The sequence below is a fragment of the Callithrix jacchus genome, chromosome 6, assembly GCF_049354715.1.
Source record: "Callithrix jacchus isolate 240 chromosome 6, calJac240_pri, whole genome shotgun sequence".
Classification (NCBI taxonomy): domain Eukaryota; kingdom Metazoa; phylum Chordata; class Mammalia; order Primates; family Cebidae; genus Callithrix; species Callithrix jacchus.
The window spans coordinates 18,731,347-18,992,043 of NC_133507.1; the positions used below are offsets into that span (position 1 = coordinate 18,731,347).

Here is a 260,697-nt window from a genome sequence, read left to right on the forward strand (position 1 = left end):
TGTATGTGTGTATGAGTGTGTGTGTGTGTGTGTGTGTGTGTGTGTATGTATGAATGCAATCAGGATAAACACCCAAGGACACTCAATGAATAGACAGAATAGGCAAGGAATAAAGAACTGGGCTGACCCAGGACCACACCCATGAGGTCAGAGATGCTCAGATGAGAGGATGCTCGGCCTGCAGGTGCCTGTGAGGACGATGTGCACCTACTCAGCAACTCTAACTTGAGCAGTGTGCCCTGTCATCTTCAAATGGAATGTGTCTGTGCTGAAAACCAACAGTGCTGACCATGCTTCCTCCACCACGCAGCTCGCACACTGATGGCCCTAACTGCCCATCCCAACTGGCGCTTAGCTGAATCAATCAAATCATCTTCATGTTCCACTTGAAGTCTTTCCCAGCCAACCCTGTCCCCACCTCAACCCCTGCTAGTATGGCAAGATCAGCCCAGGTGGGACCCAGGCCACTCTCAGGTTAAATGCACCATCATTCAACCTGGCAGGAAAAGCCAACGGGCCAGGGACAGGGTGGTACAGGCAATTACCTGGGAGGGTCCCCTTGGCCTGATGCTCGGCTCCCAGACCTCGCTCTACAGACACCACCCCAGTTCTGTTCCCCCTGCTTCCCCAGGGGCTGGGATAAAAGGCTCCCCTCTCCCACCCTCCAGCAGCTCCATGCCAAAGTCAGCCTCTGCACAGCTGCCTGCTGAGAGAGAGTGCGGCTTCTAGGCTTGTCTCCTTCAGCTGCCGGCACTTGGAGAATGCTGACCAATTTGTCCTCCAAAGGCTACATCTTTGGGATCCGTGCCTTTCCCTTTTCCTTCTCCTTTCACAATTTTTCTTCTCCAGTGGACACCCAAGTGATATTCTTTCAGGTCACTCCTCATTCAAAATCTCCTCTGGTCTTCCAGCCTGCAGAGAATAAAGATAAAGCCCAGACTCCTGAGCTAGGCAGTCACAGAACCAGAACCCACGCCGAGCACAGCTTCTAACCCTCAACTCCCACTCTGCCACATGTGAATGTCTCTGCTCAACTCAGCTTCCACCTCCTTGCTTCTGTGCACACTGCTCTTTCTGCTTGGAACACCCTCCCTCAATGCTGCCTACAAAAATCCCAAGCCCTGTGTATCCTTCAAATCTCTGTGTAAACCTCACCTGTCATTGAGGCATTGCTGCCCGCTCCCTGCCCTTCATCAAAGGGCTTGCCCCTGTCTGCTTTGTGTTATCGTCAGTTGAGTCTGTGTCTGCTGCCCTTACCAGATGGTAAACTCTCAGCGTTGTGGTTCTCAACCAAAGTATCTTCCCCATGAATGAGTGTGGGATAACTTTAAGGTGGAGCATGAGTAATTTTTTACACAAAGTTGACTTAAAATCTGCCACTTACTATCGAGTGACCTTGAACAAGTTATGTGACCTCTCTGAACTTCAGTTTCTCACCTCTGAAAGGTTATTGTGGAGATTAAATGAGGCAGCAGGGTGTGATGGCTCATGCCTGTAATCCCGGCACTTTGAGAGGCTGAGGCAGGTGAATCACGAAGTCAAGAGATCAAGTCCATTCTGGCCAACATGGTGAAACCCCATCTCTACTAAAAATACAAAAATTGGCTGGTTGTGTTGGCACGCCCCTGTAGTACCTGCTACTCAGGAGGCTAAGGCAGGAGAGTCGCTTGAGCCTGGGAGGGGGAGGTTGCAGTGAACCGAGATAGCATCACTGCACTCCAGCCTGCTGGCAACAGAGTGAGAGTACATCTCAAAAAAAAAAAAAAAAAGATTAAATGAGGCTACGTGCAGTAGCTTACACCTGCAATCCAGCACTTTGGGAGGCCAAGATGGGAGGACTGTTCAGGCCAGGAGTTTGAGACCTGGCTGGGCAATGCCCGGCCTGTACCCCAGAACTTAAAAGTTGAAGAAAAAAAAGGTGAGAGGCTGGGCACAGTGGCTCACACCTGTAGTCCCAGCACTTGGGACACCGAGGAGGTCAGATCACCTGAGGTCAGGAGTTCAAGACCAACCTGACCAATATGATGAAACCCCATCTCTACTAAAAATACAAAGGCAGGCATTGTGGCACATGCCTGTAATCTCAACTACTTGGGAGGCTGAGACAGGAGAATCACTTGAACATGGAGGCAGAGGTTGCAGTGAGCTGATACTGCACCATTGCACTCCAACCTGGGCAAGAGAGAAACTCTGTCTCAAAAAAAAAGGCGGGGGGTGGGGGGTAGGAATTTGACACAGTGACAGATGATGTCCAGAGGGAATAGGATGTGAAGACCACAGGGAGAAGCTGGTCATGTGGCTGCAGCGATGCTATGGGCCAGGGAACACCAGGAGGGCCAGCACCAGAATCTGGAAGAGACAAGGAAAGAGTCCCTCCTTCCCTCTCATGGAGAGGATGGACCTGCCGACACTAATTTCACATCTAGCCTTTAGACTTGTGAGAGGATCACTTGCTGCTGTTTTAAGTCACTTAGTCTTGGGAACTTTGTTAAGACAGTTTGGAAAAACTAATATAGTGGCCCTGGGAACAAGAGAGAGTGACGTTAATGCTCCGGGGTCGAGGGTCATGCCCCAATCAGTCCACAAGGAACACAGCATTTCCTTGAAGTTCATTGTCTGAAACTCACTGCATTCAATTCAGGAAGGCAGCATTTTGACTCTTTGTATTTGACTCTTTGACTCTATGGTATTAAAGGATGAGTCAGAAGAGTTAGTACAGCAAGGGCAGCCTGCAGGCACAGGAGTTTCCACTGCTCCCTTTATCCCCACCTAAGACAATGCTCAATGTAATCACATGTTAACCACCCTGGTTCTTCAGCTTCTACAGATACAATAGTGTCTTCTAAATGTCTGAATACTTCAGCAGTGTGTGGCGGTCTATGCCTATAATCACATCCACTTTGGAGGCTAAGGCAGGAGGATCGCTGGAGCCCAGAAGTTTGAGACTAGCCTGGGCAACAGAGCAAGACCCTGTTTCTTAAAAAAAAAAAAAAAAAAAAAAAAAAAAAAAAAACTAGAATAGTCTAGATCTCTTATTTCATCTTATTCTTAGGATGTGGACACAGCATTTTGTGCCATGTTGCACACATTAAGGCAGCTGCTTTAAAGGGGAGAGGTGACCTGACCTATTTTATTACCTCTCCCTGGGCAGAAACCATGGGCCATAGTGGCATCCAAATAACCAGCCATAACTTGGTTACATCCTTTAGACAAGTGCAGCGGGAAGCTCTCTTGCATCTGTTAAAGTAGCAAACAGGTAGAATTTCTGGTCACAGAAAGAGAGAGACCACACTTCAGGCACAGTTTGCTAGCTCACTTGTTTCTCAAGAGAAAGGAAGGAAAAAAAATCAGTAAATGTAGGTAGGTGTAGGGAATAGGAGGTGCTTTAGGTGAAACTTATTCAAGGGTCTTCTGAAACACTCGTATTCCAGCATGAAAAGTCACATAAATTTTACATGCTACTCCATGTTATAGCAATATATCTTTTCTCGACATTTTTAAATAGGAAATTTCAGGCCACGTGTGGTGGCTAATGCCTATAATCCCAGCACTTTGGGAGGCCAAGGCAGGTGGATCACGAGGTCAAGAGATCGAGACCATCCTGGTCAACGAGGTGAAACCCTGTCTCTACTAAAAATACAAAAATTAGCTGGGCTTGGTGGTGCGTGCGTGTAATCCCAGCTACTCAGGAGGCTGAGGCAGGAGAATTGCTTGAACCCAGAAGGCGGAGGTTGCGGTGAGCTGAGATTGTGCCATTTCACCCCAGTCTGGGTAACAACAGCGAAACTCCATCTCAAAAAAATAAATAAATAAATAGGAAATTTCAAACATAATGATTTTACAGTCAAAATTCCTGTACCCATTACCCAGATTGTACTATTAATTTTTACTGTATTTGCTACATCTCATATCCATCCATCAATCCACTTTATTTTTTATGGATCTCGAAGTCTATAGCAGACATCCACAACTTTCCCCTGATTACTTCAGCATGGCTTTTGTTAACTAGAGTTCAGTATTAGTTTAATTTTTTATTTTTACTTTTTTTTGAGACGGAGTCTTGCTGTGTTGCCCAGGCTGGAGTGAAATGGCATGATCTCAGATCATTGCAACCTCTGCTTCCTGAGTTTAAGTGATTCTCCTGCCTCACCCTCCCGAATAGCTGGGATCACAGGCTCTGCCCACCACATCCGGCTAATCTTTGTATTTTTTGTAGAGACAGGGTTTCACCGTTGGCCAGGCTTGTCTTGAACTCCTGACCTCATGATCCGCCCACCTCAGCCTACCAAACTGCTGGGATTATAGGTGTGAGCCACCACACCTAGCCTTGTTTAACTTTTTGAGGTGAAATTCATGAGCAAAAAAATGCAGTGTCTTAAGTGAAACTTTTCCACATTTTAACAAATGGATAAACCTGTGCTACCCAATCCCTGCCAAGATATGGAACAGTACTTCACCCCATCACCCCTCCACCCTCTTCCTGGTCAATCCCAGCCCCACCTCCCCGACGAAGCCACTCTTCTCATTCTTTTCCACTGTAGGTTAGATTAGCCTGTTCTGGAACTTTATATCAATTGAATTATACTGAATGTATCCTTTTGTGTAAGGCTTCCTTCACTCGACATGATGATTTTGGAGTCACCTATGTGGTCGCATGTATCCGTAGTTCTATCTCTTTTATTCTGAGTGATACTCCATCGTGGGACTCTAGCACTGTTCCTCATTTTCCTGTTATTGACAAACATCTGTGTTGTTTCCATTTCAGGGCTGTTACAGATAAGATTGCTATACACATTCTTGTATAAGTTTTTTTGTGAAAAAACTTCTCTCACGGTTTTCATTTCTCTCAGGTCAATACCTTCTAGTAGAATTCCTGGGTCACAGGGTTGGCACATAATTCATTTTTTTACAAAATGGACAAACCGTTCCCAAAGTGATTGTGTCATTTTTCACTCCTCTTAACAATTCGTGAGAGTTGTGGCTGCTCCTCATCCTCACCGGCCTTCAGTTTGGTTCAGGAGTTTAAGTTTCAGCATCCTGGTGTGTAGTATGTCACTGTGGTGTGAATTTGAATTGCCATGATTATTCATGATATTTAGACTTTCTCATATATGCCCAGGATCCACTCGTGTGTCATCTTTTGGGAAGTGTCTGTTCAGATCTTTTGCCAATTTTGTATTTAGGTTGTCTGTTTTTTTATCATCGAGTTGTCAAACTTAATTTTTTTTTTTTTTTGAAAAAGGATCTCACTCTGTCACCCAGGCTGGAGTGCAGTGGCATAATCAGGGCTCATTGCAGCCTTGACCTCCTGGGCTCAAGCAATCCTCCCACCTCAGTCTCCAAGGAGCTGAGACCACACCTGTGCACCACCATATCCAACTAATTTTTTTTAAATTTTTAGTAAGTTGGGGTCTCACTGTGTTGCCCAGGCTGGTCTGGAACTCCTGAGCTTAAACAATCCTCTGGCCTCAGCCTCCCAAAGTGTTGGGATTACAGGTGTGAGCTGCCGTGATCAGTGAGTGGTAGAAACTATGTTTATATCCTGGTGACTACTGATTTTTACATGTGTGTCTTACAAATATTTTCTCCCAGTCTGTAGCTTGCCTATATATTCTCTTAACAGTGTCTTTGATAAGCAACAGTTTTTTCATATTGATAGTCTAATTTATCAGTTTTTTTAATGTATGACCATTGCCTTCTGTATGAGAAACATTTTTGTACTCTGAAGCCACAAGATATTCTCCTCTATTTTCTTTTAAAAGCTTCCTCATTTCAGCTTTTATGTTTACTTATTTTTTTTTTTCGAGATGGAGTCTCACTCCATCACTCAGGCTGGAGTTCAGTGGCGTGATCTTGGCTCACTGCAACATCCATCTCCTGGATTCAAGTGATTCTCCTGCCTCAGCCTCCCGAGTAGCTGGGATTACAGGTGTGCACCACCACACCCAGCTCATTTCTGTGTTTTTAGTAGAGACAGGATTTCACCATGTTGGCCAGGCTGATCTTGAACTCCTGACCTCATGATCCACCCACCTCAGCCTCCCAAAGTGCTAGGATTACAGGCATGAGCCACTGCATCAAGTGCTTTTATGATTATTTCTATGATCTTGAGTTACTCTTTATGTATGGTATGAAGTAGGAGTTGAGGTTTATTTTTTTCTGTGAATATCCAGTTATCCAGTTAGCCTCATTTATTGAAAAGACTTTCTTTTCCCTGTTGGAATGCTTTGGCACCACTGCCAAACATGAAATAAATATACAAGTGTGGATCTACTTCTCAGCTCTGGATTCTGTTCCACTGATCTGTTTGTTGATTTTTTTTTTTTTTGAGACAGAGTTTCGCTCTTGTTACCCAGGCTGGAGTGCAATGGCGCAATCTCGGCTCACCGCAACCTCCACCTCCCGGGTTCAGGCAATTCTCCTGCCTCAGCCTCCTGAGTAGCTGGGATTACAGGCACACACCACCGTGCCCAGCTAATTTTTTGTATTTTTAGTAGAGACGGGGTTTCACCATGTCGACCAGGATGGTCTCGACTGTTTGTCGATCTTTACGATCATACTACACTATCTCCATTACTGCTGGGTTTTTTTGTTTTTGTTTTTGTTTTTTTATGAGACAGAGTTTCGCTCTTGTTACCCAGGCTGGAGTGCAATGGCACGATCTCGGCTCACTGCAACCTCCGCCTCCTGGGTTCAAACGACTCTCCTGTCTCAGCCTCCCAAGTAGCTGGGATTACAGGCATGTGCCATCATGCCCGGCTAATTTTTTTTGTATTTAGTAGAGATGGGGTTTCAACATGTTGGCCAGGATGGTCTCGATCTCTTGACCTCGTGATCCACCCGCCTCGGCCTCCCAAAGTGCTGGGATTACAGGCGTGAGCCACCGCGCCCGGCTACTGCTGTTTTATAAAACGTCTTGAAGTCAAGTAGTGTAAGTCCTCTAACTTCTTTGTCAAGCTTGTTTTGGATAGTCTAGGTCCTCTGAATTTTCACATATATTTTAGAACCAGTGTGTATATGTCTTAAAAAAGAAAAACCTTGCTGGCATTATGATTGGGATTGTGTTAAATCTATATACCAATTTGAGGAAAAGTAATAATATTCAGCCCTCCGACAGATGAACACAGCAGAGCGCTCCATTTATTTATTGTTTTAAATTTTTTCTCAGAAATGTTTTGCAGTTTTTGGTGTGTGAATCTTGCACAACTTTTATTAAATTTATTCTTAAATATTTCCTGGGCTTTTTTGTTATTATAAATGAGACTGCTTTTTAAATATCACTTTTCAGCCAGGCACGGTGGCTCACGCCTGTAATCCCAGCACTTTGGGAGGCTGAGGCTGGTGGATCACGAGGTCAAGAGATCGAGACCATCCTGGTCAACATAGTGAAACCCCGTCTCTACTAAAAATACAAAAATTAGCTGGGCATGGTGGTGCGCGCCTGTAGTCCCAGCTACAGGGAGGCTGAGGCAGGAGAATTGCTTGAACCCAGGAGATGGAGGTTGTGGTGAGCCGAGATCGTGCCATTGCACTCCAGTCTGGGTAACAACAGTGAAACTCCATCTCAAAAAAAATCACTTTTTAATCATTTCCTGCTAAAAAAATAGGGACTATTTCATAAATATGCATGTCACCCTTGTACAAGGACCAGGTTAATCTTCTGTATTATCCTAATTTTAGTATATATACTGCCAAAGTGACATTATATGTATTTTAATTAAAACATAATATGATACACCTTTGTGAATTTTTAAATAGAAACACTGGCCAGGCACAGTGGCTGACGCTGGTAATCTCAGCACTTTGTGAGGCCGAGGCAGGTGGATCACCTGAGGTCAGAAGTTTGAGACTAACCTAACCAATATGGTGAAACCCTGTCTCTATTAAAAATGCAAAATTAGCCAGGTGTGGTGATACACACCTGTAATCCCAACTACTTGGGAGGCCAAGGCATGAGAATCGTTTGAACCCGGGATGCAGAGGTTACAGTAAGCCGAGATTGTGCCACTGCACTCCAGCCTGAGCAACAGAGTGAGGCTGTCTCAGAAAAAAAAGAAAAAAACACCCTCCAGGTGGTAAGTCCCTTCTCTCCTTGGGCTTCTTGTGCCCCCAGCACACTGTCAAGGACTCCACATGGGCTACTATAGAGCCTCTGCGCAGAGAACATGCTCTCTGCTGGATCATTTCCTAGTGGATGCCACATTCTCCACTGCAAACTCCACATACACGGCTGTGATTCTGTAGAATAGTTCATCAATTCTGAAGCAGGTGGCCAAAATGCCTCCTCTGCCAGGGCCCGGCTTATTGGCTCAGGCCTCATGGTCATCCCCAAGTATTGTTGGGAAGGAGAGGGATAATCCTGTCTCACGGACCTAGGGACAGCCAGAAAGGGTGAGAAGAGATGGACATCTATCAGGCTTTTCATAATCCGTTGCTAACCCCACAGGCTGGTTGTTTCGAGCCTTGAGGAAGAGGTAAGACAATGTGTCCCCCAGAAGCTGGTGAGTCACAGCTTTCAGACGCTCAAGGGGCATGTAGAAACCTCTCTTCAACACCCAAGCAGGTGGCTCATGCCTGTAATCCCAGCACTTTGGGAGGGCGAGGTAGGCAGATCACCTGAGGTCAGGAGTTCAAGACTAGCCTGGTCAACATGGTGAAACCCATCTCTACCAAAAATATCGAAATTAGCTGGGCATGGTAGTGGGCACCTGTAATCTCAGCTACTCAGGAGGCTGAGGCATGAGAATCACTTGAGCCCGGGAGGCAGAGGTTGCAGTGAGCTGAGATTGCGCCACTGCACTCCAGCCTGGGTGACAAGAGTGAAACTCCATCTCAAAAAAAAAGAAAAAGAAAAAGAAACCTCTCCTCAGCCTCATATGCCACTGGCCTGACATGCTTTTCAAGTTAACCAGTTTCATCTTTTAAAAAATTCTAGTAAAATATATACAACATAAAATTCACCATTTCAACAACTTGTAAGTGTACGATCCAGTGTCATTAAGAATTTTTGCAATGTGTGATCCTCACCACCATCCACCCCATATCATAGCTTCAGCTCACGAAACACTTTTCATTTGGCCCCACACTGTTGAAGAATGAATTCAAAATGGATCCTCTAGCCCTTTACTCCCAGACCACTTGGCAGCCCTGGAATTCACAGTGTGATAGAAATCTTGGCTCAAGTTCCCATCAGCTGGTCCAGGTCTCACTGGTTTAGCCCAGCTCAGGGTTGTAAAACTACAGGTCCGCAGTGCTGAAGGGGGGGATGGTGTGGCTTCCCTGGGGGGTGGGGCCTCAGCTGCAGCCCTCCCCTCTGCTGTAGCCACGCCTCTATTAGGAAGCTTGCCATCCTGCTCACTCCCCAGCACTGACACTGAGGTCTCCATTTCTTCTCATTCCTCCACCCAGGACCTCACAGCTCTCCTGAGCCTCTACAAGCCACTCTGAGTATTGTGTTCATGGTGAGGGGAATTGGAGCTCCTTCTTCAAAAGTGAGCCTACCCCCACTGGGCAGAGCCAGAGGCTGATGGCCATCAGGGTGTGGCCTGCTCCCACCCTGGCTGGCACACTCTGGTTCTTCACAGCATAACTAGGATTCAGAGAAGGTGTCTGATTTTACAGAGTTTCAGCCCTGAGTCTGTGTTAGCCCCATCTCCTGACGAGTTTCCATGAGGAGACTGGGCAGCCTCCCTGGGACCTTGGGTTCCCAGATGGGGGAATGGACCCAGTGTTCCAGATCCTTCCCACAGGACCTGAGGGGAGGGGTTTCTGGGCTCTGTGCAGTCCTGATAAGACAGGCCTGGACCACACCTCACTGGCTGCAGCCACAGCTCAGCTCCCCTGGCTAGAAAAAGGAGGGTCAGTCCCACAGAGGCCTGGGATCACATTGGCCCTTAGACACTGTTGGCCAGGGAGTATGGCTGGGGTAGGAGGGGGTGGGGCTTGAGTGGTGCCAAGAGATGACAGGGCACCTCTCTCACTTCTGTATCCCATTCCACCCTCCACAGCCCTGGCCCCTACCCAGCAGTCAGTTGCTCTGGCTTTACAAAGGAAGCTAGGCAAGCTGGAAAAGCCTAGAAACAGAAGGAAAGCCACTCCCATCTCTTTGTGCCCAGAAATACTGCCACAAATGGATGGCTTCCCCCAGAGACCACCAGGTACCACTGGAGTCCTGAAACCCTGGGTAGAATGGACACTGTAGAGGAAAACCAATGTCCCCAGGAGACCCACCCCTTAGCTAGACCCACCAAAGATACATATTCTTTGTGTGACTACCAGCAAAACTTCACAGATCTGAGACCTCAAGACTCCCTGCCCAGCTGCAGCAAGAGTGGTCTAGATCCCTCGGCTGCATTTTCAAAGAAGGAGAGGGACATTTTTGTCATCATCACCCTCAAATAGAAACTAGAGTCTTAGAATAAGGGAGCCATCGACTCATATGCCCAGACCCCGCTTGAATCCAGTTCAATTAGAATTTCTGGGGATGGGGCCAGGGTTGGGTATTTTTTTTAATGTCCCTAGGTACTTCTAATGTGTAACTAGAGTTAAGAGCGACTGGTCTAGTCCAACCTCCTCCTTGTAGGAATAAAAACACACAGGGGGAAAAACAACCCTAGAAAGATTAAAAGAAATAAAATATTTAAAGTGACAGAGCCTAGCACAGAGTATGTGCCTAAAAGACGGGCACTGTTATCATGTCACTATTTCTATTGCTGCTCCAGGCAGGGCTGGCTTCATGGGCATGTGACGTGCATCAAGACACAGGCTCGCACACCTTGCTTCCTGCTCTAATGTTGCCATCTTGAAATTCTTAACTTTTAAACAAGGAGCCTGCGTTTTCACTTTGCACTGGCCCCACATTACACAACTCTATACACAGAGTAGATCATCACTGCGTTAAAGAAAGATGGGGTCATGCTCAGTGCTCAGAGGCTGCAGGGCGTGGGGCAGGTAGGGTGGGGGGCGCAGCTTCCCCTGCCCATGTCCACTAGCCTGGCTCTCTAACGCCGCCATGCTGGGCCTTCCATTGCCCAGGGAGCCCCTGTCTCCTGTCTAGTCTACCAGGGAGGAGGCTGTCCCTGCATCTCCTGGGGGAGGCAGTGTGGACTAGTGGAAAGAGCCTGGGATGAGGCAGGCTCAGGTCAGACCTTCAGCACTCCCTCTTACCAGCTGTGAGCGGTCCTCTAAGCCTCGGTTCCTCATGTGAACAAGGGAGGAAGTAATGCCTGCCTTACAGAACCACTATGAGGCGAACCCAGCATCGTGACTGTCCCACCAGATGCTGGAAATATGTGAATTCTCTTCCCTTTACAGGGAAGAGGGAGAAGCATCTTTCTCCAAAAGAACTGGGCCCCTCTGTTCCAGGTGCAGCCTGTCAGCCACCCAGGGTCCTTTATCTCCCTGGGAGGCTAAGTTACAATCAGTTCCCAGGCTTCTGTGTTTCTGATGAAAACTAAGGAGAGGCAGTTCTTGGGAAAAGTTTAATTCCAGAGTGGGATGTGGGCTTCAGAGCCCTTTGTAAAGGGTTGTTGCTGCTGCCCTCTAGTGGTAACCTGTCTGTATCCGCACAAATTCCTAACTTCCTTTGGGTAAATAATAAATACTTAATAACATACTACAATTCAACTTAAAAAAAATTTATTGAGTCCCTACTCTGTTAAGAACTAGGGATACAAAGACAAACAAAACACAGTTCTTTCATTCTAAGAATTCAGTTTAGAAAATGAGGCAAACTCTTAAAGAGATTGCTTGAATTGCTCAATGTGATAAGGTTTTTTCTTTTTTTGCCCAAAGGAGAGAAGTTTTAATAAAAACAACGATTCCCACAACTTCTGGTTCCACACAAAATGGAGTCGACACATTTATTCCTATTCTTCCCACTATGTAAAGCTAAAAACTCTTGAATATCATACATACTAAACGTAAGAAGACTCTGAAAGGCCGAGGGGAAAGGAATCTGGCTGGGGAAAAGACAGAGCAGTGAGTTCTCTGAGTTTTCTTTTTTCTTTTCTTTCTCTGAGGTAGGGTCTCATTTGTCGCCCGGGCTGGAGTGCGGTGGCGTAATCATCGCTCACTCCAGACTCGAGCAATTCTCCCACCTCAGCCTCCCCAGGAGCTGGGACTACAGGCATGTGCCACCACAACCGGCTAATTTATTTTCTTATTTATTTATTTATGTACTCATTTATTTATTTGAGATGGAGTTTTGCTCTTGTTGCCCAGGCTAGAGTGCAATGGCATGCGATCTCAGCTCATTGCAACCTCTGCCTCCTGGGTTCAAGTGATTCTCCTGATTCAGCCTCCCGAGTAGCTGAGATTGCAGATGACCATCACCATGCCCAGCTAGTGTTTTGTATTTTTTTTTTTTTTAGTAGATACAGGGTTTCACCATGTTAGCCAGGCTAGTCTTGCACTCCTGACCTCAGGTGATCCACCAGCATCAGCCTCCCAAACTGCTGGGATTATAGGCGTGAACCACTGCACCTGGCCTGATTTTTTAATAAAAGTACAAAGCAATTCATGGAAGGAAGGATGAATAATCTTTTCAACCAATGGTGCTGGACCATAGATATCCACAACCAAAAAAAAAAAAAAAAGAGAGAGAGAAAAGAGAGAAACTTGCTCTATAATTAAAATTCAAAAGTTAAAAAGAAAAGCAACGAACCCATGTTATCAGCCAACCCATACCAATCTCACACAGTAGGAACCGGGAGTGGACAAGTGCAATAAACACTCATTTATTGGGTGGAAGAAGAGGAGGAGCAGCACCCTCACTGGGCTGGGTCATAAAATACAAAGATCCTGGCAGGGAGATATTCTGAGCTCCCTTGCTCTGAGGGTACTTTGTACCCCTGAAGAGGCCAGTTTCTGCTTCCTGACCATAGCCATCCAGGCCAGATCTTTGGTTTTCCCTTATCTTGTCTGACTTCATTTGTAAGGCCGTGAGGGATTATGGCTTTCTTGGGGTCTTACCATCTATTACATCCTACGTGGGATCCTGGTGGTCAAGGGTCATTATTTTCATGTGAACCAAGACTGTTTTTCTCAGTTCAAACTCTGTGGCCTTGTGAGTTTTCTAGTGTACACACACGCACACACAGGCCATTTAAAAATCTACGTGATTGCATTCAGCTCCAAGTGGAATTAAACCTCTCCTCAACTCATTCTGGCTATTCTTTCTTCCTCTCATCTTAATTAAAATATCTTGAGTCTATCAGGTGGCTGGGACAAAAACACACGCCACCCTACCACACGTTTTTTTTCCCTGGAGCAGTTTAAGAACAGTGTAAGCATGGAATTTCTACCCCTAAAAAGCATATTTGTGGCCGGGCGCGGTGGCTCAAGCCTGTAATCCTAGCACTTTGGGAGGCCGAGGCGGGTGGATCACGAGGTCAACAGATCGAGACCATCTTGGTCAACATGGTGAAACCCCGTCTCTACTAAAAATACAAAAAATTAGCTGGGCATGGTGGCGCGTGCCTGTAATCCCAGCTACTCAGGAGGCTGAGGCAGGAGAATTGCCTGAACCCAGGGGGCGGAAGTTGCGGTGAGCCGAGATTGCGCCATTGCACTCCAGCCTGGGTAACAAGAGCGAAACTCCGTCTCAAAAAAAAAAAAAAAAAGCATATTTGTAAAGAAGCAAAAATCGAATCTGGGTTATAGCTCTCAGACCTTTGGTTTATATCAATGACTGATCAAAATTGTTTTCAGTTGGCTAAATTCTCCCATTAGAAAAATGAGATAGGAATGCAGAAAAGGGTGTAGTAATTCCACCTGGGGAATTCGGGAAGAGCGAAACAAGCTCCAGCTGTGCCCCTCAGCACAGCCAGGGCTGCCTGGCAAACCCGCCCTCCACTCTCTGCAGAAGCTGCTTTCACCGTCTCCTCTTTCCCCTGACTCCCACTCCTCCAACTCCCCTTCACTCAGTCTTGCCTCCTTCCTTGAGAAAGTTAAAACTCTCAGATGGGACACCCTCAAGTTCAAGTCAACCTTCTCATGTAGATGTTTAACCCCTTCCAGCCCTGCACAGCCCATAAGCTGACCCCATCTCCCACCCTTCCTCAGCCTCCCTAGGGTGTCTTCTGGAATTTGCAGTGCACCCTGCACAAACCCCCTGTGTCCTCAGCCATCACTCTGAAAATTCCCTTCACCTTCTGGCCCTGTAGGAAAACTGGCTGATACCTGCAGGCAACACTTCCCCTCTGGCCCCTCCAATGAAGGCTGTTTTCCCTCACTTGCTCCTCCTCATTCCAGTTGGCCTGAGATAGGGGTAGCTGTCCTCCCTTCCGGCCCTCCAGAAATGCCCAGCCCTTTTGAAACAATTTGACATTAGGCCACACTCTGCCTGTCTGTCACAGTCCTCTTCAGCTCTCTTCCTCATTCACGGAGTATTCTGGCCACCATGAACTGTGTCTTTCTGCCACTTCCCTGTCATCATTCTTTGTACCTTCCCAGCACCCTGGGATCTGGGCAGATGATCCATCTAACACCTCAACTCCCAGCATGACGATCTCCCCCAGTGTCCCAGCCTCCCTTGCAGCTAGGAGTAGCCATGTGACCCATTTCAGTCAAATGGAATGGAAGTCAAAATCTGAAGGTCAAAATCTGGGTCTTTCAAAGCTGCCCCAATCACTTTTCCTCCCTGCTCCTTCCTGTCCCTATCTCACCCACCATTGCTAAACTCCTACTTACCTCTAACATCTCTGTTTAAATCTCACTGCCTTAGGTTGTTTCTTAGCCCTTAACACCTCAAGGCACAATATACACTTAAGTTAGATTTGTGATGCAATATGTGAATATGTTAAAGTTTAAACAAAAATCTTAACCCGCTCACCCATTGTAGTCCCTTATCATATGCTTCACTTTCCCTTTAAAATTCTTTTTGGGCTGGGGCGGTGGCTCACCCTTTCACCGCTGTAATTCCAGCACGTTGGGAGGCCCGAGGTGGGTGGATCACCTGAGGTCAGGAGTTGAGACCAGCCCAGCCAACATGGCGAAATGCCATCTCTACCAAAAGTACAAAAAATTAGCCAGGCGTGATAGTGGGCACCGTAATCCTAGCTACTCGGGAGCCTGAGGCAGGAGAATTGTTTCAACCTGGGAGGTGGAGGCTGCAGTGAGCCGGGATCATGCCATTGCACCCCAGCCTGGGCAACAAGAGCAAAATTCCATCTCAAAAAAAAAAATTCTTTTAGAAGATTATTGTATTATGTCCATCTGTATCATTATCTATCTAACGTCTGATCCCCTCCCTATTAGACTGTAAATTCCATCAGGGCAGGAATGGTGCCTGATATGTAGTCAGGATGAGTGAAACAAATGACTGGCAAAAGGATGAAAGGTGTTATGAGCTAAACTGTGTCCTCCCAAAAAGATATGCTGAGGTCCTATCCCCCAGAATCCCCCAGAATGTGATCTGATTTGAAAATAGGGTCTTACAGAAGTAAAGAGGTTAAATGAAGTCATTAGGGTGGGCCCTAATCCAAGATGACTGGTGTCCTTATAAAGGGAAGTTTGGACACAGAGGCAGACATGTGCAGAGGGAAGATGGCGGAAAGAGACACAGGAAGAACAGCAAGGATTCCCAGCAAACAGTAGAAGCTAGAAGAGTCAAGGAAAGATTCTCTCTTTAGCCATGGGGGCTGGAGGGAGCCAGTGCATGCCAACACTTTGATTTTGGACATCCAGCCTGCAGAACTGTGAGGAAAGTTTGGGATTTGATCCTTTGCTATGGCAGGCAGCCCTGGAAAACGCATACAAAAGAGAAAATGGGGCTGGGCGCAGTGGCTCACTTCTGTAATCCCAGCACTTTGGGAGGCCGAGGCGGGCAGATCACTAGAGGTCAGGAGTTCGAAACCAGCCTGGCCAACATGGTGAAACCCCGTCTCTACTAAAAATGCAAAACAATTACAGGTGCGTGCCTGTAATCCCAGCTACTTGGGAGGCTGAGGCAGGAGAACTGCTTGAACCTGGGAGATGGAGGTTGTAGTGAGCTGAGATCACACCACTGCAGTCCACCTGGGTGACAGGGAAAGACTCGTCTCAAAAAAAAAAAAAGAGAGAGAGAGACAGAAAATGGTTGTGCATGAGGCAGTAATTGTTGAGGACTTTGGAGAAGCCAAGGCATATAAAGGAAGTTGTTCTGTTTCCAGGTGGAAAGCAGAATTCAATGGTGTGGAGGATTAGATCAATCTCCCTAAACACACATTTCAGGTAACCCATCTTCATTCTTGGTCCCCTTCTTCTTTCCAAATACCATATTCCATTGACCCTAGAAGCACAGCTCGCATCTCTGAAATCAGCCTGTTCACTGCTGGCCAGTGAGAGGAAGTGTAAAAAAGTTTAAAAAAAAAAATCACAGGGAGAGACAATCAGAACTTCTGGTACACAATATTTATTAACGGTTTAAAAATATGCATATAAATGTATTTTTATTTATATATGACTTCTATCTCTATATATAATTCTATGTATTCTATCTATATATATAATTTCTAGCTATAATGCAAATCTACATGTAATTTCTAACTATACATAAATGTAGATAGAAAATGTGGGGCATTCGCTGCAGGTGCTGTTCGTCGTCCACTTTTTAAACTTAACATTACATAATAAAACACTATTTCAAGAAGCTGCGGGCTGGGCGCGGTGGCTCTAGCCTGTAATCCCAGCACTTTGGGAGGCCGAAGCGGGTGGATCACGAGGTCAACAGATCGAGACCATCCTGGTTAACATGGTGAAACCCCGTCTCTACTAAAAATACAAAAAAAAAAAAAATAGCTGGGCTTGGTGGAGCGTGCCTGTAATCCCAGCTACTCAGGAGGCTGAGGCAGGAGAATTGCCTGAACCCAGGAGGCGGAGGTTGCGGTGAGCCGAGATCGCGCCATTGCACTCCAGCCTGGGTAACAAGAGCGAAACTCCATCTCAAAAAAAAAAACAAAAGAAGCTGCACGATGCGCACACACACACACACACACACACACACACACGGCGCCCTGATGGAGACGCTGCTGGACTACCAGTGGTACCATACCTTATTTAACCATTCCCAGAACGTTTCCAGTTTTTCTCAAGTTAAATAAACTCTAAGATGTACAGATGTCTTTTATCTAGCTCTCTAATTGTAGTCCTTTATCATATGCTTCATTTTCTCTTTAAAATTCTTTTCGGGCCGGGGCGGTGGCTCACCCCTGCAATCCCAGCAACATTGGGATAAATTCCTAGAAGTTACTGGGACAAAAAGAGTGAACCTTTTATTTTTAATAAATTTTTTTAACTACAGAAAATTAAAGCCGTAGCCGTCGGATTCTACTTCGTAGACGGTCCACAGGGATTTCAACCAGCTCAATTAAACCATCCTCAGTTCCCTCCCGGCAATAAGTTTTCCCCGGTCTTGGGAAACGTGGCCCTACAGGCCACAATACTGAGCACGAACGCGAGCCTCATTCCAATGGGGAAACTTCTTGCCACGCCCCCGAGGCACCACCTCTTTAAAATTTAAAACGAAGGCCCAGGCCAATGAATATCAAGCTTCGCTCGGAGCATAGAGACCCGCCCACCGTCACTGACTTCACCAATCAGACTCAAGTGTTCACCACCGCCCCTCCAATCACCACCAAAAATGGAAGTTGGTCTCCTAACTTACGTAAGGCAAACAACCAATAGGAGCTAACTTTGGAAAGTAGCTTCCGCCAATAGCAGCAGCTCCTGGAGAGCGCGGGAGCCATTTGACCAGCGTCCCGAAGGAAAGCGGTGAATGGCGCCGGTTCTCTGAAGCAAGCGACTGAGGGACCGGGGCCCCGGGGCGGCGGCACGGCGGACATGGCGTCCTGTCACAAAGTCATGCTGCTGCTGGACACCGCGGGAGGCGCCGCTCGTCACAGCCGGGTCCGGCGGGCCGCCCTGCGCCTCCTCACCTACCTGAGCTGCAGGTTCGGCCTGGCCAGGGTCCACTGGGCCTTCAAATTCTTTGACTCGCAGGGCGCGCGGAGCCGACCGTCCCGCGTGTCCGACTTCCGCGAGCTGGGCGCTCGCTCGTGGGAGGACTTCGAGGAGGAGCTGGAGGCCCGACTCGAGGATCGCGCCCACCTGCCTGGCCCGGCGCCCAGGGCCACCCACACGCACGGCGCCCTGATGGAGACGCTGCTGGACTACCAGTGGGACCGGCCCGAGATCACGTCGCCCGCCAAGCCGATCCTGCGGAGCAGCGGGAGGAGGCTGCTGGACGCGGAGAGCGAGGCCAGGGAGGCCGAGGCCACGCTCGGGGGCTTGGCGAACGCCGTCTTCCTCCTGGCCCCCTGTCCGCACTCGCAGAGGGAGCTGCTGCAGTTCGTGTCGGGGTCCGAGGCCCAGGCCCAGAGCCCGCCGCCCGCCCCTAAGCAGGTGATGGAGAAGCTGCTGCCTAGGAGAGTCCAGGAAGTCATGCTTGCCCGAAAAATCACCTTCTACTGGGTGGATACCACGGAGTGCGCTAAGGTAAGGGCATAGTCGTCTCAGGCAGCGTGCATGGCGCCTTCCGTGCTAACCAGAACTCGGCAGCGTCCTCAGAACTGCCACAGACCCGGGATGAGACTAACACGGCCCTGCATCCCTTCGGAAGGCAAGTCTTGTGGTCACAGATAAATAGGGACAGTTTTCACCACAAAATGGGTAGTTCCTCACTACCTACTGCTTATGGGCCCCTCCTGCCTTCCCAGACCTGATTTTCCTACACAGACATATACTCTAGCATATTAAAGGCCAGTCTAGAAAATCAGCAGGTCTGGACTGCTTGTTTTGTGTTATGTGTATGAATATATATATATGTTCATACACATAACACACACACTATATATAGTGTGTGTGAAGGCACTTGGAAAATCTGAACACACCATATCATTATTTAAAATATATATATATATGTATTTTGAGACAATATCCATGTCGCCCAGGCTGGAATGTAGCGGCACGATCTCCACTCACTGCAACCTCCGCCTCCCGGGTTCAAATGATTCTCGTGCCTCAGCCTCCCAAATAGCTGGGACTACAGGCCCGGGCCACCACACTTGGCAAATTTTTTGGTAGTTTTCGTAGAGACAGGGTTTCGTGCTGCCCAGGCTGTCTCGAACTCCTGGCCTCAGGCAGGACTGGGCCAGACTGGGCCTCCCCAAGTGCTGGGATTACAGGCGGGAGCCACGGTGCTCGGCCACTCGGATGTGTATTAAACATTGTAGGTGTTCAGTCAGTATTTGCTGACTAAATGAATAAATCTGGGTTTTTGCTGAGGCAGCAAGTCCTCCTGCTCCTGTAGAGTGCTAGGATAAGTGTTTTTGCCTTCACCCTTCTCATTGCACTTCATTGTTGCACACATGTTCATTGAGAAGCCAGGAACACTGAGTGCTCACCACACTGAGCTGCTGGGGACACGGTAGCCAAAGCAGAGTTTACCTTCTATGGGAAAGTGATATTAAACAGATAGAATTAACGGATCAGACAGATAAGCAAGTGACAATTTCAAATCATGCTCTGGAGAAAATAAAGCATGGGAATAGAAGGAGGTGGTTATTGTATATAGGGTGGGAGTCAGGGAAGGCTTTTTTTTTTTTTTTTGAAACGGAGTCTCACTCTGTCACCCAGGCTGGAGTGCAGTTGTGCGGTCTCAGCTCACTACAACCTCCACCTCCCAGGTTCAAGCAATTCTCTTGCTGCAGCCTCCCAGGTAGCTTGGATTACAATCAGGTGCCACCACGTCCGGCTAATTTTTTGTATTTTTAGTAGAGACAGTTTCACCATATTGGCCAGGCTGGTGTCGAACTCCTGAGTTTAGGCAATTCATCCGCCTCAGCCTCCCAAAGTGCTAGGATTACAAAGCGTGAGCCATAGCGTCGGGCAGAGAAGTCCTTTTTGAGCAGATAATTGAATGGTGAAGGAAGAGGAACTCGAAGGTAGGTAAAGAACATTCCAGGTGAAAAGACGAGCAGGTGTAAGCATTTCAACTGGAAATGAACTCAGTTTGTTTCAGAAACGAAAAGGCAAGGAGTGCTGAGACCTAGTCAGCAAGGAGAGGCCGACCTGTAGGGCCAAGGTCGTTAAGTGTGAATTTTGTTCTAATGAATTAATGGGCAGTCTTTGAAAGGTGATTTTACCAGGTGAAAGATTCAGTTCCACTTAATGGAGATACATGTCACTAACCCAGGAGTGAGTTAAATTGCAAGATTACAGATGGAAAATGAGCAAGTATTTAAATAATGATATGGTGTGTTCAGATTTTCAAAGTGCCTTCACATACAAAGCCCAAAGGCGTGGCAAATGCAAAGTAAGGCAGCAGTGGTTTGTCGAATAAAAGGAAAGGACAAAAAGTGTTTAAGGGGATGGTAAACATTTGACAGGGAAAATGGAATCCTAGAAATACTAAAATTTAAGGCAGCTGGTCAGGCCTTAAACACCGTATACAACACATTGCTCATTTGGAAACAATTGATATCAAAGATTTTCATCTGGAATTGTATTATGTCAATACTAGCTGGAAATAAATAAGTTAGCAGGTAGGGCTTGATGGTTTTTGGAGATTCTTTGTCTCTTTCTCTTTTTTTTTTTTTTTTTTTTCTGGAATAGCATTGAAATAAGTGGGTTGACTGTATCTTTTTTTTTTTGGGGGACGAGTTTCGCTCTTGTTACCCCAGGCTGGAGTGCAATGTGTGATCTCGGCTCACCGCAACCTCCGCCTCCTAGGTTCAAGCAGTTCTCCCGTCTCAGCCTCCTGAGTGGCTGGGATTACAAGCACGTGCCACCATGCCCAGCTAATTTTTTGTATTTTTAGTAGAGACGGGGTTTCACTATGTTGACCAGGATGGTCTTGATCTCTTGACCTCGTGATCCACCCGCCTCGGCCTCCCAAAGTGCTGAGATTACAGGCTTGAGCCACTGCGCCCGGCCCATGTTCTGAATTTTAAAAGCAGTCTAGGCCAGGCCCAGTGGCTCGTACCTGTAATCCCAGGTTTGGAAGGCTGAGACAGAAGGATCTCTTGCACCCAGGAGTTTGAGACCAACCTCGGCAACATGGTAAGACCTCATCTCTACATAAAATATGAAAGTTAGCCAGGTATGGTGGCACACACCTGTACTCCCAGCTACTCAGGAGCCTGGGGCGAGAGGATTGCTTGAGTCCAAAAAGTCAGTGCTGCAGTGAGCCATGTTCATGCCACTGCACTCCAGCCTGGTCAACAGAGCAAGACCCTGTCTCAAAAACTAAAAATAAATAAAAGCAGTCTATTCAGTATAGTCCTGGGTTCTTGAACAGCTCTATCATTGCCTTGCTGTGACTGTGGACAATTCTCTGCTTGTCTTTGAACTTGACAATAATAGAAAGTTTGGGAATGACCCCCCAGTTGACTTTCAAGACCCTTTTAGTTCTAATTCCTCACAGTCACATAGCGATTTATAGTTTATAATTGTTAACTGGCATGATGAACATATTGAAGGGTTGTGTTCCTCCTTTGTATTCCCATAGTAGCTGAATATTGTTACATTGTGATACCGGGTTAAATATTTTATATTTTATTCAACGCCTCCTTCCACCCACAACTTCAAGATCCTAGACATGGCACATAGAGGTTATTCAATAAAAGTTTGTTTAAAGAAGGTTGACTGAAGAGCCAGATGTGTGTGAGGGAGGGAAGCAGCGCTTTTACAAAGAGAGCAGGATTTGAGCCAGATGCAGAAGTGTAATAACCATTCAGTTGGTGAAAAGGGAAGAGGAGGCACAGGAAATACAAATCAGCAAAAACAAGGAAGCCTTAAAATGTGGCGTGTTCAGGAAATAGCAATGGTTTAATATGCCTAGAAGGAGTGGGGACGGATGAGGGTGGAAGACAATATGTCCGAAAGGTGGTTTTGCGTTGGTTTGTGCAGGGCTTTGTGATTATGCTCAAGAGTTACTTTATTACTTTCAGAATTTCAGAGAAGTGATTTGGAAGAATGCTTAGAGCACCATGCAGGAAGGATTAGAGGCAGAGGACAGACTTTATAGGCTATGGTAAGAGTTTGGGCAAAAGGTGCGACAAGGCCGCCAGTTTGTCTGGTCTCTGCACAGGCCTGTGGGTGGGCACGTCAAAGCGATGGCCACCATCTGGGGAGAGGTGCTCCTGCCTCATTCCCATGACACCTGGCCTTTGTGCTGTGCTATATAGGACAGAATTATTTTTATTAATAGGCCGGGCACAGTGGCTCACGCCTGTAGTCCTAGAACTTTGGGAGTCCAAGGTGGGCAGATTACTTGAGGTCAGGAATTTGAGACCAGCCTGGCCAGCATGGTGGCACATGCCTGTAATCCCAGTGACTTAGGAGGCTGAGGCAGGAGAATTGTTTGAACCCAAGAGGCGGAGGGTTCCTTGAGCGAAAACATAAATGAGGTGGTATTTTTACTAAATGAATGCTTTCTCAAAGGCATATTACGTAGTAATTATGTTCTGGGGCTGCACAGTAACTGGATACTGGCCTATATTTCTATTTAGCTTAGCAAATATATGGGTTGTGTAATTCGATCCTTTAATTGGTATCAACTTTACTTTCTCCTGGTTTCCTTTATCTTTATTTATGAATGTCTAATTTACAGTAACCTGAGGTTGTCATTTTATTTTAGTTGTGGGAATCCCCAGACCACCTTGGATACTGGACTGTTTGTGAGCTGCTCCACCACGGAGGTGGTACTGTCTTGCCATCTGAATCTTTCAGCTGGGACTTTGCTAAAGCTGGGGAAATGCTGCTCGGGGGTGAACAAAAGCTGTCAAGTGAACCTCATCTCTCTCCGTGGATTTCAACACTGCCAACTGATGCCACTTTAAACCGTTTGCTCTATAATTCTCCTGAGTATGAGGCCTCGTTTCCACGAATGGAAGGAATGTTATTTCTCCCGGTTGAAGGTAAGCAAATAACATTTTAAGGGTTTTTTTGTTTTTGTTTTTTGTAAATCTCAGTGACATTCATTTCTTCAAAGACGCTCTTAACTTCTCTGGCATTTCTCACAGCCCAGGTATTCAGTGATGCTTGTAATGAAAGAATGAAAACCTATCAAGGCAAAATCAGAGATACCATAGGAAAGATTTGAACTCTAATTCAGTACAACTGCCAGCCTGTATACAAGTGAATTCACTTGGATTTACAAGTGAATGATTGATTTTAAAGTTTCCCAGCTGTTCCCAAAGAAGGGTAATATTGTTCAGGTGCCCAAGTACATAAGATTTCATTGCCTCATAGAGGAGATTGATAAATTGAAGACCATAGAGAAACAATGGTCAACGAAAAAGAAATAAATTGGTCTACAGAAACCCAAAATCATTCTTGTACCAGAAAAAGCCAACATGTTGGACTCTTCATTAAATTTGTTTCACCATATGATTTGCTATATGGTAAATTTCATTTCTGGATACATTGTATATTCACACAAATGCATAGAGACATATACATAAGACTATGTTGAACTTTATGTGCAGTTTAAGGAATTTTCAAGAGTAGTTTTGTTTAATTTCATTACACAGCTTTAGAATTTAACTTCCTCATAAGATATGATGCACTGTAGTTTATGGATTTAAGAATTGGTGTCTTCTTTCTTATAAGTAGTAAGCATTGCTTGAATACTTATTTTTTCTGAGACAAGGTCCCTCTCTGTCACCCAGGCTGGAGTGCAGTGGAGCGATCACAGCTCAGATCACGGCTCACTAGAGCCTCAACCTCCTGGGCTCAAGGGATCCTTCCACCTCAGCCTCCTGGGTACCTGGGACTACAGGCATGAGCCACCACACCTGGTTTGTTTTTTTTAATTTTTGTAGAGACAGGATTTTGCCATGTTGCCCAGGCTGGTCTTTAACTCCTGACCTCAAGTGATCTTCTGGCCTTGACCTCCCAAAATGCTGGGATTACAGGTGTGACCCATGGCGTCTGGCCTTCAATACTTATTCCTAAGTCATAATTTCTATGAAGTTCTGCCATCACATATTGGCTTTGTAATTCCATTTGTTTATAGCTTTTCCTGTAGTGCTAAATGAACTTGCTGTGATGGCTTGGCAGTAGAATAAGGGTTGAAGTGTTCAACTAAGTGGCAATATCTCAACTGACAACTTGATTTTTTTTAATTATTAAATCTTTTTAGTATGTGTATTCCTTATATTGGAATTCTAATATTTTTTATTTTAATTTGGCATTTTGGTGTAATTTTTATTTCTAGCAGGCAAAGAGATTCAAGAAACATGGACAGTCACCCTAGAGCCCTTGGCCATGCATCAGAGACATTTTCAGAAACCAGTAAGAATTTTTCTAAAAGGCTCAGTGGCCCAGTGGTCTCTCCTGACAAGTAGCACTTTGGGCACTGACAGCTGGATGCTACAAAGTGCAGAGGAGAGCACATCAACTCAGAGGCTGTTATTTCAGCAGCTGATAGGCAGGCTGACTGCTGAAGAGCTACACCTGGTAGGTATCCTCCACACGGTAAAGTGAAATAAGTGTGTTTATAAATGCCCTACACGATATAGTCTTAGTAAAACTGATGGTGCTTTTGCAAATAATATTGTCGACCTTATAGTATATTATTAAATTATATTCACATTGGGAAGAAAAAGTTGGCCAGGATAGTGATGAGTGATTTCTCATTAAGTGTTCTGTTACATATATTTACTACTTATAAGTAAAAGTAGTAAATATATATAAAAGTATTTAAGAAAAAGCTGCTACACAGTAAAATTAGATATAATAGTATAGTAGTTATAATATAATTATCTGTGGAACTCAGTAGTTGGACAGTAGTTACACAGACTGAGAAATGTCTTCTGAAAAGGCACATATACATACCCAGATTTGATTTAATGGTGATGATTATTTTTAAACTACCAGCAAATTCCTTACCCTATTTGTCTTTTGCCTTCATACTCTCAGGAGGGGTCTGTATTCTGGTTCCCACTATAAAGTAGTATGGAGAAAAATAGGATAGTCAGTGGACAGATGCTGTTCTAAGAGTCGTGTGCTCTGAAGAAAAGAGCACTGGGCTGGGGAGTCAGTGATCTGGGTCAGGTCCCAGCTCTGCTGCCGGCTGTATGTTCTGGATAAATCCCTCAAGTGGAATATCTGCCTCATGCTCAAGTGAATGGTTTTCAAAGTCACATATGCTTGGCTTCTTCTCTTACTAAGCAGGAGGCCTTAAACAGGTTACTTTTGCCTCAGCCTCAATCCCTCCTTTATAAAATGGGGATAATACTTATTTTTACCTCAAGGCGAGTATGAGGATTCAGTGAGCACATAGTAAATACCTAGCAAATATTCCTGGTAATATCAGGTTTTACTTGTTAAAGGAAAGATTAGATCATTAATAAAGAGTCCTAATCTTTATTAGGACTGCTCTACCTCTAATAATTATCAAGTCTGTCTTTTTCATAGTTTTCAGGTTAATAATCCTTAGGAAAATGATTATTCTGTCTTTTACTACACTACATTCTTCTTTAGGCATATTGACAGTAATATTCTCAACTAATTAGAACTTCTCACGTAGGTTGCTGATGTGGACCCTGGTGAAGGCTGGCCCCCTGTCACTGGAGTTATTTCCCTGCTCTCTGCCAATGCTATGATCCTCACTATGTTCCGCACTAAGGAGGCTGAATTTCAAAGGCATGTTCTCCAGATGGCCGTGGCCAGCAGCCCCCAGGACACAGCTTCCCTTTTCTCAGATGTTGTGAATGGTGTGTTGAATCAGACTCATGATTCACTTGCAGATACTGCTTCTGCTGGTAAGCTCCTGAACGAGTAACTAGCATAGTCTAGGGTGGTTTGTAGTCTTTTCCAGTGTCGGGACTTTTTCACCGTGCAATTAGTAGAACCCCCAATATGTTATAACACAGATAAAAGAAAGCTATAATACTTTAGGCAGTTTAAATTGTTACTTTTATGGAATTCCTGAAGTACTTCTGAGGAGGCTGCAGTTTCCATGAAGCCAATCTGAAATCAAAGTCATGGTTTTGAATATATTTAATAAATGCTGCATGTAAAACTGTAATGATTCTATCTACCCTGCATTGCATTGTTACCACTAGCATTATAGTAACTAAATGCACTGTTACTACTAAATCTACCTAGCATAAATAAGATTTGTGTCATATTAGAATTAAAAACTTATTTATGTTAGATAGATTTAAATATATGTATATAATCAACTTGTTATTTCTTTAATTCAACAGATGTGAGTACCTACTGTATATGTCAGGCACTGTTCGGGATACTGGGACTATATCAGAGAATAAAACAGACAAAGATCTCTTCCCATGGAGCTGACCATCTAGCCAGGGGAGACAAAGCAATAAGTCAGGAAAATTACAGTTTATTCTAAAGAGATAGCAGCTATAGTAATAAAGGAGGAACAAAGGAATGATGTCAGGGTAGGGAGGGTTGCAGTTTTACGGAGAGTGGTCAGAGAAAGCCTTGCTGAAAAAATGATACCTGAGCAAAGGCATGAAGGAAGTGATGGCAGGGAGTTCCTGGTAGAGGCAACAGCAAGTGCCAAGGCTCAGAGGGTATTAGAGGAGTGGTAAGGAAGCCTGTGAAAGGAGCAAGGAGAGAGGATGATGAGGTGAGGTCAGACAGCCAGCAGCAGACCAAACTGGCCAGGGCTTTCCAGGCCATTGAAAAGACTGGCTTTTTCTCTGAGTGAGAGGAAGCCTTTGGGGGAGTTTCAGCAGTGACACAATCTGACATAGGTTTTAACAGTGTTACTCTAGCTGCCATATTGAGAACTGACCATAGAGAGGCAGGGATAGAAGCAGGGAGGACAGTCAGAAATTTTTCCATAATCCAGGCAAGAGATGGTGGGAAATGCAGGTGGTTAAAAGTAGTTGGAGCTTTTGGATATATTTTGAAGGTAAAGCCAACAAAACTTGCTGTTAGATTAAATGTATAGAGTGAGATACAGGGAAATTGAAAATGACTCCAGAGACTTTTGGGCCAAGCTACTAGTAGAAAGCAGTTTCCTTCTGAGATGGGGAAGGCTATGGGAAAAGCAGGGGCTGGGGTGGTGAGGACTGGAGGATTTGTTTGGGGCATGTTAAGTTTGAGTTGTTCATTAGGCATCCAAATACAGTACTGAGTAGGCATCAACTCTGCATGTTTGAGTTTGAGAGATTTGTCTGGACTGGAGATGATGGGAGTCATCAGTGACGTTTAAAGCCATGAGATGGATTAAGATCACCATGGGGGCAGGCGAAGACGGGAAAGAGAAGGGGACTAAAGACTAACCACTAACCCCAGTGTTAAGCGGTTCGGGGGATGAGGAGAGAGAAACCAGCAAAGAAAACAAGGGGGACAGTCCCTGAGGTAAAGAAAACCCAGAGTGTGCTGCCCTGAAAGCCAAGTGAAGAGAGGAAGTGCTTGGCTGGGTTGTTTACTACTGATAGGTCAAGGAAGATGAAGGCTTAAGCTGACATTCAACTGAACAATGTGGATGCTTGTGATACAGTTTTGGTGGAGTCGTGAGGGAGAAACGAGTGAGAATAGGCTCAGGAGAGACTAAAAAGAGGAAAACGGCAAGTGCAGACAATTTTTTGGAGTAGTTTTAATCTAAAAGAGGTTAGAGTAATGACAGTAGCTAGAGAGGGAAGAGGGATCAAGGTTTTCGTTTTTGATTTTAAGGAATAATAATAGCCTACTTTGCATGCTGACAGGATAATATGGTAAAAATTAATGCAGGGGCTGGAGAGAATTGTTGGTTAGAGGGCTCTGAGTAAGTGCAAGTGGAGGGGTTGTTGTTGGGAACAAGCACAGTTCATCTGTGACATCTGGGGGAAGGCTGGGATGCCAAGGTGAGTGGCATGGTATGAGTGTGTGGGGTCTCTCTGATTGCTTCTGGTTTTTTTAGTGAACTTTAGGAAGTCGCGTCATCCACTGAAAATGAATAGGAAGAAGTGGCTGTTGGGAGGGGGAAGACAGCAGGAAGGTGGAGGACAGTTGCTGGGATTGTTGGGAAGGTAAAACGAGGTCCCTCTGTGGGCTTTCTGCCTCCAGACCCGTTTACCAGCTGGCACAGCTGCAGAGTAGGCAGAGAGCTGGATTAACCAGGGCTAGGATTTTGCCATATGAGGGTGGTGAAGCTGGGGAGGAGTCAGGGATTCAAAAGTGTGAACAGGAAGCGATTACCGGGTTTGTCCATGGAACCAGGCAGGGTAAAGAGGGAAGGGAGGACAATAGAAGGACAGAGGCAATCTGATCAGTGGGTTGTGGGGGTCTCAGGATTTCTGGAACCAATGTGCTCCAAGGAGAGAGCTAGAAAATCAGCGGAAGTGGTCAGAGTGGGATTCTTGAGTTCATAGAGGGTGGTGACCGAGGAGAAAGTGACTGAGGCAGGGCAATTCGAGGGGACAGAGGCCAGTGTGTGAGTAGCTTTAAATGTGTGTATTGAAATCATCCAGAGTTAAGACTGAGTAGTACTGGAGAGACTGCGGTGGTGAGTCAGGAGCTAACAGTCTTTGAGGAGTGAATGGGAGTGATCCAAGCTTGTTAGATGACTATGAGAGTATAGGCTTTGATGTGAGACTCAGAGCTGGATTTTTGTCGTTATTTTCGGCAGGTAGAGGGAGAATGATCTGGAAGAGGCAGGGAGGATACCAGCTTACCTCAGGGCCAAATGGAAGAGGAACACACGGTCAGGGAGCAGCCACCCCTCTCCAGCAGGGTTAGAAACAGGGAGACCAGTGAGAAATACTGCAGTAATCCCCGGGCTTCTTGTGTTTAGTTGTGTTTATACACACAACTCAGCTTCTAATTCAGCTGCTGCTACTTGGTGGTATAAAATATTAGCACATTAGGAATGATCACAGATCAAGAGATGGTGGGAAATGCAGATACCAGCCCACCTCAGGGCCAAGTGGAAGAGGAGCATGGCCGAGGAGCAGCCAGCCCCCTCCAGCACTGCAGGGGAAGCAGTGTGTTCAGGGCAGGAGGAGATGGAATTGAGGACATGGGGGATTTTGCTGATGAGGGTCAGTGAGTTGCAGAGGGTAGGGTGGGAGGATTTTATGTGTGGAAGAGCTGGGCTGTGGTGACAGGATGGGAGATTGAAGGAGCAGTGAGGGAAGTCCAGTGGGCAGATCGGACTTTGCATGACAGGAAAAAGCAGCTATTGGGGGAGCATGGGACCGATTCCTGGTGGTTTTAAGGCAGCTATGTTGCTGAGCCTGTGAGTTTCGGGGATAAGAAGGGTGGGTGTTCGGCCTACCCACACTCCTGCCCATGCAGGCGTGGAGACTAGAAGGAGGGCTTCTAACGGTGAGGGCCTAGGGCTCCTGCTAAAGCCCTGCCCAGGTAGCCAGTGGAGGTCAGCCTTGTTTTTAGCATGGTGCTCCTGTTTGACATTGGCTGCATACACACATCAGTTTAACTCTGTAAGTTGAATGCACACATTGAATGCACATAACTGAGGGACATTCTCTATGTAGAGGTAGGCTTGGGAGTTGGAGGCCTGAGGAAGATATTTCTGGCCTTTCTCCCCCAATCTAGCATACAATGACTTGAGAAAAAACTATCGTCTCATTTATTCTCGTGGACCTTTACTGCCCTTGTCTGAATTTTGTAATAATTATAGGCATTTATGCTGTCATGTGATGTGAAGTTTCTTTTGTTTGTTTAAAGAATTCTACAAAATCTTACACTAAAAATAATATCTTTGGGAAAACTACAGTTGGGGCAGATTTCTCAAAAATCTTTGGTAATAACAAAAATTAAGGCAATCCTGAGTGTGGGGACATGTGCCTGTAATCCCAACTCCCCCCGGAGGCTGAGGCAGGAAGATCACTGGAGCCCAGGAGTCCAAGACCAGCCTGGGCAACATAGCAAGATCCTGTCTCAATTAAAAACAAAAAAACTCATGCAATCCTAATGCAAATTCTAGTTCAGTTAAAAGACACATTAAATTCATAAAAAGTAAACTCCATAATAAATATACCTTATCCTTTCAAAGACAGGTGAATCTGGTACGACGGAAGGGTTGAGGCTGTGGGTATTACGGAGGCAGGGACCAAACACAAAGAAGATAGGAAACTGCCTCATAAGCACTTTTAGGAAAGAGCACGTGGCCAGACAGCCAAGGAAGAGTGTGGGTCAAAAGGGCATAGTGTATAGCACTGCGCTCCTTGGGCTTGCTGTGTGTAGTTGTGTTTGTGCACTTTGAATTCAGCTGCTGCTGCTTGGTGGTATAAAATATTAGCACATTAGGAATGATCACATATCAACGAAAGCAATGTAATATTTTGTACTAAGGTCACTACCTTACTTACCAATTGTATGTAGGCTATTTGTACTGCAGAAAATGTGTATTGTAGAACAGACTGTGTCTTAACTATGTATGTAGTCTTGGAAGCAGCTCAGAAAACTATTTTGGAATTCAGTAAAGGAAGAACTGCAGTATCTTACTGGTATTGTCTGCTCTAGAGTGGCCCACAGTTTCTTCCAGGTTATGAATCAGTGTGCTGGCTTATTGTCCAGTCTCCCCACCATGCTCCATCTGGGTGAGGTCCTTTTCACACATTGGTGTCTAGCCCAAATATTGCATTTTCCATGAGACATTCCTTGCCCATCTAGACAGAGTCAGCATGTGCTAACATTTATGCGTATCTCCATGACTTCGCAGGAACAGATCTATGCTTCCTATGCTGGGAGCTCCTTTCGAAGCTAGCAGTGTATTTATCTCTGAATCCTCTTACTGAAAGAAGGCCGAGAACTTGGTTATCTCAAAAAGTTGGAATATATTTTAAGTATTTGGGTTTTTACCCCAAGACTTCATTAATGTCAAACATTTTATTTGGTGTCTTAGATGGATCTCAGAGTTCACTGAAGTTTCTGTTATTGTTCTCCCAACAGCCTCCTCCATCTGGCTTATTTTAAGAGCGCCTTCTGCCCTTACACTCCCCAATACAGAGCCACATCTTCCTATTTCCAATTTACCCCAGTGCAGCAGAATTGTGATATTCTGCAGTTTTGTTACTATGTATGTATTCTTGTACAAAGCCATTTTTGAGAACAGGGCCAGGTACAGTGGCTCAAGCCTGTAATCCCGGCACTTTGGGAGGCCAAGGAGGGTGGATCACCTGAGGTCCAGAGTTCGAAACCAGCCTGACTAATATGGAGAACCCCATCACTAGTAAAAATACAAAATTAGCTGGGCAGGGTGTCGCATGCCTGTAATCCCGGTAACTCTGGAGGCTGAGGCAGGAGAATTGCTTGAACCCGGGAGGCGGAGGTTGCAGTAAGCCAAGATTGAACCATTGCACTCCAGCCTGGGCAAGGAGAGTGAAACTCCATCTCAAAAGTAAATAAATAGATAAATAAAAAGAACAATATATTTTTTTAACCTGCTTAGAGGAACATTTCAGAAATGAGAGGATTTCTAGCCAGTAATAAGAATAAAAGACTAAATTGTGTCTGTTCATTTTTCAGAAGCATTTTTTATTTGCCACTTAGGCCTGTAGCAGTTTGTGGTGCCAGAGAACAAATATTACCCATGCACTTCATGTGTCCTTGGGAGGGGTGCATTCAGTCCAGGGGAGGAGCAACTGCTTGGAATTCTCTGCTTTGGTTCTCATGTCTTTTCCTCTCTTCCCTCTGTTCCTTTGCTCCAGGAGCTTCTCCTGTTCCAGAGTGGGCGCAGCAGGAGCTTGACCGTACCACTCCCTGGAGTCCAGCCATTGTGGAAAAGTGGTTTCCTTTCTGTAACATCAGTGGTGCCAGTTCAGATTTGATGGAGTCATTTGGGTAAAACTTTTTTATATCTCTAGTACTGATTATTAAAATCAACTTTCGGTTATCTTCATTTTTTTTCTTAACAGACCACTTTCTCTGAGTATAATTTAATAATATTAAAAACTAGTTATAAAAATAAAATACTCTCATGCTTAGTATGTATTATGAGAGTATGTTAGCTAGATAATATGTTAGCAATGTATAAATATATACATGCCAAAAATTCTTAAAGTTACCAAAGAAATTTGTCAAGTTAAATATAAGTAAACACACCCTTATATTATGGAAGTGAGAAAATATTTAGAACTAAGTATCGGTGCAAATAGAAAACAGCAAACTTGAATAATGCAGCTGAATTTATACCTACGTATTTGCAGACTATTGTTGTAAAGAAAAAAGTTAACCAATTACTAAGAAGCCAACATGAGAAGTAACCAACAGAGTAACCACCACACTACAAAGAAGGAAAGCAGTAAAGAACAGAAATTAATTAAATAGAAAACAAATAAACAGTAGTGATCAAGAGAAACAAAAGATGGTTCTTTGAAGAGCCAAATAAAATAATCTATAGCAAGATTGAGCAATTAAAAGACAAACAATATTAGAAATGTAAACGATATAGCAGAAATTCAAACTATTACTAAGAGGTATGGTTGACGTTTTTCTCCACACAGATATAAAATTGTTCCAACACCATTTGTTAAAAGACTATCGTTTCCCACTGATTTACCATGGCACCTTGGCAAAAATCAGTTGGCCACCATTGTGCAGATTGATTTCTAGACAGAATAGAGTCCAAAAGCTATGTTAATACCACATTATCCTCAATATTGCATTATAGCAATACCATATACTGTAGCTTTATAATACTAGGCACTAAATCAGGTAGTGTAAGTCCTCTAAACTTTGGTTTTGTTTTTTTTATGATTGCTTTGGTTATTTTAGATACTTTGCATTTTCATATAAACTTTAGAATCAGCATGTCAATTTCCACGCACACAAAGATCTGTTGAACTCTGGGAGTGAATCGAACCATAGATGGGAAGAACTGACACCTTCACAATATTGAGTCTTCTGATCCATGAACATGGCACAGCTATTTCTTTATTTAGGTCTTTCTTTAATCTCCCTCAGTGTTTGTAGTTTTTAATATGTACATGTGGCCCATGTTATTGTTTAAAATTATCTCTAAGTATTTTTATGAGGTATAAATACTGAAGTGTTTGAAGATAGTATGATTGTCTTTATAGAAAATCCAGGCCTAATGTGATGGGTCACACCTGTAATTCCAGCATTTTGGGAGGCCGAGGCCAGTGGATCACTTGGTCAGGGGTTCAAGACCAGCCTGGCCAACATGGTGAAACCTGTCTCTACTAAAAATACAAAAAAAAAATTAGCCTGGCATGGTGCCACACATCTGTAATCCCAGCTACTCAGGAGGCCGAGGCAAGATTTACTGGAACTCAGGAGGTGGAGGTTGCAGCAAGCTGAGATCATGCCACTGCACTCCAGGACGGGAGACAGCACCAGTGCACTTAGGGAGGATTAATCTGTTTGATATTAGCTGTATGGATAAAGCCAATAGACTGAACACATTCCACCCTGTGATACCTATTCAACTAACGTCATCGTAACTTTCTTCTGCTTTTTAATCAGATAAATCAGATAATGGAAGATACTAAAATACAAATAACACATTTTGAATGTTGTGCCATTTTCATAATTTCCTTAATGATAGATATTTAGCTCTAGGTGGAAAAGCGTTTAATTACTAATTACCCCTCCTGCCTGCCCTACTTCCTCCTTTCTCATCAATCTCAGATTAGTTTATTACAATGTGAAAGAATTGTTTGAAGTCATTGCAATATTTACTATACTGTATTAACATCATTTTGTACTTTGATATATGGAAACTGAGTAAAGAAATAACTATGGAAGCCTGAAGTGAAATAGTTGCCATAATGAGACTTGTACCCTTACTCATGAAGAATCATACTAATAAAAGTCAATATTATATGTAATGGTTAATGATTTTGTGAACAAGATAGGTTTGGTTCCTGCATTCATTCAAATGAAAAATGAGAGAAGGGATATTTTCTTTCCTAAGAAAATACATTTTTGAAGGCATCTTGTGGGGACATCTTTTGGTTAGCTTTTTAGAGGATAGTGGTATTTCGTTGTTGTGTTGTTTATTTCTAAAGCATTTTGCAAAATTAGAATTTTGGTTTTATTTTAGACATCTTGATTTTACAGGTTACTACAGGCTGCCTCAGCTAATAAGGAAGAGTTTTCCAAAACTGAAGGTGAATTAACACATTGCCTTGCCGAGCTCTACCAGAGAAAATTTCGTGAAGAATTCACTGGAGCTCATCAAGAAGACAGCAGAAAGAAACGTATGCACCTAGAGAGGCTGTTTCTTAAGGCATTCTTTTTTGAGACTGTACATTTTAAAAGATAGGCATTCCCTAAAATGAGGTTGAAATGGTAACTAAATAAAGAAGGACAAATTTTTATATTTCACATTTTAAAATAATTATATTAGTTCAATAGTGATTTTTAAAAATCACCCAGTCTTACCAGTCGAATGAATAAACTGTCTTCATTTTTAATTATGATAGAAATTCAAATACCACTTTGTGTTGTGCTTATAAGTATTTTTTCTTCTGCTACCTTGCCTAATAATACCTAAAAAAGGTATTATTCTACTTCATTGCTTAACTAAATTTACAAAATATTGTTGAGCATTAAGATTGTTTTCAGTTTTCATCATTATAAATAATACTGTAGTATACATTATGCATATAATTTATTTTATTTATTTATTGTTTTGGGGACAGAGTCTCACTGTGTTGCCGAGGCTGGAGTGCAAGGCCGTGATCTTGGCTCACTGCAGCTGCAACCCCTGCCTCCCAGGTTCAAGTGATTCTCATGCCTCAGCCTCCCGAGTAACTGGGACTACAGGCACCCCCCAACCCACCCCCCGCCCCCGCCATGCCTGGCTAATTCTTATATTTTTAGTAGAGATGGTTGGTGTTTCACCATATTGGCCAAGCTGGTCTTGAACTCTTGACCTTGTGATCTGCCTGCCTCGGCCTCCCAAAGTGTTGGGATTACAGGCATTAGCCACCGCACCTGGCCATATATAATTTGTTTTTTAAGTAATTACCTTAGCAGAAGTTTCTAAGAACAAGTTACTGTGTCAGGGTATGAAAACTGGCTCTTTACGTAGATTGCTAAATTGTCATTCAGAAAAGTTTCGTTATACTCCTATGGCCACTGGGTAACACCAAAATAAGTCTGTTTGGCATTTACCTTATGAAGAAAAAAAATCCAATCACATTGAGATGTTTAGTTCCTATAACTCAGTTAAAAGAAAGGTTCTCTTTCTATTCTGTGTGTGGGCAGAAAGAGATGCAAGAACTTCCCAAGTCAAATCATTCTGGAGGAATATGCTTTATGCTTCATTTTGATATATTTTTTTAATTTTTTATTTTGATATTCTTTCACAGTAATCTGAATTAAAGTCATTCTTGATTCCACAAAAGTGGAAGGTAATTTATTTTCCCTCCTCTGATGTTTTGGTAGGAGGTGTCCCTCGTACTCCAGTGAGACAGAAGATGAATACCATGTGCCGTTCCTTAAAGATGCTGAATGTTGCAAGGCTAAACGTGAAGGCCCAGAAGTTATATCCAGACGGCAGTCCGGATGTGGCTACAGAGAAAGGAACCCAAAAGATAGCCAGTGGGAGAACAGCAGATAACTTGGAAGACAGAGGAAGAACACTAAGAAGTTCTAAACCTAAAGGTATTCCACTTAGTCTATAATTACTCTTTTATACCCCTCTTTTTTAAAGATAAATTTTAGTCATACCCCTTAGTTTATTGGCTATCTGCTACATGCCCAAAAAGGTGTTATGGTGAATACAGTAAATAATAAGATAATGTCCTATTCTTAGATTTATAATCTAGCTACAAAATGAACTAATAAACAAATATACGGGCCGGGTGCGGTGGCTCAAGCCTGTAATCCCAGCACTTTGGAAGGCCGAGGCGGGTGGATCACGAGGTCAAGAGATTGAGACCATCCTGGTTAACATGGTAAAACCTCGTCTCTACTAAAAATACAAAAAATTAGCTGGGCATGGTGGCGCATGCCTGTAATCCCAGCTACTCAGGAGGCTGAGGCAGGAGAATTGCCTGAACCCAGGAGGCGGAGGTTGCAGTTAGCCAAGATTGCGCCATTGCACTCCAGCCTGGGTAACAAGAGCGAAACTCCATCTCAAAAATAAATAAATAAATAAAACAGATATACATAATCACATGTATATATAACTAATAAGAGAGCCAAAAGTCTAAGAAAATACAAGCACATTTGGGAAGTAAAGACCAGACTAGGGAAGATGAGGGCTGGATAACTGCAAAGGCTTCTAGGAACCACTGGAGTCCAGGCTAGACTTCCAGGAATGGGCAGAGTTAGAAGGCAGAAGGTAAAGGAATATTCCAGATGATGAATTTGCATAAGCAGAGTCACCAAGCAAGAGGGCCATGACTTGGGCATAGGACAGATGGTTAAAGAAGTTTTACATTTGTGAATAAAGGGGGAAGAGAAAGGGTTCATGAGTCATCTAGGGCTAGGTTAAGTGACATCTTTCAAAAGTGGGAATAATTTAAAACAGCAGCTTCTATTTTTCTATTTTTTTCTTTGCTTTTTTTTTTTATTTTTTGAGCTGGAGTCTCGCTCTGTCACCAGGCTGGAGTGCAATGGCTCAATCTCGATTTACATCCACCTCCCAGGTTCAAGCGATTCTTTGCCTCAGCCTCCCCAGTAGCTGGGATTACAGGCACGCACCACCATGCCCGGCTAGTTTTTTTATTTTTAGTAGATACAAGGTTTTACCACATTAGCCAGGATGGTCTAGATTTCCTGACCTCATGATCCACCTACCTTTGGTCTTCCAAAGTGCTGGGATTATAGACGTGAGCCACCATGCCTGGCCTTCTTTCCTTTTTTTTAAAAAAAAAAAAATGAATTGTGCTGTGTTTTGATGTCATCTCTGAGTGCTTTTGAAAATTCTGGAGTGAAAGTTTTATGCTGCTTTAATGGGTTTTTTTTCTGTGGAATGTAAGAACTGTAGATGATAATGGGTTTGAATGGGAGTAAAGGTGTGTGAAATGTGGATGATAATGCAAGGGAAGGCAGAAACAACAGTACTAAAGACAGTGTGGCAGGATCATCATTTCTGGTCTAGATTCTGTCAGAAAATAAACCTGCACAATAGTGGTAAAATGATTTTTTTTACAAAGGGGCCCCAATAATTCCATAAGAAAATCTTTTCAATAAATGATACTGGAACAACTGGATACCTTTATGGAAACAAAACTAGACCTCACTTCTAATAGTATTTTGAATTCCTGCTTTTTTTTTAATGTCTAATATTTATGCCTTTTGAATTCCTGCTTTTTTTATGTCTAATATTTATGCCCCGCCCCCCTTTTTAATTGCTCAATCTTGCTATAGAGTTTTGTTTTATTTGGCTTTTTTTTTTTTTTTTTTTGAGACAGTTTCGCTCTTATTTCCCTGGCTGGAGTGCACTGGCGAGATCTCAACTCACTGCAACCTCTGCCTCCCTGGTTCAAGCGATTCTCCTGTCTCAGCCTCCCGAGTAGCTGGGATTATAGGTGCATTCTACCATACCCAGCTAATTTTTGTTTTTTTTGAGACGGAGTTTCGCTCTTGTTACCCAGGCTGGAGTGCAATGGCGCAATCTCAGCTCACCACGACCTCCACCTCCTGGGTTCAGGCAATTTTCCTGCCTCAGCCTCCCGAGTAGCTGGGATTACAGGCATGCGCCACCATGCCCAGCTAATTTTTTGTATTTTTAATAGAGACGGGGTTTCATTATATTGGTTAGGCTGGTCTTGAACTCCTGACCCCAGGTGATCCACCTGCCTTGGCCTCCCAAAGTGCTGGGATTACAGGTGTGAGCTACCACGCCCAGCCTCATTTGGCTTTTCTTTTCTTTTTTTATTCTTCACATTCTTGGAGTATACTCATTTGGCATTTCAAAGAACCTTCTTTTGTTTCTATTGAACACTGTTGTTGCTTTGTTTTCTATTCATTTCTGTTCTTTGTAGTTACCTTCCTGCTTGTATTTTTGGGGTTTACTCTCTCATATTACTTCATGCGTTGGACCCTTAGCTAGTTAATTGTTTTTAAGTTATCTTCTTTACAAAAATAATCACTTATGTGTAAAGTCTATACATACTCTCTTTAAGCATAACTAACTGTATTATATATTTGCTGTTTTCTATTTTCATTGATACTTACAAATATTTTCTGACATCCATAATATAAGGGAGTTTTTTATAATTAGCTTTTAATATTTTGGACCGTGCTCAATGTGGTCTGTAAGATGGATTCTTTAATATTTACTGAAACCGACCTAATATGTGGTCAAGTTTTGTTAATATTACCTGTGTACTTGAAAATAATGTGTATTCTCTAATTGTTGAGTATGTGGTTTTATACCTGTCCATACATTGTTTATTGATGTTTGAATATTGAACATTTTTAGTAACTTTTTCTGCTTTTATCGAAGATAATTATACTACTCGTCCACTATTATATTGCCTTTGCTCCTTTATCAAAGATCAATTGAGGCCAGGTGCCATGGATCACACCTGTAATCCCAGCACTTAGGCAGGCTGAGATCACCTGAGGGCAGATCACTGGAGATCAGGAATTTGAGACCAGCCTGGTCAACATGGTGAAACCCCATCTCTATTAAAAATGCAAAAATTAGCCAGGTGTTGTGGCATGTGCCTGTAGTCCCAGCTACTGTGGTTGCTGAGGCATGAGAATAGCTTGAACCTGGGAGGCAGAGGTTGCTGTGAGCCGAGATCATACCCCTGCACTCCAGCCTAGGTGACAGAGCGAGACTCTGTGTAAAAAAAAAAAAAAAAAGAAAAAAAAAAAATCAGTTGACTATTTACCTATATTTATGTAGGTCTGTTATTTCTGGGCTCTCCTGTTAAATTGATCTGTCTCTTCTTTCACGAATACCACACAAACTGTCTTGATTACTCTAGCTTTGTACTAAGTCCAGAAGTTTGGTACTATCAGTCTTCCAACTTTGTTCTCCTTCAGTATTGAGTTAGTTATTCTGGGTCTTTTGCCTTTTCTTATAAACTTTAGAATCAGTTTGTTAGTATGCAGAAAATAACTAATTTGATAGGGATTCCATGGACTCTATAGATCAAATTGGGAATCTGAAATCTTGACAGTATTGAGTCCTTCTTGCTGTGAACATGGACTCTTTCTCCATTTACTTAGTTATTTTATTTTGTTAATAGAGTTTTGTAGTTTTCCTCATTTAGATCTTATACAAATTTTATTAAATACCTAGGTATTTCATATTTACGGAGGTGCTAATTTAAATGGTAATGTATTTTTAAATTCTGCTTGTACATTGCTGGTATATGGGAAAGCAATGGACTTCCATTTATTAACCTTGTATCCTGCACATTTGCTATAATCACCTGTTAGTTCCAGGAGTTTTGTTGTTGGTTCTTGCAGATTTTGTAATTATGTCATATGACCAAAGACAGCTTTATACCTTCCTACCTTTAAATTTTTAACACTTACACTTGGTTTGCAGAGCCTTAAAATTAATCACTTGGCTGGGCATGGTGGCTCATGCCTGTAATCCCAGCACTTTGGGAGGCCAAGGTGGGCAGATGGCTTGAGTCCAGAAGTTCAAGACTAGCCTGGGCAACATGGTTAAACCCTGTCCCTACCAAAAATACAGAAAATTAGCCAGGCATGATGGCACATGCTTGTGGTCCCAGCTACTCCAGAGGCTGAAGTGGGACGATCATTTGAGCCTGCGAGGTGGAGGTTGTGGTAAGCCTAGATCATGCCACTGCACTTCAGCCTGGGTGACAGAGTTAGACCCTGTCTCAAATTAAATTAAATTAAGTTTTTGTTTTTGTCTTTGTTTTTTTTTTTTGAGACGGAGTTTCACTGTTGTTACCCAGACTGGAGTGCAATGGCACGATCTCGGCTCACCGCAACCTCCGCCTTCTGGGTTCAAGCAATTCTCCTGCCTCAGCTCTCGAGTAGCTGGAACTACAGGCGTGCACCACCATGCCCAGCTAATTTTTGTATTTTTAGTAGAGATGGGGTTTCACCTTGTTGACCTAGATGGTCTCGATCTCTTGACCTCGTGATCCACCCACCTCCACCCCCCAAAGTGCTGGGATTATAGGCGTGAGCCACTTTGCCTGGCCCTAAATTAAGTTAATCACTTATCTCTGTACTTTCTCGGCCTCTGGACTATTGACATTTTAGACCAGATAATTCTTTATTGTGAGGCTGTCCTATGCAATGTAGGATGTTTAACAGCATCCCTGGCTTCTACCTACTGGATGCCAGCAGCTAACTCCCCCATCCCCCCACCCCACACACACACCCCACCACCATTAGTCATGACAATCCATATATAGCCAAGCATTCCCTGCAAGGAAATATTGCAGGGACAATATTCTTTTTGAGACAGAATTTTGCTCTTGTTGCCCAGGGTGGAATGCAATGGTGGGATATCAGCTCACCGCAACCCCCAGTTGACAACTACTGGCCTAAATAATAAAGGACTTGAGCAAGATGTGATTAATCCATTTTATTTTGTTTTTCATAGATTTTAAAACTGAAGAAGAGCTACTATCGTATATACGTGAAAATTACCAAAAGACTGTGGCCACAGGAGAAATCATGTTGTATTCGTGTGCTCGAAACATGATCTCAACTATTAAAATATTCCTAAAATCAAAAGGCACCAAGGAATTAGAAGTAAGAGAGCCTGGAGATGGGTTGAGTGGGGATAATTACATGTAATTCTCTCCTAATGAAAAGGCTTTTCTCATGTGAGCTGTATGTTAGCTGCATGATTATGCCCATGTTTTTTAACCCTGGCTGTACTTAAGAATCACCTACAATATTTAAATTAAAAAAATACTGATATTGATGCCTTGCTCTCCAAAAAAACTGAAACAGATCTCTGGGATTGGTACTTTGAAAAAGCCCCCTGGATAATTCTTATGCACTGGAGGTGTTGGAAAACACTGTTTTAGACCCTGTCATTATTATTTTATTCATGTTCAGTGGCCATCATGGAGCTCCTTCTCTGCAGCAAACAGGAGGATTTGTTTGTGATACTTAGGCTTCTTAATCACTGCTTTGTGGAACATTTCTTTTAAGACACTTTGTAGCTGCAGGCTTGTTTAATCCATGCCCACTTGCTCTCAAAATGACTTTTTACCATGTTCTTTTTAAAGATATAAAAGAAAAATATTCACGTCACTATTTTCCATTCAAATGAAAGAGTAGAGAAATTTGTAAGGGAATGTATTTCCCTTCTTGGGGCTTTAGTCAACTGTGAAAGAAATTAGAAAGAATGGCAAGTAACATTATTCTCCCATGTAATTATTTTGTGTTTTTAGGTGAACTGCTTAAATCAAATAAAAAGTAATCTCTTAAAAACTAGCAAAAGTCTTCGACAGAATCTAGGAAAAAAACTGGATAAGGAAGACAAAGTTAGAGAGTAAGTAACTACCATTTTTTTAAAATTATTACTCCAAAATAATGCTATGAGATGAGCTTGTGTCAGTTTAAAATAGATTGTTTATGACACGGTGTCTCATGCCTGTAATCCCAGCACCTTGGGAAGCCAAAGCAGAAAGACTGCTTGAAGCCAGGAATTTGAGGCCAGCCTGGGTAACATAGTGAGACCCTGTCTCTACCAATTTTTTTTTTTAATTAGGTGGCCATGATGGTGTACACCTATAGTCCTAGCTACTTGGGAGACTGAGGCAGGAGGATCACTTGAGCCCAGGAGTTCAAGATTACTGTGAGCTATGATCCCAGCACTGCACTCATGGCATTCTAGCCTGGGCAACACAGCAAGACCCTGTCATTAAAAAAAAAAAAAAAAGATTGCCAATTGCATGAAGGTGCTTTTGTAGCCAATGTTTTTTGATGTAATATGCAGCTTGAATCACCTATTTAATAACTGTATCAGGGTTTTTTGTTGTTTTCTTTTTGAGACAGAATTTTGCTCTTGTTGCCCAGGGTGGAATGCAATGGTGGGATCTCGGCTCACCGCAACCTCTGCCTCTGGGTTCAAGCAATTCTCCTGCCTCAGCCTCCCAAGTAGCTGGGATTATGGGTATGTGTCACCACACCCGGCTTATTCTGTATTTTTAGTAGAGACAGGGTTTCTCCCTTTTTGTCAGGCTGGTCTCGAACTCCCTACCTCAGGTGATCTGCTCACGTCGGCCTCCCAAACTGTTGGGATTACAGGCAGGAGCCACTGCGCCCAGCCTATATCAGTTTTTAGAGAAGGTACTGGCTCTTCTCCTTTTTGGTTGTTCTTATATAAATAGATCTATGCTTAAGGAAAAAGCTTTTTGTTAAGTTACGTCCAAAGTAGACCAAGTATTTTTTTTCCTCTCAAGGTGCCAGCTTCAGGTATTTCTTCGTTTGGAGATGTGTCTGCAATGCCCTTCAATAAATGAAACTCCCGATGATATGGAACAAGTAGTGGAGGAGGCAAGTATCTAGCTTAGTGCCATGGGAATAAGCCCTAGGTACTTTCAGAGGGCATCTGTCTAGTAATGTTCTAAAATCTCCTTTAGGTGACAGATTTGCTGCGCATGGTGTGTTTAACTGAGGATTCAGTGTACCTAGCACAGTTTCTGGAGGAAATTTTGAGACTGTAAGTTTGATGGTTACTAACTTAACTTTAAAATTGTTTTATCAAGGCCTATATATGGTATTGTCTCTGAATTTTGGAATTGTAGGGACTACTTTTTTAGGCTAGGTGAGGGAGGGAATAAAGACGGTAAGATGGTAATTCTCTGTTTCATATTCAATCAATCTATTCCTCAGGTATATTGACTCTATCCCAAAGACACTTGGAAATCTTTACAATAGCCTAGGGTTTGTGATTCCTCAGAAGCTGGCTGGTGTCCTTCCTACAGATTTTTTCAGTGATGACTCCATGACACAAGAGAACAAATCACCAATGCTTTCTGTGCCTTTTTTGTCAAGTGCTCACAGATCAGTGTCAGGCAACACTGAATCTGATGAACTAGAGGACCTTCGTACCAGATCAGCCAAGAAGAGAAGGTGAGAGCTCGAAGAATCAAAGGAGTTGCTTGCACTGTTCTAGTTCTGATAAAAGATATGTTTCAGCCACAGTCCATCTTTGTCCATATAATTTGTTAAACTAATAGCTGCCCTTATGTCTGAATTAGAGAAGCCAACTATTGGAATTCCTAAATAGGAGCATCTGACAACCTTTATATTATCTAGGAAATATGTAGTCATGTTTTACTTAACAACAGGGCTACATCCTGAGAAATGCATTGTTAGGTAATTTAACATCGGAGTGTGCCAACCAAAACCTAGATAGTATGCATTTTTTCATGTGGAAAAGCTAATATGCCAGTATTGTTAATGAATATCAGTCATTTCCCCTACTTGATCTGTAAAGCCAATATACCAAGTGTCATAAGGTTTCTACATATGCTTTATTATAACCTATGGGGCCATTGTCATGTGTGCAGTTCATAATTGAATGAAACATTGTGTGACGGTATAGTGTTGATTTTCTATTTCACAAAGCCCTTCTGTACTGTCCACATGAGGGCTCCAAGAACTAGGCCTTTTATGAAACAAGCTTAGAGTTTCAGCTTTTTAAATTTCCCTTGATGCTTTTCATTGTTCATAACTAGTTGAATTTGTTACTTTTGAAAATTCTGGGGTGTCTTGTCTTGTTATAAATCCAGACCAACCCTAAGATAACTGGCCTTTATCTTGATTGTATTTTATTTTACTTAGATTCTAGTTCCATTTGAATTTAACTGTGTATAACCTCTACCTAGTATGTATTGACTATATCTTTTTCTTTTTAAAAGGAAAAGTGTATTAATAAGGCATAAAAGCATTGCTGAGGTTTCACAGAATCTTCGACAAATTGAAATTCCCAAAGTGTCAAAGAGAGCTACGAAAAAAGTAAGTAATCCATCCAGCTTGAGATAACACAGTAAATAAGAACAAAAAGGCAGTGTCTCTACTTTTAAGAAAATGAACTTTGGAGGATACAGAAATAATATTAATTTTTTTAATGACTGTATATAAAACTGTAATAAAAGGAATAAATAAATACAAACTTAAAGAGAGTAACAATTTTACTTAAGAGTGTGATAGTAAGAGGTAATATGAAGAAAACAGCAAGTAAAAGGAATGAATTAATTCAGAATCTTTAACGTAGATAAGAAAACTCATAAAACAGTAACTAAAATAAGCATAAGCAAAGAGGTCACTGGAAGAGAATATGCAATTGTAATAGAACTTTGGTTGCATATCAGAAGGTACTTTTCAGAATGTTATATTTTACTTCAATAACAAGTTTAGGCCAGGCACAGGGACTCACCTGTAATCCCAGCACTTTGGAAGTCAGAGGAGGGAAGATAGTTTGAAACCAAGAGTTTGAGACCAGCCTGGGCAACATAGTGAGACCCTGTCTCTACAAAAAATAAAATTTAAAGAATTAGCCAGGCGTGGTGGCATATGCCTATAGGCCCAGCTATTCAGGAGTCTAAGGCCGGGGCAGGGGTCGCTCAAGCCCAGGAGGTCAAGGCCACAGTGAGCTGTGATTGCGCCACTGCACTCCAGCCTGGTGACAGAGCAAGACGTCATGTCCCCTCTTAAACGAATGAATGAATAACAAATTTTTTGAAACAGAAGATGATGACCATCATGAAGCCAGGAGGTAGAGTAGTCCTCCCTTATCTGTTGAAGATATGTTCCAAGACCCCCAGTGGACGCCTGAAACCACAAATAGTACTGAACCCTGTATATAGTACTGTTTTTTCCTGTGCATGCATACCTGTGATAAAGTTCAATTTATAAATTAGGCACAGTAAGAGATTAACAACAACAATAATAAAATAGAACAATTGTAGCAATATAATGTAAGTTATATGAATGTGGTCTCCCTCTCAAAATATCTTACTGTATTATATCCACCCATTTTGGGGCCGTGGTTGATTATGGCTGAAACCATGGAAAGTGACATCACAAATAAAGGGGACTATTGTTTCTGTGGTAGTTGGTAAAAGAACTTGAGGCCTCTATTGGTTGAAAAAGAAATCTAGGTGGAATCTATTTACTAAATAGAAGTAATGTCTTGCTAAGGAAAAAAGGGAGACTAAAATTACAATGAAACTTTTCAACTGCATGAACTATCTGAGAAGAGTTAAAATTCTATGAGAACTAGCTTTAGAAGCATTAGTCATTATAATGGTGGTTTGTTCCGTTTCTAGATATATGTAGCTTTCCTTTGGAATTGGAGGTGGGATTTCTTTTAGTGGTTAGTGGTGTTCATTTTCTTATACTTTACCTGTGAATAAAACGCAAATCTTACATATCTCAAAATCCTGACTGAAGACTGGAAAATCCAAAAGTGAATGGCCGAAAGTTGCCAGGCCTTTATTCTCACTAGATTTTACAATGATTTGCAGATTTTCTAGCACACTTTGAAACCTGTTTTCAATTGAACAAGACAGTTTTCTTCTCTAAGATCAGAATTACAGCTGGGCACAGTGGCTCACACCTGTCATCCATCCCAGCACTTTGAGAGGCCAAGGCAGGAGAATCACTTGAGCCCAGGAGTTGGAGACCAGCCTTGGCAACATAGTGAGACCTTGTCTCTCCAAAAAAATTTAAAAATTATCCAGGTATGGTGGCACACTCCTGTAGTCCCACCTACTCAGGAGGCTGAGATGGGAGGATCGCTTGAGCCTGGGAGTTTGAGTTGCAATCCAGCCTGGGCTTCAGAGAGAGACTGTCTCAAAAAAAAAATTGCCAAGGTCAGGATTTGATTGTTGTTAGTAATGTTTTTTCATGTCAAAGTTGGTACCATAGATAAGTGACAGTTGTTTAACTGAAAGGACCAGATGTTAAGTTTTTAAAAGAATAAATCTCAGTTCTCTGAAGGATGAATATAGTTAACTTGGGAAGCAGTGAGCTTATAGCTGAAGTGTAGACATATAGTATTAATTACATTAATGTGTATTAGTTTCTTTTGTGTATCTTAACTCCAGAAGAGAGGAATGATGGGAAAAAAAAAAGAAAAAAAAGGTTTGATCCTGCCCTAGTTACCACAGGACATACTTTCTTAGTTTTTCATTAAATTACATAGATTGACAAGGGTTGATGAATTTTGTCTGTAAAGCGCCAGATAGTTTTAGCCTTTGTAGGACGTACAGTCTCTGCAACATCTATTCAGTTCTCCTGCTGTAGTGGGAAAGCAGCCACAGGCATTACGGAAAGAAAGGAGCATGACTGTGTTTTAGTAAAACTTTATTTTCAAAAACAAGAGGTGGTCCAGATTTGGTCTGTACACTGTAGTTTGCTGACCCCTGGATAGGAAATTGGATGTGTGACATATTTTTACAATTATAGTTAGGATGTTCCTTCTCTATCCATTCTTGAGAAGTAATCACTGATGATGGTTTTTTGTGTATATTTCAAGGCCCTTTTCTATAGTTACCAATAACACCAAAGATTTTTACAGATCTATTAGATACATACATAGAAATGATATAACTTAGAATGCTTAAGATTTTCCATTTTCCTCCCATCACAGATCTCTATGTTAGTACAGGTTGAGTATCTCTTACCCAAAATTCTTAGGAGCAGAAGTGTTTCCAATTTTAGATATTTTTGGATTTTGGAACATTTGCATTACATGTACTTACTAGTTTAGCATCCCATATCCAGAAATTCAAAATGCTCCAATGAGTGTTTCCTTTGAGTGTTGTGTTGGCACTCATATAGTTTCGGATTTTGGAGCATTCTGTATTTTCAGTTTAGGGATGCTCGACCATATACAGAGAGGAAAATGGAAAATATACAGAGAATAAGGAGGTCTTTCTTCCTTATTCTTGGAATGTCTGTATTGAATGGGGATGTAATTTATTTAACTGTTTCACCCTTTATGGGCATTTATAGTGTTTTTTATTTTGTATTACTATAGTGCAGCAGTGAGTGTCTTTGGAACATTTCTGTTGTGCATTTTATTATTTTTATTATGGATCCCTATAAATGAATTGTAAGAGTCAAAGGGTTCATGTGAAATTTTTATTTCAATGAATGCCTATTTAAATTTCTTTTTGGGTTTTCTTATCTTTCAGGAGAACTCTCACCCAGCTCCTCAACAGCCTTCCCAGCCAGTGAAAGATACAGTACAAGGTATACTGTTTTCTCAGTGTATATATTTATTCACTAGAATGATAAATTTGTTTTTATTGTATGTATTTAAGCAGCTGCTTACAGTTACAAATTACGGCTTTGTATGACTGTTGGCTAATAAAATATGTCCAAATGCCATGGACACATTCCACCAAGAATAGTCTCAAAATACTGCATTTTACAAAATGACTGGTCTGAAATCTTTTTTTAAAAAAAAAAAAAACCCCACTATCATGAAAGCCAGAAGAAAGGAAAAAGAAAAGAGGCAGTGGAACTGTTTTAGATGAATGGAGTTTAAGCATGACAGTTAAATGCATTCCATGATCCCTGCCTGGATCTTAAATTTAGGGGAAAAAAATACTAGAAAGGATATTATTGAGATGATTAGAGAAATCTGAAGAAGAGGTGTATGCTAGATAATGTTGTATGAATGTTAAAAATATTTTGAGTGTAATAATGGCATGGGGGTTATGGAGGAGAATGTCTTTGTTCTTAGGAGATACTTGCTGACCTTTAGGAAGTGAACAGCTGCAGTGTTTGCAATTTACTCTCTAGTGTTTAGGGAGAATATTGTACATAGAGAAGGAAGGAGAAAACAAATATTGACAGTTGGTGAACTTTAGTAATGGGCATATGTTTGATTTTATTATTATTTGAAACTTTCCATAGACATTAAACTTTTCAAAACATTGGGAAAAATAGAAAATAACAAACCAAGTTTGGCTTTCAGGTCATAAATTAGTTTCACCAACAGCCTAAGTTAGATAATAGGAACTCCTATAACGGAGATAGGGAAACAATTTTTAAAACTTTGGTATGTGTTATTGATGTCCTTGATATTAATGTTTATGTCATTGATGGGTAAACACAAGGGTTGCTCCCAGTTTGTGGATCCTAGATTATTTGGTTGGGTTTAAATGATTAATCTTCGAAGAATTCACCCTTAGTGAATTTTTTAATCACTTCCACCAGGCTATCTTGCTTAAGATTAAGGTATTGTCTTGCTAGCTTTGCCAAGTATTTCTTGACTTTTCAGTTATTTTTTCTAATTTTGAGTCTAGATGATCAGAACTTTCATGATTTGGAGTGACGAAGAAAATTTAAAATAGCCCAGCAGCTTAGTAAAGTAGTGAGAAGGAGAATGAAATCTGTAGAATTGAAAAGAACAGTTTCTCTACTCAATGCTGAGCTGGATACACAGCAGCAAAAAGATCCAAAATGAGAAAAATAATCATAACATGGGATATATGTTGGCCATCCTCTTATTTATGAATTATGTTCATTACAATGAATCAAACTTCTAACTTAATAAGTAGTGTGGGCCTTCCTCATGTTCCTGAAAGGTTAGATTTAAATTGAATTTGTAATAGAATGCTACAAACAACTGTATACCAACAAATTAGATAACCTAGATGGAATGGACAAATTCATAGAAAGATACAAACTACTAAAAACAGACTCAAGAAGAAATAGAAAATCACAATAGATCTATAACAAGTAAAAAGCTTCAATTAGTTATCAAAAACTACTCACAAAGAAATGCCCAGGACTAGAAGGTTTCACTGCTAGATTCTATCTAGCCTTTAAAAAAGAAATTAGCACTAGCATTTATTATGGTCAACTGATATTCAGGGTACCAAGACAATTGGATGGAGAATGAAAAGTCTTTTGCACAAATGATGCTGAGACAACTGGTTATCCACATGCAAAAGAATGACATTGGACCCCTCCCACCTCATGCAAAATAATATATTAAAAAATTTTTTAATTTATAAAAGGAAATATTTTTTAATACATTATGGGAGTATACTGTTTAAGGAAACCTTATTAACAAATGTGACTATAGCAATAGTTTCCTTAAGCAGTTTCTCTGTTTTGGTTATCTTTTCTCAGATACAGCATTTATTGATGATAATCTTTGGCTTTTTCTTTTTCTTTCTTTTTTCTTTTTTGATGCTTTCAGAAGTGACCAAAGTTCGAAGAAATCTTTTCAACCAGGAAATGCTTTCCCCTTCAAAGAGATCGCTGAAACGGGGGTTGCCTAGAAGCCATTCTGTGTCAGCTGTGGAAGGTCTAGAGGATAAACTTGATAACTTCAAGAAGACCAAAGGTACTACATTTCAGAATAGCTAGGAAAAAAGGAAAGGGAGATTCTGTAAGATTCGTAGTAATATACCATCTTTCTTTCCTGATTTAGTAGTAATGTGAGTCTTCTTCCCTCTTTTCTCTTTCAGTCTAGCTAAAGGTTTGTCAGTTTTGTTAATCTCTCTCTTTTTTTTTTTTTTTTTTTTTGAGACAAGGTCTCGCTCTATCACCCAGGCTGGAGCGCAGTGGCACAATCTTGGCTTACTGCAGCCTCCACCTCCTAGGCTCAAGTGATTCTCCCACCTCAGCCTCCTAAATAGCTGAGACTACAGGAGTACACCACCACACCCAGCTAATTTTTTATATTTTTTTTTCATAGAGATGGGTTCTTATCATGTTGACCAGGCTGGTCTCAAACTCCTAAAGCAATCTGCTCTCCTTGACCTCCCAAAGTTGCTGGAATTATAGGCATTAGCAAGCACACCCAATTTTGTTAATCTTTTCAAAGAATTTACTTTGGTTTATTGATTTTTCTCTATTGGTTTTCTTTTTTTTTTTTTTGAGACAGAGTTTCACTCACCCTGTGCCCTGGGCTGGAGTGCAGTGATATGATCTCGGCTCACAGCAACCTCCGCCTCCTAGGTTCAAGCGCATCTCCTGCCTCAGCTTCCCCAGTAGCTGGAATTATAGTTGTGTGCCACCTTGCCTGGCTAATTTTTGTATTTTTAGAAAAGACAGGGTTTTACCATGGTGGCCAGGATAGTGTCCAACTCCTGACCTCAAGTGATACCCGCCTTAGCCTCCCAAGGTGCTTAGGTTACAGGGGTGATCCACTGCATTTGGCCTCTATTGGTTTTCTAATCTCAGTTTCATTTATTTTCTTCCATCTGTTGGCTTTGATTTTTGTTTGCTCTTTTTCCACTTTTTTAAGGTAAAGTTTAAGCTATTTATTTGAGATCTTTTTTAAATAAAGCACTGCTTTAGGCATATCCTATAAATTTTGATATTTTTGTTTTCATTATTTCAAAATACTTTCTAATTTCCCTTGTAATTTCTGCTTTGATCCATTGATTATTTAGGAGTGCATTAATTTCCACATGTGTACTTCCCAAATTCTCTTCTCTATTGTTTCTAGTTTCATTCTATTGTTGTAAAATATACGTTGTATGATTTCAGTCTTTTTAAACTGGAAACTTACTTTATGGCTTAACATTTGGTCGACCCTAGAGAACGTTCAATGTGTGCTTGAGAAGACTATGAAGGGTTCTATAGATGTGCGTCAGGTCTAGTTGATTTGCGGTATTATTCAAGTCTTCTGTTCCCTTGTTGAGCTTCTGTTTGTTTATTCATATTTAAAGTGGCATATTAAAGTCTCCAGCTATTGTTGAATTATTTCTCACTTCAGTTCTGTCAGTTTCTGCTTCACATATTTTGAGACTCTGTTTTTAGATATATATATTAATAATTATTATGTCTTCTTGATCAGTTGAACTTCGTATCAATAGGTAATGTACTTCCTCTTTGGCAAACCTTTTTTTTTTTTTTTTTTTTTTTAACGGAGTTTCGCTCTTGTTACCCAGGCTGGAGTGCAATGGCACAATCTCGGCTCACTGCGACCTCCGCCTCCTGGGTTCAGGCAATTCTCCTGTCTCAGCCTCCCGGGTAGCTGGGATTATAGGCACACGCCACCATGCCCAGCTAATTTTTTGTATCTTTAGTAGAGACGGGGGTTTCACCATGTTGACCAGGATGGTCTCGATCTCTTGACCTCGTGATCCACCCACCTCGGCCTCCCAAAGTGCTGGGATTACAGGCGTGAGCCACCGCGCCCGGCTGGATCATGTTTTTTTTAATCTATTCTGCCTATCTCTGCTTTTCAATTGCAGTGCTTACTCCACTTCTATGAATGTAATTACTAATAAGGAACAACTGTCATTTTCTCTGTTTTATACCTTTTTGTTTCTCAATTCCTGTTTTTTGTATTTAGCTAATTTTTGTAGTGTACCAGTTTAATTCCCTTCTTTTTGTGTGTGTGTATTTTTAAGTTATTTTCTCAGTGGTTACCTTGGAGATCACAATTAGCACCTTAAGCTTAAAACATCCTGGCTTTATGAATAAAGCCAACCTCATTTCAATAATACATACTCTTACTATATATTTCTGTCTCTTCTTCATATTGTTATAGACTGCAGCTTTATACACTGTGTATCTGTTAATACAGACTTAAATTATATAGGATAAAAAGAAACAAAATTACCATAATGCTGACTTTTATATTTATGTAGTTACCTTTACCATTGTTATTTCTTCTCCTGGCTTTGAGTTATTGTCTAGTGCTTTTCATTTTAGCTTTTCTTATAGGGTAGGTCTACTGAGCATGAACTCCCCCAGCTTTTATCTATTTGGAAACGTGTTACTTTTACTTTATTCCTTAAGGACTTAGAATTTTTGGTTGACAGTTTTTTTCCCCCCTTTCAGTACTTCAAATGTGACATTCGCTGCTTTTTGGTCTCCCAGATTTCTGATGAGAAATCAACTATTAATCTTACTAAGCTGCTTCTCTATTGTTCCTTCCCAGATTTTCTTTGTCTTTGGGTTTCAACACTTTGACTATAATGTGTCTGAGTGTGAATCTCTTTTGAGTTTATTCTGCTTGGAGTTCATGGAACTTTTTTGGATGTGTACATTCATGTCTTCATCAGATTTTGGAAGCTTTTAACCATTATTCAAAAAATTTTCTGCCACTTTTGGACTCATCTCCTCCTTGGATTCCTATGATATATGTGTTGTTACACTTGATGGTGTCCTACAGGTCCCTTAGAATTTGTTCTTTTTTTTTTTTTTTTTTTCTTTTTTCTTTCTGCTCAGGCTGGATAATTTCAGTTACCTTATCTTCAAGTTCACTAATTCTTCTGCCAGCTCAAATCTGTGGTTGATCTCTTCCAGTTAATTTTTTCATTTCAGTTATTGTAATTTTCAGCTCCAGAATTTCTATTGGATTCTTTTGTTTTGTTTTTTTTTTTTTGAGACAGAGTCTCACTCTGTCGCCAGGCTGGAGTGCAGTGGCGTGATCCTGGCTCACTGCAACTTCCATTTTTCGGTTTCAAGCAATTCTCCTTCCTCAGCCTCCCGAGTAGCTAGGACAACAGGCATGCACCACCACACCCGGAGAGTTTTTTGTACTTTATTAGTAGAGATGGGGTTTCACCATGTTGGCCAGGATGGTCTCAATCTTTTGACCTCGTGATCTGCCTGCCTTGGCCTCCCAAAGTGCTCGGATTACAGGCTTGAGCCACCGTGCCTGGCCTGGATTCTTTTTTATAATTTCTGTTGTTTCACTGATATTCTCATTTTGTTCATATTTCCATTCATTTCTTATATGTGGTTTAAGTTAGCTCATTGTGCATATTTAGAAAAGTTGATTGAAAAAAAAAAGTTGATTGAACATCTTTGAGTAATTCCAATGTCTTGGCTTCCTCAGGGATGGTTTCTACTATCTTTTCTGGTAAATAGGCCATATGTTTCCTTGTATATTTTGTAATCTTTTATTGAGGACTAGTTACTAGGGATATTACAATGTGGTAACTGCATGGAGGTCAGATTCTCTAACCCCTCAAGGATTCCCGTTCTTTGCTTATTAAGGGCTTCAGCTATTCATTTGTGCCTTTTCCAAACTATTTGTGTAAAGTATGTATTCCTTGTTGTGTGTGAAGTCACTGAAGTTTCTATTTTCTCTGTGGTCAGACAGTGACCTGAGAAGAATTTCCTTAAATGTCTGATTCAAAAAAGGAGGTGGGGGAAGGTATGTCTGTCCCTTAATCTTCTGGTATTTGGGAGAAAGCTACTGTAGCCTAAGAGAGCTGAAACCAAGGCAGTGTCTGCACTGGTCCTACAGGAATCTGCCTGACTGACCAAAGCATGCAACCCCCCATTTTTGGAGGTAATGTACTTTGTCTTTTGTAACCTTTCTTGGCTTACAACCTTGTCCTCACTGTCTGCCCTAGTACCAGCCAGCTGCTCCTGGAATGTGGGCTGCTATCCCAATAGCTACATCAGGGCTGAGAAAAGGAAAATGGTAGCTAGCTCATGCACATCATTCCCTTCCTAAAGATCAGCAGCCTCTCCCATTATCAAGCACTTCCCAGTGCTCAATCAAGTTCCCAGGTTCCAAAATTGTGGATTCTGATTTTTTTTTCTAATTTACTGGTTATTTTGGTAGACGAACTGACCCGCCAGAGCTTTCTTCTCCATCATGTTGCATAAGCTCACTCCTCTTGGAGATTACAATTCAGGTATTAACTTATAACAGCCTAGTTCTCATTGATACCAATTTAACTTTGAGAGTTTATAAAAACTTGGCTATTGTATAGTTCTAACTATCCTTAGTTCTAGATTGTCAAGCAAATTACATTTCTAGACATTGTATGCCCATCAACAGTGATTTATAATCATTGCTTTATCTTTTAAATCACAGGGGAGAATGTTTACAACTAAAAAACACTTTTATACTGTCATATAGTTTACCAGTGCTGTTTAACTCTTTATGTGGATTTGAGTTACCCTAGTGCCCTTTGCCATCAGCCCACAGGACTCCTTTTAGTATTAATTACAGGGTACATCTGCTAATGACAAATTCTGTTTTATTTTGTTTCAATCTGGGAATATGCTGATTTTGCCTTCATTTTTGAACAATCGTTTTATTGCACATAGAATTCCTGGTTGAGTCTCTTTTCCCTCAGCACTTTGAATATGTCATCACTGCCTTTTGTCCTTTGTTTCTGATGAGAAACCAGCTACTAATCTCATCAAGGATCTATACACAATGAGAAGCTGCTCTCTGCCTTCTTTAGAGATCCTCTCTTTTTCACTTTTGATTGATTATGATTTGTCTGAGTTTGGATCTCTTTTACTTTATTCTACTTGTACTGAGTTTCTTAGATGTGTAGTGTCTTTCATCAGATTTGGGTCATTCTTAGTCAATATTTATTCAAATACTCTTTTTGCCTCCTCTTCTTTATCCTTTCCTTCTGGGACTCCCAGTATGTGTATGTTGTGCTTGATGGTGTCACAAGTATCTGAAGCCCTGTTCATTTTTCTTCATTCTTTTGTCTTTATCTTCCTTAGACTGAATCATCTCAATTAACATGTCTTCAAATTTCTTGACTCTTTCTTCTGCCACCTCAAATCTACTGTTGAGGCCCTGTGATGAACTTTTCATTTTAGCTCTACTTCTTAACTCTAGAATTTCTATTTATTTATTATTTATTTTAAATGATTTCCATCTGTTGATAATCTCTGGCAAGTCATTGGAATCATGTTTTAGATCTTTAGATATGGTTTTATTTAGTTATTTTTCATTCAAAGCTACTGAAAATCAATTCTTTAGTTCTTAGAACATATTTAAAACAGCTGATTTAAAGTCTTGTTCTAGTAAGTCCAATGTCTGGACTTTCTCAGGGACAGATTCTGTTGGCTAATTTTTTTTCCCCTGGGTACAGCCATACTTTTTTGTTTCTTTACATGACTCATAATTTTGTTGACAACTGGATTTTATGGGGGACGGGGTAGATGGAGTCTTGCTGTGTCACCCAGGCTGAAGTATAGTGGTACAGTCTTGGCATACTGTAGGCTTAACCTCCCAGGCTTAAGCAATCCTCCCACCCACCTTGGCCTCCCAAGTAGCTAGCTGGACTACAGGCATGCCCCACTACTCCTGGCTAATTTTTGTATTTTCTTTGTAAAGATGGGGTTTCACCACTTTAGCCAGGCTGGTCTTGAACTCCTGGACTCAAGCAATCTGCCTGCCTCAGCCTCCCAAAGTGTTGGATTATAGGCATGAGCCACTGCATCCAGCATAGACAGTTTAAACAACATAATGAAGCAGCTGTAACAATCAGACCCACCCCACCCCTGCCAGGATTTGTTATTGTTTTTGTTTAGTGACTTTTCTGAACTGATTCTTGAAATTTTGTATTGTTTGTTACATGTGGCCACTGAAGCCTCTGCTCAGTTGTCTTAGTGATCAGCTAATAACTAGACTTCTTTAAATGCCTGGAACCCATATGTTTCACAGCCCCTGCTGAGGGGCTCTGTGTTTTGGGTCATTCCTTCAGCACTCAGCCAGGCAGCTTAGAATTCCACTTCACTTTGTTTTGCCAGAGCCTTAAGGTTAGATATAGGTGACAGCTTACTGGCTTCTCAAGTCTATACTTGGCACATGCACAGTACATGCGTGTGGACTTTTGGATGCCTAAGAATGTGTCAGAGGTTTGCAAAGTTCCCTATGATGTCTCATTCCCCAGTTTTCCCAGTTAAACTTTTGGTCAGCTTGTTATTGCACCAAATGTTACCACTGCCTCAGGCAGCTGGGACATTTAACAATTGCTGCTGAAGGTTTTCAGTAAATGCTGTAAGGGAAAAAGGTGTTTTACACTTGTCTGAGTTTTCAGAGAAGCCTTGATTTGACCAGGATTCTCCAGGGAGCTGCCAGACAGGTTAATGGATGACAGTGATCTGAGAATGGAGCTTTCGAGGCGCTCCAGCCCCATTCTGCCCTGCCCAGAGGCTGCTGGCTCTTGGTTTTCAATGTGATTAGGGGCTGTTGATTTTTAAAGCTACCCTAGGGCTGCAGGAAGGGGTAGGGGCCAAGGCAAGTTAAAGCTTCCTGAGATTCTGCTATTTTTCTTGAACAAATACTCCTTAGATTGTTGCAAAACTTTGAGTTCTGGAAAAGTTCATTTTTGACCATTTTTCCCAGTGATCTCTGTTCCTTTATGGAGGAGAGTGTTCAGAGTTCCTTACCTCACCACTCTTACTGGTATCACTCCTCTTTTCTAGTAACTTTAAGCTCACTTTCAATCAGTCCTCCCATAAGTAGCTTGGCTACCTACTCTACTGAGAAATTTTGTGCCACCTAGGTTTACCTTAATAATTAACATTTATGTGGCCTATCAGCATTTTTATGTATTTCATTTAATCATAAATACTAGAACCACCAACTAGGTATTAGCCTTAACAGGTGAGCAATTTTCACTTTTTCAGGAGTGCTTGTTAAATTGTCTATTTAAAATGCTTTTCTTGTTGTTTTTTGAGATGAAGTATTCCTCTGTCGCCCAGACTGGAGTGCAGTGGCATAATCTTGGCTCACTGCAACCTCCGCCTCCTGGGTTCAAGCAATTTTCCTGCCTCAGCCTCCCAAGTAGCTGGACTTGCACACGCCACCATGCCTGGCTGATTTTTGTACATTTAGTAGAGATAAGGTTTCATCATGTTGACCAGGCTGGTCTTGAATTCCTGACCTTAAGTGATCAGCCTCCCAAATTCTGGGATTACAGGCGTGTGCCACCATGCCCAGCCTATATTTACATTGTCTTATGTCATTTTTTAATCTCTAATAGTGCTGCCAGACTGTTCCGTCATGTTGAGTGGAGTCTGGTAAGCACAGAACTTAGCCCAAAGACCATTAAGATCCTCTCTAGCTAGGTAATAAGCCATACAGAAGTTCAAACTGCTCCCTTACCCTTGCTGCTGCTTCTTGATGATGTTAAATGACATTTATGATTTAAGCTGTTTACATTTTAGGTTATCACAAACTGCTGACGAAGAGTGTGGCTGAGACTCCAGTGCATAAGCAGATCTCCAAACGGCTGCTGCATAGACAAATCAAGGGCAGGTGAGTGACATCCCCGTCCAGGCTTGTTCACACCCACACCTCCTCGAAGCGACCTGTGAGCCACTACTTGCCTTCTCTTGATCTTCGTGACTTAAATCTTAACTCTGTTGCTTAAAACCAAGAGCATTCTATAAACTCTCCATGGGAACAGGAGAATCATATAAAATGTACACTTGTCTGGCCTCAAGTATTTTGAGATTGATCCATGTTGTTGCATGCAGTAATTCACTTTTTTTTTTTTTTTTTTTTTTTTTGCTCTGAGAAGTTTTCCATGGAATGGATACTCCACCGTTTTTAAATCCATTCATCTGTTAACATGGGGAAGGTGGAAGTCTGCAATCCCAACTCAGCCTTTGCTAACAGAGCTGTAGGTGGGGCTGCAGTTTTCTTCTGCAGCAATTGGTTGGAATAGGGCAGTTACTGTCTGAATGTTTTCTGTCTTGCTTTGCTTCCCATTCCTAGTTCTTTGGCTTGAGAGCTCTCCTTCCTTAAGGCATTTCTGCTCCTGGTATATCTGGGTTGTCAGCTTCTCTGGCATGCAACCTGGGAGTGTAGGCAGCAGTCAGAAAACGGAGCTCATGCCCTCCTCGGGTCTCAAGGTCCCCAGCCAGGCTGCCTCTGCCTTTCAGAGTTATCTTCTGCTCATTTTATAGATAATGTCACAGGATTTTAGCTCAATTTCAAGGGTAATAGAAGCACACATACTTCTTGTCAAGAATCTATCCTGACATTATTTGTATATGGATTTTACATACTTGTGAAGTTTATAAGTTAAATTGCAAAAAGTGAAATTGGTGGGTCAGAGGCATATATATTTTCAATAAATTTTTCTACAAAGTGTTTGGCACATTGGCTGAAATGAAGGATCCTCAACAGAAACTTGAATGTTGCTACTCATTACTGTGATAGTCTGATATTTTGGTATAATTTTTTTTAATACATGAATGGAATTTGTTATTCTGATGTTGTAAAATTGCTTTCCAAAAAAAAAAACCCCACATTCTAACCATCTCACTTTTTTTTTGAGTCATTTTCACTCTGTTGCCCAGGCTGGAGTCCAGTGACACAATCTCAACCCACTGCAAACTCTGCCTCCTGAGTAGTTGGGACTACAGGTGTATGCCACTGCACCCAGCTAATTTTTTTTTTCTTTTTTAAGATGGAGTCTCACTCTGTCGCCAACCTGGAGTGCAGTGGTATGATCTCTGCTCACTGCAACCTCCATCTCCCGGTTTCAAGCAATTCTCCTGCTTCAGCCTCCTGAGTAGCTGGAACTACAGGCATGCACCATCACACCAGCTAATTTTTGTGTTTTTAGTAGAGACAGGGTTTCACCATGTTCGCCAGGCTGATTTTGAACTCCTGACTTCAAGTGATCCGCCTGCCTCAGCCTCCCAAAGTGCTGGGATTACAGGCGGGAGCCACCATGGCTGGCCTCCCTCTTGAACAATAATCATGTATAAGAGTGCTTACCAGCACTGGTTTTATCAGACCCTGCAATCTTATAAAATAAGAAGCAGCTGCTCTCTTTAATGAGTGTGAATTACAGGTGATATGGAATAATCCTTGTGCATGTGGTTCCTCAAGGTCCTCTGATCCTGGTCCTGATATTGGTGTTGTTGAAGAGTCCCCTGAAAAAGGAAATGGTGAGTGTTACCTCTTTTTGTTTTTAATGCAATCTATCCTCTTTCTATGAAAACCTTTCTGCATTTATCGTTACTTGGCATATCCTAAGATATTTTACAGAAATTGTGCTGGCTCTGAGTCCACAATGCAGCTCAGTATTTTTGTGTTTTTAGTAGAGACAGGGTTTCACTATGTTGGCCAGGCTGGTCTTAAACTCCTGACCTTGTGATCCACCCGCCTTGGCCTCCCAAAGTGCTGGGATTACAAGCGTGAGCCACTGTGCCCAGCCACACCATTCTTACGGTGGCAGTGAATGAGACTTCTGAAGTCTAGTGGGTCAGTGTTTTTTTAATACCTTGTTAGGACCATATATCAAACCCCTCTTAGTTTTTTAAGAGACACTTCAAAAGTCTCTTAAAGCCAATAGCTTATTGAATTTCCATCTTATATTATATAAATTTTGCCCATTTTTGACAACATGGGAAAATGTCAAGCTTGTAACTCTTTGGTTACTTACTGTGGTTCTGATTTTACAGAAATAAGCTTGAGACGAAGTCCTCGAATCAAGCAGTTGTCATTTAACAGGACACATTCTGCTTCCTTCTATTCTGTGTCTCAGCCGAAGTCTCGAAGTGTGCTAAGAGTCCACTCATTCCAGGAAGATAAGTCAGGTAACATACAGGCCCCTGTGCCTTCGCAAGTCCATGCTGATTTGGTGGGAAGTCTTTTTTGGGAAAAGAAGCATGAAATTTGACATATTCTTTTCTTGACATTGGAGAATTAGGATAGGGATGTACAGTTGAAGTTCAGGGCAATGACTAGATGAACAGTCCATGGCCTTTATACTCAGTCATCCCTCAGACTCCTACAGCTGGTCATCCATGCTATTGTTATAGGGAGCTCATTCATTCAAGAGGAAGCTACCCATAATTTCCCATATGAACAGATCCTACACGTCAGTATCGTAGGTGGAAGATGATATCTGTGTTTCTATTCTTCATTCTTCTCTCCATGGTTAGCTTGCTAATAGATGTGTTTATTATTTTATCTTTTTTTGAGACAAGATCTCACTGTTGCCCAAGCTGGAGTTCAGTGGCGCAAGCACAGCTCACTGTAGCCTCAACCTCCCAGGTAGCTGGGACTGCAGGCGTGTACCACCACACCCATCCAATTTTTGTGTGGTTTTTTTTGGTGTTTTTTTTTAGATGGAGTCTTGCTCTGTCGTGCAGTGGCACAGTCTCAGCTCACTGCAACCTCCACCTCCCAGGTTCAAGTGATTTTTCTGCCTCAGCCTCCCGAGTAGCTGGGATTACAGGTGTGTGCTGCCACACCTGGCTCATTTTTGTATTTTTAGTAGAGACGGATTTCACTACGTCGGCCGTGCTGGTTTTGAACTCCTGACCTTATGATCCATCTGCCTCAGCTTCCCAGATTGTTGGGATTACAGGCATAAGCCACCACACTCAGCCATTTTTTGTGTTTTTAGTAAAGACAGGCTTCACCATGTTGCCTAGGCTGGTCTCGATCTGCTGAGCTCAAGGGATCCACCTGCCTCAGCCTCCCAAAGTGCTGGGATTGCAAGTTTGAACCACCAGCCAGATACGTGTTTTTATATTTAAATTAACAAATTATTTCAGTTGCCTACATTTTCTAACATAGTAGCTGGGGTGAATATGAAGTCTTATTAAAATTTAAAAAGGCAGCAGTTACTGCAGTTGCTGCCCTAATTAGGTGGGATTTTCCCCCGAGTTGCTCTAAAAATTATTGCCTTCTTATTAGATCTGGCTGTTTTTATAGTACTGGATGAACAGGAGTTGAGAAAGAATTAAATGTTGTTGCTGTTTTTGACTTGCAGACCAAAGAGAAAATTCTCCAGTCCAAAGTATTCAGTCTCCTAAGAGTCTTCTTTTCGGGGCAGTGTCTGAGATGATCAGCCCCTCAGAAAAGGGTTCAGCTCGAATGAAAAGGCGTTCAAGAAGCACACTGGGTTCAGAGATACCTGCAGCTTACCAGGTATAAAGTTTCTGTGACCTTTGAAACAGAACAGTCTCCTGGAACACAGACATGGCCAAGGAACTCAGGAGTCCATTAGGGAAGAGAAAGCAGGTGATCTCTAGATTTGAGGTGATTGGGTGGAGCCATATGAATGATTATTAGACATGTAGGAACTTGAAGCAGCAGGTTTGACTGAAGCCATGGTAGGGGAGGAGACAGAGATGATGTCATCTGTTCTCTTGGTTTCATCTACCGTTTATATTATATTCTACACAGATGTCTTTCTGGAGTCTGACACTCATCTTTTCCATTTGATTGCTTACTCGATCCAGTCACCACCATTAGAAAACTGGGAGTCTTCCTTCGCCCTCTCCCCAGCCATAGCCATTCAGCTGAGTCTTGCCCATTTTATTTACAAACGGACTTTCTTTTTTTTTAGACAGTCTTACCGTTTTGCACAGGCTAGAGTGCAGTGGTACAATCTGGGCTCACTGCAACCTCTGTCTCCCAGTTCAAGCGATTCCCCTGCTTTAGCCTCCCAAGTAGCTGGGATTACAGGCATCCACCACAATGCCCAGCTAATTTTTGCACTTTTAGTAGAGACGGGGTTTCACCATGTTGGCCAGGCTGGTCTCAAACTCCTGACCTCAAATCATCTGCCCGGCCTACAAACTGACTCTTGTACCCACCCTTTCTTCTCCCTCCCTGCAATTCCTACCCTCGTTTAGGTCTACCTAGAATACTTCAACAGGCTTTTCCCTCTCAAAGGGAAATCCTCCAACCAGAGGTCAGAGTGATCTTTCTGAAATATTCCTCTCAGTTTGCTTAAAATGTTCACTTTGCTTAAAGCTATATAGACTCCCTGTCTGCTAAAGCAAGCTTTTTTTTATCTTTTCCTAAATGGAACTCTCGCCTTCAAAAATAATCACCTTTGTTTGGAAACCCAACAAATTGCTTGGAGGTTGGGGGACATGGAGCTCTGGAGAAAGTTTTGAAAACCATAGATCTGCATGACCAAGATCAGTCTCCTCCCCCCTGGCAGGCACGGTCCTCCGTGGTCTGGTCCCTCTGGCCTCAGCCCTTACTCCTCCCCCGTTTACCATCCCAGCATCATCAGGCTGGGTGCTGTCCTGCACAGCTGCTGCATTTCACTTCCGTGCCTTTGCTGGTATTGTTCCTATGCCTAAAGCCCACCTCACCCCCACATTTCCCACGTTTGCCTTCCCCTGCTGATACCCATGCTTGAAGACCTGACCCGGCTGGGTTAGGCAGCCCTCCTTTGTGCTCTGTGATGTCCCTTGCACGTCCCTGTCACTGCACCGGCCACACTGTATTTTCTTTTACCTGTGTATGCCCTGCTGCACAGGAAATGCCAGTTAGACTGGGAGTCCCCGATAGGATCAAGGAAGGTTGTAGGAAAGATAAGCGTCATCTCCTTACCTGTTGGAGTTTTTCACTATTTTTTGCAAGAAGGCAGGGAAATTTTTTGTTGGGGAGTATCTTTCCTGAGACATTATCTTTGCTGCTGCACCTTCTATATCCTCATATTCCATGTCCCCAACACACAGTGCCTGGCGCATTGCAGGTGCATAAGCACATGTTGAATGAGGGTGAGCAGCAAAGAAGGTGGCTCCTGGAGGCTGCCTTAGGCAAAGATCTGAAATAGCTGCCTCATTTGAAGAGAAGGAAGAGCTCGAGAATAGCTGCAGTGATAGAATGATTCCATTAGAGGCAAAAAGAATGGTTTAGCAATATGTAGATGATTTACACTATTTGTTCTTAGGACAAACAAAACTTGGATAGTGTTTGGTCCTAGAAAAAGTGGACAAGTAAAATCTGAGCCATTTATTGGAAACGGGTCACTATTTGAGATTTCCATCTTTAGATCATGTTTTGGCTGACTATAAATCTCCCATTTGGGCTTAGAGATTACTAAAACACTTCAGAGATCATGAGTTATAATCAAGCACTGAAATAAGCATTTCTCTTTTCAGACTCCCAAGAAGAGTCACCAGAAATCTCTGAGCTTTGCTCAAACTTCAAGAAGTTTCTCTCATACACCACAAACTCCATCGAATATTCCAGAAAGGCCGCAGAAGTCCCCTGCAAAAATGACCCCTACAAAGCAGGCAACTTTAAAGGAGTCCTTAAAAGACTCCTCCTCACACATCTGTGAGTCACCATCATATTCAAAAATCACTCCTCAAAAACGATGCACCCAGGCAGGAGAAGGCACTTTTCTTGAAACAAAGACATCAAGAACTCCTCGGTTTTCACCAAATTGTACTTGGCCACATTCAGTGGATTCCAGTCCAGAGAGCCCCTGCTGTCCAGCACCCCCAACTTCATCCACTGCCCAGCCCAGGAGAGAGTGTCTCAGTCCCTTCAGAGACCCTCTCGGAACACCCCCGAGAGCAGCAGCCTTCATAGGCATGCCTCAGAATCAAACACACCAACAGCTCCCTGTCCCCAGAGCTGCTTGGGCAGAGGAACCAGCCCAGAAACTGAAGAATAAAGCTATCAAAACCCCAAAAAGACCAGGGAATTCAAGTATGACTTCTTCCCCACCTGTTACACCAAAGAAACTATTTACCACTCCTTTATGTGATATTTCCAAGAAGCGTCCATTTGGGAAATCTAAAACAGAGTCTCCTTCCCCAGGAGAACTGGATGGGAAAGAGCCCCAGATGTCACCCAGTGTAACTGCATCTCTCTCCTGCCCTGTTCTCTCAACGCCACCCAGACTCTCACGGAGCACTACATTGGACACCATCCCTCCTCTGCCCCCTTGTAAAGCTGGGAAATGGTGTAGAAAGACCTCTGATCCCAGAAGGAGCATCCTGGAGTGTCAGCCCAATGCCTCTGCTACTCCTGCGGCTGGCACAGCTGACAGCCCAGGTGCCACCACAGACTCTAGAGATGACCAGAAGCGACTGAACCTCTCTCCTCAGTCTCCTGAAAGACGGAGCTACCCAGGCCCTGGTCTCAGGAGTGACCGGCATGCATCCTCTCCTTTGCTCATTACAAGCGACACAGAGCATCTTACTCTCCTCAGTGAAGCTGAACATCATGACAGGGGTAACTTGAAAAGCAACGTCTCATCAGTGGAAGAGGGTGAGGGGCTAAGGAAAGCAGATGCTGAGAAGTCTTCTCTGTCTCACCCTGGGTTTCCCCCATCTCCTCCTTCCTGTGGGCCCGGCTCTCCTCTGATGCCTTCCTGCGACCTGCGCTGTACCACAGACAGGAGGCAGTGCCAGGCTTTGGCACAGCTAGACAACCTGCCGGTGTCAGATTGGCATTCCACAGCCTCTGCCAGCCCACAGACCTACGAGGTTGAGCTGCAGATGCAAGCTTCTGGCCTTCCCAAACTTCGCATTAAAAAGATAGACCCCAGCTCTGTGTTAGAGGCTGAGCCCCTCAGTAAGGAGGAGAGTTCTTTGGGAGAGGAGAGCATCCTCCCTGTTCTCAGTGTGCCCAGGACCAGCAAGTCCTCAAGCAAACTTGAACCCACCTATATGTCACCCCCCTGCCTCCGCCTCTCCCACAGCACACCTGGCAAGAGCGGAGGGCAAACCTACATCTGCCAGGCCTGCACCCCCACCCACGGCCCTTCTAGTACCCCGTCTCCATTTCAAACAGATGGGGTTCCCTGGACACCATCCCCCAAGCACAGTGGGAAGACAACTCCAGACATAATTAAAGACTGGCCCAGGAGGAAGAGAGCGGGGGGCTGCAGCACTGGGTCCTCTTCTGGGAGGGGCGAGGTTGGAGCAGACCTTCCTGGGAGCCTGTCACTGCTGGAGCCAGAGGGCAAGGAGCATGGCCTTGAACTCAGCATCCACCAGATGCCCATCTTGGAGGATTTCGAGCTTGAGGGAGTGTGCCAGCTGCCAGACCAGTCACCTCCCAGGAACAGCATGCCTAAGGCCGAGGAAGCCTCCTCCTGGGGACAGTTTGGGTTGAGTTCCAGGAAGAGAGTCCTGTTGGCCAAGGAGGAAGATGACCATGGAGCCAAAAGGATCTGTGACCTGAGAGAAGATTCAGAAGTCACTGTGGGTAAAGAGAGGTCTCCAAGTCAGGGTGCACGGCACCTACCCTCCACAGGAGACGACGAGGTGTTTGTTTCTGGTGAGTTTGTTTTTGAAACCCACTTGCCACAGGGTTTTTTTTGGGCAGAGTGCTTGGCAGGGAGGCCCTGGGGTTGCTTCTTGGGAGGCCTGGGCTTCCTGGTTGGGGGTCTGGGGTGCTGCTCTGACCACATGGGATCTTTTTAGGCTCCTCCCCACCTCCCAGCTGTGCCCTGAGGAGCTGCCTCTCTGCCAGTGCCCTCCAGACTCTGACCCAGTCTCCGCTGCTGTTCCAGGGGAAAACACCTTCCTCTCAGAGCCAAGACCCCAGAGGTAATGTTTGTTGATGGTCTAGGGTCCTTTCCTGTGGGAGAGAGACTCTCTGAATTCATCAGGTTTGTCAGGCAGCTAGATTCTGGAGGAGCCCCGGGGGAATGCTGAGTGTGGGATAGGTAACTTTGTGCCTAGTGTCATGTGCCCTTCCGAGAGAAACTTCACATTAGAACTTGTGTGCGTGTGAACAGAAGCCCCTCAAAATCCTACTCTAATGCTTTGGTCCTACTGAAGATGGTGACAGTTGTAGGCTTGCTGCAACATACTGCTCATCTGCAGTGTAAGAATCTGAATAGGAAGGTGTTCTGAGTAGCACAAGGGATAGGCCTGTTGATACCGTTCTCCACAGTGGGTTTATGCCCATGTTTTGTACATTCGGTGGGACATGGTGCTGACTCTAGCCTTCCCCTTCCAAATCCTGTTCCCAAAAGAACAGGATTTGGTCTATTAACTGTTCCTGGTTAGCAGTGTTGCTTTCTGCTGCTAGAATCGAAGGGGGAATGCAGGAGGTGGGGGCTTTCAGTGGTTCAGTTCCTTCAAGACTGTGACATAAATCATGCAAAACAGGTCAAGAGATCAAGACCATCCTGGCCAACATGGTGAAACCCTGTCTCTACTAAAAATACAAAAATTAGCTGGGTGTGGTGGCGTGCGCCTGTAGTCCCAGCTACTTGGGAGGCTGAGGCAGGAGAATTGCTTGAACCCGGGAGATGGAGGTTGCAGTGAGACAAGATTGTGCCACTGTACTCCAGCCTGGTGCCTGGCGCCTGGCAACAGAGCAAGACTCTGTCTCAAAAAAAAAAAAAAAAAAAAAAATCACGCAAAACAGCATAACCCGCGATCTGAGACCTGGAAAAATGTACAGATTAACTTAAGGGAATTCAAACACAGACACTGTATTTTCAGAGCTACTGCTTACTGCCAGCACAGTGCAAGCTGTTAAGGGCAGGGGCCTTCTAAAAAGTGTAGGTGCCATTTCTGCAGGATGAGTGAACCTCCAAGGAGTGATGATTTTCTTAAAGTCTTGTGTGTGTACCCTCTGCAATTTAAGCCCATTTTTTTGGTTCAGTTGTCAGTGACTCCTGCATGCTAAGCCTTTCTGCCGCCTTCTAGATGAGGATGTAGACATATTTCCCTCCACTGTGGAAGACTCTCCCTTCAGTCGCGCGTTCTCCAGGAGGCGCCCCATCAGCAGAACGTACACACGGAAGAAGCTCCTGGGACCCTGGCTGAAGGACTTACAGCCATAAACACTACTGAGTCCAAAAGGTAAAGGAGTCAGTTAGGACCCTATGGGCATAAAGAAGCTGGGGGCCTGGCATGGCAAGCTTCTCTTGCCATAGTCAGCGTTCAGACTGCCATTAGAATAGGTTTTCTAATTCCCCTCATGGATCCCTCCATTTCCTGGCCCTGACCCTTGGTAGGGAGGTTGCAGGAGGAAGTGGATGGCAGTGTAGCTGGTGCTAGAACTCAGGAGCAGCCAGACAAGGGATCCCATTGTATGGAGCCCCACCCCAACTATGACCTTGGCAAGTCAGGAGGCCACTCTGCCTCACGCCATGGAGAAAGGAGCCCTGCCTGGGGTAAGGCCGGGCTGTTGTGGCACAGGCAGCACTTCGTAAACTGAAGCCACATATGTGAAACTTGAGTGCATTGGGCAGCAGAAGCCATTTTTGCCTTTGCTGTGTAACCATAAAATCACCTCTAGCGACTGAGCACTCAGTACATTTTTGTTGAATGTTGGGCCTGAGGTGAACTGTGACCTGGTCCAGCTCAAGCGGCTTCTACAGCAGCCACATTTCCAAGAGTCAGCCAGTTTATGGCACAGGCCTTGCCCGTTCCTGGGGAGAGAAGACCATCCCCTCGCTCACCGTTTCCACTGTGAGTACCCCTCAGACCCGCTGGACCAGCCTGACACCAGCTCCTGGCTAATGCTGAGGGCTGACTCCAAATTGTCTCCAGAAAGCCTTCAAGCGTGTTATATTCCCAAATCTGATTCTTCTTACTGTCTCCCATTTCTCCCTTCAGAGATTTTATTAAGTGGCTTTTTAAGATCCTAAAAACATGCTAAGTCTCCCAGTTTCCCCTATACACATAAAACCATTTAAACCACAACCTGGTGGCCACCAACCCTTTGTGACAATTCTTGTCTGAACCCCAGGCACATCTGTTTACACCTGAAACCGGGATCGTCCTGCGACTCAAGCAAGTCATAAGATGGCAACTTGGTGCCACAGTTTCAAGGAAATACGTGGCAGGAATTTGCATCTTTCTGAAATGTGAGTCCAATTCTTTCAGACTATTTGTTAATCCTAACGAGTGTAGAGACGAGGGCCTGGATTTAGAGTGTGCAGTAAGGACTGTCCTTCACGGAAACAAATCAGGCAGCTGCCCCTTTCAGCAGGATCGGCGTCTCCCTCCAAGGCAGGGTCTGCCCCAGGGGCTACAGAGGGTTTTTCCGGACGTCAATCATTCCCGGGCTGGCTCGTCGCAGTTCCCGCCAGGGTTTGGATGAAGGCCCAAAGTTCCAGGGCAGGCCTGCTTCACCCATGGGCATCACCCGCCCTGGCAGGGGCTCAGCCGCCTCCCGCTGCCTCAGCTCCTCGGAGGACCCCTGCTCCTCGCCACCCAGGCTCGAGCGTTTCCAGGTCAAGGGTAAGGGAGCATGGATCAAGTCCCGCATCTCTTCCCGGGTACGGGGGGCCCCCTCAGTGAGGGGGGACAGCCGGAGAAGCTCGGGCGCTGGGTGTAGCTCCTCATTTCCAGGAGCCTGTCTGCCCTCCGAACCCAGGCTCTTCTTCTCCCCACCTGCATGGAGTGGAGAAGAGTGTGTCCTCGTTGCAAGGTTCTTGGAACTGACTGCACCAGGACTACAGCATAGTGACCCCTGCGACCCACACATACACCTCCAGATGGCCTCCTGGAGCCAGAAAGTCTGATAACCGCAAAAGGAGAATAGCGAACTCCTACAGTGCCTGATTAACCAGCTTTGCGACATTGGACCACTGCTCCTGCCTCAACTGCTAAGCCAATCTTGTAACATCCCCCGCCACAGCTTGAAAAAACTGCCCTTATATAACTTCCCATTGCCCTCTGCTGACTCTTTTCAGACTCAGCCTGCACTTGGGTGAATAAACAGCCTTGGTGCTCACACAAAGCCTGTTTAGGCAGTCTTCATTCAGCGCGCACTTAACATTTGGTGCTGAAAGCTGGGACAGGGTACTCCTTTGGGAGACGAACCCTCTGTCCCCGCTCTTAAGAGACCCACCTGTGACCTCAGTGTATCAGCCTAGCCCGACACCCCTCTCACTACCTTCAGATCAGGTAAGCATCTCTCCTTCTCTTTCCCTTTAAATCCTCCTAAATAGAGAAAAAGGAGATAACTCTCTCCCTTTCAATCCTTCTTTTAACCAGAGACAAAGGAGACCCTCCTTATCTGTGTGCTCAAAAACTCCATTGGTCATGGACTCATGAAGACAGTCTTCCCTTGGTGTCTGGTCAATTGTGGGGACCTACAGCCCAGGACTCACGGACGCCTCACTGAAAATCCTGGTAGCTGTTCTCATTCTCCTCATCTCTACTTCTCTCCTTAAAACTTAATTCCTTCACTATGGGCAATATTCTGCCCTCTATCCCTCAGTCTTCACCGCTAGCCTGCGTCCTAAGAAACCTAAAACTTTGTCGCCTGATCTGAAACCTAAACCTCTCATTTTCCTCTGTAATATGGCCTGGCCTGAATACAAATTAGACAATGGTTCCAAATGGCCAGAAAATGGCACTTTCAGTTTCTCTATTCTGCCAGAGCTAGACAATTTTTGTCAATGAATGGGCAAATGGTCTGAGGTGCCGGACGTCCAGGCATTTTTTACCTCCAATCCCTCCCTAATCTCTGCTCTCAGTGCAACCTGTCCCAAATTCTCCTCCTCTCCCTTCCGTCCACCCTTCCTGCCCCTGCTGGCAACCCAGAATCCTTGTCCATTGACCGTTCTGACCTTTCTTCTCCCTGCCTATGCAAACCATACCCCAATCCAGGCCCTAACCCCTCACCCAGAGCCTCCCACCTCCTTATGCCCCTCCTGTCTCCTCCCCACCTCATACCCGGTCCAGCTGACAGTTCAGTCCCCGCAAACTCTTCCGCCCCTGCCCAACAATTCCCACTTCCAGAGGTGGCTGGAGCTGAAGGCATAGTTAGGGTGCACGTTCCTTTCTCTTTATCTGACCTTTCCCAAATCAGCCAACGGTTAGGCTTTTTCATCAGATCCTCCTAAATATATACAAGAGTTCCAGTACTTAACCCAGTCCTTTAATCTCACCTGGAGCAACTTAAATGTCATCCTTACTTCTCTCACCCCTCAAGAACACTTAATCTGCATTTTATCAGCCCCTGACATTACAAAAAAGCTACAGAAATTAAAATCAGGCCCTCAAACCCCACAACAGGAATTAATCAACCTCACCTTCAAGGTGTTCAATAATAGGGGAAGAAGCTGCCCGGTGGCAGCACATCTCAGAACTACAAATGCTTCCCTTTGCTGTAAAACAAACCCCAGCCACACTATGGGCTCACAAAGACTTCAAAGCGCCCAGACTGCAGCTTCCAGATGCTCCTCCTAGACCTTGCTTCAAGAGTTGGAAACCTGGCCACTGGGCTGAGGAATGCCCACAGCCCAGGATTCCTACTAAGCCCTGCCCCAACGGGGCAGAGCCCCCACTGAAAGTCACACTGTCCAACTTATATTGCTGCTCCCAGAGCTCCTGAAGTTCCAACCCAAAGTTCCCAGATCGCCTCGAATTGCGGCTAAAGACTGACGCTGCCCAAATCTCTCAGGCCCCCCGGATGCTGAGCTTCGGGTAACTCTTACAGTGGAGGATAAATCGATCCCCTTCTTAACACGGGGGCCACCCACTCCACGCTGCCTTTGTCTCCTTGGCCTCCATAATTATTGTGGGAACCAACTACAAGGCCTCCAGGCCTCTCTCAGCTCCCCACGTCTGGTGTCAATCAGGCCAGCACTCCTCTCCACATTCTTTCCTAATCATCCCCACTTGTCCAGTTCCCGTTAGGCCGAGATATCCTAGTGAAACTGTCTGCCCCCTTGACTACTCCTGGGCTATAGCCACATCTCATTGCTGCCCTCCTCTCTGAACCCATACCTCCCTCAGTGACTCCCCTTATGTCCCACTACCTTAACCCTAGGGTGCAGGACACCACCTCCCATCCCTTGCTACAAGTCACTCACGCCTCTTCATCCTCTTAAAACCTAATCACCCTTATCCCACCCAGTGCCATTACCCCATCCCAGCATAAGCCTTAAAAGGGCTAAAGCCTGTGCTACTTACTCACTACAACATGGCCTTTTAGTTCCCACTAACTCTCCCTACAACACCCCCATCCTACCCATTCAAAAACTGGACAAGTCCTAGGTTAGTCCAAGACCTTAGCCTTATTAATCAGAGTGCTCCCCATCCATCCCATAGTGCCAAACCCCTCTACTCTCATCCTCCATATTCCCTACCTCCACCCATTATTCCATCCTGGACTTCAAAGATGCCTTCTTTACTATCTCTTTCCACCCCTCTTCCCAACCCCTTTTTGCCTTTACTTGGACTGACCTGGACACCCACCAGTCCCAGCAGTTGACCTGGACCGTTCTTCCCCAAGGTTTCTGAGATAGCCCTCATCACTACGGCCAAGCCCTCACCTGCAGCTGACTCTCCTTTCACCCTTTCACTTCCTACCTCATACATCAACAATGTCCTCCTTTGCAGCCCCTCTTATAAATCCTCTCAACAGGCCACCCTCCTACTCCTTCAACTTCTGGATTCTAAATAATACCAAGTATCTCCTTATAAAGCTCCAATTTCCACCCCTTCCATGACCGATGTCAGCATAATTCTCCATTAACACACGAGCTCTTCCTGCCCATAGTGTCTGGTTAACCTCCCAAACCCAATCCCCTCCACTCATCAACAGTTTCCTCTTTCCTAGGCATTGTAGAATGCTTTCACCTCTGGATGCCAGGTTTTACCCCATAACCAAACCACTTTATAAACTGACAAAAGGAAACAGCTAACCCCATAAACCCCAAATCCTTCCCCCATTCTTCCTTTCATTCTCTAAAGAAGGCCCCTATACCAGCACTCCCCAAGTCCTCCCAACTCTTCTCCCTTCACATAGCAGAAATGAAAGGTTGTGCAGTCAGAGTTCTTACCCAAGAGCCAGGCCCACGACCTTCTTATCAAAACAACTCAACCTCACGGTCCTAGGCTGGCCATCATGCTTACACGCCACTACAGCCCTCACAACCTCCAAGGTTAGCTTCCTCTTCACACCTCACACACTTTCAGCCCTTCGCCTTCTCCAGCTTGAGGCACTGTTTATTGAAACCCCCACAGTAACCACTGCTCTTGGACCAGACTTCAACCCAGCCTCTCAACACCCGACAAACCCTAATCTGCACAATTGCATCTCACTAATCCACACAGCATCCTCCCCTTTCCCCATATTTCCTTCTTCACAGTCCCAGACCTGGACCACACATGCTTTATTGATGGCAGTTCTTCAAAGCCCAGTCAGTTGGCACCAGCCAAAGCTGGCAATGCTGTTGTATCCCACTCATCTATCATTGAGGCTGCCACACTCCCTCCCTCCACCACTTCTCGGCAAGCTGAACTAACTGCTTTAATCTGTGCTCTTACTCTTGCCAAAGGACTATATGTTAATATCTGTACTGACTCTAAATATGCCTTCCACAATCTACACCACCATGCTGCCATATGGGCAGAAAGAGGTTTCCTCATCACACAGGGGTCTTATCAATGCCCCCTTAATAAAGGCCCTCCTTAAGGCTGCTCTCCTCCCAGCCAAGGCCGGGGTGCAGAGGACACCAAAACCATTCAGATCCTATTGCCCAAGGAAATGCATAGCCTTAGCTGACAAAACAGCCAAAGCAGCAGTGGACACCCCAGCATCTCCCCAACAAGGCCAATGTTTTTCCTTCTCATCCATCTCATTCTTCCTCTGGAAACTCCCTTTAGCAGTGGGTTCCTACACAAGGCAAAGGGTTCTCACACCACAGGAAGTTAAATACAAGCCCCTAGCTGTCTTTTAGAACCCCTAGTTTCTTCATCATGCAAATCCATCCTGAAAACAATCACATCCCAATATTCTATCTGCTACCATACTACTCCCCAAGGCTTCCTTAAACCCCCTCCTTTTCCTACACATCAAGCCAGGGGATGTACCCCCACACAAGGCTAGCAAATAGATTTTACTCATATGCCCCATATCCACAAATACGTTCTAGTCTGGATTGACACCTTTACCGGATGGGTTGAAGCCTTTCCTACAGGGTCCTAAAAAGTTACCACAGGTATTGCTTCTCTACTGATATAATCCCCCGACTTGGTCTTCCTACTTCTACACAGTGTGACAATGGACCAGCCTTCATTAGCCAAACTACACAAGACCTACACGACAAAAAAAAGTAATTCCATTAATCCCCTTACTTGTAGGATTAGGAGTCTCCACTGCTGCAACTGGGATATGTATAGCAGGCCTTACTACTTCCATCGGCACATCCCGCAGTCTCACTAATGATTTTTCCCACAGCATTTCAGACATAACTAAATCACTATCTGTTCTCCAAGCCCAAGTTCATTTCCTGGCTGCAGCTGGCCACAACTGCCAGGGCCTCTACGGCCTGCTGAGAAAGGAGGACTCTGCCTATTCCCAAATAAAAAATGCTGCTTTTATCTAAACTAATGTGGCCTTGTATATGACACCATCAAAAGACTTAAAGACCGGGCCCAAAAGCTTGCTAATCAGGCAAATAATTATTCTGGACCTAAGTGGCCACTCTCTAACTAACTGGGTATCATGGCTCCTTCCATTAGCAGGCCCCCTTATACCTATTTGTCTCCTCCTATTGGGACCTTGCCTTTTTTGACTAATCTCTCAATGCCTACAAAATCATATCCAAGATATAACCCATCAGTCAATAAGACAAATGCTCCTTTTAACAACCCTACAATATCCACCTTTGCCCCAAAATCTCTCAACAGCATAAATTCTTTCCCATGTTTACGTTTCCACACCGCCCCCAATCTTGCTCAAAGAAACCCTGAGAAACGTCACCTATCACCCTCTCTGTACCACCCCCAAAATTTCACTGCCCTCCCAATTTTTCTAGTTTTTACTTTTTCCCTTTATATTATTAATATAAAAAAGCAAGAATGCAAGGTTCTTTGAACTGCATTTCACACCATGGTGACCCGTGACCCACACTTAAACCTTCAGACAGCCTCCCAGAGCCAGAAAGTCTCAGATAACAAGAAACCACAAAAGGCGAATAGCCAGCTCCTGCAGTGCCTGATTAACCAACCTTATGACATTCCACCACTGCTCCTGCCTCAACTGATAAGCCAACCCTACAGCATTGGACCTTATGACACCACCCCCCGCCACAACACTGCCCAGCTTGCAAAAACCACCCTGAAATGTAACTTCTGTAGCTTTCCACTGCCTACCCCAAACCTATAAAACCAACTCCTATTCCACTGCCTTCTGCTGACTCTTTTCGGACTCAGCCCACTCGCACCCAGGTGAATAAACAGCCTTGTTGCTCACACAAAGCCTGTTTAAATTCATTCAGAACATGCTTAACACTCATCAGGCCTGACTTCAGAACACAGCGGGGCAGGAAGTTACCTCTGCTATGGCCTGCAGTGTTCACACCGCCGAGCTTCTGTTTCAGTTCCTGGTTTATCCACATGTAGCGGCCTAGTTCCTTCTCCAGAGCTTGAATCCGGGCCTCATACTGCCTCTTGCTGTCTGCTAACCCTTCACCAAGGTGATCTAGAGTGGAAGGGCCAAGGAAAGGGTGGTAAGGGCCTGTGGGTGGGCAGAGCTGTGAGCACAGGTGGGAAGGGGATCGGGGCTGCTTGCCTCGACTCTGCTGCAGGAGCAGCTGCAAGTTCTGCTCGTGCTCCTTCTGCTGCAGCGTCAGCTGGCGGTCCATCTCCAGGCGTTGCCGTTCCAGGGCCACCTCCAGCCAGTATACCAGCCTCTGCTGCTCCTCCAGCTGCATCTCCAGCTCCGAGAAGGCAATCTGCTGCTGGTGCTGCTCCTCTCGGAGCGTCACCACCTGTCCCAAGACCCAGCCAGACTCAGCCCCCACCAGGATCCCTCTTCACCCAGCTAATCCTCAGCCACAGACACAGCATTGGCACATTTGCCACCATGGCACTAAGAAATGCCCAGAGTCTCCCCTGCTGAGCCAAGACTCAGCCTCAGATACCTTTCCACAGTGTTCTAGTGATCTTCCAACGATCACAGCTGGCTCTCATGATGAAACTGTTCTCTCTGCCAGGAGCCCTTTCCTAGCCACACACCACAGAGCCGGGCAGAGCCTCAAGCTGTGGGACTTCATCTAGGCCAACCTCAGCACTATGGACATCTGGGACCAGAGAATTCTTGGTTGTGGGGGCCTCTCCTGTGTGTTATAGGATGTTCAGTGACATCCCTGGCCTTTACCCCCACCACTGTGACAACCAAAAGTATCTCCAGCCATGGCCAATTGTCACTCAAGGGCAAAAACATCCCCTATTGATAGCCACTGTTGTGGCCATGACCACCCTGAGGTTAGCCAATCAGAAGCGGAGGGTAGGAAACTAGGTCTTAGCTTCACACAAGTAAAACAGGCTTTAAAGTCAGGCAGCTCTGGAGACAAGGTGGTCTTGAGCCTGTCCCTTAGTCTGGGAGGAAATGGGGTATCCGCAGGAGCAGCTGCCATGAGACACCTCCCTTCACCAGCTGTAGGAGGCAGTAGGGGTGGGGGCATGGGGCCAGAAGAGGAGACAGCAGGGGTGGGCACCATGGGGCTGCGGGAGGCGGGGTGGGGACATTGGGCTGAAGGAGGAGGAGGCGGGGACCATGGAGCCTCAGGAGGAGAAGGTGAGGGCCTCGGGGGCCATGAGTTGATGGCCCACCTTGTCAAAATACTTGCAGAGGAGGGCTCTGGTCTCAGAGGACGAGAGGTAGCTGAGCTTGGCCATGAGGTTCATCTCGCACTGGGATAGCAAAGAGGCTGAGGCCCGAAGCACCCGCTGGCGGCATGTGATGGCCTCATTCTTGTACTCAATGGCAGCATCCAGGGCCTCGATGGCCTCATCCAACTGGAACAGTGTCCGCTCCTCCTGCAGGGACAAGGACACGTGTGGGGCAACACCACCCACTGCCTGAATGCTGAAGTCCTGGGCAGACACCAGGACTCCCCTCCTCCCAAGGGCAGAGCCGACACATGGAGAGAGGAGCCCTGCTCACTGTCACAGCCCCGACCCCAGGGTGGGCTGGGGCTACTGCTCAGAGGCGGCCTGCTCAACTGTCAGCCCCCGCAAATAATCTACACTCAGGAAGCTCAGAGCACCAAACAGAAGGTGTGGCTGGGACGCCATGGAGGCACCATGGTGTTTGCTGGGTAAGCTTTTACAGATGGAGACGCATTCTGAGAAACGCATCATTAGGCAATTTCGACGGCGTGCAAACATCAGAATGTACTCAAACCTAGATGGTATAGCCCACCACAGACCTAGGCCACAAGCCTGGACTGCAGGGGACTGTCCCGAATACTGTGGGCAGTTGTAACCATGGTATTTGTGTATCTAAACCTAGAAAATGCACAGTAAAAATGCAATATGATCATCTTCTGGGAGCACTATTATATGAACTGTCTGTTATTCACTTAAATGTCACACAGCACATGACTAGAGTCACACAGGCCTTCTCTGCTCAGGGAACACAGATGTGTGGGCATGAGGTGCGTTGAGCGTACTCCTGATGCTCTGTCCACACAGAGCCGAGGCATATGGACAGGTGCTCAAATGCAGCACAGAACAGGAGTGCAGGCTCCAGCCAGAAGGGGGCTGGGGGTCAACATGCCCCACCCCTGCATCCCAGCCAATGAGGCCAAAGCAGGGCAGAAGGGCCAGGCCAGCCCTCCCCAGCCCCCACCTCCACCTAACAGTGTGACCTTGGGTCCACAGACAGCAAGGCCCAGCACCCCCAGAGGGCTGGAGCAGGGGCTGAGGAGAGCAGACAGGCGGAATATGGCAGCGGGGGCTGCAGGGTACCTCGGGGGACAGCAGGCTCCCCTGCCGCAGCTTGCTGTCGATCTCCAGGCGCTGCTTGAGCAGCGAGTCCTTCTCCTGGCGCAGGCTGTCAATCTCCCCTCGGATCTGCTGCTGGCTCTGGGTGCTGCCCTGCCGCAGCTGCCCACTCTTCTCCGACAGCTCCTTCTCCAGGTGCTCCAGCCGGCTGGACACACGCACAATGTCCTCATTGAGGGCCTGTGGGTAGCACCACCGGGATTAGGGAACAGCCACTGTCCTCACAGGGGTGACAGACAGCCGGCTGGACACGTGCATGATGTCCTTGTTGAGGGCCTGGGGGCAGCACCATTGGGGATTAGGGAAGGAATAGGCACTGTCCTCACAGGGGTGACAGAAAGGGCCAGCCCAGTCACTGGATGCTAACGACTCGAGTCCTTCCCTCAAGAAAACGACACTCCAGATGTTCTGCTCAGCAGAGACCAGACTCAGTTCACAGAAGCTCCGGGAGGTGGGGCCAAAGGGACCAGTGCCCCCTTTGCAGAGGGGCACTCAGAGATGGTGGGAGTAGGATAAGGACAGCCAGAGGGACGATGCCCTCCTGGCAAGAAGGAACAATGGGTAGGGGTGGGAGGAATGACCTGTCCCTGAGATGACCAGATTGATAGTGATGGGAAATGGCCAAGCCCCAAAGGCCTTTCTGGGAGCCAGATGCGGGAGGAAGTGAGGGCTCTCCCAGCCAGAAGTTACGGATAATCCAGTAGCATCCTGGACCCTCCTGCACACCAAAGTGATGTGTGCCGGCAGGAGCAAGGCTGGGACACTGAGTGCCGTGCCCAAGCCTCAGTACTGGAAAAGGCCCCGCATCTGTGACTGCCGTCCCCCGCCAGCCCCCATGGCAACATTATGATCCCATCTGACAGAAGAGAACACTGTGGCTCAGAAGCTGACCTTCCTATTTGAGAGAGTAATGATGTCAGGTGCAGACGTCTCTTTCTATTTGACCCTACCACCTTCCTATACCTGCTCCTCCTCAGTCTTCCTGCACAAGCCCTGAATAGGTGGTTAGACTGAAACGAACTGGAGGATGGACACTTAAGAAGTTCTTCTATGCATGCATCTGTACCCATGTCACAAATATCCCGAAGCCCTGTGGCTCATGGGAATATACAGACTAGACCCCAGTAGGACAGAGCTTCCTCTGTCTGGAACTTATCTGGCAGAGATACAACCTAGAAGAACCTCTTCTGTCTAGACCTCACCTGGAGGACTTCACCTGGAAGGTTTATCACTTAGAGGGACCTCACTTTGCTAGACCTCACCTGGCAGAAACTTACTTGGCAGGAACTCACCTGGCAAGCTCAGTCCTGGTGGACCTCACTTCACTGGACCTTACCTGGCAGGATCTCACCTGGCTGGACCTCTCCTGGCTGGACCTCACCTGGCTGGACCTCTCCTGGAGGGTCCCTCCTGGCTGGACCCCTCCTGGCTGGACCACACCTGGCTAGACCTCTCCTGGCTGGACCTCTCCTGGCTGGACCTCTCCTGGCTGGACCACACCTGGCTGGACCTCCCCTGGCTGGGCCTCACCTGGAGGGTCCCTCCTGGCTGGACCTCCCCTGGCTGGACCTCTCCTGGTGGGTCCCTCCTGGCTGGACCTCCCCTGGCTGGACCTCTCCTGGCTGGACCCCTCCTGGCTGGGCCTCACCTGGCTGGATCCCTCCTGGCTGGGCCTCTCCTGGCTGGGCCTCACCTGGCTGGATCCCTCCTGGCTGGGCCTCACCTGGCTGGACCCCTCCTGGCTGGGCCTCACCTGGCTGGACCTCACCTGGCTGGATCTCTCTTGGCTGGGCCTCACCTGGCTGGACCGCAGGCGCTTGCTCTCCAGCCCCGTCTTCTCTTGCATTAGGGCCTCCTTCTTGGCCAAGATGGCTTCCCGCTTGTGGAGCTCCTCCCCTAGCTCTTCCAGCGCCCGCCGCTGCTGTAGCACCTTCTCCATCTCCTGGTCCAGCCACTTCTTCTGCTCCTCGATCTTCTAAGGAAAAGCAGGGAAGGAGGGAGGAAGGGAGCTCAGGGCCCACCTCTGGCTGTATCAGCCACCACTCGAGGTTCACGGGGGAGAAAGGTGTACCCACCAGCCAGACCCCAGAGGAACCTGGGCACGGACGCAGCCCGACCCCACCTGCTGCTGCTCCAGGCTGACCACAGAGCCGTTGCTGCCACTGCGCCTCTTCCTCTGGAAGGCTGCGATCTCCTCCGTCTTAATCTTCAGGATCTTCTGCTGCTGCTCATGCTTCAGCTCCAGCTCCTGGGTGAGGAGCTCAGTGGGCAGGGCTGTTTATGGTGCCAGCATCTTACCAGAGCCTGCCACTGATCCCAAAGCCCGCAGGAGTGCCTGCCCTCTCCCGAGAAGGCCCTGGACTCGTCCCCCAGACCCATCCCACAAACAGACGCAAACACTTAGAAATTAGCCCCACGAGATGACAGTCACCTCATGTACTTCACTCAGGTCTCACGCTGGCCTTGATTTTCCTGTAACACTCCATATTTTCAGATGAAACAACAAACTGAGGCCAAGTGACCTGCTTTCTATGGTCACATGGCTACGAGTGGCACACCCTGCCTGGGCTCCCCTGGCTGGGCTCCTGGCCTGAACAGAGGGTGCCTGCCCTGCCATGAGCCTGACCTTGACGCGGTGCTGCCGCTTGCTCATCTCCGCCTCCAGGCGCCGCTTCTGCTCTGTCTCCTCACGAAGCCGCCTCTGCAGCTGCCCCTGCTGCTGCCGCATGAGCTGCACATTCCGCTCCAGCTCCTCCAGTCGCTTCTCACTCTGGGCCGACAGTGACACCAGCCGCTCCGTGGCCTGCTTCTTTTCCTTCAGCACCTGGAACCCACACAGTCTTCACTGGGCCAGGCATGGGGCTACCACAAGCCTGGCATAGTGCCGGGCATTCCACAGGGCAGACAGGACCAAAGAACTTACAAACAGCTAGAGCGACAGATAGAGGGCAAACAGGCAGGTGAGTGATAGACCAATAGTAATAGTAACAGAGGCCGGCATGCTGGCTCATGCCTGTCATCCCAGCACTTTGGGAGGCTGAGGCAGGCAGATCATTTGAGGTTAGGAGTTTGAGACCAACATGGCCAACATAGTGAAATCCTGTCTCTACTAAAAATATAAAAATTAGCTGGGAGTGGTGGTGGGCACCTGTAATCCCAGCTACTCAGGAGGCTGAGGCAGGAGAATCACTTGAACCCAGAGAGAGGTTTCAGTGAGCCGAGATCGTGCCACTACACTCTTGGGCGACAGAACAAGACTCTGTCTCAAATAATAACAACAGAATACTAATAATGGTAAACACTATGACACATACCACACACCAGGCAGCATATGAAGGGCTCTATATATGTTAAATAATCCTAACGAGCCTACGAAAAGTGTAATTATCATTATCCCTATTTTATAGCTTACAAAACTGAGGCAGAGAGGTTAGGAAACCTGACCAAGGACACGCAGCTAGTAAGTGACAGAAGTAGGATTCAAACCTGAGCAGTCAGGCTCCAGAGCCCATGCTCTCACCCACTCCATGATATTGTCTCTTGGACATCTGAACTGAGAAAATAAGCAATGAGTGAAGGGCAGACAGATGGAAGGGTAGGAGGACAGAGGGCTCGGTGGGCGAGATCAAATGAAGTGAAAAATATGATAGGCCAGGTGGGGTGGCTCACACCTGTAATCCCAGCACTTTGGGAGGCTGAGGTGGGTGGATCACCTGAGGTCAGGAGTTCAAGACCAGCCTGGCCAACATGGTGAAAACCTATCTCTACTAAAATACAAAACTTAGCCGGGCCTATAATCCCAACTACTTGGGAGGCTGAGACAGGAGAATCACTGGAACCCTGGCAGTGGAGGTTGCAGTGAGCCAAGACAGTGCCACTGCACTCCAGCCTGGGTGACAGAGCAAGACTCCGTCTCAAAAAGAAAAAAAAATGCCAAACTGATGCATGGGTTTGATGGACACATGGACGCCAGGCAGAGAAGGGAGGATGGGATAAGAGCTAGAAGGCAGTGGGGGAAAGAGGACTGCATGCTGACAGGTAGATTTCTTTCTGCACCCACTCCTCCCCATCTCATTGGTCTCCCAAGTGGTCTTCAGGCAGGACCTGCCTCCCTGGGGCCTCTGCTGTGTGCAACGCCGGGCAGACCCCTGCCTCTATACAATACCGGCTTCACCCTGGTGCTGGGGCTGGAGCACAAGATTCCACAGTGAACTTGAGCCTCAGAGGCCACATGTCATGGTCCCAAGGACAGCAGCCTAGGAGCCAGAGTCACCCCAGCACACCACCAGAGGCCCTGACACTGACCTGCACCTGGCTCTGGGCCGCAGCGACCCTCCTGCGGAACTCCTGGAGCCGAGACCGCTCGCTGGCATCCTGGGGCTCCTGGCCCTCGAGCTCCCGCAGCTGCCTCTGGCCTTCACTCAGCTCGGCCCGCACCTGCTCTGCCTCCTGCTCCAGCTCCCGGATACGCTGGCTGTGCTGGCGGTTCAGGGCCTGAGCTGCCTTTCCTGGAAGAAAGTGGGGCCATCAGCACGAGCAGCTCTACCCCACCAGGAGAGCCAGCTGTTGGTCCCCCAGGGAGGTTTCCCAGCCCCTGGACACCTGTGTGGGTTTCACCAAGTACCCACCTCTGCACCACCAGTATACCACAGCTTATTATTTTTCTTCAACTCACTTTTCATTTTGAGATGGAGTTTTGCTCTTTTTGCCCAGGCTTGAGTGCAATGGTGCAATCTCAGGCATGCACCACCATGCCCAGCTAATTTTTGTATTTTTAGTAGAGACGGGGTTTCACCATGTTGGCTGGACTGGTCTCAAACTCCTGACCTCAGGTGATACACTCGCCTTGGCCTCCCAAAGTGCTGGGATTACAGGCTTGAGCCACCAAGCCCGGCCTCAACTCACTTTTTAAATGACCCTCATCCACTGCAGTGACCCAAGGAAATTACAAATTAATTAGTTTTATTTTTACCCAGTGCATTCTATAACCTGAAATCTGTATATAATTAAGCCTCTAGAACTAACTTTCATTTGCAGGAAATCTGGAGGACAAAAGAATGAGTTAAATGACACCACAAAAAAGCAAACAGACAAACACTAAACATGTGTGGTTTGGGACCTTCCACAGGATGAGTGAGAGAAGGAACGTGAGACCCCAGAAACAAACACGGTCGGCCGTCTGTATCCGTGGGTTCCACATCCGGGGGTTCAACCAACCACGGCAGGAATCATCTTTTTCTAAATGATGGCTGCATCTCTACTGAACATGTACAGATTTTTCTTCTCATCATTGCCTAAATAATATCGTCTAACAACTATTTACACAGCTTTTACATTGTAGTAGGTATTGTACAAAATCTACAGCTGATTTAAAGTGACTGAAAGGAAGATGTGGGTCAGAGGTTGCAAATACTATACTATTTATTTACTGCGCCTTTTTTGAGCACCACAGATTTGGGCATTCACAGGGTCCTGGAACCAATCCCACATGGATACCAAGTGCCGACGGTATGATGTGTGTGTGGAACAAGTTTGGAGCCCGATTCAAGCAATCCAGCTACAGACAGACACTGCTGATAACACTGCTTCTGCTCTGGGCATAAGAGGACACTAGCTCCGTTAGGTGTGCTGACAGTATTATGGTTAGGTAAAAGAACGTCCACATGTTTACAGCAGCACATTGGGAGGTATAGGCAAGAAAAGACAGGAAGCCTGGGGTGTCCTTCAAAATATTCAGCCAAGAAAAAAGGGAGCGGGAAAGAAATGTGGAAAAATCTTGGTAACTGGTAAGTCTGGAGGAGGGGACCCATGGTACTTGCCTCTCTTATGTCTGGTTGAAAAAGTTTATGAATTTTGTAACAAATTCATCCACTGTTAAAATAAAAATGCTCAACTGGCCACCACCTAAAATTACCCCTGCCCCCTCCTTCACTTATACTACCAGTCATAGACATTACACAATTTGGGGACTCTGAGTCCTCCCTGACACTCACTGTGTCTCCCAGGACTGATAGTCTGCCCAGCACAATGGCTGCAACACTGCAGGCACTCGATAAAGTGCTGCTTACCAAGAGCTACTCTAAGCTATTCAGCTGCATCAGAGGAGGAAGAGGAGGAGGAGCCGCCCAGGCGGACCTCACACCTGTGCAGGTTGAGTTGGGACACACCATGTTGGCTGCTGACAAGGGCCTGAATTACCTCACCTTCGCAACACCCCTATTCAGTAAGTACAACGACCATCCCCATTTTAGATATGAGAAAACAGGCAGGGAGGGGTGAAGCTACTTGCTCAGGGTCACACAGCTGGAAGAGGCTGAGCTGAGTATCAAACCCAGACCATCTGGCCCCGCTCCTAATCACCTCACTGTTGAACTCTCTCTACAACAGTGCATAAGTAACGATGCCCACCCCTCACCTGTGCAGACCAGCTCGCCAATGAGCTCCTCCTTCATGCGGATGTTGATAGCCAGCTCCCGGATCTTCTGCTGGGCCTGGGCCAGCCGCCACTCCGAGGCCGTGGCAGAGGGGACCTGGCGGGCCTGAACCCGGGCCTTGCTCCCGCCAACTGCTGCAACAGGCAGCCTGTGAGCCCCAACTGACAGTGGGGGAGACAGAGGAGTGGAGGGCAGGGGTTGCCAGGGATGGTGGGCAGACTGTCCCGGGGTGGCTGGCCCAGGACCGTGGCAGGAGGAGAGGAGGCCCTCTCTGAACCCCACCCAGCTTACCTCTGGACCCTGGGATGGCTGCCTCCAACTCTTCAAGGCAGAGCTCTGGGCCCCTCCTGTCTGATGGACTCCCTGGCTGAGCCCCCGCCCTCTGGATGCAGTTGCTGATCCCATTTCTGCAGGACAGAAGCAGGAGGCCATGTTCCTCCCCAGCCCCTGCCCCAGCCCAGCCACCCCCAGGCCTGGAGGGAGAAAAATAAGCCACCTGGTCTCCATCTCCCAGAGTCGACAATCCCAGGCTGTGAGTCTGGCTAAATCAGGAGACCAGGGGCAGAGTTTCAGGAGGTGCAGGGCAGCTGGGGGCACAGAGGGCCACCCTGGAATCTGAGGTCAGGAGGCCTGGACCCACCCTGTATCACACGCACTCCAGTAAGACTTTCTGGCTAGAGCAACATGAGAGCACTCTGGGACCCAGAGATTTCCCCACTGCTGTCAGGAGAGGAGACGGTGGAATCCCCAGCCTGCCCAACCCTGGCCGTGAGCAGGCCCTTGTCAGGTGAAGGCAGTGGGTCCCGCTCACCTGCGCAGGTGTAAGGTCCGCCTGGGCGGCTCCTCCTTCTCATCTTCCTCCTCTGATGCAGCTGAAGAGCCACTTCCCAGCCTGTTCACATCAGCCAGCAACTCAGCTCCAGCCTCCCTGCCATCTGTCACCTGCTAGGGAAGTGAGCCATTTCCCATCCCAAGTCGTCCCTGCGGCACACCCCGCCCTGCCTGCCCTCCTCACATCCTGCCTTACCTTCATGATCCAGCTCAAATACACCTCCAGAAGCCTTTTCAGTCTCCAGCTGTGGCAAGAGCTTCCTTCCCTCCTCTCCCCTCCCTCCTGCTTTGGCTCCCATGATACCTAGTACTTCTCAGGTGACAATCCGCCCTTTCTACCTTGTGTACAGGTCACCTGCACCCAAGTCCTATCTCACCAACAATTCCCCGCTAGAGTGATGGGTGAACACGAGACTTTTGCCAACCCCCAGCTTTGAGAGCTGAGATGACCCAGGCCTAAAAGCCCAGAGGACCCAGAACTTTCAGGCAGAGGAGTAACCTTTGTCCAAACAAGGTTCCCCCACGGGGAAAAGTGAACTTGCAAAGAGAGCCATCCAAAGACAGAGGGTGGGCTGAGAGGTGATGAGCTCTCAGTCTGCAGAAGGGTGCAAGGTTTCCACTTGGCACCGGAAGCCAGAACGCCCTCGATAATCTCATTCCAAGCAATCACCAGGTACCCCGGGAAGGCCCCATGGCACTGGACCCTTCAGAGAGGCCCCACAGAGTCATTCAAATCTTGGCTCTTCCTCTGGGGACACCTGAAAGCAGACTCCCGCATCTCATAGCCAGTCCCATAAAAGCATGAGTGGGGAGCGCATACCCCAGCAACCCTTTGCCCCACCCGGAGCCTGACCAGTCCAGCAGGCCGTCAGACACCCAGCCTCGCCCTCTCCTCACCTCTCCCCTCTGCTCAGAGCCAACTTCATCTCCACTGAGGCAGGCAGGGGGCACCATGCCCAGCATATGGCCGTGGGCACCCCCCAGGGGGGCTGTATGAGGCCGAGGCAGAAAGGACCCAGAAGGCAGGCCCGGCAGCAGCCCGGGGGACCCCCAGCCAGGCCGCACCAGCTCTAACCGCAGCCTCAGCTCCACCATCTCCTCCTGCTGCTCACGCAGCCGGTCGCTCTGCAAGACATGGTCCAGGTGCCAAGGAGGCAGGAATGCCCTGACAGGCAGGAGTATAGGAAACTGAGGAACAAGTCTGAGGCCACCCCACCGTCTCTGTGCTAAAATTGAGGAGGATCAAATAATCCTGACCACCTCTCGTTCCTCTCCTCTTCCCGCGACCCCAACAACTCTGTAGGATATCAGACTCAAATTCACCCCATCACACGCCTGTCCCGCCAGCCCGCCACCTCCAACCGCCGCCACCAGAGGGCGCCAGGAACAATGCTGGGCTGGTTCCCCGGGCCCCGAGGTCCCACGTGCTGCCCTCCAGTCCCCTCTCGCGTCCAAGCTCACACCCAACAAAGCTGCCCTGCTTGGCGGTCCTGAACCCCCGCCCCCCGCACTGTTCTGAAGATCACCTCCACACTTCCGCTCATGTACACCTCCTGTCTACACCCCGACTCGCAGTACCCCACTCCAACTCCCTCCCACCCTGAGAAACTCAGCTCTGCCTTCCCTCCACCCTCCAGGAAGCCTTCCCTGCACTGCGATTGGGAGCCGCACCTGCAGCTTGTACTGCTCCATGGCGTCCTCCAGGGCAGCCAGAAAGTCTCGGTTCTCCTCCTCCAGCCGCGCCACCTGGTTCTGCAGGGTCAGCAGCTGCGGCACCCCCTCATCCTCCTACAGGACGGGGAGAGAGGCTTCAGGGGCAGGAGTTGACAGGGGGAGCTGGATACCCGGCCTCTTCTCTAGCCCTGCTTGTACCTGCTCTTCCAGGCCCTGCCTGCAATGGGAGCTCCAGACTCACTGGTGGGGAGCATACCCCAGACCCCAGCTGGCCTGGGTGCCCTCTGCAAGCCATTTGGGTCATCTCTTGTAATTATCCATCGTGTTTGAATCAATAATATCGTCCCTATTATTAGGAACAAGTCACTGCGTCTCCAGCGGCATGCTAGGCCATGTTTTTCCCTCAACCCTACATCATCCCCACCAAGAGATGGGGTGAGGCCTCCGGTCATCCCTAATTTACAGCTGGAGACCTGGGGCTGGTGAGGTTCGAGTGGTGACTACGGTCATCAGCAGAAGAGACTGAATCCTGAATTGCCCTGCTGACGCGCGGGAGGCACGGGCACGGCGGCCATGTTTAGACCTTCTTCCCTCCTCCCCACCCCTCCCCATGGCCCACAACCACAACCCGTCCCTTGCCCACCTTTCGCCCGCCGGCCTCCTGCGCCACCTGGTCCTCGACGGAAGCGCTGTCGATGCCGCTGTCGGGCCCGGAGGCGGAGCTCATGTTGCTGCGCTCGCCCTCCACCGCGCACAGCCAGTCGCGCACCTTGCGTGCCGCAGCACCTGGCAGCCCGGGCTGGGCGTGCAGCTCGCGCAGGAGGCTGTAGGCGGCGTCGGTGCAGGCCCGGTAGCGCGCGCACTCGGCGCCCAGGCGCTTGGCTGCCGCGGCGGAGGAGGCGGCAGCGCCGGCGGCGGCGGGGCCCTGGGCATGCCGGCCGCGGTGGATGATGCGGGTCTCCGAGCGGTGCCGCGGCGGCCCCCGCGCACCACTAGCCGCATCCTCGGACGGCCGCTCGGCCTCGGGCCGCCAGTTGACCGTGGCGCGGTTACGGATGTTCTGCGCGCGGCTGGCGTAGTTGAGGGTGTTGAGGGTCTCGTCGAAGTCGGTGGAGGAAGGGCTGACGCAGGCGATCATCACAGTCTTGGCGTTCCCGCCCAGGGAGTCCTTGAGGATCCTGAGGGCGAGGGGAGGCGCTCAGGGGCCGGCGCAACACACCCGAGACGGGCTCACTGGGGTACCTAGGCTGCCACCCCCACCGGCGCTTGGCACCCCCACCTCCCGGACCCCAGGGCACACAGGAGACAGGGGAAGCTCACCGGGTGATCTTGGAGTCGCGGTAGGGGATGTGGCTACCCCGGCGCTGGGGGTCCCCTAGGGCGCTGATGACGTTGCCCAGCGCCAGGAGGCTGCTGTTGATCTGGATGCTCTCCTTGAGGCGCTCGCCGGTGCTGCCCGTCTTGAGCACCCTCTCCGAGCCCGCCAGATCCACAAAATGGAACTTGGAGACAAGCAGCTGGCCGGCCGCGGGGCGGGGCAGGCGGCTGGGGGTGCGCCCTCGCTGCTCCAGAGTCACGGTGAACACGGTGTGCGAGCGGCTGGACAGGCGGTTGAGGTGCGTGGCCCCCGTGTGCCGCGCCGCGTTGCCCATCTCCAGGAGGCTCAGCACCTCATCCAGGCCCTCCACGTCAACCTCCTTCACCCCACACAGCACTGTGGGCACAGAAGGCTGTGAGCTCCAGGGCAGGGACCGCCAGACTGACCGGCCAGTGGGGCAGGCAGTGCAGAACCAGCCCCCGACCTGCACTTCCTGACCTACTGCCCCCTCCCCAGACCCAGGGGATCCTGCCCTTCATAGTTTGGGCTTGAGGGGTTCCAGCTTCCCACTGGCGCACCTCAGTGCCTCTTGCTCTGAGAGTAGAAGCATTTACTGAACTTAGTGAAGACAGGAAGCTAAAGCGGAACCTCCCAGGGCTTGGGTTTTCCATGAGGAGGTGCCATTCCCAGACAGGTAAGCATCCCACTCCAAGCACTTGATGCCTCCCTAAACCCCTCTCTGCCTGTGGAGGCCCTGGAGTTCCTCACCAACATTCCCACGCTCATCTTCCCGGAGCTGGATGTCACGGCTGGCGGTGCCCACCTCAAGCAGGTCTCGGAACTCCTCCTTGTACACTTCCAGGTAGGACACATGCACCAGACAGTCAAGCAGGTCGTTCTCATCGATGAGCTTGAAGGCCTCGGCCATGGCCCTCGGAACAATGCCCTGCTCATCCTCGAGGAGGGAGGCTGGGGAGACACCGTGGGGCTTCCTGCCACTTCAGCTGGACGTGGCCCAAGGCCCCCAGGTCCACAAGCTCATAGGCCCCTGCCAGAGCTAGAGGATAAGGCTCTAGGATGGAGAAGGCAGTGGCAGAGGCCAGGATGGGACAGGCAGCCTGAGCCAGGCCATGCTCCAGGCGGTCAGGCAGAATTATAAAACATAAGAGTTGGAGGCAACCTCTCCTGGTTCAACCAACCCCTTTCATGATGTTAGCATCCCCTTCACTGCATCCTCAATACATTATCAGATAACCTTGCCTTGATTACTCCCTGGGACAGGGAGTTCATTACCCTAATTCATGCTCAGTTATCTACAGGGCCTCCTAAATTTATCCCAAGGAAATAATCAGAGGAAGTTCAGAGCAGCACTCTTCCTCATAACTTCAAAAAATGCAAACATCTTAAGCGTCCATGTGAAGATCCAACAGGAGATCTGGCTAAATCAACTATTTTCCATTCACTATGGAATGCCAGGCAGCCATTAAAAAGTTGTGCTTTTGTTTTTAGAGACAGGGTCTTGCTGTGTTGCCCAGGCTGGTCCCCCAACTCCTGTGCCCAAGTGATCCTCCCGCCTCAGCCTCCCAAACTGCTGGGATTACAAGTGTGAGCCTCTGTGCCTGGCCTAAAAAGTTAGATGGAAGGCCGGGCACGGAGGCTCACACCTGTAATCCCAGCACTTTGGGAGGCCGAGGCGGGTGGATCACGAGGTCAAGAGATCGAGACCATCCTGGTCAACATGGTGAAACCCCGTCTCTACTAAAAAATACAAAAAATTAGCTGGGCATGGTGGCGCGTGCCTGTAATCCTAGCGACTCAGGAGGCTGAGGCAGGAGAATTGCCTGAACCCAGGAGGTGGAGGTTGCGGTGAGCCGAGATTGCGCCATTGCACTCCAGCCTGCGTAACAAGAGTGAAACTCTGTCTCAAAAAAAAAAAGTTAGATGGAAAAATATTTAATGACACAGAGAAATGTTCATGATACGTTTTTTTATTGTTGTTGTGTTTTTGAGATGAGTCTCACTCTGTCGCCCAGGCTGGAATACAGTGGCACAATCTTGGCTCACTCCAACCTCTGCCTCCTGGGTTCAAGCAATTCTCCTGGCTCAGCCTCCTGAGTAGCTGGGATTACAGACCCCCACCACCATGCCTGGCCAGTTTTTGTATCTTTAGTAGAGACAGGGTTTTGCCAAGCTGGCTAGGCTGGTCTCAAACCCATGACCTCAGGCCATCTACCTGCCTCTACCTCCCAAAGTATTGGGATTACAGGCATTAGCCACTGTGCCCAGCCAATGATACATTGTTAAGGAAATCAAGACACAAAAGAATGTGTATAATATAATCCCATTTTTGAAAAGTAATATAATTTTCCCAATGAAAGAAACTGGAATGCTAACAGGGCAGGGGACTTCTGAAGGGCAATTATCAAGGACATTTTATTTCGGGCATACATTTCACTGTATTTTCCTAATTTTTTTACAACAAAGTATGTTTCTGTAACTGCTATGATCTGAATGTTTATGCTCCCCAAAATTCACATGTTGAAATCCTCACCCCCAATATGATGGAAGTGCAGGTGGAGCCCTCAGGAATGGGATTAGTTCCCTTATAAAAGAGACCTGAGAGAGACCCCCTCTGTGTTCTACCATGGAAGTTTAGAAAAGGAGGCTGTCTACCAGGAAGAAGGCCCTTCGATCTGCTGGCGCCTGCATTTTAAACTTCCCAGCCTCCAGACCTGTGAGGAATCCATTTCTGGGAACAGGCCACCCAGTCTGTGGTGTTCCGTTCTAGTGCAAGGAGCGCAGCAAGGCAGTAACCTGAGAGAAAGCAGCTTGTGTTACTTAAAAGGAGACCCTTCCTTCAGTTGGCCCAAAGGATATTTCTCGAAACTGCTCCAGAGCCTGGCTGGCAGCCTCACAGCAGCCAAGCACAGCTCTTCCAAGACACACGGGCCCATTCCCAATGGCTTCAACTAGAACACAGATTCCTGACCTTCCCTAGCCATCCTGGCCACCTCCACAGACACACCACCTTCCCATGCCCTTCCTCTGCTGAGGTCCCCAGAGCCAGGCAGCAGGCCCCATCTCTATGGAGGTGAGAAGACCACTCACCTCCAATGACCCTTCCTTCCTACCCTGCCCTGCCCAACCCACAGATGTGACTCGTCCCAGCCTGGGTGGCAGATCTGTGTCTCAGAAATCTACTCTCCCTCTCCCAGCATCCTCCTCTTCCACAGGGTCAGGCAGCAAGAGGACAGGGACAGAAATCCAGGAAAGAACGAAGGCTCCTGAAAGTGGGCCCAGGGCCACGAGCCAGGTCACTTACCCACACTGGCTTCCCCCATCGTGTACGTCTTCCCAGAGCCCGTCTGACCATAGGCAAAGACGGTGGCATTGAAGCCCTCAAAGAAGGCCTCGAGGAGGGGCTGGACACACGCCTGGTACACAGCCTCCTGCCCGGCATCCTCGGCCAGCACCACGTGGAAGCCGAAGTGTCGGTCCCGGCCCAGGGTGATGCGGCCAAGCCTTGGCTCCACCTGCAGGCAGCTCTGATGCCCGTACAGCAGCTCCTTGGGAAGCAGGGGTCGAACTCGCAGGGCAACCCGCACCGGGACCTCTTCAGCAGCTGGCAGCCTCTGGGCTTCCAGCCCCATGTTGAGGGAGGATGGCTCTGGGCCTTGTGAAGAGAGAGAAGTGCCGGCCATCAGCACGTGTGCTCCAGGAGCTGGACTCACCCTGCAGGGCACCTAAGCCAGACCCTGAAGGGATGGGGGAAGGGTGGTCAAAGTTCAGAACATCCCCATGCCCATCCTGGTGCTCAAAAGCTGCCAGGGCCATGACACATACGGTCCCCCAAATAACATGTCATGGCTCCCAGCACTGGCATCATGAGGCCCTAAGTCCTGCGCTTGGTCCCCGGGCGCTTCCGTGTTCCAGCTACACTCTTCCCTGTGACCCTGACTCCTAGAACACACACGCACAGCGCCACACCGCACCAGGGAACCCTTGTCCCTTACACCTGCTGGGTTCACCACAGTCTCTGTCTTTGTTACAGCACCCACACCCCCTGCCCTACCTTCTTCATAAAAGCCAACAGATCCTTCAGGACCAAGCTGTCACCACCAAATCCGCCAGTTCCATCTGAAACAGCTCTCATGTTCACCTGCTGCTTCCCATTCTGCAGCCAAAGTCCTGGTCCTGGCCATGGACATCGTGCCAGGATGACTGACCAGCCTTTCCCCATCTCAGTCTCCCTGTCCCCTCCCACAGGGCAGCCAGGGGCATCTTTTTCTTCTTGAGACAGGGTCTCTCTCTGTCACCCAGGCTGCAGTGCAGTGGCGTGATCACTGCTCACTGCAGCCTCAACCTACCAGGTTCAAGTGATCCTCCCACCTCAGCCTTCAGAGTAGCTGGGACCATAGACACGTACCTGGCTTACTTATTATTTTGTAGACAGTCTAGCTAGATTGCCCAGCCTGGTCTTGAACTGCTGGGCTCAAGGGATCCTCCCAAAGTTTGGTGATTACAGGCATCAGCCACTGTACCCCAGGGACATCTCTCAAAATGCAAATGCAAAAATCAGGCTCTGCCTCCCGGGACTACTCACCTCCCAGTACCTCCCACATCCCAGGCCTGTCCTCGCCTCTCTCTGCCTGCAACGGCTGGGTGTTATCCAGGCCTCATCCGTCGCAGCTCAGGCTGCAGCCACCCTCTTCAGGGAACCAGGGAAGCCCTCCTGCTCTGTGACCCCACAACCACACACACACAACCCCCAGTGCTGCCCCACCGGCCCGAGACCACTCTAGTGCAACTGCAGTCACTACGCGCCTCTCCCCCACCTCCCACACCAGGAGCTGGAAGGCAGAGACCCTCTGGGTCCACTTTGCACTTTGTCACCAGCGCCCAGCACAAGGTCCCAGCTGCCCAATAGTGATGGATAGCCTGGCACGGTGGCTCACGCCTGAAATCCCAGCACTTTGGGAGGGCCAGGCGAGCGGATCACGAGGTCAGGAGTTCAAGACCAACCTGGCCAACATGGTGAAACCCCCGTCTCTATTAAAATACAAAAATTAGCCAGGCGTGATGGCACACGCCTGTAGTCCCAGCTACTCAGAGGGCTGACCTAGGAGAATCGCTTGAACCCGGGAGGCGGAGGTTGCTGTGAGCCAAGATCGCGACACTGCACTCCAGCCTGGGCAACAGAATGAGTCTCCGTCTCAAAAAAAAAAAGGAAGGCCGGGCGTGGTGGCTCACGCCTATAATCCCAGCACTTTGGGAGGCCGAGGCGGGTGGATCACAAGGTCAAGAGATCGAGACCATCCTGGTCAACATGGTGAAAACCCGTCTCTACTAAAAATATAAAAATCAGCAGGGCACGGTGGCGCGCGCCTGTAGTCCCAGCTACTCGGGAGGCTGAGGCAGGAGAATTGCCTGAACCCAGGAGGCGGAGGTTGCGGTGAGCCGAGATCGCGCCATTGCACTCCAGCCTGGGTAACAAGAGCGAAACTCCGTCTCAAAAAAAAAAAAAAAACAAACAAAAGGGACGGATAATCTTCCTCTAAGGCACTTTCCCCGCCCTCCCTCCTCCCACCGCCACCGGCACTTACTCTTCACCCCGTAGTCTCTCTCAACACAGGAACCTTTCGTTAATTCAGTCACCAGCCCCTTTTAGGCGCCCGACCCTGAGCGCATCGCAGTAAACTGGGCCTGGCGACCCGGCGGGGGCCTCGACGCGCCCCGGCCTCGCCCGAGCGTCCCGAGCTCGGTGCGGTCCCGGCTCCCGCCCTGAAGACGCTCGGACAACCCCGCAGGCGCGATTCTGGGCCGGGGCAGGGCCGGGGCTGGAGGCGGCAGGCGCGGGACGGAGCTCCCGGAAAGTTGGAAAAGTGACTACAACCTCGCAGCCCCGGCGCTCGTCCCTCCGCGCAGGCCGGGAATGCCGGCCTCAGCACCCTTGTCGGGAAAAGGACGCCGGCCCGTCAGAGGAAGCGCCTGGGGAGGCTGGGAGCAAGGCTGCGGGCTCCTCGGGCCGGGTCAGGGCGCCCGGGTCCAGGCCTCCGCGGGGAGGGAGTGCGCGCCCGCACACACCCGGGTCCTGCTCGCAACCCGCTCCCGGGCCCACACCCACCTGCCTGGGGGCGAGCGAGGTCTTCCCGGGCCGCGCAGGCCGGCTCCAGACCCAGCGCGGCGCGCTCCGATGCCGTCATGGGACCCCCGCCCCCCAACCCGCCTGCTCTCACCCGCAACTCCGCCCGCCCGGGCGCTGGGGGGCGCAGGCGCCAGCCGGGCGGCGCGGCGGAGTCGGTCCGCGGACAGCGCGGCGGGGCCCTGGGAAGGGACCGGGCCTGCAGAGCGCGCGACGTCCTCACGACGGCATCGCCTTATTTTCTAGAATTTGCCTCCAAACAGGACTCAGACCACCCTGTCCTCGGCCCGAGTCACCTTCCTCACCGTCTCGGTTTTCTCTTCCCAGCCCCAAAACACGCCCCCTGCACGCCACACACAAAGCTGGCAGAAACATTCCTCTCCCCACTTTAAGAAAGTTTTCTCAGGCCGGGCGCGGTAGCTCACACCTGTAATCCCAGCACTTTGGGAGGCCGAGATGGGTGGATCACTTGAGGTCAGGAGTTAGAGACCAACCTAGCCAACATGGTGACACCCCCATCTCTATTAAAAAAAAAAAAAAAAAGACACTTGCCCTCTAGAAGGTGGGGTATTAATACTGCTCGCTTCGGCGGCACATATACTAAAATTGGAACGATACAAAGAAGATTAGCATGTCCCCTGCGCAAGGATGACCCGCAAATTCGTGAAGCATTCCAAAAAAAGAAAAAAAAGTTTTCTCAGTTCTGACTCTCACTTTCTCACACTGTAGCATGTCTAAAATTGAGCTCCATCTTACACACCTTGTCAAGGAAAACTCAGCGCAGTGGGGCAGGAGAGGTGATCTGGGGTGCCCATGCCAGCCTCAAGGAGATGGTTGGTGTCCTCACCTCTGAGACTTGATGCATTGTTTGCACTGGAAGTACCGCGAATGAGTGAATGTTTTTTTTTTAGGACACAGTTTCCCTCTTGTTGCTGGGATTGGAGTGCAATGGCGCGATCTCGGCTCACGGAAACCTCAGCCTCCAGGGTTCAAGAGATTCTCCTGCCTCAGCCTCCCAAGTAGCTGGGATCACAGGCATGTGCCACCACGCCTGGCTAGTTTTGTATTTTTAGTAGAGACACTGTTCCTCCATGTTGGTCGGGCTGGTCTCTAACTCTTGAACTTAGGTGATCCCCTGGCCTGGGCCTCCCAGAATGCTGGGATTACAGGCGTATTTACCTATTACAGCGAATAGGTGAATTTTAATCAAAATCTGAAAACATATTTGTCACTTAAAATGCCATTAGAAAAAGTAAACTCCAGTGTGGTTTCCAGTGAAATTTTGTTTATTATGTACATTGAAGATTACCTGTCACCATCAGGCAACATAATTAAAGACTATAGAAACTGCCAGGCGCTTCAGGTAGCTCTATATTAGGAAACCCTGAGCCTCCAGTAACAGAAACCACAACTTGAAGTGGCTTGAATGATAAGATCATTTGTTATCTCCGGGAAGAGTGAAACCCGGAGGGCATGAGGGCTCCTGGGCAGGTTGAGTCAGTGGCAAAATTACTAAGGAGCAGGTCTTTTTAACTTTTTTTTTTTTTTTTTTTTTTTTGCCATCACCTTCAGACACAAAACATCCTGAGGAAAAAGACAGCAGTGTGTGGTGTGGCTTGGTCAAGAGCCCTGCAAGCTGATTTCCTTCCCGTTCCATGTACCACACAGCTTAGGCCTGTGTACCCCCAAACTAATCACTGTCAAGGGGGATGGAGCTACCCTGATTGGTTTGCAATACCCATGTGGGACAGCATGGACATAGGGAAGTCCTCCACAATCTCCACAACCTCGAGCCTTTGTAGAGGAGAGGCTGGCCCACTGATTGTGTATCACAAAGGACCATCATTCAGATACCAAGCATCTGCCTGTCGGATGCCAGGAGCTGTGCCATTTCCTCTGATAGATAATTCAATTAAGGAGAAACTAAAAGCTCAAGCAGTTGGGAAGAGCAGATGAAACCGTAGTGTTCTGTGACATACTGTGGAATGTCACCATTGGCCCCAAATATTCTAAATCGGTCGCCGTCCTGAGCAAGAACGACACAGAGCAGCCTGCCGCCATGATCACCAGAAAGAATCATATTAGACCCTGAAAATGTGAAGAAGCAGAAAACTGAACTTGGATCTTCATGTGTGTAAAATGTAACAAAAGGTGATATTGATTGATGAAACATCGTGTTTAAGAGGTACAATTCTGGGCCGTGCACGGTGGCTCACACCTGTAATCCCACCACTTTGGGAGGCCAAAGAGGGTGGATCACAAGGTCAGGAGATCGAGACCAGCCGGGCCAACATGGTTAAATCCCCTCTCTACTAAAAATACAATAATTAGCTGGGTGTGGTAATGCATACTTGTAGCCCCAGCTTCTCAGGAGGCTGAGGCAGGAGAATCACTTGAACCCAGGAGGTGGAGGTTGTGTGAGCCAAGATCACACCACTGTACTCCAGCCTAGCAACAGGGCAAGACGCCATCTCAAAAAAAAAAAAAAAAAAGAGGTACAATTCTGGGCCAGGCAAGGTGGCCCAGGTCTGTAAACCCAGCACTCTGGGAGGCCAAATCAGGCAGATCCCTTCAGCCCAGGAGTTTGAGACAAGCCTGGGCAACAGGGCAAAGCCATTTCTACAAAAAATACAAACATTAGACAGGCATGGTGGCATGGGCCTATAGTCCCAGCCACAAGGGAAGTTGAGGTAGGAAGATACTCTGGCTTGAGCCTAGCAGGTGGAGGCTGCAGTGAGCTTAGATGGTGCCACTGCACTCCAGCCTGCGTATACAATTCATTTAGAGAGAAACTCAAGGCTGAGTATGGTGGCTTACACCTGGAATCTCAGCACTCTGGGAGGCTGAAGCGGGAGGATAGCTTGAGATCAGGAGTTCAAGACCAGCCTGGGCAACATAGTGAGACTCAAGGTCAGGAGATTGAGACCATTCTGGCCAACATGGCGAAACCCCATCTCTACTTAAAAAAAAAAAAAAAAAAAAAAAAAAAATTAGCTGGACATGGTGGCATGTGGCTGTAATCCCAGCTACTGAGGAGAATGAGGAAGAGAAGAATCACTTGAACCAGGAAATCGGAGGTTGCAGTGAACCAAGATCGTGCCACTGCACTCCAGCCTAGCGACAGAGTGACTCCATCTCAAAAAAAAAAAAAGTGAAAAAAAAGAAGTGGGCTTTGTGAGCTGGAATGGAAGCCATTAGGTATTTCTCTGAAGGACCCTGGGCAACCCTATGTGAACTGAAGGTCTTTTGTAGGTCCTGAGCTACTGAAGATACTGAGTGTTGGGGGGCCTTACCAAAGTGATGCCTCCCAGAACAGAGGAAAGTCCCCCCTTGAGCCTAGAGCCAAGAAAGCAAATGTCTGCCATTTAGCGGAGCTACTTTGCCCTTGTTATTGTCCCAAACGTGTCCAAAATACAGAGAAGCAGCTTCAGTGTACCTTGCTGCCTATTCAAAAGGTTTCTAAGAGTAAAAAGAAACTTACAACTTACACTGTTTGCTTCCTGGGCTGTCCTATTCCATATTCGGCCTGCAGTCTTGCGCCCAGGTCCAGGGATGAGTGAGGGAGCTGGGCTGGCCAGCGGGCCTGTTGGCGGCCACAGCCCTCATGCGGCTGAGGAGGCAGCTTTCCTGCCTTCTGGAACACAGCCTAGCAGGAGGAGCCACGGGGCTGGCGAGGAGCAGATAACTAGGAACGTGGTTTCCGGAGCCCCAGGAAGAATGCAACCCGGGTGGGTGAGGCCCGGGACAGGCAGGAGTTTCTTTCTGCACATCCAGGCCCAAGGTCACTTTTCCAGCATCTGTCCATGGGAGCCCTGCCAGGGCTGTGCTGGGCTGTCTTCTCAGCCCTGTTAAATCAGCTTCTCAGAACGCCTCTTGCCAACTCCACCTTCCACACCCACCAGGGAACTGCTGGGTGTAGTTTATATCATGGAAGTAGGGTGCAGAGGGCCCATGGCTGGCCCAGGGGCCTGGCCATGTCTTCATGTGTGTGTCTACCAGCCTCTCTCCTGTCCCCATTCTTGCCATCCTCAGACTCCAAAACTGCAGATCAAGGCCCATGTCTCATTACACCAAAGATCTGCCAGGGCCCAGAGTCAGTTCCAGGAGTGGGGGCTTCCAGGGTGCAGCAGACTGAGAGCCAACAGCGTGGGTGCTTATGGGTCTGAGGGAAGCCTGTAGAAGATGAATATAAATATGTGGGTGTCAGGCCGGCTGCAGCGGCTCATGCCTGTAATCCCAGCACTTTGGGAGGCCAAGGAAGGTAGATCACGAGATCAGAAGTTCAAGACTAGCCTGGCCAACATGCTGAAACCCCATCTCTACTAAAAACACAAAAATTCGCTGGGTGTGGTGGCGCACACCTGTAACCCCAGCTACTTGGGAGGCTGAGGCAGAGAATCGCTTGAACCTGGGAGGCAGAAGTTTCGGTGAGCCAAGATTGCAGCATTGCACTCCAGCCTGGGTGACAGGGTGAGACTCGCCCCCCCCCAAAAAAATATACAGATGTCTAAAAGGACTGACCAAAGAGTCATAATTTTCTGTGCATATTTCTGAAGCTGCAGGTGAAAATAACTAGAAAAATAAGGTTTGGTTTGGAAGGCTACTCGGCGTTATCTAGCAATACTTGAAGTGCACATATTATTTCACTAGCATGTCATGGTTACAAGTTACACACTTATCATATATATACATATCCACACATGTACACTAGACATTTTGGTCAGGACATTTATTATAGCACTGTTTGCAGTAGCAATAAAAAGAAAAAAAGGAAAGGACTTAAAAGTCCATCGTTAGGGAACTAGTTAAATTAAACAAGGCATATCCATACTACGCAGTAGTTATTATGCGGCCATCGAAAAGAGCGAGTGGGATTTATGATGTGATACATAAATCTCTCCAAGCTGAGTTATTAAGTGAAAAAAGCAGGCTAATTCGAAGGCAAGCAGGAAGTGCAGACACGTGCCTGCAGGGGCATAGCCCATAACCACGGGCACACATGAGAGCGGCACCATAACCACGGGCACACATGAGAGCGGCACCATGCTGGTTTTTATGGAGGGGAACATGGGGGCTCAGGGAGAGAGACACACACCCTTTTGCAATGTATGAATTTTATAATTGTATGAATGTATTGTCTAGATTTATCAAATATTAACATTCCTGTTCTGTGGCTATAAAGTCTATATATATGGTCACCATTTTCCTTCCCCAGCATCTGGGGGGCATCAAGAGAGTGACTACGCAGGTGAAGACAGTGATGATGCCAATGGAAACGTGGCTTCGAGCAAGCCTCGGGCTCTGCAGAGCACAGGCCTGGGACCCAGCCTATGAAGGGGCGGGGACTCAGAAAGTGACACTGGAATTATGAATAATCACGCAAGAGCTTTTGCATCTGATTATTCCCTTCAAAGTAGTCTGCTAGGAGCCTCGATCGATCGCCAGAGGATCTCTGAGTTCAGTGCTAAGAATGTGTCAAAACCTCTGTTTGGACCTTAGGGTGGTGACCAGAGCTACTCATTTGTGGCAAAGGTTGATCCACAGAGGCAGAATCTGAATTTTGAAAACGGTCAAATGTCTTTCGGCCACACGTTTGGTTAAAGAGATGAAAAACCAACGGAGGCCATTTCTCTTTTAGTTCAGAGCAGGCTGTGGCTCTGGTGTCCCTTAAAAACTGGCTCTGAGGGTGAAGCGCCAGAAAGATGCTAAGAAAGTGTGTGCCTCGGCAGCCGGGGGATGCAGCGGGGTCCCAGGGGCTGATTTGGAAGAGGCAGCTGGCCCGGGGCTGCGCGGGTTGTGTGTGCGGAGGGTCGAGGTCTGGGCGCGCGGCTCAGCTCTTCTTGCGCAGCTGGCTGTACTGCGCGCGGCCCAGGATGGGCTCCAGGACGCTGGGGCGAAAGAGGCTGTCGCTGACCCTGCGCTTCGGCTTCTCCCGGGGCACTGCCGGGAACGCGCGCGGCGCAGCGGGAGAGTCAGCCTCGTCCTCCGGGCCGGGGCTCCGCGCGCGGCGAAGGTTCCCGCGGGACTGGGCGGGGCGCGGGGCGGGCTCAGGGCCGGGGGACTGCGCTCCCGACGCCCTGCGCTCCGTCTCCGGGGGCGGGTGGTCGATGTCCCGGAATTCGCTCTCCGGCTCCATCAGCGACAGCCTGGGGAGCTGGAACCCGGCAATCTACTTAGAGCACCAGCTCGGCCCCATCCCTGCGCCCCGGACCCACCGCCGCTTCCCCGGGCCTGGTAGCCGCCTTAGAGCCCCGGACCCACCACCCCTGCTCAGCCCCGTAGTCGCGTGACAGCCCCGGCCTGGCCCTGGTCCCTGAGCCTCCGACCCACTGCCCCTGCCCAGCCCGGTCCCTCGATTGTTCCCCAGGGGGGCGGCCATCCGGAGAGCACAGGCTGGGGGGCGGGACGGTAGTTTGTTGGCACCGGGGAAAACCCCGAGGTCCTGCCCACCCTGAGCCTCTCCACGGACCAGGCCACTCAGGCAAGCCAGGCCTCCCAGAGTTTCAGGATCCCTGGGCCTCCCTCCGGGGAACGCTCAGTGGGACGTCATCAGCTTTCCTAACCCTTCCTTGCAGCCCGCACAGTGACCTGGTCCGGGCTCGCCTTCCTGTGGCTGGTCCGGGCGCAGGGCAAACAAGCCGGCTGCTAAGATCCCTGGCCTGCTGCTTGTTGGAGAGAATGACTGAGAAACCCACCCTCTATGGGTGCCTTCTGCCCTGACCAGCCCTGCTCCGGCCTGCCAGCCTGTAACTTGCTCTGGAAAGGGGCTCCCAAAGGGATGGCATTGGTATCCTGGGGGGGTTTTCCTACTGGTGACAGGTGATAGAATTGCTTGGGGCCTGCTGCTGTCTCCTGAACTCATGGCCCACCCCTAGAGTGCCCTGGAAGCCTCTCCAACCCTTCCCAGGCCTCAGCATGCAAACCTGCCCCAAACCTGTCCCAAATCTGCCCTAAACCTGCCAAGCCCTTCAGTTGGGAGTAGAGGGGTGAGGGTGAGCCACTGGGATCTCAGGGCTGAGGCAGGAGACTCCTACCAGCAAGTGGGAGGGGCCGAGGGGAGGAGGCCTCAGGCCAGGGCTGTGGGCCTCTATCCTCCTGGGGCTGGGAGAGGCGCAGTATGTCGACATGTTGGCAGGGCACTGAGGCCTAAGGAGGGTCTCCAGAGGGAAAGGACGGGTCTGCAGCCCCTTCAGTCAGATCTACTTTATCTGCCCAGTCCAGCCCCCCTTGGGACACTAACAGCTTACCAGGGGTGGGACTCACCGGCACGTAGTGCACCACTGTGTCCACCACGTTGTCAGTAACGCCCTTCAGGGCATCTGATAGCGACATGGCCCTCCCCTTGGTGGAGGTGACGGCCTGGGCTGGGGTGAGGTGCAGCACCCTCCCTGCCATGCCCAGCACAGCTGCAGGTGCCCATGTAACAGCCGAGATGGTGGTCTGGAGGGCCTTCTGCAGGGTGTGTGCCACATTGCCCAGGAGGCCCTGAGGGCCTGGCAGGGCTGCTACCTGGGGGCCAGAGCAGGGTCAGTGCCTCCTGCGGCGACTCCCCTGACCCTTCTCGCCCCACCAGCCCCAGAGCTAGAGGGGAAACACACAGGAATACCAAATGTACACAACTTGGGGCCTATTCTGCCACCAGAGCGTGGCTTTGGGCAGGTCACATCCCCTCTCTGAACCTCTGTTTCTTCTCCTGCAAAACAGGACAGTCATCTCTGCCCTGCCGTTTACAGAGTGTTGGAAGGGTCAGCTGAGAGAATGGCACAGAAGTCCCTCATCGACTGGGCATTTGAGGGTGGGGTGAAGGGTGCTGCACCCACCTGCCATACCCCTGCATCTGGGGTACTACCCTATGCCTCTGCTTCTCACCCCGTCTGTGGGCTGGGGGACCTTGAGGCTCCCACTCTCCCCTCACCTCACTGAACTTCTTCTCTTCAGTCTCTGATTCTTCCTCCTCCTCTGTCTCCTCTCCTTCGGTGTCTGTCTGGTCCTCACGATCCTCCTCCTGGGTGGCAAGGCTGTGCAGCCAGGGCACCCGAACCTCGCTCTTCCGCCGGGACACCACTTCCATGGCCACTGACGCACCCCACTGGGCCAGGCTGCTCTAAGGGAGGGTGGCAGCACACCGCTGGCTCCACTGCCCCTGCTGAAAGCCAGGAGCCCCAGCAGCCGAAGCCCTTCCCCTCAAGGGTCAGGACCAGGGTGGTGAGCAGGGCTCAGCCCCAGCAGACTTTTCTTGAAACTTTTTGTTAACTGGTAATCTACATACACTAAAGTGCACACATCTTATTGTAAGCTCTGTGAACTTTTATAAAAACACACCTAGGCCTGGCGTGGTGGCTCACGCCTGTAATCCCAGCACTTTGGGAGGCCAAGGCAGGTGGATCACAAGGTCAAGAGATCGAGATCATCCTGGCCAACAGGTGAAACCCCATCTCTACTAAAAAAAAAAAAAAAATTAGCTGGGCATGGTGGCTCACGCCTGTAGTCCCAGCTATTTGGGAGGCTGAAGCAGGAGCAGTGCTTGAATCTAGGAGGTGGAGGTTGCAGTGAGCCAAGCTCGTGCCACTGCACTCCAGCCTGGTGCCTGGCGACAGAGCGAGACTCCATCTCAAATTAAAAAAAACACACCTGTGTAACCACCAGAGATCAAGAAAGAGACCACCATTTTCTTTTTCTTTTTCCTTTTTTTTTCTTTTTTTGAGATGGAGTCTCGCTTTGTCACCCAGGCTGGAGTGCAATGGCGCGATCTCGGGCTCACCGAAACCTCCGCCTCCTGGGTTCAAGCAATTCTCCTGCCTCAGCCTCCTGAGTAGCTGGGATTACAGGCACGCACCACCATGCCCAGCTAATTTTTTGTATTTTTAGTAGAGATGGGGTTTCACCATGTTGACCAGGATGGTCTCGATCTCTTGACCTCGTGATCCACCTGCCTCGGCCTCCCAAAGTGCTGGGATTATGGGCATGAGCCATCGCACCCGGCCTTATTTTTTTTTTTTCTGGTTTTAGTTTCTTACTAAAATTCCTTATGAAAACAATCCAGCCTATTTCTGCTAAAATACAGAGAGGTTGGGGTGGGGAGTGGTGGGGAGTGAACAGTCCCGCTCTAGCAAGGCAGGCCTGGTCTCAGCTAACCTCCTGTCCTTCTCTTTCCCTGTGGTCTGGAAGGCTGCCCTCCATCCCTGTCAAGGCCTCTTGTCCTTAGAACTCAAGCCCCAGCCCAGGATGGAAGACAGAATGTTCTCAGGACAGGAAGGGGTGGTAGGTGGGTGGTCAGGGGCCTGGGAGGCACAGGGCAGACACTCACCAGGGGCGCCACACCAGGGATCCACATGGCCAGGGTGTGGCCCTGCTCCAGGGCCCGGGCCACGGTCTGCATGGTGTGTCGAGAGAGGGTGTTGGTCAGAGCCCCAACCCTGCGCACAAGGCTTGGCTTGGCCTTGGGAGGCTTCTGGGCTTGCTGGTGTCCAGGAGCAGGGACTGGGTAGGGATATGGGGGAAAAGAAGAGAAGATGGATCAGAGAGGGGCCAGGGAGATCTGGGTCATGGCTAGCGCTGGAAAGCAGGTGTTCTGGTCCCACCACAAACTCACTGGTGATTTCCACAGCTCACTTTCCCTCTTTACTGATGGGGTGGGGGTGGGGTGAATTATTAGGAGTCCATCTGAAAATCCCACTGGCCTTCCCTATTCCAGAGCAGGGGCTGGATAAGCCCTGCCACCTCCTGCTGAATCCCAGGCCATGTGTGTGACAGCAACTCACTCCCAGGCCGAGCCTCCGAACGATGGGTACCTGACTCTGTCTTGTCTGGCGGGAGGAGGTACTCCACCACCTTCTCAATGCTGCCCAAGGCCAGGTCGGCCCCTTCGGAAGCCAGCTGGCCAGCTCGGGTGTTGGCAGCAAATTCCGCAGTGTCTCTGGCCACCCCCCAGGCGAGCTCGCACCCAGTCAGAGCGGCCCCCAGGACCTTGTCTGAAGTGCTGGCGATGGGCACGCTGATGCTGTTTCTGGCGCTGCGGAGGCGGGTGGAGATGGTGTCCTTCAGCTCAGAAGCAATCTGGGGGAGTAAGTGGGGTGTTAGGCATGCAGTCTGGCAGATCCTACAATGGCCACCCTTTTGGGGCCTGGCACCCTGAGCCTAGCTCCCAGGAAGGCCTCATCTAAAGGCCCAGGGAGCTGGTGCTGATATTTGGGTACCCGGAATTAAGCTGGGCTCTAAAGGGAGAGGGCACCCACCTGCCCTGTGCCACCTACTTGGTCTCCTGGCTCCTTCACACCGCACCACTGTCTGTCAAGATCCCTCCCATCCTGCGAGGATGACCCCAAAGCTCCTCTTTGGTGGCCCGTGTCCTGACACCCTCGTGCTCACAGGACTCTCCTCCCTCCTTTCCTCAGAACACGCCATTTCTATTGATTTACAGCTGGGCTTGATCTTCACTGGTTCTGCACTGAAATAATCTGACTTTTCTTCACTATCCTGAGAGTTCCTTTGTGACAAAAACCTTGCCCTTTTTCTGGAAAAAAGGGGAGCAGAGAGCACAGACCTCACAGCTGAACAGACCTGCTCTCACGTGGTCTCCAATTAAGGCTGTGTGGCTGTGGGAAGACACTGGTTTCCTCTCTGTAAAGTGGAGGTAATGATCCCTATCCCAGAGGCTTGATAAGAGGGTTCAGTGAGGGCTTGATTAGGCATAGGCAATGGCCCCGGGCATCGGGTAGGGCTCGGTATGTGTTCGTGGGAAGGGTAGACAGTTGGTCAGTGAGATAGGTGAGGTCAGAGACTGAAGCTTATCTCCCAGAAGCAGCAAAAATGGGCCTTTATCATAGCAACTACCCAACGAATATGTAGCCACATAAAGTGACATTCAGTCTCATGGTCCATAAAATGTTGGCTCTTGAGGACCTGGGATGACACTCCTGGGATCTTCATGAGTGTGACTTGTGATCTTAGGCAGCTGTAGTCGCCAAGTGGTCCAGGGCAGACTATGGACCCCAGACCCCAGGGCATGGTATTGGGAGTAGTGGGAATGCCCTGAGCATCTGTTTGAGTTTGCCTCTGGGATTGTGCCTGCTGGTCCCAGAAACCCAACTTCCAGGAACCCCACCTCCATCTGGCTTCACGGGGAAAAGAGGAGCCTGTGGTGTGGCCTTGGGAGCAGGCAGCCTCCACCGGCCTTGGAGGGCACTCGCCGTGGGACACAGACGTACAGTCACTGCCTCAGCAGCCCCTGCCCTCTCCTCCCTGAGAGGGGTGGCTAGAGTGCAGGGAGGCTCTCGAGGTGGGAAAGGCTTACCTTTTCAGGAGGGTACTGAAGGGCTGGGATCTTTTGCTCCAGGTGGTCCAGGCCCCGGCAGGCCAGCTCGTTGGCAGCTGTGACTGGAAGGAAAGGGCCAGGTTTGGGTGAGCCCCACCCCTCACCATTAGAATCTAGCAGTGGCCTCTGTGCCAAGGAAGTGACTTGGAGCCCTCAAATCCCAGGCCTGCTGCCTCCCAGCATCTCTGGGCCCCAGGCCCTTTGGCTTCTTTAGCCCACATCTGCTGGGACTCCTCCAGACCCAGGCCGGTTTCTTCCATCTGGGGAACTCTGGAGTTGTTCAAGCCTGCACTCAGAATGCCGAGTGCCCACATCTGTGCAGCCCATGGCCTCAGCAAGCCCAAGCCTGTCTGAGCCTCTGCTTCCTATGGTGAATTAATGGTGCCTGCCTGGCAGGATCGCTGTGGGGAAGAATGATAGGAACTCAATGAATCACCAAGAAGTGCTGTTCTTTCCCCCATTCTCTTCCCTCCCCACCAGCACGGGGGCTCTGAGTGAGCATGAGGAGGGAGAACAGAGGTATGAGAGGAAGGCAGGTGCAGTGAGGCTGGGGCTGAGCCTGCTTAGCTTTCAATGCGACAAACTCCCAGCACAGCCAGTGCAGGCCCCAGGCTGTCCACGCCCTTCTTCTTCTTCTTTTTTTTTTTTTTTTTTTGAGATGGATTCTCGTTCTGTTGCCAGACTGGAGTACAGAGACACAATCTCAGCTCACTGCAGCCTCCACCTCCCAGGTGCAAGCGATTCTCCTGCCTCCGCCTCCTGAGTAGCTGGGACTACAGGTGGGCACTACCACACCCAGCTAATTTTTTGCATTTTTAGAAGAAACGGAGTTTCACCATGTTGGCCAGGATGGTCTCGATCTCTTAACCTTGTGATCCACCTGCCTTGGCCTCCCAAAGTGCTGGGATTATAGGCGTGAGCCACTGCACAAGGCCTATCCCCTTCTTTTTTAACCACTCAGTGTTGAGATGGTCGACCACCAGAAGAAGGTGGCAGGGAAGGGAAAGTGTTGCCCCGGAGAGAGGGCACGCATCAGAGCTGCACATGCTTCAGGGGGATCCCGCCCAGGTCGGCCACGAAACAGGCTCTGCAACCCTGGCCGTGGGGACACAGCTTTCGAGGAGAGTTCTTTATGCTCTTTCCTGTATTCTTTATCCAGATACCTTATTTTACTTCACAAAATGCTCAAGCCGCAGAGAGCCCAGATGACCGGGCTGTCTTCCCGTTAGGCAGAATAAGACTCAGGGAAAGCATTGAAGGAGGTGCGGCCAGGGACAGGGCTGGCCTTCCCATCTGTCCTCTCCCGTTTTCTGTGTTCACACCTGTCCTCTCCCATTTGCTGCGTGGAGTCCTCAAATCCCATTACTCTCTAATTAGGATGGTGGAAGGTGCTAGACTTCTTGGCATGACTGCGGTTTCCCTCAGAGCTGTCAGGAGCGATGCTTAGAGGCCACATGTTCAGATGGGGCAGAACAATTTGAGTGGGGCACACCTGGCAAGGGCCGCATGAGAGCCGTCTTCTGCCTCCAGGGCCCTGGCTGGCGGCTCTCTGCTGCCCCCTCCTGTCACGACCCGCTACCATCAGCTGCTGGGCTCGGCCAGCTTTCCCCTCCCTCCAAGGAGAACGGTCCTCCAGCCCTGCTGGGGTCCCTAGTGCCGCTGCCTCTGCCTCTCCCAGACTCTGCTGTTCTTGCTGCTGCTCCCTGTGCTGCCACACCCTCACCACTGCCTGCCCAGCTCTGCCTTCCCTTCCCCTGCGGATTCTCTGGCCCTCATTATTTCCTAGGAACATGGCAGCTGGGCTGTAGACAGGCGTCTATACATGAAAACAGATTTGTATGTATATCTTTTTTTTTTTGAGACAGAGTCTCACTCTGTCGCCAGACTGGAGTGCAGTGGTGCAATCTTGGCTCACGGCAACCTCCACCTCCTGGGTTCAAGCGATTCTCCTGCCTCAGCCTCCCGAGTAGCTGGGACTATAGGCGCCCGCCACCACACCCAGCTACGTTTTGTATTTTTAGTCGAGACGGGGTTTCACCATATTGGCCAGGCTGGTCTCGAACTCCTGACCTTGTGATCTGCCCGTCTCAGCCTCCCAAAGTGCTGAGATTATAGGTGTGAGCCGCTGCGCCCGGCCATATGTATACTTTTATATCCGTAGGTAAGACCATGTAATGGGATGTAGGCAGCTAGGTAGGCAGTTAAGCAGACACACAAGCAAGTTATCAGACAGTCAGACACACTGAGAGGCAGACAGCCAGACTGGCAGGTAGTCAGTGAACAAGCAGGCAGATGCTGAGTGGCGAGGACTCACACTGGGTGGACAGCCTGCGGACCACCGGCTCCACGCTCCAGGCCGCCAAGCTCCCAGCGCTCTGCACGCCCTTCTCGTAGGCGTTGCACACAGAGGCCACCAGTGGATGGGCTTCCTTGGTGCTGGTGTAGGTCTTCTGGAAGCACTCGCAGGTGCCACTCACCACGGGCAGCTGCAGCACCCGCTGCAGCACGTTCTCCTGCTCCTGCTATGGAAGGAACACACAAAAGCTGTGGCCCTCCCTCTCCAGGCACCCGGGAAGTGACCCCAGGGTCATGGGGACTAGCCTGACTCTAAGTGACCTGGGGGAACCAACGACAAAGAGGTCATTCAATGCCACAATCCTGAGAGCAGGGGAGACCCACGGGAAAACAAGTCAGCCGCCACGTCCTCCTGGTCACCGTCCAGATTCTGGAGAGCTGCCAAGGCAAGCTCTGTTCACCAGGGGCTGAGTCACATCCCCCCCCAGCACAAATCACTCCTCTAATACTGCCTGCTACAGAGCAAGTGCTGTTACTGGCTAGATTTTTGACCAGGTTTGATTGGTGGCTTCTCCAAACATTTTTCTGGTCTTTCTGAGGTACTATCACACTTCCTGTGGATGCTGGCCACACTGCCTAGAACACTCTCCTTCCCTCCCACAGCCTAGAACACTCTCCTTCCTTCCCTCCCACAGCCTAGAACACTCTCCTTCCCTCCCACAGCCTAGAACACTCTCCTTCCTTCCCTCCCACAGCCTGGAACACTCTCCTTCCTTCCCTCCCACAGCCTAGAACACTCTCCTTCCTTCCCTCCCACAGCCTAGAACACTCTCCTTCCTTCCCACAGCCTAGAACACTCTCCTTCCTTCCCTCCCACAGCCTGGAACACTCTCCTTCCTTCCCTCCCACAGCCTAGAACACTCTCCTTCCTTCCCTCCCACAGCCTAGAACACTCTCCTTCCTTCCCTCCCACAGCCTAGAACACTCTCCTTCCTTCCCTCCCACAGCCTAGAACACTCTCCTTCCTTCCCTCCCACAGCCTGGAACACTCTCCTTCCTTCCCTCCCACAGCCTAGAACACTCTCCTTCCTTCCCTCCCACAGCCTAGAACACTCTCCTTCCTTCCCTCCCACAGCCTAGAACACTCTCCTTCCTTCCCTCCCACAGCCTAGAACACTCTCCTTCCTTCCCTCCCACAGCCTAGAACACTCTCCTTCCTTCCCTCCCACAGCCTAGAACACTCTCCTTCCTTCCCTCCCACAGCCTAGAACACTCTCCTTCCCTCCCACAGCCTAGAACACTCTCCTTCCTTCCCTCCCACAGCCTAGAACACTCTCCTTCCTTCCCTCCCACAGCCTAGAACACTCTCCTTCCTTCCCTCCCACAGCCTAAAACACTCTCCTTCCTTCCCTCCCACAGCCTAGAACACTCTCCTTCCTTCCCTCCCACAGCCTAGAACACTCTCCTTCCTTCCCTCCCACAGCCTAGAACACTCTCCTTCCCTCCCACAGCCTAGAACACTCTCCTTCCTTCCCTCCCACAGCCTAGAACACTCTCCTTCCCTCCCACAGCCTAGAACACTCTCCTTCCCTCCCACAGCCTGGAACACTCTCCTTCCTTCCCTCCCACAGCCTAGAACACTCTCCTTCCTTCCCTCCCACAGCCTAGAACACTCTCCTTCCTTCCCTCCCACAGCCTAGAACACTCTCCTTCCTTCCCTCCCACAGCCTAGAACACTCTCCTTCCTTCCCTCCCACAGCCTAGAACACTCTCCTTCCTTCCCTCCCACAGCCTGGAACACTCTCCTTCCTTCCCTCCCACAGCCTAGAACACTCTCCTTCCCTCCCACAGCCTGGAACACTCTCCTTCCTTCCCTCCCACAGCCTAGAACACTCTCCTTCCCTCCCACAGCCTGGAACACTCTCCTTCCTTCCCTCCCACAGCCTAGAACACTCTCCTTCCTTCCCTCCCACAGCCTAGAACACTCTCCTTCCCTCCCACAGCCTGGAACACTCTCCTTCCTTCCCTCCCACAGCCTAGAACACTCTCCTTCCTTCCCTCCCACAGCCTGGAACACTCTCCTTCCTTCCCTCCCACAGCCTAGAACACTCTCCTTCCTTCCCTCCCACAGCCTGGAACACTCTCCTTCCTTCCCTCCCACAGCCTGGAACACTCTCCTTCCTTCCCTCCCACAGCCTAGAACACTCTCCTTCCTTCCCTCCCACAGCCTAGAACACTCTCCTTCCTTCCCTCCCACAGCCTAGAACACTCTCCTTCCCTCCCACAGCCTAGAACACTCTCCTTCCTTCCCTCCCACAGCCTAGAACACTCTCCTTCCTTCCCTCCCACAGCCTAGAACACTCTCCTTCCTTCCCTCCCACAGCCTAGAACACTCTCCTTCCTTCCCTCCCACAGCCTAGAACACTCTCCTTCCTTCCCTCCCACAGCCTAGAACACTCTCCTTCCCTCCCACAGCCTGGAACACTCTCCTTCCTTCCCTCCCACAGCCTAGAACACTCTCCTTCCTTCCCTCCCACAGCCTAGAACACTCTCCTTCCTTCCCTCCCACAGCCTAGAACACTCTCCTTCCTTCCCTCCCACAGCCTAGAACACTCTCCTTCCCTCCCACAGCCTGGAACACTCTCCTTCCTTCCCTCCCACAGCCTAGAACACTCTCCTTCCTTCCCTCCCACAGCCTAGAACACTCTCCTTCCTTCCCTCCCACAGCCTAGAACACTCTCCTTCCTTCCCTCCCACAGCCTAGAACACTCTCCTTCCTTCCCTCCCACAGCCTAGAACACTCTCCTTCCTTCCCTCCCACAGCCTAGAACACTCTCCTTCCTTCCCTCCCACAGCCTAGAACACTCTCCTTCCTTCCCTCCCACAGCCTAGAACACTCTCCTTCCCTCCCACAGCCTGGAACACTCTCCTTCCTTCCCTCCCACAGCCTAGAACACTCTCCTTCCTTCCCTCCCACAGCCTAGAACACTCTCCTTCCTTCCCTCCCACAGCCTAGAACACTCTCCTTCCCTCCCACAGCCTGGAACACTCTCCTTCCTTCCCTCCCACAGCCTAGAACACTCTCCTTCCTTCCCTCCCACAGCCTAGAACACTCTCCTTCCTTCCCTCCCACAGCCTAGAACACTCTCCTTCCTTCCCTCCCACAGCCTAGAACACTCTCCTTCCTTCCCTCCCACAGCCTAGAACACTCTCCTTCCTTCCCTCCCACAGCCTAGAACACTCTCCTTCCTTCCCTCCCACAGCCTAGAACACTCTCCTTCCTTCCCTCCCACAGCCTGGAACACTCTCCTTCCTTCCCTCCCACAGCCTAGAACACTCTCCTTCCTTCCCTCCCACAGCCTAGAACACTCTCCTTCCTTCCCTCCCACAGCCTAGAACACTCTCCTTCCTTCCCTCCCACAGCCTAGAACACTCTCCTTCCTTCCCTCCCACAGCCTAGAACACTCTCCTTCCTTCCCTCCCACAGCCTAGAACACTCTCCTTCCTTCCCTCCCACAGCCTAGAACACTCTCCTTCCTTCCCTCCCACAGCCTAGAACACTCTCCTTCCTTCCCTCCCACAGCCTAGAACACTCTCCTTCCTTCCCTCCCACAGCCTAGAACACTCTCCTTCCTTCCCTCCCACAGCCTAAAACACTCTCCTTCCTTCCCTCCCACAGCCTAGAACACTCTCCTTCCTTCCCTCCCACAGCCTAGAACACTCTCCTTCCTTCCCTCCCACAGCCTAGAACACTCTCCTTCCCTCCCACAGCCTAGAACACTCTCCTTCCTTCCCTCCCACAGCCTAGAACACTCTCCTTCCCTCCCACAGCCTAGAACACTCTCCTTCCCTCCCACAGCCTGGAACACTCTCCTTCCTTCCCTCCCACAGCCTAGAACACTCTCCTTCCTTCCCTCCCACAGCCTAGAACACTCTCCTTCCTTCCCTCCCACAGCCTAGAACACTCTCCTTCCTTCCCTCCCACAGCCTAGAACACTCTCCTTCCTTCCCTCCCACAGCCTAGAACACTCTCCTTCCTTCCCTCCCACAGCCTGGAACACTCTCCTTCCTTCCCTCCCACAGCCTAGAACACTCTCCTTCCCTCCCACAGCCTGGAACACTCTCCTTCCTTCCCTCCCACAGCCTAGAACACTCTCCTTCCCTCCCACAGCCTGGAACACTCTCCTTCCTTCCCTCCCACAGCCTAGAACACTCTCCTTCCTTCCCTCCCACAGCCTAGAACACTCTCCTTCCCTCCCACAGCCTGGAACACTCTCCTTCCTTCCCTCCCACAGCCTAGAACACTCTCCTTCCTTCCCTCCCACAGCCTGGAACACTCTCCTTCCTTCCCTCCCACAGCCTAGAACACTCTCCTTCCTTCCCTCCCACAGCCTGGAACACTCTCCTTCCTTCCCTCCCACAGCCTGGAACACTCTCCTTCCTTCCCTCCCACAGCCTAGAACACTCTCCTTCCTTCCCTCCCACAGCCTAGAACACTCTCCTTCCTTCCCTCCCACAGCCTAGAACACTCTCCTTCCCTCCCACAGCCTAGAACACTCTCCTTCCTTCCCTCCCACAGCCTAGAACACTCTCCTTCCTTCCCTCCCACAGCCTAGAACACTCTCCTTCCTTCCCTCCCACAGCCTAGAACACTCTCCTTCCTTCCCTCCCACAGCCTAGAACACTCTCCTTCCTTCCCTCCCACAGCCTAGAACACTCTCCTTCCCTCCCACAGCCTGGAACACTCTCCTTCCTTCCCTCCCACAGCCTAGAACACTCTCCTTCCTTCCCTCCCACAGCCTAGAACACTCTCCTTCCTTCCCTCCCACAGCCTAGAACACTCTCCTTCCTTCCCTCCCACAGCCTAGAACACTCTCCTTCCCTCCCACAGCCTGGAACACTCTCCTTCCTTCCCTCCCACAGCCTAGAACACTCTCCTTCCTTCCCTCCCACAGCCTAGAACACTCTCCTTCCTTCCCTCCCACAGCCTAGAACACTCTCCTTCCTTCCCTCCCACAGCCTAGAACACTCTCCTTCCTTCCCTCCCACAGCCTAGAACACTCTCCTTCCTTCCCTCCCACAGCCTAGAACACTCTCCTTCCTTCCCTCCCACAGCCTAGAACACTCTCCTTCCTTCCCTCCCACAGCCTAGAACACTCTCCTTCCTTCCCTCCCACAGCCTAGAACACTCTCCTTCCTTCCCTCCCACAGCCTAGAACACTCTCCTTCCTTCCCTCCCACAGCCTAGAACACTCTCCTTCCTTCCCTCCCACAGCCTAGAACACTCTCCTTCCTTCCCTCCCACAGCCTAGAACACTCTCCTTCCTTCCCTCCCACAGCCTAGAACACTCTCCTTCCTTCCCTCCCACAGCCTAGAACACTCTCCTTCCCTCCCACAGCCTAGAACACTCTCCTTCCCTCCCACAGCCTAGAACACTCTCCTTCCTTCCCTCCCACAGCCTGGAACACTCTCCTTCCTTCCCTCCCACAGCCTGGAACACTCTCCTTCCTTCCCTCCCACAGCCTGGAACACTCTCCTTCCTTCCCTCCCACAGCCTGGAACACTCTCCTTCCTTCCCTCCCACAGCCTGGAACACTCTCCTTCCTTCCCTCCCACAGCCTGGAACACTCTCCTTCCTTCCCTCCCACAGCCTAGAACACTCTCCTTCCTTCCCTCCCACAGCCTAGAACACTCTCCTTCCTTCCCTCCCACAGCCTGGAACACTCTCCTTCCTTCCCTCCCACAGCCTAGAACACTCTCCTTCCCTCCCACAGCCTAGAACACTCTCCTTCCCTCCCACAGCCTAGAACACTCTCCTTCCCTCCCACAGCCGAGAACACTCACCTTCCTTCCCTCCCACAGCCTAGAACACGATGTCTTTCCCTCCCACAGCCGAGAACACTCTCCTTCCCTCCCACAGCCTAGAACACTCTCCTTCCTTCTCTCCCATAGCCTAAAACACTGTCCTTCCCTCCCACAGTCTGGAACACTCACCTTCCTTCCCTCCCACAGCCTAGAACACGATCTCCTTCCCTCCCACAGCCTAGAACACGATCTCCTTCCCTCCCACAGCCTAGAACACTCTCCTTCTCTGCCACAGCCTAGAACATTCTCCTTCCCTCCCACACTCTGGAACACTCACCTTCCTTCCCTCCCACAGCCTAGAACACTAACTCCTTCCCTCCCACAGCCTAGAACACTCTCCTTCCTTCCCTCAGTCTAGAAACACTCACCCTCTCTCCCACCAGAGCCTCCCTAGTAGCTGGGACTGCAGGCGTGTGACACCATGCCTTGCTAATATTTTTATTTTTCAGAGACAGGGGTCTTGCTTTGTTACCCAGGCTGGTCTTGAACTCCTAGACTCAAGTGATCCTCCTGCCTCAGCCTCCCAAATCACTGAGATTACAGGCATGAGCCACTGTGCCCAGCCAAGACTTATATTTGAATGTCTCCATGAATGAGAGCTCTCCCCTTGTTTTCAGCTTTGCTGAGCTGAAATCTGAAATGATTCACACTGTGGTCTGGTGACCCCCTCTCCTGGACATGCTATAGTTTTACATTATCTTTCTTTCTTTTTTTTTGAGACGGAGTTTTGCTCTTGTTACCCACGCTGAAGTGCAATGGCGCGATGTCGGCTCACCGCAACCTCCGCCTCCTGGGTTCAAGCAATTCTCCTGCCTCAGCCTCCCAAGTAGCTGGGATTATAGGCATGTGCCACCGTGCCCAGCTAATTTTTGTATTTTTAGTAGAGATGGGGTTTCACCATGTTGACCAGGATGGTCTTGATCTCTTGACCTCATGACCCACCCGCCTCTGCCTCCCAAAGTGCTGGGACTATAGGTGTGAGCCACCGCGCCCGGCCTACATTATCTTTCTTAAAAATATAGCACCCTTGCTTGAGCCCAGGGGTTCAGGCTGGGAAATATAGGGAGAACTCGTCTCTACAAAAAAAAATTAGCAGGCCATGGTGTTGTGTGCCTGTGGTCCCAGCTCCTCAGAAGCCTGAGGTGGGAAGATGGCTTGAGCCTGGGAGACGGAGGCTGTAGTGAGCCAGAATCATGCCACTGCACTACAGCCTGGTTGACGGAATGAGACCCTGTCTCAAAAAAAAGCACTCAGACAGCACTCTGGGTGTGATCTGAGCACACTGGGTGTAGCGGAACAATCGTTTCTCATTTCTGTGCTGTTAGTAATGCATCTTTTGGCATCAGTCACCCAGGAACCTTGGTGAAAAAACACCAGTCTTTGAGTAAAATAATGAATTCTAGGGCTAAGTGGAGAAGCTCATGCCTGTAATCCCTACACTTTCGGAGGCTGAGTGTGGAGGATCATTTGAAGCCAGGAGTTTGAGATCACTTTGAGACACACACACACACACACACACACATGCACACATGTACACACAGACACACACACAAATAGTTGGCCATGCTAATTTTTGATGGCATGTGGACTACAGAGTCCCAGCTACTTGGGAGACTGAGGTGAGAGGACTGCCTGAGACCAGGTTGAGGCTGCAGGGAACTATGATGGTGACACTGCACTCCAGCTGGGGTGACAGAGCTAGACTCTGTCTCTAAAAAAAAGAATAAATAAAAGAATGAATTCTAGGCATGCAGAGGGAAGGACATGTACCAGTTACCATTATGCTGCAGGCACCGGTCTGGGTGCCTCGGTGACACAAGCTCACTTAGCTTTTTCTTATTTATTTATTTATTTAGAGATAGAGTCTCACTGTGTCACCCAGGCTGGAGTACAATGGCAGGATCTTGGCTCCCTGCAACCTCTGCATCCCAGGTTCAAGTGATTCTCCTGCCTCAGCCTCCTGAGTAGCTGGGACTACAGGTACCTGCCACCACGCCCAACTAATTTTTGTATTTTTAGTAGAGATGAGGTTTCACCATGTTGGCCAGGATGGTCTCAATCTCTTGACCTAATGATCTGCCCGCCTCGGCCTCCCAAAGTGCTGGGATTACGGGCGTGAGCCACAGTGCCCAGTTGGCGAGCTCACTTAACTCTAACAACCATCCACTGTCACCAGCACTAACTCCATGAGGAGACTGACACCCAGAAACAGGAAGTGATTCACCTGAGATCACAGAGCTGGTAAGTGGCAGAGCCAGGATTCCAACTCGAGCTGGAAATGGCCTCCCTGGGATTTGCTTCAAAGTAACACCAAGTGGGGGAATTCATGGACGTGGGGATGAGGCAGGATTGGCCATGAATTCATGGTCGTCAGGGCTAATAAAGGGTATGTGGGGCTTATTATGTTCTTTTCTGTCTATTCTTACAAATGTTGAGAATTCTCTACATCAAAAGTAAAAAGAAAAAAACTCCCAGGTCAGACTCAGATGCTCAGGCACTCTGTGGCTTTGAATATGACACGGTGGCATGGTTCTGCTCACAAGGTGAAGACCTGGCCTGTTCTGTTTGTAGGAGGCGGAGTTCAAAGACTTCCATCAAGCATGTACACTAGACAGAGTGGCTCACAATATCTTAGTTTTTTATCCTGCAGGTGAGTTTGAAATTTGAACTAGAAATAGACTATAACTATAAACAAGAAAACATTCTCTTGCACACTTTGGGCAGAGCCTTCCGAGGTTGCTTTAGACAAAGCCAAAGCCGGAAAGACATCCTGGGAAGGGAATAAACCACCGTCTGTTAGAATCACTTAACTATGCACTTGACTATTTTATACCTTTCTCTGTTCTATGATTCAATACAAAACAAAGTGATTCCTAGTGCAAGAGTTAGTTAAAGCCTGGGGCAAGATGGATATTGTACAGGTTTGAGATAGAGTCTTGCTCTGTGGCCAGGCTGGAGTGCATTGGTGCGATCTTGGCTCACTGCAATCTCCGCCTCCCATGTTCAAGCAATTCTCCTGCCTCAGCCTCCCAAGTACCTGGGACTACAGGTGTGCGCCATCACACCCAGCTAATTTTTGTGTTTTTAGTAGAGGCAGGGTTTCACAATGTTGACCAAGATGGTCTCGATCTCCTGACCTCATGATCCGCCTGCTTTGGCCTCCCAAAGTGCTGGGATTATAGGTGTGAGCCACATCACCTGGCTGGGTTCATAATTTTTAAGTTTTACTATCTGAACTGTGCCTAAATCTGAGATGCCTTGCCAGGAGGCATCGAACATTCCTAAAAGTATCAAGCCACTTCAAGTCACAGTGAAAACCAGGTCAGTGACAGAACACCAGACACAGGGAATATCCCACCCTCTCCCCAACCAGCAGCACAGGCTGTGCACTGTCTCACTCCGGGAGTTGCTGTTTGCCATGTGGATGATGCTGCTGGAGTCACAGGATGCAGAGGCTCCTCACAGAACACTCATCCAGCTGGGCTGTGAGCAGAGCATGGGCTTCTGCATCAGCGTTTAAACACAGTAGTTTTCTTCCTCTCCATCCCGCCGTCCCCAAGCCGGGATTTCTACTCCTTGTTTTCAAGGTGCTTAGCTTTTAATAGGCATCTTTTTTCCCCCTTCCATTTCCTCCAACTGGGAGGTGGTGAGGGCAAGAATAACTAAGAAATGGTAGTCAATGGAGCAGAATTTGAATCTGGGCATACCTTGCTCTAAGTCCCCTACATCTCCCTCCCTGCTTCTTCCTCCCCACTCAGTTGCCCATCCCATCACATATATGCCCAAGTTACTTACAGGGACGTCTCCATCCAGCAAGGTGGGGCCTTTGTTGACTGCCATCCTGGCTCTTCAAGCTGCAAAGCAGAGAGTCCCAGGTCCATCAGAAGCCCTCAGGCATGAGCTCTGCTGGGTCCCTCCTCTACCTCTCATGGCCACCCACTAGGCCCAGGCTGCCTGGGACCCCATTTGTCCCAAACAGAAGGCATTAGGTCAGAGGGTGAATGTCACACAATAGACCCTCTCTTTAGGGTCCCACGGCAGTGAGCTGCTCCACAGCTTACTTGTCAAGACCGATGTTTCTTTCTTTTTTTGAGATGGAGTCTCACTCTGTCACCCAGGCTAGAGTGCAATGGCATGATCTTGGATCACTGCAACCTCTGCCTCCCAGGTTCAAGTGATTTTCCTGTCTCAGCCTCCCAAGTGGCTGGGACTACAGACGTGAGCCACCACACCCGGCTAATTTTTGTATTTTTGGTAGAGACAGGGTTTCACCATGTTGGCCAGGCTGGTCTCGAACTCCTGACCTCAAGTAAACCGCCCACCTCAGCCTCCCAAAGTGCTGGGATTACAGGTGTGAGCCACTGCGCCAGCCAAGACCGATGTTTCTTATAAGAGTTCAGGCTAGAAAATGAAACATGCAGGTAGCCATAAGAGATACAAAGTTTTAGATGAAGTCTTAAGGCTCTTGAATTCGGGTCCAGAAGAGACTAAAATAACAAGTTTCAAGCTGGGTGCATTGGCAAGCACCTGTAATCCCAGCTACTGAGGCTGATGTGGGAGAATGGCTTGACCCCAGGAGTGTGGGTCTGGACACTATAGTGAGAGCCCATCTCTAAATAAATAAATAAACAAACACGTTTCAGGTTTCATCTTTAAAAAGGCTCTGGGTTAATTCTTCTATTTCTCTCTCTCCCCCTCTTCCCCTCTCCCTATCTCTTTTTTGAGACAGGGTCTTGATCTGTTGCCCAGGATGGAGTATGCTGGCATGATCATGGCTCACTGTAGCCTCAACCTCCTGGGACAAAGGAACCCTCCCACCTCAGCCTCCCAGGTAGTTGGAACTACAGACATGTGCCAAAATGCAGGGCTAATTCTTATTTTTTTGTAGAGACAGGATCCCACTATGTCACCCAGGTTGGTCTTGAACTCCTGCCGTGGCCAGCTGCAGTGCTGTGATTAAAGACATGATCCACTGTGCCTCTCCAATTCCTCTATTTCTAAGCCAGTATGTCTGTGTTCTGGAAAAGACAGTAGCCCCAGAATAGCTACTCTATACTTCCCATCATTCACCTTGAATCTCTCCCTCAGTAGTTTCCCTGCTGTTTCTCATTCCCAGCAACGTTCCCAAGAGGCCCTTACCTGCAACTTCGTCCCTTTAACGCTCATAAACAAGCCAGGTAAGGCAGATGCCCCAGGACCCCAACGCACACTCTGACCACCACCTCAGCCTCACAGAGCCCAGGCTGCAGAGTGTCTCCTCAGGCAGAAACAATTCCTATCACCCCAGGGAGTCTTGGGCAATGCTACTAACGCCTCCCAGCTAGAGGAGGGCAGAGACAAAGAGAAAGCAGGGTCAGCCAGTTGTCATGGTTATCTGAGGACCCAGGGTTCCCCAGGCATATCCTAACTTCTCTAAGGACATTTGGCAAACAAGGAGGTAGGTGGCAGAGCTGAAGGATATCCAGGCTCGGAGGACTTATTATTCCAGAGCCATGAAGCATCAGCTCTGTAATGTTTCTGCCCTCAATTCACAAAAATCTGCTTTCCAGAAAGAAGGTGTTGGGATATATGTTGTTAGACTTAAAAGCTCTAAAGTTCTATATACTTCTGCAGTCCTTCTCCTTTTCCATACAGGGTCTTGCGGGACAGTTTTCAATTCATTTCTCTCATCGTTTCTTACTTACTAGCAAGAGTGAATATTGAACAGGTTTTTTAAATTTTATAATAATAATTATTATTGTTGGAGACAGAGTCTCGCTCTGTCACCCAGGCTGGAGTACAGTGGTGGGATCTCGGCTCACTGCAGCCTCCACCTCCCAGGTTCAGGCAATTCTCCTGCCTCAGCCTCGTGAGTAGCTGGGATTACAGGCGCTTGCCATCACGCCCAGCCAGTTTTTGTATTTTTAGTAAAGACAGGGTTTCACTATGTTGGCCAGGGTGGTCTCAAACTCCTGATCTCTGGTAATCCGCCCACCTCAGCCTCCCAAAGTGCTGGAATTACAGGCATGAGCCACCGCATCCAGCCTTGAATAGTCAGATTTAAACCCACACAGAAGAGTTCATCTGAATGTACTCATCTTTGATTATAGAGATAAATTGCTCCCAATGAAGAAGCGATAGAGCCGGGAGTTGAATTTTTGACAGTATAGCCTTTGAGGGAGGAATTTCTACTTCCTAGAGTTCAAAAAAATGTATTGACTTTACCTGGCCTAAGATGCTACCAGAATGAGGAGTGGGAGAGTCAAGTTGATTTTGTTCTCATAAGTCTGGATAAGCGACAGTGTTGACTAAGATTCTTTCACCAATCAACAGCACCCAGACAACCAAGAACTAGCACCTCTCAACCCTTCTTTAGCCCGGACTTAAGCCCAAGATCTACTCCCTGGCTTCAGAGATGATGGAGGACTATGGTGTAAGCCATAGATTTCAGATGATCTAAGGAGGACCTCTTAATGAAAACGGACGATAGGAAAACAAAGCTTATTTTCCCTGTTGCTGGTGCAATTATATGTATTGTTGACTCTGCTAAGTCGCACACTGTGGGCAAGAGAAGAAAGAGGTGGGGGTGGGGAATTATGATAGATCCTTGGTAATAAATTCTGTACCTGCGATGTAATAAAGTAGGGAATGAGAAGGCAGGAAAGGGAGGAGTCAGGCAGGGAGGCTTCAAAGGAGTAATATGCAATACATTTAATACTTAGTACTATTTTTTTGAGACGGAGTCTCACTCTGTCACCCGGGTAGAGTGCAATGGTGTGATCTTGGTTCACTGCAACCTCTGCCTCCCGAGTTCAAGTGCTTCTCCTCCTCAGCCTCCTGAGCAGCTGGGACTACAGACACACATCACTATGTCCAGCTAATTTTTTGTGTTTTAGTAGAGATGGGGTTTCACCATGTTGGCCAGGATAGTCTCAATCTCTTGACCTCGTGATCCGCCTGCCTCAGCCACCTATACATTTAATAGTTATCGATCCTGGGCTTTTAAAATGTAAGGCAGTTGAGAAGACAAAGTATTTAAAGAAGTGGCCTCTGCCCTCACTTTGAGGCTCAGCACAAATCATTCGTGAGTCTGTGACTGGACAGCAACCTAGGCCAAAGGGCAGCTTTCAGCCTTCAGAGGAGTGGCTTCGAGCCAGAGGAGTCCAGGGCTCTGTGCCCAAAAATGCTGCCAACTAAACTAGTCCTCTGGCTACAGAATGTGGGTGAGAGGTGAGAAGTGGTGAAAGGGCCTAGGAGAGCCCCAAGGGAAGGCCGAAGAGTCAGTTTTCGAGCAGTAGTTCTATTTTCTCTCCTTCTCCCTCCCCACCTGCTCTCCCTACCCCTCCACCACATGAGAGCAGAGACCTAGGTCATCTTGCTCACAAGTGGATCCCCAAAACCATGCATGGCACTCAAACATTCATTATTGAATAAATGACTTATCAGGCAGCGATGCTCAGTTGTGAATGTGCTGGGCTGTACGCCTATGAGGAACTTTGATTTGTGTCATCCCTCATGAAGGTGGAGGCTCTGGGGTAGAAAGTGTTAGTTAGAAGGGAGAATGATTCACAGGGAGGTGCCAGGGCACCATTAAGGTTTACACGAACTCTAGAGGAGGTAGCATTTCCCAGCCTCCCCACAACTCACCAGAACTTGCAGAGGACAAAAGTCCCATGATGGATACCATCATAACATAACATGCCACCATGAGGTCAAGGCAGACTTACACAGGCAGAAGCCAGCCAGCCATTGACAGGGCCACTGTAAGACACCCTCTCCATGGCAGCAGTCTAGATGAGCTTTCAGAGGCCCCTCTCCACCCAGAGGCTCTTCACCTCCATCCTTCTCCATCCTCCTCTGCAGCCCAGAGCTCACTGTACCAACTGTGTAGGCTGACTGAGGATTACCTGCTGGATTGCCTTACGTTTAACTCTTCTCTATTCCCGGAACACACTCAGACACAGTCAATTTTGTCTAGAAATTTATTGAACATAATTAATCTATTACAGTAGAGGATCTGGACAATAAAAAGTTATCTAAGCTTTTTATTTGCCCTGATCTCTAGTAGCTTTCATTTCTCTTAAAAGCACCAAAATTTTATTCCACAAATACCATATCTTGATTGATTAAACAGACAGCCAAGAATCTGAGCCTATTTTCTGAGAATCTCGATCACATATCTGGGAAATTACTTGTTGAGTACATATGTATTTTCTCATTTCCATTCAGATAAATGAGATAGCTTTGCTGGGAGGATGACATCAGCCTCCCACCTGCTGGCATCCTATCTCTCCACCTCACCTCCCTCAAACCGAAGGATCTGTAACCACATATAAGAACCCACACCCAAGACGGGAGACAGGAACACGAGTCAATGTCAATGGCCCAGCACTCCAGTGTCCTCTTCACTGGCTTCCTCCTGCTCTTTCCACCTTCCTCAATCACCCTACAAATAAGACGTCTGATTTACCAGAGAACATTGTGACCCTCTTACATCTAGAGCATTCATGACATTAATTTTTGATGGAAATTAATGTAGAATTGCCTAAGTTGTTATTAGGCTGTAATTTAAAACAATCTAGCGGATAAGTCTAAATACTGTTTTAATTTTTTTTTAAGACACAGGATCTGGCTCTATCACCCAGGCTGGAGTGCAGTGGAAGCTCACTGCAGCCTTCAACTCCTGGGCTCAAGCGGTCCTCCTGGTTCAGCCTCTGGAATAACTGGGACTACAGGCATCCACCACCATGCCTGGCTAATTTTTTAACACTTTGCTGTGGAGATGGGGTCTCACTGTATTGCTCAGGCTGGTCTTGAACTCCCGGCCTCAAGCAATCCTCCTGCTTCAGCCTCCCAAAGTGTTGGTATTACAGACGTGAGCCACCACACTCCATCCAGTTTTATTTTTTCTAGAAAAAAATATAAACCACTGGACAAGGAAGTTTCCAAATTATAAGAGAGCAAGAGGCAAAAAACAGGATTCAGGAGGGGATCACATTTCTACTCAATAAGAAAGTGGGATGGCATGGAAAGAACACTGGATTAGGAGTCAGAGGAATGAGGCTGTAGCCTCAGTTGTCTTTTGCTGGATTAGGAGTCTATTGTCAGAGGAACAAGGCTGTAGCCTCAGTTGTCTTTTGCTGGATTAGGAGTCTATTGTCAGAGGAACAAGGCTGTAGCCTCAGTTGTCTTTTGCTGGATTAGGAGTCTATTGTCAGAGGAACAAGGCTGTAGCCTCAGTTGTCTTTTGCTGGATTAGGAGTCTATTGTCAGAGGAACAAGGCTGTAGCCTCAGTTGTCTTTTGCTGGATTAGGAGTCTATTGTCAGAGGAACAAGGCTGTAGCCTCAGTTGTCTTTTGCTGGATTAGGAGTCTATTGTCAGAGGAACAAGGCTGTAGCCTCAGTTGTCTTTTGCTGGATTAGGAGTCTATTGTCAGAGGAACAAGGCTGTAGCCTCAGTTGTCTTTTGCTGGATTAGGAGTCTATTGTCAGAGGAACAAGGCTGTAGCTTCAGTTGTCTTTTGCTGGATTAGGAGTCTATTGTCAGAGGAACAAGGCTGTAGCCTCAGTTGTCTTTTGCTGGATTAGGAGTCTATTCTCAGAGAAATGAGGCTGTAGCCTCAGTTTTCTTTTGTTTGTTTCATTGTCAGCCTCTTACCTGTCACAGGCGATGTATAGGCACCCATTGTGAACCTCTGCCTATTTCTCTAAGTCCCTCCTGTGTGCTCCTGATTTTTGCTTATTCGCTGCACCCACAGACACAATTTATACCATGAAGGTGCCTGATGCTTTTCTGATTCACCTTCTGGACTGAGCAGGGACATGGATGCAGTGATGGCAAGGACCAACAAGTTGGGAGGCTGTAAGCGCAGCTCTCCTCCATCCTGCTGCTGACACCAGAGCCTCCACTAGATCTGAGAGCACTGTGCACCAGACCTGCCGGAATCCTATGACACCAATGAGCCACATAACCCTAAAGTTACTGTATATTAGTCCTCAATGATCAGTGTGATTGGGTCTTTTTAAATTTTTTCTTTTCAATTTATATTCATTCAGCAAATACTAAATTCCTACTATGGGCATAAGAGATGTTCAATCAATGTTAGATGAAGGGGAAACATTCAGAAATTTGCAAGTCACTCCAGCACTCCAAAAACATTCCACTCTTCATGCTCCTCCCTTCTCTGTTCTTGGCCTCACCTCTGCACACATCACAGGTTGCTAAATGCTCACATGAACAAGAATGTAAGCAGTGTGACATGGCCTGTGACTTACACAAATGTCTACCCACTAAGAGACCATCTTTTAAAGTAGGTACTAGTTCTGAGCCTACAAACACCCTATCGGGTCTTCAGCTTCATCTGAGGATACACCACAGTGATCATGCCTGCTATAGAGGACACAAGACCTACAAGTCCAATGATGCCAGGATTGGACTTACAGATCCCCAGCTGGTCCAAAGGGTTCAGGAGATCACAGAGGTTCTTCACTGTGTCCAGGAGCAAGGGAGGATGACGCTTCAGAGATCGGAATACGAGAAGTAGAAAGGACTGGAGCCATTCTGTTTCTTCATCAGCCACACTGTACCCACAAGGATCCTGGGATGCTGATTTCTCTTTCTTTGCCTTGTCATGTATAACTCGTTCCATCTGCAGGGAGATTTCATACAGATCCCTGACCAGGCTCAGCAGAAGAGAATAGTAGTAGTGGCGGGCAGCCCTTGTTCGCCATCTCTCTTTGTTGATGCCAGAGGCGAGACCTACGCTCCTCACCCAGAGGATGGTGTCACAGATGAAATAAATCACACGGTTCAGGTTGGCTAGTGTTAAGCACAGGCGAGGTACCAGGTCAGTGGCATGAATACTCTGCTCGGTTGCCTGTACAGCATGTACCACATTGCCTAGTCTGAACCCTGCAAGTAGAACCCACAATAGTGAAGTTATTTCATTAGCACACAATGGGAAGGTAGAATCCCTGTATCAGGGTGAGGAGCCAGCTTTTCGTTGTTTTTTGTTGAGACAGGGTCTCGCTCTGTAACACAGGCTGGAGTGCAGTGGCACCATCACAGCTCACAGTAGCCTCAACCTCCTGGGCTCAAGAAATCCTCCCACCTCAGCCTCCAGAATAGTTGGGATTATAGGCATGAGCCACCATGCCCAGCTTAGCACTGGTTTTTTTTTAATAACTGATGGTCATTCAAGGCTCAGCCATTGTTCAGAAAAAGAGAAACAGTACACCTAAAATCATCCTGGAAGGCAAAAAATACAGTGACTCTTTAAATTTACCTCCTCCACTGCAATGAACACCTTAATGTTAACTGATGGCATACTCCAGGCAGGGTCAATCATGAGAGTGGATTGTTATATTTGATTATTTACCAGCTATACTTCTTTAGAAGGAAGGTACTATGATAACATGAATCCAGATGCAGTACTCTCTTGGGAGAGTCTGATGCCTTACATTTTATTTATTTTCCAGACAAAAGATTGTCTTTTTAAAAAATACTATTATCATTTTGCCATTTATCTGGTCCAAACCCCTTTGGCTACCTACTATCAAGAAAATAAAGTAGAGATGGTAGAATTTAACGGATAGGACAATTAATAATATCGTCACATAGCTCCTGGTTGAATTAAATCAACCATTGCAATGGCATGTCCTTATGTGAGCATGTAATTCAATTCATCAGGGATATATCAATCAGCAGGTACTACTGAACACCTGAGAAAGAGATCTAGTCCTAAACGTCATGAAGGATACAAAAGAAGTACTTTGCCTTGAAGGACCACACCTTAGACTCAGGAGGCACTCAGCGCTCAGTAGCTACTCTCAGAAAACTTGTCATCTCAGAAGGGGCTCATGCCTGTAATCCCAGCACTTTGGGAGGCCAAGGTGGGCAGATCACCTGAGGTCAGGAGTTCGAGACCAGCCTGGCCAACATGGTGAAACCCTGTCTCTACTAAAAAAAAAACAAAAATTAGCCAGGTGTATTGGCACACACCTGTAGTTCTGGCTACTAGAGAGACAAGTGGGAGAATCGCTTAAATCTGGGATGTGGAAGTTGCAGTGAGCCAAGATCATGCCATTGCACTCCAGCCTGGGCAACAGAGTAAGACTCCATCTCAAAAAAAAAAAAAAGAAAGAAAGAAAAGAAAAAGAAGAATATTTGGTATTATGTTATCAAAAATAACATAAAATAGTAAAGTAGTATATGTAATGACCATTTTTAGTATATAGATTCTGGGTTCCAGTTCTGGCTCTTGCACTAACTGGCTGAATGACCCTGGACCTCTTTTGGATTTAGAGACCAGTGACCTCTAAAGGACCTCTGAGCTGCAATATTCTAAATAATCTAAATAGAATTTCTAATCTTGGCCCTCAATCCCATCCAGAAAATCTTGCCCCACTCTTCCCATCCCTCTGCTTGACATTTTAAATCTCTTCTCTGTCAAGCTAGTTCCGTAGATAACCCTCCCTTGCAATAGTTTGTTCAGAAGAGTTCTGAGCCTTTACTAGAGGAAAGTGCCCTTCAAAACTCTCTCCTTCCTTCTCTCTAGCCACATCTTAAGTTCCACCTCCTCCTAAACACCTTTCCTTTCCTCTACTCCAGCCAACAAGTTTGGCACTAAATCTTATATGTGATTATTTAAAGCACCTTACTTCTCCCATAAGGCTGACAAATGTACCTATATGACATAGGTGCTCAAAACCAAATGATCAATATGTGATGCTCTTCATTCCATTCTAATGCCTCTGCCAACCTACTAGTTTTCATCAAACAACAAAGAGTCAGAAGGGCAACTGCTATGAGAAGTATTAGATTTCCCAATATGATGTATTGATAAAGTCAACTAAATAAGCACAAAATATTGACTTCACTTTTTACCTTTAACATAAACCTACCCACAAATGGTCTATAAAACTGTATCCACCTATATATCCTCTAGCACTCCTCAAGAAAGGGAAAAGGCAGGTGGTCTAGGATATAACGATTCCACTCTTCTTTAGAACAAAGGGGTTCACAAGAGCAGAAGCTCACGTCAGAGGCTGCTAAACATACTGTGAGTCTAAGAACTAAAGGTGAACGAACACGGTGTATGTCCCACTGGTTATGACTAAGCAGGAAGATAAGGTGTAGCACCAGGTGTGAACAGAAGAGGGTGTTTATGATGGTCTGCAGCAACATGTTCAAACTTGCTGTGCCATGAGAGCAGCCTTACTGGTCAATTTCATCAATAAACTTGATTGACCAGAAATTAATGACCTAGAAATTACTCCATGAATTACAGAGTCTGAGGCTGAAGATTCTAAACCAGGAGCCACTGTCCCTCAAGAAACAGGGTACTTACATTTACGGCCAGTGCTCACACTGGACTCCAGTTTCTTGAGCTTCATTACCACCTTCTCTTTGCCAGCTTTAGGCTCTAACAAATATCTAAGCAACATGCATGTGTACTGAGTGGCTCTGAAATGGAAAAAGAATTGAGAATAATGATTTACAAACCAAATAAAACTTACTTCATGAAGTAAAGGAAAGAGACATGCCTGAAGACAACATTTCCAAGACAATTTCTCATGTAGCAACTCTTACAAAAGCAAAATTCTGCAACAGTCATTCCACAGGAGAGCCAAAGAGCAGAATGTGTCACGGAAATGCAACACAAAGGTAATGAAGGCAAACTCTGCAATAAACTCCCAAAGGCCTTCTGCTGGCACAGAGAAAATGGACATAGTCAGAGCGGGAAACTGCACAAAAATCTCCCTCATGTTAAGTCTGCAAAGATCTGTACTTCTTTTCTTCCCCAGTGTAGAATGATTTTCAGATTTCTTTTTTTGAGATGGAGCCTTGCTCTGTTGCCAGGCTGGAGTGTAGTGGCGCAATCTTGGCTCACTGCAATCTCCACCTCCAAGGTTCAAGCGATTCTCCCACCTCAGACTCCCAAGTATCTGGGACTACAGGTGCGTACCACTACGCCTGGCTAATTTTGTATTTTTAGTAGAGATGGGGTTTCACCATGTTGGCCCGGATGGTCTCCAACTCCTGACCTCGTGATCTGCCCACCTCGGCCTCCCAAAGTGCTAGGGATTACAGGTGTGAGCCACCATGCCCGGCCTGATTTTCAGATTTCCAAACGAACTTTCTACCATGTACTTGACCTACCATCTATGTGACAGCACACGAACCCAAACCAGAACCAAATGAAAAGTCCACAGCCTGAAGATTGCTTAATTTCCTATAAATGAAAGGACCAAATACAAACCAGTACACAAATTAGTATAAATATGTTTTCATAGTTGTCTTTCAAAATTCATTCGTATTTTATATAAAATACAGGCAGAATCCTGTTGAATACTACTATATATTTGATAAAGTGGTTATTGTCATGCTTACAAATAACAATGGCTTACTGATAAACATAAATGTATGAGAAATTTTGTATCACAGTCACACATCCAAATTCATTTGGCAGTCTACTAATAAAGTAGGTGTCTGGTTCCTGCTGTCTGATAAGTAAATTAGAATACCTTTATGCTATTAATATTATTCTCAATATAAATGTGGTACATTTTCCATTTTCCAAAATAGTGAACTTGTTACTAAGAATGAAATAAAAAGAGAAGACTGGAGTCATCGGTCGCTTTCTCTTTTTTAAGCTGCTTCCTGGCTAGAGGGCTAGTCATGTCAGTGACTCTCCCTTTCTGTGCTTTGGTCTAATAATAGGGGTCAGGCCAACAACAAGTCATTATATTATTTTATTTTGTTTATTTATTTTTGAAGTGAATATAAATTTAAGATTTTACTGTCTTCATAATAAAACAAAAGATGACACTTAGAACTGGATCACTTGGCCCTTTCTCTTCCTATCTTCTCCCAGTTCAAAATGCTGCCATCTTGGAAGAGCCAGCATTCTCTTAGGCCTGCATTGGGCTCACCAAACTCAAACTTTAGCACAATCTTCTTTGTAGTTTTAGCCTTTTTCCAGAAAAATTGGCTTAGTCTGCCCACACAGCCACTCTGCTTCCTGTCATAACGCCACTGTCCCTGGGCATACAGAGAACCCCTGCCCTTCTTGTACTGTCACTTTGTGGAGCTGGTGCTTGCCACATTTCTTACAGAAAGTGCAGCGGGTTTTAGAAACGTTCATCATGTTTGTGTGGGCATTACTGGCACAGAAAGCACGGCATTATTTTATGAATGCCAATGTGGTCATAAAGGTTATACAGATCATCAAGGAGGTGGGAAACAGATGCTAGAGATCTCAGATCTTGTGCAATAAACATATCTTTTTTTGGTTTTTGAGATGGAGTCTTGTTCTGTTGCCCACGCTGGAGTGCAATGGCGTGATCTCAGCTCACTGCAACCTCCGCCTTCCAGGTTCAAGAGATTCTCCTGCCTCAGCCTCCCAAGTAACTGGGATTACAGGCACCACCACACCTGGCTAATTTTTGTATTTTTACTAGAGACAGGGGTTTCACCATGTTGGCCAGGCTGGTCTTGAACTCCTGACCTCAGGTGATCTGCCCACCTCAGCCTCCCAAAGTGCTGGGATTACAGGGGTGAGCCACCACACTGGGCATAATAAACATATCTTAAATGATTTTTTTTTCCAATACAGAGTCTCACTCTGTCACCCAAGCTGGAAGGCAGTGGCGCGATCTCAGCTCATTGCAACCTCTGCCCCCCAAGTTCAAGTGATTCTCCTGCCTCAGCCTCCCCAGTAGCTGGGATTACAGGTGCATACCCCCCATGCCCAGCTAATTTTTGTATTTTTAGTAAAGATAGAGTTTCACCATGTTGGCCAGGCTGGTCTCGAACTCCTGACCTCATGACCCACCAGCCTCGGCCTCCCAAAATGCTGGGATTACAGGCATGAGCCACCGCATCCAGCCTAAATGATTATTTTTTTTAATCAACCTCCTTGATAAACCTTACAGGCTACGTTCTGGGTATACTGGAATTACAGGTTTTTTATTTAAGGAAGTTTCTATTTAATGAAGCTTGTATATAAAGCAACCACTTTAAAAACCTGTCAATCGAATGAGAAAGCCAGTATAGCCTGGTAGTTAAGTGAGCCCTGGAGTCAACTCCGTGGATGGGAATCTCTCAGTTCTGCCGTTTAGTACCATTAACCTTCTTCTGTTTCAGTTTCTCCATCTGAAATGGGGAGAATATTTAGAGTATCTACCTCACAGCGTTGTGATGAGGGTTCCATGAGTTCATAGTTGCAAAACACCGAGACTAATACCTGGCAGGAAGAAGGCTTCCAAAAGCCAGATTATTGGTGCCCTAATAATTGGTATGAGCACTTGCAGACCCAGAAGAGAAGGAAGAGCTGTTAAATAAAACTGCAACTGTAACTATTTTTTAATTAAGCAAGAATCAACGAAATCTCTAAAACATCATGAACTAGTACTGTATTTGTATTAAAGATACAATCTGTTAGTTCTTTTTGGTTCTTAAGGAACCGAAAGAAAAAAAAAAGACACAATCTCTGTTGAATATTTTCAGTAGCACAGCATGAACCTTAGAGGTGCAGTTAGTTCTTTCTGAGCTTCTCCCCATTGTATTCCCCCTCCCTGCCCCCAATCCAGCTGGTGCGGTCTCATCTCCGCTTTATTTTGTTTTATAATTTACAAAACTGTTCCACATGCAGTTTGTAACTGATATAGACTGGGCAATAACGGAAGATAACGAAGATAAAACTTCTGTCTCTCCTCAAACATTTCAAGAGGTATTTGAGGCCAGGCAAAGTGGCTCGCGCCAGTAATCCCAGCACTTTGGGAGACCCAGGTAGGCAGATCACCTGAGGTCAGGAGATCAAGACCAGCCTGGCCAACATGGTGAAACCCCGTTTCTACTAAAAACACAAAAATTAGCCAGGCGTGGTGGCAGGAGCCTATAATCCCAGCTATTCGGTAGGCTGAGGCAGGGGAATCGCTTGAACCCAGGAGGCGGAGGTTGCAATGAGCCGAGATAGCGCCATTGCACCCCAGCCTGGGCCACAGAGCCAGACTCCGTGGCAAAAAAAAAAAAAAAGTATTGAAGCCACAGCACGTGGTTTGCTTCTCTAGCCATAAATGCTAACCCAGAGCTTCTCTTTCTTAAAGGAGATCTTGCACACCAGCCTGGGCAACAACAGCGAAATTTCCTCTCAAGAAATTAAATAAATAAATAAAGGCGATCCCTCGGAAGAATGTTGAGCGGAGAGAACCCAGTCTTTCTCTGCCCAGGGATTAAAGCTGGGAGGGGAGAAGAATCTGGCAGCCGGTGTCACGGGGCGGGAGGTCTCGAGGCGTTCGGAGTGCCGGGCCCTGGGGCTTCTGTGCAAGAGGCGAGGACGGCGCGGGGGGTCTGGCCCAGCCCCGCTGAATTTAGAGTGAGGGCTCGAACACTAAACTGCCCCCGTAGGAGCTGGCAACGTCCTTCCTGCTTCCACCTCCTAGGCTGTCACCTCCTCCTTCCAGGGCACCGGGGCACCGAGTTAGTACGAAAGGGGCGGAGGCCGCCGGCACCGGACTCACCTGAAGAGTCGGTCCCGGCCCTGGGTCTGGTTGGTGAAGCGGATGAAGGCGTCCATGGCTCCTTGCCCAGGGCCACGAGTCGCACCAGGCTCAGACGTACGTTCTCTGGGGCCCGCGGGATCCCTAGGGAAAGGAAGGTCCCAGGTTCACTGCTGAGTAGGCGGAGCTGAGTCTCTCCGCCCCCGAGGGGACGCGCGCCCCTTCCTAACAGTCACTGCGCGGACTTCCGGTTTCGGCCGGAAGTTGTGGTTACTAAGGCGACGCAACGCCGCCGGGCCAGGTGAGCAAAATTTGTGATCCTACCTTCGGGTGCCGCGGCTCCCCTCCCAGGACTCCCCTCTACCTGCAGCGTCTCCTAGAGGAGCGTCTGGGGGGGGGGTCTGTCTCCCCAGCCTCGGGCGTTTCCGTATGCCTAGCGACTCCCAGCAGATCTCAGGTTATCAGGAACCCAGGGTGGAATCCCGAATGGTCTCTCCAGCCTGAGAACTCCCCTGAGCCCTTGCTTGGGGACAGTGGGGCCTAACCATTTCCCAGCGCAATGCCTGTTTCCCTTGAGCTACACCAGCTCTATCTCTGGTGAAGGAAATGGTTAGAGCAGAGATAAGCCAATTCGTGGTGTGAACCTAGCATGAGAGCCGGATGAAGTGAGAGAATTTTGTTTGGATTATTGAACACTGCAATAAAATTGTTACCTGAGAAAATCCTAAAAGAGTCATTATGAGCAAAGTGAAACAAATATAGATTACAGTCAAATTACACCGCTGAACGTTCGTTCTGTGTGGCTTGAAGAAAAGGAGCCCCACCCATTCTGTGGCAGTAATTTCATAAAATGTACCCTCTATAACCACAAAATAAGGTCAACTGTTTTTGTAATCTTTAGTTTCCCTTGGTCAGGCCAGCTCCTAACATTTGCAGGCCCTGGGGAAGAGTACAAATGGATCCACCATACCATATGTTTAAATATTTTAGTTATAAATCAAGTTAACAAATTGTTAAGTTAAATATAGTCTGTTTTCCTACACTGACAAATAAACCCTCATAATGATGTAGAAGGCCAGGTTCCTTTTCAGAATTCCTAGACTCCTTAGGATACCTGGAAACACAGCTGGAATATGGCAATGTGAGGAGAAATGAGCCCCAGGTTTTTCTCATTCTCCTATCTTTTCTGGTTTCTGGCACCCAGCTACATTCCCTGCCAGGAGTCTTCCGTGCCATCCTGATACTCCAAGCCACAAACAGCCTTACCTTGGCCACCTTTCAGATCCAGGAGTGCTCACATTAGCAGCTGGGTCTGCCCTCAGGAGAAAGCTGAGAAAGGTTCATGCAGGCCATGGTGTCATTTCCAGGGGTATAGGGACCCCGAACATGGTCTAGACTCCAGAAGAGGTAAACTAGGCTTTGGGTGAGCATTTCTCCTTAGCCCCATGGGTTACTCATTTTTTGCAGAGGAAAGAGCCTGGCAGAGAGCCAGAAGCATTCTCTAAGTGCATGGCCCAGATCAAGGCAATTCTGCAAGCAGTAAGAATTTATGGAGTGCTGGCTGTATACCAACCACTGTGCTAAACTTTAGTCCTAGGTAATAGGTTAATAAGGGACACGGTAAACTGATAATAAGGGACACAGTAAACAATACGGAGACACGTTAGATGATAGAGGTGAACACAGGGTGTTTCTAAACACAGATTTATATCATCTGGCTTTTTTTTTTTTTTTTTTTTTTTGAGCGTTTTGCTCTTATTGTCCAGGCTGGAATGCAATGGCATGATCTTGGCTCACTGCAACCTTCGCCTCCCAGGTCCAAGCAATTCTCCTGCTTCAGCCTCCTGAGTCGCTGGAATTACAGGCATATGTCACCATGCACGGCAATTTTTTTATATTTTTAGTAGAGACAGGGTTTTACTATGTTGGTCAGGCTGGTCTGGAACTCCTGACCTCAGGTGATCCACCTACCTCAAGCTCCCAAAGTGCTGGGATTACAGGTGAGTGAGCTGCTGCACCCAGCCTCATCTGTTTTTTATACTTACAATTCTGCCTTTTTCACAATATCATATACATTGGATCATATAGTATGTAGCGTTTTCTTTTCTTTCTGATTTATTTTACTCAGCACAATGCGTTTGAGATTATCTATGTTGTGCACATCAGTAGTTTGTAATTTTTTATTCCTGTATTTTTTATTCCACAATGTGAATGTATTAGAATTCATTATCCATTCACCCACTGAAGTACATTTGAGTTGTCCCTAGTTTGAAGCAATTATAAATAAAGCTGCTATAAATATTTAAGTACAGATTTTTATATAAAACATAAGCTTTAATTTTCCTAGTGTAATACACAGGAATGTTATTGGTGAAACATATGGTATGTTTAACTTTGTAAGAAACTGCCAAACTGTCTTCCAAAGTGGCTATACTATTTTTTATTACCACTGACAATGTGTGAGGGTTTATCTGTTTGCCTATTGGTGGACATTCTGGTTGTTTCCATTCTGGGGCTCCTACAAATAAAGCTGTAATGACTGTTCATGTACAGGTCTTTGTGTGGATATGTTTTCAGCTCCCTTCCGCCACTCCTAAAAGCGGAGTGACTGGACATGACGGTAGGTATATGTTTAACTGCTCTGCAGTAGACAGGCCTGTACCAACCTTCCCCCAAAAGTCTGAGAAAGCTGAGGCCAAAGAAAGAGGCTGGCATACCCGGTTTCTTAGAAACAAACATTTAATGGGGACTTACTAACAGAAGCCATGACTGTCTCAGGACGTGAGATAAGATGGTAGATCCCCGCCATCATCCACCAGACCCAGGGTTTCTGTACTATAGAGAAAGGTGCTTCAGAAGGAATGTGTAAGATAATTACTTCAGGGCAGAATGTATGGCAAGAATGGTAACATCAAGGTTGTTTTGATCTATGGACAGTATTTATAGTAAGTAGTGCTCTTACACAAGGAGTAAGTCAAACTGGAAATCTTAGAGATTTTTCTGGAACTGCGGATAATCAGAAGTTAACACAGAGGATTAGCATCCAAGATGAAGTTGCTTTGGCCTCTACATTAGCATTTTAAGAAATTGCCAAACTGTTTTCCAAACCAATTGTACTATTCCCAGCAGTGTGTATGAGCATTCCTGTTGTACATCTTCAACAAGACTTGATATGCTCTATCTTTTTAACTTCAGGCATTTTAATGCATGTGTAGTGGTATCTCATGACTTTAATTTGCATTTCACAAATGACTAATAATGCTAAACATCTTTTTATAAGTCTGTCTGCCATCGGTATATCTTACTTGATTAAGTATCTGTAAAAGTCTTTTGCACATATTTAAAAGTTGGGTTTTTTATTACTGAGTTTTGAGAGTTTTTAAAATACTCTGGACACAAGTACTTTATCAGATAAATGACTTCCAAATATTTTCTCCCACTCTGAGGATTACCTTTATTCTCTTAACAGTGTGTTTTTAAGAATTGAGTTTATTTTTGGAAAGGTTTAAATGACCAGTTTGTTCTTTTAAGGTTATACTTTAATGTCATATCTAGGAAATCTTTGTCTAAGTGAAGATTGCAAAGGTTTTCTTCTAGAAGTTTTATAGTTTTAAGTTTTACATTTAAGTGTATGATTTAATTTTTGCATGTGGTGCAAGATATGGATTGGCATTCATTTTTTTCCCCATATAGATATCTAATTGCTCCAGTATTATTTGTTGAAAAGGATATCCTTTTTCCACTGAATTGTCTTCGTGCCCATGTTAGAAATAAGTTCTCCATATATGTCTGCATCTAATTTAGGACTCCCTATTTGGTTTCATTGATCTATTGGTTTATTTTTATACCAATACTATACTGTTTTGATGATTGTGGATTTATGATAAGTTTTGAAATTAAGTAGTGTTAGTCCTCCAATTATAAGTTGTAAAATTAGCTTTTTGGCTGGGCACAGTGGCTCATGCCTGTAATCCCAGCACTTTGGGAGGCCGAGGCAGGCAGATCACAAGGTCAGGAGTTCAAGACCAGCCTGGCCAACATGGTGAAACCGTGTCTCTACTAAAAATACAAAAAAATTAGCGGGCCGTGGTGGCACATGCCTGTAATCCTAGCTATTCAGGATGCCAAGGCAGGAGAATTGCTTGAACCCAGAAGTTGGAGGTGGCAGTGAGCTGAGATCTCGCCAATGTACTCCAGCCTCGGTGACAGAGTGAGACTCTGTATCAGAAAAAAAAAAAAAAAAAATTAGCTTCTTAATTTCTGAAGAAAAATAAAGAAGCTGCCTGGGATTGTGTTGAATTTGTACACGAATTTGAGGAGAATTGACATTTTAACAAAATTGAGTCTTCTAACTCATATATAAGGTATCACACTCTCCACTTATTTAGGTTTTCTTTCATTTCTCTCAGCAATATTTTATAGTTTTCAGTATATGAGTGGGTGTTTATTTAGAGAGGGAGTTTCTCTGTATTGCCCGAACTGGAGTGCAGTAGCACAATCATAGCTCACTGCAACCTTGAACTCCTGGACTCAAAGCAATCCTCCCACCTCAGCCTGCTGAGTTGCCAGGATTACAGGTGCAAGCCACCTTGCCAGCCCAGTATACAGGTTTTATACATCTTTTGTCGGATTTATCCCTAAGGATTTCATGGTTTTGATACTGTTGTAAATGGTATTTTAATTTCAATCTTTGGTTTGTTGTTGCCAGTACATAGAAATACAATCAGTTTTCGTATATTGAACTTGTATCCTATGACCTTGCTCTCATTGATTAGTTCTAGAAAATGTTTTTGTAGATTTCATCAGATTTCCTATATAAGCATATCATCTGGAGATAAAGACAGCTTTACATTTTTCTCTCCGCTGGTGAAATAGTTCCATTTCTCAAAAAAAAAAAAAAAAAGCCTTGACCTCCTGGGCTCAAGTGATCCTCCAAGCACATGCCACCATGCCTGGCTATTTAAAAAAATTTTTTTTTGTAGAAGAAAGGTCTCCCTTTATTGCCAAGGTTGGTCTTGAACTTCAGGGCTCAAGTGATCCTCTCATGTCGACCTCCCAAAGTTCTGGGAATATAGGCGGGAGCTACTGCTCCTTTTCCATTAGCCTAAAAGCCTTTCTTTAACATTATTTATTCTCATGTTAGTTTGTTGATGAATTCTTTCAAATTTTGTATGTCTAAAAAGGCTTTGTTTCACTTTAATTTTCTGAAAAACATGTTTTCTGGGTATAGGATGCCAGAGTGGCAAGTTTTTTCCTTCAGTACTTTCAAGATGTTGCTTCACTGTTTCTCACTTGCGTGGTTCCCTTCAGTATATCTGCTGTTATGTTTTACTTTCTCTGTACACGGCATCTTTCTTCTTTTGGCTGCTTTCAAATTTTGTCTTTATCAATAATTTTTATAATGTTTCTTTTGCTTAGAGTTTTTCTTCTCAAATCTGTGGCTTTATAGTTTTTATCAAAATTAGAAAATGTTTGTCCATTATTGCTACACATTTTGTTTTCTGTTTCTTCTCTTGGGGATTTCGGTCACATTTGTATTAGGCCACTTCAAATGACCTCACACCTCAGTTCTCTTTGTTCCAGTCTTTTCTCTTCCTTTGTTTCATCTTGTTTCTATTGCTGTGTCTTCAAGTTCACTAATCTTTTCTTCTGCCTATCTCATTTGTTTTCCTTTGAAATCTTCATGTTAATCTAATCCGATATATTTTTCATCTCAGACCTTGTAGCTGTATCTCTAAAAACTCAATATAGTTATAGATGTAGAAAGGTGTGTGTGTGTGTGTGTGTGTAAATAAAACAGTTATAACTTTATAACTTTCTAGAAAAATTCATAACTGTTTTGTCTGCTGATTCTAATATCTGCATTCATTCTGGTTCAGCTTTAGTTGATTGATTTTTCTCTTTATTATGGTTTATATTTTCTTGCCTTTCTATAGTCCAAGTAATTTCTTTATTGGATCCCAGACACTGTGAATTTTACTCGATGGAATGCTGGATACATTTATATTCCTCTAAATATGCCTGAGCTGTGTTCTGGGATGCAGTATATTACTCAGAAATAGTTTGATTATCTAACTTCTAAGATTTGTGGGCGATAACAGAGGAGCACTTATTCTAGGGCTAATTTTTCCCACTACTGAGGCAAGATTTTCAGAGTACTCTACATAATCCCTGTGAATTATGAGGCTTTCTAGTCTTCTGGTGGAAACAGGTATGATTATTGGCCTTCTGTGAGCTCAGGTTACTCTCCCCTCTAATTACTTCAGGTGGTTCTTTCCCCAGTGTCAGCTACTGTCCTCATACTCATGCATTGAAAGATCACAAATGTACACCAGCAGTAGGAAAAGATGACGATGGCAGCAGAGCTTTTATAGGACTTCATGGAGCCTAGGCACCCACACAGTGCAAGACCCGCCTCCACTATATGTTAAGCACCTTCAAATGTATCCCATGTGCTACATTAAATATGTTGTAAAAACTATAACATATGAAAGCCTTTATACAATTTGCACAGTTTTGTGGGTGCAGGCGGTTTGTTGTTTTTTAGACAGGGTCTCACTCTGTCATGTAGGTAGAATGCAGTAGCACAATCTTAGCTCACTGCAACCTCAGGCTCCTAGGATCAAGCAGTTCTCCCACCCCAGCTTCCCAAGTAGCCACAGGTGTATACTACCATGCCTAGCTAATTTTTAAATTTTTTATATAGATGGGATCTTGCTATGTTGCCCAAGCCAGTCTCAAACTCCTGGCCTCATGCAATCCTCCCACTTTGGCCTCCTCAAGTGCTGGGTGGGCATGAACCACCCCACGGGGCCTACAATTTTGAATTTTCTTAAGTAAAGATTACTTGTTCTCTTCTTATAGACATGAACTTTAACAGCCTTTATATATTTATAAGTTCATGTAGACATATATGTGTACACACACACACACACATACATACACAGGAGCTTATAAATTATAAATATTTCCATATTTATAATTTATAAGTACTTAATTATCATCCACAGGAGCAGTAAGTATTCCATATTTCATTCCCCAAACCTGTGGCCCAGATAGAAGTGGAATTTTATGGGCTTATTTTGGTCAATTCTAAATGTCTCAAACATTCCTGACATCATGAAAAGTCTCATGGGCCCTGGACAATGTGTCTGCAGAACTCCTGGGCAGCAGCAGCGGGAAAGAAGAAAAGGGAACAGTCCGACAGTCGGGACTAGGAGTGCTTGAACTGCATCTGATGGGGCTGAAGGAAAGAAAGAGGAGAGTCGTGGCTCACTGCCCACCTGGCTTCGGCACAGCCACTTGCAGGGAGAGAGAATGAGGAGAAGGCATAAGCTGTAGGAGAGAGGGTGAGTTTCATTTTGAGACAGAAAGACAGCTGCCCTCCTATCAACGAGGGTATCAAATTCCTCTCTTTCCTTCTTAGCACACATCATCTTGGGTTGGCCTGGAAGATATCTGCTGCTTCTAGTGTCCTTGTGAATATGAAGAATATATCCTAGGAATGTGGTTCCAGTCCTCTGGTAATTAAGGAAAATGCCAGTCTATGGAACAAACAGTCCCTATAGGCTATTGTGCTAGAAAAGGATGGTGCACTATCTTCTCTTCTCGTCACTTCATTTTTCCCAGAATTACTGTGTTTATTTCTCTTACCAGCTTCATAGAGTTTCATAGAGGTTCCCAGTGCCACCTTCTGTCATGTCATTCCTCAGAGGACGTCAGACCCAGAAGATAAGGCTGCCCATTAGTACACGAAAAGGACCACTGGAGGTGCCACTCCCAACAGAGAAGGACTGGCCTAAAGATGACGAAGAGGACCATGTCCTTGTGGATCCAGATGAGGAGCTGGATTCCCTGCCTCAGCCTTATCGAATGATCAACAAGCTGGTGGACCTTCTGTTTGACCAGGCCTGGGAAATCATTGAAGAGAAGAACGTGCTGAGGGAAGCTGAGAGCAGCCAGATCCAGCTGACCGTCTACCCTCCGCTTGGAGAAATCCAGGTATGGAGGAAGCAGTTGACCAGAAGCCCCTGTTTCTCATTTGAGCGTTAATAAATGAAAGCTCCTGACTCAGGGAAGGAATGCCTACCAGACATGCCTACCAATAAGTCAGTGCCTGTTTAAAAGATTAGAGGCATGCTGATGTTGATTACAATGATCTGGTGATTGCCAGGGAAAATCTGGACTATTCTGGTAAATTGAATATTATCCTTTCATATTCAGTGTTTTTTTTGTTTTTTGTTTTTTGTTTTTTTAAGACGGGGCTTCACCATGCTGGTCAGGCTGGTCTTGAACTCCCGACCTCAAGTGATCTGCCTGCCTTGGCCTCCAAAGTGCTTGGATTACAGGCGTGAGCCAGCACGCCCGGCCTCAGTGGTTGTTAATGTATGAATCTACTCTCTTGCTGGATGGTTGAGGAGCTGCCAGTGCCTTGCTACCATTCCTCCCACGGTGCACCAGCTGAATCAAGTACAGGACCTGTGGTCGTGCCTAATGCTGTGAATATGCATTTATTCTCAACTTCTTTGTTTTCTGTTTCCTTTGCCCTATCAGTGAAATACTTCGAATTTCTTGATGCTTGGGCAAGAGTTTTAGATGAGCACTATGTTTGGAAATTTTTTTGTTTGTATTTGTTGTTTTCGAGACGGAGTTTCACTCTTATTGTCCAGGCTGGAGGGCAATGGTGCGATCTCAGCTCACTGCAACCTCCACCTCCCAGATTTCAAGCATTCTCCTACCTCAGCCTTCCAAGTAGCTGGGATTACAGGCATGTGCCACCATGCCCAGCTAATTTTTATATTTTTAGTAGAGACGGGGTTTCTCCACGTTGGTCAGGTTGAACTCCTGACCTCATGTGATCCACCCACCTTGGCCTCCCAAAGTGCTGGGATTATAGGTGTGAGCCGCTGCACCCAACCAGGGAATGTTACTATATCTAGGAAGGGCCCCTGGCTATCTCTGAAAAGCTAACTCATATTACTTGAAGACAGTGACAACTGAAAATAATACTTTTTCTTTGTTTTCCCAGCTCAACAAAATGCCAAACTGTATGGCTGTTTCCCAAGACTATGTGTTTATTGGAGAAGCCAAAGGGTTCTCAATTTATAATCTGTACAATGCTAATCGAATATACGCGTGGGAGAAGCTTAAGGTTGATGTCACTTCCATCTGGGCCACAGATTTGGGGAATGAAATACTTATTGCTCCCCTGGATGAAATGGGTATTGTTCTTCATCTTCCTTTTTAGCCTAATTTACAGGTACCTGTAGACTGTTGTCAATTTAATCTCCTTCCCAGTTATGGGTGGGGCCAGGCATGGGGAATTCTCCCTGGTCATGTAATAGTAACTATACGTACAGAACAGGTATGGTAGGTCAGGTACTGTTTTTGCCATTTCACAGGTGCTAGCCCATTTCATCCTCAAGGCAGCCCTAGGCGGGAAGTAAAATTTACTGTTCCTGTTCAGAAGAGACAAGTGACTCCTGGAAGTTAAGTAACTTACTTGAGGTAATACGGAAAGTCAGGCTTCAAACCAGGCAGTGCGGGCCTGTGGTCCACACCCTTCTGGCACTCACTGTCCCCTCTACCAGGCAGAGCTCGCTTTCTCCACCTGAGGCTGAACCGGGCCTCCGTGGGGAGTGCGGTATCGAAAACTCGTGTCCTAGTTATGACTTGCCTCTCTGTACCGTAGTCCCAGGACAGCGTTCTAGTTAGGTGAGCTGTGGCTCTTGGTTGCCCCCACAAGCTAGGCTCCCTCCAGCCTGTCCTTACGTTTGGGTGACCCAGACTGTGACCTGTGGATATGAGGAGCTTTCCTACTTTGTGGAGGATGAGAAGGCAAAGGTCAGCCTTGGCCGGAAGTCAGTGAGGTGGCTGTGTGGGACTGTGGCAGGCAGAGCAGAAAGTGCCTGCTGGCTCGGAGAGCAGCTGTGATGGCGTCAGGCTCTGCTCAGCCAGCACAGGCACACTGAAGAACTTTCTGCAGGAGAGTGACCTGACCAGACTGCCATTTTAGGAAGGGGATTCTGGTGGGAGTTGAAAAAGGCAAAACAAAAGGCAGAAAGACTACTGTAGTCATTAAGGAGACAAAATTCTGAACATCTGAACCAAGGCAGCAGCTGTTAAAATGAAAAGAAAGCCCGGGCACTGTGGCTCCTGCCTATAATCCCAGTACTATGGGAGGCCTAGGCAGGTGGATCACTTGAGGTCAGGAGTTTGGCAGTTGAGGTCAGGAGTTTGACACCAGCCTGGCCAATGTGGTAAAACCCCATTTCTACTTAAAAAAAAAAAAAAAATAGCTGGGCTTGGCAGGCACTTGTGATCCCAGCTACTTGGGAGGCTGAGGCAGTAGAATCACTTGAACCCAGGAAGCAGAGGTTGCAGTGAGCTGAGATCATGCCACTGTACACTCCAGCCTGGGTGACAGAATGAGAAAAGAAAAAAAGAGAAGAAGAGAGAGAGGGAGGGGGAGGGAGGGAGAAAGGAAGAAAGGAAGGAAAGGAGGAAGGGGGAAAAGGGGAAAGGGAGGAAGGAAGAAAAAGAGAAAAAAGAAAAAGTGTACTATGATTATGTAAGATGTTAACATTATGGGAAGCAACACGAGGGATACCAGGAAACTCTGTACTGCTTTTGCAACTTTTTTATAAATGTAAAATTAGTTCAAAATAAAAACCTTAAAAAATGAAAGGAATGTTGAATGGAAAAGCTTTGGGAATGGTGGAATATGCATGGGGGTCAAGGAGTGGGAGGGTGTGCTGGGGGCAGTGAAGGAAAATGCCTCCCCTTTGTATCTTAGCTAACTGGGTGGATGATGATGCCATTTCTTAATAACAGTTATGGGAAAATAAGGTTTCAGGGTTCTGTGAGCTGAGGAATTCCATTTGAACATGCACAGACTTGAGGTATCTAGAGATATCTCTGTGGGAATGCTGATAGAAGGAGTTTAGTGTAAAGGTATGATCATATTTTTCATACTGCATTGGTTTCATGTCTCTGTAACTCTCAGTGTGATGAATTTGAAGGTAGACTGCCTTGGTGTCCCTACCACATTTCTTGGCATGAATCAGATATCCCATGAATCTGTATTGGGTTGAGTTAGACGTTCACCCGCAGTGGGCCAGATGCCTATACAAGGTTATATTATAGTACAGAGAGGCAAGTAACAAGTATCTGGGAGACACCTCAAGAAAGAGGTAAGAGGTCATGGTGGGTGATGATTGTATACTGGAGCCATTAGGTTAAATGGGAATTAAATTAACAGATTTACTTATAAATTCAACAACATCAACTGCATGAGGAGCTTGTTGGGATTGAGAGAAGACACGTGGAACAGTGAACTATGATCCTTTCCCTCGAAGAATCTATGATCTCAGAGGAATAGAGTACATCTGCAGGAAACAGTTGGAGAAGGGTGTGAGGCCATAAGGGATGGTGTGCTCAATCAGGCAGACAGGAATCAACAAGTGGGTGAGGTGGCCCATGTGCTTACAGGAGATGTCTCAGAGATGTCAGCGGAGCCAGGGTAGGTGGAGAGGACCCAGGAAGGAAAACAACCTAAACATTTCAACTAAGGGGTGGAGGAAGGCAGGGAGACCAAGAGCAGCATCGGCAGTGGAGGGGCTGGGAAGGAGGCCTAAGAATGAGTGAGCTTATGATGGTAAGTTCACAAGTCAAATGTAAAAAATTCCAGTTCTTCGTCAGCTCATTTTTCTGTCATGTTCTCACTTATTTTTCTGTTTCAGGTATCATTAGACTCTTTTATTTTTATAAGGATGGTCTTTACCTAGTCAAAGTCATCAATGAAGGGGTGAGTTCCTATTCTTTCACCATTAGCTGGGCCGAAAGCTGTAGCAAATTAAGTTTACCTTTAATATAGAAGCGATGATAGCTGGCCTAGATTAGAAAGAAACAGAGACCTCCATCACCAGAGAGCCTCCTCCAAAATATCCAATTAAGAGATCCTCCACCATCAAAGGGTACGTGCTGAATCCCGTGGATTTAGTTACCCTGTTGTCAAAGGAAGAAAATTAAAGGAACTCCAGCCCAGAGTTTTCTTTTACGCATCAGACCAACATATCTAATAAGTACTTAAAAGTCCCTAAATGTCCTGGGCCATTTCACACTCCCCTTCCCTTGCCTCTGCTGTTCCTTCTGCTTCAGATGCTCTCCTGTCTCCCTACCAAAGTCTCCCCCATTCTTCAAGACCAGCCTAAATGTCCCCTCTGAGACACCTTCTGTCACAGACACAAGAGGAGCTGATCTCTCCCTGCTTTGTGCCGCTGACAAAGAGAACAGTTTCTACCACAGTGTCTCCCACACCCTCTCCACTCATTTGTTTGTATGACTGCTTCTGAGCAAAGAGGATCTGTCTTATTTACCTTTTGAATCCCCTTTTCCCAGATCATTGCCTGGAATACTGTAAGTTCTCAGAAAGTATTTCTTAAATCAATGAATTCCCAAAAGAAAGGGTAATGCTCAGAGTGGGGTTTTTTTCCTTAAATAAAGACAAGGTATTGCCATGCTATTGCCCAGGCTGGTCATGAACTCCTGGCCTCAGGTAATCCTCCTGCCTCAGCATCCCAAAGTACTGGAATTACAGGTATAAGTCATATCAGATTTTTTATTATAATTTGCCGTATAAGAAATACCATTGATGGGCATGAAGGCAGTTCAGTGGGGGCCAAAAGAAAGTATTTTCAACAAATTATGCTGAAACACTGGAAAAACAAATGTGGAAAAATGAATGTCAAATCTACACCATATATAAAAATTAATATGATAGGGATTTTAGACCTAAACATAAAGATTAAAAACATTTCTTCTTAAAAAAAAAAAAACCACAGAGGAATATTTTTGCTACCTTAAGGCAGGCAGAAATTTCTTAGGACCATGAAAAGCACTAATCATAAAAGAAAATATTAACATTGGACTTCACCAAAATTTAAAACTTCTCATTCATCACACCATGTACAAAAAGTCACTCAGAATGGATCATATAGGTCGGGCGCGGTGGCTCACGCCTATAATCCCAGCACTTTGGAAGGCCAAGGTGGGTGGATCACGAGGTCAAGAGATCGAGATCATCCTGGTCAACATGGTGAAACCCTATCTCTACTAAAAATACAAAAATTAGCTGGGCATGGTGGCGCATGCCTGTAGTCCCAGCTACTCAGAAGGCTGAGGCAGAAGAATTGCCTGAACCCAGGAGGTGGAGGTTGCAGTGAGCTGAGATCGCGCCATTGCACTCCAGCCTGGGTAACAAGAGCGAAACTCCGTCTCAAAAAAAAGAATCATATACCTGTATGTAAAACCTAAAACTATAAAACTTCTAGACGAAAACATGGGAGAAAAGTCTTTGTAATCCTGGGTTAGGCAAAGATATTTTAGCTACAACATCAAAAGCATGATCCATAAAAGCAAAGACAAACTGGACTTTATTGAAATTTAAAACTTCAATAAAAGATATTGTTAACAGAATGAAAAGACAATCCATAGATTGGGAGAATTCATCGCAAATGACATATATGAGAAGGGACTTGAAACTGGAATATATAAAGAACTCTCAAAACAAGGGGAAAATGTAACTTTTTTTAATGGACAAAGGATTTGCAAAGAATTCATCAAAGAAGATATATGGAAGGCAGATAAGATGCTCAAGATCATTAGTCTTTAGGAAGATGGAAATTAAAATCACAATGAGATATCATCACACATGTATTAGAATCCTTAAACTAAAAACACCAAAAATAGGCCAAGTGCATTGGCTCACACCTGTAATCCCAGCACCTTGGGAGGCAGGCAGGAGGATCACTTAAGGCCAGGAGTTTGAGACCACCCTGGCCAACATGTTGAAACCCCATTGCTACTAAAAATACAAAAATTAGATGGGCATGGTGGCAGGGACCTATAGTCACAGCTACTCAGAAGACTGAGGCAGGAGAATCGCTTGAACCCGGGAGGCAGAGGTTGCAGTAAGCCGAGATTGGCCATTGCACTCCAGCCTGGGTTACAGACGGAGCAAAACTGTCTCAAAACACACAGACACAGACACACACACACATACATACACACACACCAAAAATTAAAATATAATGAAAAAAGAAAAAAATTTTAAAAGGAAAATAAATAAATAAATAAAAACATGCACCATACCAAGTACTGGCGAAGACATGCGACAATTGGAACTCTTCCTGTGCACAAATTTGTCCATAGGACAAGTGACATGGTTTCTTCAACAAATAAATGGTAAACAAAAAAACAAATTAAGAGACAAGAAATACATTAGGCTGGGCATGGTGGCTCATTCCCCTGTCATCCCAGCACTTTGAGAGGCCAACTTGGGAAGATCACTTGCAAGCCAGGAGTTCGAGGCCAGCCTGGGCAACAAAAGTGAGACCCCATCTCTCCTAAAAATTTAAAAAATTTGCAAGTCTTAAAAAAAAACAAACAAAAAAAGGTATAGATAACCATTCACATTGAGCCTCTGTGACCCTGAGCAGGTTTCATACTAGGGTCACATTCAGTGTCTACTATAGTCTAGATGGAGCATTTTGTCCAGCAACTACCAGAGTTTTCAGTGTCATGTAGAATTTATTTCAATTCAGTTGAATAATTGGATGCCAGCATAGGCCCTTGAGTTTGCATAGCGGACCAGGAGATCCAATAGTATGTCACACGTCACCAGGGGTCTTTTAAAAAACAGGAAATAAGTCCAAAAAGAAAGAAAAGCGAGTTCTACTTCTTTACTTACCATCTTGTCCAATTCCTGTACAAAAATGGGAAGTTTGAAGCATCTTTTCATGACCCAAGCTTTAAAAGGATCTCTGTTTCTGAGTGCAAACCACAAAAGGCCTGAAATACATTTTCTGTCAGCAGGCTATGCCTATTCTATCAACATCTCTTTTCTTTTCAGGATGATACCAGCAAGCAAACTACCTGTGTAAAGATGGAGATCTCTCAAGGAGGGAACTTTGCAGCCTTCCTCCTACAAGGCAAGATTAAACAAAGATTTCAGACTTTCGGTCTCTTCTAAATGATTGCTTTTGTCCCTCCAAATCTTTTATTTAGAAATTACTTTTGATTTAAAGAAGTTGCCAAGATACTACAGAGTTCCCTTATGCCCTTCACCCTGCTTCCCTATTGCCAGTGTTCAACGTCGCTGCACCACATTTGTCAAAACTAAGCAAATGACGGATCATTTCTCGGCCTTTCCTCATTTTTCATGGCCTTCACATTTTTAAAGAGCACCAGTCAGGTATTTTGTAGAATGTCCCTCAATTTCAGTTTGTCTGATTTTTTTCTCATGATTCAACTGGAGTTAAGGATTTGGGGGAAAATACAGCAGAGGTGACATGCTTTTCTCATTGCATCATATCAAGGAGTACGTGATAGCGTGACTCACTACTGCCAATATTAACCTTGATCACTTCAGGTGGTATCCGCCAGGTTTCCCCACTGTAGAGCCACTTTTTTTCCCTTCCCATCCTCCGTAAGGAGCAAGTCACTAAGTCCAGACCACACTCAAGGGGAGATGATAGAAGTATCACCTCCTGGAGGTAGAAGAATCAAAGAACTTTTGGACATGTGTTAAAACCACCGCAGTCATTAGTAAACATTTTGAGGGAGATACTTTGAGATGATGCTGATGTGCTGTTTCTCTTTAATGTTTGTTTGTTTGAGACAGAGTCTCACTTTTGTTGCCCAGGCTAGAGTGCAATGGAGTAATCTCAGCTCACTGTAACCCCCACCTCCTGGGTTCAAATGAGTCTCCTGCCTCAGCCTCTCAAGTAGGTGGGATTACAGCCATGCGCCACCACACCTGGCCAATTTTTGTATTTTTGGTAGAGACGGGGTTTCTCCATGTTGGTCAGGCTGGTCTCAAACTCTTGACCTCAGGTGATCCGCCCACCTCGGCCTCCCAAAGTGCTGGGATTACAGGCATGAGCCACCGTGCCCGGTCTCTCTTTAATGTTTTACCCACCAATCTTAGCACTCATAATTGGATCTGGCCTGCTGCAGTTATCACTGGGATAACAGAACATAATTTATTCAAATGCTTGTTGCCTTGATTTTTAACCTTTACATATTTAGATATATGGCATATAGGCCTCTATTTTATTCTCTTGGCAAATCTCCCTCCAATGTCAAGTATTTGAGGAAGATATGCATTTTATTTTTACTTATTTATTTGAAATGGAGCCTTGCTCTGTTGCCCAGGCTGGAGTGCAGTGGCACAATCTCAGCTCACTGCAACCTCTGCCTCCCAGGTTCAAGCAGTTCTCCTGCTTCAACCTCCTGAATAGCTGGGATTACAGGCACCTGCCACCACGCCCGGCTCATTTTTGTATTTTTAGTAGAGATGGGGTTTCACCATGTTGGCCAGACTGGTCTTGAACTCCTGACCTTAGGTGAGCTGCCCACCTCAGCCTCCCAAAATGCTGGGATTACAGGTGTGAGCCACCACACCCAGCCCCATGTATTATCTTCTTTATGTCAATGGAATTTACCATTCGCAACATAGAAAATGTGGGTGCTGGGCAGAGCGTTTGGTTAAAAATCTGTGTTGCCTGAGTACTGTCAGTGTGAAAAGCCCGTTTCTCCTCGATAGGTGGTGGGGGTTGAGGGGATCATTCCCCATGGGAAAGTTGTGTGGGGAGTGAGGACTTGCAAAAACCATTGCAGAACTGCTTCTCCTTCAATGTGTCAAAGTTGCCTGCTACAGAGGTGGCTGGTCTCTGCCAGCAGTTCTGAGAAGAAGACAGGCCATTTCCCAGAGGAAACTTTGGCTCTCTGACAGTTGCTCAATTGTTCTCTGGTTTCCCAATGCAGGAGCCGGAGACATTTGGCTGGATGTGTATAAATTGCCCAAGGAGACTTGGCTCAAGGAAGTAGAGAACCCCCAACTCACTTCAAATCCAAAGAAAAAAGTCAGACAGCTGCAACTGGTAGGAAATACCTCTGCTTTCAGCTGATGTTTATCCCCACCCCTGACCCACATCTAGCCCAAGTTCTCTTTGGGAATTTATGATGAATGAGGCCTCTGGGCTTTAATAGAGGACAACAGGAATATCGGCCCCTGTTTCCCAAGTCCACTTCCTTTGGCTAAAATAAGGTATTAAAAGGTAGCAGTGTATTCAGTAGTGGGAATCCCGGTCTCTCTCTAGTCTGGGAGTTGCCGAGCACACCCCTGGGCACTTCTCTGGCAGGAGGGTCTTTTGTCCTGACTCCTGCTTCACTGGTCATCTTTTTTCCCTCCTGGCTAAAATCATCTCTTCATGCCTCAAATTCCATTAAATTTTCCAGACTATGGTACAAAGAGGTTCTTCTCAATATACAGAAATATATATTTTATATTATCCTTAGAAAGTAGAAACTCTACCATTTCAGTTTATTTATAGATGATGCCTGGGTCTTGTGCTGTGTTTCTAAGATATAGTTGCTCAGTAAATATTAAGACTTAATTTGCTTATTTATATAATGGATGCATATTATTTTTATTTTTAAACCACTAACACTAATATATTAACTGAGCACCCCTTTAAAACATTGTATTGGGTGCTAAATAAATTAGTGAAATTGTTACTATAGGAGCCCAAGATCAAGACTCCCTTTCTCTGCTGAGCTCAAGTGGCTTTGAATAAATGCCATTCTCCCCAGTGAATGCTTCATAATGGAGTATAGTCCTATGTCCCTGGAAAGTTACTAGCCAAGAGATCTTCGTCCTCTAGGCTATGACAGAATTTTGTGATTTGCACCTCTCTTTTGGTACTTCTCATGTACTACCTAGGTTTTTAGTTATCCTGTTATGCATGAAAATCCTTTTGTCTTCAATGGATGACAAATTTTCTGGATTGTTAAGACCATACCTTCTGCTTTTATCAACCAATCCCATAGTATCATACTTGGTACTCAAAAGATGTCTTTTTGGATGGACTAATTTGCTATCCAAATGGAAAAAGCACCTTGAATGGGGTAGTTTCTCACCATCAGCCACCTCTTTTTCATACACTGAGAAACAGCCAACGAATGCCAGGTACAGTGGTAGTTCTTCTACTATGAATTATATTTAGCATTAGTTAAATGTAATTCTCAACATCACCGGTATGTTTTGCCAATCAGAAATATTTGCTTCCATTTAGATTCTTATAATGGTGTTCTGACTGAGCTCCTCAACTCTATTCATTCAGATTTCCTCTTATTGTTATTAACTATTTCCTGTTTCCCCAACTGCTTTTTAAGATCCTGAAAAATAGGGGTCATGTGTTGAAGTTCTGCAGGCCAGAGACCCACACAAATACTGGCCCTCCATATCCACTGCATGAATTCACTCCCACAAGAGGAACTGAGGGGAAGAGAGCGCATGCTGGAAGATTAAAGGGCTGGCAAACGTACATCAAACCTATTGTGAATTCACTTCTAATTTTTCTCCTCAGAATACCCTTGGTCCCACTTCTGCAGATCATTTAGAAATGGTAAGAAACTTCAAGGAAAATCTCCAGAGAGACTTAAGGTTGCATTTCAGAGATTTTTGTGTTTTATTTTTATTTATTCGTTTGTTTGTTTAGTTTTTGAGATGGAGTTTCACTCTTGTTGCTCTTGTTGCCCAGGCTGGAGTGTAGTGGCGCCATCTCAGCTCACTGCAACTTCTGCCTTCTGGGTTCAAGCAATTCTCCTGCCTCAGCCTCCCAAGTAGCTAGAATTACAGGCATGTGCCACCACACCCAGCTAATTTTGTATTTTTAGTAGAGATGGGGTTTCTCCATGTTGATCAGGCTGATCTCAAACTCCCGACCTCAAGTGATCCACCTGCCTCAACCTCCGAAAGTGCTGGGATTACAGGCGTGAGCTGCCATGCCCGGCCCAAGATTCCTATTTTTACTTGAAATTTACCTTAAATGTAAAATATACTAGTAAAATATTCCACCGGGGCACTGTTTTCAATTCTCTGTGACTTAATCTTGTGCCTCATATCCACTGAAGTTGACCTCCTGTCCTTGAGAATAGGTGACCCCCCCCCAAGTCATCTCCTTTACCTGAAGTTAAGGGAGCTTACATTTCGGGGCCCCTCACTTAAAGCAGTATGTTCATATGGTCATGTATTTTTGTTAAATTAGCAAAGGTAACATGTTTTAACCATGATTACTTAATCCCACTGCCTCTTCACATTAACTTTCATCTGTTACAATTTCCCCCATATTAGATGGAATTACAGTGGCCATGGGCATTTTGTGCGCATAGTTCTGTGTTCTTTTTCTTAAAAGAGGGTCCCGTGAATCCCAGATTTGCCCCTACCAAGATAACAGCCCAGTCCACCAAGCCGAGTGACCTGGGGGTTTTGTGTTTGTTTTGGAATACCTTACAGAACAGAGCAGGTGGACCCCATGTTTGGGTCCCCTTCCATGAACACTCCCTTCATTGGAGCCATCTTTCTCTCTCCTGGATTTCCCCTCTGACGTCCCCTTCCACACTCTCTAGTGGAAACCTGTCTTCCCCTCCTAAACTCCATCTCTCTCTATTCCTTCCCACTCAGTGTGGAAGCTACTTTCCTCTCCTGGATTCCATCTTTCTGGATTCTCTCACTCAGTGTGAGAGTTAGCTGTTTCTTTCTCTCTCCTCCTCCTGTTTCTCTGTCTCTAAATAAATCACTTTCTACAAAAAAAGAAAAAAAAAACAGAGCAGGTTTCCTGGAGCTTCCTGGCTCTTCCTCTGAGACCAGGAACACACCATGCTTTCAGGAGGCATGGCTCCTGGAGGACTCAGGTATGTCAGTAGAGTGGTGATGAACTTCTGAAATGGAAGTCTCTCGCCAGGGCCCCTTCTTTTTTCCCTTTCAAAGTTATGTTAGAACAGGCACTGTGGCTCACGCCTGTAATCCCAACACTTTAGGAGCCTAAGGCAGGAGGTTCTCTTGAGCTCAGGAATTTGAGACCAGCCTGGGCTGGTGAAACCCTGCCTCTACAAAATATTAGCCAGGTGTGGTGGCATGCAGTTATAGTCCCAGCTACGCAGAAGACTGAAGTGGGTGCATGGCTTGAACACTGGGGGTGGATGCGGCAGTGAGCTGAGATTGTACCACTGCACTGTAGCCTGGGCGACGGAGCAAGATTCTGTCTCACAAAATCTTGTGAGACAAGATTTTTTGTCTCACAAAAAATAATAAAAATAGTTACATTATATTTCAAATTACACAAAAAATATATGAACACATCACTCTTGCAAAAGTCAAGGAATTCAGATAAACAGCCCTCTCCTAGGTAACTGCCACTACTAGCTTGATGTGTGTTTTCTAGACCTTCAGTGTGTATTTACATTCTTGTATTTATTTTGAAAAACAAAGTTTTGTTTCATGGAAAGTGGGATCATACTGTATATATTTTCTTATAAACTTGCATTTTTGACTCATTAATTTGTTTGCACATTTTTCTCTTTTCTTTTTATTTTTTCATTTTGAAACAGTGGCTTACTCTGTCACTCAGGCTGGAATGCAGTGGCATGATCATGGCTCACTGTACCCTCAACCTCCTGGGCTCAAGCAATCCTCCTGCCTCAGCTCCCCAAATCTAAGACTACAGTTGTATGCCACCGTGCTTATCTATTTTTTAAATTTTTTATAGAAAAATATGTTTTCCAGGCTGGGCATTATTTCTTCTTAAAATGTTGGAGAGAATTTACTAATGGGTCCATCTAGTCCTGGAGCTTTCTTTGTGGAACTACAAAGTCAACTTCTTTAATAGATAAAGTGCTATTCAGGTTATCTATTTCTTCCTGAGCAAGCTTTTGTATCTTGTGTCTTAGGAGTAATTTGTCCATTTTGTCTAAGTTGTCAAATTTACTGGCTTAAAGTGGTTCATAACATTCCATTATTATCCTTTCATTATCTTTGAAATTTACTGTGATGTCAGCCCTCTTATTCCTGATATTGGCCCTCTGTATCTTCTCTCTTTTTCTCTTAATTGGTTTGGCTAGTTTGTCCATTTTATTCTTCTCCAAAGGACAAGCTTTTAGTTTCACATATTTTTCCCTGTTTTTCGTTTTCTCTTTCACTGATTTCCAGTTTTCTTTTTATTATATCCTTTGTTCTGCTCACTTTGGGTTTAGCCTCCTCTTCTAGTTTCTTAAGGAAGAAGCTCAAATCACTGAGATCTTCTTTTCTGATATAGGCATTGAGTGCTATAAACTTGTATCTAAATACTGCTTTAAATTTTGATGTTTTTATTCCCATTCAGTTCTAAGTACTTTATAATTTGCTTTTGTATTTCTTCTTTGACTAGTAGATTTTTAGAAGCATGTTATTTAGTGTCCAAATATTGGAAATGTTACAGATAGCTTTTTTAAATGGGCTTCTCATTTAAATCCATTGCAATCAGAAAACATACTTTATATACTTGAATCATTTTAAGTTTATTTAGACTTGTTTTATTCCCACAATGTGGATTATCTTCTTAAGTGTTTATGTGCACTTAAAAGAGAAAAGACCAAGAAAGCTGTTACTGGTCAGGCTGTTCAAGTCTTCTATCTCCTTCCTATTTTCCTTTTATATCCTTACTATATTCTTACTGGTTTTCTGTTTACTTATTCTGTGCTTATTAAAAGAGGAATCTCTAAGATTGTAGATTTATCTTTTTCTTCTTTCACTCTTACGAATTTTTGTTTCATGTATTTTGAAGCTGTGTAATTAGATGCTTAACAATTTGTAATGTTACGTCTTCGGATGAATTGATCGTTTTGTCATTATTCACTGACCCTTTGATTCCTGATAATATCTTTGCTCAGAATTCTTCTATGTCAAATACTAATATGGTCACCTCAGCTTTCTTTTGATTCATTTTAGCAAGATATATCTTTTTCTGTACTTTCATTCTTAACATATTTGTGTCATTATATTTAATACAACAAGTTTCTTTTTCTTCCCCCTATGGTTTCAGAAAATGGTTCATAAAATGAGTTTCTTGGCCACATGTGGTGGCTTACGCCTGTAATCCCAGTGCTTTGGGAGGCAAAAGCAGGGGGATAACATGAGCCCAGGAGTTCAAGTCCATCCTGAGCAGCATGAGCAGCATGGCAAGACCTTGTCTCTGCAAAAACTAAATTAGCCGGGTGTGGTAGTGCATAACTGTGATCCTAACTACTTAGAAGGCTGAGTTGGGAGGATTGTTTAAGCTCAGGAGGTCGATGCTGCAATGAGCTGTGATCGTTCCACTGCACTCCAGCCTGGGTGACAAAGCAAGACCCTGTCTCGCAAGAAAGAAAAAAAATTTCTTTTTGACCTCATATAGTTGGGTCTTGCCCTTTCTGAAAAAAATCATTTCAAAGATTCTCACTATGTTGCCTAGGCTGGAATGCAGTAGTTATTCACAGGCATGATCACAGCACATTGCCACCTCAAACTCCTGGCCTCAAGCGTTCCTCCCACTTCAGCCTCCAGAGTAGCTGGGACTACAAGTGTGTATCACCATACCCAGTAAGGGTCTTGTCTTTTTATAGAGTCTGACAATCTCTGGCTTTTAACTGGGGGTATTTAGACCATATACATTTAATGTGATTATTTATATGTTTGGGTTTAAATCTATAATCTTGCTATTTACTTTCTATTTGTCCTCTTTTTCTTCTTTTCCCCCTCCTTTTCTACCTTCTTTTAAAATTGGTGTTTCTAATTATTCTACTTCCTCTCTTTTTTTGGCTTATTAACTATCCCTTTTCCTTGTTTTAGGATATAAATGTTTGTTTTAAAGGAGACATTAAATTGACTCTTCCGGTTTACACAATGAAGATCAAACCACCTAAACCTGTTACAGGTAAGTGTGATTCAATCTCTCTCTCCTTTTGCCATTGATTTCTCTGTTTTTCCCTCCTTTCCCCACATGTTCTATGTTTTCAATTTGTTAGCAACAATATCAAAATTACATAGTTTTAAAGAGGAAATTTTTTTAAATTCATAAGCCCTGAGACATTAAAACAAATAATATAAGTAATACATTTGTATTACATACAGTTAACTAACAGAATTGGAAGCTCAGGAAAGAAAGAGATCTTTTCTGAATTGCCAGGTTGAATTTATTTATTCCTTCCTGTGCTAATTCACTTGACTGCTAGTTGTAACACATTCATTGATAGTCTATAAGGGAGAATGGCAAGAAACCACCATAGTGGGCTGTGATAACTACAGCAAGGGGGACCATCTGCCTGGCTCAGAGTAAGCAAAGGCTTTACCAGAGAAAGGGACATTTGGGCAAAGTGTCAAAGAATGGGACTTGGTCAAGAGGAGCAGAGAGGATAGCTATTGTAGGCAGCATATACAGAGGATATCCTCTCAGCATTTACACATGATCACAAAGACATAGCTATAAGAATGTTCATCTCTGGTGGTCTAGTGGTTAGGATTAAAAACAAAAAAAGAATGTTCGCAGTAGCCTTATGTACAGAGGTGAAAATTGTTTAAATAAAATATGGGCCGTGCGTGGTGGCTCATGCCTGTAATCCTAGCATTTTGGGAGGCCAAGGTGGGTGGATTGCTTGAGCTCAGGAGTTCAAGATCAGCTTGGGCAACATGGCGAAACCCTGCCTCCACAAAAAATGCAAAAATTAGCCTGGCAGAGTAGCGTGCACATGTAGTCTCAAATACATTAAAATTAGGAATTTCAAATCAAAGATATCATTAAGAGTATGAAAGAGCAAGCCACATAGAGGGAGAAGTTATCTGCAAAACACATAAAACCCACTGATGGTCCATGTCCAGAATATATGAAGAATTACTACAAATTCTTAAGAAAAAGAGAGATAATCCAGTACCAAACAGGCAAGAGTATTGCACAGGCTATTCACAAAAAAAGATTATTTAAATGATCAAGAAACAAGAAAAGGTGCTCACCATCATTAGTCTGCAGGGAAGTGCAAATTAAAACTACAGTGAAGTAGCACAACACATCCACTAGGATGCATAAAATTAAAAAGACTCACCACACCAAGTGATGGCAAGGATGTGGAACAATCAGTACTCCCATACATTGCATTTAGCAATGAAAACTGGTGCAACCACTTTGGAAAATGGTTATTATCTAGTAAAGTTGATAATAATTTGTATCCTATGACACAGTGTTTGCACTGCTAGGTGATAAGGTGACCAACCATACCAGTTTGCCTGACTGAGAGGTTTTCTGGGATGTGATATTTTTCAGTGTAAAACTACGAAACCCACAAGCAAGCCAGTTTGAGTTGGTCACCCTACTTCTCGGAATGTACCCATATATTTGCAAGCAGGTGTGTCCCAGGAGACATGTATATGAATGGTAATAGTGACATGGTTTTTTGTAGCCTCAAACACAGAGCAACTAAATGTTCATCAATAGTAGAACAGATAAATTGTACTATATTCAATGGAATACTATGCAGCAATGAAAATGAACAAACTGCAGCTACACACAGCAAAATGAATGAATCCCATGAACAATACTGAGCAAAAGAGGGTAGTCATGGAGTTAACACTGCATGGTTCCCCTACGTACAGTTCAGAATCCAGCAACGTGAAACTATGGTGTTGAAGATGCATGTTTAGGTGATAAAAGCATAAATAAATGCAATGACGTGGCTACCATATAAGTCAGGAGAGTGGCTGCCAACTCTTCCCAAAGAGTCTTGATTAGAAAGAGGCCCTGGGAACCTTCAAGTGAGCTGGCGATGTTCTATTTCTTTTTTTTTTTTTTCTTGTTTGTTTCCTTTCTTCTTTTACTTTTTTGAGACAGGGTCTCCCTCTGTCACCCATGCTGGAGTGTAGTGGCACAATCTCAGCTCACTGTGACCTCCACTTCCCAAGCAATCCTCCCACCTCAGCCTCCCAAGTAGCTGGGACTACAGGCACACACTACCAGGCCTGGGCAATTTTTGTATTTTTTTGTAGAGATAGGATTTTGCTGTATCGCCCAGACTGGTCTCAGACTCCTGGGCTCACATGATCCTCCTGCCTTGGCCTTCCAAACTGCTGGGATTACAGGCATGAGCCACTGCACCCAGCCAATGTTCTATTTCTTGACTTGCGTATATAATACCAGAGGTTTGCTTTATAGTAACTCACTAAGCTATATATTTTATGCTCTTTTCTGAATGTATGTTATACTTTGCAATAATAAAAAGGTTTAATAACTAAAAGTAAGCAACAATGAAGAGGATCTATAGTACTAACATGAAATAATCTTCAAAATATTTTAATAAGTGAAAATACAAGGGGTATAATGTATAACAGCAGTTCTCAAACTTTAGCTGCATCAGACTCATTTGGAGAACTCATTAAAACCCAGATTGTAGGCCACGCGTGGTGGCTCATGCCTATAATCCCAGCACTTTGGGAGGCTGAGGCGGGTGGATCACAAGGTCAGGAGTTCAAGACCAGCCTGGCCAAGATGGTGAAACCCCATCTCTACTAAAAATACAAAAATTAGCCAGGCACAGTGGTGGGTGCCTGTAATCCCAACTCATTGGGAGGCTGAGGCAGAGAATCGCTTGAACCCAGGAGGTGGTGGTTGCAGTGAGCTGAGATCGTGCCACTGTACTCCAGCCTGGGCAACAAAGCAAGAGTCCACCTCAAAAAAATAAAAATAAAACCCAGATTGTTTGTCTATAGTCTCAGCTACTCAAGAAGCTGAGGTGGGAGGATTGCTTGAACCAAGGAGTTCAAGCAATGTAGCACATTGGTGGGCAATGTAGCACGACCCCCATCTCAAAACATAACCCAGATGACTGGAACCCACCACAGAGTTTCTTCTATTCTAGTAGGTCTGGAGTGGGCCCTGAGAATCTGTATTTTTAACAAGTTCCCAGGTGACTCTTACACTGCTGATCTGGCATCATCCTTTGAGAATTACTAGTGTATAACGTGACACTATGTGTTTATAAAATAGGTGTCTCCCTCTGCAAAGCTATGCAACTGTCAGTAGGGTGCAGTGGCTCACGCCTGTAATCCCAGCACTTTGGGAGGCCGAGATAGGTGGATCACAAGGTCAAGAGATTGAGACCATCCGGGCCAACATGGTGAAATCCCGTCTCTACTAAAAATATAAAAATTAGCTGGGCATGGTGGCACATGCCTGTAATCCCAGCTCTCAAAAGGCTGAGGCAAGAGAATCACTTGAACCCAGGAGGCGGAGGTTACAATGAGCCAAGATCATGCCAGTGCACTCCAATCTGGGTAACAGAGACCCAGATTGTTTGTCTATAGTCTCAGCTTTAAAAAAGGAAGGTAATTGGGTAAATGTTGGCATAAGAAGAGACTGAGACTGCCTAATTATGTGAGTCTTCCTTCAGCCCGGACTGAAAAGAGATGTTAATTGGCAGATTTGGGGCCTTCCTTAGCTGGAGAGACAGGGACGGTGTTCTAAAGTCTCTAGTGCATTATCAACATTCCCCTGCCCCACCGCCCCCTGAAGCCCCAGCCTTTGCAAATATTCTGTAATCCAGAAGCAGAGAGAATGATGCAGGTTGAAGACACAGAAGAAGGGGGACAGCAGCTGCTGCCTGCCTGGGCTCTGTGAGCTGGTAGGGCACAGGAGAGGCTGGGAAAAGACAGAATACCTGGGTTTATAGACCAATTGCAGAGCAAGAATGGATTTCTGACGATGAGGGATTCTGCAGGAAACTGGGAAATGTGGAAAGGAGGGGAAAATCGGGAAGGAAAAGTCAGATGGCTTGACTAATTCTGTAATATTTTCAACCTAGGCACCACATTCAAAAGCCCCCTGGAAGTCTTTGCAAAGATAGAGGACTGCTACGGCCTGGGCTCCGGGCAGAATCACTTCATCAAGGACAGTCAGTGGGAGCGGCAGGCTGAGATTTTCAATGCTTCCTACAGAAAGTGCCTAGATGGGGAGTGGGAGGAGGAGCCACTCAGGTAAGCCCCTAATCCTGGGGAAGCTGGGGAGCCTCCCCAAGATTCTGCTCTTTTGGCACATACAGGAGTCAACCCAGGGACCTGAATTAATCTGAGATCTAAAAGCTCTTTCTGGGGCTGGGCACAGTGCTTCATACCTGTAATCCCAACACTTTGGGAGGCTAAGGCAGGAGGACTACTTGAACCCCAGAATCTGAGACAAGCCTGGGCCACATAGTGAGACCTTGTCTCTAAAATAAATAAATATGGGAGAAATGCCAAATGTGGGTGAAGGGGAGGAAGGCAGCAAAACACACTGCCATATGTATACCTATGCAACTATCTTGCATGTTCTGCACATGTACCCCAAAACCTAAAATGCAATTAAAAAAATAAATAAAATAAAGATACAGTACATAACATAAAAATAAATAAATAAATTTCATGTTATCTCAAAAATAAAATAAAATAAATATAAAAGCTCTTTCTTTGGGAGGCTGAAGTGGGTGGATCACGAGGTCAAGAGATCGAGACCATCCTGGTCAACATGGTGAAACCCTGTCTCTACTAAAAATACAAAAAATTAGCTTGACATGGTGGCGTGTGCCTGTAATCTCCAGCTACTCAGGAGGCTGAGGCAGAAGAATTGCCTGAACCCAGGAGGCGGAGGTTGCAGTGAGCCGAGATCGTGCCATTGCACTCCAGCCTGGGTAACAAGAGCAAAACTCCATCTCAAAAAAAAAAAAAAAACAAACCAGCTCTTTTTGGTTTGGGAGAATTTTCAGAGACCATCAGTAGATCTTTTAGAATGTTGTGTGGAGATTGTTAAAATACAGTCAGAACAAAGGCTGATAAAATAGAGTTAAAAGAAGAAACAGATATCTATGGAAAAGAGAAATAGAATTGATTTTTGTTTTACATATGACATCTCTTTTTAAATTTTTTTTCTGGTTATCTAAAAAACACAGAGGCCAGGCACTTTGGCTCACACCTATAATCCCAGCACTTTGGGAGTCTGAGGCAGGCAGATCACTTGAGGTCAGGAGTTCCAGACCAGCCTGGCCAACATGGGGAAACCCTGTCTCTACTAAAAATACAAAAATTAGCCAGGCATGGTGGCAGATGCCTATAATCCCAGCTACTCAGGAGGCTGAGGCAGGAGAATCACTGGATCCTGGAAGATGGAGGCTACAGTAAGCCAACATTGCCCCACTGTACTCCGGCCTGGGTGACGGAGAGAGATCCATCTCAAAAAATAATAATAAAAAAAATAATGCCACACATCTATAGCCATCTGATCTTTGACAAACCTGACAAAAACAAGCAATGGGGAAAGGAATCTCTATTTATTTTATTTTTATTTAAAATGCCTCCTGAGTAGCTGGAGATTACAGGCGCACGCCACCACTGCGCCCAGAAGATTCCCTATTTAATAAATGGTGTTGGGAAAATTGGCTAGCCATATGCAGAAAGCTGAAATTGGATCCCTTCCTTACACCTTATACAAAAATTAAGTCCAGATGATTAAAGATTTAAACATAAGACCTAACACTATAAAAACTCTAGAAGAAAACCTAGGCATAGCATTCAGGACATAGGCATAGGCAAGGACTTCATTACTAGAACACCAAAAGCAATGGCAGCAAAAGCCAAAAAAGACAAATGGGATCTAATTAAACTAAAGACCTTCTGCACAGCAAAAGAAACTATCATTGGAGTGAACCAGCAACCAACAGAATGGGAAAAAATTTTTGCAATCTACCCATCTGACAAAGGGCTAATAATCGGAGTCTACAAAGAACTTAAACAAATTTACAAGAAGAAAAAAAGCACATCAAAAAGTGGGCAAAAGATATGAACAGACACTTCTCAAAAGAAGACATTTATGCAGCCAACAAACATATGAAAAAGACTCATCATCACTGGTCATTAGAGAAATGCAAATCAAAACCACATCGAGATACCATCTCACACCAGTTAGAATGGCAATCATTAAAAAATCAGGAGACAACAGATGCTGGGTGTGGAGAAATAGGAACACTTTTACACTGTTTGTGGGAGTATAAATTAGTTCAACCATTGTGGAAGGCAGTGTGGCGATTCCTCAAGGACCTAGAACTACAAATACCATTGACCCAGCAATCCCATTACTGGGTATATACCCAAAGGATTATAAAACATTCAATTAAAAAGACACATGCACATGTATGTTAACTGCAGCACTGTTTGCAATAGCAAAGACTTGGAACCAACCCAAATGTCCATCAATGATAGACTGGATAAAGAAAATGTGGCACATATACACCGTGGAATACTATGCAGTCATAAAAAAGATGAGTTTATGTCCTTTGCAGGGACATGGATAAAGCTAGAAACCATCATTCTCAGCAAACTGACACAAGAACAGAAAACCAAACACTGAATGTTCTTACTCATAAGTGGGTGTTGAACAATAAGAACACATGGACAAGGGAGGGGAACATCACACACTGGGGCCTGTCAGGGAATAGGAGTCTAGGGGAGAGATAGCAGGGGGTAGGGGGCTAGGGAAGGGATAGCATTAGGAGAAATGCCTAACGTTGATGACGGGGGGATAGATGCAGCAGACCACCATGGCACATGTATACCTGTGTAACAAACCTGCACATTCTGCACATGTACCCCAGAAGTTAAAGTATAATAATAATAATAAAAATTTAAAAGATTAACTTAAAAATAATAAATAAATAAATAATAAAAACACAGAAGATCCTAAAGACAAATGAAGTCACCACTACCAAATTTTTCTCTATTTCCTTCCTGCCTTTCTAAATGTAATATAGGCATATGATTATAATATAGGACCTTCTAATCTTGGTGAGCAGTCAGGTCTCAGTAGCTCCTAGTCAAAGATAACTGCCCCCAAGATAAAGTGAAAAAAAAACAAAAAATGAAAAAAAAAAGAAGGTCTCAGCAGCTCCATGTTGGGCTGGAGAGCCCCAGTCTTTGAAGTATCAATGAGGGAGCTGGTTTTAGGAATTAGGTCTCCTTATAGCCACTGTTCTTGTGCTCACATGGGAAGTGAAGTGCTCACATAGTCACTGTTCTTGTGCTCACATGGGAAGTGAAATGCTCACATAGCCACTGTTCTTGTGCTCACATGGGAAGTGAAATGCTCACATAGCCACTGTTCTTTTGCTCACATGGAAAATGAAATCTCTCATCATGCTGTCAAGTGGACCTTGAATTTTCTTACTTCAGTACACAAATTCCTAAAGCTAATCATTCACAACAGCCCCCTGCTACTGACTGGCACTATGACAAGATTCAGTGGTGAGTTGGGGCTGGCTCCGGCGGCACATGAGATTATTATGGTTTTGCAAGCCAGTGGTTAAACCACTGTAGTTATCCATTGTGGGAGCACTCACACTGTGAAAATCTGCACACCCTACAAACTGGAGTCTTTTTAAGAGACCCAGTTTATCAGCACCACGCTGGTTGTATTGCCCCTGAGATAAGAGAACATCTGTGCCCCTGAGATAAGATCACCCAACTCCGCTCTTTAAGGAGATCTTTCCCAAAGCAGAGGTGGCTCTCCAAAGGACAGCCCTCTCCGGCGAGAGCTTGGCACACCACACTAGCCTAGGAGGGACACCCAGCCCCACCCAACCTGCCCTCACCAGCATCCAAGGTCAGCGCATAGGACCAGCACCTAGAATGTGATTTGCTTCATGGCCCTCTACCCCTGGGAAGGTTCATTCTAACTATCTATTCTGGCTTTAGGACCACGACTCTGCCAGCATCTCTCCTTGCCAAGGAGTCTGCATGGCTCTGACTCGTGTCTCTTTCTTTCCCAGTACGGCCACCTTCTATTTCCTTCTTCCTAGCTGCCTGTTTGCAATGCCCATGGAAGTCAAGGGCCCCCCAGGTAAATGAACATGAAGTGTGTGGTTGTCCTAGTGAGGGATCACCTTGGGGAAAGCCCTCAGTGAGCGGTCCTAGAGACGGTCCCCAGCAAACCTGGAGAGGCAGGAGGGAATGAAGAGGGGAGTTAGGTTGTCAGCTGTAGCCCGCCAGCTCCTCTTTGCACCTGTGGCCCCGGAGCACAGGTTCCCTGATCGCAGCAGCTGACACTGTGGATGATACAAGCCCACACCCACATGGCTGCTTCTAGAGATCAATTTGTCTTGTAGAAGACATTACTTAAAACACTGAGGATGCGAATTTTCTAGATGTGGAAGCAGCCAAGGGGCAGTTATGACTGTCCTCCTTACCAGGAAGGCAGGCGGGTGCCAAGAACAGCCCTCATGGGGCTGCCCAGTCCCCTTCCACTTCAGACTCCAAAGCAGCTTCCTCTTGGGCAAACACCTGTGCAAACCAAAGGCCACCCAGACTTCTTATGTAACACCCATCTTCTCTCTTTTCTCCCCAGGAATGGCCTGTGTCCTTGGTGTACACTGGAGCAGAAGTCACAATTTCTTCCTGTATTCACTAAACCGAACTCTGAAGGATAAAGCTGGTACTCCACTGCTGAGATGGGAGTTGCCTAAGCTCGGGGCTCACAGACATGTCCTTCCCCAGCTTAGCTGAGAGCATGTAACTGGCAGACATCAAGCATCACTTTAGGGACCAGAGCTAGGCAGGCAATAGGGGGCTTGGCGGGTATAGCGTGACCCCAAGAATCTGTCTGTGAAATGCCATGTTCCTTAAAGACAACAGGTCAATAGGGACAAAGTTCACAGTCAGGTCCACAGGGCTCCTTAAGCAGCTAAGAGAAAAAGAGAATAGGCTTGGATCAGAAGGTCAGTGCTAATCCCAGCCCAGCTGTCTGCAAACCATGCAGTCTCAGGCCAGTCACTTCATACCCCAACTCGTTTTTCATGTAAAACATAGAGCTCATTAATTACACCGTCGCTGTCTAGTGCATGCATTTGTTGAAAATAGCAAAATCCAGAGAGTTTCTGTATGTGAAAGCTCTTTGAAATTGAAAGGCACTAAGGAAATACAGGTTGTTGTTTTACAAATTGATGGAGATTGCCAGGCATGGTGGCTCATGCCTGTAATCCCAGCACTTTGGGAGGCAGATGCAGGTGGATCTCTTGAGCCCAGGAGTTTGAAACCAGTCTGGGCAACATAGTGAGACCCTGTTTCTACAAAAAAAAAAACATTAGCCGAGCATGGTGGCATGTGCCTGTAGTCCCGACTACTCAGGAGGCTGGGGCAGGAGGATCGCTTGAGCCTGGGAGGATGAGGATGCAGTGAGCCAAGATGGCACCACTGCACTCCAGCCTGGGTGACAGAGTGAAACCCTATCTCAAAAAAAAAAAAAAAAAAGAATTAATGGAAGCATTTACATGAGCAAGTTTGCTCTGTGATAATTCCTTGAACTGTACACTTCTTATACTTTATATTATACTTCAAAAGTAACGTTAAAAAAATTCACAAAGGACGAATTTCTTTTCTTCCATCCCTTTCCCAGGCAATCTGGCTTCTCATCTCCTTCTAAGCTGACTATATGACCTTGAGCAAGTCACTTCTCTGCCTCAGTCTCCTCATCCATAAAATGGGGATACTAATAGGACCTATTCATAGAACCCTGTGATAATAGAATGAAATGACGCTCGTGAAGTGCCTAACACAGTATCTAGTACCTAGGGCATGCTCATTAAATATTAGCTGTGGAGTGTTAATAGTGTGACATTATCTTACAATCCTAGGCAAGGAGAAAAACATTTCATAGAGAGGAGGAACATGGTGAGTCCAGAGAGGTGTTCCTGGTTCCCATTCCCTGAACAGGCAGGCCAGTCTGAGTCACAGGTTGTACAGGTAGAAGGAATGGGTAGGTGCAGGTCTGGGGGAAGCTGGTAAATGTTGTCTTTACCCCTAGACCCCGAGGGCGTGTGGCCCTGTGCTGCACCCATTGTAGCCTCTCAGCTCAGCTGCTCCTCCTCCTACCTGGTGCTGGCCTGCGAGGATGGTGTGCTCACGCTGTGGGACCTGGCCAAGGGTGAGCCCTCCCTGCCTCTCTACCTAGTACCTGGGTGGGACTCTGGGCAGTGAAGCTGGGAACTCCAGAATTCCCGCAGGCTCTGAGCCTTCTGTTACCTCTGTGTTCTTGACGTTGCCTTGGGGCACTGGTCCTGCTCTCCTCTCATTCATTTATTCAACATTTATTGGATATAATATGTGCTAATGCTTCCCACTGCCCATGTGTTTATTGAGTGACTTCTGTGAGCCCGGCCCTGTACCCGGCTCTGGAAGTATTACCATTGCCTTCATTGTTACACTCCAATGAAGAACTATCTCTGGCACCATACAGTGGATCATGGTAGCCTCACCCCTCCTCCTCCCAGCCCCCAAGCTCTCTAAATCAGCACGCCGTCCCTGCTATTCCACCTCAGCCCCAGTCAGCAGGAACTCTACTGTGTTGGAATTAAGAAACCTATAAAGCAGTCAAAGCAAGACCAGCAGCTATTCTGGGTGGAAGTCACTGTGGTGGGGCTCTAGGGTCCCGGGTCCAGCTTTGCAGATACAGAAATCAATGATATTGCTTCCTAAATTTGTCAGCCTCTAGGGAAGCACCTCCCTCTAACAAGACTGTGTAAAAGGTCGTTAGTGACTCAGTGGTTTGCCATTTTGCAGATGGAGGTGTTTTTTCCTGGGGAGTGGAGATGGGCCACCTTCACTGGGCAGCCCTCCCTCCTGGCAGCTGCAGAGCATCCGAGATAGCACCCTGCTTGTTCCGTAGCTTGTTAGCAGACTGGGGAGCTGACTGTTCTCAGGGAGGCAGGTGTCTGTCAAGCCAGCGAAGTGCTTCCTCACTTGGCTATTGCTTTCTAAAGAATGCAGTGGTTATTTCAACTTTGGAGGATATTTTCCCCACACACTGCTAAGATAAACACCACTAAAGACCCTCCTTTGTCTTACTTATCAAACCAACAGCATTATCATAGAAGCAAAGGATAGTTCAAGAAAAGAATGATCATGATTTCACAAGCCCTTGACCAAAGTAACTTGTTTTCACTTTTTTCTGGAGAGAGAAGTTCTTGTTGTTTCGCTACATACATACACACACACACACACACACGCACACGCATGCCACTTTTCCTTCCCCTGCTCATACGCCTTTGCATCCCATGGTGAGCTGTATGGGCAGGGGAAGGAAAGGTCCCTGGGTGGTAGCTTCCTTCGGCTCCAGTGCTGACTCTGCCCTCCTCAATCCTCTTGGTTCTCCCCCTCCCCAGCTCTTCTCCAGACACAGCAGCGTTCCCCTGCAGTGGGCTTTCCTCTCACATTGGGCACTGGCTTTCCTGGTTTGCTCTCAGGGGGTTCTCATTGCTTGATTTTGCCTTCACATCCTACAAGTCCCTCACACACTTGCAGGTCCCAGCCCCTGTGCCCGAGGCGTCCTCCCCACCCGATTTTCATGACCGGCTCACGTGATTACTTTCTCCAGGATTCCCTCTTGGGGTCGCTGCTCTTCCTCAGGGATGTTTCTGCCAAAGCATTCACTTCCTAAAGTATTTCTTAGTCCACAAAGGACAGAACATGTATCCTGAAGGTCCAGTGAAATCCCAAATGAAATGTGTGGTGCTGTGCACAGATGCCTCACTCCATCTGGTGGAGGCCAGCGGGACCCAAGGACCCACCAGCAGTGTGCTTGTTGAGAGGTCAGTAGCCTGAGGGTGGGATGGGGGTAAATAATCTGCCAGACAGATGATTTTAATTGCTATTTAATAGCAAAATCTGACAGCCTGTCTGATGAGAGTCTACCTTTTGTATAGTCATCACTGTCCTGGTGAGCTTCTGAAGATCACCAATGTCATATACATGTTACGGTTTTTTTTTTTTGAGATGAAGTCTTGCTCTGTAGCCCAGGCTGGAGTACAACCTCCGCCTCCCAGGTTCAAGCAATTCTCCTGCCTCAGCCTCCAGAGTAGTTAGGACTACAGGTGCCTGCTACCACGCCCAGCTAATTTTTGTATTTTTAGTAGAGAAGGGGTTTCACCATCTTGGCCAGGCTGGTCTTGACCTATGGACCTCAGGTGATCCACCCACCTCAGCCTCTCAAAGTGCTGGGATTACAGGCATGAGAACCACTCCCAGCCAAATGTTACAATTTTTTCTAACAAAACTGTACGAGAGCACAGATGACAGCTGCTACGGTTTGACCGTCCCCTCAAAAACTCATGTTGAAACTGAATCTCCCTGGTGGCAGTACTGTGAGGCAGGGCCTTTAGGACGTGGTTGGATCATGAATGGATAAACCCACTCATGCATGAACAGATTAATAGGGGAATGGATTAATGGGCATCATGGGGGTGGAAATGGTGGCTTTATAAGAAAAGGAAGAGGTGCCTGAGCTAGAACACGAGCACACTCCGTCCCTCACCATGCCACCCCCTTTGCAGTCTCAGCACTCTCTAGACAGTCCCACCAGCAAGAAGGCCCTGACCAGCTGCAGACCCTTGACCTTGGACTTCTAGGCTCCAGAACTGTACGAAATAAATTCCTTTTCTTTATACCTTACCCAGTTTCAGGTATTCTGTTATAAGCAATAGAATATTGACTAAGATAACATCTTTCCTATCCCATATGGCCAAGAAGAGGCTCATTTCTCCCACAGTAACCTTCCATCAGTTTCCCCAGGCATTGCTCTCTCTCTTTTAAACATTGAAAAATACTGGCTGGGCACGGTGGCTCACACCTGTAACCCCAGCACTCTGGGAGGCTAGGGCGGGTGGATGAGGCTGGTTCGAGAGCAGCTTAACCAACATGGAGAAACCCCGACTCTACTAAAAATACAAAATTAGCCAGGCGTGGTGGCACATGCCTGTAATCTCAGCTACTCGGGAGGCTGAAGCAGGAGAATTGATTGAACCCGGGAAGCAGAGGTTGCAGTGAGCCAAGATCACACCACTGCATTCCAGCCTGGGCAAGAAGAGTGAAACTCCATCTCAAAAAAAAAATAATAAATAATAAATAAACATTTAAAAATACTTAATGCAGACAAATGAACCTGTATTGCGTGTGTGTGTGTGTGTGTGTGTGTGTGTGTGTGTAAATGTAATAAAAAATAATGAGATCAACTCCCCCGGACCTGTTGGAAAAAAATAATCTCTACTTCCATTTGGGCTCCCTGTATGCCTCTCCCTCATCAGTCCTTCTTGCTTCACCTCAAACACCTTATTAATTACCTAATGCTAAATAACAAACTACCCCAAAACTTTTTTTTTTAAAACAGGCTTTCATCATGTTGGTCAGGCTGGTCTTGAACTCCTGACCTCAGGTGATCCACATACCTTGGCTTCCAAAGTACTTGGATTACAGGCGTGAGCCACCATGCCCAGCCACACTACCCCAAAACCTAATGGCTTAAGAAAATAGTCATTGTTTAGGCCTTGAGTCTGCAGGTCAGCAATTTGGACTGAAATCAGTCCATTCTACTGGTCTCACCTGGGTGCTCGAATGTGCCTTCAGGCAGCTTGCAGCGTGCAGCTCTTTAGGGAGTGGGGCTCTAAGATGGCTTGGCTCACACACCTGGCAGTTGGCAGGTTATTGTCCAGGGCACCCCGGTTCTCCTCATGGTCCCTCCTACAGGCTAGCATGGGCTTCCTCACATCGTAGTCTAACGGTGCCCAGCAGCAGGAGAGGGCAGCCCTCGTACACAAATGCTTTTCAAACTTCTGTTCATGTTACATTTGCTAGTGTCCCATTGGGCAAAGCACATCCCGCAGCCCTGCCCACATTCAAGAGGTAGAAAATCAGACTCCATCTTTCGATGGGAGTCACTACCAAAAACAGCTAATTGCTTTTCAATCTACCACCCCATTTTTCTAAATTCATCATCCTTCGCTTTAGGAATTCACCACATTTAAGCCAGGCATGGTGGCTCATACCTGTAATCCCAGCACTTTGGGAGGCCAAGGCAGGTGAATCACTTGAGCTCAGGAGTTGAGCCTGGGTAACACGGTGAGACCCCTTCTCTGTGAAAAGAAAAAAAGAATGTATTAAAAAAAAAAAGAATTAACTACATTTGTATGACTGTATCTCTAAACAGTATATTATTTAGCTTTGTATATTGAGGAAACTTATAAAGGAAACCATATTCTATCCTCCAACTTTCTTCCTTCACTTTCTTTCTTTTCCCTTTCTTCCTTTCTTCCTTCCTTTCTTTCCTGTTTTGTTTTGTTTTTGAGACAGGGTCTCACTCTGTGACTCAAGCTGGTCTTGAACTCCTGGGCTCAAGCAATCCTCCTGCCTTGGCCCCCAAAGTGCTGGGACTGCAGGTGTGAGCCACTGCACCTCCAGCTTGTTTTTCAGTGCTATTTCTTCTGTATCTTGCTTTGCACCATACATGTTGATGCATGTAGCTCCAGTTCTTTTGTTTTCTTTACTGTATTATATTTCATTGTATAATATACCACACGATGTAAGCATCCTCCTACTAATATTTGGATGATTCCTGACTTGTTGCTGCTGTGAACAGCCTCCTCACATGTCTTGGTTTCTCTGAATTTCCCCAGGGTACATGCCGAGAAGAGGATATCGACACTTTTAAACTCTTAAAGTAGGAGACTGTGTGTGTGTTTTCTGTCCTGTAGGCCTGTGAAGCACCTGGAAAAAACCATCTGTGCAGTGGCCCCAGTCCCAGCCTTACCTGGCATGGTAGGTCCCCATGCCTCTCATTTCTCTTCTGTGAATGTGTTCATCTATTGTTTAGAAAATGCTTACTGAAGGCCTGTTATGTGCTAGGCACTGGACTCCCTTTCGGGTTTACAGATAGAAAGTCCCTGCCTTCACGGAGCACACAGCTCATTTGGGAAGACAGACAAGTCGCCAGGCAGCTGCCCTAGAACATGAGAAAGGCTGTGATAGGAATTTTTTAATGGATGCACGGAATAGAGAGAGGGGTCACCTAACTCAGCCCACAGAAGTTGGTGGCAGGGGAGGACAGTGTGTTTTCTGGAGGAGGTGACAGCTGAGCTGAGCCAATAAATTGAAGAGGCAGCACCAGAGGCCAGAGAGCACCATGGAAGTTCCGGTGCCGACAACAGATTACTGAGGGATGTGGGGAGGGAGGGGCTGGACCGGCGGGGGGGGGGGGGGGGAGGGTGTGGTAAGAAGACACCCGGGCCAGACCGTGGAAGGTCCTGTACCCTGGGCAGAAGGGTACAGATGTGTCCCTGTGTGGGGTGGGGCTCAAAACAGAGAGGTCAGAGGAAGGGAGCAGCATGTTTAGAGAAGGGATGGAGAGTTCGCAGATGAGCTCCACTTGCTGGGCCACCTGCGGCTGCTGCCCGAGGAGAGGGCGCATGCGCGGTTGATCCTCACCTGCAGAGCGGATTCCCTGGTCCTTGGTCCTTACTGGGCCCACTGAGGGGAACACGGGCCTGGAGAGAAAGTCTGTGATTCCTGGTGTTGCCCTGCAGAGGGCGAGGGGCCTACAGGACCCCCAGGGGAGGCTCCAAGAGAGCCCAGGGCTGAAAATGTAGATTCCATGCTCACCAGCCAGGTAGAGTGGTGGCTGAAATGCTGAGGAGGAGGGTGGGGGCAGGGACAGCAGGTTCCCCTAGTTAAAGAGAAGCAGTGAATGGAGAATAGGGAGGAGGTTCCCATGGGCACTACCATCACTTACAGGACCTGGAAGAGCAGTTCCCAAAGTGACTGAGAGGGGCCCCAGAGAAAACTGCGTGGGGACAGTCCTGCAAGCTGAGAGAGGAGAGTTTGAAGGAAGTAAGAGTGGTGTCCTGTGCTGCAGAAAAAACAAGAACACGGTGCAGACAGAGGGCGGGAGATGGGGAGTGGACAGGGTGTGGAAAGACCCTTGTGTGGGTTGGGGGAAGTGGTGCAGCAGATGGAGGAGGATGTCAGGTCAAAGGGGGTGAGTCCTTTCTAAGGATGGGATGAGTTTAGTATGTTCATTACAGAGAAGAGAGGAAAGAGCCCAGGCAGGAGGGAGTCCCCACCTTAGATTCCAGGCCAGGAGAGGCTGTTAGCTGAGCAAGGTCACGAGGCAGTGGGAGGGAAAGGCAGAAGCACAGGTGAGAAATGGAATCTTGGCCAAATAGAGGGTGAGCTCTTCAGCAGAGACACAAAGAACTTGGAAGAGACGCCAGGGAAAGGGGGAGGGATGGGTAACCCTGGAGCAGATGGCATGTGGAGGAGGGCCTGCTGGCTGAGGGGGACCCCGAGGAGTCAGCACACGTGTGTGCAGTCCCCAGCAGCCCTGGATGGATCTGGAGGCGGGGACCCAAGATTTTTTTTTTTATTATTATCATTTTTTAAATAGATGGGGTTTCACCATGTTGGTCAGGCTGGTCTTAAACTCCCCACCTCAGGTGATCCACCCGCCTTGGCCTACAAAGTGCTTGGAATATAGGTGTGAGCCACCATGCCCAGCCTGACCCAAGATGTTTATGTTCAGCTGCTTCTCTCGTGCCTCACTGGGGTGACCGATACACTAGGCCTTCCTGAGGGTCGAGGTCCAGTAGAAGCCCCTGCTCATCGTCTCTTTGCTTCCCAGGTGCTCATCTTTTCCAAGAATGGCTCCGTGTGCCTTATGGATGTGGCTAAGCCTGAAACCATCTGTGCCTTTGCCCCCCCGGGAGCTTTTCCTCCGGAGACCCCCTGGGAGCCAGTGTTCGTCGTGTCTCAACACTATCCATGTTTCCTGCTCCGAGGTACAGAAAGGGATGAGGGCTGATGCCCACTGACCATTTCCCTGACTTTCTTAATTCTTCACAGAGGGAGCCCCTCTGATCTCCTCCTCGCTCTGTGCCCCCTTCCACCATAGGCCAAAGAGGGTACCAAGCTCAGTCCTCACAGGGCACTTCGATGAAATGCCAGCAGGGTCTTCTCTCTGAAGTCACTGCTCAACCAACATGACCCAGCTTTCTGAACAGAGAGCAGCCCACATACTCACGCGGACCGCAGAGCCCACAGAGAGCGTGGCTCTCAGGCAGAGCACGTGTTCTTGTTTTGTCACAGGAGACTATTCACAAGACACTGAGTCCACCGATGATGCTGAGATCCAGTATTCTGTTTTCTATTTTAATTTTGAGGCCTGCCCATTCCTGGAAAATATCTCAAAAAATTGCACCATTCCTCAAAGGGACTTGGATGCCATGGCCTTCCCCCAGGCACTGCCGTTGGAGAAAAGATGTGAGCGTTTCCTCCAGAACAGGTAAAGAGCTCTGTGTCTGCACCCCCTCCCGCATCTGGGGTTTTCTCTGGATTGAGCGATAGTGGAGTTTGTTTTATGGTAAATCCTTTCAGCCTTGAAATTTCCCCTAAGTGAAGGGTTCTACCATATGATAGCCCATGAGCTGCACTCCACCTCACATGTAGATTGGTAGAAAAGGGGTAATTAATTCAAGCTGGTAGAAAAGAAGGGCTTCCAGTTGGTGTTTTCTCCCTGTCAAGATCATCTTTTTAACTTTGTCAGTTCCCTCTTAAAAGTTTGTTTAGGCCAGGCATGGTGGCTCATGCTGTAAGCCCAGCAATCTGTGAGATTGAGGTGGGCAGATTGCTTGAGCTCAGGAGTTCGAGACCAGCCTGGCCAACATGGTGAAACCCCATCTCTACAAAAAAAATACACAAAATTAGCTGGGCATGGTAGCACATGGCTTTGGTCCTACCTAATTGGAGGCTGAGCCGGGAGAATCGCTTGAACCTGGGAGGCAGAGGTTGCAATTGCAGTGAGCCAAGACTGTGCCATTGTACTCCACCCTGGGTGATAGAGCCAGACCCTGCCTCGAAAAAAAATAGTATGTTTGGATTATTAGACACAATCATTAAAACGGGATTGGCAAACTATGACCTGTAGGCCACATCCAGCCTACTGTCTGGTTTTATAAATAAAGTTTTATTTGAACACAGCCGTGCCCATTTCTATATATATTATCTGTGGCTGCTGTGTGCCACAGAAGTATTGAAGTCTGTGAAGGAGACAGCATGACATATAAAGTCTAAATTATTTACATTCTGGACCTTCACTCATGTTTGCCAACCCGTGATCTAACACCCCATGTTTTACCCATCATTCAGATAAACGGTTATGGTGCGCTTCTCCTCTTCCCCTTCCTGCTCTCCCTCATCCTGCAGGCACCATTCACTTGCCCTCCTTTCTGCTATCAAAGCATAAGGAACAGTATTCACGCCATTCTGGAGAAATAGGTCTCTCTTCTAATCCATCTCACAACACATTTCTGGGGGTTTGCAAATCCTTGCTGATGATTCCTGTTGTGATCTGACCACACATTTTGGATAGATTGAGGTCATCAATGGAGCCCTGGGTCCTCGTCCCGGGCCTGCCACTATAGAAATAGGTGGTGCTGGCAGGCCCCTTTCCTCCCAGGGCCCCGATGTCCCTATGTATGTAACGTGACCTCTGAGATCTGTGATCTCTCCAATCACCATAATGTCCCTTCACGACTGTTTCCCCCTTTCTCTATTTAGACTCTTTCCTCAGGGAGGACTGAAGTAGAGTGGTTAAGATGTGCAGGTCTGGAGCCAAACACAACCACTTACAGTGAGACGTTGGGCGAGTTACTTTGCCTCTCAGAGGTTCAGTTTTTTCATTCAGTCAAAAACGTATTGTGCACCTGTGATGTGCCAGGCTGTGTTCTGGCCATTTTAATGATGCCTGAGTTTTAGGGCTTGAGTACTAAGTGGGATGACACATGGAAAGTACCAGGCACAGGGTGGTTGCTCAGTAAATGGCGGGTATGACCATGATGATGATGGTTCCCTACTGATCCAAATTCATGCCTGGGAAAACTCAACATCACCACTAGGTGACACCATAGCGCCTCTCCTCCTTCCCGTTCAAGTCATTCCTGTGCGGCAGGGGTGGCTGGGAGGCTCTCAGCGCCTCCTGGAGGGAAATGTCCCTATTCCTTAGGAGAGGAATGTCATCGTGAATCTTGGGGGAGGGAGACAATGAAGAAGGGGATGGTTGACACTGGCCCCCACTAAAGGTTTACCAAGAAGGTTTAGTGCTCTTCACTGGGGAGGGTTCCTATTCTAACCCCTGATGACCTGCTCTTAAGAGATGTAGTTGTGCTGGTGGTGATGGCTCACACCTGTAATCCCAGCACTTTGGGAGGCAGTGGTGGGAAGACTGCTTGAGTCTGATGGTTCAAGCCCAGGCTGGGCAACATACAAGACCCCCATCTCTCTGTTTTGTTAATTTTTTTTAATTAAAAATTTTTTTAAAAAGAGAGCGATGCAGCTGAAGAATTTACAGGGATGTGACATAATGTTCCTACAACTTACTTTCAAGTGGTCCAGAAAAATAATGATAGAGAAAGAGAGGGAGATAAAACGTTCACAACTGGCGAATCTAGGTAAAGTTTCATTGTATTACTTGCAACTTTTCTATAAGTTTGAAAATTTTCTAAATAAAAAGACGGAGAGAGGTTATAACATTATTTATGTTATAATCCTGACTCTGAGTAAAAGAGAGAGAAGGCTGGGAATGTATACTCCAGTAGTAACATTGATTATATGCAGGTTGTAGAAGTATGTGTGGTTTTTTTTCTTTGTGTTTTCCCTGTTTGCAACTTTTCAAAAAAAATGTACTGTTTTGGCAAATAGATTAAAAAGAATGGTGAAGAAATTAGTGAAGAGCATGAGGTTTGCTCTAGTCCGTAATGAGTAATTCTCCTGCGAAGGGGGTCTTGGCTTGGAGCTTTCTGATGCCCACCTAGAGCCTCCGAGACCCCCTGCTGAATGAGCTTGTTTCCATTTCTCTCAATTCTTGTCTAACCCCCTCCTCTTACTGGCCTAAAAGTGTCAGCCTTGCCAGTTACCCAGGCCAACAGGCCGCCCTACTTGTGGGAAAGGACCCAGAGCCAGTGGCTCCAGCTCTGGGCGGCTCATCTTCTACCTGACCACAGGCTAACTGTTGACACTTCTCACCCTCAACCAAAGGCACCTAGTCCACAGACACCTGCTGAACCCATGAAAGTCTCTTCAAGTGTAGAACTACTACGTCAACAGAGTAATTTCCCATTGCAAAAAGTGTATTCATTATTTCCGAGTTGTTATATATTCACTTGTAGAAAATTGGAAAACAGGCTGGGCATGGTGGCTCACGCCTGTAATCCAAGCACTTTGGAGGCCAAGGCGGGTGGATCATCTGAGGTTGGGAGTTCAAGACCAGACTGACCAACATGGTGAAACCCCGTCTTTATTAAAAAAGAAAGAAAGAAAGAAAGAAGATTGGAAAACAGGAAAGTATAAAAAAGAAAATGTAAATAACCCATCATGCCACACTCGAAGTCACCTTCATGGCCACTACTACGTTAGCGCCTCTCCCCTCAGCTTCATCCCTTGGCATTTTCCCCACCTGAGATGGTGTTTCATGGTCCCTTTCTTTATTTGGATTTATGTCACTCCAGAATATAACTTAATGACATTTTTTTTTTTTTGACGGAGTTTCACTCTTGTTACCCAAGCTGGAGTGCAATGGCACAAACTCAGCTCACTGCAACCTCCGCCTCCCAGGTTTAAGCGATTCTCCTACCTTACCCACCCAAGTAGCTGGGATTTCAACCATGTGCTACCACGCCCAGCTGATTTTTTGTATTTTTAGTAGAGGTGGGATTTAACCACATTGGCCAGGCTAGTCTCGAACTCCTGACCTCAGATGATCCGTCCATCTTGGCCTCCCAAAGTGCTGGGATTACAGGTGTGAGCCACCATGCCTGGCCCTTAATGACTTTTTAATTTTGAGAAAAACATCTTTATAAATATGGTTTTTCTAGCCCACATACTATTCTGTGGGAAGGATGTCTCTATCGTGTCTCACTGCTCTGCAGTTGGAACTGTTGGGTGAAGGAGAAGTCCATCCTTTCTCCCCTGATGTCCCCCAGTCTCCGGAATACCAGAGGCCCATCTTGGCCCCCCAAAAGGGAATGGAAGGGACTCTCCCTCCTTCCCCTTCCCCGCTGTCTCTCTCCTTGTCAACATAGCTTAGGTCCTGGGTTCCAGCCCCAGCTCCTCTTCAGAAAGGTCCCCAGCAGCGGGTTGCGGTGCAGAGGATGGCCTCCTGAGAATCCCTCTGCAGGAAGAGGGCTAGAGGCAGCAGGGCTGAGCATGGTGGGGCGGGTTGTCCAGGAGCAGGGCCTGGGGCTCTGGGGAACAGAAAAGTAGGAGGAGTGCTCCCCAGGGAGGGAACACAGTGTGTGGCGAGGGGCAGCCCCAGTTCCTACTTCCTTGAATCGGGCTCAGAGGCGCATTTACTTGGAACGGATCACAGTATCTGAGTCATATGCCTTGGGGCCACCATTTTCTGATCTGGGTCCCAGAGATCTATTGGGAAACACCAATTTAAAGAAGGCTTTTCCTGTTCTACTTGCTTCAAGTTGCGATATCTGGGTCTTTCCCCAAAAGTGCTCCCCTGTTCCCTAACATTGTTTTTTTTCTTTTCTTTTTTTTTTTTTTTTTTTTTTTTTTGAGACAGCTCTCACTCTATCACCCCGGCTGGAGTGCAGTGGCACTACCATGGCTCTCTGCAGCTTTGACCTCCATGGGCTCAGGTGATCCTCCTGCCTCAGCCTCCCAAGTATCTGGGACCACAGGCCTAAGCCACCACACCTAGCTAATTTTGCATTTTTTGTAGAGACAGGATCTCACTATGTCACCCAGGCTGGTCTTGAGTTCTTCAGCTGAAGCGATCCACCCACCCAAGCCTCCCAAAGTGCTGGCGTGAGCCACCTTACCTGGCTCTCCCCAGCCGTTTATGATGAAAATTTTCAAACACCCAGAAGCTCTGAAAAAACTCTGAGTGAACACCAGTATACCTACATCCTAGATTCTGTCAACATTCAGCTCTCCTGGTCTAATTGTTACATATCCACATACACCCCAATTATTTTAAGCCTCTTTTTTTTTTCCTGTTTACTCCTGTGTCTGTAATAGTTTGGCAATTGGCCCTGTCCATGTGGCAGTAGACTGCTTCAGATGTTCAATGGTCTGTCCAAATTGCTTTCACAAAACCAGCGCTGGGACTTTTATAAACAGCCAGTGTGAAATGGAGCCTGCCTTTAGGGCTTCCAGAGAAAGCCAGTTAGCACCAAATGTGCCATCACCACCCCCTGGGGGCCTGGCTTCTGCTCCTTCCAGCCCAGGCCTCAGGGGCACCAGGTCCATCTGGCTCGACTTCCTGTCAGGTTCAGAGTCCAACTTCTCTGGCTGGGTCACTTTTGATCACAAGAGGGAATTTTCGGGGTACCAGGAAACAGAAACAAAGCTGTTTCCCCATATTCCCTGTGAATAGCAGACCAAGCACAATTCAGGTTCTACGAGTCCCCCAGCTTTCTGCCAGAAGGTGGCCTGGGGATGATCCAGCAGTCCAAGATCCACTTAGAACACGGCTCCCTTGGCGAGTGGAGAAGCGGGGGAGCCCTGTGTGGATGCTGGGTTAACATTTTCCTCAAGGCTGGAGGAGGAATGGGGAATGATATTCTGACCCCTTTATTACTATCCTTGGGGCTAAAATTATGGGCCTATCTTCATTTTCCTTTGCCTTTCTTGAGAAACAAAGGGATGAATCTCTCCCAAACCTATGTGTAGTTTCATAGACCCCAGGTGTGCAGCCTGAGATCACCCTTAGTCTCCTGCTACCTCCCACCCTGGCTGTGAAGGCCAGAGCAGTTCAAGACCAGACTGACCAATATGGTGAAACCCTGTCTTTATTAAAAAAAAAAACACAGCTCAGGACTGTTTTAATTGGGAAACTGAGGAAGTTGAGCATCTCTCATGTATGTTGTAAATTTCTGTCTCTTCTCCTGTGACTTGCTCTGGCTCTTCTTCCTAGAGATTGCTCATTTTCTTTGGATTTTAAGAGTTCTTTGTTAACGCATTGCAAATCATTTTTCCTGGTTTGTCTTTGGATTGGAGGTGGTTTGATTGATTAGCCACACGCAAGTTTTAAGTGTCATGTGCCTGGAATCCTGTCTCATCCCTTAGGCTTCACTGAGGAGTGGTTGTAAAGAGGCTCAAACTCAGGGTGCGAGCTCTGGGATTTGGCGGCCTGGGCAGGAGGAGAGTGAAGATGGTTAAGAGGGGATGCAGGAGCCAGTGGGGAGCCTGACTCTGGTGCCCTCTAGCTGTGTGACTGCATCAAACCTCAATGACTTTTTAAAACTGGTAATGCTACTATCTCCTCACAGGACACGTGCCTGGTGCACTCAGTAAAAGTTAGCCATCCATATTTTTTATGAGATACATAGAGAAAGCGCTTCTACACAGCAACATCGTTTATTTATTTATTTATTTATTATAAATAAAACTCCGTCCTGGGTGAAAAGACGGAGTTTCGCTCTTGTTACCCAGGCTGGAGTGCAATGGCACGATCTCGGCTCACAGCAACCTCCGCCTCCTGGGTTCAGGCAATTCTCCTGCCTCAGCCTCCTGAGTAGCTGGGATTACAGGCATGCGCCACCATGCCCAGCTAATTTTTTTTTTTTTTTTTTTGTATTTTCAGTAGAGACGGGGTTTCACCATGTTGGCCAGGCTGGTCTCGAACTCCTGACTTCATGATCTGCCCGCCTCGGCCTCCCAAAGTGCTGGGATTATAGGCATGAGCCATCACGCCCAGCCCAACATCATATTTTTAAAAGCACTCATGTTAACCGGGCACGGTGGCTCGCGCCTGTGATCCCAACACTTTGGGAGGTTGCAGCTGGAGGACTGCTTAAGGCCAGAAGTTCGACACCAGTCTGAGCAACATATTGAGACCCTCACCTCTACGAATAATAATAATAATGATAAAATTTTTAAATTAGCCAGGCTTGGTGGTCCCAGCTGTAGTCCCAGCTACTCAAGAGATGGAGGCAGGAGACCTCTCGAGCCCTGGAGGTGGAGGCTGCAGCGAGCTGTGATGGCACCACTGTTCTCTCCTGTCTTTTACAGCCTATTCTCATTCCATCTGTGTGGCTGCCTCCTGCATGCTCACTCACGATGCCACGTTGTTCTGACCAACTAACCGCCACTCATTTATCAGCAGCAGCATAAATAGTATGACAGTTAACCTTTATTGAGCACTTATGAGATGCCAGGTACTGTGCTAAGTGCTTTGCAGGTACCATTTTATTTATTACGATGATTATTATCCCAGTATAGTGAGAAAGCTGAGGCTTATCGAGGTCAAATTGCCCATCTAACATCACTGGCTTCTAAGGGAAGGAGCAGGGTTTGAACACAAGCACTGTCTGACTTTCTAACCTGCAAACCACCTCTCTGCCTCTCCCCTGTCCATCCCCTCCCACACATGGGTGAGGATGCCCACGTACCAAGACATTCATGGCACCCTGATGGTCCTCGCAAAAGTCTGGAAACCCAAGTGTCATCAATAAGGGAGAAGGAGGCAGCAAAATGGAGTGCTGCCCAGAAGTGATTTCTAGGACCGATTTGAAAGGAAGAAAGCAAGGTGCAGGGCAGTGTGCTGATACTTCTGTTTATGTGTTGAAAAGATCATAGGCACCTTGAAAAGATCAAGACACCTTGCTCTTCTCTAGCAACTGCGCTTGCATGTGTGTAAAAATCTTAATATGTAAGAAACTGTTAACTACCGCTGCTTTGGGAACAGAATATAAGGATCTGAGTTAAGAGAGAGATTTACTTTTGATTGTATATCCACCTCTGTTCTTTGATTTTATTTACTTTTACTTATCTTTTACTGTATTAACATTTTTTTTTTTTTTTTTGAGACGGAGTTTGCTCCTGTTGCCCAGGCTGGAGTGCAGTGGCCCAATCTCGGCTCTCTGCAACCCCTGCCTCCCGGGTTCAAGCGATTCTCCTGCCTCAGCCTCCTGAGTAGCTGGGATTACAGGTGCCCACCACCACATCCAACTAACTTATTATTTATAGAATAATAAAAATTCTATGTTGACCAGCCTGGTCTTGAACTCCTGGGCTCAAGTGACCCTCCCACCTTGCCTCACAAAGTTCTGGGACTTCAGACATGAGCTACTGTTCTCAGCCTAAAAGAAACCATTTTAGAAACAGGGAGTTCTACTTAGATTGGCAGAGTTAAGGTCATAAATATAAAGTACACATTGCTACTTTATCTTCAGCCCTTTCCTTTAAGAGGCAAATGAGCATAAAATATGGGTGCATGTTGCTTGGTTCTGAGACAGTGAAGGAATTTCTCCAGTGTTTAAATACATTCATATAACCAGTTATATAAATCTAAATATAAAACCTGTCTCCAATACATTTTTAAGATAGTATTCACCATCTCTGTGAAAGGTTGGACATTACCAGCCAGGTGCGGTGGCTCATACCTGCAATCCCAGCACTTTGGGAGGCTGCAATGGAGGATTGCTTGAAGCCAGGAATTCAATATTAGCCTCAGCAACATAGCGAGACCCCATCTCTACATCAGCATCTATAAATAAAAAATTGATTAAAAGCTTAGCTCCACATAGATGTCCCACAGGCAGAGCCTCAAATCAAAGCAATGACCATTGTCTTTCCCCCTCAAAGTATTCCTCTCCCTGTTCAGCTAAGCATTTTCACTTCATCCACCGCATCTTCCCCAGAACACTCCACTGACACCCCTCCACCCAACTAAGCATGCCCGTCTCTGCCACCATGAGGGGTGAATCTTTGGCTTCTCTGATTTTTCTGTAGTGAACATGCACATATTTATTTTATTAAAACAACTCTTACTTTTTAAAAGATCCAACTTGGCCAGGCACAGTGGCTCACGCCTATAATCCTGGCACTTCGGGAGGCTGAGGCAGGTGGATCACCTGAGATCAGGAGTCAAGACCAGCCTGACCAACATGGAGAAACCCCGCCTCTACTAAAAATACAAAATTAGCCAGGCATGGTGGCACATGCCTGTAATCTCAGCTACTTGAAAGGATGAGGCAAGAGAATCGCTTTAACCTGGGAGGCAGAGGTTACAGTGAGCTGAGATCATACCGTTGCACCCCAGCCTGGGCAACAAGAGTGAAACTCCATCTCAAATAAATAAATAAATGAATAAAAGACCTAACTCAAACCATCTTTATAAAATTTGGAATCATACAGTGTGTCGTTTTGTGACTGGCATATTTCACTGAGCGCAATGTCCTCAAGAGTCTTCCCTGGTGGAGCATGTGTCAGGACATCCTCTTTTTCAGTCTGAATGTTCCATGGTGGGTAATACCACAGCTTGTTTGCAAACAGCCTTTCAGTTCCTCAGTTTGCCATCCTGTCTATCCATGCGCACCTCATGGGTTAGAATGCTAGACCCACAGGTCCTCAGGAAAGGCTTTCTGAGCACCTGCTGTGTACCAGGCTGAGTCCTGAGAACACAGAGATGAGGCAGGCATGTCCTCTGAGTTTCTCACAGGAGCACGGGGTGGTCAAGGTCTACCCTGGGGGCCGGGAGCTGGGGGAGTGAGGGCAGATTCCTCTCATCATAGCTGTGTGGTCCTCAGCTATCGGAAACTAGAGAAGAACCCGGAGAAAGAGCAGGAGCACTGGACCCGGCTTCGGAGGTACTCCTTGCTCCAGAGAGAGAACTTCAAGAAGGAATCTGCCACCACCCTGGGCTCTGAAAATGCTTCAGCCACTGGGCAGCTGCTCCCAGGACACTGAGGCCAAGAGGAATGAGACAGACCGCAGCCGCACGGCCTGCACTCAGAGCCTGGGGCTCCGCAGGGCCAGCAAGGGGAAAAGCAGAATTTGGGGACCTTCAACCACTCAGCCTCTTGTCAGAGCCCTCAGGTGGGTAGATGTATCACCAAAATAAACAGTAATATTGTCTCAGACTCCCAAGCTGCTGTGGTGTGTGACCCATCATTCCCACCCAGTCCAGACCCCAGCAGGGCCCAGATGATGATTTCAACTCGAGTCCCAGGCCTGGTGAGGGCCACTCACCTCCTAGGCCCTGAAAGCCACTTTCCTCAGATGAGCGGATGCCTCACGCCAGTAACTGTGAGGCCCCCTGTCCTCTCCAGCCACTTCTCACACCTGTATAGAACAGCTTCGAGGAGCCGAGGCTCGGTGATGGCGTCAGGATCTGAGGCCATGCAGGTATGAGAGGCAGAGTGGGAGGGAAAGGTGGCAGGCAGGCCAGAGCTAGGCCACTACTGCCCCTGGCCTGCTACCCCCGGAATGCTAGAGGAGGCTGGGCAGAGAGATACCTTGCTCTTCTCTAGCAACTGCCCTCCAAGAAAAACCAGCTGGAGGGGTCCCCAGCAGCCCAAGGGATCCAGGAAGACACTATGTGGAGCCTTTGAGGCAACGGTGGGTCACATGTCCCAGCCTGGTCCTAGGCCTGCCTGGCCTGTCGGGTGTAAACTTCCCGGGAGGCTGACTGCACACAGGGCTTGTGGTGGCAGCTGCTTCTGTGGCCCTATCCACTTCCTCCCTGGGCCACACACCACATCCCTTCTTGGTCAGACACCTCCCATACGGCACTGATACTGGCTGGCTGACTGTTCCCTTGGATGAAGGGATCCCCGCCTGAGACACTCTGGCCCTCTACACCCCACCATGGGAATGAAATACAGCAGCCCACGTAGCTCTTGGCATAATTCACTCTACACAGCAGGCGCTCTGGCAGCTCTCTGGAGATGAGGGAGGAGAATTAGGAAGATGGTCTTGGCTTACACACCACCTAAAGGTGATGAGGAACCAACATTTCTGTGGTTTGTGTATTTACATCTAAGCCTAAAGCAACCTTGTGGAACACAGAAGTTCCTGTTATCCCCATTTTACAGAGAAGAGAATTGAGACTCAGGGTAGACAGAACAGCCTGTGCCAAGTCCCCATGGCTTTCCACAGCAGATGCTAGAAACCCAACTCAGTTTTTATCTTTAACGAAACGGGGTGTGTTGGCTCCGATAACTTCTCCGTCTAGGAGTCGACCGTGTGGCTGGATCCCAGGTGTTGACATCACACCAGTCTCTCTCTGCCTCTCAGTTCTACTCCCCCTTCAGGCAGACCTTCTGCTTCGGTAACACCAGGAGCACCCAGCAGGCCACCCCTTCCAGTGGTTCTGGCAAGGCCCTGAGCCCCTCCTCACTGGCCTGCCTGTGGTCTCTCTCCTGAACCGCTCACTGTCATGATGGTCAGGCCTGCAGCAGGTGCCTGTCCCTGGAGGGAGGGAGGGGTCCTGCCACTCCACACCAAGGACTGACGAGGGGAAGAGCACTCTGGGGAAAGGAAATGACAGGGTCACGAGGGAGGAAGGCAGGAGGGAGGTGGAGCAGGCAGACAGCAGAGGCGCCCTTCCCAGCAGAGCCAGTGGGGAGCCCAGCCCACCCCTGCCAAAACCTGTGCTGCCCACACCTGGCCACCTCCTCCTTTCCCAGCGTGTGAGGGGAGAGCAGGTAGGGAGATGGGAGCGGAGGCATTCAAAAGGGGCCTTATGTGCCAGGTCCCACCAGCAGGAAGAGGGAGACGGAACCAGGGCCTGTCAGCACTAGGCTGGCTCTCCTCAGCTGGGAGGCCAGGCTGCCAGGGCTCCAGCCACCTCCACCTGTGCAGCCTGATGCTGAGCAGTCCATGCCCATGCCTGTGGGCCCAAAAGAGGTCCTTGCCCTCTGGGTGACAGATCCATTGGAAACATCAAAAACATCAAAAAAAATGTCTTCTCAGGGGACTGTTGGGACAAGAGCAAGGCAAACCAGTGCCCAGGGCAGCATTTAAAGAGGTGCTCCCTCTCAGGCCTGTGCGCAGGCAGAGTCAGCACTTGGACAAAGTGGCCTCTGGCCTGGCCCTGGGACCAGCAGGGACTTTGCCATCAGACCCAGCTAGCTTCCCTCCCAGCCCCATGCGACCCCACACTGTGGCATCCATGTGCCCCTCAGGTGGACTTGTTGATTACTGGTCTGAGGGTGGCTGGATCTGAGCGCAGCCCTTCCCGGCATACCACCCACCCTGCCTGGCTCTGAGACAGTCTACCATCCACCCTGAGGGACAACTGTGGACCACCACCCCTCTTCTTCAGCTCCCATGTTCACACTGGAAACTTGGCCTGTCCTTGAATGTGCTGCCCTCCTTTATTTGTCCCATCAGCATCCACAAAGAAGCCACACGTGCACACAGCCTCACGTGAAAATAGCATCCACACATGCGCACAACCTCACATGCACACAGCGATATATGCACACAGCCACACACGCGCACAGCCACACATGTGCACAGCCACACATGCACATAGCTTCCACACCTCCACACACCCATCCATGCACACAGCATACATACATCCACATCCACACAGCATCCACACCTCCACAGTATCCACACATCCACACACCCATCCATGTTCAGTGTACACACATCCACATCCACACAGCATCCACACCTCCACAGCATCCACACATCCACACACCCATCCATGCGCACAGTGTACACACATCCACATCCACACAGCATCCACACCTCCACACAACATCCACACCTCCACACAACATCCACACCTCCACACACCCATCCATGCACACAGCGTACACACATCCACATCCATACAGCATCCATACCTCCACAGTATCCACACATCCACACACCCATTCATGTGCAGTGTACACACATCCACATCCACACAGCATCCACACCTCCACACGGTATCCACACCTCCTCAACCATCCATGTGCACAGCGTACACACATCCACATCCACACAGCATCCACACCTCCACACAACATCCACACCTCCACACCCATCGATGTGCACAGCGTACATACATCCACATCCACAGCATCCACACCTCCACACAACATCCACACCTCCAGACCCATCCATGCACACAGCGTACACACATCCACATCCACAGCATCCACACCTCCACACAACATCCACACCTCCACACCCATCCATGCGTAGTGTACACACATCCACACAGCATCCACACCTCCACACAACATTCACACCTCCACACCCATCCATGTGCAGTGTACACACATCCACATCCACACAACATCCACACCTCCACACCCATCCATGCGTAGTGTACACACATCCACACAGCATCCACACCTCCACACATTCACACCTCCACACCCATCCATGTGCAGTGTACACACATCCACATCCACACAGCATTCACACCTCCACACGGTATCCACACCTCCACACCCATCCATGTGCACAATGTACACACATCCACACAGCATCCACACCTCCACACGGCATCCACACCTCCACACCCATCCATGTGCACAGTGTACACACATCCACATCCACACAGCATCCACACCTCCACAGTATCCACACATCCACACCCATCCATGTGCACAGTGTACACACATCCACATCCACACAGCATCCACACCTCCACACATCCACACCTCCACACCCATCCATGCGCACAGTGTACACACATCCACATCCACACAGCATCCACACCTCTACACAACATCCACACCTCCACACCCATCCATGCACAGTGTGCACATATCCACATCCACATAGCATCCACACCTCCACACATCCACACCTCCACACAGTATCCACACCTCCACACACCCATCCATGCGCACAGCATACAGACATCCACATCCACACAGCATTCCACATCCACACAGCATCCACATATCGGCACAACATCCACACCTTCACACAGCATCCACACATTCACACCTCCACACATCCACACATCCACACAGCATCCACACCTTCACACAGCATCCACACATTCACACTTCCACACTTCCACACAGCATCCACACCTTCACACAGCATCCACACATCCACACATCCATACATCTACACAGCACCCACACATCCACACCTCCACATAGCATCCACACATCCATACCTCCACACAGCATCCACACCTCCACACCTCCACACAGCATCCACACACCCACACATCCATACATCTACACAGCACCCACACATCCACACCTCCACATAGCATCCAGATATTCACACTTCCACACAGCATCCACACATCCACACAGAATCCACACCTCCACACAGCATCCACACATCCACACAGCATCCACACATCCACACAACATCCACACATCCATACATCTACACAGCACCGACACATCCACACCTCCACACAACATCCACACATCCATACCTCCACACAGCATCCACACAGCATCCACACCTCCACACAGCATCCATACCTCCACACAGCACCCACACATCCACACCTCCACACAGCATCCACACATCCACACATCCATACATCTAAACAGCACCCACACATCCACACAGCATCCACACCTCCACACCTCCACACAGCATCCACACATCCACACATCCATACATTTACACAGCACCCACGCATCCACACCTCCACACAGCATCCACACATCCATACCTCCACACAACATCCACACCTCCACACCTTCACACAGCATCCACACCTCCACACCTTCACACAGCATCCACACATCCACACATCCATACATCTACACAGCACCCACACATCCACACCTCTACACAGCATCCACACCTCCACACAGCATCCACACATCCATACCTTCACACAGCATCCACACCTCCACACCTTCACACAGCATCCACACATCCATACATCTACCCAGCACCCACACATCCACACCTCCACACAGCATCCACACCTCCACACAGCATCCACACATCCACACCTCCACACAGCATCCACACATCCATACATCTACACAGCACCCACACATCCACACAGCACCCACACATCCACACCTCCACACAGCATCCACACCTCCACACAGCATCCACATCCATACATCTACACAGCACCCACACATCCACACCTCCACACAGCATCCACACCTCCACACAGCATCCACACATCCACACCTCCACACATCCACACAGCATCCACACCTCCACACAGCATCCACACATCCACACATCCATACATCTACACAACACCCACACATCCACACCTCCACACAGCATCCACACATCCATACCTCCACACAGCATTCACACCTCCACACCTCCACACAGCATCCACACATCCACACCTCCACCCAGCATCCACACTGCAGCCACACATCCCTGTCTCAGTGTGGAGTGACATGTGTGGTCCACAAGCAGAAGCTGGTTCCCTGCTAACCATGACAGTGGTAGCCAACATGCGTTAGGAACGTTATTTTACACACACAGCCGCGCCCCCCACCACAGACACACACACACACACACACACACACACACACTTACCTTGCTGCCAGGGCTCTTGCAAAGACAGGCTTCATCCGTAGTTGACCCCGTCCCTGGGGGCTGCATACCAACTCCCTGCGCTTCACCTTCTGTGTGTAAAACAGGGAGAGTGAAAACCCACCCTAAGCCACAACACTTGAAATTAGATGGCGCATTTCAGGCAATAAGCACACAGCCTGGCCAAGGGTCGCTGCTCGGGAAATGTGCGTTTCCCTGCGCTGGCTTCTCGCCAGGTGGCCCTGCGACAGCAGCTCCCCAGAACAGGAGGGCGGCTGGGGACCAGCGGGGACCAGAGGGCAGCTATCTGGCCTCAGAGGGGGGTCCCCGTGTCGTGCGGTCCTTCTCACTACCCCTCCACGGCACGCAGGGCCTGGCCCAGACCGCTCCATACTGGCACCCTGCCTGAGCCTTGGGGGAGGTGAGGTACCCCCAGTACCCTCTGTTCTTGTGACAAGCTGGTGTTCAGCTGTAACGAGGGCAGCACACCGGTGATAATGCACACAGGTCTGGAAAACGCTGCCGCCCACCACCTGCAGCCTTTTTCTCAACTCTCCTGTTCTTAATGGCCCGTAGCCGGGCTTACCTCGCAGCTGGGCTGAGAACTGAGGCGGGAGAGGCTCCCCTACCACGCGGCATGGGGTGCCTACCTGGACGCTGGCTACTGTAGTCGGCTATGTGAACGCGCACAGGGTTTCCTCCAGGTGCGGAAGGGGCTGGCCGGGATGGGGGATGGGGACGCTGGAGCTGTGGGAGGCGCCCCTTCTTATCTCCAATCCTAAGTCTGGGCAGCTATTAGCGGGACCTTGTTAATGAAAATTCACACCTGGGTGCTAATAAACAGCGGGCCCCTCCCAGGCGCGGAGCCGGAGGAGAAGCCCTCCGCAGGGAAAGGGGCTGGCCAATGAGCCCCACTTATCAGTGAAAAGACTTGCTAATAACTTTAATTCCCCATCCTAAAACGCAGGGCCTTTGCCATGCAAATAGATCTTCTAAACTGGGTAGGCTCCAGAAAACTTCCCGCTGCCCAGTTAGGGTCCCGGGAGGGAAGTGAGAGATGGGCCAGAGAGCAGGAGAGGCGAAGGTGTGAGGTCCCACCCCGCTGCGGGCCTGGCTTTTGCAGTCCACTCTCTGTGGCCAAGCCCCAGTGAAGGTGTGCCCTGCCTGGCCTGGATCCCTGAACTCCAGATCTGGGATCCGATCACACTCTGCTTGACTGCCCCTCCTGGCCTGGGCCAGAGTCCCGGAAGTGACCTCTGAAGCGCTGAAAAACGAGCTCACCAGTATCAGCGGATGCACCCATAAACCAACAGAGATGTAGCCAACAATGGAAGAGTACTGGGCAATAAAAAGAAATGAAGGTCTGCTGTGCCTCGTGGCAAGCGCCTGTGATCCCAGTACTTTGGGAGGCTGAGGCGGTGGATCACCTGAAGTCAGGAGTTCGAGACCAGCCTGGCCAACATGATGAAACACTGTCTCTACTAATAATACAAAAATTAGCTGGGCGTGGTGGCGGGCGCCTGTAATCCCAGCTACTCAGGAGGCTGAAGCAGGAGAATCGCTTGAACCTGGGAGGCAGAGGTTGCAGTGAGCCGAGATCACACCACTGCACTCCAGCCTGGGAGACAGGAGCAAAAACTCCGTCTCAAAAAAAAGAAAAAAGAAATGAAATTCTGACACAGGAGGCATGATAAGCCTTCAAAACACTGTGCTCAGCCGCAGAAGCCAGACACAAAAGGCCAGATTTTGCGATTCCTCTTATGTGAAATGTCCTGAAAAAGTAAATCTATAAAGACAGACACTAGATGAATGAGTGGCAGGGGCTAGGAGAATCGTGGGGAGTGATGCTAACAGGTACCTGGCTTCTTTGGGAGGGGCTGAAAATGTTCTAAAATTAGGGGCAATGATTGCACACCTCTGTGGATATACTAAAACCATTCAATCGTTAAGAGTGAATTTTATGGCATGAGAATTTTATCTCAAAGCTCTTATAAAGGCAAACACTAAGGCCTGTGTTCCAGACATTTGAAGGAGAGGAGGGGAGAACTGGGTATCCAGAGAGGCTACATCCCGTCTCCCCACACACCCTCCAAGCGTGAGGGTTCCCAACACCCTGGGCTGGATGAGGACAGGCTTCCTGGGCTCAAGGCTCCCCTCTCCTTTTTTATTTATTTTTTTGAGACAGAGTTTCTCTCTTGTTGCCCAGGCTGGAGTGCAACCTCCGCCTCCTGAGTTCAAACGATTCTCCCGCCGCCACCTCGAAAGTAGCTGGGATAACAGGCTCTCGGTACCATGCCTGGCTCCCTCTCCTGCTCCCTGATATGAATCCAGCAAAGGACAGGAGTGCAACTGCCTGTGCGGATTCTGATGCAACCCATGAGCCCCTCATCTCACCCCAGCTAGGCCTCTAGGAGGTCGTGGTTATATAAACTCAGGACGGCCACACCGTTATGTATGTCCCTAAGCTACAAGGGGGGAAAACCAGAGAAAAGGGATAGGAAAATTCAGGGGAGGAGGAGGGGGCATTCAAGGCCAGGCTGCTCCAGTGCATGGAGAATAAGGCCCCAGGATGCAAGAAAGTGACCCCTTGGAGCTGCTGTCCCTCAGGCCCCAATATGAATGGAGCTGGCAAAATCATACCAGAGCTGAGAGCTGGGACTCTGGAGCCTATGTGGGCTTGAGTGTTGACCCTCATCCTTCTGTAAAACGGTCGAGTATGACATGTGTTAGGTACCTGATGTACATACAATAAATAATAAGAGAGTTGTATTTCTACAGAGATATTTTGGTTTTAACCAGTTCCCCACCAAGTTCAAAGAAATGATGAGCAGATTCTACTTAACACCGCCTTCTCCTAGGTCGCCCCTCCCCACCCCTTCCAGGCTGACCCATCTGGACTAGGAGAGGCTGCGCCAGGGCTGGGGGCAAGGCCAAAGGGCCTCCGGGAATGGCGGGGAGTGGGGGGGTGCTAAAGATTGCAAGAACCCCTCCCAACTCTCCCATGCTCTTCTTTGGAGAGGAGCTGTGTCCACGGGGAGGAAGAAGAAATGGCCAACTGACATCAGCACAGTTTATTCACAAATAAATAAATTCACATCAGGCAGAGCTTCCTGATTGCCTCAAAGCCTCTAACCCTATGGGTCCCTCCAGGGATAGGGGCGCTGGGAAGAGCCGGCACAGTGGGGACGGCTCTCACCCGCAGCAATGCCCCTGCTGGAATCGCGGTGCCCCCTTCCAGAAAAGGCAGTTGGCAGAGGAACCACCTCGAAGGTGCTGAGGCCACAACGGCCTCGGTGCTCACAGAGAGGGCGTCAGTTGTCCGCTGTCATTGGGCTCCTCAGGCCGGCAGCCACTCCAAGGCGAGAGGGGCATCCAGGTCTCCAGCAGGGCCAGCACGTCGGCGGGAAGGAGCTGCAGGGAGAAAGGGGACAGCGCAAGCCTCATCACCGGTGGCCTCGTGAGCGTGTCCGCGCTCATGGGCTCCACTCTAGCAGTCCCCCGGCGAGGGTAGACCCAGTCCCCTGCGTGGCCTCTCCTGCCCTCCCTCTTGGCGCCCTGGGCATACTATAGATACCAAGCTGCGGGCAGGGAGCGCTACGGTGCCCGGTCCTGGCAGTGGCGGGCGGTGGGGCTGTGCGCGGGGGGAAGGGGAAGGCACTAACGGCGGACGGCGGGCTCGGCTCCATCGCCTGCCCTTCCGGGCACGTCGCATCGGCGAAGAGCGCAGGCGGGTCGCGCAGCTCCGGCGCGTGTCGGGCTCCGGGGCAGGCGGGCAGGGATCCCCAGGACGCCCCGGCGCAGACGGCGGAGCCCAGGCCCAGCCCGCGCCCCTGCCCCGGCCCCGGCCCCGGCCCCGGCCCGGGCTCCCACCCCTCGGTTTCGGTCTGAGACTGCGCGGGGCCGCCGTCGAGACATAGCGGGCAACCCCGAGGGGACACCGCGTCCCCGCGCTGCGGGCGTCGGCGCTGCAGACTCTCTTCACTGAGGCCCAGCACGGCCGACAGGTGGCCGATGTAGCGGATGGCCAGGCGCAGCGTCTCGATCTTGGTCAGGCTCTGGCCGGCGGGCGCCACGGACGGCGGCAGGAAGCGGCGCAGCTCGTGCAGGGCGCGGGCCAGCGTGCGCATGCGCAGTTTCTCCCTTTCGCTGGCGCTCTGCCGCTGTCCGCTACCCAGGCGACTGCTGCGCGTGCTGCGTCTCCCCATTGTCCCGGCGCGGGGGTCCGGGCGGGCGCCGGGTGGCGCGGGGCTTGGCACGGGGCTGCCCCACAAGTCTGGGGACGAGGGAGCGGAGCAGTCCCTTTCGGAGGACGGCGGCGGCCGAGCGGGGCCCCAGGCCACGGAGAGCATCCAGGACTCAGAGAGCGGCGGGCACAGCGGCTGGGCCATAGCGGGGGCGACGGGTCTGCCGGCCAGGGACTGGCGACCGCTATATGCCGCGCCAGAGGTGTGAAGTGGCCCCTTCCAGGCCGCATCAGCACATCAAAGCGGACTCGGGGCCGGGAGGGGGCGGAGCCCGACCCTTTGAATCCACGGGGGGCCAAGGTGCCAGCCCCTTGGTGCTCCCGTTTCACTCAACTGGGCCCTCGCTTGGGCGCCCGAATCAGCCTCTCAGGCTTCCCGCCTGCACCCAGTGCTGGGTGAAGCCCGGGGCTCTGGGGCAGCCCTGCAGGTTAAAGGAAGCTGGATCAGAAAAACGAACTCTACTTCCTACGTTTGGAGTCCTTCTTCGCCTGTTGGGAACCTTATGCAAATTCTTAGTTCTTTTGCACTTTAGCTTCCAATTTGTATAATGGGAGCCTCAGGGCATGCGCCAGCTGGACAGTGGACTACAGTAAGGACCAGGAGCAGGGGCCTCATTCCCTCTAAAAGCGGGAAAAACAGTAAACCACTTCTTCTTTGAGGCAGGCTGGCCCTGGGTAGACCCTTCCCTGGTGAGGACATTGGGACAGGTGTGTGGACCGTGCAGGGAAGCAGTCCCCGGAAAACCCAGCAAGCTGCGGAATCTGGTCAGGCTGCTGGACCTTCTGAGCAGAGGGACGGGCGAGCCTGCTTCTCCAACCCCAGGACACCTTAGCCTGTCAGGGTCTGGGGCTCAGCCTCTTGCCACAGCTGTCACCACTAGGCTTTACCAGATGTTCTGCCATTTTGAGACAGGTATAACAGGTTTTCCCAGTGAAATATGAGTAGATATGATGCAGCAAAGGCGTTTGACAAAATCCAACACCCTTCATAATAAAAATTCTCAGCAAACTACTAGAGAGGAATTTCATCAACCTGATGAAAGGCACCTACAAAGAACTACAGGTAGCCTCGTATTGAGTAGTGAAAGACTGAAAGCTTCCCCCACCCTGCCCTTGCCCCATATCAGGAAAAAGGCAAGGGTGTGCAATTAGAAAACAAATAAAAGACATACAGGTCAGAAAGGAAGAAATAAAACTCTTTCGCAGGTTATGGCAGCTCTGGGCCCTGCTGCGCGTGAGGCTGACCAGCTTAAAGCCGAATCCTGGCTCCAGGAAACCCACAAGGCGACCAAAAGGTCGAAGAAGAGGTGAAAATGTGGCAGAGGCCATAAAGGAGAAAGGCAGAGAGGAAACGCTCCCTGGGCTTTGAGATAGCCCAGACTCTATTTTACATCAGAATCCCAAAGTACAGATTTAATGAAGGAGCTAGCTTCAGAGCCTTTAAGTCTCAATAGATTGCAATATCTTACTGATTTGGGCCATGTTGATCCTACTTAACCTGTTGACTTAACCCAGCTTATCAATGGAAAAGGTGTGGCCATTCAGCCACTTAAAGAGGATTTTGGTGTTCAGCTGGTCCAGAAGGTTGCTGACACCTTTAATCCCAGAATTTTAGGAGGCTGAGACAGGCAGATCATGAGGTCAGAAGATCAAGACCATTCTGGCCAACATGGTGAAATCCCATCTCTACTAAAAATACAAAAATTAGCTGGGCGTGGTGTAGTCCCAGCTACTCAGGAGGCTGAGGCAAGAGAATCACTTGAACCCAGGAGGCAGAGGTTGCAGTGAGCCAAGATCTCACCACTGCCCTCCAGCCTGGTGACAGAGTGAGACTGCGTCTCAAAAAAAAAAAGTTAATATTGGCTGGGCATGGTGGCTCACGCCTATAATCCCAGCACTTTGGGAGGCTGAGGCGGGTGGATCACGAGGTCAAGAGATGGAGACCATCCTGGTCAACATGGTGAAACTCCGTCTCTACTAAAAATACAAAAATTAGCTGGGCATGGTGGTGCGCGCCTGTAGTCCCAGCTACTTGGGAGGCTGAGGCAGGAGAATTGCTTGAACCCAGAAGGCAGAGGTTGCGGTGAGCCGAGATCGCGCCATTGCACTCCAGTCTAGGCAACAACAGCGATACTCCGTCTCAAAAAAAAAAAGGAAAGAAAGAAATTCTATCCAAACTCGTTCCATTCTTTTTGGGGACAACCCATTTCAAAAAGAATGCTTCCATCTGAAGGACTGATACCATATTCCACAAATGCAAAGAATTGTGGGAACCCGGCAGATCCTGCCAAATTTCCTGAAGCTAACTAGAACTTGCCAGGAAGGACAGTTCTAATTTGCCGGATATCACTAAAGAAGAACCCTTCATATGTTCTGTATTCAGAAGGATCCAAGGCAGATTTTCTTTGGGTTTGCTCCAGGGTGGGTGCTGAATATGGTAGATAAGAAAATCCTAAAATTTACAGATGAAAATCTCAAGTACTAGAGCTCATGAATTCCCATCCAGGAAAGAGTTGTTGAAGAATACTAGAAAAGGGCCAGGTGCAGTGGCTGACACCTGTAATCCCAGCACTTGGGAGGCAGAGGCAGGCGGATCACTTGAGGTCAGGAGTTTGAGAGCAGCCTGGCCAACATGGTGAAACCTCATCTCTACTAAAAATACAAAAATTAGCTGGGCATGGTGGCAGGCCCCTGCAATCCCAGCTATTCCAGAGGCTGAGGCAAGGGAATCTCTTGAACCCAGGAGGCGGAAGTGACAGTGAGCAGAGATTGCATCACTGCACTACAGCCTAGGGAAAATTTCACCAGGCCCCTCGGGGGTTTGATTTGCACCCCAGTCTTAATAGGTACTTCATGCATGGCTATCTGCTCTCCAGCTAGACTGTGAAGTACCTGGTGTCTGGCATCATATCTTTACCTGTTTTCAAGCAAAATGGTTTCTTTCAGTGCCAGACGTCTGATTTTATTTATTTATTTTGAGACAGGGTCTGGCTCTGTCACCCAGGCTGGAATGCTGTGGCACGATCTTGGCTCACTGCAACCTCTGCCTCCCAGGCTTAGGTGATCCTGCCACCACTTCAGTTGTGTTCTACACCAGGGGTGTCCAGTCTTTTGGCTCCCCTGGGTCACACTGAAAGAAAAATACTTTCCTTGGGTCACATGCAAAATATGCTAATTAGACCACAAACAGTGGCTCACACCTGTAATCCCAGCACTTTGGGAAGCCTAGGCAGGTGGATCACTTGAGGTCAGAAGTTTGAAACCAGCCTGGCCAACATGATGAAACTCTGTCTCTACTAAAAATACAAAAAATTAGCCAGGCATGGTGATGCATGCCAGTAGTCCCAGCTACTCAGGAGGCTGCGGCAGAATTGCTTGAACCAGGGAGGTGGAGGTTGCAGTAAGCTGAGATCGAACCATTGCACTCCAGCCTGGGTGACAAAGCAAGACTCTGTCTAAAAAAAAAATTAACGATAGCTGACGCGCTAAAAAAAATTGCAAACAAATCTCATAATGTTTTAAGAAAGTTTACAGATTTGTGTTGGGCCGAATTCAAAGCCACCCTGGGCCTCGGGTTGGATGAGCTTAGTGTACACCAAAGCACTCATTATCTCCTCCCCGCTCCACCTCCTTCCTCCTGACCTCTCCACTCACCCCTCACCCATTCTCTCTGCTTAACTTTCCTAGTTCTCAACAATATCAGCTTTTTTTTTTTTTGAGACGGAGTTTCGCTGTTGTTACCCAGGCTGGAATGCAATGGCTCGATCTCGGCTCACCACAACCTCCGCCTCCTGGGTTCAAGCGATTCTCCTGCCCCAGCCTCCCAAGTAACTGGGACTACAGGCACGCGCCACCATGCCCAGCGAATTTTTGTATTTTTAGTAGAGACAGGGTTTCACCATGTTGACCAGGATGTTCTCGATCTCTTGACCTTGTGATCCACCCACCTCAGCCTCCCAAAGTGCTGGGATCATAGGCGTGAGCCACGGCACCCGGCCCAATACCAGCTTTCTTAAAGGTATGAAATTGCAGGGATGCCCATGTCACCTTCTTCCATCCAGCCACCAGGTGACATCCCTTCTTTCAGTATTTTCTTCAGCTCCACCTTTCCCTTTGCTTTTCTCGAGACTGAGGGTGAGCTGGTTGTAGAATGATGGCCCTGTGGCATGGTGCCTTTTCCCTGGGTATCTCTCCCACCCCACCTTCCTGGGGTCTCTTCTGTCTCCTGCTGCCCTTGGCCTCCTCTGCAGTCTGTCCCAGAAGCTCTGGAATGCCTATGCCCAGGGTCACATCCAGGAGAAGCTGTGCCAGCCAACCCCTTAGGGTGAGGAGAAGGGGAGAAGCTCCCTCCCTGTGCATATGCCCAGGACCCATCTACACCCAAGGGCAGCCTGACCCCTCCACCTGCAGCTGTCAGCAGGCCCTACTCCTTCTGGACTGCAGCAGATGGATGCCTTCCTGGGCTCGAGAGCCAACACAGGGACCCGGCATGGGGGTCCAGTGACTGAGCCTCTTTGATGCCACTAGGCCCAAGGGTTGGGAACTGGGGAAGTGTTCTGTGTGCTGAGGTGGGAGAGGGTGCAGAGAAAAGGCCAGAAAGCAGCTGGGCAAGGTGGCTCATGCCTGTAATCCCAACATTTTGGGAGGCCAAGGCAGGTGGATCACCTGAGGTCAGGAGTTCAAGATCAGCCTGGCCAACATGGTGAACCCCCATCTCTACTAAAAATACAAAAAATTCGCTTGGCATGGTGGTGGGCACCTGTAATCCCAGCTGCTTGGGAGGCTGAAGCAGAAGAATGGTTGAACTCAGAAGGTGGAGGTTGCAGTGAGCCAAGATCATGGCATTGCACTCCAGCCTGGGCAACAAGAGTGAGACTCCCTCTAAGAAAAAAAAGAAAAGAAAAAAGGAAGGAAAGGAAAGAAAGAGAAATGTCAGAAAGCAGGAGGGCTGTACCTCAGCAGGATCCCAGTGCCCCGTGGTCCAGGGACTGCTGAGCATCTCAGTGCCAGGGAAGGCCTGCTTCTTGCATGATGGTTACTTCATTTTGTAGCTAATACTTGAGCAAACTTAAAATGACCACAAACTCTTGTTTTCTTGTCGCATCTGTATTTTCAAGTAGATCATTTGCTTTACACATAGTTACAAAGTCAACACGTGCAGAGGGTAGAGCAAATCTCTATACCATCCTGCTCTGGGCTTCCAATTGCCTGTGCCAGAAGAAAGCCCCATTACCAGGTTGTCAACAATGCTTTGAAACAAATTTGGTTTTGGGGATTTTTCTTCCTTTCCTTTTTAAGACAGGCTCTTGCTCTGTCACCCAGGCTGGAGTGCAGTAGTGTGATCTTAGCTCACTGCAGCCTCGACCCCCTGGGATCGGGCAATCCTCCCACTTCATCTTCCTCAGTAGCTGGGACTGCAGGTGGTGTACATCACCACACCTGGCTAACTAAAAAATATATTTTTATAGAGTCTGGGTCTCACTTTCTGCCCAGGCTGGTTTCAAACTCCTGGCTTCACATGAATCTCCCCCCTCAGCCTCTCAAAGTGCTGGAATTATAGGTATGAGCCACCATGCCCAGCCTATATTTTATTAGGTACAAAATCAACGCGACATATTTGGACAAGAGACCATATGTGTGCGAGGCACACTTTACATTGAAACCACAGGCCCTAGAAGTTCTCAGATCTGAAACCTAATAGCTAATGTTGAGCATGTGGGACCCACAGAGAGATCTGGGGTAGGAGAGGGACAGCAGGAGTGGCCATGACAGGAAGATCCCTGGTGCCACCACTGAGGAAGGGTTAGAAAGACACAGGGGCTAGTGTGGAGAAAAATAACCCAAAAAGATGGCAAGAAAGAGGTGGGCAGATGGGAGGGTTCTACCCCCAGCCTCATCCCTGGGGACTTCAGCCCCCAGACAAATTGGAAGGAGCACGTGGAGTCCCACCCTCTCCTGTTGCTGCTGGTGGGAAATCACCCCGGGACCCAGCTGGTGCAAGGGCAATGGCCTGACGGAGCCAAGCTGGGGGATGGAAGGCACCCCAACCTCAAGCGCAGGCCCCACCGCCCCCCACCAGCCAGCCTCTCTTCCTTGTCCCTGTCTCCCCTTTGATCTCTTGACTGTGGCCAGCCTCTCCAGTGGGTTTGTGTGGGGGCTGCCTGAGTTAATGAGTTCTCCGGGCGGTAGGGCCCACACGCTCTCCTGCTGGGGTAAGGCCTTCACACCTCTGGGGCCTGTGTTTTGACAAGTGCCAGAGCTGGTGGCCTCCGCTCCCCTGGCCCGAGCCTACCCTCTGCCTACGTGTAAGGCTGGGAAATGAGGCCTTGGGGCAGCCCCACAGGAGCAGAGGTGAGAGAGCAAGCTGGGGCCAGGCTGGAGGGCAGGCTGGACAGGGTAGCACCCTCTCAGGCTCAGGCCCAGGCCTCAGCCTCCCCACTCCACCTAGCCCACTTCCCCATACCAAACCTGAGTCCTGGGCACTGCTCAGTCCCTCCTCATTTCCCAACCAGCCCCTCTGACACAGGAGTGCTAATCAGAGGTGCTATGTAAATAGTCCCCTTGTAGCCCAAATCCCAACCCTGCCGGAGCCAGAGGCCCCAGGAGAAGGAAGCGGCTCTCCCACTGCCAGCCTGCTCAGCATCTCCTGGGAAGCTCCTAATTTGGGTGTCCCCCACAGCCAGGGATCTTCCTGCACACCTCTGCAGCAACTCTCTCGGGTGGGAGGTGGGGGTGGAGATTGTTAGCAGTGTAGCCTCCACCTTCAGACAGCCCAGGACACCCCTCTGGAGTCTGGCCAATGTGGGCTCGAGGCTGTGCCTCACCATGCACTACCGGTGCTACTCAGGCACCTCGCTCTCCATCTCTGGCCTCAGTGTCTGCTGCTGTGCCACAAGGTAATTCATGCCTTCTGGGCTCAGCGTGTGCGGATCGATCAGGCTGCATGGAGCATGTGTGCACACTACTATCCCCCGGGGTCTGGCCCTGAGCTGGAGCTTGGCAGGGTCACTGCCCACACTCAGCACACTGTGATGTGGGTATCGTGGCCCCCACTTTGTAGATGAGGAAACGGAGGCTCAAAGAGATTGTACCATATAACAGGGTAAGCAGGAGCTGAGCTGGCATCCATCTGGTCTGTCCGAGGCTGAAGCCTCTGTTCTGTTCCCCCACTCCCTCCACCTCACCTCTCCTGTCTCGTTTGGAGGACAAGTGGCTCCTTCCATCCTGGAGGGAGGTCCTAAGAGTGAAGGAGTTGGGGACCCCTCCAGTCCCATTAAGCCTTCCTTCACATCACAGAGACTAAGAAGAAAAAGAAGCCTGGCGCGGTGGCTCATGCCTGTCATCCCAGCACTTTGGGAGGCTGAGGTAGGTGGATCACCTGAGGCCAGGAGTTCGAGACCATCCTGGCCAACATGGAGAAACTCCATCTCTACTAAAAATATAGAAAATTAGCTGAGCATGGTGGAGGGTACCTGTAGTCCCAGCTACTCGGGAGGCCGAGGCAGGAAAAATGCTTGAACCTGGGAGGCAGAGGCTGCAGTGAGCCAAGATCGTGCCACTGCACTCCAGCCTGGGCAACAAGGGTGAAACTCCATCTCAAAAAAAAAGAAGAAAAGAGCTTTGCAGGCCCCATCTGGACGTGATGGGCCACATCCCTGGAGGATGCCACCTGAGAATGAAAAATAAAATCTCCCCAAATTATACAGCAGTGCCCCGTGGTGACCCTACCCCATCCAGAGGTGGGAAAGGCCCTGGGGAGCACCCAGCCCCTGCGGGTCTCAGATAGTTGAGGCCTGGAGACCATGCTTGGGCTGGAGCCCAGAGAAGTCAGAGGGCTCAGCTAGGCAGGCTCACCTTCCCCCACCTGTGCCTCCTTTCCTATCAGCCTCCCACTGAGGCTCCTCAGCTCCTAGAGCAACCTCTTCCAAGCATGGTCACCCCCTCCCCTCACACCTTCAGCTCTTGGAGCCACTGAGCTGGCAAGCCATATGGAATAGATTATTCTAGATCCACAATAATCTGATTATCTTGGCTACAGATCAGCTGGGTGCTCAGCCGGTGGAAGTTGCAGGCAGCCCAGGGGTGACGAGGAGAGAGGGGGTAGGAGAAAGGAGAGAGACTTGGCAGATTCCAGGAAAGGTTCAAGAGGAAGTGCCACATCTCAGTGGTCTAGAGCTGGCTGACAATGATGGTGAGCAGATAGCACCTCTCTCCTTAGGGATGTATCACTGATGCTCCTTCATTGCCTCCAGGGACGTGCCGGGGCAAGGGGAGGGACAGTGTCTGAGCCTTCTAGTGAGACAGGTATAAAGGGAGAAGGGAAACTTGTCACACAATGCCACCTGCAAAATGGAGCAGGGGCTCCCAGCTGCCTGCTGAGATGTCCTAGGGGACTCTGCCTGCCTTGGTGGGAAGCCCCCCGCTGGGACACAGGGTTGACCCCTGGCTTTGCAGCGTTCACGCACTCCCAGCCATAGCCAGCAGAGGGCGCTGCCCAGCCATCTGGGATCTTTAGATCTGAGCTGGGCAGATCTTCCTCCAGCCTTTAAGGACGTTTTTCTGGGGCTAGGGCCAGAACCCAGGCTCGGCTCTAGTTGGGGGTGCGCCGGGAACTATGTAGATGTGTCAGGGATGCTGGGCTGGCTTAAGAAATAGATGCAGGCCAGTTCAGTGCCTGTGTGATGGGCCCTGAGGCCCCAGACAGGCCGTTTGCCCTCTCTGGACCTGTTTGCCTGTCTCTCCACCAGGAAAAGCACGAATCTGGGTGCAGAGACGCAGAGCAAGATGGGAGCCAGCAGAATGAGGAAAAGGGTGACTATTTCAGGAAGGCAGGAGCCAAGCAGGGCTCAACCCATCTCCCCAACACACACACACACACACACACACACACAGCCAGGTGCAGTTGAGGTAGAAAGAGGCCAAACCACAAGTTGACCGAAACTCAAAACTCCTGCCAACTCCTGGGTGAGGATTTGCAGACCTGGCTCAGCTGCCAAGTTGGGAGAATCTAGCCTGCGCAGGCCCTCCAGAAAAGCCCAGGATGGAGCTGTATCCAGGCAGAAATGAAGGCTTCGGCCCTTTCTAAGTGCCCCCTCTCCCCTCAAAACAGTGGTGAGGTGCTGGGAGGGTAGCCAGCCCCAGGCTAGAGGATGAGGAGTGTGGGGCCAGTCCTGGTCACCTGCCTGGGACCCCATACAAGCTGCCTGGTTCACGCCCACGGCAAGCTCCAGGTCCTCCATCTGAAGTCAGGGGAATACCCCCGAGGTATCTGACCTTTAGACCCAGTAAAAAGCAGAGTGGGGCTGCTGGGGCCTAACCAGAATGCCTAGGCAGGACCTGGGGGAGTGTGGCACCACTGGACGGGGGTCCTTTGCCAGAGGCTGAGGACAAGGCATCCAGTAAGTAAAGGGTCCTTTGCCAGAGGCCAGGGATGGGGCATCCCTGGACAGGCTGGATAATACTGAAGGGAATGGGGAGAGAGCTTAAATTGGCCAAATGTGAAATAAAAAGAGGAGTCTTACAAGATCTATACTGACAACGTGCCAGAGACCGAGAATAAGAGGAACTCTATCCGTGGCTCCCAAGGCCCCTCACCAAGAGAAATCCACGATCCAGCCCTTGACCTGAGCCAAGGAAGTTTCTCCCCACTTGTAGATGATGCTCCACCACAGGCCCTGGGAGCACCCAGGACAGCCAGGTGCCTTGGCCCAGGTGCCCCAGATGTGTGGTCAGTGCTGCTGGCTGCCATTAACCAGGCCAGCCTCACCCACCCACCTCTGGGACTCAACAGCACTGGGCCGAAGCTTCAGAACAGACTCAGCATGCCCTCTGCCCAGCCATTCCCCTGACAGGAATTCATGCTGACCAGAAAAGATGACAAGTGCAAGTTTAGACAGACTGCTTAACGACAAAGCCAAGGTGCAGAAATATTCATTCAGTATGGCACCATTGATAAAAGTCCAGTCAAAAGAAAATGAAATCTGAAAAACAGCCCCTACACAGAAAGTCATCATATAAGACCACGTATTCTGTAAGCGCCTACCGTGTATGTGTGTAGACATACACAGACAGAGGCCTTGGGTACTCACCAAATCTAGAACATACCAGGACGTTTGGAGTGTGGGTGGGGCAGGTCTGAGTTCTGGGGATTGGTCAAGCTTGAATTCTGTCTTCGATGTTTAAATTTTTACAAAAAGACTGCGTTCATGTATTACATATACAATTTAAAAGTTAAGTTCTGCTCTACAGCCATACCACCCTGAATGTGCCCAAACTTGTCTGATCTAAGAAGCTAAGTACTAGGATGGGAGACAGCCTGGGAATACCAGGTGCTATAGGTTTCTTTCTTCTTTTTTCTTTTTTTAAATTATTTAAAATTAAAAAGGCCAGGTGCAGTGGTTCACTCCTGTAATCCCAGCACTTTCAAAGGCTGAGGAGGGTGGATCACTTGAGGTCAGGAATTTGAAACCAGCCTGGCCAACATGGTGAAACCCCGTCTCTACTAAAAATACAAAAATTAGCTGGGCATGGTGGTGCATGCCTGTAATCCCAGCTACTCAGAAGGCTGAGGCAAGAGAATTGCTTGAACCCAGGAGGCGGAGGTTGCAGTAAGCCGAGATCATGCCATTGTATTCCAGCCTGGGCAATAGAGTGAGACTCCATCTGAGAAAATAAACAAAAATAAAAAATAAATAAATAAAGTTGGCCAGGTGCGGTGGCCTCATGCCTGTAATCCCAGCACTTTGGGAGGCCAAGGCGGGTGGATCACCTGAGGTCGGGAGTTCAAGATCAGCCTAACCAACATGGAGAAACCTCACCTCTACTAAAAATACAAAATTAGTCAGGTGTGGTGGCACGTGCCTGTAATCCCAGCTACTCAGGAGGCTGAGGCAGGAGAATCACTTGAACCCGGGAGATGGAAGTTGCAGTGAGCTGAGATGGCACCACTGCACTCCAGCCTGGGCAACAGGAGTGAAACTCCATCTCAAAAAAATAAATAAATAAAAATATTTTAAAAAATAAGTTTTGGCCAGGCACAATGGTGCACACCTATAATCCCAGCACTTTGGGAGGAAGAGGTGAACGGATTGCTTGAACCCAGGAGTTTGAGCTCAGCCTGGGCAACATGGCGAAACCTCGTCTCTACAAAAAAATTTTTAAAACAATTAGCCGGTGTGGTGGTGTCCACCTGTAGTCCCAGCTACTTGGGAGGGTGAGGTGGGAGAATCACTTGAGCCTGGGAGGGCAAGGCTGCACTGGATGACAAATTGAGACCCTGTCTCAAAAATAAAAATTAATTTGAATAATTTTTGTTGCTGGGCATGGTGGCACATTACTGTAGTCCCAGCTACTTGGGAGGCTGAGGCAGGAGGACAGCTTTGAGCACAGTAGTTCGAGACCAGCCTGGGCAAAATAGCAAGAACCAGTCTTAAAAAATAAATAAATATGCTGGGTACAGTGGCTCAAGTCTGTAATCCCAGCACTTTGGGAGGCCGAGGCAGGTGGATCACGAGGTCAAGAGATCGAGACCATCCTGGTCAACAAGGGGAAACCCCGTCTCTACTAAAAATACAAAAAAATTAGCTGGGCATGGTGGCGCGTGCCTGTAATCCCAGCTACTCAGGAGGCTGAGGCCGGAGAATTGCCTGAACCCAGGAGGCGGAGGTTGCAGTGAGCCAAGATCATGCCATTGCATTCCAGTCTGGGCAACAAGAACAAAATTCTGTCTCAAAAAACAGAAACAAACAAAAAACTGGTTGCAGAAGTACATCCACTAGTATGTAAATGTTCTCAATATATCAGTGAGAAAAGCTGGTCACAAAACAACACATTCACGCAGAGGAAGTGAAAGCAGGGATTGGAACAGATACTTGTACGCCAATGCATAGCTCTAGTTACAGAAGTCAAAAGGTGGAAACAACCAAATGTTCATTGAAGGATGAATGGATAAACCTAATATGGTCTATCCATATGATGGAATATCATTCATCCACAAAAGGGAGTGAAGTACCGATGTATGTGACGATGTGGATGCACCTGAACACCACTCTGCAAGTGAAAGAAGCCAGACACCAGAGGACAGAGAGTGCATGATTCCACTTATATGAGGTATCAGGCCCAGGCAAATCCACAGAGACAGGAAGCAGATAAGAGGTTATCTAGGAATGGAGTGGGGAGTAATGGAGTGTCATGGGTTAACAGGCACAGAGTTTCTACCGAAGGTGATAAAAACACCTCAAAAAGAGAAGTGGTCACAGTTGCACAACACTGTGAATGCAATTAATGCCACTGAGTTGCACATGTTAAAATGGTAGAGATGGCAACTTTGTGTTATAGATACTACTTTTCTTTTTGTTGTTTCTTTGAGATGGAATTTCACTTTTATTGCCCAGGCTGGAGTGCAGTGGCATGATCTCAGCGCACTGCCACCTCTGCTCCCAGGTTTATGTGATTCTCCTGCCTCAGCCTCCCGTGTAACTTGGATTACAGGCACGCACCACCACACCTGGCTATTTTTTCTATTTTTAGTAGAGATGGGGTTTCGCCATGTTGACCAGGTTTGTTTTGAACTCCTAACCTCAGGTGAATATTATAATTTTAAATAATTAAAATCTAATATACAAAAGCCTTGAATTATTCACTTTATTTATTGAGACAGGGTCTGGCTCTGTTGCCCAGGCTGCAGTGTAGTGGCATGATCACAGCTCACTGCTGCCTTACTCTCCCAGACTCACCTCAGCCACCCGAGTAGCTGGGACCAGGTGTGCATCACCACACCTAAGTTTTACATTTTCTGTAGAGACAAAGTCTCGCCATGTTGCCTCGAATGGTCTCAAACTCCTGAACTAAAGTGATCCTCAAACCTTGGCCTCCTAAAGTGCTGGGATTACAGGAATGAGCCACCACGCCCAGCCAAATTGTACAGTATATAATTCTATCTCAAAAAAGCTGTTAAAAAATATATATATATATGTATATACATATTATGCCAGAAGCTTCAAAACACAGAAAAACAACCCCAGAAAGTAACCTGCTGTCTCTCAATGCCTCTATGTTCCTGTGCTGGTAGAGATGCCTAAAAAAGACCAAGACACAATGCTTCTCCAGCCAGAGTGCTTCTCCCTGGGTTGATGGAACTGGAGGCCTTTTAAATTCCCTTCTTTCTGCGTGTGTATATTCTCTCCCTTTTCTGTAATGAGCACACGTTGCTTTGGCAATAAAAAGAAAGAAGGGAAGTGGGAGGAGAGGGAGAAGGGAAGGGAGAAGTGGAGAGAAGCGGGGAAGAAGGGGTAAAGGAGGGGGGAAGAAGGGGGGAAGGGAAAAAGAGAAGGAAGGGAAGGAGAACACTTTGACCGCCCGCCCCCAGCCCCTCATCATCCAGCTTGTTAACACTCCAGTGGGTAGGCCCAAGCCTGGAGCCAAGGCCTAGAAGGCTGGGTTTTCCTTCCCAGTGCCCTGGAATGGGCACTGCTCATTCTTCCTCTTGTCCTCCCAAGAGTTGCAGGGCCTTGGGTAGTCCTCTCCAGCAGGGCAGGCAGGCAGGCAGGACTCATGGAATCCCAACTTCTAATCCTCCCAGCAAGGACACCCACTTCATAGATGAGACTGAGACTCAGATGGGGAGTGGATAGCCCTAGACCTGAGCTGCCTCCATGGGCCTTGTTATCCTAGGAACTGGACCAGGTAGTCCTGGGGCCTCCTTGGCTCAGCCTTCTTGGCTTCCCTGTGCCTATGGCCCCCACAGCCCCTCCTCTACTTCCTCAGCCAACAGCAGCCAGTCCTTCCCCTTCTCCACATTCCCTCCAGTGACGCTGGACCCACTCCTGGCCCCTGCCCGGCTGCAGTCAGCCCTTGCCTTGAGAGAAGCACAGCTTCTGGAAGTTTCCTACCTCAGGATCTTTGCCTTCCAACCTCTTTCTTTCCTCAAACTTTCTGTGGATCTCATTGCCTCCCTGAGTCTGAACGCCTCACTCAGCAGAACCTCCCCACCCCATCCCCCACCCACCTGCTTATCCACATCATCTCCTGCTTCTCCCCACCAGCCTGGGGCACCAGCTCCCTGGGTGCTGCCAGCTCCCCCTGGGATTCTGTTTCCAACCTTGGGCTCACACTTTTCCCTCTGCCAGGAATACCCACCCGCCATCACTTGGAGAAAATCCACAATCTTAGGCCCTTTTCTTCCCCCCGGAACCTGCCCTGATGGCCCTGGCAGATAGCACCTCCCTGCCTTCCATGGGCACCCTGGACCCAGGCCACCAATGGACATAGCACCCACTTTTCGGTCCATCTCCTCCCACTCCCGAGTGGGTAGCTCGTCCTCCTGGGGACTCAGGCCCAGCAAGCAGTGTTCACATTGGTGTGCACGGCCTTTGACTCAAAGCCAGATGCCAGTGGGCTGGAGTCCGGGAACCTTCAGCAAGTGATGTGACCTCTCTGGGTACCCTTCCTGAGCTGAGCCAGGAGAGAGCTGCAGGCTGCAGGGCACAGAGTTGGAGCAGAGCTAGCTGAGCAGGCACAGACTCGGCTCATCTGTGGAAAGGACTCAGAAGGCCTGACATGCAGTTGGGGTGAGTGCCAGTTACAGTGGCTGCTCTATGACCTTGCCCCAGTGGCTGTCAGTCTCTGGGCCTTCCAGTGATACTGAGGTGGTCTGCTTGGCAGGGCTCCATGGCTATGCCCATGTGCCAGCCCCTGGGGCCAGGGGACGCTGACTCCCCAAGCAAGGGGTCTGTCCAGGCCCGAGTCCTCCCACACGCCTTCTATCCCCAGCCCAGGGACAACCGCCCTAGCCTTACCCTAGGCCTCCTGAGGCTGGGACCTGCAGCCTCCCACCCCCTACCCTGGAAGCACTTTTTGGGGCTTCTGGTGCTGGGCTGTTTTGGAGGCCCCTGCACACCCTCGTTCCCAAGTCAACACCTTCTGCCCTGAGGGAGGCGGCCTTTGTGTCAACAGGCAGCCAGGAGGTGTGAAGGCCGCCACAGTGGCTGGGCTGGCCCTCTCTGCCTCGCTGGTAATGAGAATACCACACGGCCCTGCAGTCCCCTCTGGCCCACCCCCTCCCCACCCCATTCCCTTCTATATTCCCACAGCCTGCCCACCCCCTAGGGCCTGGAAGGGACCCAAAGGGAAGAAGGGAGAGGAGACCCATGGGTTGGGGCCAGATCTTAACCATCTTAACTTGGCTCCAGGGCCTTGGATTCGCTCCCAGGGCCCTGCACTGCCTGCCAGGGAGAAAGAGCAGGTGCAGAGCTCCTGGAGCAGGGCTGTGGGCAGCCAGGTGGCTGTGGGCGCCTGTGCTAAGCCCCCAGGTGGGCCGGGCCAAGGACACTGCCCTCTCTCATCCTGTAACAGGGCCAGGCCCAAACGAGCATACCTGGGGAGCCAACCTGGGGCCTCTGCCCTCCCCACCCCACTGCTGGCTGGGGAGGAAATGCTGGGAGGCCCATAAGGGGTTGGTGGGAGGGAAGTCTCAGTTTCCTCACTATCTAGAAGGTATACAAACAGGCACTACCTGCCTCAGCGCACAGGTCCACTGTCTAGAAGGAATACAGACACGGGCATTACCTGCCTCTGTGCCGAGGTGACCATGCCACATAGGCCGTCTAGAAGGAATACAGACACAGGCATCACCTTCCTCAGCACAAAGCTAACCCCTGCCACACAGGCTCACTGTCTAGAAGGAATAGACACAGCGTGACCTGCCTCAGCGCCAAGCTGACCCGTGCCATATAGGCCGTCTAGAAAGAACACACACAAGCCTTTACCTGCCTCTGCTCCAAGCTGACCCATGCCAAACAGGCTCACTGTCTAGAAGGAATACACACGGGCATCACCATACAGACAGGTGCTGCACAAGATGATGGCAGTTTTGTGCTTTTAGCCACTGAGCTCTGGGCACCAACAAGAGTAGGTGTTCAGGTGGCCTGAGCCTGACCACCTGGTGGTGTCCCTCTGCGCTCTGCCAACCCAGGCCGCCCTGAGCGGTCCCCCGTGCTCCCTTGCCCTGGGACTGCCCAGAGTCCTGAAGCAGCAGCTTCTGTCCTCTGCCTCGTTCTTAGCCTCAGCTCTGAAATGACCTCAGTGGTCATCAGGTCCAACCCACTGTTTTATGGAGCATGGAAGAGGCTGCAGCAGCCATCTGCTCCAGCTCCTGCCTGTGCCTAACATGTCATTATCTGACCTCTTCTTGATTAGCTCCAGCAACAGGCCACTCCCTCCCCTACGAAACAGCACCTCTGACTTTGAAAGTTCTTCAGACTCTCCCTGGCATGTTCCCCTGGGTCTGTGCCTCTGCAGACAACCATCACATCTTCACGTTTTTCTTTTTTGTACTAAATGCCCCCAAGTCCAACAGCTATTTTTCTGGTGACCTGGCTTCAAGCCCTCTCACCAACCTCCCTCCCTGAGCTGGGATTTGTCCCCATCACTCATAAATGGCGCCCCACCCCCCCAAGTTCTCACCACCTACTTTAGGTAGGGCCCATCCTGTCTGGGGAATAAGGAACCAGCACCTCCTTGATTAAAGACCCCTGCCCCTACCCCTGCTTCTTGTGATTTTTTTTTCTTTTTTTGAGACAAGCGTCTTGCTTAGTTGCTCAGGCTGGAATGCAGTGGTGTGATCTCAGCTCACTGCAACCTCCGCCTCTCAGGTTCAAGCGATTCTCCTGCCTCAGCCTCCTGAGCAGCTGGGACTACAAGTGTACACCACCATTCCTGGCTAATTTTTTCGTATTTTCAGTAGAGACAGGGTTTGCCATGTTGGCCAGGCTGGTCTCAAACTCCTGGCCTCAAGTGATCCGCCTGCCTCGGCCTCCTGAAGTGCTGGAATGACAGGTGTGAGCCGCTGCACCTGTCCTGCTTCTTGAAAATTTTGCATGCAGCCTGGATCACATTTACTTTTATGCCCCTGACACCCTGAAAGTAATGACCGCCATGCCTTCCCACATGTGCTGACTTTACAAGATATCTCCTGATGTGAACTTGGAACAGGTACACAGCACCTGCTGGTTCTGTCTGATTAGGCTGGTGGGTTGCTCCAGCCTGCCAGGATCTCTTTAGATACTGGCTGTTTCCTAAGTCACTTCTGGATTTGGGTCTTAGCCCACATTAGATCAGTTCATATCTTCATTCAACAACATGATAGTGCCCAGAAAAAGACTGGGAACAGGCCTGTGGCCCCTCACTAGAGACCTTCCTCCTGGTGGGAGCCCTGGAGCCCTGGAGCCCTGGGCCTCTTGTGATTCACTTAAATGAAATGTCATCCAGCTCACATGGCCCCACTTGCAGGTGAGGAAACCCTGGGAACCTCCCTATTATGTGGACAGGAACCATGTTGGCTGCTCATTGTACCTGTTAAAACAACACTGACCTAAACAAGATGCTGATTTCTTTTTCTTTTTCCTTTTTTTTTTTTTTTTTTAAGACAGCGTCTTACTCTGTCACCCAGGCTGGAGTGTAGTGGCATGATCTTATTTCATTGCAACCTCAACCTCTCGAGCTCAAGCAATCTTCCCGTCTCAGTCTCCTGAGTAGCTGGGACCACAGGCATGTGCCACCATGCCCAGCTTTTTCATTTCTTTGTTTTTGTAGAGACATAGGTCTTCCTGTTTTCCACCAGCTGGTCTTAAACTCTCAGGCTCAAGCGATCCTCCTGCCTCGGCCTCCCAAAGTGCTAGGATTACAGAACAAGCCATGGCACCTGGTTTGTTTTTCTTTCACGTTAAAGAAATTCAGGGGTGGACAGTCCATGGTCAGTGTGGCACGTCCACATCCATATCAATGCCACAGGTTTCTCTCTGCCCTACCATCCTTAGTGTGTGATTTCTGCCTTTGAGATTGCTTCAGAGTCACAATGGATTTGTGGAAACTCCAACCATCATGTTTTCCAGATAAGGGGGCAGAGCCACAGCAGTGTACTTTTCAGTGTTAAAGAGTTCTACCAGAAGCTCCAGCCAGTGACTTCCTTCCACTAACATCTCATTGGCCATGCCATACATAGAAGAAGCTGGGAAATGTAGGGTTTTTTTTTTAGCAGGGTGTATCACTATGTACAACACAAGATTACTAAGAGAAAAAGGGAAGTAAAGGCTGTGTGGGCAACTAGCAGTGTCTGCCACACTCGTGAATCTACATACCTTCTTCTGACCACGTTTCCCTGATCTAGCCACCATTCCTGTCACAGGAAGGAAAAGGTGAACCTGGTACTCCTAGCACACTGAGGCCCAGACTGTAATCACCTTACCCAATAGCACACAGCCACAGGCCCTCTTTTTAACAGGGAAGCCAAACAAAGGGGAGAAATGCTGAGAAGGGGCTACAGAGCAGAATAGGCCTGGCTTGTTTGCTCAGCACCGAGGGCCAGTTCCAGCGCAGAGTAAACACCTGCCCCCATACTCATCCAGAAGTGGCTGCTGAAGGGCCCCAGGGCTGCAGGCAAGTTGGATGGCACCCCTACCAGGGCCCAATAGAAGAGAAAAGCTGGATATGAAGAAGTGGGGAGGGCAGGATACCTTGGTCTGGTGTGGGAGTGGTTCTCAGAAAAGCAAGGAATCACTTACTTCTTCTGGGGCCGAGGCTGAAGATACATTTCCCTCACTCACAATCCAACCTATTCCTTTAATCATTTCCTTCTGCTATTCCTGAATTTGCTGTAAGCCATATGCTAAATGCTATTACATGCATTATCTTAGTTTACCTCTGTTACCCTGGAGATCAGAACACCCACTTATAGATGGGAAAACAGATTAAGTTGCCCAAGTTCTCCCAGCTGGTAAGAAACAAGGCCTGTCAGGCCTGGCGCGGTGGCTCATGCTTGTAATCCCAGCACTTTGGGAGGCCAAGGCGGGCGGATCACAAGGTCAGGAGTTTGAGACCAGCCTGGCCAACATGGTGAAACCCCATCTCTACTAAAAAACTACAAAAATTAGCTGGGCATGGTGGTGCATGCCTGTAATCCCAGCTACTCAGAGGAGTCTGAGGCAGGAGAATTGCTCGAACCTGAGAGGCGGAGGTTGCGGTGAGCCAAGATCGCACCATTGCACTCCAACCTGGGCAACAAGAGCAAAACTCCATCTCAAAAAAAAAAAAAAAGAAAGAAAGAAAGAAACCAAGCCTGTCTTACTCTGCAGCTGACACCTGACCACTAAGCTGCATTGCCTCCTGTGCTAAGTGGAGGCCCAGTGCAGGGATGCACTTGGGTTTCCCTCCTGGAAGGTGAGGATTGCAGACAGAGAGCCCCTGTGCTTCCAGATCCTGGCTGAAGAGCATAGGCAAGAGCCAGGGGCCACAGCAAACAGGCCCAGGGCCCCACCTTCCAGAATTTACACTGTACATCCCACAGTCAGACTAGGGCCTCTGCTCCAGGCTAGCTCAAACTAAGGCAGAAGGAAACCAGGCAATCTCCGAGAGGAAAGGATGTACACAGCACGCGCAGGGCTCTGTGTCTGTGGTGGAATCCCATTACTCACCAAATTCCTCCACAAGAAATCCCTCAGGCTGGCTCTAAGGAGGCTGGGGGAAAATAATTCCAGATATTCAGAAGCTTTCTGGAGATCACAAAGCCATCCACTGATGCATATCTAGCTGTTCATGCACAAGGTGGTACTGCTGGGCCAAAACTAAAAATACAGTAAAGGTGCATCAGTAAGTGGCTGTGCATGCTATGGAATATTATACAACAGTTAAAAGGCATGAGTCACACCTGTAATCCTGGCACTCTGGGAGGCCAAGGCGGACAGATTGCATGAGGTCAGGAGTTCAAGACCAGCTTGGCCAACATGGTGAAACCCTGTCTCTACTAAAAATACAAAAATTAGCTGGGCGTGGTGGCACATGCCTATAGTTCCAGCTACTCAGAAGACTGAGACACAAGAATCACTTGAACCTGGAAGGTGGAGGTTACAGTCTGCTGAGATCATGCCACTGCACTCCAGCCTGGGTGAAACAGAGCAACTGTCTCAAAAAAAAAAAAAGGCTTGAGTCAGAAACACCAATAGAGGCCAGGCATGGTGGCTCACACCTATAATCCCAGCACTATGGGAGGTTGAGGCAAGCAGATCATCTGAGGTCAAGAGTTCAAGACCAGCCTGGCCAACATGGTGAAACCCAGTCTCTACCAAAAATACAAAAAATTAGTGGGGCATGGTGGCAGGCACCTGTAATCCAGCTACTTGGGATGTTGAGGCAGGAGAATTGCTTGAACCTGGGAGGCAGAGGTTTCAGTGAGCTGAGATCACGCCATTGCACTCCAGGCTGAGCAACAAGAGCAAAACACTGTCTCAAAAAAAAAAAAAAAAGAGAAAGAAACAACAAGAGAAATAGCACCTGCTCTATTTGAAATGCAGCACCTAGATCAAGACATATCTTTGAAGGCTTTGAATTTTGTTTACAAACGTTGAATGCACGCATGTAAGTTCCCTGACAGACAGTATGTCAAGAGCTTTATGGTGTTGTGTGGCCTTGGACCAATAAATGATGTACTAAACTACATGTGCCTTTATTTCAACACAAAAAGTCCAGGCATGAATGTTTTACAAGTTGTCCCTTATTTCCCCTTAAGAAATAGTTTTTGTTTTTGTTTTCTTAATTTTGGTTTAAACTCTTAAGCCATGAAAGGTTCCATAACTAACCACTTCTTTCCAAAGAAAGCCTGTTTGTAATCTCTCCCACCTTCTTTTCATGTTGTGGACCAATTAAAACTTTCTCTTCTTTACTCCTAGCAGCTAGAATAAACAATAGTTGCTTACCCAGTGATATGCAGTGCCAAGTGTTACTCCAGCATAATGTTAGAGCAGTGACTTAGGCATATTTTCTCCAATATATTTCCAAATCATTCTGAGGAGAAAAAGTGAGATAATTTCATCAGTGAAGGTTTATCTGTACCTCCTGCCATTTTACCTTTTTTCCAAAGTTAAAATTATTTACATGGGCTGTGCACAGTGACTCACACCTGTAATCCCAGCACTGTGGGAGGACGAGGCAGGTGGACTGCTTGAGCCCAGGAGTTTGAGACCTGCGTAGGCAACATGGTGAAACTCTGTCTCTACAACTAACACAAAATTTAGCCAGCGTGATGGTGCAGGCCTGCAGTCCCAGCTACTCCAGAGGCTAAGATAGGAGATTACCTGAGCCTCGGGGATGGAGGCTGCAGTAAGCCGTGACTGCCCCACTTCACTCCAGCCTGGGTGACAGAGTAAAAACTCGGCTTAAAAAAAAAAAAAAATGGCCCAGCATGGTGCCTCATGCCTGTAATCCCAGCACTTTGGGAGGCCAAGGTGGGAGGGTCACCTGAGGTTAGGAGTTTGAGACCACCCTGGCCAACATGGCGAAACCCCGTTTCTACTAAAAATACAAAAAATTAGCCAGGCATGGTGGCGGACACTGTAAACCCAGCTACTCCAGAGGCTGAGGCAGGAGATTCACTAGAACCCTGGAGGCAGAGGATGCAGTGAACCAAGATCATGCCACTGCACTCCAGCCTGGGTGACAAGAGTGCAACTCCGTCTCGAAAGACAAAAAAAATTAAATGAATAAACATTTAAATCAACTATAACCAAGGTTTTGTTCTGCACATAATCTATAGTTTCAATCTATATTCACAAGCAGTTTTTTTTTTTTTTGAGACAGGGTGTTGCTGTGGCCAGGCTGGAGCACAGTGGTGTGATCATAGCTCACTGCAACCTCAAACTCCTGTTTATATCCCCTGAATACTTCTGCCTCAGCCTCCCAAGTAGCTGGGACTACAGGTGCACACCACCATGCCTGGCTTATTTATTTATTTACATACCAGGTCTGACTATGTTGCCCAGGCTGGTCTTGAACTCCTGGGCTCAAGCAATCCTCCCACATCAGCCTTCCAAAGTGCTGAGATTATCAGCACCAAAAATTTGATCCATTATTTTTCTAAAGGGTGAGTCAGCAAAATATGTCCTGACATGGAATGCTCTGAATGAAACAAACGTGCTGCTGAATGAAACATGAAAGAAAAAGAAGAAAAACAAATTACAAGCTGACACTTACACATACAATGTACATGATATAACCTGAGGGGTACCATGTGTTTGCCAAGGATACACGTTTCTGTTAACCCACTGGCCAGGTCTGGAACTACACACACAACCTAACAACAGCTATTACCTTTTGGGGGTTTACCGGGTTGGTTAAACAGATTCCAACTTTATCTGTAATGTTTCCTTTCCTCGAATTTAAATGTAGTGGTCACAGAGTTTAATTAAAAGTTAATTTTTGAAAACAGCCACGCCCTCTCTCAAAAAAAAAACAAAAACAAAAGATTAGCCCGTGATAGTGGTATGCATAGTTCCAGCTACTTGAGAGGCTGAGACAGGAGGTAACGTCAACACAGTTTTAGGTTACAGTGAGCTATGATCTGCACTCCAGCCTAGGCAACAGAGACCCTGTCTCTAAAATTAAAAGAAAAAAAGACCAGGATCACACCTGTAATGCTATCACTTTAGGAGGCTGAGGCAGGCAGATCATCTGAGGCCAGGAGTTTGAGACCAGCCTGACCAACATGGCAAAACCCCATCTCTATTAAAAATACAAAAGTTAGCCAGGCAGGGTGGTGTGCACCTGTGGTCCCAACTACTCAGGTGGCTGAAGCAGGAGGATTCCTGGAGCCTGGGAGGCAGAGGTTGCAGTGAGCTGACATTGTGCCACAACCTGGGTGACAGACCCTGTCTCAAAACTAAGATAAATAATAAATTAACATAAAATCAGCCACAAAAATATAACAAGGCAGCCGGGCCTGGTGGCTCATGCATGTAATCCCAGCACTCTGGGAGGCCAAGGAGGGCAGATCACTTGAGCCCAGGAGTTCAAGAGCAGCCTGGGTAAAATCCATCTCTACAAAAAAATTACTAATTATAATTGAATAATTACAAGGCCATTTGCTACTTCAGGCTGCTGCAGGTTCATCTCATCTTGAACACCACTGTCCTGTTGATCTTTAGTTATTGGCTACTGATTTTTTTTTTTTTCCAGACGGAGTCTGGCTCTGTTGCGGCTGGAACACAGTTGTGCAGTCTCGACTCCCAAGTAGCTAGGGCTACAGGTGCGTGCCAAACACCCGGCTAATTTTTTTATTTTTAGTAGAGACAGGATTTCACCATGTTGGCCAGGATGGTCTTGATCTCTTGACCTTGTGATCCACCCGCCTCAGCCTCCCAAAGTGCTGGGAGGCCTGAGCCACCACGCCCCGCCCCTACTGATTTTTAAAATCAGAGTGGAATGCTCAAAAGTCTCTATGGCTCCCCACTGCTTTGGGAATAAAACCAACACCTGGGCCCCAGACCAGGTGTGCTCTGGCCTTCCACATCACCACTCCAGTGCCCTGCTCCTGAAGCATCTTGGAAGGTCCCGAGGCCAGGTCTTTGCTTAAGTAGTTCCCATCCAGAATGCACTACACCTGCCTCTCTCCCTACTCAAATCCTATGCATGGTTCAAGGTCCAGCTGTAACCTCTCCATCTCTGTGGCCAGAGCCCTAAGGTCCCTGGTCTTCTTTTGGCTCTAAGCCTCAGGACTCAGCCCTTTCCCCAACATCACACAGGACACTGACAATCTCCTTTAAACTGTAATTGTTGCTAAGACCATTTACTTTATACATTTTACTATCTCAACTATCCCTCACAATAATGTGGATATTATCCTTATTATTCCTGTTTTACTGAGCAGAAGCTCAAGCTCAAACAGGTTAAGGGCCCTGCCTATGGGCACACAGCTACTGTTAGACAATGCCCTGTTCACTTTTCTTTCTCACAAGACTGAAATCTCATGAGAGCAGAGACCACGACTAGCTCATTCACCCTGTGTGCCCGACATTTGCTGGTTGCTAAATAAATATGAACTCAGCTGGGCGCAGTGGCTCATGCCTGTAATCCCAGCACTTTGGAAGGCCGAGGCAGGTGGATCACTGGAGGTCAAGAGTTCGAGACCAGCCTGGCCAACGTGGCTAAAACTTGTCTCTATCAAAAATACAAAAATTAGCTGGATGCGATGGTTCACACCGGTAGTCCCAGCTACTCAGGAGGCTGAGGCAGGAGAATTGCTTGAACCTGAGAGGCGGAGGTTCCAGTGAGCTGAGATGGTGACAAAGCAAGTCTGTTTCAAAAAATAAATAAAGAAATAAATAAGAATTTAAATGAATAATGCCCATTATTGCCTTGAAATATAAGTACTTTTGGGGACTCCATGTTTGGATCCCCTTCCACGAACACTCCCTTCGTGGAAACCTGTATTCCCCTCCTAAACTCCATCTCTCTCTATTCCTTCCCACTCAGTGTGGAAGCTACTTTCCTCTCCTGCATTCCATCTTTCTGGATTCTCTCACTCAGTGTGAGAGTTAGCTGTTTCTTTCTCTCTCCTCCTGTTTCTCTCTCTCTAAAAAAAAGAAAGAAATATAAGTTCTCTTTTTTTTTTTTTTTTTGGAGATAAGAGTCTCTCTGTCACCCAGGCTGGAGTGCAGTGGCACAACCTCGGCTCACTGCAACCTCCACCTCCCAGGTTCAAGCGATTCTCCTGCCTCAGCCTCCTGAGTAGCTGGAATTACAGGCACCTGCCACGCGATACCCGGCTGTTTTTTGTCTTTTTAGTAGAGATGAGGTTTCACCACGTTGGCCCGGCTGGTCTCGAACTCCTGACCTCGCGATCTGCCCGCCTCAGCCTCCCGAAGTGCTGGGATTACAGGCATGAGCCACCGTGCCCGGCCAGTACCTTCTTTATAAAATGACCATGGCAAACCTTCAGCTCTCTTGCCAGGCCTTAAGTCCTTTACAAGGATTGTTGTACTTAGTCTGGCAGCCATCCTAGGCATAGGTATCTTGTATCACTATTGGTACCGATGACGCAATCGGAGGCTCAGAGGAGCTAAATAACCAAGGTCACAGCCAATAAAGAGGCCGCCTTGGGGGCCCACCTTTGCCGACTGTCATCACCTACAGTCCCCAACTCCTCTTCCGCCGGCTGCTCTATTCCATTTCTCAAGAGTAGAAACAGGCCGGTCGAGGTGGCTCACTCCTGTAATCCCAGCACTTTGGGAGGCCGAGGCAGGGGGATCACGAGGTCAAGAGATCGAGACCAACCTGGTCAACATGGTGAAACCCCGTCTCTACAAAAAATTAGCTGGGCATGGTAGTGTGTGCCTGTAATCCCAGCTACTCAGGAGGCTGAGGCAGGAGAATTGTCTGAACCCGGGAGGCGGAGGTTGCGGTGAGCCGAGATGGCGCCATTGCACTCCAGCCTGGGTAACAAGAGGGAAACTCCGTCTCAAAAAAAAAAAAAAAAAGAGTAGAAACAGACCATGCACAGTAACAGCAGAAACTGTGGGTTCTGGGGACCCCAGAAGGGTTCCCCTGCACTTCTGTCTCAGCCATTATGAGGAGGGCCCTCCAGGCTCATCCTGGTGACTTCTCTAATACAACAGTAGGCACCGAGGCGTTGGCATTCCTGGGCACAGACCTCCGGGACGCTGGTGAGGGGCCCCCACAGACCATGGCACTGCCCGCCACTGTGGGCTCCCGGGCACTCACCCTGCGCAGTGGACGGGGCGGGGGCGTGGTGGGAGCGTGGTGAGAAGCTTAGCAGCTCCATCCAGATGCGAATTGTCCTTCCCATACTTCCCGGGCTGCCGGGGCCTCCATTAGAGCCCCCGAGGAGTGAGAATCCACACCTCCGCAAATGGGCCCGTTTTCCCAGGGCCCCCCTGCCCAGACCTTCCCTAGGCTCTGTGGGTTTTGACACCTCTCTGTAACCTGGTGGGGGGCCACCTCGCACCTTTGCTCAAGATAAAAGCTCAGGCCTGGAGGTGGGCGGCCCAGCCTCCCAGAGCCCGTGGCCCCGCCATGGCCCAGACGCCTCCTCCGCAGAGCCTCCTCAGCCGCGACCACTGGATCTTCGCCCAGGGCTGGGGCTGGGCCGGCCACTCAGACTCCACGTCCCCAGCCTCCTCCTCGGATTCGTCGGGTTCGTGCCCCTGCGACGGCGCCCGTGGCCTCCCGCAGCCCGCGGTACTAGACCGCGGCTCCGAAGCCGCAGAGGCTGCCCCGACGACGCCCCGACGAGCGCGCTCGGGGCCGGCGGGCGGACAGCGGCAGAGCGCTAGCGAGCGGGAGAAACTGCGCATGCGCACGCTGGCCCGCGCCCTGCAAGAGCTGCGCCGTTTCCTGCCGCCGTCCGTGGTGCCCGCCGGCCAGAGTCTGACCAAGATCGAGACGCTGCGCCTGGCCATCCGCTACATCGGTCACTTGTCGGCCGTGCTGGGCCTCAGCGAGGAGAGTCTGCAGCGCCGGCGCCTGCAGCGCGGGGAAGCGGGGTCCTCTCGGGGTTGCCCGCTGTGCCCAGACGGCGGCCCCGCGCAAGCGCAGACGCAGACGCAGAGGGAGGGGTTGGAGCTGGGGCTGGGGCTGGGGCAGGGGCAGGGGCAGGGGCGCGGGCGGGTCGTCCGCTCCTGGGCGTCCTGGGGGTCCTCGCCCGCCTGCCCCGGAGCCCGAGCGGCGCCCGAACGCCTGGGGAGCGGGGTCCACGACGCGGATCCCTGGGCGACACCCCCTTACTGCCCCAAGATACAGTCGCCCCCGTATTCGTCCCAAGGGACAACCTCCGACGCTTCTCTTTGGACGCCACCCCAAAGCTGTCCCTGGACTCAGCCGTCCCCAGAGCCCCGGAACCCGCCAGCGCCCTGGACAACGCCCCCAGCAACCCTCGAGCTGGCCACAGTGTACCAGGTATGTGTGTGGACCTCGCTGTGCTCCCCAGCCTCCAGGCTGCAGAGAATCTCATTCTTTTTAGATCCCAGCTTTACCCCGTGATTATCTAACGGAGGGAGAATGGAAGGAACCCCGCCCCCCACCCGGCTCCTTGGGAGAAGAGGTGGGACCCTGGGAAGTTCAGGCCACACCACTGTCACCACAAGTAGTCTTCACAGCTATGGGAAAAAGGGGAATCCGGAAGGATGGGCATGCTGACAGGAAAATCGCCTCAAGTGCTATTAAGGGTGCAGTGGAGGAAGGAAGCCCCGGGTAAGGGCAGCACTTCCTGAGTAGATGGGCCTAGAGCTGGTGATTTCAGTTTTCCTCAAGCTCCATTCATTCATAAGGCTCATGCATGACACATGGTCCATAAAAATCAAACTAACCAAAATTTGTTGAACACTTTCTACGAGCCTGTCATCATTCTTGAATAATACATACCTTACATGTATTATTCAGCCCCAGTAATGACCTTAGGAAGCAAGTATTATCATCGGCATCCCTATTTTACAGGTGAGAAAACACTAAAAAAGGTTACCTGCGTTCTCATTGCTATTAAGTCTCAGAGCTGGGACTTCAGCCTTAGCAGAGCATCTCCCCAGCCAGTGCTCTTAACCACTTGGCTTTGCTACATCCACGGCAGGGCTGTCCAGGCGCTTCCAGCCACACCGTGGCAAGCAGCCGGGTTCAAGGTCTCTGGACATCAGGGACTGGCCACCTAACCAACTGCTCTTGTCCCTCTTGCAGGGTCTCTCTGTGTCTCCAGAGTCCTGTCTGTCCCTGGGAACTCCATCTCTCCTGCCCCACCCATCCTGCCAGAGACTGCAGCCTCAGACCCCCTGGGGGTGCTGGAGCCACAGTACAGAGGTGCTGCCCACCTCAGAGGACCAGGGACAGGGTGCCGCCTTCCAGCTCAGTGAAGCAAGCCCTCCCCAGAGCTCAGCCCTGCGGTTCAGTGGCTGCCCTGAACTTTGGCAAGAAGATCTGGAGGGGGCCCGCGTCAGCATCTTCTACTAAACGGCCTCAGCTTCCCTCTTTCCATCCAGGAATCAGGGCTGTAGTGTGGCTCCCTCCTCGTTTCCTACTTCAGTGGCTTTTCATGCTTTCCTTTAGCCAAGCCTCCCTTTTTTCAAGTGATGTCTTTCAGGGAAGCAGTGTTTGAAATAGATAGTGGGCATCTTCCCTGGATGGAGTCAGGGTGGGGGCAGTGTCTTCCATGGCTAGACACTCCCAGAATGCCTGGTACTCTGCAGAGCACAGGCTGAGCTGCGCTAAAAAGGGGTCTCCTTTACCCCGAAGGCAGCCAGGCTGGGACAGGTGGGAGAATGGGTGTGGGAGGCATGACCCATGCTCTGCTTCTTGGTGATGGTTGGCCTGAGCCCTATATGCTGTGATTTTTTTGTACTTAAAAAGAAAAAACACACATACAACAGAAATTTGGTTTGGTCTGTTTTTTGTCCATCAGGCAAGTCGCTCTCTCTGAGCTTCAGATTTTGCAGTTCCTAAAGGAGGAACTAGCTTGGGTGGTCGCTGAGGTACCTTCCTCCTCTAACCTTCTAGAAGTGCTGTGGTTCCTCCATCCTTAGGGTCCTGCTGGCCCTAGCGGCAGCTGGAAGGATGAGAAAGTCCAGGCAAGCTTAGAGCAGAGACAGCGTCGGGGCCCAAGTTGAGCATTCCACTCAGCAGTTACTTGCCGTGTAACCAAGTGAGACCAACAGGCAAGCTTTGAAACCTCCCTGAGCTTCAGTTCCTTCAACTGTGGAGACAATATAGACCCTACCTCTCAGGGTTTTAATACTTGGCACGTAGTAAGTGCTCGATAAAATGAGTACTGAGACTAGGCACAGAGGCTCACGCCTGTAATCCCAGCACTTTGGGAGGCCAAGGTGGGTGGATCCCTTGAGGTCAGGAGTTTAAGACCAGCCAGGGCAATATGGTGAAATCCTGTCTCTACTAAATATACAAAAAATTAGCCTGGCGTGGTGGCGAGAACCTGTAATCCCAGCTACTCAAGAGGCTGAGGCAGAAGAATTGCTTGAGCCTAGGAGGTGGAGGTTACAGTGAGCCAAGATCATGTCACTGCAAACCGGAGTGACAGAGCAAGACACTGTCTCACACACACAAAAAAAGGAAAAATCCAATACAAGATTGCCTCAGCCATGCTGATACCTGTCTCGAAAGGCTGGGTAAAGGAACCCCCAGGGCTGATGCTTGCAGAGGCTCAGCACCTTCCATTGCTGCTGGGTCTGAGTGCTGAGGGGTCATCTCTCTGGCAGACAAGAGCGCTGGGCAGGGAATCACCCACCAGCGTTCTAGCTGGTTCCTGCTCTTGGACCTTGCCCATGGCTCTGCAGGCATTCCTCTGGCTCCATGTACCCTCACTGCATCCCAGGGTCAGCCACAGAGCCTGGTGAGGGCCAACATCATACACTGCCATGGCAGTGGCACCACCAGAGGCGTTCAAACCAGAGCGACTCCATCTTGAATAAGGGCTGGGTAAACTGAGGCTGCGACCTGCTGGGCTGCATTCCCAAGGGGTTAGGCATTCTTAGTCACAGGATGAAATAGAAGGTTGGCACAAGACGTAGGTCACAAAGACATTGCTGATAAAACGGGATGCAATAAAAGAAGCTGGCCAAAACCCAGATGGTGACAAAATGACCTCAGGTCCTTCTCACTGTTCATTATGCGTGGATTATAGTACATCCGCTGCTAAAAGACACTGCCACTAGTGCATAACAGTTCACAAATGCCATGACAGCATCCGGAAGTTACCCTATATGGCCTAAAAAGGGGAGAAACCCTCAGTTCTGGGAAATCCCCCTTCTTTCTCAAAAGACTCATGAATAGGCTGGGCATGGGTGGCTGACACCTGTAATCCCAGCACTTTGGGAGGCCGAGGCAGGTGGATCACGAGGTCAGGAGATCAATACCATCCTGGTCAACATGGTGAAACCCTGTCTCTACTAAAAATACAAAAATTAGTCAGGTGAGGTGGCACACACCTGTAGTCCCAGCTACTTGGGAGGCTGAAGCAGAAGAATCCCTTGAACCCAGGAGGCAGAGGTTGCAGTGAGCCGAGATCTTGCCACTGCACTCCAGCCTGGCGACAGAGTGAGACTCTGTCTCAAAACAAAAACAATAATTCACCCATTGTTCAGCATGAAATCAGGAAGTAACTGTAAACGGACTCAGGTGAGCAGCCCAGGCCGCCGCTCTGCCTGCGGAGTCACCGTTGTTCTTTTCCTGTCTTAATAAACTTGTTTTCAGTTTAAGGACTGGCCCCAAATTCTTTTCTTTTTTTTTTGAGATGGAGTCTCGCTCTGTCACCCAGGCTGGAGTGCAGCAGTGAGATCTCAGCTCACTGCAACCTCCGCCTCCCAGGTTCAAGCAATTCTCTGCCTCAGTCTCCCAAATAGTTGGGATTACAGGCACCTGCCATCACACCCAGCTAAATTCTGTATTTTTAGTAGAGATGGGGTTTCACCACCTTGGCCAGGCTGAGTCTTGAACTCCTGGCTTCGTGATCCACCTGCCTTGGACTTCCAAAGTGCTGGGGGTTACAGGTGTCAGCCACTGTGCCCAGCGCCCCTAATTCTTTCTGGTATGAGGTCCAAGATCTCTCTCTTGGGGTCTGGATCGAGACCCCTTTCCAGTAACGGCACAAGCATGGCAGTATAGACCTCACAGACCCCACCCCAGCTCCAGATGGAGACCCGCTGCCACTTCTGTGCAGGCAGTAAACCAGACAGCTGATTCCAGTTCAGTTCTCCTGAGATGTGACTTACTCTCCTTACCCTGCACTTTCCTTATCTGTAAAGCTGAGATAAAGCTGTTCCTTATCTCACGGTACCATTGAGAACTAAATTAAATAATTGCATAAACGCTTCTCCCTGGCAGGCCAGCTCTCTCATCCAGGGAGCCTGGAGCCCATTAGGAACTCTGGATGGTAAGGCTGGCCCCTCCCACAGATGGTCCGCAGAAGGTCAAGTGCCAGCCACGGCCGCTGGGCACTGGCGACAGGAAGGGCTGGCCCAAAGGAGCTGGTGGAGCTTAATCTGGGAAGGCCCAGGGAGCCTCCCAGCCGGTGGAGGGACAGCGCCCCATCACCGGGGGCTGGCTTCCCGGCTTAGCCCGCCCTACTCTTTGATGTGCAGATGGTGGGGGATGGAGGCTTCCTGGCCCCAGGCCTGCCTGTTTCTCACAAGGGGGAAGAGGCTGGTGGTGCTAGAGCCAGGAGACAGGGCCAAGGGTGATAATAAGACCCAGCTCCCCTTCCATGTCGGGCCACGTGCTAAATCCATGTATCTCCTTCAGTCTACAAGCCAACCCAACAGCTCTCACACTGCCTCGAAGTGCAGATGAGACCGAGGCTGGGGTATGTGGGTCCTCTGTCTAAGAAACTGACACCAGGCCTACTGGATTCCAGGATTCCAGCCTGCGGAGCTGGCCTAGGTGTCCTTTGGAGGTGATTCCCAGCTACCCGTCCGGCTGTTCTCACCTTCTGTCCCTCCCCTCAGCCTTGGATGTTCCACTGGGCGTTGTGGGGCAGAGGCTGAAGGGAGCCTGCCACAGTCTGCCTCCATTTGTCAAGAAATGCCCACTGGGGCCAATGTGTGCATGGAGCTGCTTGGGTCCCAGGCCTTCTCAGAGTTGGCTCTGACCGCCTTCTGCCCCAGGCGATGTGGAGGGCACAGACCCTCCTTTATGAAACTGGCAAAGCTGTCCCCACCCCCCATGGCTTCCGTGCTCCTCAGCCCAGCCCCTCCCTGTGTGCTAAACAACCCTGTGGTGGCTCACACCTGTAATCCCAGCACTTTGGGAGGCCACGTGGATCACGAGGTCAGGAATTCGAGACCAGCCTGACAAACATGGGGAAACCCCGTCTCTACTAAAAATACAAAAATTAGCTGGCATGGTCGCGTGCGCCTGTAATCCCAGCTACTCAGGAGGCTGAAGCAGGAAAACTACTTGAACCCAGGAGGCGGAGGCTGCAATGAGCCGAGATTGAGCCACTGCACTCCAGCCTGGGTGACAGAGTGAGATTCCGTCTCAAAAAAAAAAAGACATGACAACAACCCTTTTACGCATTGGTACCCACTCCCCCACTCCACCCTCCCACCACGGCGCCTGAAGAGGCAGTTGGTGCCGTTGGCCAGTGAGTGGCATCACCAGGTCTGGGACTGCACGCTCGCTGCCTTTACTGCACTGACCTGTTCCTGCAGCGTCCCAGGTGTTCCCGTGCTGCAGGAAGAGGGGCATGGCCAGCACCCTGCGCCCTTGCCTCCTGTTGAGGACCGTGCTTCCTGGAGAGCACTCTCTGTGCTCTGCCGGGCCCTTCTCCCGGCTCACTGTGGGAGCACTGGGTCCACACTGCCCCCCCTCCACCTGTGATGCCTTCCCACCACCTGAAATCTCTAGCTGCCATCAATCAGAACAGGGATTAAAGGAGCCCTGCACGCTTTGGGCTAGCTCAGTCGGTGTCATGGAAAGGAGCCTGCAGCCCTACAGGCAGGCACGGAGGCACTGGCACGGACCACTGCACAGCCAGTGGGCGCGTGTCCCCTCCTGTGCTGGGGCGGGGGTCCCAGCTTCCCTCCACCCAGCCTCCCCAGCCACTGTGCTGACCCACTCCTGCTTTAATTTAGTCCTAAGTCTCGAAACTAATCTAGAAATCCTTTATTTACATTTTCTCTTAGAAAAAATAAAAAGATCTGCTGCCCTGGTGATTCCTCCAATTTGGGGTCTTTTGGGAAAGGTTTGAGGGGGTACAGGGCGGCCTCCCCAGGCCGTCCATTGTCCACCAAGAGCTCCTGCTCATCTGGCCCTGGAGCGGGGCTTCCCTGAGATCAGCCCCGGGGTCCTGGGCAACAGGCATCATGCCAGGCCTGGGGCAGGGTTGGCACAAGGGGCAGGGACTGGGAGGTGCTCGGACAGCCTCATCATCAGCAACTAGACTGGCTCACAGGCAGAGAGAACATGGGCTAGATGCCATGAGTCCCATGCATGGGGCCAGGTAGCTGTGAGGTCTGGAGACTATTTGCTGTTTTCTGTGAACCACCGGAGCACCGCCTCCTTGTTCTCCGTCACCCACTTGATGTTGGCTCTTGTCTTCTCCAGGGCCTGCTCCAGCGCCCGGGTGCCTGAGCCGAAGCCTACATCCTCGTTGTTCTTCTTGAACTGCTCCAACTGCCAGAAAAACAAAGATTCTCAGCCCCGGGCTGGGTCCCAATACAGCCTTGAGGAGGGGCTCTCTCAGGTCTCTGGCTTCCCACTCCCACATGAGAGTCCTCAGAGATGGGAACCACACCATACCCTGTTCCAGGGATAGGGAAGGCGTCCACCTTGCTCCCGGGCAAAGTCCTTGTTAACACAGAGGTTGCAAAATGACAGGCCCTGGCAAAACCTGGCTCAGGAAGGATTCTGGCCTTCATGTTTAATATTTAATTATATCAATCTCATCAAGAGAGTAACGAGGAGCTAATGAAACAGATGCCACATGGAAGCAACCAGCCAAATCGAAAATATGGAAATTTCTAAACCACAAATGATCCAGTTGCTTCAATAAAAGGATCCAGAAGGGAAGAAGTAAAACTACGTGTAGATGACATGTTTGCATATATAAAATTTTAAGGAATCCATTAAAAAAAAAACTATTAGAACTAATGATTTCTGCAAGGTTGTAGGATACAAAAGCAATCCATTAAAAAAAAAAACTATTAGAACTAACTATCTCTACAAGGTTGCAGGATACAAAATCAGGTGTATTCCTATACACTAGAATACACAAAAAAATCAATGGTGAATTTTGAAGCATTGATTGTATGATGTGCAAAGAAAAAGAAAAAAAATTAGTGGTGAAGAGTGACTGCTAGTGAGTACAAGGTTTCTTTTTTTTTTTTTTGAGACGGAGTTTCGCTCTTGTTGCCCAGGCTGGAGTGCAACGGCGCGATCTCGGCTCACCGCAACCTCCACCTTCTGGGTTCAAGCAATTCTCCTGCCTCAGCCTCCCGAGTAGCTGGGACTACAGGCACGCACCACCATGCCCAGCTAATTTTTGTATTTTTAGTAGAGACGGCGTTTCACCATGTTGACCAGGATGGTCTTGATCTCTTGACCTCGTGATCCACCCGCCTCGGCCTCCCAAAGTGCTGGGATTACAGGCATGAGCCACCGTGCCCGGCCACAAGATTTCTTTTTAGAGTAATAAAAGTGTTCTGGAATTAAACAGTAGTGATTTTTGTTTGGTTTGGTTTTTTGAGACAGGGTCTTGCTCTGCTGCACAGGCTGGAGTGCAGTGGCACCATCTCAGTAATCCCAGCTACTTGGGAGGCTGAAGCAGGAGAATCTCTTGAACCTGGGAGGCAAGAATGCAGTGAGCCCAGATTGCACTCTGCACTCCAGCCTGGGTGACAGAGCGAGACTTAGTCTAAAAAAAAAAAAAAAAAATGCCTTTATTTTCCATATGAATAAATTATTTAGAGGTAAAATTAGGTAACGTCAGTGATTTGCTTTAAAATTGACTGCCCAGAAAGAGTACTGGCAAAATGCTGGTCACTGTTGAACGTGGGTAATGGACACATGGAGGTTTATTATACCACTCTTTCCTTTTGTGCCTATATAAAAATCCCAAGATGATTTTTTTGTATCGAACTGTTAACATTTCCATAGTCTGGCTACTCAGCTTCCTCTGTAAATGAGGCAGGCCTGGCAGCGGGGAGCCCGTGCTCCCTCAGGCCCACAGTGGGGGAAGAATGCAGGACCTCTCTGGCCTGGGAAGGAAGCCGACGGAGCCCAGGGCTGGGAATGGCTTCTTACCTGCTGCAGCTCATACTCAGTGGAGAAGCGTCGCGTCACTCCCTGGATGAGGTTGGAGAAGGAGAAAGAGCCACCACCGTAACTGCAGGGAGGGAGAGAGGTGGACCGTGAGGGAGGCCAGGACCTACAGGGGCTCCTCACACCTACTGGGGAGGGAGCCATGATCTTAGAAGAGATGAAACGACACGCCCTGCGAGGTCCCTCCAGGATACCAGGACACAGGGGAGTCACAGCATGAATAGACCTGACTGCCCACCTCTGAGCTCCGCTCTCTTCCAGAGAATACTCCCACCGGCCACGTTTTCCTTCCAAGTGGGAAACCCCAGCTTGTCTTTCATTCCTGTCCCCACCCTAGCCCCCAGGCTTGGCTGATTTTTGTCCACTCCTGGACAGTGTCCCCAGCATGTCCCATGCACACAGGCCACCCCTTGGGCCCCAGCCTCGGCACTCACTGTGCCTGACACCCTCTCCACAGACTCACTCGTTAAAGAGCTTCTTCCAGTTGCTCTGGACAAAGTCCCAGACCAGAGGTTGCCCAACGACGTTGTTGGCAATGCTGATGATGGTGGAGGTGGCGTCCTGCTTCCGGATTAAGTCAGGGTTCAGGGTGTAGCTCAGGTACCTAAGAAGGCCAGATGCCAAGTCAGCGACTGCTAATTCAGGTGACTGAGGAGAGAACCTGGACTGTCCCACGCCACACGTCACCTCCGCCTGCTGAGAGCTGAGGCGACCCCCACTTGGTCCTTCCTCCCTCTGTAGAGGGGAAACTGAGTCACCTAAGCAAGGTCACAGGATCATTGGCTAAGCCAGAGACATGCCTGACATGGAAATATTTGACAATGAATCAATGAAGGAAAGAGTCCCAGGGTCCCAAGCCCGGACACCAGGTAGATGGCCACTCTTGTCTTTGACAGTGAGGGTGGCTCTTTACTGCGTCCAGGTGATGGCATATGAGGCCCACGGTGGGGGCTGGGGACCCTTATCCAAGGACTTGAGGGGGTGCTCAGCTGGACATTCAAAAGGACCCAGGTCTAGCTACGCCAGAGCCTTTGACAGAGGGGGACATGAATTGCAGTGAGGTAAAGGCTAAGAAGTCACAGCAACTAGGGACTCATTCAAGCTTCTGGGCTGTATCGGTGGCTTTGGAAAAACTGCCCCCATTTCAGCAGGTCTGTGAGGGTCTCGAGAAGGATCTGGCAAGAAGCGTAGAGGCCTGCCTGGTTCTCCAGGTGGGGAGGGGCTCTCGAAGTCCCACCCTGCCCCAGGCCTCACCTGTTCAGGATCCACACCTGGTTGCTACAGGCTAGGGCTGCCCGGAGCTTGTCAGCCTCACTGACCAGCGTGGCGCTCCGGAACTGCTCCCAGGCGAAGTTCCACTCCTCCTCGCCGCCCTGGGCAATAGCGTTGCAGTAGACAGTGGACCTCAGGTTGGGGTGGATCCTGGCGTGGGGTGGGGAGGTCAGGTGTGGAGCAGCAGCGGGGAGGGTGGGACTGGGGTCTTCTGAGGATGGAGCTGTTGGGAGGGAGATGAAGGCTGGCAGAGGAGACACAAGGGAGACACTCACGGGTTATTATTGGTGTTGGCCATCCACTGCTTGAAAAAGTCAGAAACCATCTGCTGGCACTCCAGAACTCCGTTGGAGCAGGCGGTGCTGATGGCATTAATCTCACTGTACCTGCCCCGGGGTGACACATGGTTAGCACACCTGGCTGACTCCAGCCAAGATTCCCCACTTGACACACCACCCCAGGCCAGTACCCCATCTGAGGCTCTGTGGCCTAAATGGCCCTCTGGGCCCCCCGTATTTGCTCTGTGTCTTGAGCCTGAGACTCCTTGGTCCCCAAAGCAGCCCAGGGACCCAGAAGGGTAGGAACAGCCTCCAGCCCATTTCAATCCCTGGAAACCATATAACCTCAAGCCGGTGGGCTGAGCTCAGAGCTTCAGTATGGGACTTTGTATAAAGAGGCCTGATGGGCACACAGTACACATGGAGCCTCAGGGCAGGGCCTCCCTGCTCCGGGGTGGGGATCTCCCCCTGCCTGGTACCCTGCATTGAGAGCTGCAGTGGAGAACACTGCTCTTGACTCCCCGGGGTGCCCAGGACCTCTAAACCCACGAGGGCTCCCACTCACTGGTCCATCAGGTTTTCTGGGATCACACTCCAGTTGTTGGTGATATTTCCGAAGTGAAAGAAGAGGGGTGTGACCTGCTTCTTCAGGTAGTTCTGGGGAAAAGAAAACATGAATCGCATCAAAGACTCATGCCTGACCTGCCTGGAGCCCCACGAAGCCTCTGATGTTGGGGGGCAGGCACTGGCAGGGAGGTCAGAGGTCAGGGCCTCACCTGAGGTCGAACAGTGCTCAAAGAGGCCCGCAGAAGTCTAGAGCTCAAATAACTGAGCCAAGGTGCTTTCTGCTCAAAGCATTAGTCAGTTCCAATAGTCTGTCTAAGGGTCACCATTTCTTTTCTTTTTTTGAGATGGAATCTTGCTCTGTCACCAGACTGGCGTGCAATGGCGCAATCTCAGCTTACTGCAACCTCGGCCTCATGGGGTCAAGCAATTCTCCTGCCTCAGCCTCCCGAGTAGCTGGGACTACAGGCATGCACCACGCCCAGCTAATTTTTGTATTTTTAGTAGAGACGGGTTTTCACCATGTTGGCCAGGCTGGTCTCAATGGTCACCATTTCTTAATATAATGTGTTGGGTTTTCCCCTCATGATCATCAGTATTCCATGACTTGCCAGGTGTGGTGGCTCACTCCTGTAATCCCAGCACATTGGGAGGCTGAGGCGGGTGGATCACCTGGGCCCAGGAGTTCAAGACCAGCCTGGGCAACGTGGTGAAACCCCATCACTAATAAAAATGAAAAAAAAAAAAAAAAAAAGTAGCCTGGCGTGGTGGTGTACGCCTATAATCCCAGCTACTTGGGAGGCTGAGACAGGAGAAATGCTTGAACCCAGGAGTGGAGGTTACACTGAGCCGGGACCACACCACTGTACTCCAGCCTAGGAGACAAAGTGACACTCCATCTCAAAAAAAAAAAAAAAAATTCCTTGACTTATTGTGGAGAATTTAGAAAACACAGAGAAACATATGCAGAAAATAAAACACACTCAGGAGCTTACCAAAACTTCAGTTTCCACACTGGTGCTTTTACACCTTCTTTTTCTTACTTTGTTCTTTTTCACTTAGCATATTCTGCACATGGCTTTTTCTTCCCGGCATTGTAGTGTAAGCCCCACCCCATGCTAGTAAAATCCTTTGTGGACTCTGGTTCTACAAGGCAGGTTGATTTCCCACCTGCATCCACATCCAGATGTAAAAAAGATAAACCCCAATAACAAAGAATAGGAGAGGCAACAGGCAATAGGATGCAAGGTCAGCACAGTGTAGGCAGCTGGGAAGCGCAGACAGGGAGATGTGCCAGGCTTGGCAGAGTGGGAGAAGCTGCAACTGAGAATCTGCAGAAAGGGAGACAGAAGTGAGAGAACTTGCTGTGACAAGACTCAGAATTAAAGGGACAAGGCCCCATGCAGTGGCTCACACCTGTAATCCCAGGACTTTGGGAAGCCGAGGCAGGTGGATCACCTGAGGTCAGGAGTTCAAGACCAGCCTGGCCAACATGGTTAAAACCCGTCTCCACTAAAAATACAAAAATTATCCAGGTGTGCTTGCATACGTCTGTAATCCCAGCTACTTGGGAGGCTGAGGCAGGAGAATCACTTGAACCCAGGAGGTGGAGATTAAAGTAAGCCGTTGCACTCTAGCCTGGGTGACAGAGCAGGACTATCAAAAAAAAAAAAAATTAAAGGGACAAGTCAGAAGGGACAGAGGGGAGGTGAGGACTGCAAACAGGGAGATGAACTCAAAGTCTACAGAAGGAGTCATTCCACATCCAAGTCCCCACTTCCCTCCTTGTAGAGGGCAGCAGCCCTTGCCACGCCCATGAAAGAGACTGAACTGGAGATTCAGAAAGTGGGGTCAATCTTTGCTGGATTGCAAAGAGGGTCAGAGGTGGAAGTTTCCATACTGAAGGGCGGCACCCCCGTTCCCTTCCCGCCTGTGTCCCAGAAAGGGAGTGCTGCCAGCCCCACTGCACAACACAGAGGCTCACTCTCTGGAAACACTGCATGGTCTCCAAAGAACACACCCATGGATACTAATTTTTGAGGGTCCCCAATGAAGAGCTACTTGGCCACCAGTCACCTTGCAGTGAGCTCCCCCCAACAGCACACTCCGCCTTCCCATGGGGCTTCCACTCACTTTTTGTTTGTCTCACTCTAAAACCCAAAGGGGTGGCTCAGCCTCCAACTTGAAAGGAGACCAAAGCAAACACAGAACTCAAGAGGAAACGAGTCAATGGAAGAAAAGGGAAACTTCGAAAAGCCAGTAGTAAACATCCTCCCAAAGGGAGGAGAAGATATTGCACAGGATGCTCGAATCAGAAAGAGCACTTGGAAATTTTAAAATATGACAGAAGAAATGAAAACAAGTTCTAGGTGAGGTGGTGTGCGAAGCTGATGGAACCTCCCAGGGCAGAACAAAAAGTCAACAAGCTGGAAAACAGAAGAGAAAAAGAAAACTCGAGGCCGAAAGCAAGAGAAGGAAGTATGCAGGATTTATAGGGGTTCCCGAAAGAGACAACCAGAAAAAAGGAGGGGAATAAAGTTTAAAGAAGCAATGCAGGCCAAGGCGGGTGGATTGCTTGAGGTCAGGAGTTCAAGACCAGCCTGGCCAACATGGTGAAACCCTGTGTGTAAAAAGCAAAAAAAAAGAAGCAATGCAAAATGTTCCAATACTAGAGGACGTGAGTGGCAGTCCGGATTGGAAAATGTAGATGGAGGAGAAGAGGGCCAAACTAATGACTACCAGGACTGAGAGAAGCTTCCAAAAGTTTCCAGGAGGAAAACTGGTCACATTCAAGGAACTGGAAATGAGAACGGCTCTGGGCGTCTCATCAGCAACATGACAAGCCTGATATCAGTGGAGCAAGACCTTAAACGTTCGGTGGAATAATTTCCCACCTTGAAACTTCTAAACCCAGCTGAACTCTCAATCCACTGTGAGAGTAGAATACAGATATTTCAGATGATCTACACCTCTCATGGACCCTTTTCTCAAAAACTCCTGGAAGATGTACTCCCCTATGAGAGGGGAAAAAAAATCAAGAAAGAATCCGTGAGACATAGGAAACACAGGAGAAGAAGGCACCTCCAAGCGTGGGAGCCATACGGCAGCTCTGGAAGAGAGGAGGCAGAAGAGGGCTCTGGGAGGGAATCCTCTGGCAAAAAAAACAAAATTGGGCCGGGCTCGGTGGCTCACGCCTATAATCCCAGCACTTTGGGAGGCTGAGGCGGGTGGATCACGAGGTCAAGAGATCAAGACCATCCTGGTCAACAAGGTGAAACCCCGTCTCTACTAAAAATACAAAAATTAGCTGGGCATGGTGGCGTGTGCCTATAGTCCCAGCTACTCGGGAGGCTGAGGCAGGAGAATTGCCTGAACACAGGAGGCGGAGGTTGCGGTGAGCCGAGATCGCACCATTGCACTCCAGCCTGGGTAACAAGAGAGCAAAACTTCGTCTCAAAAAAAAAAAAAAATTGGGCTGGGCGTGATGGCTCACACCTGTAATCCTAGCACTTTGGGAGGCCAAGGTGGGAGGATTACTTGGTGTTCCTGGAACATCAGATCCTGGAAGCCAGGTGTACCAGACCATCCTGGCCAATATAGAAAGATCCCATCTCTACAAAAAATCAAAAATTAAAAAAATAGCCAGGCATGGTAGTGCACAGCTACTAGAGAGACTGAGGCAGAAAAATCCCTTGAGCCTAGGTATTTGAAGCTGCAGTGAAGTGTGATTGTACCACTGCACTCCAGCTTGGGCAACAGAGTGAGGGCAACTCCTGTCTCTAAACAAACAAACAAACTTTGACCTATTGTGTGATACATTTGTAACTGTGTACAAAAATGGAAACATAAACATAGTACTCTACATGGCTCAGCAGAGAATACTATTTAGATAAACATAATAAAGCAAATGCTTAATACTGATTTGACTAAATATTATGATTTAACTATAGTAGGAGGATGGGGAGATGTGGGGTAGGCAGGTAAGCGGGTTGAAACTTTATTTACCAAAATATCTTATTTGCCATAATGGATATTAATAGATAATTTAACATTTTTTTAATGAAAAAAGATCTCTTCAAGCATGATCTAACCTCAAATGGATATTCTACAGTTTAACCAATCCTCAACCTTCAGACATTTAAGTATTTGTGTTTTGTTTTGCCCTTCACAAACTGCTGCAGTGAGCATCCTATGGGTGTAGCTTATTCATCCAGAATAAGCTCAAGTTTCCTTGTGGTCTCCCAAGCGGGAGCCTCTGCCCTCAAATAAGGCCCCTATGCTCAGCATTAAAGTACTTCAAAGCTGCCAATACCCACATCTCCCTCACAGGGCAGGTGGGCTGGATTGGCAGGTAGAGGCCTGTCCATCTTACCGAGGAGTTAACTGAGCCTGAGAAAGGGTTGCCCAAGGCCACACAGCTGGCAAAAGACAGTTCTTCCGGCCCTCAGCATGGTGGCTTTTTCTGTGTCTTCTGAAAGCATTAATTCCCCATATTTCAAACCAACAAACTTTGCTGAAGTCTCAGCGACCTTTATTTTTTTCCTCCACACAGCCTCCTCACCTCTTCAATGTCTGCTCCTCACTTCCACGTCCCTCCCTCTCACTCTTTCACCTGCGTGCTCTTAAAAGAGAACCTGACCAGGCGATCTTTCTTTTTTTCTTGTTGTGTGTGTGTGTGTGTGTGTGTGTGTGTGTGTGTGTGTGTTGCTTTTGAAGCTTCCCTGACCAGGAGTCCGACAGGCAATCGTCTATTAACTTCCTCGTGGTGTACTTTCAGACACTGGTTCTTGAACCCTGACACGCGCCTCCGTACCTTCATGGGCCCGTAGACCTCGGAGCGGTCGAACATGAGCTTGAAGTAGCTCAGGCTGCTCAGGGCGGCCTCCCAGGGCATGTACTCTGTCTCATCGATCAGGAAGAGGGTGTTGTTCAGTGCCAGAGTGACAGGGACCTTATGAGCACTGGGAACAAATAGAGGTCCTAAGTAAAGCACCCACTCCCAGCCCAGGCCCTCAAAGATGCTCTGCACCCCTTGGCCACTGTGTCCACTCCTGGAGCCTGAGGTCCCAGAATCCCAACTGAGCCAGCTCAGGCATTTCTATGAAAAAGGAGCTACATGGCTTCTGGGTGGTGTCACAAACAAGGCCCTGCCCTCCCCAATGCCAGTCCCACTCCGTTGTTTATTATCCCCATTTTACAGATGAGGAAACTGAGGCTCAGGGAAGTCAACTGCCTTGCCCAAGGTCACACACTTCACAAGAAACAGAGTTGAGATTCGAAAGGGTAAGAAGCCCGTGTCCTGAACTCTGTCGCTTCTTTTGACTTTCTGGACACCCGAGGCCTTTCTTCCTCCTCTTCCCCCTGCCTTCTGTACACCAAATGTCCTTGTATATGGTGACGCCACTCACGTCCATGAGCTTAGAGCACTTCACCCCAAACAGAGTAGGTGCTCAACAAGTGCCTGTTTACCCATGCTGCCTCCCTCCCTCCCTCTCCAGAGCATCCCCGCTGCCTCCCTCCCTCCCTCTCCAGAGCATCCACGCTGCCTCCCTCCCGCCCTCTCCAGAGCATCCACGCTGCCTCCCTCCCGCCCTCTCCAGAGCATCCACGCTGCCTCCCTCCCGCCCTCTCCAGAGCATCCACGCTGCCTCCCTCCCGCCCTCTCCAGAGCATCCACGCTGCCTCCCTCCCGCCCTCTCCAGAGCATCCACGCTGCCTCCCTCCCGCCCTCTCCAGAGCATCCACGCTGCCTCCCTCCCGCCCTCTCCAGAGCATCCACGCTGCCTCCCTCTTGCCCTGTCCAGACCAGAGTTTTGGCACCTAGAACAGTAGCCCGCCACAGTCAGCCTTTAGGAAAAGCTTGGTGCAGCCGGGAGCGGTGACTCACACTTATAATCCCAGCACTTTGGTAGGCCGAGGCAGGGGGATCACTTGAGGTCAGGAGTTCGAGACCAGCCTGGCCAACATGGTGAAACCCCAACTCTACTAAAAATACAAAAATTAGCTGGGCATGGTGGCACATGCCTGTAATCCAGCTACTCAGAAGGATGAGAAGGGAAAATCACTTGAAACTAGAAGGTGGAGGTTGTAGTGAACCAAGATTACACCACTGCACTCCAGCCTGGGCAAGAAGCCAGACTCTGTCTCAAAAAAAAAGGGGTGCCATGGCTGGGTGTGGTGGCTCACACCTAAAATCCCAGCACTTTGGGAGGTCGATGAAGGCAGATCACTTGAGGCCAGGAGTTTGAGACCAGCCTGGCCAACATGGGGAAACCCCGTTTCTACTAAAACCACAAAAATTAGCTGGGTGTGATGGTGCACACCTGTAATCCTAGCTACTTGGGAGGCTGAGGCAGGAGAATCTCTTGAACCTGGGAGGTAGAGGTTGCAGTGAGCCAGGATCACATCACTGTACTCCAGCTGGGCGAAAGTGATACTCTGTCTCAAAAAAAAAAAAAAAAAGGAGCTGGGCATGATGGCTCACACCTGTAATCCCAGCACTTTGGGATGCCAAGGCAAGTGAATCACTTGAGGCCAGGAGTTTGAGACCAGCCTGGCCAACATGGCAAAACCCCATCTCTACTAAAAATACAAAAATTAGCCAGGTGTGTGGTGGACGCCTGTAGTCCCAGCTACTCAGGAGGCAGAGGCAGAGAATCACTTGAACCTGGGAGGCGAAGGCTGCACTGAGCTGAGATTGTGCCATTGTACTCCAGCCTGGGCAACAGAGCAAGACTCCATCTCAAAAAAAAAAGCTTGGTGCTATAGAGTAGACTATGGCTTTGGGGTTGGACAAGCCTCTGTCTGGCTATCATGGGCTACTATGTGACTTCAGGCAAGGTATCACATTCCTCACCTGTGACATAGGTGTGTGGGGACCTGAGGAGGGACATCCAGGAGCACAGGGGCTCACTGTGGAGCACCTGGCACATGGGAGGGGCAGGAGGAGCAGGAGCTTCATCATGGACTCAGACTTGCTGAAGTCACGAGGCTTCTGCAGCTGAGCCAGGAAGGGGAGCACTCACCTGGCCAGGTTGAAGGCGTCATTGATGATCTGCGCCCGATTGATAACAGGGATGGCCTAGAATGTGAAGCACAGCGTGTGACCACGGGTTGGCTGTGGCGGCAGGGCTTGCAGTCTGGTGCCTGTCCTGGGGTGGGGGCAGGGCGAGGGGTGGCGGACACCCACCGACCGGTCTGTCTGCAGCCTAGTCTGAATCTTCCTCCAGTTGTCGTCGTCATAGTTCACCCGGTAATAGCCCGTCACATTGAGGTTCAGCAAGACCCACTCATCGCCTGATGTTCTGAAGAGAGCATCGTTGTCTGTGGGGAGGGATGAGACCTGGGCAGGGCTGCTAAGAGGCCGTGGGCTGACCCCAGACCTCTTGCAAGAGCAGCTGCCCCTGCAGCCTGGCACCAGCGCACCCTCAAGCTTCTGGGGTGACGCTAAGAGGGGGAAAGTAGGGGTGAAGGACTGGGCCACCAGCAGCCTCACAGACCAGGAGCCCATGAGGATGGCCTGCACCCCAACCCTCAGTGCCTGCCCTGATTCCCCAGGCTCTGCACAGCCAGTCCAGCTGCAGGGCCACCCACACCCAGCAACCCAGGCCGCTCCTCCTCCTCACTCCACCACACCTGTCACCCGTGCAAGCGAACCGCAGGCAGCGGCTCCTCTCCCTTCCCCTCCCATTCACCCAGCCCCCCAGTGCTGTTGTCTCACCCTGGGGCTTAGCACCCCCTCCTCCCCATGGTTCCTCCTCCTCCCTGTGTCTCCCCCTCCTCCCCATGGTTCCTTCTCCTCCCTCGCTCCTCCCATACTTTGTTTCAGCAGCCAGAGGTCAGGGCCAATAGCTCATTCATTTCCTACCTGTCGCAGCCACTGTCTCCTGCACCCCATGGGACACTTGGGACCAGCTTTATCTCTTGGGCACACCTCTGCCCTAGCCACACTCAGTCCCCACTCTCTGTGGCCTTTATCTCTGGCACTTGCTATTTCCTCTGCCTGGAATTCTTTTCTTTACATTAGACTGCCTGACTCCTACTCTTCCTCTAAAACTCAGCTCACCTCCTCCGGGAAGCCTTCCCTGACTTCTCCACAAACTTGAATCTCCCTTATTCCCAGCTCCATGTCCCCATACCTCACTAGCCCCAACCATACAGCCTGAAAGCACCCAGCACAGCACTAGAATTCCTCCAACTTCTTGCCTTCCTTCATCTGTAGCCTTGACCAAGGCAGAGGACGACTTGCCTTGACCATCGCTTCCTCAGTGCCTGGCTGAGTAGGGCTCAAACCATGTGCCAGCCACTACTTTAAGCACTTATTGCCCAGGCTGGACTGCGTTGGCGCAATGTCATCTCACTGCGACCTCTGTTTCCCAGGTTCAAGCAATTCTCTTGCCTCAGCCTTCTGAATAGCTAGGATTACAGGCATGCACCATCTCACTCGGTTAATTTTGTATTTTTAGTAGAGGCAGGGTTTCTCCTTGTTAGTCAGGATGGTCTCGAACTCTCAACCTCAGGTGACTCACCCACCTCAGCCTCCCGAAGTGCTGGGACTACAGGCATGAGCCACCATGCCTGGCTTAGGATTCTCTCCGTTAATCCTCACATAACCAATGGGGTATTGTTTTTAGCCTCATTTTATAGATGAGGAACTAGAGACCACAGAGGGATGGTAAGTTGCCCACAGTCACACAGAGAGGTAGCAGCAAAGCGGAGATTGGAACCAAAGAAGTCAACTCCATCTGCTGAATGAAAGGGAATGGCCCAGCACAGCCCTCAGAACATGGGCCAGGAGCTAGGAGTATGGTGTGGGGGCTGCTGCCCACAAGGGCAGGGCTGGATTACCTTGTACCTCCCTCAGCCAGTAGTCCTTCTGCTGTATGCCATTTCGGATGGATGTGATAGGCACAATCCACTGGTAGCTGAAATTAAAGACCCAGACAGAGGTGGTGAGATACGGCAGTGGGGAGGAGCAGCTGCCCAGGCTCCCAGCTTCTGCCCAACTCTGGAGCCAAGCACCCCCGGTCTCCTGGGGCTGGAGGGAGGGCGTGTCTACAGCGGATGGAGGGAGGGTGTGTCTACAGCGGCTGAAGGGAGGGTGTGTCTACAGTGGCTGGAGGGAGGGCGTGTCTACAGTGGCTGGGACTGGAGGGAGGGCGTGTCCTACAGCGGCTGGAGGGAGGGCGTGTCTACAGCGGTTGGAGGGAGGGTGTGTCTACAGTGGTTGGAGGGAGGGCGTGTCTACAGTGGCTGGGGCTGGAGGAAGGGTGTGTCTACAGCGGCTGGAGGGAGGGTATGTCTATAGTGGCTGGAGGAGGGCGTGTCTACAGTGGCTGGAGGGAGGGCATGCCTACAGTGGCTGGGGCTGGAGGGAGGGCGTGTCTACAGTGGCTGAAGATGGAGGGAGGGCGTGTCTATAGTGGCTGGGGGTGGAGGGAGGGCGTGTCTACGGTGGCTGGAGATGGAGAGAGAGCCTGTGTTCAGTGGCTGGAGGGAGGGCACGTCTACAGTGGCTGGAGATGGAGAGAGAGCCTGTCTACAGTGGCTGGGGATGGAGAGAGGCCTGTCTATAGTGGCTGGGACTGGGCCCACAGGAAGCCAGTCCTACGATAGTCCCTTAGCAACCGCTCTCCACCCACTCACCCTGACCAGGCCTCAGTGGCCCCATCTGCTTACTTGAAATCTGAGGGGCGGGTGACAGTGGAATTCGGGTCAAGGAGGAAGTGCTCCTGGGAAATGGCCCCGGTGCTGGTGTTCACCGTGATGACCGGGAAGCCCATCTGCAGAGTCCAGCGGTCCATGATGCTGCTCACGTTGGTGGGGAGCTGGATGGACCTGTTGTTCACAGCCTGTGGGAGGAGCGAGAGGGCATGGCCATCAGCGGCTGCCACCCTCCAGTTCCTGACATCCAGGGCAGCCTCTGCAGACTCTCGCCTCGACCCCGGCAGGTGGGGCCGCTTGTACGAGAGGCCTGGGAAGAGCTCAGGGCTGGAAGCCAGGAGCCAGGGTCCGGTCCAGCTCTGCCTCTCCTCCGCTGCTCCATGCTAGACAAGCTGGAGAACTTCCCAGCGTATCTACACACACCTCCCATTCTGTGGTTCACTCTGAAGTGTATGTGTCAGGGAGGGGGTGCCCAGGATGCCCATAGCTCTTCCTGAACAAACTGGGAGGATGACAAGGAAGAGGAGACAGAGGTGAAGGAAAGCCAGTGTCCGGGTGTCACAGGCAGGGGCGGGGGACGGGGCTGGGAGTTGCATGAGGGAGATTCGCTGGACCTGGGGTGTGGGGCGGGGCTCAGGGGCACTGCTGCTGTCTTCTTGGATCTTTCCTCAGGCACCTGCCTTGGCTTTGTCATCACAACAGAAAGCCAACTTCATTTGTTAATAACTTAAGAACAGGACCACAAAGAGGGCAGAAGAGCTTGTGGGGAGAAGATGGCTGGAGGCAGTGGGCAGAGGGGCTTGGGGACAGTGGGGAAGGGAGGGCTGGGGGAGAGCTTGGCTTCAGAGGGGACACAGAAGGGAAGCTGGGGCAGGGCAAGGAAGGTAGAGGGAGGGACCCAGGCAATGACAGTGTTATCTTGTCAGCGGCCTCTCGGGGTGGGGTGAGGGGGTTGGAAACTGCCCAGCAGGGACCTGGAGCCCAGCTGTGACTCTGACAAGCTCCTGGGTCTCACCTCCCCAGTGAGACTGGCCTGGGACTGGAAGCACAGAAGCTACAGTGGGGGAGAAGCTGGATAGGAATGTGGGGCCCAGGACTCTGCATGGGCTGTCGGTGAGGAGAACATGTCCTCTGCCTGAAGACGCTGGCTTTGGGCAGGGCTGCAGGGAAGGCATGGGGCAGCTGTCAGGGAGCGGAGCTGATGGGGGCAAGAGGGAGAGCAGGTGGACTCCAACCCCAGGAGAGGAAGGCAGGAGGGTGTGGGCGGTCTGGGGCTTTGCCCCACAAACAGGGGCTGTGCAAGGTCTGATGGAGGAACTCGAGGCGGGGCAGAGGATAGAGTTCCTGCTGAGGGTGGAGCTCTGTGCAGAGATATGCCTGGGAGGCACCAGGAGAGGGCACAGGACAGCCAAGAGTGGGGAGCAGGTTGAATGCCTGGCTTCCGAGTTCCAGGCAGAGGCTGGTTTGGACTTAGGAATCAAGGGGACCCTTTCCTCGACACCAGGAAGGGGCTCCACAGCTCCCAACAAGGAGCCCGCTGTGGCTTGAGGTTGGCTGCCAGCCAGGGCCTGGGCCACAGCCTCCCTCAGACACCTCCTGCAAGGAGCCACCCTGGCACCCACTGTGGAGAGGAGCAATGAGGCTCCATCTGCACACAGGGCTGGCCAGCAGCGGAGCTGGACACATTCTCCTATACCTATACACATGCTGCCCCCAGGCACGCTCAGCACTTCAAGACCCCAACAGGATGGCCAAGGAGGGGCCGGCTGCCACTGACCTCCTGCAGGTGATCCCACAGGTCCCGGTAGATGGTGTTACCGTAGGCAAACGTGTGCAGATAGGACTGTGGGAAGATGGGACACAGTGAGGGCACACCTGGACCCCCCCCCAGTGGACCCCCCCTCTGGCTCCCCCTCTGTGGTGGGCTGAGGCCTGTGGCAAGGGCAGGGTACTCACCGCCAGGCCCTGCTTGAACACATCCTCGGACAGGAAGCTGGAGAGCATCCTGAGGACTGCAGCGCCCTGGGGGGGACGGGGACAAGGAGGCAGTCAGAGGCTGTGCCAAGACAGCAGGGCCCTGCGCCCCCAGACCCTGGCTTCAGCCCCTGCGAGCCAAGTCCTCACAAATCTTTAATAGTGATTTGGGAGATTTGGGTGCATCCATTACCCTGGCACCCCTGCCAGCCCCCAGGAGGAGCGCGCTGCACCTTGCTGTAGGAGATGGAGTCAAACTGCTCGCTGATCTGAGCTGTCGTGCTGACCTCCGAGGCGGGAGTTGACAGCGGGTGGGAGGAGACCAGGGCATCCACGGCCATCACGCGATACACGTCATTCAGCACCATGAGGTCTTTCTGCAAATTCCCCAGGGCCATCAGGAACGGTGGCCCAGGTCTCCCTCCACACCCACTCCCCCCCCAACACCAGCCTCCAGGGCAGCTGGCTCACCAGGTTCCAGCTGGGCTCTGCATAGTCAGCACCCAGGTACTCCACGTAGGAGGCAAAGCCCTCATTCAGCCACAGGTCATTCCACCACTCCACGGTCACCAGGTTCCCGAACCACTGTGGAGGGGAGGGGTCAGCTGGGCAAGCCTCGCCTGGGCCGGGCACTGAGAGTCCCAGAACGACCCCCCTCAGGACTGCCTGCCTGCCAGGCACAGCAAGGACTTCACCAGCATCATCGTGACCCCTTCCCACTGCACTGCCAGGCGGCACCCTCCTCCCTTCTTAGGAGCCTGGACACGCCCATCTCCTCCCAGAGCCCCATTTCCTTCTCTGCACCCGCCAAGATGGGGAGCTACCTGGTGGGCCAGCTCGTGAGCAATCACAGTGACCACACGCTCCTTGTTGCTGCTGGAGGAGGACAGGGGGTCGAACAGCAGGGAGTTCTCCCGGTAGGTCACCAGCCCCCAGTTCTCCATGGCGCCAGCATTGAAGTCAGGCAGGCCGATCTGGTCTGGGGAGGTGAGGCCATTGGCAGGGTGGCCTCCGGGAGTGGAGCTCTGCCCCCTGCCTCCCACCTCAATGATCCCCACTCACCTGATTTTGGGAGTGGGTAGGATGTGTTGTAATGACTGGCAAAGAAGTTAAGGATGGGGCCTGTCACATTCAGGGCATAATCGCCATGGCCCGCCTCAATGGCACTGGGCCGGGCCCAGATCCGGATCTGCAAGGTGGGAGGAAGATGCGGGCCAGGGGCCCCTGTTCCATCCTGGGGCAGGTGGGCTGAGTCCCAGGGCACAGTGGGCTGGGGGGATCCCCGATGGGCCAGGGCTGGGGGCCAACCAAGCTAACCCCAGAGGCCTGGTGAGCAGAAGGGAATGCTAGGGGGCTCTGGAGGCTGTGGGGCCTAGAGAAGGGTCTTTGGAGAATGACAATCAGCATAGCCACCATCCATCAGGCACTGGTGGGTCAGGAACTCCCTTCATGAGGAGAAACCATTGTTTTCATTTTTCAGGTGCAGAAACGGAGAAGCAGAGAACTTAAGGCCCCGGCCTGAAATCACTCAGAGCTGGGGTTCAAACCCTGGCCTAACGATTCTGAAGCTGGTACAGGGGTGAGGAGAACAGGAAGAGCCCTCACGCCAGGGCCAGCCCAGGGAAGGAGAGATGGGCCAGCCTCATACCAAGACGCCGTTGGAGGCCTGCTTCTCCACGTAGGTGAACTCGCTGATGATGTAGGCCAGCAGGTACGTGGACATCTTGGGTGTGGGGTGGAACTCAGTGACAATCCAGTTGGGGTCTTCTGGAAGTGGGGTGCCGGGACCTGGGCAGGGAGTGTGTAAGTGTGTGAGAACGCACTGTCCTTCCCCGCACGCCAGCCCCAGGGTGCCTGGCCCCCTGCCATGTGGCCCCAGGCAGGGCCCGCTCACCTTTAGGAAGCATGTTGGACAAGGCCGTGAGGTTCTTGGGGTGAATGAGTGTGATGTTGAACTCAGCCTTCATGGCTGGCTCATCAAAGCATGGGAAGGACTTCCTGGCGTCCGCGGCCTGCATCTGCGTCGTGGCCACCACCCTGCCCCAACCAGGAAGTTAGAGGGTATGCCAGGGCTGGTGGGGGGGCACTAAGGATGCTCCTGGGCATGCAGGGAAAGCGGTCCACAGATGGCTGCTCCAGCCTAACCCCTGCTCCCTCCACCACCTGGGAGCCCTGGAGCCCTGCCAGGCCAGCTGACTAGGGGAGGCTGGGGCTCCTTCTGGACTTGGTATATCAACAGGCTCTCAGGGACCTCCGGGAGTTTCTCTCCTCTGAGCCTCAGTTTTCCTGCCTGTCCAAGGGAGACTCTGTCCTTCATCTCCAGCTCTCTGCTGCGGGGTAGGGAAGCCCTCCCAGTTTGGAGTGTTGGCAGTGGCTCTGCCAGCAGCTGGAGGTGAAGTGATGGGCCTGCCCCCAGCTCCACAGGGTTCAAAGTCCGTCAAGCTACGCGCTTCCCTAACCCCCAGAATCCAGCCTGGCCTCGGCTCCTCAGACCCACCCCTTCAGGCAGCCCCAGCCGGAACTCACTTTTTGACATTGCCATCCATGTACTCGCTGCGGTAGAAGCCGGCCAGGTCATCGGCCAGCTCCCCCACGAACGTGCTGCTCATCTCATACTGGCTGTCCTTCACCAGGGAGCTCATGAGGTGGACCACCAGGTACTCGGTGGGCTCTACCAGCTCAGTCCTCTCGATGTCGGGGGCCTGGGAGCCTCCCACACCACGCAGGACCACCCGGTGCCCCTCGATGAGGGTGTAGTTGAGCTTCTTGCTGTGGATGATGATGACGTCGGTGGCTACCACGCAGGTGAAACGGACGGTGCTGGAGCCACTGAAGACATACAGGCCCTGGTCATTGGGGGTGAGGTGGGGCTGCAGCGTCACCTGGTAGGAATCGGGTTTCAGTGTGTTGGGGAGGCGGTAACGGTTCCATGGTTTGCTTTGGTCCAAGGTGGCGGCTGAGGCAGATGTGGTGGTGGCACCTGAGGCGGACGTAGTGGTGGTGGCAGCCCCGAGGGAGCTCTCGGCATTCTTGTTCTTCTCCTGGGCGTACACCACCGACAGTGCGACGATGGTGCACAGGGCCGCCATGCCCAGGCTGATTCCCACGATGCCCAGGGACTTGGAAATGTAGAAGCCCTTGGCCATGGTGAAGGTGGGGAGGCAGCTCAGGCAGCCTCAGGCCAGGCAGAGAACGGAGCAACCCTGGGCCGGGCTTATATTCCCGACAGGGAGGAGCCCCGCAGCAGGCAGACAGGGCAAAAATTAACCAGGCTCCAACAGCCGAAGGTCAACGGACTGATCAGGGGCGCGCTCCGCCTGCGGCTCTGGAGAGATCCAGGAACAGTGCGTGTAGCTGGGCTCAGGCTGCCTGCTGGAAACAAACAGTGTCTGGTTACAGGCTGCGCATGGCCTGGGAGCGGGCCCAAGGGCTGAAGGGCATGCTGTGGGCTGCAGGCCCAGCGGGCAGAGCAGGTAGCCAGGTGGCATTGCACTGATCTGCCTGAGAGCTGAGCAGGTGGGACAGCATCAGGACTGAGGTTAGAGTCAGGGAAGGACTTCCTCCAGGCAAGAGGTGGGAGGGGCACAGAGAAGTGTGATGCGATTCCCGGCTCCTGTTAAGAACACACTGGGGGTCGGGTGAGGTGGCTCAAGCCTGTAATCCCAGCACTTTGGGAGGCTAAGGTGGGTGGATTATGAGGTCAAGAGATCAAGACCATCCTGGTCAACATGGTGAAACCCCGTCTCTACTAAAAATACAAAAAATTAGCTGGGCATGGTGGCGCGTGCCTGTAATCCCAGCTACTCAGGAGGCTGAGGCAGGGGAATTGCCTGAACCCAGGAGGCGGAGGTTGTGGTGAGCCGAGATCGCGCCATTGCACTCCAGCCTGGGTAACAAGAGGGAAACTCTGTCTCAAAAAAAAAAAATAAAGAACACACTGGGGTCACTCCTTCAGCTCCATCTCTGGAAGGATGCCAGGGGCTCCTCGCTGACAAGGTCCCAGCCTCCCTTGCATTCTTCCAGAGCAGGGAGTTCCTGCAGGTTCCCCTCGCTGCCCCTTCTTGCCAAATATCTTTCCCTCCATTATCAGTTGACGGAATAAAGTGAAATTAGTTGTTTTGCTTTTCTGTTAAAGGCTTTACCTCTTTCCAGCTGTGACCTTGAGCAGGTAACCTGACCCTTCCGAACCTCTCTCCTCATAAATAACAGTTTTTGTGTCTCAGGTTTGTTGAACAGATTTAATGAGAAAACAAATTAAACACCGAACAGTAGAATGATTAAAAAAAAAAAAAATCAAAGGCCGGGCACAGTGGCTCACGCCTGTAATCCCAGCACTTTGGGAGGCCGTGGCGGGCGGATCACCTGAGGTTGGGAGGTCAAGACCAGGCTAACCAACATGGAGAAACCCTGTCTCCACTAAAAATACAAAATTAGCTGGGCGTGGTGGCACATGCCTGTAATCCTAGCTACTCAGGAGACTAAGGCAGGAGAATTGCTTGAACCTGGGAGGCAGAGGTTGCAGTGAGCTGAGACTGCACCATTGCACTCCAGCCTGGGCGACAAAAGCGAAACTCCACCTCAAGAAAAAAATCATTCCCTTCTTTCGTACCCAAAGCTCAACAATTGCCTCTTGGTATTCTTGATAGGAATGAAGACATTACTTACCATACTCAATAAAATACACCATTAGAGGAAAATGATGTTCACTGTCACTGTCCCCATCCACCAGCCCAGTCTCTCAGACCTCAACACTGTCTGACCTCAGTCCACATCCAGTTCCCCCGCGTTGCCGCAGCTCACGATGCACTTGCTCAAAGCCATTCTCATCATTTATGTGGACACAACAGCACCCTTATGGACTCCCTGCCTCCCCTCGGGCTTGCTTGAACCTGCTTGACACAAATGGGATTTTATGCCACTACTAAAAAACCTTCCTTTTACTCGAAGAATCCAGTTTTTAATTTTTTGAAATGGAGTCTCACTGTCACCCAGGCTGGAGTGCAATGGCACGATCTCGGCTCATGCAACCTCTGCCTCCCAGGTTCAAATGATTCTCCTGCCTCAGCCTCCCGAGAAGCTGGGATTACAGGCACCTACCACCACACTCAGCTAACAGGTCTGCATTTTTAGTAGAGACGGGATTTTACTATGTTGGCCAGGCTAGTCTTGAACTCCTGACCGCTGGCGTCGGTCTCCCAAAGTGCTGGGATTACGGGTGTGATCCACCATGCCCAGCCCAGCCCAGACCTAAAGGGACCCACAAGCCCAGGTGCAGTCAGCCTACCCATTTCCTGGCCTTTTCCCCTCTCACAGTGCTCCAGCCACTCTGGCCTTCATCAAGCCCCAGGGCCTTTGCACATGCTGCTCCCTCTGCCTGGCTCTTCTCTTCCCTACTGCCCTGGCTAATTCCTCTCCATCCTACAAGTCTTCTGCAGCCACCCTGACCTTCCTGACCGAGTTGAGCTCCTGTGAGCTCCAGCAGCTCCACAAACCTGTTCTACAAAGTCCCAGAACCCAGCTCAGTTTTCCCTTCCATTTATGTGGTGATCACTCGGGTCCTCGACTGCAGGCCCTGTGAGAGCAGGGCCTTGGTTGCCTTGGCTCACCAGCACTTAGCACAGGGCTTGGCACACAGTAGGTGCTCAATACGGAGATGTCGCGTGAACGCACATCTGCACGAAGGACTGAGCGAGTGAACAAACGAGTCAGCCAAGGAGAAACTCCTTACCAAAGTCCTTCTGGCCTCTGTCCCCTGGCTTGTCCCTGCCCTACACCTGCCCCGGGAGAAGTGCTTTTGCCTTTTCTGAGCCCGCTCCAAGCACAGCAGGCGGGCAGCACTCGTGTCAGGCCTAAGCATGCCAGGGTCCACATGCCTTCCTGCTCCCTCAGCTCTGCTCCCTGGGGGCCTCAGGCGTCTGCTTCCCCTGCCACCCTGAGCTTGCAGGAAGACTTGTGAAATAAATGCACATGTGAATTGAAGGGACACGTGGATTAATTCGATCAGGCATAAGCAAAAGACGAATGACTGCCACCTCTCATCTGGGGTGTGGAGGCCAGAGTCTGAGCACAGGGTCTTTGTGGGGGGTGCTGGGTGCCCACCTTTGAGACTGAGGGTGCCCCTAGCCTTCCGCATTTCCCCAAGGGGCCTTGGTCTGGGCCCAGCAGCCACCCCATTAGACTTGAGTGATGGCCCCAAGGGGCACTCATGAGAAATCAAGTGTCTTGAGGGCTCCAGCTTGGGCGTGGCAGGATGGAGTAGCAGCTCCCAGCACACACTGCCAGTCTCTTCCCATCACGGTGGAATTTGCCAAAGGAGGCCATCTTTATAGCACCCCCTAGGCTGGCACTGGGGCGCCATGCCTGCCCTGAGCGGTCTTTTGAAATGCCCCTGATTGAGTCTGCGGCCCCCTCCCACCACAAAGACCCACAAGTCGGCCTGGCCTAATCCCTTTTCTAAACAAAGAAAGAGGCCCTGCCTGGCCCACCGTGGTCTCTTCCTGTTTGCTTTGGATCCAGACCATAGGCCCAGCTGGCTCGAATCTTTACTCTTTTGGACAAAGCCGCTGGTCTTCCAAGTTGGTGCAGCAGGCCCAAAGTTGGCCCTACGAGAGGTCCCTGCTCTGGGCACCAGGCCAGCCCAGGCTGGGGGCACAGACAGTCATGCTCTGCAGTCCCCACCTTCAGGAACACACAAAATGGCTTCCCTCCTTCAGCCCCCTATCTCGGCCCAGGCCTGGTCACTCCACACCCACTGGGCAGTGGCAGCTATGCTGCCCTCCCCTGTCACCCAGTCTCACCCAGCACATCAGCAGAGGGCTCTTCCTAAGAGTGTGGATGTGACTCTCCCATTCAAACCTGAGCCGGGGATGATGGCTCACGCCTGTAAATCCCAGCACTTTGGGAGGCTGAGGTGGGTGGATCACCTGACATCAGGAGTTCAAGACCAGCCTGGCCAACACGGTGAAACCCCATCTGTACTAAAAATACCAAAAAAAAAAATATTACCCAGGTGTGGTGGTAATCCCTGTATCCCATGCCCGTAATTCCAGCTACTCAGGAGGCTGAGGCAGAATTGCTTGAACCCGAGACGTGGAGGTTGCAGTGAGCCAAGATCATGCCATTGCACGCCAGCCTGGGCAACAAGAGCAAAACTCCATCTCAAAACAAACAAACAAAAAAACCCTGGTGCCCAGCCCCTCACTGCCTGCAGAATGAAACCTGGACTCTGGCTTAGGCCTTAATACCTTCTGTGAACCTGACCCTCTGGCCTGTCCTCTTTTCCACTGAGGCTCCAGCTGCCCAGCGACCAGCATCTCCCTAAATCATCTGGGCTTTTTCAGACCTCTGTGACTTTGCTCATCCTCTTCCCATCACCAGGAATGCCTTTCCTTGCTCTTGTCAAACTCCTACTCATCCTTCAAAACCCAGCTCAATGTCACTGCCTTGTCATGCACAGCAGCCTGCCTCCCCTCTGTGCTTCCCTAAGTCTCCAGTTCCCACCTGTCACAGCACTTAGAAAATGCCACTGAGGCTGGGTTCGGTGGCTCATGCCTATAATCCCAGAACTTTGGGAGGCCAAGGCAGGTGGATCATTTGGGGTTAGGAGTTCAAGACCAGCCTGACCAACATGGCGAAACCCCGTCTCTAATAAAAATACAAAATTAGCCCAGCATGGTGGTGCATGCCTGTAGTCCCAGCTACTCAGGAGGCTGAGGCAAGAGAATCGCTCAAACCCAGGAGGTGGAGGTTGCAGTGAGCAGAGATTGCGACACTGCACTCTAGCCTGGACAACAGAGCTATCGTTTCAAAAGAGAAAAATGCTACTGATGTGTTCAAAAGCCTGCCACTACACCTGAGCACCTCAAAGGAAGGCTTGGTGGCTTCATATGCCCCTCCATGCCTAGCACGAGGCAGGAGCCCAATACTTGTTGGCTAAATGAATGGTGACACCCACAGTCCTTGCCATGACCTACAGGCCCCGAGTGACGCAGCCCCAGTGATTCTCTGGCCTTACCACCAGCCTCTCCCCGGTCATCTCTGTGCCTGTAAAAACTGTGCCTCAGTTCAAGTCCAACCTGCTCTTCACTCCCTCATTCTCCCTTCCTCCCTACACACACACTGGGCCTGGAAAGCTTCCGGCCTTTGCCTCACCCACTGCCCACCTGCCCTGGAGGCTCATGGCAGTGGTGCTGACCCCAGGCAGCCCTCCAAGTGCCTCCATGGGGGTAGCACCAGGTGCACCATATCCATACCCGGCACACAGCGGGCGGGCAACATGTGCTGGTGGAATGGGGCATCGATGTCAGAATGTGAAACAGCAGTGAAGGATGGGATGTCAGAGCCTTGGTCCTCAGGACCAGTTCCCCCTCCCACACCCCATGCTCCTTCCTGGGCTTCTAGGCTGTGCACAAACCACCTCTGGATCCACCTTTGTGATTATTTACTTAGTGTTTTTCTTTAAATCAATTCACCTTTTTACTTAGCCTCCTTCTGAGCAATAAAATCATGGTTGGATGTGTTAATTTATATTAACAATTCATGACTATTGGTTTAAAAATTGTTCATCTAGGTAGCCCCTAAAAGCATCTTGTCCAGCTGCACCCACTTTGGGAACTGCTGCTCCATCCTGTATGATTTTGGGGGTGGCAGCATGCAGGTTGTCTCTGGTGAGGGCGCTTTCTGCAGGTGAGCAAAATGCACACGTTCCTTTCTTTTTTTTGAGACGGAGTTTCGCTGTTGTTACCAAGACTGAAGTGCAATGGCACGATCTCGGCTCACCGCAACCTCCGCCTTCTGGGTTCAAGCAATTCTCCTGCCTCACTCTCCCGAGTAGCTGGGATTACAGGCACGCGCCACCATGCCCAGCTAATTTTTGTATTTTTAGTAGAGACAGGGTTTCACCTCGTTGATCAGGATGGTCTCGATCTCTTGACCTCGTGATCCACCCGCCTCTGCCTCCCAAAGTGCTGGGATTCTAGGCGTGAGCCAGCGCACCCGGCCTCCTTTCTTTTTTTCGAGATGGAGTGTTGCTCTTGTCACCCAGGCTGGAGTGCAGTGGTGCAACCTAGGCTCACTGTAATCTCCACCTCCGGAGTTCAATGATTCTCCTGCTTCAGCCTCTGAAGCAGCTGGGATTACAGGTGCCTGCCACCACGCCCAGCTAATTTTTGTACTTTTAGTAGAGACAGGGTTTCTCCAAGTTGGCCAGGCTGGTCTCGAACTCCTGACCTCAGGCGATCCGCCCACCTCGGCCTCCCAAAGTGCTGGGATTACGGGCGTGAGCCACAGCGCCCAGCCTGCACACATTCCTTTCACTGTGAATTTCTTGATGGTGTAGAAGCCGAGTCCTCAACCCACCTCAACTAAAGCAGCCTTTCTATGGGTTCATGTATTTCTTCCCTGCCTAATGTTTTAGTCCAGAAAACCTAAGTTCTTCTAAACTAAAACCAAAACCAAAAACCATGAAGGTTGACAACGTTCATGCCAGAACGTATCTCAGGCACAGTCGCAAGCGTGGAAGAAAAGGCTGCTTGGTCTCAGATGTGGGGTGCAAGATGCTTTCTACTCCAATAGAAGACTCCAGGAGCTGGGGAGGGGCAGTGGCCAGGAGAGCTGAGCACCTATGGCCAGGTAAGCTGCTGTGTGATCCAGGCTCCATCCCTGACCACGGGATCCTTGGGTAGGTCCCCCAATCCCATGCAGTGAGGCTGGGCAGGCTGGGAGCTCAGGGACAACCTGGGACTCATTCGTCTGCTCTGAAGGAGTAGTGAGTAAGAAGGGCAGGGACAAGGCTGGGGCTGGGCCAGGGCACACACTGTCCCTGCAGGCCCCTGGCTTTCTCCCAGGCTTCTGAGACCCACAGCTGCATCACCCCAGGGTGCTTCCTCTGGGAGCCTTGGACATTGTCGCTCCTGCAAGAACCTCTGAAGGCCCCAGTAGGAAGTTGCCTCCCATCAGCCTCTTCGACCCAATGCAGGGCATACAGGGGGAAAGGAGCAGAGGCCTTTGTAGGTGGGGGAAGTAGATGGGCTGGGTGGGGCCACACATCTTGGCTGGCAACTCCTATCTGCCAAATGGAGGTGATTATCCTGGTGGGGCACATAGTGGTTGGTCAGTTTCACATAGTGGGTGGCCAGCTTCACATAGTGGGTGGTCACTTTCACATAATGGGTGCTCAGTTTTACCTACTGTGTGCTCCACCAGGCAGATGAGGACACTGAGGCACAGAAAGGCTAAGTGATTTGCCCAGGGTCACACAGCTAGTTCGAAGCATGTTCAACAGCTTGACGGCATATGCCTCCTAAAAATGTCCCCATACTGCCCTGACATCTACTGTGGCAGTGCCCAGGGGAGTTGAAGACCACAGGAAGAGACACGCACCCAGTTGGCCAGACCAGGGCTGGGGGCTGGGAGTAGTTCTTGGAAGTAGGACTTCTTGTCAGCCAGGAAGTGCTGGGGGCTGCTTCCAGACACAGGCTCGTGGAGGACCTGCATCTTGCCTCCTCCGAGATATGACTGGGACCACTGTAGGGCCAGGAGTGACAGGCACCCAGGGTGGCGCCCAGGCTGGGGGTGGACGAGGGCACACCGTGCACTGACACACCGTCCATGCCACTGCTCCAGGACTGTCCAGGAGTCCCAGCGTAGGGTCCCAGATCTCTCACCAGAGCTACAGCACAGGAACTGGATGGACTCAGTTCCAATGCCTTGGCCCCATCTGACATGGGGACCTGAACTGTGTCCTCAGAATGCCTAGGTACAATTCTTACAGGAATGGGGCTGGAGGCCTTAGCTTAAAGGCTGTGGGGGGTTAAGGAGCTGGCGCCCCACTCCCCAGAAGGCTCTGGAGGAAGTGCAGGGCAGGGGCTGGGCTGCCAGGAGCCACTGAGCCAGTTTCCCCACCTGTGAAGCGCCCCAGGGTTCTGAATCGCCTCCCTGAACTCACAGTGTGGCCTGGGACACTAGGGCTCCACAGAACGTGCCCGAGAGTGGATGAGGGCCAGCTCACCCTCCCACAGGGAGAGGGGAATCCACCTTCTCCCCTCCCCAGATCCCCCACACCCAGTGGGGCCAGCCAGCCTTCCTGTGGGACACAGGCTGCCCCACTTCCTCCTGGCCACCCCTACCCCACACGTCCACCTTCCCACAACAAAACACCTGGGTTGAGGGGCCCTGTGGTCCAAACCTCCCCTTCACAGGTGGATTAACTAAGGCCGGGAAGGCCCATGCGTTTAGAGACTCAGGGAGGAAGCCACATCAGACCTCAGGGCTGCCTGAGACCAGGGCTCTGACCACCTCCACGCACCGCCTGGCCCGGGCAGTCCAGGGCTGAGGTAGGGAGGAGTGGGACTCAGGTCACAAAACCCCACGACGCAGCCCACCTGGGATGGGGCTGCCCACCACACTGCTGGGGATTCCAGGGGCATTTGGGTAAAGGACCCCACTGGCTCTGTTTGGGAGACCCCTTCCCAGAACAAGAGTGGATTGCAGTGGGGCCTCAGTCTGTGTCAGTGGTTCCCCAGGGAGGGCATGGAGTCAGCACCACAACCCCTAGGCGCACCCTGGTGGGTTGTAGGTGGCCTGGAGCACCTGGGGATTTCCCTTCCTCTTCACGGAGGGCTACGGCGGAGGCTTTAGACCTAAGCAGGGAGTCGAAGGGTAAAGAAGGGGCCTCTGAGCCCAGCCTTGGTCACGCGGCCGCCGCCTCCTCCGGAACCGCAGCGACCCCGAGACCGGCCCGGCTCGCCCTTCGCCTTCGCCTTCCCCTCCGCCTCGCCCACCCGCCGCCCTCCCCATCCGCCCTCCCGCCGCCCCGACCCACCCTGGGCCCCTCCCCAGCTGGGGGCTCCTCCTTAGCTGGGCACCCCCCCGACCCCCGCGAGGCTCGTTGGGGACCCACGTGGCCGCGAGGTCGTAGCCGGAGCTCGGCCAAAAGAATTATTTGCTTTCCCCGGCCCTCAGTTTACCCATCCGGGAAGAGGGGCGTCGCGGCCGCAGACTTGCAGCTCCGCGCGCGCTGATCGTCGGATTCGCAGCTCCCTCTGTGCCAGCGCTCCCACCGGCCCCGCAGCCTCCAACGGCCCCCGCGCCCCCACCGGCCCCGCAGCTGCCAAGGGCCCCCGCGCCCCCTCCCACCCCGCTGCCCCCACCGGCTCTGCGGCCCCCACCGGCCCCGCAGCCCCCACCGGCCCCGCAGCCCCCATCTGCTCCCACTCTCCCATTCGCCCCGCGGCCCCCACCGGCCCTGCAGCTCCCAACGGCTCCCGCGCCCCCACCGGCCCCGCGCCCTACCCGCCCGTGGCCCGTCCCTCCCGCCGAACTTGCCTGGCGCTGGACCCTGGCGGGCTCCGAGCTTCCGCCGTCCCTGCCCCGCCGGCACCGGACTCCTCCTCTCACGTCCTTTTAAAGGGAAGTAACCTGACCCGACAGCTGCTCCCCCCGACTCACCCCCGAGGGTGAGTCTAGCCTGGCTCCTCCCCTCCCGCGGCTTCCCGGGCGCCCCCCGGGCCGGGATGGGGAGGCGGCTGATCCGACGGCCGGACCGTCCTCCCGGTGCTGGCTATGCAAGGGCTCCCGCCGCCCCCGCCGGGCTCCCGGGCTCCACAGCCCCCGGGCCCCGCCGGCCACATCTGGGCCTCATCTGCCGTACGGGGGACTCGGAACCGCGCCCTGGGTGTCCCAGGAGGAAGCCCGCGCATCCCGTGCAGATAACGGACCCGCCACAGCGCAGCTCAACCTTTTTGGTGCCCGGGCTTGTTGTTCAGGAGGCTCAAGGAACCTTAGGAAAAAGCACCTGGGGGGGTGGGGCACGCGCTTCTCATTTTTCTCTTTTTCTTTTCTTTTTTTGTTTTTGTTTTCGTTTTTTTGAGACGGAGTCTCGCTCCGTCGCCCAGGCTGCAGTGCAGTGGTGCGATCTCGGCTCACTGCAAACTCGCCTCCCGGGTTCAAGCGATTCTCCTGCCTTAATCTCCCCAGTAGTTGGGATTACGCGTGCGCGCCACCACGCCGGGCTAATTTTTGTATTTTTAGTAGAGACGGGTTTTCACCATGTTGGCCAGGCTGGTCTCAAATCCCTGACCTCAGGTGATCGGCCCTCCGATTACAGGCGTGAGCCACTGCACCTGGCCGGTGCACCTCATCTTGATCCTGCTTGCAGAGGTTGTGCGGCAGCGGGAGCTTTGCCCGGGTGTGAAGCCATGACCAGCGCAGCTCCCCAACTCTGGGCAGCTTTACTGGACAGTACCAGACAATATTTGTATTCATTCCCTGTGGCTGCTGTAACACAACACAAATTTACTATCTTACCGTTTCGTAAAATCAGAAGTCCAAAATGGGTATCGCTGGACTAAAAGCAACAGGGGTTGAGGGATACAGGCTTCTCCCAGGCTCAAGGCTCAAGGGAGACTGTTCCTTTGGCTTTTCTGGCTTTCAGAAGCTGCCCACCATTCCTTGGCTGGTTGCCCCATCCATCTTCAAAGTCAGCAGTGGCCCGCCAGTGCTTTTTTTTTTTTCGGAGACGGAGTTTCGCTCTTGTTATCCAGGCTGGAGTGCAATGTCGTGATCTCGGCTCACCGCAACCTCCACCTCCTGGGTTCAGGCAATTCTCCTGCCTCAGCCTCCTGAGTAGCTGGGATTACAGGCAGGCGCCACCATGCCCAGCTACTTTTTGTATTATTAATAGAGATGGGGTTTCACCATGTTGACCAGGATGGTCTCGATCTCTTGACCTCTTGATCCACCCGCCTCGGCCTCCCAAAGTGCTGGGATTACAGGCTTGAGCCACGGCGCCCGGCCACGTCTCTCACAACCTGACACTCCTGTTCTACCTCTTGCTTCCACTGGCAAGCACCTTTGTGATTACACTGGGCCTACCCAGATAATCCACAGAAATCTTTCTATTTTAAATCAATGGAGTGGCCACTTTAATTCCATCTGCAACTGTAATTTCCCTTTCCTGGGACAGCAGAACATATTCACAGATTCTGGGCATTAGAACCAGGGCATCTTTGAGGAGGGGATATTATTATGCCTACCACAATATTCAAGCTGACTTCCAGAATTTCAGATTTAGAAGCAAATTTAAGCTCTTCCTCGTCCACTATTGGAATTCTTGGGACAGTTAAAGCCTTGGCCAGGCACGGTGGCTCACGCCTGTAATCCAAGCACTTTGGAGGCCAAGGCTGGCAGACCACCTGAGGTCAGGAGTTCAAGACCAGCCTGCCTGACCAACATGGTGAAACCCCATCTATACTAAAAATACAAAAATTACCTGGGCGTGGTGGCACACACCTTTAATTCCAGCTACTTGGGAAGCTGAGGTGGGAGAATCACTTGAACCTGGGAGGCGGAGGTTTCAGTGAGCTGAGATCGTGCCACTGTACTCTAGCCTGAGTAACAGAGACTCTGTCCCCCAACCCCCAAATAAATAAAAAGAATATGAAGAGACAGTTCTCGCTCTTGCAAAAAGAAAATTCAAATGGGCTCCTAAACATGTAAAAAGATGCTCAATAACTCACTTATTAAGATAAACTACAAGATACTATGCTTCACTTACCACATCAGCAAAGACTTAAAAAAAAAAAAAGTTTGGTAGGTCAGGCACAGTGGCTCACGACTGTAATTCCAGCACTTTGGTAGGCCAAGGCAGGAGAATCACTTAAAGCCAGAAGTTTGAGACCAGCTGGGGCAACATGGCAAAACCCATCTCTACCAAAAAAAAATGAGTTGGGTGTGGTGGCACATGCCTGTAGTCCCAGCTCCCTGGAAGGCTGAAGGTGGGAGGATTGCTTGAGCCTTGAAGGTCCAGGCTGCAGTGAGCCGTGATCATGCCACTGCACTCCAACCAGAGCAATGGAGTGAGTCCCTGTCTCAAAAAAAACAAAAAAAAGTTTGGTAACACAGTATTTGCAAGGGTGGGAGGAAAACAGCCACCTTCCTGCTTTGCTGCTTGCTTGGGTGTAGGCTGACTCAACAGAGAATATTTGGGCAGTATTTATCAAACATATAAACACAGGTCCCCTTTGACTCAGCACTTCTAGAAATTTATCCTACAGATATGCTCACACATAAGTGAAAGGAATACACAAGGCTTCTCATTGCAACATTGTACCAAAACCGCAATAACTTTTGCACCAACCTAACACCTGGAAACAACCTAAATGTCCCCCAATAGAGATGGAACAAATGAATGATTATTGTATGCCCTGAATGCATATGGCTATCAGAAATAACTAGGATTCTCCTTACAGAAAGCTCCCCAAGACAGGTTGTTAAGTAATAAAAGCTGGATACAGAGCAGTGTTCAAGTCCTTTATCAATTGTACTTAAATGGACAAAGCACAGAGGCTCATTTGCTTTTATATGCATGCACTGATAACATGAGTTGTTTCCCAGGAAGGAAACTGGGGAGCAGGAGGACAGGGTGGGAAACACATTTTTCAGCATATTCTTTTGTTCTCTTGAGTGTCGAACCATGTGAATACCCTATCTATTTAAAATACGAATAGGCCGGGCGTGGTGGCTCACGCCTATAATCCCAGCATTTTGGGAGGCCAAGGTGAGCAGATCACCTGACGTCGTCGGGAGTTCCAGACTAGTCTGACCAACATGGAGAAATCCCCTCTCTTCTAAAAATACAAAAATTAGCCAGGCGTGGTGGCACATGCCTGCAATCCCAGCTACTCGGGAGGCCAAGGCAGGAGAATCACTTGAACTTGGGAGGCAGAGGTTGCAGTGAGCTGAGATCTCACCATTGCACTCCAGCCTGGGCGACAAGCGTGAAACTGTCTCAAAAAAGAAAAATGATAAGCTTATATTTATGGATGAAACAATTTGACGCCTCAGGTTTGCTTTAACCTAATCCAGAGGGGGCGAGAAGTCAGGGATGCTCAATACAGAGTTATCAGCCAGGCGCGGTGGCTCAAGCCTGTAATCCCAGCACTTCGGGAGGCCAAGGTGGGTGGATCACAAGGTCAAGAGATCAAGACCATCCTGGTCAACATGGTGAAACCCTGTCTCTACTAAAAATTCAAAAAATTAGCTGGACGTGGTGGCACGTGCCTGTAATCCCAGCTACTCAGGAGGCTTAGGCAGGAGAATTGCCTGAACCCAGGAGGCGGAGGCTGCGGTGAGCCAAGATCACACCATTGTACTCCAGCCTGGGTAACAAGAGGGAAACTCCGTCTCAAAAAAAAAAGTACAGAGTGATTTAAAATAGGGGAAAATCAGAAACAATTAGATGTTCAGTAATGGGGGATTGGTTAAGCAAATTATGGGCTTCCATATGAAAAAAATACTATGCTACCATTTTAAAAATAATCATATTTTAGAAGTATTGGAAGAATATTTTCTGTTTTGTTTTGCTAATAATCGTGGAGTGGGAAGACCTCTTTTGGTATATGACATCCACACTCCACAAATGACGAGGCTGCTACAGTTGACTACATTTAAGTAAAAATCTCTGCATCGCACAATCACCACAAGCAAAGTCAAAAAGAACACTCCATACGAGGGGGAAATTAGCTATCAGTTGGTAATGGTTGAGGCTCAGAGATGGGTATATTGACGATTCATTATTACTGTTATTTTTTAGTGTGCTTTCAAATTTCCATAACAAAAGGAAAAACTTAAATATATACAAACTTCCATATGACAAAAAGCCAAATATTACACTGGACAATAACATTTGCAACACACATAAACAACAATAGATTAATACCAATAAGGCTGGGAGCGGTGGCTCACGCCAGTAATCCCAAGCACTTTGGGAGGCCGAGACGGGAAGATCACGAGGTCAAGAGATTGAGACAATCCTGGTCAACATGGTGAAACCCTGTCTCTACTAAAAATACAAAAAATTAGCTGGGCATGGTGGCACATGCCTATAATCCCAGCTACTCTGGAGGCTGAAGCAGGAGAATTGCCTGAACCCAGGAGGCGGAGGTTGTGGTGAGCCGAGATTTCGCCATTGCACTCCAGCCTGGGTAATGAGAGCGAAACTCCGTCTCAAAAAAAAAAAAAAAAAAAAAGATTAATATCAATAATGTCCTAAAAGGGTCCTACAAGTTGTTTCTAAAAAAGAAAAATAAAAACATTATTAGAACAGAATAGGACTTGTGAAAATAAAATAGCAACAGAAAACTGGGCAAATGATTAGAATCAAAACTTCACAGAAGAGGAAATTTTAAAAGACAACTAACACATGAAAAGATTTTTAACCTTAGTCATACTCAGGAAACACAATTTCAAAACAATGAGATGTCAGTTTTCACTCATGATACTGGCAAAGGCTTAGACCAATCGATTAACATCTAGAGTTGGCCAGGGTGTGAGGAACTGGCCTTCCATAGTGAGCTGAGACCACACCACTGCACTCCAGCCCAGGCGACACAGTCTTGGAGCACTTGGGAATCGCTATGAGTAAAACGACAAGCGCTGTTCACAATTTAACCACAGCTACCTTTTCCCCAAGTGATCCTGTTTGGGGGGAATTTATCCTAAACCCAGGGAGTAATGATACTAGTGCTTAAACTCTTCTTGCAGAAGGCTTATTAGAGCATTCCTTGTTCTAGAAGAAAAAAATAAGCCAAAGCATCCACACAGCACTCTTCAAACAAGTGGTAACATTGTCCAAAGTCATAGAGCTTGTGTGCTAATTCTGTGTGTACCAACTTGGAATAATGTCCATTAGTACATTTCTGGTTTTTGTTTTTTTTTTTGAGATGGAGTTTCACTGTTGTTACCCAGACTGGAGTACAATGGCATGATCTCGGCTCACTGCAACCTCCGCCTCCTGGGTTCAAGCAATTCTCCTGCCTCAGCCTCCGGAGTAGCTGGGACTACAGGCGCGCACCACCATGCCCAACGAATTTTTGTATTTTTAGTAGAGACGGGGTTTCATCTTGTTGACCAGGATGGTCTCAATCTCTTGACCTCGTGATCCACCCACCTCGGCCTCCCAAAGTGCTGGGATTATAGGCGTGAGCCACCGTGCCGGCCCATTAGTACATTTCTAAGTTCAAAAGCAAGTTCAAAGGTAATACATTTCATCTCACCCTGTATTCATAAGAAAGAATTCTCTGTGGGTGCGTCATGCAGGTGTATTGTCACGAGCGCTGGAATGGAATGGACATGAATTTGTCAGATTATTAACCAACTCTGCCTCAGTGAGGTTGACTTGATGCCAGGGGTGGGTTGAGGGAGGGAGACAGGGGAGAGACTATCCATTTTTTCTTTTTCTTCTTTCTTTTTTTTTGAGATGGAGTCTCGCTCTGTTGCCCAGGCTGGAGTGCAGGGGCGCTATTCGGCTCACTGCAACTATGGCCTCAGGTTCAAGCAATTCTCTGCCTCAGCCTCCCGAGTAGCTGGGATTATAGGCATTCACTACCATGCCCAGCTAACATTTTTCTTTATATGCTTGTTTATTTACTCTTTGAATTGTTTGAACAAATGTGCTGTTTTATTTATTTTTTAATTTTTTTTATTTTTTGAGACCGAGTTTCACTCTTGTTGCCCAGGCTGGAGTGCAATGGTGTGATCTCAGCTCACCTCAACCTCTGCCTCCTGGGTTCAAGTGATTCTCCTGCCTCAGCCTCCTGAGTAGCTGGGATTACAGGCATGTATCACCATGCCCAGATAATTTTGTATTTTTAGTAGAGATGGGGTTTCTCCATGTTGGTTAGGCTGGTCTCGAACTCCCAATCTCAGATGATCCACCTGCCTCGGCCTCCCAAAGTGCTAGGATTACAGGCATGAGCCACTGCACCTGGCCAAATATGCTATTTTCCACCCACCACCACAAAACTATTAAAATACCGTTAAAGGGCCAGGTGTGGCTCACATCTGTGATTCCAGAACTTTAGGGGGCAAAGGAGGGTGATTGCTTGAGGCCAGGAATTCAAGACCAGCCTGGCCAACATGGCAAAACCCCCCTACTAAAAATACAAAAATTAGCTGGGTGTGGTGGGGTGCACCTGCAATTCCGGCTTGTTGGGAGGCTGAGGCACAAGAATTGCTTGAATGCAAGAGGCAGAAGTTGAAGTGAGCTGAGATCGCGCCACTGCACTCCAGCCCAGGTCACAGAGCAAGACCCTGTCTCAAAAAAAAAAAAGGCAGGAGTGGGAGGGGCAGGCAGGACTGGGAATGAGGCCTCCCTGCTCAACCTGTGTGGCGCCCCTTGCTGCCACCTCCATCCCAGGGCCTCAGCCCCACGTGGCGCTTGGAAGAGCCCTGGGGAGGGGTGCCTGAGGTCAGGGCGTGGCAGCTTAAAGCAGGGCATGGTGGTGTGCCCCTGCCACACCAGCTTCTCAGGAGGCTGAGGTAGGAGGATCACCGGGGCCCAGGCCTTCGCCGGCCTGGATCGGTGAGATGGCAGAAGCCCCTCACTCTGTGACGAGGGAGGGCAGGGGAAGGCGAGGGTCCAGGGGCAATGTTGAGGAATGAGGTGCATTGCCAGACGGACTGGTGGAGGGAGGGCATTCCTAGCAGAGGGACAAACATCTCCAAGAGCAGAGGGGAGGTGCGTGGCGGGGAGTCTGCAGGGCTCAGGGACAGTGGAGCCCTGAATGCCTAGCTTGGGAGCTGAGCTCTACTCCTGGGGATTCTGAATCCCTGATGAAGCTGGGGAAAAGGAGATTGATGGAATTAGATTTGCCTTTTAGACAGAGCCCCAGGGGACAGTTTGGGGACCAGATTGGAAGGGCACCAAGTAGACGGCAGGAAGAGCAGTTGGTGGCGGGCGGGGCAGGGGTGCTCTCCAGAGACGGCAGGCGTGTAGCGCAGTTCGGGGATTTTCTGGAGGCATCTTCAGGAGCCTGGCGACCAGCTCGAGGGAGGGAGGCAGGGGAGGGGACACCGGGGCCACTGCTGGGGTTGGGGAGGGCGGGGCGAATCAGTACTTCCTGGCGCTGAGTTTTTTTTTTTTTTCAATTTCTTATTGCTGTTGTTTTCAAGAACTCAGTTTGTATTTTATTATAAAATTGATTAGAAACACATTTTTTGAAAAAAAAAAAGACAAAGAGCAGCTTTTGGAACGAACTCTCTTGGAAACTTTCTCAGGAAGTGGGAAAGGGCCTGTTGTCCGGGCTGTGGAAGGAATGGGAAGGAAAGAGGTCCCCGAGGCGGCAGCAGGGCGGGGCCGCGGGGCGGGGGAGGAACGGCCAGGCCGGCAGCGACGCTAAACCCCGCACCCCTCCTAGCGCCCCTGGGCGCCACGCCCTAGCACTGATCACACGCTCCGGTGTGTGTGGCTCCCCCAGGAGCCCCCCAGGGCAGGGCAAGGGCCCTGAAGAGAAGTGCTGGGTAGGAGGCGGCTTTGCTGTCTGAAAGACGTGGCTTCCTCAGAAGGTCTGACACAAGCAGGGCACTTGCCTGGGGTTGTTCCTCAGTCCTGAGCCTTTAGCTTCCTCCTCTTTAAAATGGGGACAATCCCTGGAGCTGTTTTAAGAACGAATTAAGAAAAATCCTGTACAGCATTTAGCAACGCCCCGCCCTTCAGAAGGCCTTGGAGAGGAGCCCACCATGGATTGTCTCAGCGAGGTCTCTGACCAGGTGACTGTGGCTTACCCCTCCAAACTGTCCCTTCTACGGAGGGGGTTGGGCATGAGGGGGGAAGCCTCCACACACTCCCCATCCCCTCACGCCACCGCCACAGCCTCCCCTGCCTCCAACATCAGAGACATCACAGGTCATCCTTTCCACCTGCTCTTGGGCCCTACCCTCCTGATAGCAGGAGACAGCTCCAACCTGACTCCGCTCCTGGCACCTCCTCCTCCTCCTCCAGCTGCCTCCTCAGCCCACCAGGCCTCTCCACTCCCACCTGCCCTGGCATGCACCACCCTGGTGCCTCATCTACTGGTCTCCTCCAGGGCATCTGCCATTCTGACCGCTTACTCCTCCAGTTCGCTCCTGCACCAGCTCCTGGAGCCCATCCTCTCCACTCACCCCCATAATTCTGCCATGAGCCTTGGAACACCCCTTATGATCCTCTTCTCCATCACGGGTGTCCCACCCACTCCCATGGGTTCACCACCTCTTTGGACGACACCATCTCCCATTGTCATCCATGGCCTAAGACACCCTGCCCAGCCCCCTCCACAGAACGAGTGCCTTGTAGCCATCTGAACTGGGCATCCTGGGGGCTCTCAAATATACCTCTAACCCCAACCCTGTCACCCTGCCCCTACACCTTGGTCAAGGGTGACACCCCGCCAGGTTCTTTGCCTCCCTGTCCCCCATCCAATCGATCCCAATTCTGCTCAATTCTGCACCCACTGCCCTCTTGGCCCCCCCCCCACCCCCGCCTTAGGGGGGGCTCGGCAGCCCCTCACTGGCCACTCCAGACTCCTGGGTGGTCCCCTTGCCCTCACCATAGCCTCAGCCCCACTGAGCTGGACTGGCCTTCTGGAGATGTCACTGTCTCCCTCTCTCTCCCCTAAACTGCTGAAAATCCTTCAGGACGCCACCATGCAAAGCAGCTCGCTGCTCCTCAGCCACCATTGACGCCTCAGCCTTTCCCTAGCCCTGCAGTGAGTGGCCCCCTTGCCTCTCTGCCCTGGGAGGGGACTGGCAACAGGCTCCCACACCTGGAGTCTGCTCTCTCCCAAGGGTGCCCGGCACTGGCATATGGCAGGCTGCCAGGAAGAGGGCCGAGGATGGGCCGGTGGGGCTCAGAGGTTCTGTCACCTGAGCGAGGGGTCCCTCAGGTGGAATTCCTCTTCTTCCAGCCCTCAGGAGGCCGGGGTAGGTCCACCCACTTGGCTCTATTGCTCCAGGGTTCCTGGAGAAAGGCCTCGGCTATCTTGGAAAGAGGCTCACCTGCTCTTGGCCTCCCCAGCCCTCAGATATGCATGAAACGTGGCTCCCAGGCCTGGCTGCCTACAGGTGGGTGGTCACTGAGGCTCACTTCTGGAGGCTGGGGGCTGCACCTGGCTAGAGGTTTCAGGGAAGGGTTAGGCCAGACTCCCAGCCCAATACTGGCACCTTTAAAGGGGGCAGGCTTCATATCCTGGCTGACACTTATTAGCTGGGTGACCTTGGGTAAGTCACTTCTCTGTGCCTCAGTTTCCCCATCAACAGGTGGTAGTGGTGCTTTGCTTTGCAGGGTGGTGGTGGAGTGAGCGAATGCATGAGAAACGTGTGGGGCATCAGGGCTCTGTGCACTCTGGCCATCTTATACCATCATTCCCAGCAGCCCCGAGCCTCACAGCCTCTGGCTCCATAGCCCTCCTTCAGCTGCAGCCCTGGGCCTCCTGCTCCCTGTGGGGGTGGCCCAAGACCCTAAGGCTCATTAATGTGATGACAACAGTGTTTAGCAACCGGTAGAGAGCGGGCGTGCAGTGCAGGGGGCTGACCCTGACCTTAGCATTTGCTAGTTTCCATGGTGTAAATAAATAACCCTGCCCTGTCCAGTTTCCAGCTGCTGTGGATGTGGTGTTGGGAAGCGGTGCTGAGTGACACACCAGGGTATGACGTCTCTACCACACGGATACAAGAGATGTGGACAATCTCAAAAGCAGAAATGATAGTCATGCGTGAACACATCACCAGGAAGTGGTTGTGTTGCAAATTACCTTTGCTCTTTTGACATACTTTGTGAGCTTATGTAATTTAATTTTTAATGATGGCTATGCTTGACTGCCCCATGACATGACTGAAATATGGATAGCTGGCTCGCCCAAGCAGGTCCAAAGTGGCCCCTGACCTCCACGATGCTGTGCTATACCCTCTCGTCCAGGGCACCAGGAGCTGCTCTGAGAACTCTGTGGGGCTGGCATTGGCCTGCCTTCTCCTCGTCCCAGGTGTCACTCTTTGTAACATCACATTTAAGCAGGGGCTGCCTCTGGGTTTCTCCTTATAGCCCATGTTCAATCCTAGGACCCTCACTCCTGGCCCCTTGGTGTGCTAGTCACCTCCCACCCAAGGTTAAAAAGCATAGGGTTTCTAGCCAGGTGTGGTGGCATCCACCTGTAGTCTCAGCTACTCAGGAGGCTGAGGCAGGAGAACTGCTTGAACCTGGGAGTCAGAGGTTGCAGTACCCATTTTAGGCAGGAGGAGTGTCTATTTGGCTGCTCTATTATTACTCAGCGTCTTCTACAAACTGGAAGTCATGCAGGGGCTTCACACATGACCCTGGCCTGCTGTCCCAGGCGTCGTCACCCCCAGCTGGGCCAGAGTCCTCCACTCAGAGCCTGGTGAGTGGGGGCCATTTTGGAAACTTAAGAGACTAGCTAAACCCACCAGGCACCAAATCTCAATCATTCTTGGCCACAGCCCACTCTGCATCCACCCACTGACAACCCATCCCCTTGAGCCCCAGAAACTGGCTGCCCATGGCCTCCACACTCTTCTAATCCCAGCCTCCTCCCATGGCCTCCAGTCCCTCCTAATCCCAGCCTCCTCCCGTCTCCACACTCTCCTAATCCCAGCCTCCCCCTCCCACCTCCACACTCTCCTAATCCCAGCCTCCCCCTCCCACCTCCACACTCTCCTAATCCCAGCCTCCCCCTCCCACCTCCACACTCTCCTAATCCCAGCCTCCTCCTCCTCCCCTGGCCTCCACACTCCCCTAATCCCAGCCTCCTCTCTGAATGGGTTGCCTCCTCCTGTGCTGGGCGTTCTCTGTAGACTCAAGTTATCCCTCCATCCTGCTCCTCCCACAATGCCCCACCCACAGCAAGGCCCTCAGATCCACCAAGGCCCTGGTCATCCCGTCCCTCCCTTCTTCATGCCTCCCTCCCTGCCCAGTGACAATCCCCAAGTCTTGTCGATTCTAACCCCAGAATGTCCCGCA

At 48.9% G+C, this 260,697-nt stretch overlaps 8 protein-coding genes, 2 long non-coding RNA genes, 1 other non-coding gene and 1 pseudogene across 71 annotated transcripts; 4 read left to right on the top strand and 8 right to left on the bottom strand.

Annotated features, from left to right (window-relative positions):
• Positions 1-7,599: 7,599 nt before the first annotated feature.
• Positions 7,600-7,700, bottom strand: LOC118154942 (U6 spliceosomal RNA; annotated as a pseudogene).
• Positions 7,701-17,717: 10,017 nt separating this feature from the next.
• TICRR (TOPBP1 interacting checkpoint and replication regulator) lies at positions 17,718-67,990 on the top strand. Of its 4 annotated transcripts, none has more exons than XM_035303787.3 (23): positions 17,718-18,474; positions 22,619-22,898; positions 24,200-24,441; positions 25,514-25,748; positions 31,620-31,752; positions 33,994-34,133; positions 35,326-35,544; positions 40,436-40,587; positions 41,238-41,338; positions 42,252-42,345; positions 42,432-42,511; positions 42,685-42,924; positions 43,716-43,812; positions 46,998-47,055; positions 49,019-49,165; positions 56,722-56,812; positions 58,400-58,458; positions 58,975-59,109; positions 60,294-60,451; positions 62,428-64,561; positions 64,708-64,833; positions 65,947-66,102; positions 66,995-67,990. In XM_035303787.3, exons 1-22 carry the CDS (start codon positions 17,821-17,823, stop codon positions 66,081-66,083), a joined length of 5,712 nt encoding a protein of 1,903 aa, XP_035159678.3. In that variant the 5' UTR covers positions 17,718-17,820; the 3' UTR covers positions 66,084-66,102; positions 66,995-67,990. The 4 variants fall into 4 exon arrangements, with proteins under 4 accessions (XP_035159678.3, XP_078182869.1, XP_078182868.1 ...); XM_078326743.1 differs by having other exon boundaries at positions 42,847-42,924; XM_078326742.1 differs by having other exon boundaries at positions 24,203-24,441.
• KIF7 (kinesin family member 7) lies at positions 47,062-96,027 on the bottom strand. 45 transcript variants are annotated; one of them, XM_078326772.1, is made up of 20 exons: positions 95,887-96,027; positions 89,579-89,929; positions 87,025-87,225; positions 86,259-86,652; positions 85,582-86,116; positions 84,936-85,052; positions 84,162-84,389; positions 83,245-83,375; positions 82,725-82,840; positions 82,415-82,567; positions 80,305-80,507; positions 78,626-78,823; positions 78,122-78,247; positions 77,798-77,974; positions 75,964-76,179; positions 74,824-75,030; positions 73,781-73,979; positions 73,544-73,690; positions 58,286-58,443; positions 47,062-49,184 (listed from the first exon to the last, which is right to left on the bottom strand). In XM_078326772.1, exons 2-20 carry the CDS (start codon positions 89,904-89,906, stop codon positions 49,176-49,178), a joined length of 3,843 nt encoding a protein of 1,280 aa, XP_078182898.1. In that variant the 5' UTR covers positions 89,907-89,929; positions 95,887-96,027; the 3' UTR covers positions 47,062-49,175. The 45 variants fall into 45 exon arrangements, 42 of the variants coding, with proteins under 42 accessions (XP_078182898.1, XP_078182899.1, XP_078182897.1 ...); XM_078326773.1 differs by having other exon boundaries at positions 82,415-82,564; positions 83,245-83,378; XM_078326771.1 differs by having other exon boundaries at positions 83,245-83,378.
• On the top strand, positions 92,977-93,081 carry LOC118154903 (U6 spliceosomal RNA). The gene has a single exon (XR_004745155.1). It is a non-coding gene; the product is annotated as a U6 spliceosomal RNA (small nuclear RNA).
• Positions 96,028-97,112: 1,085 nt separating the features above from the next.
• Positions 97,113-117,125, bottom strand: PLIN1 (perilipin 1). 3 transcript variants are annotated; one of them, XM_035303810.3, is made up of 9 exons: positions 117,013-117,125; positions 115,669-115,727; positions 106,027-106,231; positions 103,692-103,774; positions 102,190-102,454; positions 101,706-101,878; positions 100,314-100,502; positions 99,662-99,907; positions 97,113-98,552 (listed from the first exon to the last, which is right to left on the bottom strand). In XM_035303810.3, exons 2-9 carry the CDS (start codon positions 115,711-115,713, stop codon positions 98,229-98,231), a joined length of 1,530 nt encoding a protein of 509 aa, XP_035159701.3. In that variant the 5' UTR covers positions 115,714-115,727; positions 117,013-117,125; the 3' UTR covers positions 97,113-98,228. The 3 variants fall into 3 exon arrangements, with proteins under 3 accessions (XP_035159701.3, XP_008996664.3, XP_035159703.3); XM_008998416.5 differs by having other exon boundaries at positions 106,027-106,234; XM_035303812.3 differs by lacking the exon at positions 99,662-99,907 and having other exon boundaries at positions 106,027-106,234.
• Positions 117,126-119,820: 2,695 nt separating this feature from the next.
• Positions 119,821-129,585, bottom strand: PEX11A (peroxisomal biogenesis factor 11 alpha). Of its 4 annotated transcripts, XM_035303813.3 has the most exons (3): positions 129,377-129,585; positions 125,203-125,318; positions 119,821-122,765 (listed from the first exon to the last, which is right to left on the bottom strand). In XM_035303813.3, the coding sequence occupies exons 1-3, from the start codon at positions 129,430-129,432 to the stop codon at positions 122,194-122,196; spliced, it is 744 nt and encodes a 247-aa protein (XP_035159704.1). In that variant the 5' UTR covers positions 129,433-129,585; the 3' UTR covers positions 119,821-122,193. The 4 variants fall into 4 exon arrangements, with proteins under 4 accessions (XP_035159704.1, XP_035159707.1, XP_035159705.1 ...); XM_035303816.3 differs by lacking the exon at positions 125,203-125,318 and having other exon boundaries at positions 119,821-122,502; XM_035303814.3 differs by lacking the exon at positions 125,203-125,318.
• A 25-nt stretch (positions 129,586-129,610) lies between these two features.
• On the top strand, positions 129,611-178,963 carry WDR93 (WD repeat domain 93). 7 transcript variants are annotated; one of them, XM_008998412.5, is made up of 17 exons: positions 129,611-129,656; positions 137,012-137,356; positions 138,384-138,576; positions 141,097-141,161; positions 144,267-144,345; positions 146,183-146,298; positions 147,787-147,825; positions 152,064-152,148; positions 156,059-156,230; positions 160,046-160,116; positions 160,621-160,707; positions 162,076-162,195; positions 163,645-163,858; positions 166,793-166,856; positions 168,715-168,871; positions 169,179-169,374; positions 178,631-178,963. In XM_008998412.5, the coding sequence occupies exons 2-17, from the start codon at positions 137,054-137,056 to the stop codon at positions 178,788-178,790; spliced, it is 2,121 nt and encodes a 706-aa protein (XP_008996660.1). In that variant the 5' UTR covers positions 129,611-129,656; positions 137,012-137,053; the 3' UTR covers positions 178,791-178,963. The 7 variants fall into 7 exon arrangements, with proteins under 7 accessions (XP_008996660.1, XP_035159699.1, XP_008996661.1 ...); XM_035303808.3 differs by having other exon boundaries at positions 160,076-160,116; XM_008998413.5 differs by having other exon boundaries at positions 169,253-169,374; positions 178,631-178,763.
• On the bottom strand, positions 166,064-184,416 carry LOC144576589 (uncharacterized). Of its 2 annotated transcripts, XR_013518688.1 has the most exons (3): positions 184,323-184,412; positions 177,485-177,588; positions 166,064-166,174 (listed from the first exon to the last, which is right to left on the bottom strand). It is a non-coding gene; the product is annotated as an uncharacterized LOC144576589 (long non-coding RNA). The 2 variants fall into 2 exon arrangements; XR_013518689.1 differs by lacking the exons at positions 166,064-166,174; positions 177,485-177,588 and adding an exon at positions 178,201-180,352 and having other exon boundaries at positions 184,323-184,416.
• A 2,959-nt stretch (positions 184,417-187,375) lies between these two features.
• MESP1 (mesoderm posterior bHLH transcription factor 1) lies at positions 187,376-188,813 on the bottom strand. 2 transcript variants are annotated; one of them, XM_035303820.3, is made up of 2 exons: positions 187,982-188,813; positions 187,376-187,730 (listed from the first exon to the last, which is right to left on the bottom strand). In XM_035303820.3, exons 1-2 carry the CDS (start codon positions 188,705-188,707, stop codon positions 187,617-187,619), a joined length of 840 nt encoding a protein of 279 aa, XP_035159711.3. In that variant the 5' UTR covers positions 188,708-188,813; the 3' UTR covers positions 187,376-187,616. The 2 variants fall into 2 exon arrangements, with proteins under 2 accessions (XP_035159711.3, XP_035159709.3); XM_035303818.3 differs by having other exon boundaries at positions 187,894-188,813.
• A 25,297-nt stretch (positions 188,814-214,110) lies between these two features.
• On the top strand, positions 214,111-216,758 carry MESP2 (mesoderm posterior bHLH transcription factor 2). The gene is made up of 2 exons (XM_035303817.3): positions 214,111-215,298; positions 216,070-216,758. Exons 1-2 carry the CDS (start codon positions 214,417-214,419, stop codon positions 216,337-216,339), a joined length of 1,152 nt encoding a protein of 383 aa, XP_035159708.3. The 5' UTR covers positions 214,111-214,416; the 3' UTR covers positions 216,340-216,758.
• Positions 216,759-220,986: 4,228 nt separating this feature from the next.
• Positions 220,987-240,100, bottom strand: ANPEP (alanyl aminopeptidase, membrane). The gene is made up of 20 exons (XM_054257233.2): positions 239,436-240,100; positions 238,804-238,946; positions 238,558-238,697; positions 237,972-238,098; positions 237,734-237,888; positions 237,381-237,494; positions 237,143-237,286; positions 236,892-236,957; positions 236,713-236,778; positions 234,951-235,123; positions 234,120-234,196; positions 232,462-232,595; positions 232,298-232,353; positions 230,086-230,233; positions 225,274-225,365; positions 224,706-224,816; positions 224,413-224,580; positions 223,622-223,762; positions 223,141-223,222; positions 220,987-221,511 (listed from the first exon to the last, which is right to left on the bottom strand). The coding sequence occupies exons 1-20, from the start codon at positions 240,053-240,055 to the stop codon at positions 221,359-221,361; spliced, it is 2,910 nt and encodes a 969-aa protein (XP_054113208.1). The 5' UTR covers positions 240,056-240,100; the 3' UTR covers positions 220,987-221,358.
• Positions 240,101-240,143: 43 nt separating this feature from the next.
• On the bottom strand, positions 240,144-249,005 carry LOC144576590 (uncharacterized). The gene is made up of 3 exons (XR_013518690.1): positions 248,876-249,005; positions 248,470-248,548; positions 240,144-240,278 (listed from the first exon to the last, which is right to left on the bottom strand). It is a non-coding gene; the product is annotated as an uncharacterized LOC144576590 (long non-coding RNA).
• Positions 249,006-260,697: the final 11,692 nt, after the last annotated feature.

Bases quoted from the DNA above. Each gene is read 5' to 3' on its own strand.
- MESP2 (XM_035303817.3), top strand. From the start codon at position 214,417: ATGGCCCAGACGCCTCCTCCGCAGAGCCTCCTCAGCCGCGACCACTGG. The intron at 215,299-216,069 runs GTATGTGTGTGG...TCCCTCTTGCAG, and splicing joins AGCTGGCCACAGTGTACCAG to GGTCTCTCTGTGTCTCCAGA.
- KIF7 (XM_035303793.3), bottom strand. From the start codon at position 89,957: ATGGCCGGCACTTCTCTCTCTTCACAAGGCCCAGAGCCATCCTCCCTC. The intron at 86,117-86,258 runs GTGAGCTTCCCC...CCTCGCCCTCAG, and splicing joins CGCGACTCCAAGATCACCCG to GATCCTCAAGGACTCCCTGG. The intron at 85,053-85,581 runs GTGGGCAAGGGA...CCCGTCCTGTAG, and splicing joins AGGAGGCCGGCGGGCGAAAG to GAGGATGAGGGGGTGCCGCA.
- PLIN1 (XM_008998416.5), bottom strand. From the start codon at position 115,713: ATGGCAGTCAACAAAGGCCCCACCTTGCTGGATGGAGACGTCCCT. The intron at 103,775-106,026 runs GTGAGTCCTCGC...CTTTCCTTCCAG, and splicing joins CCGCAGGCTGTCCACCCAGT to TCACAGCTGCCAACGAGCTG. The intron at 98,553-99,661 runs GTGAGTCCCACC...GCCGGGTTCCAG, and splicing joins CAGTGGTGCACTACGTGCCG to CTCCCCAGGCTGTCGCTGAT.
- WDR93 (XM_008998412.5), top strand. From the start codon at position 137,054: ATGTCATTCCTCAGAGGACGTCAGACCCAGAAGATAAGGCTGCCCATT. The intron at 138,577-141,096 runs GTATTGTTCTTC...TTTCTGTTTCAG, and splicing joins TGCTCCCCTGGATGAAATGG to GTATCATTAGACTCTTTTAT. The intron at 141,162-144,266 runs GTGAGTTCCTAT...TTTTCTTTTCAG, and splicing joins TCAAAGTCATCAATGAAGGG to GATGATACCAGCAAGCAAAC.
- PEX11A (XM_035303813.3), bottom strand. From the start codon at position 129,432: ATGGACGCCTTCATCCGCTTCACCAACCAGACCCAGGGCCGGGACCGA. The intron at 125,319-129,376 runs GTGAGTCCGGTG...TTTCCATTTCAG, and splicing joins GGCCGGGACCGACTCTTCAG to AGCCACTCAGTACACATGCA. The intron at 122,766-125,202 runs GTAAGTACCCTG...TTCTACTTGCAG, and splicing joins TGTGAGCACTGGCCGTAAAT to GGTTCAGACTAGGCAATGTG.
- ANPEP (XM_054257233.2), bottom strand. From the start codon at position 240,055: ATGGCCAAGGGCTTCTACATTTCCAAGTCCCTGGGCATCGTGGGAATC. The intron at 232,354-232,461 runs GTGGGTGTCCGC...TTCACATTCTAG, and splicing joins GGCTGCAGACAGACCGGTCG to GCCATCCCTGTTATCAATCG. The intron at 223,223-223,621 runs GTGAGTCTGTGG...CCCTCCCTGCAG, and splicing joins TGGAAGAAGCTCTTTAACGA to TTACGGTGGTGGCTCTTTCT.
- MESP1 (XM_035303818.3), bottom strand. From the start codon at position 188,707: ATGGCCCAGCCGCTGTGCCCGCCGCTCTCTGAGTCCTGGATGCTCTCC. The intron at 187,731-187,893 runs GTATCTATAGTA...TTCTCCCTGCAG, and splicing joins CGCTCCCTGCCCGCAGCTTG to CTCCTTCCCGCCGACGTGCT.
- TICRR (XM_035303787.3), top strand. From the start codon at position 17,821: ATGGCGTCCTGTCACAAAGTCATGCTGCTGCTGGACACCGCGGGAGGC. The intron at 25,749-31,619 runs GTAAGCTCCTGA...CCTTTGCTCCAG, and splicing joins TGCAGATACTGCTTCTGCTG to GAGCTTCTCCTGTTCCAGAG. The intron at 60,452-62,427 runs GTATAAAGTTTC...TTCTCTTTTCAG, and splicing joins AGATACCTGCAGCTTACCAG to ACTCCCAAGAAGAGTCACCA.